The sequence below is a fragment of the Lepisma saccharinum genome, chromosome 6 (assembly GCF_977018435.1).
Source record: "Lepisma saccharinum chromosome 6, izLepSacc3.1, whole genome shotgun sequence".
Classification (NCBI taxonomy): domain Eukaryota; kingdom Metazoa; phylum Arthropoda; class Insecta; order Zygentoma; family Lepismatidae; genus Lepisma; species Lepisma saccharinum.
In genome coordinates this window covers 79,164,253-79,436,706 of record NC_139234.1, presented here as the reverse complement: position 1 = coordinate 79,436,706, position 272,454 = coordinate 79,164,253, and the positions used below count along the sequence as shown (strand labels likewise).

The window sequence follows — 272,454 nt, the reverse complement described above, 5'->3', positions numbered from 1 at the left end:
TGGAATCACTGATGATGATTATCACCATGCCCAATTGATGTGGAACAATTTAAAATGCCAGACATTTGGTGATTATCACATGGCATATTTGAAACTTGATGTGACCCTCTTAGCTGATATAATGCAGGCATTCAGAAAATCTTCCATGCAAAATTATAAACTGGACCCAATATATTTTTACAGTGCCCCGGGCCTAGCATGGGCTGCAATGTTTTTAAACACTAAAATGCCATTGGATCTGATCCCAGATCAAAATATGTATCTGTTTATGGAGCAAGATATAAGAGGAGGCATGGTGCAATGTTCTCAGAGATATGCCAGAGCAAATAACAAATATATGCCTGATTATGATCCAGCACGACCATCAAATTATATACTGTATGTGGATGCAAACAGCCTCTATGGTCACGCCATGATGCAAAAATTGCCATATGCAGGGCTTGAATGGGTTGAAGATTTCAATATTGAGGATCTTCAGGACTTTGATGACAGTGACTATGGCCTCTTCTTAGAGGTTGATCTGACAATTCCTGATGATTTGCACAATAAATTTTCTGATCTGCCCCCAATTCCTGAGGTTCAGTGCTCACCTGGCTCTAAACAAAAGAAATTGATGATGACTCTGGAGCCAAAACAAGGCTATGTCATATATTACAAAAACCTCCAGTTCCTGATGAAACATGGTGTTCAAGTGACCAAAATTGGCAAAGTTTTGAGGTTTAGGCACTCAAGATGGTTGAAATCATATATTGATACAAACACGGAGCTTCGAACATCTGCAAAGAGCCAATTTGATAAGGCCTTGTTTAAATTGATGGTTAATTCTGTATATGGCAAAACAATTGAAAATGTCAGAAAACATACCGATGTTAAAATAATTACTGACCCCAGCCTGAGCAAAAAATTGGTTGCAAAGCCTAATTTCAATTATAGAAGAATTTATGATGAAAAAATGGCACTTTTCAACATGAAAAAAACAAAAATTAAGTTTGATAAACCTATTTATGTAGGGGCTGCAATATTGGAATTGGCCAAATTACATATGCTAATATTGTATTATGATGTGTTGAAACCTTTTTATAAGGATCGTGTAAAATTGATGTACATGGACACGGATAGTTTTGTTCTTGATATTCAAACAGAAGATGTTTATCAAGATATTTCCCAGCCTGAATTGTTTAAATATTTTGATACCAGTGAATTGCCAGGCCATTTGAATATTCAACCCCACAACAAAAAGGTGCCCGGCAAGTTAAAAGATGAGACACTTGGTGATGTTATTGTGGCATTTGCTGGGTTAAGTGCCAAGATGTACAGTTTTAAAACATGTAGTGGTGTTGCTGCCAAAAAGGCCAAGGGCATTGGCAAAGTAACTGTGGAAAAAGAGCTTGAATTTGAAGATTATAAAAATTGTCTCAAATCCCAGAGTTTAATCAAAACATCAGAATCCAGAATTCAGAGTGTGGATCACTTATTGACTTCAAATGTTGTAAGAAAAGTGGCTCTGGACCCACATGATGATAAGAGATGCATTTTATCATGTGGCATTCATACTTTACCATGGGGTCATTGTGATTTGAAAAATGGGAATCAATGCCCAATTACAGAGCATGATTTGAAATAAATAAACATGCCTATGAACTTATTTGGGTTCAAAAAACAAGCTATTATGGAGCTGCCAACACCACATCCCTCTTCTGATATACAGTCTATACTGTCTAAGCTGAGTGGCTTGTTAATTATTCATCTGAACAGCATACTTACAGATATTGATGATGAAACAGGCAAAATATTGTACATATTTAACAATAATTTAAATCATTACCAATTACCTGTAGGTGGGCAATTGCAATTTATTACAACCCCTGAGGGTAATGTTAAAATTTCAATAGGGAGAAATATTTACAGAATTAAGCACTCAAACATGATTTCTGGCACTGTTTATACTGTTTCTGCTGGTGACTGCTTATATATTGAGGTCCCTGGATCTTATGACAAGCTTATACCCTTTTTTATAGAATTAAGAATCAAATATTCAATAATAAATAACCACTAAACAAAATGCCTAATGATATTTTTGGCCATACAAGACATGAAGATCACAGTGATGAGATTCTGATGCTTGATGTCAGAGTCAAGAAATTAAGAAGTGATTTACAAGCTTTACAAACTACACTCAATGCCAGCCTTCAATTAGAAATTACAAATTTGCAATCACAATGCATGGACCCTCTTCTTAAAATTGATTCTGAACTCAAATTGCTGCTTCAGAAATATACTGACCTGGCTACATTGGATAATTTTCAAAGTTTAGAAGAGGCTGTAGCAGCTCTTCAAGCCAAATTTAAGACCCAGGCTATTAACTCTGAGCAATTGAAACAACAATTGGAAGAGCAGATAAATAATGTCCAGGCACAGCTCCAAACAATTGTCAAAAGCATAAAATCACAAGAAGATTTTGATCTAGTGATTTCCACTCTAAAAGAACAGATTCAGTCACTCCAAATACCTAATCTGGACCCTCTGAACAATGCCATAGCCGAGGTTAAAGAAAAAATTGAGACACTTGAAAATTTTATGAACAACTTGCCATCTTCTGATGCTTTGAATGCAATAACTCGGAGTGTAGCAAATATTAAGCTGCAACTTGAAACATATGAAGATTTTGGAAAACTTCAAAGTTCCATAACCCATCTTGAAGCTACAATAGCAGCAGTGCAAAGTGATTTGGCAAATGTACTAGAATCCCGATTGCCTGGGATTGTAGATACCCTTGTCAGTGTCCAGCACCAAATCACAAAGCTTGAAAACCTCAACACTGAATCTGAACTATCTCATTTTCATCACTTGATAGATGATATCCAAACAAAACTTGAAATTTTACAACAATCCACACCCTCTCAGGCAGATATAGCCCTGCTCCAAAATGCTATGCAAAATGTGGCTCATGCTTCTGAATTAAATGATGTGAAATTGGCACTTGAATCTTTGCAAAATACAGTGTCAAATCTTCCTACATCACAGGAACTTAAAAATATTAAGAGAGCAGTGAATAGGATATTGAAATCAGAAGATATCAAGAATATCCAGGCAGAGATCAAACATCTCACTCAGACAGTGGCCACTCTACCAACAAATCAACATATTAATGAATTGCATGCACTGTTTGAGGATATCAGAAGACAGGTCCATGATCTTACAGCTCAAAATTCAAAATTGGCAGTTGTTGAAAATTTGCAACAAATTGTAGCTAATATCAAGCAACAGCTAGGGACCATGGAATCCAATCAAGCAAATGCTCTGTCTGTTTTTGCCACCCAGCTACAAGAGATTGTGCAACAATACAAAAAACTTGTTGTGGACATAAAAATTAAGCCAGGCCATGATGATGTTGTTAGGACCATCAATGAGCACCTTGAATCTGTAACAAGCAGATTGCTCACAGCAGAAAAAGAAATAACAGGCATAATTGAAAATCCTAAACATACAGTAATTCTTGAATTGTACAGCATCCCCAACAAAGAATATGATTCTCCATTTACACCAGGTGGCAAAATATATATGCTGTCCCCTGCACAATTTTATTACCAATTTTTTGTTGGGGGCACATTGAGACCAATCAAGATCAAATATTGGCTTCAACCACAGGCACACCACTACCCCACCTTATCAATAACAAATGCTGATAACAAAGTGAAAATCACCAGTGTAGAATTGGAGGATTTTACAGACCCCAATACATTGGAAACAGCCTATACTGAAGATGATGGCTCTTTGGAATTTAAAATACATATTGGAGACAAATTATATTTAGAAAATCCTGCAGTTTCAGCTGCTGAACACCCCATAGTTGCAATATTCTTGTTTACATATTATGTCTAGAAAAATTATTGTTGATGAATTACACAGACAAGCCCGACATAATTTTAAGAGACTCCCAGTAGTCACAAAAAGCATAGATGATTTATGGCAGAGCGACTTGATTGAAATGGCAAGTGGGCAGTTGAAAAACTTAGACAAAATCAACAAGGGCTACAAATATCTACTCACTGTTATAGACACATTTTCAAAATTTGCCTGGGCTGTGCCACTCAAATCCAAGACTGGAAAATGTGTTACAGAAGCCATCAGAACAATCATCAATCAGAGTGGAAGATCCCCGCGCTATTTGCAAACAGATAATGGCAAAGAATTTTATAATTCAGTGTTTCAACAATTTATTAAAAGCCAGGCAATACAACATTATTCGAGTTACAGTGACCTCAAAGCCTCAATTGTAGAGAGATTCAACAGAACCTTAAAAAATCTTATGTATAAACAATTTACCCTCCAAGGTAATTATAAATGGATTAATATTCTTCCAGAACTTCTACATAAATATAACAATTCTATCCATTCCACAATCAACATGAAACCCTCTGAAGTAACTTCATCTGATGAGCAAAAATTGATCAGCACTGTTTATTATCCTAAATATCAGCCAACAACAAGAAAGGCCAAATACAGGGTGGGTGATCAAGTAAGAATCAGTAAATATAAGCACTTATTCAAGAGAGGCTTTACAAGAAACTGGAGCACTGAATTATTTACAGTGGTTCAAGTTAAACCTGGGACCCTTAACACATATATAATAAAAGATCACCGAGGAGAAATTCTCAAAGGCAGGTTCTATGAACAAGAGCTCAGCAAAACTAAACAGCCTGACACATATCTCATAGAAAAAATTATCCGCAGAAAAGGCAACAAGTTACTTGTCAAATGGCTAGGACTTCCAGAACACAGCTGGATCGATGCAAACAAAATAATAATATGAGCACCTGGGATGTTATAAAAAGGCTGCCAGAACCTGAACAACAAAATAAGAGAAATGGAAAATTGCTACCTGATAATATTAGGTGTCTTATTGTTGGGCCATCTGCTTGTGGTAAAACTACACTAATGGTTGATAATTTTTTATTGGCACCCAACTGGTTAGACTGGAAAAACAGGCACTTGTATATCTTCTCTAAGAGCTTGGAACAATTAAAATACCAGCAGCTGATGAAGCTATATGATGGATTGGATATTGCCACTTTTGAACCAGATGTTAAGCCACTTCATGAATGTCTCGATAATTCTGTTGTTGTGTTTGATGACATTATATTGGATAATCAAAACAAGGTTAGAAATTTCTTTACACAGGGCCGGCACAAAAACATTGATTGCTTCTACCTGGCACAGACTTTTTCAAAAATTCCGAAGCAACTGATCCGGGACAACAGCAATTTTATATGTGTGTTTCATCAAGACCATACCAACCTCAAACACATACATGATGAATATATAGGTGGGGACTTGAGCTACAATGATTTTTCTAAGTTTTGCAGCAGGTGCTGGAGCCAGGACAGTTATGGGTTTGTCACAATTGATATGACAAGAACACCTAATAGTGGCAAATATAGAAATAAAATCAACAATTTTCTAGACATTGAAACATAAATAAATAACCATGAAAAGGCCAATTATTGATGATCTTAAATTAAGAGATTATCTTGTAAAAAGATTTAAGGTATGGAAATCAGAGAACCGAGGAATTTATGAAAAACACAAACAAACAGAACAGCCTGTAATTGATGCTATTAATAATTTAGGTAAAAATATCAAAACTGTTACAGAACGGAATCAAAATTTGCTCACAGAGCTTGTACCTGTAGCTGCTAGGAACATATTAGATTATCCATTCACCCCACTTTCCAGTATTCATACACCTAGTCCTATTGCTCCTAGAAGAATTGAGGCTAGTCAGGATCCTATTGAATTGGGTCTTCTTGCTCAAAAATATTTAACCACACCTAAAGACAATAAAGATGAGGTTTTTGGCTTATATGCTGACACAGAGCTTGATGGCAGCATCATACATAGAATTGGCAATTTCAGAGTAACATTTATGGGAGATGATATAATTGTATATTCAGAATCTCGACTTGGAGAAAAATGTGCTTTTGTTAAGTACACCGGCACACCTGGATTATGGGAACTGATGACCAGGAAAAGGCCTGGCAGCTATACAGATCAGGATTATGAGGATTACAAAGAAATATTAATAAAATCAGATGCTCTATACCAGAACAATGATCCCACACAAAAAAGAGTCAAGTCGAGCAGTGGGGCAAAATACAACAATTTAATCAAGCCCATATGGTCTCAGATCAAGACTGGCAGTGGAATCAAACAATACAACACCCTGCCCAAAGAATTTGTGTGGGTTGATGATGTCAGGAAACTTGTAGATAGGTTATTGGTGATAGCTGGGGAGGAAAATGCTGGGAACAACAATTTTTACAATGAAAAGGTTGGAATTATGGACATGATAAGCACAAAATTGTCTAATTTTATAGTGAATGACACTAAGGGGATTGGATATCTCATAAAAATTATTAACACTCTACCCCCCAAATTTTGGAATATTTCTGAGGGTCGGGGCCTTGTTAATGACATTGTAAACAAGCTGCCATTTGAACTACACATTCCAGGCTATCAGTATTGTGGTCCAGGCACAAAATTGGACCATAGATTAAACAGAGGTGATCCTGGTGTTAATCCCCTAGATGCTGCTTGTAGAGACCATGACATAGCATACAACACACATTCTGATCTTGACAAGAGACATGTTGCAGACAAGAAATTAGAAGAGGCTGCATTTGGTAGATTTGTAAGCAAAGATGCTTCTTTAAGTGAAAAAATAGCAGCATTGGGAACCACCATAGCTATGAGCACCAAACAAAAACTGGGGTGGGGGCTGTGAATATGTATATAATAAACCTACAATGAAGGCCAAGGGTGTTATGTATCAAATACCTTATGCAGGTCTTAAATCTCTTAAAACTATTGATAGCCTTTTGACCAAGAAGCAGCGCAAGAAAAAAAATTCTTGTATTGCAAAGGGGCATAGTATGAAATTGTTGCTTAGTACCCCCCATTAAAAAAATTACAGCAATCCAGGAAAAAATCACATGTGGGGGGATTTATATTTACCATCCCTGCCATCTTAGCTGCTCTCGGGGCTGTTGGGAGCTTGGCCGGGGGATCAGCTGCAATAGCAAAAACAGTAATAGATGCCAAGAAAAATAGGGCAGAATTAGATGAGCAGAAGCGCCATAACCTGGCAATAGAGAAACAGGGCAAAGGTGTTAAAAGAGCCATGAATAAGTTTAAAAAAAACAAGAGCCGCTTACAAACCAAGATATTGAAGCTTTAATCAAGCCACTGGGCATCAAACATTTTAGAGGTGTGTACATGTCTGATTCTTTACCGGAACAACCACTCAACAAAGAGTGTGGCATTGTTAATTTGGATGAGTACAAAAATCAGGGCACTCACTGGATCTGTTATCTTAAATATTTAAAAAGTGAGGCATTTGTATTTGATTCATTTGGAGGTGTTCCACCTGAAAATTTAATAAAATATCTAAAATCATCTAATCTTTATTACAATAATGCCCGTGTTCAAAACTTCAAAGATGTTAATTGTGGACATTTGTGTTTATCAGTTCTTAGATATATGTCTCAAATAAATAAACCATCAATTGAAGATTTTCAAAAAGCCTTGTGGTATCTGAAACATCATGGGGGTATTTCATCTCACCAGCCAAAATTCAATATTGAAACTCAAATTGCATGATGACATAGTGTATCCCAAAACAATAGCTCTCAGAGCATTTTATGGCATGTACCTAATCCCCAATATTACACACCACAACAATACAATTGCAGTTGGGGATGAAAAAATTGTCATCACTCCAGGGCAGTATAATCTATCCACTCTAAATGCTCAATTACCCAGAGGTGTAGTGTTAAGTCAAAATTCTGTCACTCACAGAGTAGAGATTGTATCTGCCACAGAAACAGTGGATCTGGGTACTATAGGAGAGCTGTTAGGCTTTGAGAACAACACAAAACTTGAACCAGGCATCAAACACACTGCTATGAATATACCCAAATTCTTAGCCATAGAGACTCTGAATATTCACTGTAATGTGGCTGAGGGTATGATCACCAAATCAAATGGCATAGGCACTCACAAACAAACAGGCATCATTGCAACATTCAAACCTAATTCTGAATTCATGGAGCCCATCATCTACAATCCATCCCCAACATTATATTTTCCTGTGTGTCATAACAGAATAGATAATATTGAATTGATGGTCACTAATGAAAAAGAAGAATTAGTTGATTTTGCTGGAGCCACAACAACTGCAATCATAGAGATTAACATTTAAATAAAAATACATACAAGAAGAAAATGGAAAATATTGAGAGTTATGAGCTACAATCATTCCCCCCAAACAGAAGGACATTTGCAAATTTAAATCAACCCAACACAGAAATTGAGGTTGATCTTGATGTAGGGGATGGATTTATACACCCTCACAGAGCAGATTTATACATCAAATTTGATGTTGTAAAGCTCGATGGTACCGATTATCCGGCAAATTCAAATATAAGATTGGTAGATAATTTTGTGCCGCATCTATTCTCTGAAATTGAGATCAGAAAGCATGGCGTTGTTATAAACAGAGTGGATTATCCCGGCATTACCTCCACAGCTTTGGCCACATTAAAATTATCCAAAACCGAGGCTTCTTACTACAAAATAGGTGGATTTGAGGCTGGTGATAAGATATTATCTAAAAACCACACAGTGCTGTTCCCGATGCGCCTATTGCCAGGATTCTTCTCAGATTACAAAGAAATTATGTGGAAGGGTGGGTTAAGAATTACATTTAGAAGAGCTGCCAATGATAATAATGCTTTGATGAGGTACAGTGCAATAAACTCTACAGGGGAAGCTCTGCCCAATACCCTACCAGATGCAGGCAAATGCATTATTCAGACTATGGAGTTAAGAATCCCTGTTGTTGAATATGAAGCCAGTTATGCTCTTAAATACAAAGCTGATATAATAAAAAATCCACAGGTTCCTCTACAATTTTATACATATCAATGTGTACAGAAGCCCGCATCTGGTACATATTATGAGTTTGATGCTACAAATTCATTCTCCAGTATTCAATACGACATGCCTGATTTTGTAGTGGTATTGTTTCAGACTGGGAGACACAATAATCAGGAAAAAAATTCAAGCAAATTTGATAACTGCAACATCAAGAACATATATCTTAAAAATGGCAGAAATGAGGTCTTTCCTAGAGAAAATTACAATTTAGACATGTCCAAGAATGATTTCCTCAAATTATATGAGGCATTTACATCCTTCAAAAGGGTCACTACAGGCAATACTGACATGTATTACACACCAGATGAATTCAAAGCACAGAGACCCATGTTTGTAATCAATGCTTCAAAAAGAAAACATGTTGTGGTGAATGACAGAACAAATATTAAAATTATCTGTGAATTCCATGAGGCATTACCTGATGACACTATATGTAGTGTTATTCTCATAGGGGAAAAATCATATGTTTATGATGTAAGAAATGAGAGAGTCACGGAGCAATTCTAGAGGGTCTCTGCATATTTCATTGTTTTAATATTGGATATGCAAGTTGAGGCTGGGGTCCAATTAAACTTAAACTGGAAGTAAATATGTGTGTATATGGGTGGGTGTGTGTGTGTATGTGTGTGTGTATGTAGCTTTTTGGCTTAATTTCAGGTGTAGCCAAAAAAATATCAATTTTTGACAAGTTTATGGACAAAAATCTGGCTGATGCAACTTTTGTAAGTATGGGCAAATCAATCTGAGGGGGGCTCATCATTTGTACACTGTAGTTTCAGAGCATTTTTACAAAAATCTTGGATTAGACAGGGTTCCACACTTGGCCGATTAGGGCATATGCCCGATTTGCCATTGTTTTAAGTGTGGGCAAATTCAATCTGAGGAGCTCATCATTTGTTGTGCTGGTTATAGCATCAATACAACTACTGGTTCGGATCCCACTTTAAACTGTAGGTCCACTCCCGATTAGCCTTACTGTGCATAAAGTGGACTTAAAACACCAAATCAATCCAATCCTCCTCGACCAAGCATACCAGCTATAGGAGTATCCACTTCGAGCACTGTAGATCATAAAATAAAAACACACTGGAAAGAAGGAAATGTCCACAGAATTTCAATATGGAAGAAAAATGAACTTCACAAAATGCCCCCAAATAATGGTAACATTTAACCCATACGCTGTGAACCCTTAGGGCAAAGGGATAATTCGACTCCACATCAAACTGAGTTTTGGGACCACTTTGAAGTAACATGGAACAGGTGTAAACTATTTTAGAGTTTTTTTCAGCTCTTATTTGAATATAAAAAGGCTTAGAGCCATCTTGAAAATATTTGATGTGAAGTTACATTCAAATACCACACGTAAAATTAAAATTAGTGATAAAACTTCATGATTTATCAAATTTAATTCTTTATATTGTGCAGCAACAAAGCAACGACTGGTTGAGTAACTGGATCTTTCTATACTGGATTCATGCAAGAAATAATAAGTTATGTCAGCGTTTCGTTAAAAAACGCAACAAAAGTTTTTTAGTGCCTAAAAACCTATTTTGCTTGTTAGAACCTATTTTAGGTTACACTGTGACCTGTGCAATACAAAGTGGTCTGATCTGTGTGGTCTTGCTCACTTTGGCGTCACTTCCATGCTTTGTGGCATTCACGCCTTGCAAACTAACATTTCAGCATTGAAGTTTGTACCACTCACTATATTTTTGTTGTAAGATTTTCAGAATATAAGATGATCTTCACAGACAAAATTGCGGAGTTTTACTGTGGATAACATGAAAACAGATTGGTGCCTAACTATACGGCGATGAGTGGATTTTAATAGCAAATTTCCAATGTTGAGTTCTGCCATCGCCGTAGGGTTAGGCAACACACATAACGTTATGCAAGATAGTGCATATTTCAGGATATATGTGTCCCATTTTCATTGCCGGTGACTATACCTAATCAGCAGTATTCAGAAATTTTGAACTATTTTAAGTTGTTTTTTTTAACCTACTTCAGGATTTTTCGAGTCTAACTTAAGATTTTTAGGACCTATTTCAGGATTTTTAGCAGTGACGTGCACTGAGGAGTAGCTAGTCTAGCAGAGATAGATCAATCAATCTCAAATCTCTAATTATTTTCAAATCACAATATTTATTGTTTTGTTGAAGCCACAGTTTATATGCAACACTTTTTTCACGCGCTTCTCGTCCCTCGGTGCGTTCAGCGGCCTAGCTCGCTCTTTTTCCGCCTCACAGTTCCAGGTAGAAACGGGTTTTCGAAAGGGAAGATTTCTGCCTCTACCTCCCTTGCCCCCTCGCCCCCGCTGCAATGGTTGAAAGCCTGTGCTTTCAGGTCCTCCAGTCTATCTCCTATAGGACAGATAGGGGATTGGTTTCCCTTCGATTTCTTTGAAATCCTCTAAAGAACTAAGGGGAATTTTTCCTGCAGTACTTCTGTCTTCTGTATTTACACTAGTTTTTACACGTTGTACAATATGTATGTATACTATGGGATGTGCTTTTATCATTTATGCAATTGGAACGTCTTCTGTACAGACAAAATTTTATGCTTTTTTTCTAAAATATGGAATATATAATGGTTAAATAACAAATATGTGCTCACACTCTCTCTTGATCTCGTTTTAGTAGTGTTTTATTAAAATATACAAATCTCTTGGCCTCCAATAAAAAAATGGATAAGCTAAACAATCATAAATACGGATTTATTTATTTGGGAAAGTGAACGCTCGTTCTAATTCTTGTTGTTGGTTTATTTTACTTCGCTTTTCTGTCACATTTGGTTATAGCGAAAATGAGGATGAGTGATGATATAATGAAATTGATGAAGGGACCTCGCAAAGAACAATTCAGGCCGGGATTCGTGACGAGCGTGCATTCTTGTTCTTATGTGTTGTACTCTGCCTGCAGTGGATAATGAGAAAATTAGAAATGAAAGATGTATCCCAGAACTCAAAAAGCCAAATGAATATCATTGAAGAAAGTAGAAAAATGGTTTGTTTAAAGTTGTGTTTTGTTACCCATCGCTTTTTCTAGCTGTATAGATTTAATCGGAATAAGTAGCTAAGAGCTTGGAAAGTCGTGAGGGACAATCATAAACAGAGAATTCTAGGCTCCTGATTTCACAGTACCCTGCAGATGCACTGGGAGGAAATTATTTGTATTTTCTTCTCTCTTCCATTGCTTTTCCTAATTTCTGCCATGACGATGAACGTTGATTAAATTAAACGAGTGAAGAGTGGTTGCAAATAAACACTCATGCACAGGCCAGGGCTCGAGCCCGGATCCTTCAGTAACGAGATCGTGAGAAATTATGGAAATCAAGCAATGCAAAATTTTTTAAAAAACGAAAGATGGTATTTCAAAAATTCAACTGAAAATTACTACTCAGGAAAAATGCAGTTTGCTTTACCGATACCCACGTATCCGAATGGTTAGCGCCTTCCTCACATGTTTGTTGTCGGCCGACCGGATCTGTACCCGATGGAGGCCTATAGTGGTTCGTATCCCACATTAAACTATAGGTCTAGTCCCGATTAGCCTTTCTGTGTGTAAAGTGGACTTAAAACGTCAAATCAACCATCAAATCAACCAACCGTGGGGGAGTGGTTACCACAGCGCGCTACAACACCAGGAGTTCCTGGTTCGAACCCCTACCTGGACATGGGTGTCATTAATTTTGTCGCATCATCTTCGCGATTAAACAAATGTATAAAAAAGCGAATCAAATCAAATCATTGATTGATTGATTGTTTGATTTAGTTTATTTTACTTCGCTTTCCGCCATATTTGGCTAATCGCGAAGACGATATGATAAAATTGATGAAGGGCAAGGGACACACAAAGATCACCCATTGCCAAGCCAAGATTCAAACCCGGCATCTCTGGCTCAGTAGTCAAATCAAATCGTTTTTGATTTTCGAAAGTGGGTGGAAGTTATGTGTACAATTTTTTGTAGTCATTCCTAACTTTGCAATTTTTCCTGTATTTGACGTTCTTCTTTTAGGAATACCGGGCCCTAAAAAGGGGGGGGGGGGATTATGACCCGTTGGGCACGCCACTCATTGCTACCCCAAGTGTCGACGTCACTGCACGTCACTGATTTTTAGAACCTATTTTAGGGTTTTTCGAACCTATTTTAGGATTTTTCGAGCCTAACTTAAGATTTTTAGGACCTATTTCAGGATTTCTAGAATCTAAAAATCCGAGGTCTAGTTATGAGATATGGGATTTTTCCTATAGATGTCCACCTGCGAGCAAGGAAGTTAATTCTGCATTTCGGAGGGGGACATATGTTAAGTTAGCCGGGCCCCTTTGGCCGAACCAGAACGCCCCTGCTTATTATCGAAGATGTCGTATCATATGTTACTGGAAACCAGATTTCTGTCTTGTAAATTAAATTATTTCATAAGCGACACTTCCTGTTGAATTTCTAAGCTATATAAAATTTCAGAAGCAGAGAGAGAGAAAGAATATTGCGGGGCTGGTTCTACACCTCGCCACACCCTGCATTGCCGGGCGGCCACTACGCCACTGTCTCTAATTATCATGATCAATTGAGCTTTCGTGGCTGCCTTCAGTAGCTGTTATGTCAATCTTCGCAGGTTTCAGATTCAAATCTTCTGTGGAAAAATAGCGACGCATTGGCTTCGAGGAGGAGAGGGGGGGGGGTAACCTTGAGTTAGGACTCACTCACTGTCGTAATGTTCCCAAGTTTACGACCGCGACCATTACCCCCCCCCCCCCCCCGATGCCCAAACTGCTCGCGGATCTGATTCAGGTTTGGCCCGCCTTTGAAGGTCCTACAGGCATTTTCTTCCCCCAACTCTCGTGTTTACAATAACGCCAGAGCCAGTTTCTCTGTGACGCAGGCCCGTAGCCAGGAATTTTTAGTAGGGGGGCGAAGTCAATCCTAGAGGGAGCAAATTTTTAATATATTGTGTTGCATTGGAAGATGCCCCCCCTCCCCCTCCTCCAAAAGTGATAAGTAACAGGAAAGGGATGATATCTTGAAACTCCAACGAACAAAAAAAGTTCGAGCAACATCAAATAACAATATTTCGATAATGACATTTTCGGACTACCAAAGAATACAAAGATAAAGTTTAACATAAATAGGCTAATCGGGACTGTATCTACGTTACATTTACAGGTCAATAATGTTAATACACGATTAATATGTACCAACAGCTTTGGGCTTCTCTGCAGAACTGATTAAGGAAGACGTTTATAAATCGTGCTTCATAATGTTTTCCTCTAGTTTCCAGTATGCAAGATTTTTACGCTCATAGGAATCTAACGAGAATCCAAGAACACCATTGTGTTGTGTTCGGCAAGAAAAATAGAATTAATTAAATAATAATGGTTACATATTATCTACACTTTGATGAATTGTTTAAACATTTACATTTTTTTTAGGCCTACTTGCTAAAACATTAAAATGGGTCCCTTAGTCCACCATGGATTCTATTTGCTTCAAATGAAAGACTCTTGCATCACTTCAGACAATCTTTGCCTACGTTAACCATTTTGCAAAATATTGTGTTGACACCTGACAAACAAATAGGAATCCCTTGATTGATCAGCGACTTCTTGGATTACACTGTCATCATTAATATTTCATATTTTTATCAAGTTTTATCGAGGGAAATGCTGTATCATCTTTACATTTTGAAAAATACCTTCCTTAATGACTATGGTACGAAACCGAAAGATATAAGGGGCCTCCTTCGCTTTACCCCATTTCCGCGGCACGAAGTCTCTGAGCAGCTTATCGTCACCACTTTTTGAGCAGAAGAATACAAACCCCAAATATCAGGGATTTTTATTCTGATACTAATTTTTACCAGTCACACAATGGCTTAAGATATATGAATAAAATTAGGAGAATCCACTACATAGCAGAAGAGTTGACATAATTATTTGTCAAAAAATTAGGTTGTGCCTGAGGTAGGTTTAACAGACAACTTCTGCTACAGACACAATTTATTATTATAAATATAAGAAAATAAATAGAATGTAATTTGAGAGATTTTCAATCGTATTTATTTCACTGCAGCTTTTTTCTACTTGTCATTTTCTTGAACCTATATTCATAAGGTGCCGCCTGATAACATCGACAACTTTCACAGTGTGTGCAGGACATCAATGCAAGCAACTTTTCTCAGTCACTATTTGCGCCTCTAATTCAACTTTCGATGTTACAAGGAATCAAAATAGGCATCTTCTGTCCTTAATGAATGCAATCCCATTGTAAGCTTCGTAGTTGCAAATGTCATTTATTTTTACTGCCGTTTAAAATTCTGAGAGCAATATATAACATGCTATTGAAACGATATCATGCAAACAGTCAGGGTTAAAACTTAACTTTTCCTTTATAAAATGGATATCATAACACACACCTATGTTGCTTACCATATTTGATGCGTTTGCATAGAGAAATGATTCATAAGATTTGAAATTGATATTTACACTCCATAAGATGCTTAGTGTAACCCTATCGAACTACAAATTTTATCGCTTTCTAACCGAAATAATAATTGTGAAACACTATCACATTTTCATCGTGTTTGATAATAATTTGAGCCAGTAAGCTGTCCTACATCTTTCACTAGCCGACCTACATGGTAGGATGGTTACATAACGCGCTGCGAAGCCAGGGGTTCCAGGTTCGAGCCTGGGCATGAGTCTTCTTTGTGAGCAGAGGCGAAACCACAATTTTTTATCTGGAGAGGGGGGGTCAAGTACCAGGACAAACGTGCTAATAATAATAATAGTAATATAGTGGTGGTAATGGTAGTAATAATAGTAGCATTACAAGACGTTATTATCGTCGTAAATCATGCAAAAGGGGATAGAAGTCGGTGTTAAAGCATTTGTGTTTGAACAAATTATTTGAAATATTTTTCCAACACGTTCAATTTCATATTAGCTAATAATGGAAAACAAGCACACAAACCGTATTTTTCAAGGACAGAATAATTACGAACATTATTATTTTGTACATATGACAAGTATAACTTTCATGTATACAACATATATTTTAAACATATGTAACATAGAGCGACATAAAATAAGAAAACACATATGCAACATGTTAACGCTAAATTGTGTACGTATTCAAAGTTTCCTTAATATATATATATATATATATATATATATATATATATAAAATTTAAATACATTACATGGTCAATTCATCCGCCAAATTGTCTCTCAAATGTGAACGCTCCATTTCCTCAAAAGAATTGTTCATGCATTTAAGCAGCAACAGTCTGAAGTATATATCTGGCCTTACCTCTCTCTCGGGTAATTTAGAATGCATTACAGAAAATAATCATATTGGGATCGAAGCGAGAAGGAAAATCTTTAGTATCAAATATTTGCAAACTGAAAACAATATTTATTTAATAGGGCGCAACAAATTTCACGGCGAACATGGCATTCTCTTTAACATTTTTTTATTTAGATCGTTTTGGCTCCCAGGGCTGACTCCCGCCGTCCCCTAGCTATAGCTCTGAACGTGGGACTATAAGAATAGTAGATATCGAAAATTTTACGAAATGTACTTTTATTTGTAAACAAAAATTGAAATCGAGGGAGCAATTGCCCCTCTTTGTCCCCTGCAAGTGCCCTTGGCCGTCTGGAGGAAAATAGCAAGAAACACTTGAAAACTAATTCCAACTTGAGTATCCATTTTGTTCTACTATACTTAGATTCTGCTAGTCATGTTTCTTTACTTCAATGTTTGCCCCCTCCCAGATTGGACTTCCGTTCAAGATTGGGGGGGGGGGACAATGCCCCTACCCCCTGTGGTTGCAGCACTGTTTGTGAGTGTCTCTTCATCAATTTCACGTCACTCCCTCTCTCTATCACATGAATCGCTATTACCAAAAGGTAGACTTGGGAAACAAAAAATGATGCTGTTCAAACTTCTTAGCAACACATCCAAGAAAAACGTCCAAATACATTAGGCACTTTTAATACAAGACTACTCAAAATATCACAACTGTTCTACATACAGAAAATTGATAAATCATTTCCCGAAGTTTGAATCTGGAAGAGATTTTATTCCCCAAATCCTGATCAGACATTATACGGAATCCCACACACCTTCATAAATCACAAAATCAATAAATGTCTTTGTTATGTTGCTAGAGTAATACAGGATCAAATTGTAAAGATTAGTGAGAATTCCAGGTAGATATGTATTCTGTATTTTTTACAGGGGGGGGGCAGTTGCCCCTCTGCTCCGTATAGCTACAGGCCTGCTGTGACGTCACCTACGTAGGTGAAACTTCTTCCGAGGGTCGCCATTTCAGCAACGAAAACATGTTGATTTGAAGAAGAATTATGTCAGGCTCACACAAAGCATTTGTGTGTGGGGGGGGGCAGATTCGAAAGTGTTGAATGCTCAATTGATTGAATTAGGTTATTTACGTCGTTTTCTGCCACTTTGGCTAATCACGGCGATGAGGATGAGTGATGATATGATGAAATTCATATGAGAAAGCTTATGAAAAGTCTGTATTGCGAAAGCGGGAACGGCTATGATCAAGGGCATTATTGCTAAAGCACGGCGTGCTATGTGTTTATTTATTATTGCAAAATTAAATTTAAAAAGTAAAATATTGTAGCAAGAACAAAAAAGTAAAACTATTTGCCTCCGATTTGTGTTAGCATTTATGTAAATAATTAAATAAAACTGTTAAATATTGTAAATATTCGCTATTTTTATGGGTACGTCAACACTAAGGTTCTTTGCACCCGTCACATGTCCTTTCTTTACAAGTCTGTTGCGGACATTAAAACACACCCATGCCCTCGCCGGGACTCGAATCCGACACCTCCGGATCAAAGCGAGTTGAGCCGACCACCCAACACGCTCGGCTACCGAGGCCGGCATAAAACTGTTATGTTGGCCTCTTAATTTAAATACATAGCCTACTTTTAAATAAAAATGTTAACTGTTATCTAAAAAACAAATGAGCAGACACACGTTTTTCATGTTACATTTCATTTGCATGAGGAATATAATAGCTGCTTAAATCTGCTATACGAAGACGTAATTTTTATTTTTAAAAAAGGGAGGGAGTGAGTCATTCATTCATTTATTTCAGTGATCAGAGCCACCCCAATAATTTTGACAAGTCGGCGCCCCTGGGCACCCAGGGCACGGTGTTATATGCACGGGAAAATTTACATTACCTCTACCTATGGAACTCACCAGAATACATGTTGCTAAATTCCACTGAGTCTATTTTTGCGTTCAAAAGTAAATTTTAAAAAATTGCAACGCATTAATCACTTCTAGGCTATTCAGAAAGCACTTCATCAACATTATTTACTGATGTAGATGTAGATTCAGTACCACTTGAGAGTTCACAAGGGGATACGTAATCAATACCGGGAAGAACGTTCGCAATAACGACGACCCAATGCGACGAGGCAAGGAATTTTCACAATTCTGGCAAGAGTCACCGCGTGACTTTTTTGGGGGGGCGGGGAGCGGGAATGCAAAATTGAATTTTGCGGTGGCGGTAGCTTACATGGTTTAGACATATCAAAAGTTCTCAAACGACACTGTAAAGATTTGTGATAAACCTCCAATACCGCTCTCCAAATTTTCCATTATATAATCAAAGCTCAAGAATGGGTTTAAACTAGGGATGGCCAAACGGATCCGGATCCGAAAAATCCGGATCCATTCGGATCCGGATCCAAAAGTTACGGATCTGAATCCGGATCCGAAAATTCCGGATCCGGGTCTGAAAGTTTCGGATCTGGATCCGGATCCGAAAGTTCCGGATCTGGATCCGGATCCGAGGGTTTCGTATCTCAATCCCATTATAATATTACCACACCTTAAAAGGTATTATGATCTTCGATTACAAAGAAATTTTTCATTAGTCCTACAAGAATTTTTTTCAAGTGTTGTTCCTAAAATACTTTGCTACGCATCGGCTAACACACTCGTGCAGAAAAATAATCTTACTTGTTTAACATAAAATGTCAGAGGTGATTTTGTAAATGCCATTGAAACGAATATGTATTCATTCGAATGTATTGGAAATGAAAACACACATAAATGTGAGACATTCCATTCCAGGATGAAACCTTTAACACATATAACAAGATAGAAATGTTATACAAAAATTATACAATTGTTCTACAGTTACAGTTTTACAAATTAAAATAAAACATTATAATATCTGCAGTGTTATATAATTACGAAGTGTAAGACTAACAAGGGAGGTTATCTAAGTGTCCCCCTCCGATTTCCATGAAACTAGGCAGGCGTATAGAGGGGCCCAAATGAAGAAATGCGTGTTTTTTTGTATCGGCTAAAAATCTGTTCTAGGGGGCAACCTCACCTCAAATGTCAAGATGAGGACAAATTGAAGTGGGGATATGACCCCTGTGTTCCCCTCCGATTTCCATGAAACGTGGTACGTGTATAGAGGTTCCCAAAGGAAGAAATACGTGTTTTTTTGTTTCAGCTAAAAACTGTTTTAGGGGGCAAAATCCCCTCAAATGTCAATTGATTGATTTATTTTTTTATTTTACTTCAAGTTTTGTGCCTCTTGGCTTTTTTGCGAAGATGGGGATGAGTGATGATATGATGAAAGTGATGAATGGACATTCACAAACAACCGTGCCCGAGCGGGATTCGAACCCGGAGCGCCTGAGGTTGCAGCGCGATTTGCTAACCACTCAGCCACAGGGTCCGGCCCTCAAATGTCAAGATGAGGACAAATTGACGTGGGGATCATCTGACCCGTGTGTTCCCCTCCGATTTCCATGAAATTTGGCAGGTGTATAGAGAGGCCCTATGCACCCTGTTTCTTCCTATGTCATATTTACGTGGTTTCAGGGTCAGATCCCCACTTCAATTTCTCCTCATCTTGACATTTGAGGGGGGGTGCCTCTATACACCTGCCAAGTTTCATGGAAATCGGAGGGAGATACTTAGACCTCCCTTGTAAGTGTATTAATTAATTACAAATCGCGCACGCGCGCACACACACACTATATATGTGTATGTATGTATATTATATATATATGTATATTAGCAGGTAACAATATGTTATAAGCACATTCTTACTTTCCAAAGAAGCGCATGTGGGATGGCAAAACGGATCCGGATCCGGATCCAAAAGTACCGGATCCGGATCCGAAAAATTTTAAGATCCGGATCCTAAGGATCCGGAACCAACCGGATCCGGAACCAACCGGATCCGGAACCAACCGGATCCGGATTTCGGATCCGCCAGGATCCGGATCTGGCCATCCCTAGTTTAAACTCGGTACACTCAGTACACTCCACTGATGTTTTTATTTCTATACGCTTCCACGTGAACACATCACAGGAAGGCAAGTTCTTCAAGCCGATGTGACGATGACGTCACAGAATTTTCAGACCGCGAGGGTTGACAAAATCCCATTCATTCTCTTTGCAAAAGGGGATGAGGCCTTGCTCGAAAAAGGTTTTATATCCCTGCAAAAGGAGACCTTCAGGCAGTGGGCAGAGAACACAACGTAACTTGACTGCGGGACAGAAGGGATGCCTTCTTGCGAGGCATAGAGGACCAGTCGTCCTTGAGCGAGGGAAGGTTGGGGGAGAGACGAATCCATTGACCATAGTTTGATGTCGTGCGTCAACGATTTCTTTAAAAACAACCCGCAAACTCCGTGCTGTGACTTCCTGCGTGATGTAGGCTTTGTCTTGGTTGGGACCAGAGGCGCAAACACGAATTTTTGTCTGGGGGGGAGGCAAGTACCAGGATAATCGTACCAATAATAATAATAATAATGTTAATAAAATAATGTTAATAATAATGTTGCTAATAATGTTATTGTAACATTATTATTATTATTATTATTATTGATTTACTTTATTTTACTTCTCTTCTTGTGCCGATCACCACTACTAGTTAGCAGTCTTAAAAATATTCCCGAATCAAACGATAGTATTATATATATTGTAATATTGGGCAATGTTTGTTAGAAGTTTTAATTTAAATTTTAGATTAACTGAATACTTAAGAAGAAATGATGCCTCTCGCTCAGGGTTGGCAAAATTTGTTTTTTTTTAAAAAGAACAAAACAAACTGTTTTTTGTTTTGTTTAAAACATGTTTTTTTTGTTTTAAACATAGTTTTAAACATGAGTTTTAAAAAACAAGTTTTAAACATGTGTTTTAAACAAAAGAAAGTCAACTTTTCCCAGTAAATTATAGTTAAAGTCGTTAAAGAAAAAAATAGGGGTGTGCGGAATCCCGAAGAGTCGGGACCGGGATCTGGAAAAAAATTTCCCGACTTTTCGGGTTCCCGAGCAGTTAGTTTTTGTACCAGAAGTGCAAAACAAGTACTTAAGATGAAAATTACGTGTAGAATTCGAGATTTTTAGAGCTTCGGGAAATTTCGATCATTTCCCGTCCCGAAAATTTCCTGACTTTGTCGGGAAATGGCAAATATTTCCCGTCCCGAATGTCGGGATTTAAAAAAAATTTCCTGTCCCGATCCCGTCCCGACCAAAAACATTCTGTCTCGCACACCTATAGAAAAAATACTCATTTTTATGAATCTATATTACTGAAGTACAGTGGCTGCAAGGACAGTTTATATCCCTTTGCAGATAAGGTTTACCATACTGTAGGATAGGGGTGTGCGGGACAGAATTTTTAGGTCGGGACGGGAAATTCTTTAAATCCCGACATTCGGGACGGGATATGTTCGAAATTTCCCGAAGCTCTTGTAATCGCGAATTCTACACGTAATTTTCATCTTAAGTGTTTGTTTTTGCACTTCTGGAACAAAAACTAACAATTTCCGATACGTTCCAGACATACATTTACATTGAAGAAAATGTTCAGAATTGGCGACTTTTTAAAATGACCATTCTGTATTTCCCTACTGCTTGGGACCTCAAAAAGTGGGGATTCGGACGGGAATTTCTTTTCCCGATCCCGGTGCCGACTCTTCGGGATCCCGCACACCTCTACTGAGGGACAAAAGTAGGGAGTAATACCCCCATTTTCCGCCACTGATGAAGTAGATTAGGATTCATATTCATCTAAATCTCAAGAAACTAAATATTATAGAATTACTATCTTCGTCGTGGAAAAATCAGTGTGAAATAGTTCCTGCTGCCTGAACAGTTTATATAGGAGAAAACAACCTGCAGTGTCATAATAGATTCTCCAGATCAATTTATCTATCCAAAGTACAAAATTGTGTTACCAAAAGTAAGCGTCTGCGCTTTATTCAGTTATACAAACGAATGAATCCTATCGCAAGAGAAAAAAGTCACATCATCATCAAAATCACGCATTGTGTATTCAGATACTTCCACCAGTCTCAAACTTACAGGACGGTACGAAACAAAGAACTGAGAAGTTTCCATTTCTACAGTAAAGTACGGGCCCTTCTTGTCGCAAAACAGTTTTTCTACCTTGTGCATACATAGCTAGCCTGCCTAACCAACGTAGCCCGTGATGTCAGAACATAAGGTTGGTCAAGTGTTGTGCGATAAGTGAGACCCGTAAAGCACGGATTAATTGACACTGATTCAATGAAAAGACAGGGTTGCCAAACAAAAAAATTATCACAGACTATAAAATATCAAGTACCAAAATGTGTTTTAAACACTTCTAAAAAAACATGTTTAAAACACATTGTTTTAAACGTTTAAAACATTTGTAAAAAACAAAGCCGTGTGTTTTAAACGTTTAAAACAAAGTGTTTTAAACACTTTTGTTTTAAACATGCCAACCCTGCTCTCGCTCGAGCGCGTTCGTCTCCCGAGTTTTCCCCGTTTACTTCTGAAAGAAGTAATCAATTCCACTTCTCCGTAACTATTGGACTTATGACCTTCAAATTTTTATGGGACACTTTTCAAAGGTTTATTTCATAATCCATTCATTCAAATTTTCATTCTCACAAATGGTTTGATATTTGGTTTTATTTACATTAAATTTGGCAATGTTCATTCCAAATGCCATAAACAGGCGAAGTCAAAATCGACCCTTTACACGGAACGGGGTCTTTCCCGGCGGTTGGAGTTTTTTCCCCCTCATTTCGGCAGGACCGCGAAGGAAGGGAGGGGTGCTGCTAATGGCCCGCCTGCTTTTGACCACGGAATGCTTGAACCTCCTTTCAGTGTGTTTACGAAGCAACAGGAGTTTGTGTTATTTGTAACAAGTGCCAAACCTTCGTTGGAAGAGTAAACCTTCAAGAAATAGAAGATCGAAGAGAGAAAAGGCGCAGAATACCACATTCAAAGGTTCCAAAGAAGAAATCTCGGCAGGGTGCTCTTCTTCGGAATTAATGGAAAAATCACAATTAATCTCTTTTCATTTAGATCGTTCGGCGCCCAAGGCCGACTCTCGCCACCCCCAGCTACGGTTCGGAACTTGATAATACTAAGAAAATCAGGTACTGCTAGCGAAGCGAGGAAGAAAATTTTACGAAAAGTATTTTTATTTACATAAAATTTCACAATATTTTTTATTAGCTTTATTTTTACTTCAACTTTTGTTCACTTTTTGGCTAATTTGCGAAGATGAGTGATTATATGACGAAATTGATGAATGGACACTCACAAACATCCATGCCCAGGCCGGGAACCCGAGACCCCTGGCGTTGGAACGCAATGTGCTAACCACTCCGCCACGGGAGCCGGCTGAGTTCACAATGAAAATTGTTTGCATGTCCGGGTAAAAACAAATATTTAATTTCGATTTTGTGGTTTGATTGAATTGGTTTATTTTATTTGCTTTTCTGCCACTTTTAGCTAATCGTGAAGATGAGGATGATTGATGTTCTGATGAACCGACACTCACAAAGAACAACCATGCAAAGCCCTGGCTTCGAACCTTGAATCCCTGGCATTGTTGCGCACAGTGCTAACCACAGCGTCATGTAGGTCGGCGATTTGGTGTATTAAAAATAAACAGAATCCTTGTGTATTAAATCATTCTTAAGCGAAGTGATAGCAAGGGACACCAGATCACCAAAAAAAAAAAAAAATAAAGACAAAATGAAATAAAAATAAAGAATACGGCTTCGGTAGTCTACTCGGTAGGGCGTCTGACTGCCACGTGGGAGACACAGTTTCGATTCTGGAGGTGGGCCTTGTCCCCTCATAAAGCGGCTCTGAGGCTCACCTAGCCTCTAATCAATGTGTATCTGGGGGCAACCCTTGGGATAAAGGCGGCCGGATCGTGGTGCTGATCACATGACCGAGACCGAGAATGTGTGGGGCCCTACCTCACATCCCCTAAATGTGTGTTATGGCACGGTGCTATATGCACGGGGAACTTTGCTTTACCTTACCTGTGAAAGTAATGACGTCCTATACAGAAATTTATCCACGCACCCCTAACGACTACAAAATTTCCCAACTCTCACCTAAAATTTTTCACTGAAGTCAAATTTATGATTATTTCGGCTCTAAATTTACCCTTACACTTCTGTCAAATTATAAGTTGACCCCTGGTCATATAAAATCAGTATCGTTCGGCTTGCAATTGCAAAACAGTGATAGACTTTTTGCTAGCTTCCTAGTAGAACCATATCAAATTCTTACTTATTATACTTGGAAAATATTTCTACTTAGTAACAACTTTTCTCCCGAAAATTTTGGCCAGGGTATGAGGCCGGAGGCCACTCACCATCGTGAGCAAATTGGGGAGCTACGAACGATTAGCGTAATCAGGTCGTGGAAACCTATAACAACAACTGAGGGTTTGTCGTGCTAATCACACGTCATCCCGTAACTGGTAGCATGACAGAGGCGGAACCACTATTTTTTTAAAATTTTTGTCTGGAGTACCATAATAAACGTACCAATAATAATAATGTTATTATTATTGATTTTCTTTATTTTACTTTGCTTCTTGTGCCACTTTTGACTTATTTGCGAAGATGGGGATGAATGATATGATGAAATTGATGAAATGACACTCAAGCCGGGATTCGAACCCGGGACCAACATTATTATTATTATTATTGGTAGTAGCAGTAGTAGCGGTAGTAGTAGTAGTATCCAAGACGTTATTACCCTCGTAAATTATGCAAAAAGGGGTAGAAGTTGGTGCTAAAGTATTTGTTTTCGAACAAACGATCTAAATTATTTTTTCAACACGTTCTATTTCACATTAATAATGGAAAACAAGTACTCAAACTATTTTTGAAAGATAGTAATGCTTGATAAATGCATTCCAAATATAATTCCCTTTTACATTAACATGTATAACACATGCACGATATATGTTTCGCACATATGCAACATGGAGCGACGTGGACACTAAATTGTGTACGTATAAAAAGTTTCTTTAATGCATATTATATACAATATAATATATTATTTAAATACATTACACATTAAATTCATCCACCTCACAATAAACCAACAGCAAAAATTACATAAATTGTGCACGCTCCTTTTCCTCAACAATTGCTCATACATTTAAAACAAAATCAATTAATAAAAGTGTTACTCTCTCTCTGGTAATTTACAATGCATTACAGAAAACAACCTGCGAGCAAGAATATTTTTAGATCCATTTTTTTTTAATTTAATAGGGCGCAAATAATTTCACGGGACGCCAACGCATTCTCTCTTTTACAACTTTTTAGCCTCCCCGATGGCGTAGTGGTAACGTCGTCACCTTTTGATGGAGTCCCGGGCTCGATACCCGGCGGAGGCACATGACAGTGCTTCGGATCCCACTTTAAACTGTATGTCCAGTCCCTATTAGCCTTTCTGTGCGTAAAGTGGACTTAAAACCACAATTCATCTCTTTTCATTTAGATCGTTCGGCGCCCAAGGCCGAATTTCGCCATCCCCAGCTATGTTTCGGGACTTGATAATACTAAGAAAAGCAGGTACTGCAAGCGAAGCGAGGAAGAAAATTTTACGAAAAGCATTTTTATTTACATAAAATTTGAAGTTGTGGGCGGTAATTGCCCCTTGCAGATGCACTTGGCCGTCAATGTCAACCCCCCCCCAGAACTCATTTCAGTCCAAGGCTGGGGTGGGGGGCAATGCCCCCCCGTAGTTGCGCCACTGTTGCATGATCTCCCTCTGCTGAGGCATGTGGGAGTGATGCCGGCAGTATCTTGACCTGCTGGGACCTTTGCGCCATGGGTTATAATTATAATTATTGTTTACACGGAGAGAGAAATTGTATTGTATATGCTTCATCATCCTCATCGTCGCGATTAAACTAAGAGTTATAAAAGCAACGAAAATAATAAATACAGTCAGTTTATGTGAATTATAGGACTGTGTTTTCCATAAAGACCTCGTATGCTTTCTTTCAATTTACTTTATCTTGAAACTTTTTCCCATCAAATTTGATCTAACGGTGAGGTGAATATAAGTGTAATAAACTTAAATATATTGCTCTTTATATCATTAGATTAAGAAAGACGAGATGGGGGAATAAAAATATGAAACTGGGAGGAAGAGCCTCCATTATGGTACCATCTTTGAATTTATCCGGAGTGATTAAGTACAAACTGATACACGTACCTATATTTTCTACATTTAATGGACAGCCTGAGTGGCCAAATGATTTGAGTTATCGACTCAAAATCTCACGGCCGAAGATTCCAGGTTCGAACATCGCCCTGGGTAATGTACACGTTTTCTTGAAAATTCTATTAATGTTTGAATTAGTAAGATTTTCGGACAGATTTCATTAGTGTATATCCCACGACATATATTGATCGCTGATCATATAAATTAGAAACTATCTGTTGAAAATATAAATTACAAATTTGCGCTGTCTGGGTGTCGTTCAATTTGTCTTTCAAACATGGATTCGTTAAATTGTACGCAATTGAGGCTATTCAAATTTCATTTCACAGTGGATGTTTTTTTTATGTGGAAGCAATTCTGTGAAGACGGGACTAAATATAATCTAAAAACTAATTTCTGACATAAGCACAGAAATAAGCGTAATATTTCTAATGACGCCTTCTTTGACGAGATCGCAAGAGAAGAAATGGAGGACCTCTTCAACCTGGACATTAACGATAGGTTAATTATCATCTCTTAAACATGTAATTCAATTTCTGTAACAGTGCATTAATTATTATAACAGGCCCGAACCCGAAGTGACATTGGAACATGCTCTTCACAGGAATATTAGAAAATGGAATCCAAGAAGTTAAATGAAGATAGAAGTGTTTTAGTGTTCCAAGGTAAAAACCTGCAATTTTGTGACTGTCTTCGTTTGGATATCACTTTAATTCATTCCTGAATTAACAAACTTACGGACAGAAAACGGCAGCAAAAGTTTCACTAGAATAACTTACAAAAAAAGAAGCTCATTAGTAATAAAATAACCCAATAATTTTTTCAGCGAGTTTGCAGATTCAAAATAAAATACCAGGCTGTCCCAGAAGACCTGCACCATACAAGAACGAAAATGAAACACAGAATATCAGAAACAAAGACAGACTTTATTCAGCAAAGTACAGGCCTCCATGTTCAATTACCTTCACCCACCTCTGCGACAACAGTTCAATCTGATGGCGATACCAGGTGGCAGGTTTAGAATTGAAAACCTCACGACAGGCAGAATTTTCCTCATCATATGAACTGAAGTGCCGACCGCACAGGAAATGAGAGAGAGCGAAACAAACCGTAATCCGATGGTGCAACTTCCAGACTATAGGCGGGATGAGGTAACAACTCAAATCCGTCAAGCTCAGCTAGTGTGTTGGTCACTCTTCGAGACCGGTGACTGGGAGCATTGTCATTTTGCAGCAGTAACATCTTCCTCCTCGTTAATGCCGGGTATTTCCCGTCCAGAATGGCATACACTCGGCGTAATCGTTCAGAATACATTTCACCTGTTACAGCATGACCTTCTGGAACAAACTCATAATGGACAATCCCGTCAATATTCCACCACACACTCAGCATGAGCTTTTTCCCAAATCTGTCCTGTTTCACATGGGCGATGGCCTCCTGTCTTCTTTTCACCCACTGTTTACGTGTATCGGGGTTTTCAGAAACACCCACTTCTCGTCTCCTGTCACAATTCTCCTCCAAAAACGAAGATCATGCGGGTTTTGTAGCAATGTCTGGCAAATTGTAACTCTACGCTGGGCCTGCACCTCTGTCAGCTCGTGTGGACTTCGTCGATACTGTTTATTGGTGTAATCCATGTCATGCAAGCGAAGTTTTACTGTCGATTTGGATGCCCCAACCACTCTGGCTAACACGTGTGCATGCACAGCATCCTGCAGAGACTCGTTAATGTCCATCGGAGGTCACCTAGTGCGGGCCTTGTCCGCGAGGCGTAGATCACCCGAAGCGAATTTTTTAAACCAACGGGAAGCTGTCCATCGATTCACCACTTCTTCGTTCTCCACAAGACAAATTTCCTTCGCTGCCGCTTTTGCTGTTGGACATTTTTTCCATAAAAAAGCTAGCACTGCACGAAGTGCAATTTGGTCCTCACTCATCGTGCCCACTTTAATTTCAAAGGAACACTCGCTACACATGCTGCGCGTGCCTTCACTTGATCCCACGAACCTGTCCTCTATGCCTGCCAACAGCCTTTCACCGATGGCGCCACCTACCCTCGCAAACTTCATCTCTTGGGGCTCAGTGTGCTGATGGTGCAGGACTTCTGGGACAGCCTGGTATTAGTGTTGAACTAGTGTTTATTGACTAAATTATATATTTTACGCATGTACATATTTGTTGTGTGTATATGATAGGACAGGGTTTCGCCGATAAGCTGTCATTCTTCTGCTGGCTTCCTGCTTAATTGACTTCTATAGTGAGTACAGTTTTAATTAAAATTATTGATTTGATTTGCTATCTTTTACTTCGCTTTTTGTGCCATTTTTGTCTAATTTGCGAGGATGGTGATGAGGAATAATATGATGAAATTGATAAATGGACACTCACAAACATCCATGCCCAGTCCGGAATTCGAGCCCAGGACCCCTGTCGTCGTAGCGCGATGTGCTAAGCACTCCGCCACGGGGGCCTGCAGTTTTAATTACACAATTAAAATCAATCAATTTAATAATACAATAATCAATTTTATACGGAATAATATTATATATTTTTTTTCAGAAAGGGGTTTGTCAATAATAATGAACAGAAATTAATTTAATGATGATGGCTTGAGGAACTTATATGCTATAATATTGCATTGGTCCAGTGATTGGTAACTAATTTAAATTTATATTTGTCAGTCTTTATGATTATACCACACTTTCCAATTGTTAGTATAAACTATAAAAAAAATTGAAAAGTATTTACGAATAAATTTGTTGGGATTGGGCATCGTACTATAAAATAAAAAAATGGCCGAGTCTGCTGCCACTCACGTGTCAGCAGTAAGAATAAGCATCAAATTTGCTGCTGCCACGTAATTCGTCTGCTAAGAGGATGTTACAAATCTTAAGAACAGATTAAGACGAGAGAAATGCAAGTTTATGGTTAGTGGGAATGAATGTACATGTAATTTAGAACCTTTTTCTTTAGAAAGCATTTAACGATATTATTTTAATGCTAATAGAACTTAACCTAACTAGGAGAGCATTTAGGTTTATTATTAGAAGAATGCTGAGGGACGTAATCTTAAAACATTTTTGTGAAAGTAATCGCTACAACTTTACAGTATGTGTTACAGACGTAATTGCATACATAGCATGATGAAATCACGATAAAACAAAGACCGAGTCTACTGCCACGCGCATCTTTTTTGAGGTTCCAGCAGAAAAAGAACGTGGCAGCAGACACTGCCTAAAAAAATACTAGGCCGAGGTCTCGAAAAGGTTGAGAACTACTGGGATAGAGTAACCAACCTACCATCTCCTCTGTGTTCCTATGGACACAAGCAAGTGGAGAATAGAAGCTGCTGCAAATTTTGTCACGCTGCCCCTGCCCATGGCTATGGTAAAAGGCCGAGGCTATTTATTCTGGATGAGGCAGTTCACTCCCCCCTCCCCTCTCTCCCAATCCCTCCCATCGGGCGAAACACTAGAAACCTGCCCTCTAGGTCCCGTCGATTCTCGAAACCTGTTTTGTTTACCCTCGCTGAAAATGAGGAAGAAAACGGAATCGGAAAGTGAGAAGCCGACCATTTAGTGAGGCAATTGTACGCTGTTACCAAACTCAATATAATTAAAATCAAGTATGAAATCGTTATTGCTACAGAGAATTTGAGTGAATAGATTATGAAATAAACCTTTAAAAAGTGCCCCATAAAAATATGAAGGTCGTAAGTCCAATAGTTACGGAGGACTGGAATTGATTACTTCTTTTACAAATAAACGGGGAAAACTCGTCTTTCTAGGAAAGGGAGGGGGAGACGGTCGCGCTCGGGCGAGGGGCATGATTTCCTCTTAAAATACTATTTTTATATTTATAAAGTTGCTGGACAAATGACAGTTATACAAAATTTTATTTCTTGAGACCTCAATTCGAGATGTTGGAATGAGCTCTAATTTATATGACTGAAAATGTAAGAACATAACCATCAACACAATTTTCAATATGCAGTTATTCTCACAAAATACTTTAAAAATGAGTATTTCACAAAATAATCGTTTATTTTTTAAAAATAGATTTATTGATTTAGTGTGAAAGTTTATACTATTTGGAGCACTTCTGAGAAAACCAGACATTCATAGGCGTCACCGTTCCCGAGAAATATCAAACCAAAATAAATCTAATACGGTGGACTATTTTGAACATGGGAGGCATCGGCACGCACATAGCGATTGGCTCCTCGACTGAAAATTCCTTAAATGGCATAACAATTATACTACCAAGTCTCTTGCTTTTATCAAAAAGTGTAACAATTCGTCAATCATTAGGGACTTAGCCGCTGGACAGTGATCAAGATGGTGGGTACGAGTCCTCTATTTGGAGACACATCTTATGGCGATTCTTTGATTAAATACATTAAAACTTATATCAGTTTAACGCTTATAAATTAGGCTATAATTTTTATTCCAAATAATTTTCTGTCGCATAATTTATTTGATAGTTACAATCGAGAAAATTCTAAAAGTGCAGGAAGACTTGTGTCCATTTTACAGGGGAAGACAAGACTTGTCTTTATTTTAAAAGATGATTTCTTACATAGCGCGAAAACCACTTACATTCGTATCATTGCCTATCCTTCCAATTTTCATTTATTTCGAATTGAAATAAATGAATATCCCGCATCTATCACCACGTGGGATCGTACTACGGGTAATGTAGCTCATTCATCATTCATCACCCCAACTATTGGCATACTCGCTGTTCATGGCAAACCTGATGGTAAGGTGCAAGTGGTACTGACTAAACACATACGTGTGGCTAGGGTTAGCAGATCGCTGTAAGGGAAATGTAGGACATGCTGTCCCAAAATGTAGGTAGGACACAAAACATTCTCAATAAATAATAGATATTTCTATAGAACACTTTAGAAAGTAGTTGAAAAGTGACACTTTTCAGTTTTAAAAAAATGAATTCTTAATGAATTTTTAAATGCAAAATTTCAAAACTTGCAATCATACTAATCAATGCACCTCTCACTACATGATTTAAGCGGTACTTCTCAGAGGAGACAATCTTTATCAAAATTTCAGGTTTAGTCAAACTATATTTATGTTAGAGTGGACAGTCAAACTCTTTGAAATTATAGGGACCAGTACCAAACAAACATTTTACAGACTTCATGAAAAAATAATTTCTCTCGTGAGTCTGTTGTGCTGATGGTAATGAAAGTACTCTCTCAACATTTGAATTATGACCTGTAATGGCAAACAAATATTCAGCAGTTACCGTAATTGAAAATGGTTCGAGAAGTTTCATCTTGAGTAGTGTCCAGGGTGTCTACCAAGATAACACATCCAAAATTCTTGACTTTTTCTGGACTTTTCTATACCTTTTTCCGTTTTTCTTAATGTCTATTTATTCGACCCCTACTTAGGTAAAGTTGAAAATTAGTAATTAAGAAAATAAATATTTATTTAATGAAAAACCCTACTAAAGAGCCTGAACTGTGTTTGGCAGATAAGCGAGGCTTTGGCGTCTACTCACAGCCAGTATAAACTTATGTCGGGCTTGTGTCGGTTGTCCCTATATGTTTGTGACTGTTCCTTCATCCATCTTATCTTACCACCATTCATCCTCATCTTCGCGATTAGCCAAAGGGACAGAAAAAAGTGAAGTAAAATAAACTAAATCAACCAATCAGTCATTATGATAGCAAAAATTCTTGACCACAAGAATAATTTATTGCCTTTTTATTGACTTCTTGACCTACTTGTTAATTTCTTTACTTTTTCTTGAGTACCATGACTTTCTTGACTGGCAGACACCATGAATAATTTTGTTATCTATACCCCTGCTTTACAATCAAATTGTATTGAATATTGAATCAGAATAGGCAAGACCTTGTTCCATCAGTATAAACCCTAAGGCAAGAAATTCTGCTCAGGCATTGAACAGTGACGTTATCAGAAAGTGGTCCCAAAACTTTGTTCATTAAGTGCTTCCGTTTTCCTGTTTGTTTAATAGCAGGACAAACTTTGGGGGGGGGGGGGGGGGCAATGACTCATGGCCGCGTTCACCAACGCCGATTATTTCGAAGTTCAGATGAACGAGATCAATTTTAATCCACAATAAATGAACTTGGTTTAAGGATTTGCATTGCACCAACGAAAAACGACGTTCAGGAGATTCCGTTCAACTGATCCGAGATTAATTTGTAAGGCTATACCTGATTGGTTGGCTAACACAAATTACAACCAAGAACCCCATAGAGTCATGTGATGTGGTAAAGTATCAACATGTAGGAGAAGAAGATAATTCGGGCTGCAAACTTCTCTGAATTTGAGAGATGTACTAATCAACCTTGTCAATATGTACAAGGATGTAGTGGAGTGTAAAGAAATAATGATATTAAAAAAGAACTGACGGTACAACACAAAAGGAGGAGAAAGCATGGAACCTTCTTCTACGGGACTTAAATGCCTTACGAAATACATTCGATTTTGAGAGAACAGTGTACGCTGAACCTCGCCCGCAATAAATATATATTATTATTATTATTTCTATTATTACTCTACTGTGGTAACTATTTGAATTTTTCATTTCTTAATTCTTATATATTTATATTGTCGTGTCGTGTAAATAGCCAGTAACATGTATTTTCGTAAATTTATACAATCATATTTCCAACACCATGTAGCAATATCGTAAACATTGCTGTGTTCTAATTTACCTTGCACGTAATATATGACATTTATAAATGTTTTGTGTTCTGGGATAGAAAGTACAGTATTTATAAACATTACAACTTTGCACCACAGAACCACAAATTATTATTATTATTTTGGCAGTTTTTAGTTTACATAGTTCTCGAATTATCAGCATTGTACATCCAACATCTCTAGCGTTTGCACGCCCTCGATATCACTTTCCGCTCTTTTTATATTAAAAAACAACTGCCTGCAGTCGAAGCGTCAGTATCGTGAACCAGGATCACACACCAAAACGGTCGCGAATGGCCGATCAGAAGATAAACAAGTGTTGAACCGTCTTCGTGCAATGGAATTTTCCAGTGATCCTTTCCCGATCAGAGTTTAAAATTTGATCTTCGTTGGTGCACACGGACATCAATGACTGAAGCAAAATAAATTTCACTATTGAGCAGGGACGTAGCTAGGTTGATCAGTTCGGGGGGGCCAAATCTGAAATTTGTTCCTATGTAAATATTTCCAGACAGTAAAGGTAAATAACTCTGTGTGTGTAATGTACACACACACATACACACACACACACACACACACACATATATATATATATATATATATATATATATATATATATATATATATATATATATATATATATATATATATATATAATATTATATTACATTATAATATTGCTACATATATAGTGCATTGGTATATTAAACTACTAAGAAGTGTATATAATATACGTATATGTGAATACTGGAGGTCAAATAAAAATTAGAGTTAAACAATTTTCAGGAAGCAAATTAATTTATGTAATTACTATTAAACTATTACTTTACAGTTTTCCTTAATGTATTTTACTTTCCGCTTGTCTCAATGACAACCTCTTCTTTCTTTATCGAAACTATATCCCCTGTGGAAGTGCTAAACTGATAAATTATTCTGTGTAGGATCTTTCCTATTCATTCTGGAGGATACCGGGATTTTTTTCACCTGTTCGAGCGGCTCCGGTGCCCACCCAGCGTCGTACGTATAAAGTGGGTACATGGAGGAAAGTCTGGCAGGTAAACGAGGCCAGGGACGTGGTGCTGATTGATCACATCACCTCCACCTTCGGCCGTGATCAAGAAAGTGTGGAGCCCTAACTACACACCCCTATACGCTTTCATGGCATAGCGAAAAGCACAGGGGAGCACATTACTTTACTTTTTTCATTATTTGGTATCCAGTACGTCATCATTAACAAATCATATTACATACACGCACACGCACACATATACACAGTTTTTTGGGGTAACAATTATAACTTGTTACTTATGAGAAACGCTTATATTGAAAGCGAAGCGAACAAGAAAAATATTACTAATTTCATACCTTTCATTCTTTCAAACAGGCAATAACAAATACTTTCACGAGTCATCATGTAAGTAAACTGCTACATTTTCTTCGTCCTCTTGCATCTGCCCCTCCTCCCTCCCCAAGCCCTCCTACCTCCTCACTAAAGTTATTGCTTGCTCGAAGGCAGCAAGGTCATTGGACTGTTCTGGTACTTGGCACCCTGGATAGAAGCAAAATCTAGCAGAATGAACAAAATGAATCGAAAACAAATGTTTATTGGGGAAGGGAAAATTTAACCGTATTTGCGTATTGCCTTACAGAAACGGTGCACTGAAACAGCAGGGGTACAATAACTCAACCCAGGGATAAGTCTTCCCTGCCATTTGAATGCCATTTCCTTCCCTTAATCCCTTAAAGCAAGAAAGACCGCTCCCTGCAATTTGTCAGGTTCGACACAAAGGAGTCTAGTCATACAGTGACGACCACAGATTAGAAATAGGTCTCGCAGGAACATTTTATGACGGGCAGTTCAGAGAGTATTTGGGACGCAGTGCCGCCTTTGGTTGTCCGCAACCATCTCGCCAACATATGTTGAACAAGCTTGTTGTATTGTCTCCATTCAAGCTTTGTGCTGGTCTTAGGGCCGCCTGTCAAGATGTCGCTTTCCTGAAGAAAGAAGATCGCGTTTTATTCTAATTTCTGGGCCTTCCCGATGGCGCAGTGGTACCGTCGTTCCCTTGTAATTAAGGGGTCCCGGGTTCGATACCCGGTGGAGGCACATAGTGGTTCGGATCCCACTTGAAACTGTAGGTCCAGTCCCGATTAACCTTACTGTGCACAAAGTGGTCTTAAAACAACTCAATCAATCAATCTTATTTCTGGCTGTGAATTTAGGCAGGGACGTAATTATAACAATAATAGGACGTTATAAAAACATTAATAATAATAATAATAATAATAATGACGCTTTTAACATTGAAATTATTGTCAAATTTAAATTCTAGCACATTTAGTAGTATTCCAGCGCAAACAGCACTTTAAATTATGCGATTGATTTGTAACTCTCCTCAGACACTAACGTGTGCAGGGTTTTTTTCAGAGGGGAGGGGGACAGACAAAATTTCATAATTAACCACTTTTAAGCTTCCTTTTGAAAGTTGTTCAAAGACATAAATTTCGGGAGAGTTATAGCCGCATCAGCTCCCCCATGTGTACACCAGTGCCTCGAGATGTAGTAGGAAAAATAGATGCGTGCCACTTTTTTTGCGGCAATTTCGAAAATTGTGCACCTCTTAACTTGCACCCTGCATTCTCGCAAAACAACGTTGATGGTTTGTACAAGTATCATGCACAAAGACACTGAAGTAGGTGTTTTCACACTTTGTTTATTTCTGTCTTGAGTTCGTGTTATCAGTAGGGAGCGGGTTTATAATAGCCACAAAGCATGCTAAATAGACAGGTAAATTGGCGCCAAAAATGACAAAAAATTTGACTTCAAAAAGCACAAAAAATAGGTAGTAAATATCAACTTGTTATTACCTTTCTTTTTCAGTTTCACACCTATTTTTTTTATTCTACGTATATTATATTTTTTTAAATGTTGTGCCGATTTTCTGTTACTTTTAGTTAATCGCAATGTTGACGATCATGAATGGCAATTAATGAAGGAAAACTCACAAATCGCCATCACAATTATGATATGTAATATGCAGAATATTATTGGCGACTCAAATGTTCGGTTTCTTGTTGTTGTTGTTTTTTAACATTCTCAAGAATAAATTCATGTTTTTGCTTTATATTGCATATTTATTATAACGTCACGTTTACCACGGCGGACCTCCTCGGTGTGGTTTACCACGTTGCCTTGTAACCAAAGAGTGCCAGGTTCAAGTCCCGATGGAGACACATTGCACAATGGGTCGGAGTCAAATTTAAATTATAAATCCAGTTCCAATTAAGCTATTTGAGCATAAAATGGACTTTAAACTATTTTTGATTACGACGACAATGGGATCAGTTATTGTAATAGTGAAAGAAAATAATATCTCCTTCAGGATTCAAACCTCGGACTCAGTTTTACAGAAATTGTAATCTCTAGACCAGTGGTTCCCAAAGTGTGCGTCGCGGCGCCCTGGGGCGCCCTGGTAGGCGTACGGGGCCGCCGCGAGATGTTCCAATATTTTCACTAAAATTCAGTCATTGATATGATTGTTCCAAATACATGTTCTTATTTAGAACATTTTACATAAAAAATGTTTCTGAATTTGAAATATATGTTTATTTTTTAACTTAAGGGAAGCAACCTATACACACTAACAGAGCGTTACAAGTGTTAGATAGGGCCTCCCCGGTGGCGTAGTGTTAGAGTTGCCACCTTGTAATAAAGGGGTCACGGGTTCGTTACCCGGTGCAGGCACATAGTGGTTCGGATCCCACTTTAAACTGTAGGTCCAGTTCCGATTAGCCTTATTGTGCATGAAATGGAACATCAATTCAATCAATCAAAGCAAGTATTAGATATGCCTACATTCTGATTTGGACGCCGTGGAAAAATCTTGAAACACTAATGGCGCGGCGAAACGAAAAAGTTTGGAAATTCCTGCTGTAGACCATAGAGATTAGCTTTGTTCCTTCGTTCGTCAGTGCTATATATATTTTTTAAAACAATGCAAATATAGGTAAAGATTATTTCTCCGTTGTGTGAGGTATCGGTAGACCGTTAACATCTGCTGGCAATGCCAACAATGCATTAGTGTACATTGTTATTAGATAGGCTTCCACTCTCCCCGACATCCATTCTAAACCATGGCATTACTTATTTAATTTATTCCAGTGTTCGTGGCGGAGTGGTAAGCGTAAAGGGCTACGGAATCAGAGATCCCATGTTCAAACCTCCACCAGCCATTGGTGATTCATTCTGTTTGTCTATGCTCCCATCACCTTTCCATCCGTCCATCATTCATCCATCCACATCGACTTGTAAAAATTAACCTACGAGGTAGGAAAAAAGGTAAAATAGCCAAAATGAAAACCTATTGAATTCTAGCCGCCTCAGTGGCTGAGCACGTTAGCTACCGAATTACGATTTTGTCCCAAATTGATCTAAGTTCGACTCCGTGAGTTTTTGTATTAAGTCCTCTTCATGCACAGATAGGCTAATCGGGACTGGACGTACAGTTTAAAGTTGGATTCAAACCACTATGTGCGTCCACTAGATATCGAACCCAGGCCAGGACCTCTTAATTATATGGTGACGACATTACCGCTACGCGATGTCCTCGCCTGGAGAGGCAGGCGCTTTTTTTGTTACTGTCCATGCATTAATTTCTTGTATCACCGTTGCATATCTTTGACATTAGCCAGAAGTGTCAGTAAAGTAATGTAAAATCAGGAAACGAAAATCAAAGTACATCCAGTGTTCAAATTGAAATTTTTAATTTAACTCCTGACCAGGTAAAGAATTTTCCTCTTAAATATTCTCGATCATATTTTGCTATTGCTAAGAATTTGACGTAATCATTTCTTTCAACTTCAAGTAAATATTACATTAATATCAGCATATAAATTGTCAGTTTCTGTACTGAATTTTACATTAAAATTAATGCTGTTGTTGGTTTGCAAATTACAATATGTATTTGATGAGAAAATATTTCCTGATTAATTTGCCTTCCTCTAAGAAAAATAATCCTGATATGAATTAAAAGTCCACTGAGACGAGATCAGTGATTACTGAACTCTTGTACATTAATTGGAAAATTTGTGTTATTTACTTTGAACCATCAGTCCGTATGTTTTAGGTACAAATCTCAAAATTTGAAAATGAAAGCTGATATGACTTTTCTCCTCAGCATTTTTTCAATTTGAACACTCGATATACAGACATATACATATTTCATTATTTAAGTTAAACTACGAACACACACACACACACACACACATATAAATTGTTTTACAAAACTGATTGGTACTCACTTTGTAATTCGCCCACAGTTCCATGCATTTTAGATGATAGGACGTTCCTTAATTTTTTCACATGGTTTCTTCCAGTTGCGAATCCCTATTTTCCTGAAACTTGATTCTGCATATCCTGAATCTGTGCCAAATTTACGGCATGGAAAACAAAAGCATGCGTCAAGTTTCACACTATATTCTAGCCACGGCGCAGATGCAAACCAGTATTTTTGAAATAATCGCTTTCGCTTTCCGAACGTAGTATTTGGATAGTTTTGCAAAAGTGGTTGCCTAGGATTATCTACCCCAAGATCAGTAATTATTTTCACATTAGCACATTCACTTGTTTTGCATAACTTTGGAACGTCAGAACTTGGATCAACATCATCTTCATTGTCGTCATGTCCCACATGTTTTGAGATAGTTTTAAAATATCCAGTTTTGATAAATTTATCCATTCAAAATGGAAATGCACAACAACGCTAGAACTCTTCCCACACACGAAGAAAAACACAGTGACCGTAGCAACCCGATAGCAGACCTTGCTCGCAAGCAAGAACACAAAGCTAATCTGTGGCTCTGAAGCTGAAGCAAGGAGCAATTTTAAATCTCAGAACAATGTCAGTACTGGAGAACTCTCTCCATATGTCGCTCGACCCCCTACTGTTGACCGCTCGGCCTCGGCGGAGTCTTTGATTCCATCTGTAACGGAAGGGTCATTTGCAACAAAAGGCAAAAGGTTTTCACAAACTTAGGGTAGGGCAAGGGTAATAACCTCAAAGCATTTTATGCCTTTGGTTATAAACTGGTAAGCAACGAAAGGGTGGAATTTTGCTGTCCTACATTTGCTTCCGAAGATTTTCTTCGGAACAGTGTTTCCAACTCTGCTTCAAATTTACCAGAAAATATGTAGTATTAATTTAGGATAATTTTTAATCGATCAAAATTTTGTTTGCGGGGGGCCAGAGTTACAACTGCCGGGGCCAAAGCCCCCCCAGGCCCCCCCCTAACGACGTCCCTGCTATTGAGTTTGGAAGCGTAGTCCATAGACTTGTAACTTGCATGATTTCTTTCTGTTACCTATTTTCCTAATTAATATTTTGTGACGCTCAAAATGTAGGACTTTTATGATATTTTTCAAATTCCTCCCGGACGCCGGACATAAGGCTAAAATGTAGGACATGTCCGGGAAAAACCGGACGTCTGGTAACCCTACGTGTGGCAAGACACACCACTTGAGTTTTAAACCCCCAAAGACTGGATGAACATGGCTTATTGGAAAGGGTATACTTGTCTCTGCACTACAGCTGAAGATATGCGATGAGAGGTTACGCTCGAGACTATACAAAGAGTCTGACTTGCGACTCGTCTCGACACGGTCCCCCCAAGGCGTCCTCTTATCTCTCTTTGTAATCCTCGTACTCGCTCCTCGATTGACTGACTTAGAACTGACCACTGACCTCTCTCCTTCCAGACATTTATTCCAATCGAATTTACTCAGTAATGCCGACACAGTTATCTGTAGACTCTTCCTTGATTGCGATCGTTTACACCTGTTTGCAAGGATGACGATCAAGGAAGTTCGGCAATGTCTGACAAGACATTCATTCCTTAGATGGTTCTAGCAATTTCCTGATTTGAAACGTGATGGCTAAATGTCTGGGATTTTAGAGTTCGTTGTACACTGCAAAAAAAAAAAGGTGTGTTTGGGGTGAGTTTCGCTCTTTGGAAGCTTTGAAGGTCAGAATACTCGGAATCCTCACCCTTTTGAGTGAGTTTCTCCTCCCTACCCTAGGGTGAGTGCAGATATGTCGTGAAAACCTTCCCTATACACCTCTTTGGGTGAGTTTCGGCTGCACCGTGATGCCACATGTACAAACTTTCCCACTGAAAATCCACTCACAGGCCTTGTCATAGCGAAAGAATTTTGATGGCATGACAACGTTTGTGGTCCTGGACCCCCTGCCAGGCTATCCGAGCAATTTGTCTACCTGCTGAACCCTTTTCCCAACAAATTACCACCCTGTAGCAGTTCTCTAAATATTCAACAGAGGCGCTGTACTGCAAGTGGCGCTGGTTCGAGTGACCAACTCATGAAATACTTTCAAAATAGGTGGAAAACCCAAGGTCCGTCGACGTTGTTCCTGCGGGAGATACTAGCGGTCGACGGCCTTGGAATAAACCTATCAGTTTTGAGATCCCTGTGATGTTTTTATAATTAAAAAGTGTACGAAATAAATACCTGTATGTTACATGTAAATTTCAGGAATAATCTATTTGAATAGTCATTTCATATTTTCAAGTACCATTTCACTGCTTTACGTCAGTAATTAACAAAATTTGAGCCGAAAGAAAAATATGATTTTTCCTGTCACATTTCATATTGAGGTTTAGATTTGCTGCTACATTTCTTACTGCACTTAAACAAAGGAAATACATGTTTATAGCCTGAAAGAACGTGTGACATATGCAACTGTGCAAGTGCATACAAATTAAGGCATAAAAAGCTGTGTGTTTTTGTTTACAATATTTCTTCTTTTTTGTTGTTCGAACCTTCAGTAAGGTATGACTGTATCTTTGTAGTTATTTTATCATGAAAATATAATGTGCCTTCATTATCAGTGTTATCTTGGAGAAGTACATTTTGTTATTTGGAGTCGGTATTTCTAGTGTTCATTCATAACGCTTATCTGCCGGGCTGCATTACACTTTTCCTTTTCTTATTTCATTATTTTTTTCGGCTATTAGGAAGCTCTTATGCAAAACACAGATTACAGATATAACACCAGGAGTACACATCCTGAGTACTCAATGTAATTGGAATTATTTTTTAACGTTTAAATAATTTGTTTAACCTTACTACTTTACAGTAAGTTTAACGAGAGGCGTCAAGACAATTCTCTGTGCCGAGATGTAAAATAAACTTAATGTTTCAAATGTGATAATATTTCCGAAGTCACTGGGATTATCGTAAAGGATTATGACAATAAGAGAAGGGTTATGCCTTCTTGTTATGAGGCACGTAGCCAGGGGGAGGGCTAAGGAGGCTGAAGCCACCCGAAATCCTACAAATATCTAATTTAAATAGTGCATAGAGGTAATTAATTTTTCTTACTTAGCAGGATTAAACATTAGATCGAAAAAAGTTTAGTGTATAATAGAGGAACCAGTTTATATATTTATATTCTATCATTTTATCCAAAGAATAAATTGATCCACCAGCTCTCAAAAATTGTAGTTTTCTTTGTTACAAGCCATACAATATAAACTTTATGAGTAAAATTTGGGAAAAACTTTTAAAGCCTTTTTCTAACGGAATGTGTAACGGTTAATAACAAAATACAATAACTATGAATGTCAGTAAACTAACTGTACAAAATGTAAGAAAAAATGGACAATGTGTTGGATATACACAGTGGATCGAGTAGCAGTCTCTCTCCATTTACACAATAATAATAATAATAACAAATAATTTGGATTAAAATTAATTTATTTTCAATAACTTATAATACTTGTTATTGTAAAATGATAATTATAACCGTAGTAAACTGGTAATAATTATTGTTGTCATTATTCTTTCTACCAATGAAGTTTTATCAATGGCCTGTCCCCTTTCTGCAAATATTTCTGGCGACGCCTGTGCTGATAAGAGATAAGCCCCCCCCGAAATAAAATCCTGGCTACGGGCCTGTGTTATAGTCATGTTCCTAGAATTCCCATCCTTCCTTCATTTAAAATTCTTTTTTTAAAGTTCTCTGCCAAACAACTTATGTACGCCACCAATATGACATGTGACGAATACTTCAATTTGCAATTTGACGAATGGTTTAATTGTAACGATGAGGATAACACTGATGAGACAAAGAAAAGGACATATTCAACCTTTACCCAAAATTTGAACCTAGAACCCTCTGCTTCGTAGTTTACTACAACAACGACTATCTTTTGCATTTATTCAACAGGTAAACCTAAGTGCGGTAACGTCAACAAAAAATAGTCTAGTAGGAAATCTTTCATCCCACTTTGCGTTTTATCCTTGCAAGGGACCGCAACTCCAGAAGACATTCAACTTTCATTATTTTTCCCCCACCCCCTACATCACAGTCAATGTGTACAACCTAAAATGCTTATCCATATCTTTGAAATCTTTAGAGCAGCACAAACAAAAATCATAAAAGCTTCTAAATTAGTCCGCTTTTCTAAATATTCAAAAGAAATTTTGGTTAGGCTAATTAATTTCAATGAGCACATAATACCATAAACGCAGTTCCAATTTGTTATTCTTGTTTCATTTCCAAATATACGCTACATTGAATGAGGCAAGTTGGTTCCCTTTCTGAGCCAGTCTTCAAATAGATGTGGCAACAAATAAATTTTGCAACGACGTGTTGAATACCACACGTGAATATCCTCCAAAGTTCCGTTTCTGGACTTTCTCTCCTTTGTAACGAGCAACCCCTTGCTGTGCGCGTCACGCGTCAATGCACCAAACCTGAAGTCTTCCCTGGAAATGACATTACAAGTCGAAGCAGTGTTTTATTTCGGGTACACGATTATATTCCGCTGATAAACGCTGTGATTAAAATTTCTAAATAGCTTTGAAAGCTTTTTCTTGAACAAATTGTACAAAAGTTAATTGTCCTCGTCCGTGGCAATGCGGTCTAAGGCGCTGTGCTTTGGGCTCCGACGGCATGGGTTCGAGTCCGCCTGGGTCCAGTCTCTGGGTTCTCGGCCTGTGCATAGGACCGGTAGCAACCCACCATCGTGAGGAAATTCGGGAGCTACGAGTGAGTAGTGTAACCCGGTCACGGATATCTCCTATAACGGCTGGGGGTTCGACGTGCTGACCCCACGTCACCCCATTACTGGTTGAAGATCTCCACACCTCTAGGTAGAATTGTGAGATGGAGACTGGCAGCCGGGAGATAGGTCAAGGCCCTTCGAGGGCTGTAGAGTCACGAGTTATTATTATTATAGAAGTTAATAACAACATTTAATTACTATATGCATTTCAGTCAAGTTACTGTTGCGCTGGAAATTCATTTATCAAGTGGATCGAGAAGAAAATTCTCCCCAAGGAGGATATAATAATAATAATAGTAATGATAATACTTTTGGAATAAAGTTGGTTTATTTCAATTAGTTTATAACAATAATAATCATAAGCATGATAATTATTATTGTTATTAATATTACTGTTTAAATTTTATTGTTGGCCTGACCACCCCTATAAAGAACTCCTCTTCCTTGTAATCCACGCGCACGTCGCCTACTAAATCAAGAGATTATTATTATTATTGGTTTGTATATATGTGTGGACCTGTTCATAAGCCAACTAATTGATCGTCAAGCATTCTGTAGAATAATCCTTGAGTCTACTATTCAACGTGCTCTGTCACAGCTTACTTATTACAGACAGTTTGCATTACACTGGCACGTAAGATTTCTCCAAATATGGTGAACTGAAGTGAATCAATGCAATTGAACATAGGATTACTTTTACAAAAATTAATAAAAGTGGAACATTAATTTAGGTTACAAGCTGAGACGAGAGTCGTGAATGAAGGAACCTGTCTGGCCTCTTTCGTTCTTCGCAAGACGTCGCGGTAAGCAGACTCGTTCTCGTTGCTCTTTCTTTCCCGAAGGAAAAGCCTCGGTCTCGTTTAGATTATCTCAATGATAAATATATAAAAAAAATGTTTAAAGACATTTAGTAATAGGACTTAAAAACGAAAGTTTTAGAAAATTAAACATCTTTAAATAAAAAGTAAATCAATTTGCATATTAAAGAAATTTTGATTATAACGAATTCTAAAAATAATTTACACTACGATTTACCAAACCCTTGTAAAATACAAGGCTTTCGGACAGTATAAGTCTCGATTATACAGACGGCTGTCCCTCTCGGTCTTGTCTTCATTTTAAATTGTGCTCGGTTTCAGCCAAAGTGGCACAAAAGTGAAGTAGAATAAATCAAATCAATCAATCAAAATAATCATAATAATAATAAATTTTATACCAACGGCTGATCTTCCTTTAAAAATTTCTGGCGACGCCCATGCTTTAATTATATTATTCTAATCAACAGTCGAAGACAATCGATATATGTAATACCTCGAATGACGTGTCTGCCTACCAGTGAGAAAGAAAAAAAACAGCATTATACCTGCTTACCACTATCTAAGATACAGTTTTATTAGTAGTGCAAGTCCCTACATTCAACGACTAGTTAAAAAAAAATTGAAGTTACTTATTCTATTTTGGATGATACGTCCTTCATATCTTATGGATATAATTTATCTTATGCAAATGGCTATTTTAACAGTCACTCACCCAAGCTCGAACCTGGACCCCAAGTGGCGAGAGCGTTGCACCACAGCTCTGCACCCTGTCCATGGGGGTCCCCTTATTGAGAAGAACTTATTGCTTACAAATCCCGCAGGAAGAGTACATTTTCTTTGGTAACGACCACTATATAAGTTATATTTTCTGGAGTTCTTTGTTCCAATCAGTATATTAGGACACTTCAGTAAATGCAAAGACAATATTTTCAACAATAAGACATTAAATACTCATTTATTATTATACAAATTTTCATTACAGATTATTGTAACGAACTGATAATAACCAGCATTACACAATAAACTAAGTTTGAACCTTTCTTTATATAAAAGCGACAAAAATAACGTTCTCATGTTCACATTAGTTTTTTAGGTGGTAAAAATCTAGATTTTTGGTCAACTAATCATGTGTATTCGAAAGTATCAATGTCAACTATTAACTAATAAGTTCTGGGGAAGTTTGAAGTTGTTTGTTGCGGAACCTGAATCAACTGTCCTTATCCTCCCCCCTCCTTCTATAGGGCTGTTTCTGGATGAGAATTACAATATTATATTCTACTTTAATATTATTATGAAGTACTTAACCTTATGAAGGAAAGCCAATTTCCATGGCGGTGTGGGTAGCGCAGCGAATCCAGGCCTGGGGATGTGTTTTCTTTGTGAGTGTCCCTTCATGAATTTAATCATATCATCAATTGAACCTCATCTTCGCGATTAGCCAAAAGTGACACAAAAGCGAAATAAAATAAACCAGCTCAATCAATTTGTGGAGGAAAGAAATTCTGTCCTTTATTGTCTTAGAACTTTGGTATCCACAGAGCGCTTTCAAATTGCCACAAACCAGTGGCGGATCCAGAAGTTACAGTTGGGAGGGGCGAATTTCATTCGAATGCCTCACCTCACCGAACCTCAATTCTAACACACACTTGCACTGCTATATATAAACAACATATTATACTGTAAACAGGAACGACGCTGTTTTTTGTGTTCTAGAAGATAGAGAATTCCTTTGCAAAAATAGAGGTCGAGGAGTGGAATAGGTGGTTATTATTGTATCATAATTCCTCTTGACCTCCTATTGCCACAATGTAAACTGAATGAGCACATATCAGAAATATAGTGAATACGCAGAGAACACAAAAGTCTATTCCCTCAAGGGGTCTCAGTTCGATTTCATTTTGAAGCATATTGCACAGTGATTCAATACAAATTTAAACTGTAGTGTCTTTTCCGATTAGCTTATCTTGATCATAAAGTTTACTTTTATAAATATTCTCGAGCCCTTTAAATTTGGGGATAAAAGGCGGAACATCTGAGTCTCAAAAATATCAGGTACAATATCATATCCAAGAACTGGCAGTTGGGAAGGGAGATTGCTCCCATCGCCCTCCCGGTGGATGCGCCTGCCACAAACAACAGAGTGTAAAAGCTATCTGAACCACCCCCACCCCCAAAGATCGTTGCTTTGTTTGAAGGACATTCACTTTGAGCGTCTTTTGTTACGAGTCAAGCGTCATATACCGCGCGGTTTTCGTGGGGACCAATCGAATGACGTCTGGGACCAGCAGGAAGTCATCCCAAAATAGGGTTGCCTTTGCCATTGTGTGAGGTCGTCTGTGCGGTGGCCACTGGCCACAATAGTTTGTCTGCTGAGTGGGTATTTGAAAGTGGAGATAAGAAAGCAACATTCAAAGGTAAGTAAGTTCAATAACGTTTTCAATATTTTTACACTGTAAGTTTTCTTTATACATATATGCTCAGATTGTCGTATCCGCAATGATTAGACCAAAATTTGTTTCACATTTCGAAATAATGACAGTACACGGTGAGAGGACATTGTTTAGCATACAGTGTGAGCCCTTTCAATATTCCTCGTCCGAGGATTGACATTCGTCATGGTTTGATTTGATTTGATTGATTTGTTTTATTTTACTTCGCGGTTTGTGCCTCTTGGCTAATTTTGAGAAGATGGGGATGAGTGATGAAATGATGAAATTGATAAATGGACATTTACAAACAACCATGCCCAAGCGGGATTCGAACCCGGGACCCCTGGCGTTGCAGCTCGACGTGCTAAGATTCGTCATGGTGTCCCTATCTTTGAGCCCTGTAACCTGGAGCCTACTTTTGAGGGGGAAGAATGAAACCTGAGGCTTAACTTTGGGAGATTAGGGAAAGAGTCACGAAAAATTTTCCATCTCATAAAAATAGAGTCCAGTGATTATTTCATAAATAACTAGCGAAATCACAAATATTACTCTTTATTACTTTGCTCCTCAGGTCGCCTAACTTGAAGATTTTAACAAATGTGAAAATTTTGGGGATCCTTGTCCCCGCCAATTTACGCCTATGGTTACGGAGACAGAGAAAACATGGTTTAAGTTCGTTTCCGTTCTTCCCACTCCCATTTTTGGAGAGAAATAACTGGAAAACTATAAGGATAAAAAATAAAATTTCAAGTGCACAAACGAAATTCTATCCAAGAAGTTGCTTGATTTTTCTTCCTCCATGATGGGGAGCTTTTAGTTGTTTAGTTTGGTTATTTCAATGGTAGAACGTAATGATTTTGTCCTTCATTTTAAAATTGGGGGCGAGGGAACTTCAAATTTTGATTTAATTTACTCTCAAACCGTTACGTTACAATCGAAAGAATGCGCTGGGATAAAACTGTACGGGCTTCCCGAAGCCCCCCACCCCACCCCAAGTTCAATTTGTGAATACTCGAACGCTGTAATGTTGCAAACGAAAGTAAATGCGATACAATCCGGTACAAACAAAGGATAATCTTATGACATACTTTAAACAGAATATGTGTATGTTTGGGGGGACAACGTCACAAATGTTGACCGTACTACAATTATCACTGTTACTAGGATTCTCTATCATCTTTATTTCTTTCTCCATTTTTCATATGTTTCAATTTTTCTTTGCTCTCTTGGTTCCTCTGTTTCCATTTCCGTTATTCTTCTTTACCTTTTCCCTTTATTTTTCTACGCTTCCTTCTCTCTCTCCCATTTCCTTCTTCTATTTCTGTTCTCTGTCATTCGCTGTCAATGTATCTTTCGGTCTCTTTCACCCTCTCTCTTTGTGTTCTTCTGACCTTGTGTGATTCTCGCTGTGCTGTAAGCAATCCTAATTTTTAACTGTTGGCTATTTGTGTTAGGAGGAGATGGGCCAAAAATATTTCGTGGTGGGCTAGAGCCCCCTTTGGTGTCGACTATTCTGACTGCGACTGGCACCTTCGTTTGGTGTGTGATGTTCCTAAAGTTGTAAAGTAACTTGTTGCGCATAATTCATAATCTTTCGTTATTGGCTGTCGGAACGTACCCCAGAGGGATTTGTAATTGATTTTTAAGTAAAGAGGCCAAAATAATGCAGTGGGATACTGTGGGACGTAAAGTTAATTTCCATGGGAAATATTATTTACAAAACAGGCTTCTGTAAGAGTTTATAAGATTTGTAAGGTGCTGCTTAAACTCACTTCATTCATTCGTTGTAGTCGATTGCGTCTAATATCACAATTTTTTAAAGGAAAAAAGACACATTGTAAGCAAGGGCGTGAAAGTTAAATATACAATGACCATGGCCGTATTTAGAGGGGGGTTCTAGGGTTCAACCCCCCCCCCCCCCGAAACTTCTGACATGTTGCATTAATGGATGTTCAGAAACCAAAATCTGTAACAAATTTTCAATTTTTCTTTCGAAGCATCACAAAAATACAAGGAGACAATGTTGAAACGATAGAGCGAGAATTTTCATACATTTGGAATTCTGAAAGTTGAGTGAAACAGGATTTATTCTCGGAATCGCAGCCCACCCGTGGCCCCTCCATTATCACTTCTGCTGTCATCTTTCCAGTGTTGCTCCTGCGTCACAAGGAATATAGACTGAAGATTCCCTTATGATTGTCCCAAAATTCCTTTCCAGATTTTAAATTCCCCGTCCGATAAAGTCGAAAATAAATCCCCCTTGATAGGAGTTCAAACCTAGTACCTCCAGTTTCGTAGCGCATTACGTTCGCGATTGAGGATACAATCCATGCACCAGGCTAAGCTTTTAAAGAGAATAACTGGTTCTACACTTTTCAAAATTCCAAAAATTTAATTTTAAAGTATTTTCTTGAAGGTATCTAAAGTTTAATGACGAAGTAAAATAATTGTGCATTACAGTACACACTGTATGAAACGTAAAAAAAAAAGAAAGAAAGAAACTTATGCTGGATATTCACTCATCTGCTGGATTGAGTAAGCCCCCTCAAGGATATAACAATAATATAATAATAATAATAATAATTATTATTATTATGGAATAAAATTGTTTTATTATTATGAAATTGTAATTATTATTGTACAATTATTATTATTATTTCTATTATTCAAATTTCTGGCGACGCCCTGGGAATAATTATGAATTAACCCCCCCTCCCCCGAAATTTTTTCCTGCCTACGGCCATGACAATGACATTAATTTTCGGGAGCAATGATCGCCTTCCCACACTCAGACGCTGATATTCGTGAGGTTTTCTGTAGTGTGCGTCCATAGTATCTTCAAATTTTCGGTCCTTGGGGGATTCTAAACATTAACAATTTAAGTTAAGGAAACTTACAATTTCAAGCAGCAGCTAGAATTTCTTTTAGAGTGTTGTCTTAGATTTCTTTTACACATAAATATGGTTGTGTAACATAAAATTTTAAGCATTATTTTAATTTTCAACTCCTTTTCAGGAATGTGCCATGCATAGAGCAGTGGATACGGATAATGCCCACAAACACACTTGCCTTAGTTAAAAAACAAATTCAAACAACAAATCTGGAAATAGGAAAGGGTGGGTGGGTGTCTCAGCTTCGGTCTTTTCTGTTTCAAAGGGAGTGTTCGCCACTGGGAAGGACAGTACTAATAGTTATACACATTGTAGGCTGGAGTGTAAAACTTTGTTGTGGCTGTCTTAAGAAGTATTTTGAAATTGATATGGCATACTAATTACACAATGTGTACAGCGAGATGTTAAAATATTACCAGGCAAGTTGTTCATAATTTTCAATATTTTTTGGCGTCCCATGTGTATTTAAGGAATTGAACTGCATTGAACTTTTCCTGGAAATATTTATGCATCTCCCTCTTTACATACCTTTCCTAATATCTTTGTTACACAATTAATTTCATGGAGGATTAGTGAAAAAAAAAATATGGTTGACTAGACCACGCAGCAAATATACTTCTGTGTCAGCATCTTTAAGTTCTGAGAATCGATTGCTGCTTGTGTACAATTTAGTGTTCTTATAGATGTGGGATGAAGTAAGTGATTCATACATTTTATTTGTTTTCTCTTTTCAACTTGCAAAGTGAGGGTCTGTGATGCTACATTTATTGGCTATCAGTTACCCTGTAAAAGCCTACATACACATTTTGTCTTTGGAAATTAAATTCATTTTGAGAAGTTATGTAGAAGAAAACAAATAGATAAAGAAATTAATTCTTATTTGAAAAGTATCTAAACTTTCATCATTCTGGGTTTCTTTCATTCAATCTTCCACTGTATGTATAGACATTCCTTAGGAGAATTTAAATTGCTGGGGGGATCCAAATGATACTAACTTTGCATGATAATTAACTTTTATATGTTAAATCTACTTGAACGCTTCAAGTAGTCTTCCATCTATTAACAAATATAGTTGTACAATAAACTGTGGTATTGAAGAAGTTAAAGTTTTGCTACTTTCAAGATTAATCTAATTTAAATTTATTCCTTATTTCAGGCATTGAATGCTGTTTAACTAAAATAACCACCTCTTATGTTTGAAGATGATCCTGATTTTGTAAATGGAAATGTAAGTAAATAAATTAATTAATCTGTATGTAATCTGAAAATGTCAGAATCACATAAATAGAACTAGGAACGTAAAATATAATGCTGCGTGTGCGAACCATACATACACACCTTTCATTTTGTAATTAATAATCTTTGGATATGCATTTCTAAAATGCACCTTAGCATAAATATACAAATTATAATCTTTATGTATTTCTTTCGTAGCCTACTAAACTTTTAATAGAACTTTATTTCTGCTACTTGAAAACAGAATCATATCCATGATTTTATTTTTGGAGAGTTGAACTTTCATATAGCTATGTCTTGTTTCTATAGAAAATATTTAAAATTGTCAAGGGTATGTGTCTCTTGTCTGCTGGGTGAAGGGATGGAATGAGGCATCCACTCACTTCTCCTTCTGGCACTGTGCCTGTTACATGCTAGTATAATGTACAGAATAAATAAAATCTTTTTGCCTTTTCGCTACATGATGTTTACACATTGACAGGACAGAACTACAGGGTGCGAAATCATTGAAAACTGGTGGGGGAACAAAGTTCTTAATCTACATTCCCCCCTCCGCCACATATGTGTATTATTAAAAGTAAATTAATTTGTTACTTTTATACATATCAGATATTGTAAAGCAGCCAACTAATTCCTTTAGTAACTTGGTTAAAGATGTTATAAATTATGAAATAGTTGAAGTGCTTTTATTATGTGTAAGTTTTTGTTTTGTTTGTGCTTTATGTTAATATAAATCAATTAGATTTCATAGTTATAATTTTCTTGCATTCTTGTCTTACTTTAATTGTGCGTATTGTAGATTTGTTAATGATCTCTTGAGAGAGAAAGCATTCAATAATCACAACTACACTAATTTGTGTGTGTTCGATATTATTCTTAGTACAGTATATTTGAAATTAAAAATAATTGCTTATCTTTCGTTTGTTATAACAAAAAATCTTCCCCCCGGAAATTTTTGGTGGGGGGATTTTTGAGGCCAAGATTGTTGGTGGTGGGAAATCCCCCTGTCCCCCCAGGATTTCGCACCCTGCAGAACTAACAGAAACACAAGAAAGCTAAAGCTAAACACTCAAAAATTAGTAAAAAATTATTTTTCACACCAACATTGAATGGTAGTGTTTGAGCTCTTAGGCGACACCAGAAAGGTATTTGTGTGTGTGTATTGGGGGGCAACCCATTGACTTAACTTAATAGTAGAACAAATATTAACAATAAGAATCATGGTTATGATAATAATTTTACAGTAATAACTATTATAACAAAAAAATAAAATTATATTATTATTATTACTATTATTAAATCCTTTGGGAGGACTACTAGATGAATGAATATCAAGTACAACTTTTCCTTATTATTATAATTTTTTTTTTACATTTTATACAGTTAGTGTACTGAAATGCACAGTTATTCTGTTTTATCTTTAACTTTTAACTTTTCAATAAAAGCTTTCTAAACATTATTTATGTTATAACAACTTCTGCTTTTTGTGACTTGAAATGGCCGATGGCAATTCCAGGGGGTGGGGGGTGGAGGTCAACGGATATGTTCCACCTCCATCCCGACACCGATGTTTCAGCACAAAATATTATCCTAAAGTGTGCCATTTCCAGTTATATGCTGTGGCGTGCCCAGTAGTCAGCCCTCATTTCGATATTTTTTCCTGCCAGTTTATAGCCTCATCATCACCCTCCTTGTATAGGCCCTTGCTTATGAAATAAAAGCATGCATGTTTATATTACCTTTGCATAATAGGGTGACATAATCTTAGTCTCTCCACCTGTTCATTCAATCAGTGGCGTATACAAGAGGGGTTACTGGGTTTAACCCCCCCCCCCCCGAGCTTTAAATATTATGGGAAATGCTGTGTAAAATAAATTGCCAATTTAGCGCTACTGCATTCAATGTAGAAACTGATCAGCTTGAGGGCCTCCCCGATGGTGCAGTGGTAGGTCGTTGCCTTGTAATCAAGGGGTCCCGGGTTCGATACCCTGTGGAGGCACATAGTGGTTCGGATCCCACTTTGAACCGCAGGTCTAGTCTCGATTAGCCATACTGTGCATAAAGTGGACTTAAAACACCAACTCAATCTATCAATTGAGCAGCTTGACTGATTGATTTTGTTTATTTTTCTTCGCATTTCTGCTGCTTTTGGGCTAATTGCGAAGATGAGGATGAGTGATGATATGATGGAATGGATGAATGGACACTCACAAAGAACACCTGTGCTCAGGCTGGAATTCGAACTCGACACCCCAGGCGTTTTAGCATGCTTTCCTAACCACTCATCCACGAAGGCTGGCTACTTAAGCTTGAATCATTTTGTATGCACACATCACTAGTATACTTTTCAGGGAAGTATTAAGATTCATAAATGTTATAAGTACATTCTAAACTATCACACTCTGACCTAAATGCATTCTTGGTTATATTCTTATTTACTCTTACATTTTTTTCTCCTTTCAGATCATGGACGCCTTTCCATACAGACATTTTAAAGGAATACAGCATGCATATTTTTAGCAATGAAGTAAAATTGGTAATGAAAAATCAATCCTCTTCTTTTGGATAAAATTGTGAGAACTATGTTGAATTATTGCAAGATGAAATGTACGAATATTGTAAATAAAGTTGAATTTTTTGCTAACTGGTAACTTTATTTCTTCAACCTAATCTTTGGGGCGAAAAAAAATAAGCTCTGTATTTGAAATAGAGTGGTTAAAAATTATGTAAATGAACATTTATAACTTCTACTAAATTTGCTCTGCCTTCTTAGGAATGTACATTTTCGTTTCTAATTAATTTATTAAAGTACTGAAATAGGTTCTAAAAGCACCAAAAATCACTCACATTGTAATGATTGTGGCATTGAACTGAGTGTGCAGAACCAACAGCAAAGGAAAGGTAAGGTTGAATTATTGCTTAATGTGCATGCATTTAGTGGCAAGGTAGTATTTTTCAGAGATTATCCCCTTACCATGTATGTATATACTTCCATCCAACTTATACATAAAATTTATCTACGGATATACAAATATACAGTATTTTGTTGTGTTAAGTATGTCATTTATTTATCCTAGCAATGTATGTGAGCATGAGTGTTGCTTTCCAAACAGTACAGAAAAAAAGTTGTTATTTTTTAATTAACGGGTGTGACTTCTGAAGATCAATCCCCTTCATGTTATATTGTACACGCAAGGACACTTCTGGGTTGTAACAGCACCATTGACTTTCAATTAAATCATTACAACCCAACAGTGTATGTGACTGTACATATATCCAGTCCCAATTGGCTTCTAATCATCAAGTGGAAGTCTCAAAAAAGACTTATTGGAAAATATGTATGTACATTAAAAGTTGCGGCTTTTTTGTTTGATTTAGAAATCGATACATAATATTCCTTGCAAGCTTCATGTAATTTATGGATGGCTTGCTCTTCTACATGAATACCTTGGTGAGCGTGCCGCATCTAGTTTCCTCTAAGTTTTTTAAGCTTTGTCTAAATTTAATGCTGAATTGAATGGTATTCTTTTTATAAAGAAGACAATTAATCACATTAAAATCTGAACGCATTAAATGAAGAAACACTGTTTTCCCTGTGATGTCGTATATTATACAATGCAAGAGTTAACATTGCATTTCTCTACTTTGATACATTTGCCATCTGGGAAGAAATTACAATGAAGTTATGATTGCTCTATCTTATTCTGAATTCATATTGGATAAGATAGAAAAGATCTGACTGATTCTTCAAGGTTAAAGGTAAGCATTATTATACTAAACGAAGATCATTTACCTCTTCCTCACGAACCCCTCAAACTCACCGTATGGGAGGAAAAACACACTCTATACTATGGTGAGAAAACTCACCCTATGGGAGGAAAAACACACTCTATACTAGGGTGAAAAAACTCACCCTTATGGGAGGAAAAACACACTATACTAGGGTGAGAAAACTCACCCTTATGGGAGGATAAACACACTCTATACTAGGGTGAGAAAACTCGCCCTTATGGGAGGAAAAACACACTCTATACTAGGGTGAGAAAACTCACCCTTATGGGAGGAAAAACACACTCTATACTAGGGTGAGAAAACTCACCCTTATGGGAGGATAAAGACACACTATACTAGGGTGAGAAAACTCACCCTTATGGGAGGATAAAGACACTCTATACTAGGGTGAGAAAACTCACCCTTATGGGAGGAAAAACACACTCTATACTAGGGTGAGAAAACTCACCCTTATGGGAGGAAAAACACACTCTATACTAGGGTGAGAAAACTCACCCTTATGGGAGGAAAAACACACTCTATACTAGGGTGAGAAAACTCACCCTTATGGGAGGAAAAACACACTCTATACTAGGGTGAGAAAACTCACTCTTATGGGAGGATAAACACACTCTATACTAGGGTGAGAAAACTCACCCTTATGGGAGGAAAAACACACTCTATACTAGGGTGAGAAAACTCACCCTTATGGGAGGAAAAACACACTCTATACTAGGGTGAGAAAACTCACCCTATGGGAGGAAAAACACACTCTATACTAGGGTGAGAAAAACTCACCCCAATATGGGGTGTGGAAACTCACCTTTTGGGGACGGCTATTTGTGACAAGCCAAACTCACCCCAAAAGGTGAGTTTCCACACCTTTATTTTTTTCAGTGTACGTTACATTTAAAAGATTCTACAGATCGTTACGATGCCCCTCTCCGGAAAATAATTCCTTTGAATTCGTCTTTATATGTGATCCAATCTTATAGGGGTATCGTTCATTACCAAAACATAAAATCCTACAGATCGTTACGCATTATTGAACAACGAAACATTAGCTTTTCTTCAGTCTATCTAATGAGGATCAAAAGTTTAATAGAAAAATAACTGCTTAGATATAATCCAGTAACTAAGAGTCTGTGAATCCGATGCCTGAGGGGAAGCACAGGGGAGAAGGACGTGAACTTTTGAGATTTTTTTCTTCTAGTAGAGGTCTAACAACTGACCAAAATCCATATTTTACGAAATCATTCCCAACATTCGTCGTTTTCAACTTATAAGATGATAATAGTTTCATGTATAAAATTCACATATAAATGCTATTACGTGTTTTATTAATATATCTATGTACTTCGTGGTTGCTAACGAAAGACGATGAGAAATGGAGAAGAAGTAACAAGTCGGTCTAATTTCTGTGTTCTGGGGATTGCTGGGTTTAGTGTCCTTAGAGGTGAGGCTCTTTGTTGTCCGTTCTTTTTGTATGTTCTCGATATTATTCCAGTCATGTATATTCGAATCTCAAACTAATTGTTTTATTTGTTATTAAAACAAAAACTCTTCCCCCGTTGGAAGAATTTTGTGGGGGGAGGGGGAAATTTCAAGACAAGATCGTTGGTGGGAGGAATTCCCCCGTCCCCCCGGGATTCCGCACCCTGGTTTGGAACATTTATGTTACATATTATGCTGTTCATTAAATCACATTTTTGTAATCTGTAATTTTAAGGCAGTATATTCTTTGAAATAAAATATTCCAAACCATTTCAAAGGTAGAATTACAAGTATTGTCAACTGACCCCGAACATATCGTCAACTCACTCCACATACAAGTTGAATTGATAATTGTCACTCTTCAAAAAAAATAAAAAAAATAACATAAAATAAAAAAGCAATAATTTTACAATTTTTTTGGAGCATGGTGAATTAAAAATTTGTAGTGGTTGAGGAAAATACAAATATTGCTCGTAGGATTTCATCAATAGTATATCTTAATTTTTAAAAGCTGCAAAAATGTAAACATAAAAACATGGTCAAGTACGATTTGATGTTGCTCTTAAAGTAGGGTGATCATAATATTTTGACCCAAAGGTCACTTTACTCCCTCCTGAAAAATTGGTTAGGCCTAATTAGCTATAAAATTATTGTCATTAACGTATTATTATTATTATTTATAGTAACCGCTGTAGCTCAGTCGGTGGTCGGCCTCCGTGGAGGAGTGGTTAGCATAGTGGTCCCGGGTTCGAATCCCGGCTAGGACTTGGATGTTTGTGTTGTCCGTAAATTTAGAAAACCGAGAATATAGAGAAAAACTGATATGTACGAATGATGAGAAAATGTGTGTGAATGACGGGGGATACCACCGAATAGGGGTATTTCTTTATTTTATATATAAAAAAGTCGGTATGGCGTCTGACTACCATGCGAGAGGCCCGGGTTCGATCCCGGCTGAGAGAACCGGGACTTTTTCCACCTGTTTATGCGGCTCCGGCGCTCGCCCAGTGTTGTATAAAGTGGATACCTGGAGGAAACTCTGGGAGGTAAATGCGGCCAGGGGCGTGGTGCTGATCACATCACTTCAAGCTTCGGCCGAGATACGCCTTCATGGCGTGGTGGAAAGCACAGGGGAGCACTTTACCTTTTTTATTATTTATTATAGTATGGATCACATAAATGATACATCATGAACAATATCTATGTAAAATATGATCTCTCGTTGTCAAGAGCTATTAATTTTTATAATCTCGGTATGACTACTATGCCAGAAGTATTTTGCAGAAGGACCAATCTTCTTGAGAACAACTTTATTCTTTACTAACCGTTAATAAAGCTCCCCGAAAAAGTTGCATCACATATTAATATCTAACACAAAACGAGGGATTTGACATTTGAATTTCCGCCAAGACACAGAAAGTCATTCTTTTTAAGAATCTCTCAAATTTAGACTTGGTTTTCAAGCTAATTCCTAGACTTTTAAAAAACGGGACAAATAGTGTTTCTTGTATAATATCGACGGGACAACTGGGACACGCCTATGAAACGAAACTCTCCCGGTCAAAACGAGACGAATGGTCACCCTATCTTAAAGAAACGATTTTATTTCGAGCAAAGTGAAACAAAAATTATTTGAATTTCACGTTATTCAGTTCATTGTCATTTCTTGTGCAGCGAGGTCGAGTAAAGATTGTTGCAGTCAAGAAATGATTGTTGCGCCGGTGCATGGAATTCGCCGCCCCCAGTTTGTACTTCAGTTATGAGTTATTATTTTTTTCTTTTTGCTCAGGCCAATCGGGACTAGACCTACAGTTTAAAGTGGGATCCGAACCACTTGTAGCTCCACCGGGTATCGAACCCGGAACCCCTTGATTACAAGGCGACGACGCTACCACTGCGCCATCGGGGAGGCCCACACACTGTACTCTTTATTTCAAAAGTGGTGATGGAAATTTCCACAAGCAAAGTTGAAATATTTTTTTAAAAAAAGTTTTTTGAGAACTGAATTTGAAAATTCAGGCGCCAGTTGAAAATGCCTACATTTTACATTCCCAATTTCGCCTTCAAATAAACACTCAAAGAATCTGTTAATTGCATAGGAAAGGCAACCTTACTTTCGAGTAAAAGATTCCGAAGAACTTTGCGGTGGCGGAAACGCATCACCCATCCCATCTCTTCACTCCACCCCTAACAGCGGTGCTTGGAAGGGAACCAGCGAAAAAGAAAGCCCTTGCCATTGGTAACAGCCTTGCTGGGATACAAGAGATCTGACCAATAAGGACGTTTGAAACCCACGTGACTGTGACCGAAAGAGCTCTCCCCCCAATTTGTGCTGGAAACAGCAAAAGAAGACGGCCGCGCCATCTACTGGCCACCGATGGAAATGCAATTTCAAAGCGCAGCGAGGTTTAAATGTAGCTTCCACTTCTATCTATAGGACAGATAGGAATTGGTTTCCATTCGATTTCGTTGTAAATCCTCTAAGAACTCAAGGGAAAATTTTCTGCAGTACTTATGTTCTTTGTATTTACACAACCTTTTACACGTTGTACAATATGTAGTATGTATAATATGGGATGTAATATTATTATTTATGAAATGGGAACGCGTTATGTGCAAACAATAATGTTATGCTTTCTTTATTTTTTTGTTTGTTTTGTTTTCAAATATGGAATATAATAATGATTAAATTACAAATATTTGCTCAGGCTCTCTCTCGCTCTCGTTTCAGTAGTGTTTTTTTTTTTAAATATACTAATCTCTTGGCCTCCAACGGGTGTATTTATTTGGGCAAGAGATCGCACATTCATATTGTTATTGGTTTGGTTTATTTTACTTCGCTTTTCTGCCACATTTGGTTATCGCGAAAATGAGGATGATGTGATGAAATTAATGAAGGAACCTCGAACAATTCAGGCCGGAATTCGAACCCGTGATGAGCGTGGATTCTTGTTCCTGTGTTGTACTCTGCAGTGAATAATGAAATAATTTGAAATGAAAAATATATCTCAGGACTCAAGAAGCCAAATGAATATTATTGAAGAAACTACAAAAAAGTGTGTTTTGTTACCTGTTTTGTTTCTGTGCATAAAGTGGACTTAAAACACCAAATCAGCCAACCGTGGGGCTGACACCAGGAGTTCCGGGTTTGAACCCCGACCTGGGCATGGGTGTTCTTTCTGTTTGTCACTTCATTAATTTATCGTATCATCTTCGCAATTAACCAAATGTGAGAAACACAAATTATTGATTGGTTGCTTGATTTGGTTTATTTTACTTCGCTTTTCCGCCACTTTTGGCTAATCGCGAAGATGATAAAATACAATTGATGAAGGGACACACTCAAAGAATACCCATGGCCAAGCCGAGATTCGAACCCAGGATCTCTGACTTAGTAGTCAAATCAAATCTTTTTTATTTTCAAATGGGGGTGGGGGTTACGTGTACTTTTTTAGTACTCATTCAACATTTTGCAATCTTTTCCTGTTATTGACGTTCTATTTTTAGAAATACTGGGCTCTAAAGGGGCGAGGGGTATACCACACCAACCCACCCCCTTTTTGAGCACGTCACTGATTGCTACCCCAAGTGTCGACGTCACCGCACGCCACTGATTTATATCGTATCTTCGAATAGACGCGACCGTTTCTTAAGAAAAGTATACCCTTCTTACGCAAAAGAGCATTCGCCTGAGAGTGATTTTCTGAGAGTAGGCTAAACTTTACCTGATTCCACTGTTCCACACACATTTTAAACAATTTTCATCTCCTTAAAGAAGTTTCCAAGAACACAGTTCAATGAACTAAATCATATCAAGCACAATGTAGTGGAATAAGTTTCAATGGTTAGAATTTCTGTGGTAAGGAAAATAATGCTTATAAGTTATAAACAATTTAAACTTATTTTATTGAGCTAATTGAAAATTGGTTATTTTAACAGTAGCACCTTGCTTCTGTCAAATTATCTAAGGGGGGTACAGGGGGTACAATTAGATTTACGGATTTAAGGGGTACAGTACCCCCTTTCAAATATTTAGGGGGGTACAGTGGGATTCATGAGAATTTCCTTGCAAATTGTCCATCACCATGTTCGTGCACTTTATTTGACCCAATAACAACTTCAAGAATTAAAAGAAAACTCAAAACAAGCTGCTGACAACTTCTTCACCAGCATAAATAAAAATCCATCGCTTAAAAACGCATAGGATGTAAGAGAAAAATTAATGAATATAGTCATGGACAATTTGCACGGTAATACTCATGGATACCACTGTACAATGTACCCCTGTACCCCCCGTTCCTGCGCCACTGCATACCATAGACATATCGCATACTAACCCACATGCTGAAGCACGGCTGCTTCTGGTACAGCGCCTAGAATAACGTAGTGTGGAAAACGGCATGCTTCTGCGCTCTCTGGTTGGTTCCACTCGAAAACGATCCGCTAGAGGCGCTGGTGTTGATCCCGGTGCTTGGTGTTCGACTGCTTATAATGGAAGTAAATGGAGTTTTCGCTGCAACGTCTGATTCTTTTACATGAAGCATTTCTCTGAATGTGATAATTGCTATGATATTTGGTACAGTGGTCGCGAAGATATTAACGAACATTCTAGACAGTCGACCACGTCCTGTTATCGTCATACTTTCGTTAATAATACGGGAGAAAAAATACGCGTGGAATGTTCTTGGCAACTAAATTTTTGTGTATGAATTAGGTTCATTATTATCATCATCATCATTTCTTTTAAAGATATACACACTGAAGCATTTGTATTTTTGATATTTACTGTCTCTTTTCTTCAGCTTTAAACTAATCGCGGCGATGATGATAATGATGATTGCATGAAACGACAAGGGGAACCCCACAAAACTTTCTTAGTGCCATCGACATGAGTGTAAGGCAACTTTCAAACCAATGGGACAAGCGACACGGGATGTTCACACTGTCACACTAGTGACACACACTTCCAGACTGTAAAATAGCATTCATTGCACATGAGGGTCCAAACAGCAAACGACACGTTCATATGGCGTATTCGCGTGCTAATTGTTGTTCGGTCGGAAAGCTCCTTAAAGTAAGGGTGCTGAGACCGAAGGACGCGCTACAGGGGGAGTTCCCAACTAAGTGACAAGCGACATGGTGCCTTCAGTCTATTAGCAAGCGTTGCTTGCGAAAAACAGATAGGCGACACGATAAACCGCACATTACAACAACAGATCTAGGCGACACGATAAGTCACACGTGTCGCTTTGTCGCTTCTGCGTCGCTCAAACTGGGCCATTTCCTCAATAGCTTGCAACATGTTGCCGTGGTTTGTTGTTCGCGCATACGCGATGCAATGAGTGTCTTGCTTTAGTGAGATTGCGCACCAAAGCGACAAGCGGCACGTGACACTTATCGCTTGAGGATTTCACCAACCGAACGCTGGCCTGTGCTTCCCGTCATGCCGCTACGATGTGAAATGTTGCTCTTGATTGGCTCCTTTCCAAGCAACATGTGTCATTTCGGTATGAAAGTTGTCTTGGACCGAATGACCCGTGTCGCTTTGGTGTGAAATCCTCGCATCATTTGTCGCGTGTCGCTTTGGTGTAAAATCTCCTTGAGGAAACGGTGCAGTCAGAGCTTTTGTCCCTACGGTTCGAAAGGCTGCATTGATTTCCGACTGCTCGCTTTCAAGCGACATTTGTGGTTTGTCGCCTCGGTATGAAATATCTCTCAGGATACTATTTATATTCTAATAACATAGAAAAGTAAACTCTAATACACAGTCCAAGACCTGACGTCCGGAATCACATTGCGATGTTTCTTCTTGTGTTACGCATGCTATTTATTTATTAATTTTATTTTACTTTTCTTTCCAAATTAATGCCATTTCGTGACTGCAAATCACTCCACAAATATAACTGTTTCCATCAATTCACTTACCGCCTTTCTAGAGAAACAAATCTACACAATATATTCCAAAAACTAACTAAGCCGCATTACTTTCATAACAAAATTAGCACCTGGGTCGATCGCACTGCCATCTACTTGTCATCGTCTCGGGGAACCAGTTTCTTGGGTCGTTTTCCACACTACGTTATTCAAGGCGCTGTACTTCTGGTGTGTGAAGAAAACATTCCAGACAGTGTTGCCACAGAGCCTGATTATTTTATCTCTCTTAGTACAGGAACACGGGTCGGATGTAATTTACTTGGCCGAGTCTGCTGCCACGCACGTGTCAGCAGTAAGAATAAGCGTCAAATTTGCTCCTGCCACGTAATTCGTCTGCTAAGATGATGTTACAAATCTTAAGAACAGATTGAGACGAGAGAAATGCAAGTTTATGATTAGTGGTAATGAATGTACAGGTAATTTAGGCCCCTTTTGTGTAGAAAGCATTTAGCGATATTATTTTAATGCTAACAGAACCTAGCCTAACTACGAGAGCATTTAGGTTTAAGGAACATAATCTTAAAGAAAATTCGTGAAAGTAATCTCTACAACTTCACAGTATGTGTTACAGACGTAATTGCATCTTTTTTGAGGTTCCAGCAGAAAAAGAACGTGGCAGCAGACACTGCCAATTTATTTTTGATTCACCCTAGTATACTAACTCTCATAATACACTTTGTTGGTGAGCCCCCCCCCCCCCGGCACGGCGGGGGCAAAAGGAATGAACGGTAAACAGGGTATGGGTGTTCTTTCTGAGACTCCTTTCATCAATTTCATGATATCATCCCTCATGCTAATCTTCGCGATAAGCCAAAAGTGGAATAAAAGCGAAGCAAAATAAACAAATCAAATCAAATTGGTGAGTGGAAAATCCAAAATTGCACGAATGCCTGAAAATTTTCGCCTTTGAAAGTGATATTATGTTTTCTGGTTGTGGCAACACTGAAAACTGCACTGTTCTGTCACTGTGATGATTTTCGGAAGAAGATGAGCCGAGCCGTCAATTTACACGTGCTGTGATGTGGTATAATGTTTACATGTTGATTTGGTAAGTGAAGTGCTGAAATAACTTTCTTACCTCACGAGGAATAAATATATGACATAATTAATGTATTACAGTTTTACAGAAATATAACAACCGTGGTTGTTCACAATTACAGTGCGGTATTTTCAAAAATGTATTTAACGTGTGCGTCTAGTCTTTCCTTGCAAATTAAGCCAGCTACACACCAGATCCGACACAACGCGAACCGTCTCAAGGAATGTTTTACCAAAGGCCCTTGTGAGCACTTACTGCCAGTCTATCTTCCACGATAAACTAAGTACAAGGGACATCTTTGGAGTTGCACAAATAGGAGCCTTTCTCGAATGGACGTCTTTTGGCCGGAAAAAAATCGGACTTAAAATGGGTAAATTTGGCTTTTTGCCGATTGCAGCGAACCTATTTCACTTGCAGTTTCTGTTGTGAATTTAGAGGGTTGTCTTTGTAATGCCAGATTTTGCAACTAAATAATTTTACATGGTGTAGCAGCCACGAGACTGATATTGCTTCTCGCTACTAATCTGGTTTTGGTAACACTTTACTATACCAGAGACGGATTTCTTCAAATTTACAGGAGAAAGTACTTACGCAAATCATTTTCTGTAGCGTTGTTGATGTTCGGGAATGTAGTTTTGATCCATTTTAATGCGAATGCATGTGGTTTTCTACGAAAAATCTCTTTCCGACGCGCTATTGCTGCTGCCGCCATTTGCTTTCTGTACGAGAGCACAATACGCTCTCGTATTGTCCGTATATGCTAAATTGAACGAAAGGAGTGCTAATGGAACCTAACCTAACCTAGTAGGCATACCTCGTCCCCGTGATGGTTTGTGGGGCTATAGTGAATTTTTGGGCTAACGTCAATGGTTTTTGGGGCTACCTGTGGATGGTTTGTGGGAAATAAGGAACAACAGTAAGTACTCGTTAGTGTAAGAAATAGACATTATTTTCGTTAGAAATTCATTATTTCACCTAAAGAAATGTTCCGCAATGCAGAATAGTACGTTAGCAATGTAAAAAATTGCGAAATAAATCATTGATAGGTGTCTCCGGTATAGTAAAGTAGTACCATATTTCGGTACTAGTTTACTATCCTTCGGACAGATTTCTTCATTTCTACAGAAGAAACTATTTACCGTAATAAGTTCCTGTAGTATTGTCTAACATCGGGAAGGTGTTTTTTTGTGAAATTCAGGTAAGTTTTCCATATCCTGGAAACGGATTTCTTCAAATTTAAAAGTTTGGGGCTCATTTGGGGGCAGGTGACTGCAGCCAAGTTCTAACATGCCTTTAACAGGGACTCTATACAGAAAGTCGGAGTGGAGCGGAGGCGGGGCCACGTTAGAGGTTGGGGGCGGTAGGTCAATTACACCAGGGGCGGAGCCCGAATTCGGACTCAAAAATTTCAAACAAAAATAATTTTTTAGTTTAAATTTCCCACCGATTCCAGGATGGATAGCCTCAAAAACCATTCACAGAATGTTCCGCGAAGCAGATAGGTAAGTACGAATGTCAAAAATTGACGAAACTAAGAAGTTATAGGTGTCCGAAGAATAGTAAACTTTCACCCAGAATTGAGTTCCTGTGGATTTTTGGAAGCTAAGAATAGTGTTTTTTCCATTCGTGCAACTTATTCGGCCGGTAAATAATGTCATTTTCGACATTAATGTATCTCCGTTGCACGATAGCTCGTGCCACCATTACCGTCGACTACGTGAATCAAATCATGAATCAAATGTTCCCTGCGTTCGGTAGTTTTACCAGATGACGTGTGAGCATTTTTTTTTTTTTTTTTTTTCAATTTAATTGTCTGTTTGCCTAACCTAACCTTCCATGAATGGTTTGTGGATCAATGTTAGCCTAAGAACCATAATTTTTCGGTTAACCCGGGAGATGTCGTGCCCATTTCACAACTTAATGTGGTCACTGTGACCCGCAATTATAAACTTTTCTATTTTTAACATATAAATATTTTTCTTTGTTTTGTTCTTCGGATATTATTTTTTAACCTATTTGACAAATTTATATATATATATATACAGGGTAAGTCAATATGATGGGCCCGATTACAGAAATTTATTCTCTGAAATCTAATAAACATGTGTTATTGTGAGACATGCGCTTCGAAAGATTAACTTTCAAAGTTTAGTTTCCATGTAGTGTTTCCACTTTCTACCGCTAGGAGTCAGCAGCGAGCAGGAAAATGGCGTGGACTGGGGAACAGAGATCTTTCTGTGTGCTTGATTATCATGTGAACAAGTCTGTGATTAGTATGCAATTGCATTTCCGTACCAAATATCGGAGAGAACTACCTATGGGGAAGGCCATTCGTAAGTGGTATGAACATTTCAGACATTCGGGCTGCATCTGTAAACGAAAATCATCTGGCTGTCTGTTGACTGGGGAAGAGACAGTGGTATGAGTGCGCACATGTTTCGTGTGGAGTCCACAGAAGTTCACCTACCGGGCAGTGAGAGAACTTCAACTTCCACAGAAAACAATCTGGCTGGCTCTGCAGAAACGTTTACAAATGAAACCCTACCACTTGCAACTAGTTCAAGCCTTAAAAGACACTGATTATGCTTTGCGCACATCCTTCTGTGCTGATTTCCTCGAATTAATGGAAACAGATGGGTTCTCTGAGAGGTTAATTTACTGTGATGAAGCAACTTTTCACCTTTCAGGGAAAGTGAATAGACACAACGTAAGGATTTGGGGAACTGCTAACCCCCATGAATTTGTGGAACACGAACGCAATTTTCCCGAAGTGAATGCCTTTTGTGCCATTTTCCATGAAAAGATTTATGGGCCCTTTTTCTTCCATGAACGTACTGTGACAGGACTTGTTTTCCTTGATATGCTGCAACTATGGCTCCTTCCACAGCTTGTAGAGGATAGCGCAGATTTCATTCTCCAATTGGATGGTGCCCCTGCGCATTACCATGGCAGCGTTCGGGACCATCTCAATGGGACATTGGAACAACATTGGATAGGCCGTGCATCTCCGGAGGATCGACCTCTCCTTCATTGGCCACCTCGTTCCGCCGACTTGACCCCATGTGATTTCTTCATGTGGGGTTTTGTCAAGGATCATGTTTATGTACCACCACTTCCAACAACATTGGATGACCTGCGTGCCCGCATCACAGCAGCCATTGCTGATATTGACCGCAACATTGTACACAAGGTTTGGCAGGAGATACACTATCAGCTTGATGTGTGCCGTGTTACGCGAGGTGCTCACATAGAACACTTGTGATTTGTTTGAAAAAAACTTTGACAGTTTACCTTTCTTAGCACATGTCTCACAATAACATTTGTTTATTATATTTCACAGAATAAATGTCTGAAATCGGGTCCATCATTTTGACTTACCCTGTATATGTTTCCTAAATTTTTTATTTCTAATGTTATTTGGAATTACATATCGAATAAATGGAACATTTCTGTGATTGTCTCAAGTGATCACTAGAGCTTTAGAGAAAAACAAAGAATTACAATTTTTTTGAATAGTAATACAATAAATAAAGATATACAGTACATTATCATGTGAAATACCTTATAATTTGTTTCTTTCCACAGTCATCACAGGTGATTTTTCCATGTTTCCCGCAGATTGGCACCTGACAAAGCGGGCAGCATTGGGAAGTCTTATTGCCAGTTCTCGGACATTTTCCACATCTTTTTCTTTTACTTGAAGTTCCTTTTTCCTGGTCATCACTAGGAGATGGTTGAACATGGTCTTTCAAAAGTTCGAGGATGTCAGTTCTCAGTTTTCTGCTGAGATTTGGAATTTCCAAACGAGACCTTATGTATGGTCTCACAAGGCACATGGCTAATTCTTTCAAATGCTTTCTCCTTACTTTACTGTTACATGCAGATATAACCAAAGCATTTATTGCTGCTATATTTAGCATGTTATAAAATACTGTTAGTGGCCATCTGTTGCTCTTTCTAACGACAGAGTAGCTGCCTGACATTTCATCCACGCTGCTTTTCTATGCCTGTCTACGCCGCCTTTCGTTATATTGTAAAATGTTATAACTTCAGGTTTTCTACTGTCGCCAGTCTCTGGATCAATGGCCTTGCTTGCATGCATAGTTGACAGTAAGGTAACAAGTTTTCCTTTGTTTTCGGAACATACAAAACCAGTGTTGCATGATCTTTTCCAAATCCAAAAAGAGAAGACTGCTCTTCCCTATTCTTGCTGGTAACAAAACATGTAGGTAGCTCACGTTTATTTTTCCGAATTGTTCCAACTGTTATGAGATTGTGTTGAAGCAAAAGTTCTCCAGCCAATGGCGCACTAGTGAATCAATTATCATAAGTGATATTTCTGCCAGAACCTGATTTTGGTTCAATTAGTCGTTTTACAATGGCAGCAGGAGTTTGGTTCACAAAAAATGGACCATCAAGCTGTTTTCCTAAATATATCTCCATTTTGGCTACATAGTATGTCCGAGCATCTACAAGGTGAAAATGCCTTTATTCCGTATTCCGAAGGTTGGAAACACTGCATACCCACTACGGTAGTCAAGTTTTGACTGCCATATTGTGTGTTAAGGAAGCAAAAAAAGGAATAACAAAAATTACTGTCTATGTGAAAAATTGTGTTTGTTTTTGTGTAAAAAGCATGATGCCACCTTGAACTATGTTCCACAATACACAATTGGTAAGTACGAACCATGCGAAACACAAAATATCCGATTTTAATGTGTCTCCAATCAATGAAACTGGTACCATTTTTTTTTTGTTTTTGTTTGGGTGGGGGATAAAGTATGTTATTCAGTTAACTGCCATCTATCTGGTATTTTTCATTTTGTGAAGGTTTGGAAAAAGTCTGAAAGTAGTATATTCCACATTCAATGAAACATTTCAGCACATGTTTGGGATACTAGAGTACAACACACATATCTTTGCCGTTGCGTAGATACCAATTTTCGTTTCGTCTCCCTCTCTCTTAGCATCACGTGTTCTACCCTGTTCGCTAACCTTCGCTATTGTTGCCATATTGTCATTCCATTCCTGGACACACTCGCGCAAACATCATCGAAATGGAGTGGCATCTGCCGCCACCGCCCAGGGAGGCAAAATGACTAGCGCCGGCCCTGGTTCATAGCAAAAGAAAAAGCTGCGCAGATTACCGTCTAGTGGCAGTATATGTACTTATTGTTGTGGAAGCCGGCATCGTTTGTAAATGTACAACAAAGGCAACTGACTGTCGCTGATCACAGAGAGGAAATAATAATACTGCTTAGGGAGGAGTGTTGTGGTCTAATTGTCGCAGTTTAACACGTTGGCACGTTATTATCTGCCGTTGCAGTTCCATACCAGTATATACGGGTTTTGGGAGTGAACAGTTAGAATGCCACCAGTGCATTAATGCAATGAAAAATAATATTTTTTTTATTTTGTTTGAAATCACTCAAATAAGGAATCGTATGAAGTCTTCTTTGCAGCATTTTTGGTAATTTTATGTATGTGTTAGTTCATATTTTGCAAATTTTTAGTCCATATGTATGTAGCTACATACAAAGCCACTTGTTAGTACATATTAATCCTAGTCCTGGTATAATGCATGACGTTTAAAACTCAACGTTAGATAGACCTGAATTCTCTAATTTTCTTGTTGTACGTAACAGCTGTGCATCGGCGCACTGCAGCGATTTTTCTATGTGCTCCATTAGCAACACTGCTTCTTGAGTTGTGTCGTGCATCGCATGGCAGAAATATCTGTGTTGGACTCTATACTGTATCATAGAATGAAATATAATGCTGTATACAAATTTAAGGAAAACTTATAAATCAGTGCATTCTCAGTAGTGCTGCTTCTGGCTTTGGGTGTCTTTAACAGTTAGCATGTAGGTTGGCCCAGTTGCAGTACACGAGTTAAGGTTGAAAACTTGGGTGCTGTTAACCCACTGTACGTAGGGTTAACATTTTGCCCATTTTTTTTAAAAAAAAAAAAGCCGAGCCCAGGTGGGCTTTTTAATTTTTTTTTATAAACAAATCTGTGCAGAACTAAGTTTTATTTGTTTTTGGGTTGTATTTTAAAATATATTTTTTTAATCAATTGGTCCTGGGTTTGATACCAGGTGGAGGCACATAGTGGTTTGGATCCCACTTGAAACTGTAGTCGATTAGCCTTACTGTGTTATCCACCAACCAATAATATATATTTTTTTAAAAAATGGAATAACTTACAATGAAATAAATTTTTGCTGGTATAGTAATGTAGCAGAACATTCAATTTGTATTGTTTTAGTTGTCTGAATGAAAAACTATTTAATATTTCGGGCCAAGTTCTTTTTGTTTTATTGCGATTTCATCATGCCACATATGCAAATTCATTTTCCCTGCTAGTAATGTATTGGAACATTCAATTTCTATTGTTTTAGTTGTCTGAGTGAAAAACTCTTTAATATTTCAGTCCAAGTTCTTTTTGTTTTATTGCGATTTCATCATGGTACGTATACAATTTTTACATGGTTCGATTTCAATTTATGTCTTTTAACACATACTGTGGAGTTTTAGTGATTACTCACTGCATGTTTCGTACTTGCCAACAGCCATTTGTTTACTGTCATCTTGGTTGCGAAAGGACTGTCCCTCCTACCTGGGTCACATGTGTGAGGTACAACGGGGTTTCCGGTATCGTTTCACGGAATCTGTTTACCATGCAGTGCTTACTTTCTTCATGCTGCCAAAATGTTCGAATATTTTGTTCAATACATGCTTTCGTAGTTAGGTAGGCGGTTCAGGTTTAGTTCCCTTATCATTTTAATATTAACCTCAAAAGCTTTAGTGGTTAGGTTAAGTGGGTCAGATTTAGTTCTCTTAGCATTAAAATAATATATGGCTCTACCATAAAATGCACTGTATATAGGAGTCACGAAACCTTTTTTATTTGCTGCACTTCATAATTAGGCACATCTAGTTACAACTATGTAAGCATGAAATGGTTGACTTCCAGGTACTTGTCTGGCTTCTCCATGTCATCCATGTAACAACTTTTCATTCACCATTATTTCTTCTTGACACACATACATTCGAACAAGGTTCGTATTCTTGATATTTTCTTTAACACAGTTAAACAACTGCCTTCGAGTCCATCGCATGAATTCTTAGCATGAGATGTGTCAAGGAAGTGTCACTCAGCTGGAATACAGAGTTGGCATTTTGCCTGTTTTTTTTTTTAAATACCCAACCCAGGTAGGTTTTTCAGGTTTTTTTTTTCCCAGATAAAACCAAGGCAAAGCTGGGTTTTATGGGGGTTTTTCAAGTTATGTGTAAAAAATATATATATTAAAAATGAAATATTTTTTCTCCTAGTAGTAATGCATTGTAACATTCAATTTGTATTGCTTTATACCCTGGAGCAAGTGAACAAAAACAACACCGGAGAGAGAAAGGGATTGCCTGGAGGGGGCAAGTGACTGCAGTTACCAGGCTTCACAGTAGCATGTACTGCTTTGCTCTGCCCACTATATTTCCTCCTTTTGTCTGATGCTGTGCGCACCCTTGCTCCAGAAATAACTGTGACAGGGAATAGTTGACTGAATCAAAAACTATTTAACAATTCTCTTAACATAATCTGTTCTCAAATATTCGTCCAACAGTTTGATTCTATTCTTCCAGGAGGGTGTAATAGTTAATGCTGTTGCTTTGTGATCAGTTTTCAGGTTTGCATTCCCTGAGGAGGGACATACTTTGGTGGGTATGGCTGAAGATAACCAGACCCCTCTCCGATTTTCGTCATATTTGACATACTTACTAATTGAATGTTACAATGCATTACTACTAGGAGAAAAGAAAATTTCATTTTTAATATATATATTTTTTAAACATAACCAATTTGCAATTTCTAGACATTTCCGACAAATTTTAACTTCAGATTCGTCATTAGCAGGCCTCAATTAGTAAGTATGCCAAATATGAAGAAAATCGAAGAGGGGCCCGGTCATCTTAAGTCCTTCCCTTTGGTGTATCCAAGAATCAGACTACCGTGGGGTGGGGGTACAAAATATGTTATGCCTAGACCTCGGATCTTAGGTTTTTAACCTATTTTTTCCTTTGTAGGTAAATAAGAAATGACAAGTTATATCGGCATTTCATAAAAAAACGAAACAACTGACTAAGTTTTATACTGCCTAAAATAACTTATTTTGCTTGTTAGAACCTATTTTATGTTTATGTGCCTAAATGAAACCTTTTTTTAGGTTTTTATATTTTTTGGGGGTTTTTACAGGATTTTTATATCTCACAGAGGTATTTACTAGGTTTGGTGGAAAAATAATTCAATGACTGGTATGTTTGAAACATGTTTTCAGTCGATTTCCCTCCCTCCAAGTATATGATGTTTATCAAAGCTTTAAACAAAACAAAAATGTCTGACGTCACTGTTACCTGCAGACAGTGGTGGCGAAAAGGGACAGTTCCCCCTACTTTTTACCCCTGCACTATAGACTCATAATGCTAAGCCTTACCTACTAAGATAAAGTAAACTGTTCATGCCCCCCTCCCCATTCTCAGTTTTGCCACCCAATCATTTCTCTACTGCCTGCACAGTCCCAAGTGCAAACTTTTGATCTGTGTGGCCTTGCTCACCTTCGCGTCAGTTTGGTCCTTTTTGGCATTCACACCTTGCAAAGTAATACTTCAGCATTCAAATTAGCACTACTGACTATGTTTCTGTTGAAAGATAATTTTCAGCACATGAAATGATCCTCACAGGCAAAAGGTGGAGTTTGAGTGTGGATAACACAAAAAGATTCATGGTGGTCACTAGGACCATGATAAAATTCAAGTATAATTCCTGGTTTTCAAATTGAACTTTCCAAAAATTCAAGTATACAAGCAGATGTTTTCTCTATTCGAACCTTACATGTTACAGACTCTCACCCTCCCTTCCATACACAAAAATATTGACAATATAAAGGGTTTGTATGATTCCATTGTAACAAAAAAATTACCTAATCAACTTCAAGATATCTTATTTTGTAATAATCTTCCGTTTGTCAGATAGATTCTTCTGTAAAAGACATTAACAAAGTAAACAAATTGAGAAAATTTTATTTTATTTTCTGTGTAGCTTTCTTTTTCATCCTCAAGAAAATGAATAAAATAAAAGCTAAACTGAGAGAAACTTGCCTCAGGGCATTATAAATTTAATGGGATATGGATTAATAAAACTTGCAATTTTTCATGTCTTGCCAAAATTCATGAATAATTTCCAAAGTCAATAATTCACACATAATTTCCGGTGCCAATAATTCACATATAATTCTCGTAGCCACCCTGATATTGTGCTGCAAATTATACATACGTAATTCATTTTTCATATCAACAAGTAACTTTTTCGAACAGCACAAGTGCAGTATTATAATAATTTGTAGATATTTTTGAAAATGATATAATGAAATGAAAGTTTGTTTGGAAAATTAATATTTGGTTATTACGGTGCTTGTGAAATTTTGTTTTTAATGATTGTATCTAATCAGTATATTTCAGGAATTTTGTACCAAATTAAGTCTTTTTGCAACCTATTTCAGGATTTTCCGAGCCTAATTCAAGGTTTTTAGAACCTATTTTAGGATTTTCAGAACCTATTTTAGGAATTTTAGAGCATATTTTAGGAACCTTAAAACACACTTTAGAACATAAAAATCCGAGGTCTAGTTATGACCAGTGTTTTTTTTTTTTTTTTTTTTTTTTTTTTTTTTTTTTTTTTTTTTTTTTTTTTTTTTGCAACAACGGTACTCCATACAGGCATCTTATTATAGGTGAGGACTAATAATTTTTATTCTAACAAGAGAAACGTCTACGATCCCAGAAGTCCTGGGTTTGAAACCCGGCCTGGGCATGGATATTCTTTGTGTCCCTTCATCAATTTCATCATATCATCACTTGTTCTCATCTTTGCACCAAATGTGGCAGAAATGAGGAGTAAAATAAAGCAAATCAATCAATCAGTGAAACAACCAAGAGAAATGCATACATGTGTGTGCATGCTTGGATGCATCATCTTTTATGAACATAACACAATTTTGAGTAGTTGTTATGATAAAGACATTAACAAACAACACGGTAACATATCAACTTGAATAGTGCCGGAACCTTTTTTTCCAGAAGCAATGCAATAACTGTAACTTTTTACGCCTTGATTTTATCACTCAGGTTTGCTACCTTTATCCTCCATAATGATACTCAAATTTAGTCATGTTAAAGTATATTTTTTTCAAGATTAAGCACATTTTTAGTTAATACGATTAGTGAAAATTCCATTCTGAACTTTGCCAGCCCCTGTGGTGGAGTGTTTAGCACATCATGCTACGATGCCAGGGGTCCTGGGTTCAAATCCCAGCCAGGGCATGGATGTTTGTGAGTGTCCATTCATCAATTTCATCATATCATCACTCAACCCCATCTTCGCAAATTACTCAAAAGTGGCAGAAAAAGCAAATCAATCAAAACCGTTCTGAACTTCAGTTTATGAAACAAATTATTTTGTGAATGCAGTGTTGTGCCTATGTTGGAATGAATTGTGCTACAGCTACAAACACATTTTTTATCTCATTTATTTCATATGCCATAAACCATTCAATAAATCAAAAATATTATGCAACACAATGTTTTAAATCTGCTTCAATACAGTTTGTTCACAGTTTATCACAGTTGTTTTTTTTCCATTATTTTCTGGATGTTTCAAGTAAAAATACCTCCTCCTGTATTAATCATGCCAAATTATAAGTTTGCCATATTTAATTGTCTGGCTGATTCATCCAAATGAAATACCTTATACATCTTCCAAAATATCTGGCTGCTATGAGAATGGCAATGCCCATGGTCAAAACATTGGTGACCTTAAATTTTGTCCACAACGAGCCCCAAACGTGCACTATATTTCAAAACATTTATTGTGAAATTATAGCTTAAGTGAAGCCCTAAAATTCTAAAGAGTGTCTTTTCTTAATCTCCAAAAATGTACGGTGAGTCACATAATTATTCGGACAGATAAGATTTCTGAATATTTACTGACGTAGTCGTGATATAATACGATGATAAATATTTAATATTTATTTAACATACAAAACACAATATGAGCACACTGTTAATTATCTACAATTATGTTTAATATAATATATTAGTAAAATATTTCCATTAAACAAAACAAACATTTTTTGTGGTTTAAACAAAATTATTCGGACACATGGAAGGAGAAACAGGAAAACACGCTTGAAAAGCAACCAACAGAAATGTCAGTATCTGGTGGGCATCCCTTTCATTTTTAACACCTCGGATAAACGATTTGGCAAACTTTCTACAAATTTTCTGGTCTACACTGGCGATATGTTGACCCATTCATGTTGAAGTCTCTCCTTGAGGTCTGCCTTCGAGGTTATAGGTGTTTTCCTCACTTCTTTTACCAACTTACACCAGAGGTGCTCAATGATGTTCAAGTCTGGAGACTGCGGTGGAGGATGGAGCACTTTTGGGCAGTTGTACAATAACCATTCTTGTACTACGCGGGAAGTGTGCTTCGGGTCATTATCTTCATAAAACATAAAGTTACAAAGAATGCCCATCATTTCAGCACTAGTCTTTAGAGTTGACTTCAGAATGTCAAGGTAACGGTACCTGTCCATTGTCTGTTCGATGAAAGCCAATTTACCAACGCCTTGGGCCGACATGCAGCCCCAAACCATTACGTTACCACCCCAGTGCTTCACTGTTGCTTGCAAATTTTTTCCTCGGAGCTCCTCATTTGGTTTACTCCACACTGTTACCCTCCCATCTGACTCACAAATATTGAATTTACTCTCGTCAGTGAAAATTACCCGATTCCACCATGTCTGATCCTTTCCTAAGTATTCCTATGCGAACACCAGTCTTTTTGTCCTGTTTGGCTTACTTACAAATGACTTTCTCCTGGCTACACGGTCATGATAGTTTGCCCTTCTGAGCACTCTTCGTATAGTTTCAGGATGACTATTCTTTCCACACTCCTCGGCTACCTCAGCACACACCATTGGAGCACTCATCTTTGTTTTCTTTTTAATTTTCGTCACGATTACTGTCTCTTCTCTGCGTGAAAAAATTCTTGGTCTCCCTGTATGACCGTGGAACTCGATCCTGTCTTCATCTTTAAATCGCTTAATAATATCTGCAACTGTACTTTTTATCCATTTTCAACATTGAGGCAATTACACGGTAAGTTTTACCCTTAGCGTGGTGCCATATCACTAACTGACGTTGTTCAAATGAACTTTCCTTTCCTCTTCGCCCCATTTTTACATAGAAAATGTTCTTATATCACAACTTTGTTAAACAAAACGCGATCGTAATTGCTATAGAAACCTACAGGAAACCAGAGTTAATATATATGAACAGAGTATACATACATCAATCAATCCGTAAATCGAAATTGTCACTGTATCGCAAACTTACGTTAACATTTACTAAGTGTCCGAATAATTTTGTGGCACTATTTTTGCAACGGTAGGGATTCATCCTTCGTTATATTGTTGCTGATGTTCGTTTTTTAACTTTTTATCGTCCAATTTTGTGCTAAACATGACATTTTTAAACGAAAATCAATTTCAACGCTGTACACAGATTTCACTCCCTTCCCGCTCTTAAACGTTAGAAATTTACTGTGTGTCCGAATAATTATGTGACTCACTGTAGTTTAGGCAGAGATTTGAAAGTGTCATCAGAATTTGGAATCTACCTCAGTGTAAGAAAAATCATTTTTTTATCTACAATCTTGAACAAATGCAAATGAAAAACAAAATCATTCCTGAGGTGTATCTAGATGTGTTTTATTTCAGCTAAAAACTCTAAATTTGCTGCAGTTATTGGGGTCTCAAAATTGGTGACTTACCCCTAACCTTCCTAAAACACACTGCATTACAGAGTTTTACTAAAAACTTAAAACTCAAGTGATGCCGTAACATTGCTGAGACTTGTGTTTCTTAATCTACGAAAATATAACCTAGTCAAATATAAGCATAATTTAAAGTTTTCGCAAGACATGTTAAACTCATGTTCCTCCTAAATCATGCACTATATTTTGATAATTTTATTGTCAAATTATAATGCTGCTGTAAGTTTTGTGCACAAAGCTGATATTGAGGTAATTATGAAGATGCACGACTTGCATGGCTACAGAGCTCCTAACCAGACATAAATAACATTTTACTGCATAGGCAAGTAACCTATTAGGATGAGAAATGACAAAAATCATTTAAAGAGTGTTCCAATTTAATTATGTCACAACATTTCAATAAAATGTACTCAATTCTCCCTTGTAATGTTTAAACATGCAAAAATTTCTTGTATAAATTGATCATTACCTATCTAAAGGGGAGAACCTCCGAAACTAGCCCACCTCCACCCACGTACTTTCGAGGGTATTCTCTTAATGTCGTGGTACCTTTAAATAAACCAGGATGGTTCCCCCGCCTTTTTATCCTCCTTCTTTTTGTCTTTATTTTCATACATAAAATACAAGTACAAAATAGATAAGAAAATACATGGAGATTCTATACATAGCTACATTTAATAATTTTTAGTTTGTATTTAATAGACTGGTACAAGTCTTAAAATTTCTTGTAAATTTACTGTGTATTTGTATGATTGGTAATTATTTAAACTTATTAATAGTAGTTATGGATTAATTTGTGTTAGTTTATTGGTTAGTTTTAGTTATCGTTTAGTTGATCATCACAGTTGAAACTATGATGTGCCACTATGGATTCCCCCACATAAGGAAGTGACTGATAACCAAAGTTCTCCCACATTTCAAAATTATAAGCTATGTTCAAGTATGCTGCATCAATAAATGCTTGAACGTTTTATCTAAAAAATTCTGAAACTTTATCTTTATTGTTTCTTGGATATATGATATTTTTATTTGTGTTAAATGTTCATTTCTAGCATGATTTGAGGAAAACAACCTGAAAAAACCCACTATGACTTGAGCTACATTCACTATTTTTAGTATTATAAGCTCTGATAATCCTTTTCTTTACAAGTTTTCCACAAAATTTTGACAATCATACTACCTCACAAGTATTTAAAGCAATAATTTATCGTATTTTCTGGAAAAAAACAACACATTTTGACTGGGTTTCTCTGAAAAACCCACGTGGGAAAAACTGGGTTGGGTCCACCTGGGCCAACGCTGGCTGGAACCCGACAATCTTTTTTTTTTGTGGCATAACAAGTTTTGGAGTTTTTTTTTCCGTATTGGGCTGCACACCGATCTGAGAAATAATTCATATGTCTTACATACATTTTGTATGCATTGTTTTAGAAAGTGAATGAGATGCTTTTGAAGTATGTGTACAGTTATTGAATTGTGTTGCAAACAGTTTGAAATAAGTACCAAGTTTGCACACGACAATTTCCTGCTTTTGTTTCTCTATTACTTATTATGTTTACATAATAAATGCCAAATGCGTGAATTGTGGCTTGGGCATTATTCCAGGTAAAACCTTGCATCTCATCTTGTAGTATGAAGGAAATATTTTCAGCAAAGTCACATTGCACAAGGATTTCTCCAATTTCTTTATCTTCTTTCAGGCTTTCAAATATAATGATGCTGAACAGCAATGAAAGATTATCTGCAGTTCAATTAACTTAGAAATGAATTACTCAATGAAATCTTCACGTGGCTTGACAGGTGTCTCAAGTGTTCATGTTTGCGATGTAATCCACTGTTTGAAAGTAACATGTTCAGTTGCATTCCCTTCTAATATATTTTCCAAATAGCTCCTTATCTTGCTAGATCTTGTGCATTCACCACATTGTTGGTAGAAACACTACTTTGGGTGGATAGGTGAATAGGCCCAAGTTCTGATTGTTTAATTCCGGTAACTGGGACACAAAGAATCTAGCAATACCATAAAAGTAGCTCCGATCATCTGTTTGGAGAAGTAGGGGAAATACTGTTCACTTGCTTAATGGGATCATTTCCGCTCGCTCAAACTCGTTCGAGTCTCTTACGCTTGAACGTGATACCCTCAAGTGTACCATACTCATAGTGGAATGATTAGCAACATCCCGTAGCCTAATAAACATCACTGTCAACCTAAACCCATACATGGAATTAAACCAATCTATGCAATTGCAATTCTAAATCATAATTCCGTATATATGTGTCCGATTTTGACATCTCGCCTACTTTAGGAAAACCCACGGTGCCACCAGCGGTTTCCCTCGATGTGAGCACCATGGGTCCTGGCAATAGCCCTGCACCGTAACTTCCATTGTAGGAGGCTCCGTTGAAGTACAGGAATGGGAATCTTGAGCCACTCCTCCTGGCAGGCTTTCCAGAGGCCACGAACAGTGGTGACATGACGAGATGCAAGTTCTCTTTTCAATAGGCCAAACCCGCAAAAATCCATGGGACTGGCATCAGGTGACTTCACTGGTATGTCCTGGAAGGGAATAGCCTGGATGCCGTTGTCTGCCGCCATTTGTTGCAGAAATCTCTGTGTAGAATGAGATGTATGTGATGAGGCCTTATCCATATGCACACGGACCTGATTTATTGCATTTCCATACAAACTGCGCAGATCGTCTGTATAAATTGGTGTGAGGATATGTTGCTGATAAAATGCGGAGTTGATTTTGCATTTTTTAGGCACCTGCCGAATCGTTAACTTGCCTTCATAGCAGTTTCCCGCGACAACCAGAAATCCCTTCGCGAAACTTGCTTTGCACTGACAGATGAAGTCAGGACAGGTTTTTGCATCTTGGATAGATAAATCCAATTCGTCGAGTGTGGCAACAAACTTCCACTGTTCCCCGGATAGATGGCATTTGTAGAGGCGCATGCAGTGAGTCTTTCTCTCCCTCCGATGGACCGCAGTGAGGAAGTGTCCACGACTTTTAAACACCATCCCAAGCTTTAATTTGTTGCAGTTCACAGTTGACTGTGCCACGTGCACTCATCTTGCCATCACACGTTCCGTAGGAGGGTTTTCCTGTAGGGCCATTCGGCGCAACTTCCGAGCTACAGGTGGAGCCACCGCAGTACACGGTCGCTTTCTACTCCCCTTTGTGGGTGAACAAAGTGCTGGAACGTCGTGGTGTTTATGTCGATTAATTATGTTCTTGATGGTCGTTAACCCCAATGCACATCCATTTTCCCCACACTGTTTTTGAATCTGTGTCACAGAAAACTTGGCGTCGAAAAGTGCTACGATGTAGCCTTCCCAAACCCGGTTTACCTTGGGAGCCATGATGCACACACCACACACACGTGGACTTGGCGCGATACTAGGCCTTTAGCTTTCTCCTGCTGTTTGAATCATTCAGATCGGTCGATTCTGTGAGCAGGGGTGAAGGTTTAAAATTGGACACATATAGACGGATCAACCTTCTGAATTTTGTAAGACTCGAATACAATATACAGTGTGCTTTCTTTAATTCGAACAAAAGTACTTTCCCCTTGAAACCCCTATCTATAACAATGTTAAAAATGACTACTTAATTCGAATTTTGAAGGTTAAACAGGGTGGCTACTCACCGGGAATTCTGCGTGAATTATTGGCTCCGGGAATTCTGCTTGAATTTTTCTCCGTGGACATGAAAAGTTGCAACTTTTATTATTCCAAATCCCATTGAATTTATACATATTTTTAAATGCTCTGAGGTAAGATTTCCACAGTATAAGTTCTATTTTTATTGAAGAAGGGAAGGAATCAATCCATTTACTTTTTTAGTGTTCTTTGCAGAACAATCTATGTGACAGATGGAAGATTATTGCAGGATAAGGTCTCCTGAAGTTGAATAAGCAAATTTGAGTTTGAAATTAACAATTTTTTGTAGATTAGTATATCCCGTAACATCTGTGATGTTTTTCGAGTCTGAATATGTGGAATTGCAAATGTAAACTCCATACCTTAAATTAAATATTTTAAATATAGATATTTAAATATATACATTGGAATCACACAAACCCTTTATATTGTTAATATATTAGTGTGTGCGTTTGTGGGTGGTGAAAGTTGTAATACTTTGAAATAGAGAAAACGTCTGCTTGTACCATTGCATTTTTGGAAAGTTTGCCTTGAAAACCGGGAATTATACTTGAATTTTATCATGGTCCTAGAGTGGCCACCCTGTTAAATTTGGATAATTCGAAGTCAGGTTTCCAATAATTTAACATAAATCTTTCCAAGAAAGACCAAAGTGGTTGCTACATAAGAGATTCCCACAGATGACTCGTCCCCCTTTTCTTTTTGAAAAGTTTGTTTTTATGGTTAACAGATGTGCCGACGGCAGATAAGAGAGGGCAGCGGGAATCCCCAGAGCTTTTGTTTGTAGGAATGTGACCTTCACCCTCTCAGAAACAAGTTGAAAGGGGAGTGGATAGCCGGACAGAAGGGGTAATTTGTCTGTGTGTTTTAGTGGAGTCACAATGTCGAAACGTGGTGCGTACAGAAGCTTAACATTAGATAAGAAAGTTGAAGTGCTTGCGAAAGAGAAAGCGTGTTAGAGGCAGCGACTTCCCCGATATTGACGTGTGTGTTTTAAAGTGGTTCAAACAATCACATGATGCGAATATTCCAATAAGTGTACTGTTCCTGGATGGAGATATGGATAAAACATAGCAGTTGTAAGGTAAGGTGTACTGTTTGCATATTAATGCAGTTTTATGCTTAAACCTATCATGAGCCAATTTTTTCTAAGAGTAGGACGAAATTGGTTTCTGTGGATTATTTGGTGTATGTTCAAAGTATTTAAGACTCTGTTGTTAAGACTCTTTTCCATGGTTTCCCACAATTTTATGGTGTGGGAAGTATTCTTCCCACTGGACCAATTCACGTCACAGGTACTCAGGAAAGTTTTCTTTTCCATTTGCAACATTCTGATATTTTGTGTCCAATATGAAAAGTAAGATTAAATTTCGGAGGAAATCCAGATTTCGAAGGGAATCCGGATTTCGGAACGAGAAGAATTACGGAGGCAAAGTAGGTTCTGGAAGAAAGCGAATTTTGGAGGGAAAACTGATTTTGATCCATATTTTCAATAATTGTCTCGTGAATTTAACAATATACTCTAATCTACCAACCCAATGTCAGACTGGACTGCATTTAGCAGACTAATGAGACTATGGCGTTTGGCCAGTACAATCCTACGTGGAGCTTTTTTGTGGTTTTGTGACCTGCCCATGTGTGTTTGTGATTGTCCCTTCTTCTGCTTCATCTTATCACAATTCATCCATCTTCGTGATTAGCTAAAAGTGGAAGAAAAGCGAAGTTAAATACAACAAATAATCAAATCAATTAATGTAATATGTCGTTCAACTAATAAAGTATGGGCTATGATAAATTTCTTCTTCATTTAAAGGGATAAGATAAAATATCCCCTGTACAGTCACAGACACTTCTGGGTTATAACAATTTCATTAACTTTCAATGGAAACGTTACAACCCAGAAGTGTCCATGACTGTACAGAGCGAAGTACGTACTGAGCAGTTGAAGGGCATCAGGGAAGAGACACATAAATGAGAGAAGTAAGGTGGCCGTATCAAGATTCACATAGGAAAGATAGATTGATTGAGTTGATGTTAAGTCCACTTTATGCACAGTAAGGCTAATCAGGACTGAACCTACAGTTTAAAGTGTGATCCGACTGGAAAGATAGGAATGATAGCCAAGGGCTTTACAACAGGTGACAACATCGGTTACTTTCGCTACTTTTTCCTAGACTGGAGGGGATGGAGAGAATTTTAATCAGAAGGTTTGGTGAACAGATTACACGTGCACGCAGATGTCTTTTAGAACACACGAAGGGGGAGGGGTAATACAAGCAGAGAAAAATAGTGGAAGGGAAAAATAAATTGACAACTGCAATGAGAAAAGATGAAAGACATACAAAGGAATTCGGGAGAGGACGAGGGAATATTTGTGTGTGAAACTCAAACTTTATATCTGTCACTCTTAATATTTCAGTATTTGGCTCCTGCTCAGTCGGTCAAAATTTTCTGGCACCGCGCATGCAAGAAGCCGACTGCGCTTAGTAATATAGCAGATTACCCTTCTTTTATGAAATGATTGCACTACATTATGTTTCCATTTTTGACCATAAAATAATTGGTACAGGTTAACAAAAAGTTGGTACATGAGATCAGTTCCACAACAATCAGATGTACGTAATCTGAATATTTTTTTGTACGTATGATACAAGAGCAGCGGCGGTGCCAATATTAATCATGTAGGTGTTCTGAGGGGCCATGGAATGAAATTTCGGGGGTGTGATGTAGAAAATAAGGAAAACATACATTCTTTAACCATTACATCAAATACCAATGAACATTTAATAGGCATTTATGAAAATATGCCAATGAAACTGAAGACTACTAGTGACTTAATTGAGGGGTCTAGTGAGAGAGGGAGCTATGCCACAAATCTTGAAAATTTTAATTTTTGCCATTTTCAGTCTTCTCCTCCCATCTGTCATCTGTCATGTGAGCTACAACCATATGGCATAGCTCCTGCTTGTTCTGCAGCAGATTTTCTGAGTTCTTGAATACGTCCTCATCAGCATTTTGAGTGAGAGAAGGAGCTATGCCACTTACTGATGGTGTCTGCAATAGGAGTGGCAGAGGTACCAAAATAGGAATGTTACATATTGGTTTATCAGTTATCAGGTAAAGGAATATTGATACGAAATGTAATTTTTCCATTATATCTCTCTTCTTTTATGCGTATTATACGTGATTTTTTTATTTTGTCCCCATATTGCAATAAACATTTTACGTCATTCTTTTGTTTATGTGAATGTTAGTTCTGGCAACCCTGCTTTAAAATATTCCACAGAAACATGGATCCATGTGTATCAGATGTTGTTGAAAGTGGTTGTAAAAAATGCATTCGCAACCCAGACAAATGGAAGAGAGTAGTTGTAAAGAGAAAAAGAAACAGTGGAAATGAATACGTGAGTGATAAAACCGGTTAGAAAATAGCAGCTGAGCAACAAGGACCTGGATGTGACTGTAAAAACAAATCAGATGTATCTAACCTACACTGGTGCAGCTATTCAGTGTTAGACAAAGATTGCAAAAGCACATTAATTTGCGAGTTTTACAAGCTGCCGGAGTACAACACTCAAAAATGCATATCTCAATGGTCTTATTGAGCGTAAGGTGTGCAGTCGGGGCTATGCCAAAAAACGCAATGATGTTGGAGTGAGCAGAAGAAAGAACTCATTTGCTTACCATGTGACAACAGTTACTAGTACAAAGGTTAGAGTATGTTTAAAAGCGTTTTGTGACATATTTGCAGTTTCAAGAAAAAGGTTGGCAACAGCTAGAGGAGACAGGCAAGTACGTAATGTTGGTGAAGATGTATATAGTGATGAAAGTACTGATGAACTTCATACAACACATCTTGGCATGCCACATAGAGATAGACGCAGAAAACATGGCAATGTTAAGCACAAAATGAGTGAAGTCTCATTGGATACTGTTCGTAACCATATTAAAAGGTTTCCAAAATACAGAAGTCATTATTCACGGAAAGACAATGCAGATAAAGTGTATATTATAAGTGTGAAATCTGTACCTGAAATGCACCGTCTCTATGAAAAACAGTGCCAAGATTCAGGAATGTTACCTGTGAAATATGAAATGTATGCTAAAGTCTCCAATACAGAGTTTTATATAAGCTTTAAGTTACCACATACAGACACATGTAAAACTTGTGATTAGTTTGCTGCTTCTCCTTTAGATAATATTCCTCTGAATGTCAGGCTACATCAACTTAAAGCTGAAAAAGCATACTCCTTGTTGAGAGATTTCACGAAGGCTTGTTCTAGAGATGATTGTGACTATTGTGTAATCACCTACAATTTACAACAGGCACTGCCAACACCGAAGATTCCAACAGAGACATTGTTCTACCTAAGGCAGTTGTGGGTGTACAACCTTGGAACCTTGGTTTCCACATATGCAACTCCAATACACTTATTATGTGTATGTGGCCAGAAGATATTGCCTCAAGGGGTTCATCTGAAATTGCATCCTACATCATGAAAGTGCTGAGTGATACCTCAAATGTTCAATTTAAGAGAAAGTTGATTTTTATTTTCAGACTCTGGCGCTGGACAAAACAAAAACAATACAGTGTTGAATGTGTATTACACTCTCATTGTTAAAGGACTCTATGACTCCATTCAACATTATTTCCTTGTTCCTGGACATACCTATTTACCCAGTGATCGAGATTTTGGCACAATAGAAAAGAAACTACGAAAAACAGATCATATTTACACACCTGGCCAGTGGTATGAAGTTGTCAAAAAATCCAGAGTCAAAGACCCGTTTAACGTTATTCAAATGAAAACAGAAGATTTCAGGGATTTTCAACAGTTAAATAGTAAAGAGTGGTGTTGCAGTAACCGGTGCTATAACTTGACAAGTTTGAAAACAAGACGCTGCAATCCATTGTTTGCGCACCTCACATCACATTTCCCCACTCCATTGTCTGCGGCGACGTTCGTTCGCAGTGTTGCAACCTGGAGGGAGTGGAATTGTCTGAGAATTTTCAACGAAATTTGAATGTGAAAGGCATGAGTTATCCCGTCACCTATGCTACCTATTGATTACGCTAAATTCTAAATACATTTTGATATTTACCCTTTAAACCTTAAATGAATTAAGTTATATTAAGGATATTTCATACAAGCATAAGAAATGTATGAAATAAAACGATAGAAAAATGAAAAATATATAAACGATAGAACTGAGCTCACCTTCTAAATGTTTTCCAGTTCTCCTTCTTCAGTTTCACTCTCCCACTCATCCGAGTCTGTGTCTAACGATGAATCTGTGTCCGTGTCTGAATCGGCTTCACCAAGTCTAATTCAGTTCATCTACACGCTCGTCCATAAGTCCATCTCTTTGAAAGTAAGAATCTTGCCGCCAATAGTAAAGACCATGAACATTTCAATGCTTTAGAAAAGAACACAGGCAAGCATGTTATCAGATTGCGTTCTCGTAGTGATTGTTGTAGGATAAACAAACGAACCACCATCCCACTAGTTAAAAAAAAAAAAAAAAAACCTGGCCGCCGCTCGATGTTGCATTCAGAAAATGAAGTCATTCGCCCTTTAGTTTCTCTTCGTTATAAACCTTAATGCTCGTGCATAATACTACAGTTTACGATCAGCGCACCGCACGCATTTTCAAAGGCTGGATTAAATGAAATGAACCACTGATATAATAGGAGCCTGCATGCACCGTCATGCTAAACAGTGAAAATTGTTTGTCATATTTGTTTTAGCTTAATTTTGCTGAGTTGGCACCACTGGTACTCTCAATGCCAGACCAGTGAGTAGAAGAGTGGTGGGGAGGATGACGTAATAGGAAGTGCTCCGCAGCGATCTGCGCATATCGAGACTTAACTTGTCAGGCTATAGATTTAATATCAAGAAAGTAACTGCTGTGAAATTCGATGCAACACAACCAGGCATGCTCTTCTTCAAAGACACCTATTCTGACATGGAACGGATTAGAACTCTTCAAGAAGATGCCAGGTTGTTCCTCCAAAAATAGAAGAGATCCTGTGGTTGATCATCCTTATGTGACTACACTTCTTGAAGAAATACCACTACTCTATCCACATGGACGACCCATATCAGCTCTGAAGTTAAAAATCTCATGGCAATAATGCCTTATATTCCTCCAGTTTTTCATGGTGTTTACCAAAAACTAAAATCCTCAGAAACAATGGATAGTGAAGATACTCCAGAAGACATATGAAGTTGTATTTATGTAGTTCATATGTAACCCTGTGAACATGATTTACACTCAGGCAAAAGTATTTAAGCCTTGTTCAAAGTCTTTGATGTGCTAGATTGATTTTTCCACATGGGTATTCTACAACAATATACCATACATGTTCATAATAAATGGTATTTATATTGAAATTCATATTTTTCCTTTTGAATAATTTACCTAACAATATGTTCAGAAAAAAAAATTACGCTTTGTTATACAAATTATGACTCAACGTAATGCTTTAGAAAACTCAATTTATTTCCATTTCTTGTCAAAGTGGCATAGCTCCCTCTCTCACTAGACCGCTCAATTCAGTTCTGTTTGTTTTGGTCACTACAAGCGCATGTTTTGTACGAGGTTGATTTGAAAAGTTCTCAGAATCACCACCAGATGTCAGTGCTAGGACAACGAGGTTCCCGCATAGTAATAGGCCATCCTTTATTAATAAACACGTGGCGCGTCAGTGTTCTGGGTAGAGATCTGTGGTGCAGACGTCACTTTGTAGTTGTTCCCGTGCAGTGCTTTGTGAAGATGGAAAAAATCGAGATTCGAGCGGTGATTAAGTACTTCGTAAAGAAAGGTATGAAAGCAAAGAAATTCATGCCGATTTTCTGAACACACTGGGGGACTCTGCTCCTTCATATTCAACTGTTGCAAAGTGGACAAATGAGTTTAAATTTGGTCGGGACAGCTTAGAAGATGATCCACGTAGTGGTTGCCCAATATGTGCTACTACCCCAGAAATTATTGAAAAAGTGCATAAATTGGTCATGGAGGATCGCCGACTGAAAGTGCGTGAAATTGCTGAAGCTATAGGAATGTCATCCGAACGGGCGTATCACATTTTAACAGTTGAATTGGATATGAGAAAATTATCTGCAGGACCATAAATGCATCAGAGTGGACATTTCCGAACAATGTTTGACTCGTTTTAAGATAAACCAAACAGATTTTTTGCGCCGGTTTGTGACGACAGATGAAACGTGGGTCCACTACTATACCCCAGAGACAAAACAACAGTCAAAGCAGTGGAAACATGTTGATTCACCACCACCAAAGAAAGCAAAGGCAATACGGTCGGCCGGAAAGGTAATGGCATCAGTGTTTTGGGATGCGAAAGGGATTCTGTTGATCGATTATCTTCCCACTGGTCAAACTATTACGGGACAATATTACGCTAATCTCCTCGACCAACTAAAGCATAAGATACGGGAAAAGAGGCCAGGTTTGGCAAGAAAGAAAATCATTTTGCATCAGGACAATGCGCGCCCTCACACAAGTGTCGTTGCCATGGCAAAAATTCATGAACTTGGTTACGAATTGTTGCCACATCCACCTTATTCACCTGATTTGGCTCCCTCAGACTTCCATCTTTTCCCCAAACTCAAAAATTTCCTCGGTGGACGGAGATTCTCTTCAAAGGAAGAACTAATAGCCGAAGTTGACACGTATTTCACAGGCCTGGAGGAATCTAATTTTCGAGATGGGATCAAGGCATTGGAACATCGCTGGACCAAGTGCATTAGTGTACAGGGAGACTACATTGAAAAATAAAAAAAAATCACTGTTGTAAGTCATTTCTTTCTACTCCATTCCGAGAACTTTTCAAACCACCCTCGTAATTAGAAATGAACAATGCAGGCCAATGACCATATACTGTGAAAAGAAATTTTGAACAAAAAAAATAATAATAATGGTGGAAGAAAGACAACAGCCACTAATAATTGTGGAGACTCCCCCCCCCCCTAATAGAGGAAAGCAAATGTGGGTTCTCTTTTAGATTACGATCAATGTCTAAATGTCTGTTGTGTACAATGACAGCGGTGTTACTCCAATGTGACAATTAAGTTTTAGTAAGTCATACATGATGGCAGATGCGGAGGAAAATTAAGGGTTGCTGAAAAACCCTTTCACACCTTCACCCATGCATGAAAGCAAGAAAAGTTTGGTCGAAAGCAGAAATAAATATATATGACATTTTGTGTTGTATCCGATTTCATTGTTTGAGCTTTGAAGGATGTAATCTCAGGAAGCAGATGCAAATGATTATATTCTTTCGGCGTCAGAAAGTGGTTGCGCATTAAACTTAAGCACAAACTTGTCCAATCTATCAAAATATCACTCTTGTGCAACTACTACGACATATAAGGAACCATCGAGCAATGTGTACATGTTTCGCCGAAACAAAGAACTTTGTACAATACTACTGCAACAACCCTGGTCACAAATACCCTCTGAAATTTGGATTACCTCGGAAATCTGGATTCTCCATTTTTACTATGCGGATTCCGGATTTGGTCATCCCTAGTTCATATGACAAATTCAAATGTTGAAAATCATATCATACTATTAGATTCTATTAAAAACATATAGAAGACTACTCTAGTTATGTGAATATGTTTATACTACATAGATATATTTAATAAGCCTACCGAAATATGAAGATATCACTCAGAAAGAACCACTAATTCAAAAAAGCCAGCTTTTTTGAAAACATTGTTTATGTCTAGCTGCGAATTTCATACTGTAAATTGTATTTTATATTTAGAAATGAGTATTTATTTTACAATAGGGAGATAACGAAAACCGTGGAACAGGAAAATTACTGCCAACTCCTGTATTTTCATTAATTTGAGACATTTTTGTCAAAAGTACCATGGAAGAAAACTCTGTTTTTCCACAAAAAAGCCATTTTTTTCCCCGACCACTTCCAACTCTAGTCACAGTGCAACAAGTACGTGTATATCAAAATTTACTTACCGAAAAGAATAATCATATTCTGCGAAATAATAAAATGCAGTTATAACATTCAATCAAACATCATTTTAATTTCATAATAATCGTAGAAACGTAAAATGTCAGCCTAGGTAGTTTCATCCCATAATCATCTATTTCATTTTCACATATCGCCATGTGTTGGTAAGTTATGTAAAACTGCATTTTAACATGGAGATGATTCCTATGTTCGCTTAATTTTCAATTTTACCACATCTTTTACTTCACGATCAGTATTTGAGTGCCTCCTACCACACACACATGGTGGAAATATGTGTACTAATAGGCTTCGAGAGTTGGAGCGTATTCCGCTCTTTCGAGCATTTTTCGCTCAAGCAGAAGACCTATGAATTCATCCATGGTGTACATAAGAAACAAGTACCGAAATAGACTAAATTTGGAAGTGAATCTTCACTTGAAAGTTTCAAGTGCACAACCACAAGTCAAGAAACTGTGTCAGGCTCCTTCTCACTAAAAACTCTGAGGATTTATAATAAAAACTCCAAATTGTGCTTGACAGTTTTTTTACAAACTTATGTTTGTTGTTTACGTTTTTCAATAGCTCTTGAAAAAATATATGAAAATTCAAGTTTTTTATATACTTCTTAGCATACACGTGTTTCACATTTAAATTTTCTAACTAATCATAAAGATTGTAAAGGTAGGAACACCCAGTAAAATGATAAATGTAGGATTCTAATGCTTATTTGTTTACTATCTTTCCACATACAGCCCGAATGCCATTTTGCTCCATTGCAGATAAATGTCTTCAACATATCTAAAACACCCCACAAATCAGGCAGCCAAGAAAATCCCCAAAACCCACTATTCGGATAAAACCTATGGTGGTGTTACATTAGACATTTAGTTTCTACTAAAGGGTACAATGAGAAATAGAGTTTGAGAACCGCTGCTCTAATGTTTGCTCGCGTGAACTACCTAGCGCTCGAACTCAATTGTTGACAGTTTCTGATATTTTCCAGTAAAAAAACACTTTTTTTTAACTATGTCCTCTTTTGTACCTTGCGAATGTAATTATGAAACTCAAGATATTTCTAAAGCTAACCAAGTATTATTTTTAAAATTTCCATTATTTTGCCATGCCTAGTAAGGCAGGAAAAGGTTTGCTTGATAGAGTACCTGGGTGAATTTTATTGCTTTATAATTTGACTGTATTTAAGATGAATGTTGATATAGGCTCTTGTTTATAATTGCAGATAATGGATTTTCATTCTTGGAACAATGACTGAACTGATGAAAGTAACTGAATATCTGAGAAGTTATCCTGACCTGGCATCTTACCCAGTGAAACCAGATGATGATACTTTAAATGGCTGTCGAAAGTGGAGGATTAAAAGACTGAAAGTGTGAGTATCAGTGGATATAAAAGTGAACTTTTTATTAACTTGTTTCCAAAGTTTACCAAGTTTGGTAAATATTAATCTTTTTTTGCATGGAAGTTTATCTTGGAGCCAGTCTCTTTTCGGTCATTCCATTTTTGTCAATTTTAGCGTCAATTGTCTATTGTAAACTGAAGTATCTATATAGGCAGATCCAAGAATATTTTGGGCCTCCCTGATGGCGAAGTGGTAACATCATTGCCTTGTAATCAAGGTTTCCCAGCTTCGATACCCGGTGGAGGCACATAGTGGTTCGGATCCCACTTTAAACTGTAGGTCCAGTCCCGATTAGCCTTACTGTGTACAAAGTAGACTTAAAACACCAACTCGGTCAATCAATCAAAAACTAGGAATCTTTCCTGGATGGGAGGGGAGGGGGGACTGCCATCATCTGCAAGAGGAGACAAGAGGGATGGTATATATTTCATGCACGTAATTTCGTCACAGCACTTTGCATTATCATAATTGATTATATTATTAGAGGCATGCATATTTCGTTTTTGATGGAAATATGAAATGTGAAGTAACATGCTGTAATGTGTATTTTTCATGTTTCTGAAAGGTGTGAGGTGCATTTTCCTACCATGTTTTGTTGCGAAATTAACTGCAAAATACAAAATAATCTGTTTAACATGAAATTTAGAGTTTATTTACCAACACAACACTTTCTGAAGTCTGAATTATCCTGCAAGTTATACAAATCATGGAAAATTGATTAATTCTGCTGTAAATATTTGAGAAGCAAAAATGGACTCCTTTACACAGGAATACACTAGATGCTCTGATAACTGTGATAAATGTGCTATTAGAAGGGAAATGCTTATTTTGTGTAATAAGTGTAGTTCAAAAATCAAATATAAGGTTTTATTCTTTTATTCACCATTTTTACACCGAAATGCCATTTTATATACCGCTTTTGATCCCGAAATATGCCCAGTTGTACTGAAATCTTAATATTTTATTCACCAAAAATATGTGGCCCTATTAATTATATAATTACGTCTCTCTGAACCATCCATAACTAAAAATGAATTATGGCAAAATCCTGATTAGATTATTATTAGCATATGCATTACAACAAAACTCTTGTCTCTTAACAAATTCCTGCCCATAAACAACCATGGTCTTTGTAAAGTATGATCTTCTACTTACCTGTAAATGACTAAGGTGTTTAGCTACGGTTTCAGGTTTTTTGGGCATTTTCTCCCCCCCATGTTCATTGGCAAATAAAAAGGGGTGCACCATGTGATGGGGAGGTCTGATGTGGTACCCGAAAGAATGTCTGGGATGCCAAATTACTGAGGGCTCCAAGGGGCCCAACATGTTCGGATCCTCGGAGAACCAATGAGGTGCGGTGGGGGTCATCGGTGGGTGACGCCAGCGCAGGAACCCTCAAAGAGGTCAGGTTCCTCTGGAAGATGTGTTTTTTTTTAGCAGAATTGCATTGAAGAAAATTAACTGCAATAAAACACCAATATTTGTCTGCTGCCTTCCTTATGCAGCATTTATAGAATTGCTTTCATATTCCACGACAAATGTAAATAATACAATTATGCAATTATTCAAAAATACAATAATGCATAGCATTTTGGCATGCATGTACTTCAGGTTCATGCAAAATAAATCTTTCTGGTCTGGATGTCTTTGAAACAAGTGCAACTCAATGTCTGCATCACACAAACTTTGTTTTTGAACCATGTTTCAGTATTTGTTATGCACAAACTACATCACACGAGATCAGACAACTTTTCTTGTCTGACTTCTTCATTTTCGTCTTCCTCTTCTGCTACTGTTTTTATTTTTACTACAGCTGGCATAATCTAACCTAGGGCCTCTCCGATGGCGCAGTGGTAGCATCCATCGCCTTGTAATGAAGGTGTCCCGGGTTCAATCCCTGGTGGAGGCACATAGTGGTTCGGATCCCACTTTAAACTGTAAGTCCAGTCCCGATTATCCTTACTGTGCATAAAGTGGACTTAAAACACCAACTCAAACCAATAATCTAACCTAATGTGAATGTTTTGTCCTCAAATGCCACCCACAGTCGAAGCAAACACAAAGCGTATATATAAAGTATAAATGTGTTGCGTGCATTGGAAACAGTGAGCTTGAAATTTTTTACTGAATCTATTTCTTTGCATGCCAATAACAGTATTAATACGAGGGTTGGGGCATAAGTCATGGCAACTATTTTTTTTTCCTGAGAATGTGGGACCGGCATGAAAATCAGAAATATACAAATGAAAGGGGGCAGTGTATGGTACTGTGGAATGTATGAACAATGCAGATCATGTGTACCAGGTGTAGGAGAGACAAGCGAGCAAAACATCCTTAAGAATAGCATCGTACCACATTTATTTACAAGTCCAAAAGCATACAAGCTTTACAGGATCAGAAGAGGTATATTCTGTGGTAGGATACTAATCCCCACAGTTTTAACGAGCTTCGTGTGGCATTCTCTGGTATTTCTTCCTAGAAGAATGGCTAATTTGATACATAAACGCTGTTCACAATGTGCAACAGCCCTATCTATGATAACTAGAGCCACATATTTATGGTGAATAAGAGATCAAGATTTTGGCACAAAAATTTGCCATATTTCAGGATCAAGAGTGGTATATAAAATAGCATTTTGGTGTTAAAATAGTGAATAAAAACCTAAATTTGATTTAAAAACTATACTTATTACACAAAATTCAGACCTCAGAAAGTGTCATGTCGGTCAATAAACCCTACATTAATCAAGAGTTTATTTTTCAGTTCATTTTGCATCATTTTGTGACAAAACATGGCAGCAAAATGCACCTTATACCTTTAAAAAGATATGAAAAATTAACACTACAATGTGTTATTTCACAGTTTGTTATCTTAAAAAATGAAACATGCATGCCCCTAATGATATCAATTTCTCATACTTCCATCTAGTGACATGTTCACATACTACAGGTGCCACGTTCTCTGGGATACAATCATATTGTGGTACCACCATTTAAGTTTGAGAAAAAAAATTGTACTTGCCATTACTTTTGGGTTGCCACGGTAGCTCAGTCGTTGAAGAATCAGGAATTTTCGTTTTCTTTGTTGTTTTTTTCTTTCTATTTGTAGAAGGAGTTTTCCTATTAGCATTGCATTCTTTATGCAAAAATCAAGTGTTCCCTAGTGTTCTGAATCCACTCAAAGTGGTCATTTCCTACTCTTCCGTTTAAGTCACCCATAATTATAACTTTTCTTCCTAGTCTTTCTGCTTTTTCACTTTTGATTGTAATTCTGTGTAGAATTCTTCCTTATACTTGAATCAGGGTAATCTTTTCTTATAAGTCTATGTCTAAAGTTATTATTCTTGAATGTACTGGATCCCAGCTGATTACTCTTGTGTCTATTTCTTGTTACTATAATTCCAACTCGCTCTTTTCTTTGTCTGTTTCCAACTGGTTCTCCTGAATATCTCGATACATTTCTTCCTTCAAGCATTCCCCCCCCCCCCCCCATTTCCTTTCTTCTTTATTTTGCTTATTCCAAGTATTTTTATTTTATATCTTTCAATTTCCTTGATTATTTCTACTTCTTTACCATGTATTGTTTTTATATTCCAGGTGCCTATTCTTGTTTCCTTATTGTTCTGTTGTCGTCTTTGTGAGATCTGTCCATGGTTTCCGAGGCATTCATTTCTTGTCTGAATCATATATCTGTATGCAGGTGATTAGCCCAACGATAAGGGACCTTTTGGTTGTTTATTCCTTTCAGCTTCCAGCCCATGGCTGGTTTTCTGTCGGGGTTTTCTCCCTTAGTTTTCTGAGGATCCCTCCTCCAGTGGTTTTCCCAATTTAAACTACTTGGGAATTTAGTGCCCCTTCCACCATGTGCACCTTACCGAAGGACCCATTCTCTGCCACATCTGCCATTGGGGTCTTCGCCGTTACCCTGGCTAGAGGCCCCTACAATGTGCTACCATCTGGAGCAAGATGGACCAAGGTTTTTTAGAGAGGTGTTACTCCTCTGGGTTTCCCACCTCTGCTGCCGTTGAGATGACCATCCATCGTCTGCCTTTGGAGCCGCTAACCAGCTCAGGGTCTCGTGGGTGCAACTCCATGTACATACTAATAGTAAGCCCCCTGGTGGGGAATCTGAATATCGTAACGATCTGTAGTATCTTTTAATTATTATGGACAACGAAGTCCAATTTCCAGTCATTCAACCATCGTTTTGCAATCAGGAACTATCAGAAACATCACAGGAATGCAGTGTCAGACAGCACTGAAGCTATTCCTGGTCATCAGCAGTACGGAATCCAGGAAGAGGCTGCAGGCTTGACTGTGCATTTGTTTAATAAATTGAATTGCAATAAATGTCCGGGAGGCAGAGAGTTCGGGGGCAGTTCTCATTGAGTTATTGAGGAGCAAGTCACGATTGAATAGAGAGAGAGAGGAGGAGGTCCTAAGGAGTGTGTGTTAACGCAAGTTGCAAGTCAGACTCTATGTACAGTCACAAGCATAACCTCTCCCAGCAGATCTTCAGTTGGAGTACAGAGACAGGTATATCCTTACATTAGCCATACTGATCCAGTCTTTAGGGGTGTGAAACTCAAGTGTCATGTGTTGCCATTCAGGTGTGTAAATTTTGTACCTCTAGCGACTTACCACCAAGCTCACCACGAGCAGAGAGTGTTTTACCATCAAGAATGAATGATGATTAGTGAGCTACATTCCCAAAATATCCCCACATACCTAAGGGTAGGAGACGATATATCAGTTGAAATTTAACCACTTGTACCTATTGATAATTATCCAGAGTCAGAGTACCTCTTGGAGTCTGCAAAAGTGTGAAACAACATTTTCGTAGAACATAAATATTTTGGAAATTTATACAAAGTGCTCTACTTGCATTACATTTGCAGCAACAGGGCAGGACGAAATGGATTTTGTAGTTGAATAATTGTTATGTGAAATTATGAATATTTTAAAGCAAATCTCTGGTAAATTACTATAGCTCTAATCAGGGTTAGAAAAAATACAGGGTGCCTGGTCACCATGGTGCCTGAAAAATTTCACTGGGCAACTGAATTTTTGAATTCAATTTAAAAGATAATAATAATATTTAGAGTTTGATTACTAAAATTTTCATTGTTTTTTTTTAATAATGAGTACAGTATGTGTTTTTTTTATGTTTGTGTGTTTTCTGTATCATGTGTATCATTAAATTAGAATAATAAACATGTGATAATACATTTTTGCAGCTATATGGTAGAGATGGCCTTGTATTAGAATGTACTGCATAGTTATTCATGCTGTTACAAGTTGAGTCTTCTTTAGAAGGCCATTCCAGTGCAAGAATTAATTACTTTTAGTCCAATATTGTATTAATTTTAAATTAAATGTTTTAGGATCGCATTTTTTTTAGCTTATCTTAGATTCATGGGTTTCTTAGACCAAATTTGCAAAGAAAAAAAGGGGGCTAGATCCTGAGAAAAAGGTGCTAGTGCCTTAATTATTTTTACTTTGTCTACCCCTGCCTCTAGTATAGGAACATCTAAAAACTCGCAAAACTGAATTAAGGTACATGTCTTTCTGTCCGGGTTAACCCATTAAAGCCGAAACAGCATTTCAAGTATTATTTTTTCAAATTCTTTATTTTTAATGTCATTGTTGAAATCCAAATAAGGTGAGAAAACATTTTTTTGTAAAAACATTGTTTATTTGCCTTCATTACAGTCTGGCAGATTTTCCTGCCAGCCGGCAAACTTTTGTAGTTTCTTTGTGATTATTTTGTTTGTTTATTTAGCTACTTAACAACAATTTTTAATACATTGGTGTCTATAGCAAAACCTATTTATAGAAAATATATACAAACACAGAAGCATACAATAGTTCCAGAAATGTGCTCTAAATGAATTTCTAAGAAGTTACATATTATAGCACATAGTTCAACAGGAAGCAGAATTATCAATCAATCTCTTGAACATCAGTTAAAATCTGCTCCACAGTTCATGCCAAGCCTTGAAATACTCAGGATGGAGAGCAGATACACATTATCACAATTGTATGTAGTATGTCCTGAACATTTCTTGCATCTTGAATTATGTTTATTGCTCTTCACAATCCAATGTCCAGTGTTATCATATTGGAGTGCATGCTGTATCTCTTTTCTCAAAAATGGTGACCTGTAACCCTTCTTGGTACTCCAAACTGCTTGATGAGTAGGTGTTACTTTGTAATAATGATCATAGGTCATTTTCATATTATGAGCAAAATGTAGGTAGGTGGCACATTATGTGATCAAATGTATTCCATCTCATGGCACCAGATATTATTTCATCTAATGCATAATTCCAATACATATGCCGCTTTGTAACCTACAATTCCCAGAAACAAGAAGTATTCTAATGAAGGTTAAATTTTATTTATTTTGTTATTGGCTCAGTATGTAGATTTTTCTGAATTGCATAAAGTTTAGTTTGTTCCACAATCATATCAACAAAATGTGCTGATAACATCAATTGGAAGAAATCCAGAGATGGTCCAAGTGTACTTGCATAATCCACAGCAGTTGGAGAGAACGATGAATGAAAATCGGGTACTTTGCTTCCAACATGCCTCTCGGACAATGTCCATTTTCTTTCTTCTTTGCATTTGCGCTTTTGAGGTTGTCAATCTCCATTACCAGGATTCTTCAAACTTCCTGCGTATCTCTGGGACAGTACATCTCCTTTTGTTCGGGGAATTCTCCTTGGCAAGTGTTCCAGTATTTCTTCTGTTTCATCATCTGTTTTATCCGAGTCAACATCTGTATCTGCTTCAGGGTCTTCAAGTGGCGGCAGAATAGCAATACTGTACTACAGTCATTCCAGTGGCATGCCCAGGATTTTTAAAAGGGTAGGGATTAAGTATACATTTTTTAGCAGTCAGCCCTCATTTTGCCATAATTTCCTGCTTTTGACATCCTTTTTTAGGAGTACTCTTCCAAAGGGGGAAGAGTACCCCTCCCTTAGGCACGCCACTGAGTCTTTCCTCTCCTCATATGGGTCTTCAGTCAGCAGGTCATAAATGTCATTGAGAGAGAACCTGTAAGAACAAGCAGGAAGTGTAACTTGTCTTTGTACATATTATTGTCTACATTCTTTCATGTAATACAATGGAATAATAGTAATATTATATTAATAAAAGTTTAACATTACTGTTGAATCATTGTGCTTTTGAGGTCTTAGATGCAAACTGTAAATCAGCAATTAAAATTCAGAATTTGGGGGACTGCGGGAACTGATATACAGGGTGGGGCAGAGCAACTTGCTTATTTGAATTTGGCGCACTGAAGCGATGGTTGCTACGAGGAGTGTGGGGGTAGGCACATTTGAGAGGGTGGGGCGTAAAGTTGTAGCTCTGCTTGGTTTAGTTAGCAGCATGGAGTGGACGAAGATGGAGCGTGCGTTCGCTGTCGAGGCATACTTTTCTAACGGTCGCTCAATCATCGCCACACAACATGCATTCCCTACCCATTTCAATATTGTGCCCCGTGGTCGTGTTCCTGGCCGGCAGTCGATTGTTTCATGGGTAAACAACTTCAGGGAAACTAGTGATGTGAAGAAAAACAAACCTGGGCTTCCACGAACAGCAAGGTCACCCCAAAACATTGACATGGTAAGGGGTTCTGTTTTGCGATCCCCTCAGCGCTCTGCCCGCAAACATGCAGCTGCTGTTGGGTTGTCTGCTCGTTCTGTGAGGCGAATCCTTCATGAAGAACTAAAATTTCATCCCTACAAATTGGTTGTGGTGCAGGGATTAAGCCACGCGATTTTGTTTTTCGAGAAAATGCATGTGAGGCGCTTCTTGGCATGCCTCACGACACACTTGTTTTCTTCAGTAATGAGGCTCATTTCCATCTTTCGGGATCTGTAAATGAGCAGAACATGCGCTATTGGAGCCCTGATAACGCCAGACAACTTCATTAGCATCCCCTACATTCACAACGTGTAACTGTTTGGTGTGCACTATCACGAGTTGGAATAATTGGTCCATGGTTTTTTGAAGAAAACGAACGGGCAGTTTCGGTGACTTGTGATCGTTATGTCCACATGATTCAGGAGTTTTTCCTGCCAACACTTAACGAGATGGATGTGGGAGATGTATGCTTCCAGCAGGACGGTGCCACAGCACACACAGCGCGTGTGTCAATGACTGTTTTGCGGCAACACTTCCCAGTATGCCTCATCTCCTTGAGGGGCGATCTGCGCTGGCAGCACGGTCATCTGATTTAGCCCCCTGCGACTATTTTTTATGGAGCTATCTAAAATTACTTGTTTACAACGATCGTCCTAGGACCCTGGTTCACCTGAAGGACAACATTCGTCAAGCTGTCGCCCACATACCCGTCGATATGCTGGAAAGAGTTGAACGAAACTTCCGAGTTTGATTAATGCAGTGTATTGAGAATAATGGATGCCATCTGCCTGATGTCATCTTTAAAACTGTGTAACTATAAAATTTAATTGTTGTACTTGATGCTGTTCAAAGAATTAAATATATATCTGCATTACTTTTTTTGTAATTGAATTTCTAAATAAGCAAGTTGCTCTGCCCCACCCTGTATTTGTACTGTACATTTGCTTTTGTGCTAAATGAATATCTTCTGCAATGCACAGGAAAGGGAAATGTGGGAGAAGCGAGATGTCAAGATAGGGAATAACCGAAGCCAAACATCCCTTTACATGACAGTATGTTAAATGTTATTGTGTAAAGCACAAGTTTGTAGAAATGTGCAGTACAAAAAACATAAGAGAAAAACAAGAATGATGTTCACTGAATTGTTTGTGACTTCAGATGTACAACATCTAAATGCCTGGTGGCAGGATTTCCTGCCAAAGTAACTTGGTCATATTATATGCTACAAGTAGAAATGGCTTATTTCAATGAAAAAGAGACATTTCAAGATCAGAATTCATATACTAGATGGTAATATATATTTGTACTGACCTTTTATTTGAGGAGCTCCAAGCCATTTTCCTTCTTATTCTTGCAATAATAAACAAAATAATTTACTACTTGAGAATGCACTAAGTCACGAAACTGCTTCGGCATGGTCAATGAAGAAGGTTGGAGGTCTAAACAATCGAGCAGTTGCATTTTCAGTTCAATTAGTCCATTTCTCTGGGAACTGGACCACCAGAAATGTTTGGCAGGATTTCCTGCCATCGGCATTAATGGGTTAATTCTACAAACTAACTAACTATAAGTTAGACAGTCCTGGTGTTAGGAATGCTTTTTTGATGACACTAGTGTGTAATTTTGGTGTTCTAATTGTCAATTCAGTAATGTGACTTGGAGGGAAGCTTGTGACTTGGCGGAGAAAGATGCCATCTCCACGGTTGAGGTTAAAAAGCACCTGGAAACCTTAAGGGCCCTGGTTCAAGAGCTCAGCGGTGAGTTAATTGTTTATTTTTGATAGTTTTTTTTAAATAATGATAAAGTTTCCATGTTGGTGAAGTAAATTAAACTAATCTCTCTGGCAGAGGTAGAAAATTACAGGGTGCCTGAAAATTTTCACCTGGCACCTGAATTTTCAAATTTAGTTCTAAGAAATATATACTGTACTTTTTTAATATTTCAAGTCTGATTATGGAAATTTCAATTACTTTTTTTTAAAATGATGAGTGTAGTATGCATTTTTTAATGTTGGTGTGTTTTCTGTGTCACATGTATAATTAAATGAGAATAATAAATATGATATTATCAATTTTTGCAACGTTGCTAGCCAAATTTTAAATTCTGCAGCGATATGGTAGACAAGGCCACTCTGGGTCAAGAATGAATTACTTTTAACCCTTGCCCGACCATGGTCAAAAAGTTTCCCAAACGGTGAAGTGAGGTACCTAAGTAACAAACCTAAATTATAAATTATTTTAAACGCAAGTGGACCACACCATAAAACACTGTACTCCCAACCTGCAGATCAGAAAAAATGAATGCTTCACTACCAAGTGGTAATAAGATAACCTACATTAAATATGAAAAATTGTGAGTGCTAACTTGTAACGCCAAGCAAACCAAACAATATTGGCTTGACCAAAAAACTAAACATCCTTACATTATTATTATCCAAAAAGAAATCAGTAAAAATAATAAGTAATTAAATAGAATGTCATAGATCCTTGCATTTATGTATTATAGAATGAAAAATGTTGGTGGCGTAAACATGAAGATCAGGGTTTCTAAAGAATTCCGGAAATTCTGCATGAATTTTTCTCCGTAGATGTGAAAAGTTGCAACTTTTCTTAATACAAATCCCATTTATAATTGCCCCGAGGCAAGTTTTTCACAATTTAGCTTTTATTATTATCGAGGAAGGAAACAAATGCTGCATTGAAAATAAAACAGAATTTTCTCAATCTTTTTACTTTGTTAGTGTCCTTTGCAGAAGAATCTATCTAGCAGATGGAAGATTACTGCAAGATATCTTGAAGTTGATTAGGTGCATTTGAGTTTGAAATTCTTGTACAATTTTTCATAGGTTAGCAACATTTAATGGTATATGCCGCAAAATTTATGTATTTCGCATCTGAGTATGTAAAATATCAGATGTAAAATATGGACCTGAAATTAAATATTTTAAATATGTATATACAGGGTGTCACTTTAATGGCGCCCACGGACCATGGAAACGTATAGGGGATATCAAAACAAACAACTTTTCTCAGTAACATTTTTCTCGTTGCTGCATCATTTTGGCGCTATAGCCGTTCAAAAAAGTCCCTTTTGCCACCTGAATGCTGGCAACCACACACAACATTTGATTGTATTTGTGACGCCATATCCCGTCGTGAAGCGATGCTTTCCAGGAACACACATATTCTGTGAAAAATGACATAGCCTAAATCAGCCACATTATGTACCGTAAAACAAAACGAGAAAACACGTTCTGTACCCTAACAGAAAGTAAACAAACAATACGAAAAATGGTAGAAAGAGAATAGAATTCAAGTGGAAGTGGTCATATCGAATTTTGTCTCAGCTTACATGTGAAATATTTGCAAATCTAATTAGTTACCAAGTTAGCATCTACAATTTAGTCTATCCACTTCGTCCTTCTGATACTAGTTGTCTGTGACACACTGAACCGATGACAAAATAGAAATGAAAGAATTGAAAATTCCAAAGGTAAGTAACACATAATATAATGTATATTCAGGGTATTATGAGGCAAGTGACAAAAATGGTTAAAAATATTGGGATATAAGTAGTAGTAATGCGGTTGTACGTGTTTTAGCCGTAATGTAACAACGTGAACCTCGGATACTTTCGTTATATGCACAAAAGTACCACAAGGCATCTGGACACAAACCTGTAGATATCAACCTTGCAACGAGATATGCAAATATTTGACATGTGTCTGGGCGTAAACAACCACATGTACGGTGTAAGTCCAATAAAATTCATTGTTGTTGATATTTGACATGTAGGCTGAGACAAAATCCGATATTGACAATTCATTTTGAATACGTTGTTTACCATTTCTCATATCGTTGGTTCACTTCCCCCTTCCCCTGAGATTACTGCTGATCTTCTGGCTGGTAGCCTCTAATGTTCGGTCTACTGGACGCGTTTCTCGCTTCGTTTTACAGCTAATAATGTGGTTGGTAGTTTGTCATTTTTCACAAAATTTGTGTATTCCTTGCAACCCTGCCGTGCGCTGTTTCGCTGCAGGAAATGACATCACAGATCAAATGTTGTGTTAGGTTGCCAGCATCCAGGCGGCAAAACTGTCTTTTTTGAACGGCTGTAGCGTCGAATCGACGCACCAACTAGTAAAATGTTACTGAGAAAAGTGGTTTGTTTTTTGATGTCCTCTATACCAATCTGTGGTTCGTGGGCGCCATTAAAAGATATATATATATATATATATATATATATATATATATATATACACGGGGTGTTGTATCTAACATTGCGTTACGTGTAAATTGAAGGAAGACTGACAGAATTGGGAATCCATAACGAGCACATAAAGAAAATCACCTTTGTCACGGATCAAGGGCTAAATATTCAGAAATATCTCGAAATGTATTTGCATTATCCGTGTGTAGCACATTGCATAAATACAGTGCTTAAGCATGTATTTGATGAACATTTCCTTAACAATCAATTGCTGACTTGTTATAACACTATCGATGCTGCAAAACGTATCATGCGATACATGAAGAAAACAGGAGCAGTCGAGCATTTGAAAACCACACTCAAGCAGGAGGTTGAAACACAATCGAACAGCCTTTATATGAAGTTAAATTCTATATTTGTGGAGTATAATAAGGTAGTCAAAGTATTAACAAGAAAGAACGTCGTGGAAAAATTACTAGGCTACGACAATAATTTGGTGGGGCATTTGATCTAGTTTCTGAAAGCCTTCAAAGAGGTCACCGACGCAATGGAAGGAGATGCATACCCGACCATTCAACTTGTACTACTGTGGGTTCAGAAGTTGAAGTTCCACTGCAGCACAACAGAATATGAAATTCGAGAAATTAAAAAACGTGCACTATGTTTCTTGGACGAAAAAGTTGTAATCCAAGATGTGCATAAAATTGGCACTTTCTTACGGCCATCTTTTAGAAAACTCAAACATCTCGCTTCAGAAGAGAGAGAACAAATTCTACACACTCTACGACAGATGTGCTCCGAAATAGACATTGGTCGGTCGCCTGAAGTACAACACCAATAAAAAATGAAGACATAGTTTTCAGAATGGCAAGAGGACAGTAATGAATCCATGGAAATTAATGAAGTGGACTTATACATCAAAAGAGAACATGTCGATGATGATGAACCACTTTGCTGGTAAAAAAGGAATGCAAACATGTATCCAAGGCTATCAGAGGTAGATCAAAGAAAATTTTGTATTCCTGCCACAAATGCATGTAGCGAGAGGAGTTTCAGTGTAGCTAGGAATCTAATTTCAGAAAAGAGATGCCTGCTTGATCCAGAAAGAATTAACGATATTCTTCTCGTTCATAGCATCGAGAGAACAAACATTTAGGCTCACATTAAGGAGAACAGTAATTGTATATTTTTGTTATTCTAGAAACGTTTTTGGAAGGTTCTGCAAAAATTGTGGACAAATCATGTAGGTTAGGTTTTTTTAAATATATTTTCTCATTCGCCGATAAATTTGTAATTGGGTAACACAGTGCATTAACTAACTAACTAACTCTCTAGCCTTCTTAAACCTGAAGGTTCATGGCTGCAGCAACACAGGCCTTCCATCTTTCCCTATCTTGAGCAAGATCTATATACTCTTTTCCATCCTTACCTATTTCCCTTAGGTCCATCTCAACGTTGTCCCTCCATCTTCGTCTTGGCCTTCCTACAGGTCTCTTACCATCAGGTTTCCCAACAAGAATCCTGTAAACTCCTCTTTCCTCTCCCATTCGTGCCACATGGCCTGCCCACATAAGTCTTCTTGATTTAATTATTCTAATAATATCTGTACATGAATACAAATTATGTACTTCTAAATTATGTAACCTTCTCCACTCAACCTGTCTCCTCATCCCTTTTAGGTCCAAATATTTTCCTAAGGATTTTATTCTCAAATACTCTCAATTTATGTTCCTCTTTCAATGTAAGGGACCAAGTTTCACATCCATATAATACTACAGGCAAAATTACTGTTTTGTATATTTTAACTTTTAGTTTCTTCGATATTAAACGAGAAGACAAAAGTTTATGAAGAGAGAAGTAACATGCATTTCCTGAATTAAGCCTACTTTTTATTTCCTCTTTAATATAATTTTCATTTGTTAATATTACTCCTAAGTATTTGAATTTGGAAACTGGTTCAAACGAGTTGTTATCAATAATTAGATTTTGATTGTTACCTAACACTTGGTTTCGGCCTGTAACCATATATTTAGTTTTCTCTTTGTTAACTTCCAAACCTATCTCTTTAGCAGTTTTGAAAAATATTTTAGCATTATTCTTAATTGTATTCACATCATCCCCCAGTAAGTCTACATCAACTGCATATGCTAACAAATGAGTCACGCCATTTAATTTTAGTCCTTCTTTAGTTTCTTTTACCTTCCTAACAGCATATTCTAAGGCAAAATTAAAGAGCAATGGAGATAATGCTTCTCCTTGTTTTAACCCACCATGAATTGTAAATTTGTCAGTCATATTAATACCCACACGAATTTTACTTTCTGTTTCACCGGTGCATATTTTTATCATACTAACAAGCTTCTTAGGTATTCCAAACTCTACTAATATATTATACAGGGAGTCCATAAAGTCCTGCAAAAAACTAAAACTCTATAACTTGAAAACTATAAAGTTTATTAACAAAATATTTTGTGTGTACTTACAGCAAGGTTCAAAGTTTATTTCCTGCTTGTTAGGTTCATCGCCAAACCTCCAATTGTGCACCATTCACGTCCAAACACTGTTGCAGTCTTTTTGTGAAACCGAGAATTGCATGCTGACGGTGCTCGCCTGGGATATTCAGAATCACATCTCTTATTTTTTCTTTTAGGTCATCCAGATTAGCTGGTTTCTGTGAATACACCTCGGTCTTTACATGTTCCCACAACCAATAATCGCAAGGTGTCAAGTCTGATGATCTTGCAGGCCAAGGTGTGGGCCCTCTTCGGCCAATCCATCTACCTTGAAATTGTTTGTTGAGAAACTGCCGAACTTCAAGGGCAAAATGCGGCGGCGCCCCATCTTGTTGCATGTGGACGTCATTGATGATGACTAACCTATTAAGTTCTGGCACAATGAATGTCTGTAGCATGTTCAGATAGTTGTTGCCATTTACCGTGTCTTCCTCGAAGAAAAATGGACCAATGATGTGGTCCATTGAAATCGCACACCACACATTCACTTTGGGACTACCCCGAGTTTGCACTTCAAACTCGTGTGGATTTTCAACCCCCCATATGGGGTGGTTTCCCATATGTTGTCTGGAACTTTCTCTGCAATGAAACACAAGATTTCAACTCTGCAAACCACAGAACACATTGTGCCTTTTCCTGGATGGAAGCCATCTTAAGTCACATGATCACGTGATTACCAGTGCAAGCGTCACTGAACAGTGTGTCCAGAACAAAACTTTAAACTTCCACCCTTCTCACCCAAAAAATGTGTATTGTTAAACGTAACAGCTAAAAAGTTATAATGTTTTAGTTTTTTGCAGGACTTTATGGACTCCCTGTATAATTTATCTCTTTTGACCGAATCATATGCTTTTTGAAATCAATGAATAGCTGATGGACATTTTGATTATATCCCCACTTTTTTTCAAATGTCTGTCTAATGTGAAAAATTTGATCTGTAGTTGATCTGTTACGTTTAAATCCACATTGATAATCACCTATAATTTCATTAGCATATGGGGTTAGTCTTGTTAAAAGAATGTTAGACAATATTTTGTATGTTGTTGAGAGTAGAGAAATTCCACGGTAATTATTGCAGTTCATTTTATCACCTTTTTTAAACACAGGAACAATTATGGATTCTTTCCACTGTTGAGGGATTTCTTCTTTATTCCATATTAAAGAAATTAATTTATGAATTTGACATATTAATGAATTTCCACCATATTTAATTAACTCAGCTGGTATTAAATCAATGCCAGGTGCTTTGTTATTCTTTAACCTTTTAATAGCATCTTTAACTTCAGTCAAGTTAGGTTCTGGAACTAAAGGTTCTGCTGTGTGGACTTCATTTACTTCTGATTTATCTCCTACATGGACATTTAAAAGGTCATTAAAGTAGTAAACACAGTGCATTAGATGGAAAAACTACATTATAACATGGAAGTAATGACTATATTCATTTATGTTTCCACGATTGCTGTGGCATTATGTTTGATTATATGTTATTACTGTATCTTATTTCACAGTCCTAATGAACAATGATGTATAGGATTTGTTACATATGATTTATTATTTGGAATAGCTTAGGCAGGTCTGTCAGCATGTGTATCGAAAGGTTCTATTTTTACGTGCTCACGCTCTCACATACATCGTATTTGAGCTTTACATAGTGGATGGAAGTGAAATAATTGCTATTTCATAGCAGGAACACGAAAAGCAATATATTTTCATACTTTGTTTGACATTTTATGCTGAAACTGTTGCTTTAAACTACGAACACACAATATTAATAACACAGGCCTGCGATGAAAAAAATACAAGGGAAGTGATAGGTGAACTTTCTGTATTTTGTCGTGCTGAGTTCGAAAAAAATACAGAAAAATGTCTATCACGTCACGTTTTCTTGAAAAATTTAATTGTAAGTGGATTTGTATGCACATTTACCATAAATATGTTGTTTCGGCGTGGAATAGCTTTCCTCCCTGCCTGACCATTACAAACTATGTAAGAAAACTTTATCTTGCGTATTTTGGCATGAAACTCTGAGACCAGGACAATTCGTGGGCTCCTCATAAAGTGTGTGTGCAGTGTCTCAATGATCTACGCTTATGGCTCAACGGAAAGAAGACTGCTTTACGCTGTGGAATGCCTATGACATGGAGGGAGCCGAGAAACCACTGTGATGATTGTTACTTTTGTGCCTGCCATGTCCGTGGGTATAACCGAAAAAATCACAAGCTAATCTCTTATTCATGGTGGTTGCGGTAAACGCGGTTTAAAATTATCTATGTGGTGCGCAAAAACAGAAACCCAGTTCAGACATCCAAGAAACAGAGATAACCCGAACCAAAATCCTAAACCCAAATGGATCGCCTTTCCATACCACCCCACCACATCTGGAAAATTTGCCAAGGCCCTCAAACCCTTCAACATCCGAGTAGCACACAAACCCATATCCCAAATCGGAAGAGCACTACCCAACTTCAAGAGATACTACCTACCCAAACTTGCATCCCCCGGTGTCTACAAGACCACATGCCAATGCCACAACACCTACATTGGCAGAACCATCCGCACCGTCCAAGAACGAATTAACGAACATGTAAAAGTTTCCAAAAACGACACACCTAAATCAGGCCTCTCCCAACACCTCCACTCCACTAACCACACCATCTCCTCCATATCCATACTTCACCCAACCGGCTCTGTCATAGAAAACACCATCAAAGAAACCCATGCTATCATCCAGCAGAAACCAGCACTAAACCTGGACAATGGACAAGCACACCCAACTTGGCACCCTGTCCTCAGAAAGATCCCCGACCTGACAAAGAAAAGAGGCTATGCACAGACTCGACCCCCCTCCAGCCACGCGGGGAACAGGAACGGCACATTACCGAGCGACACGGCCCAGCCCCCCAACCCCCAACTGACAACGCCACCGGACAACAGGAAGCAGACGACGCAAACCAAGATGCGCGCCCCAGTGCTGCCGAACGGGAAAAATCGCAACCACCGCCGCCCGGGAACAAACAATGTACTGACGCGGTACCATCTCCGCTTCAAACGCCGTACCCTTTTGTGAATGAAGACAGTGGATCTTCGAAATTGATAGGATTGAACCATTAAATTGTGCAACGCGGAATTACGAAATCTTTTAAATTTCACGTAAGTAATCTCTTATCCTGAGAACATTCTATCGGCCATATGCCCCGTTCCTCATGGACCTTATGTGCTAGTGCCTTTGCCTCCAACTGAATTACCAGTCATCTCTTCAGAGTCTTCAGACTCGGAACATCCAGACGGCCAAGGCTCCGATACCGAATATAAGACCTCTGTAGGCGATTCACCTCAGCCCTTCTCTCAGGTTGAACTTAATGATCTGATTAGAGATCTGGGCCTTTCGAAAGAGGCAGCTGAATTGTTGGGCTCCAGATTGAAAGAAAAACATTTATTGGCCAAAGGAACCACTTTTTATTGGTACAGGAATCGAGAAAAGGACTTTGTTCAGTACTTTGAGAAAGCAGAGAACCTGGTCTATTGTTCTGATGTTCCCGGATTGATGAGCAAATTTAATATCACCTATGATAAAGACGAATGGAGGCTGTTTATAGATTCATCGACAAAGAGCCTGAAAGCTGTCCTTCTTCATCACGGAAGCCAGTATGCATCTGTACCAGTTGCACACTCGGTACATTTACAAGAACGCGATGAAAACCTGGCTCTCGTCGTCAACAAAATAAAATATGCTGACCACGGTTGGACCATTTGCAGTGATTTGAAAGTTATCTCCATGTTTCTTGGTCAACAAGACGGATATTCAAAGTTCCCATGTTTCATTTGTGAGTGAGACAGCCGTGCAAAGACTCAACATTGGGTCAAGAAAGAATGGGCTAAAAGACAAAATCTTGAACCAGGCACCAAGAATGTGATTCGGAACAGCTTAGTTGACCCAAAAAAGTATTGTTACCCCCGTTGCATATCAAATTAGGTGTAATGAAACAATTTGTCAAGGCTATTCCAAAAGATGGTGATTGTTTCAAATACCTGTGCAAAAAGTTTCCAGGTTTATCTGCAACCAAGTTGACAGAGGGAATCTTTGTTGGTCCAGATATCCGCAAGCTCATGAAGGATAAAGACTTTGAGACTAGCATGACAACAACGGAGAAAGAAGCTTGGGTTGCCTTCAAAGATGTGGTCAGTAAATTTCTGGGGAATTACAAGGATCCTGACTATAAAGCACTTGTTATGAATATGCTGGACAAATTTCAAGCGTGGGTTGCTCCATGAGTGTCAAACTACATTTCCTTCACTCACATGTGGACTATTTACCCGAAAATTTAGGAGCAGTCAGCAAAGAACAGGGTGAAAGGTTCCAAAAGATATTAAAGATATGGAGCGCAAATATCAAGGACAATGGGACAAGAACATGCTCGCCGACTACTGTTGGATGTTAACACGAGAGAGGCCTGAGATTGCACATAAAAGAAGAATGTCAAAAAGAAGTTTCAAAGGCAAAAGGGTACGTACTTAAATATAAACTTTGTTTGTGTTTGACACAAATTGTAAACTGAACAACAACAAAACCAAACGTTCATGTACACATACATTGCTCCTTATGGTCAATCGTCTATTTTATGTACGTTACCTTAATAAACAAAAATGAACATAATACGTTGGTGCTTTTTTTCTAGAAACTTCACCATAATGGGATGTTAAAAGTGTAAACGCAAAGGAACTTTGTGTTTTTCTCTCGACCAAAGGTGGCTCCTCCGATCTGGCAACAGTGGTTTTCTTCCATTTAAACCTATACAAAATAAAATCAATTGCTAATAAACCAATTTGCATCACCAAGCATCGAATTTAAATAGATTTAAATGGATCAAAACCACTGTTGCCAGATAGTGCATGCAAAATTGTTCGTGAAAATTCCTTTTTACATAGGATTTTAACAAAAATATCGATATCGATTGTACAAAAAATCCTGACGTGATGGAAAAAAATGGAGGTCATTTTCGAAATCAGCACACCCAATAACATAAAACTCAGCGTACATGTCTCTTGTATTTTTCAATAACTTGAATTTCGCAGGCCTGTGATAATTGAAGATCCATTTAGTACATAAATAAGAGTACATTTTTAATTGTAATTCGAAAATTTGTTAATTTATTGCGTTGCTCGTTTTTCGAGTGCCAAACGTATTTATTCATTTTTCAGACTGTTGTTTAAATGTATAATTCGAAAGTACGTTCTTGTAGTGTAATAGCCCTGTCTCTCAGTTATCCAAGTTTTTTTTTATTATTATTATTGTGCCGGCCCCCGTGATGGAGTGGATAGCACATCGCACTATGATGCCAGGCCCCGGGTTCGAATCCTGGCCTGGGCATGGATGTTTGTGAGTGTCCATTCATCAATTTCATAAAAAATCACTCATCCCCATCTTCACAAATTAGCCAAAAAGTGGCACAAGAAGCCAAGTAATATAAAGCAAATCAATGAATCGAATATTCCATGTGCTTGGCCACATAAACGTTAATGTACAGTACATTATGTTGTGCATCAGTTCAAAGTGCAAATATGTTTCTCTCGGATAGAACGTAGTGTGAAACACTTTTTCCTTCAATTTTATGATATACGACACTTCAAAGTTTTTTTCAAAAGACGTATTATACGTAATACGTGTAGTCGAACCAATCAGCTTGGTTCACTCAAAAGATCGAGGTTGTTTTCGAAACAAGTGGCATGGTGTGTGAATTTTTGTAAGCTAACTAGGCCCATACCCAGTATTTTTTTATTCTTTTAGTGGGGCAGATTTGAAATGCTGGTGGAGTATTTAGATGCGACAGTGATGCTATGATAGTATTGTAGTGGACATACAATTGCAGAGTTGGAAAAATTCAACTCATTCCCTTTCCCAACCAGACAAACAATCAGCAACACAGAGTACAGTTTGTTGCTTATATACACTCAATTCTGGAAAGTATTCAAATAGTGCTGTATTCTGCAAATTACCATGTTTTCAAATTTCCTTTAATTTTCTTATACCAGTATTACTGAACAGCCATGATAATTCTATGTTTAGAAAATGATATATTTGTAAATTAAATTATATGCATTAGCAGTGATTCTTGTAATGAATTTAAATAGAGTATCAGGACAACTGGTAGCCTACTATCAATGGTCATAAAATTAAAACGACCAAATATTGTAGATTGCAGACTTCTGGAGCTTGCCTATCTCCACAAACAACCCATTCATTTACGCAAGAGATAAATCGAAATTCTTTCATTATCTGAAAAATTGTCAATGTTATTTTCATATGTATTTTTAGGATCGCATTTAAATATTTCATTGTTAGATAGGCATGGCCCCCTTGGGTACAGAGTTCTAAATGCAATGGATATATAGTACAAATGATATGTGTGATGTGTGCCTGTTTAATTGAATGCATTTTCAAAGTCTTTCATCTGTCTGTTTACCATAACTTCCTACACCTAAAAAAGCCACGAGTCGCCACTGAACATACCCCCCCCCTCCCCCGCCAATCTCTTGAGATATAAAGAAGAACTGATGAAGAAAAGTTTATTTTTGGAAGTGTAAAGACCACCCTTGACGTGTAAAATCTGTAGTGATTGTTGGATACGAAGACATTTTCTTAATGTAAGAGTAAAATATAGTAATAGTTCTTATTTGTACCTTATTTCTTGCTTTGTCAAGTTTATTGGTTAGTGACTGTTTATTAACTAACTTCAGACTTACGAGCGACAGGTCTGTCTGGTACTGTAAACCCAGAGTTTGTAAGCCGAATCAGGTCAGTAAGTTCAAATCAACCATAAACAGAATAGTCTAAATTCAAAAACTTAAGTACGTAAAAACCAAAAAACGATTGTATTCTTTGTACACGAAAAGATTTAGGGAACTTTTACAAAAATGGCAACAGTACCTGGGTGCACACGGGAAATACTTTGATAAGCCGACATAGTGTGGTGCATGTCAGAGACTCTATTTTTCTGTATAAATGAAAGTACCCATTTATTGGAGGCTGGGTTAACCTCAGAGGCACTCCAGGCAGGGACATGGGTTGGAAAATATCCATGTGATATCACCCACCCTGCTAATCGAAATCAAGTTTTCTACATGCCGGTCAGATGTCCTGTTGACTCGACCATTGTTCGAATTGAATAAAATGCAGAGGGGAGGGGGTTACTTCAAGAACCTTCTGTTTTACATTTTCAGGTTCAGTATATGAGTGAGACATTGGTCTGTGCCGTTGCGATTGAGTTACCATTCGAGTTGGCTCATGCATTGCTATGTATAAATGATCAGGGTAAAAGTCAGGCAATTTTGGGATGTGAAAAAAAAATATCAGAGAATTTTGTCTTGATTGTGCTTTTAAAAAAGTCATTATGAAGCCCTGAACAGGAACGGGAAATCTTGTAGTGAGGCCTCTGTGTCAACTTGTAGATCCCTTTTCGGGTGTAAGGGGTGATCCTTCCACTTAGGACACCCAATTTTGAACCTCCCTTCCACATAGTACACCCTGGACTGCATTTTGCAGACTCACGAGGCTCTGGCATCTGTGTTTTGTCCTTATGTGTGCTGAGTGTCCCTTTACAGCCTCAGCTTTTAACTGAAGTCAGAATGTTTTAATATTTTAGTAAACGACATTACAGTTAATGTAGGTAAGGTAAGGGGCTGGACCCCGTATAACATGATGGTTGCAAAATAGCCTTTAAGTGGTGATGCACCCAAAAATTCAAATTGAAATTGTAGGTCCCTTTTATGCATCCAGCACAACTATTCCTCGAATCAAGTGATTGGAGATGGAGGAGAGAAATTTCCAGAGGAGCAGACGAATCTCATAAACATCTAAATATCATGTGTAAAATGCATTGAATTATAATTTTTATTGTCTGTATGGGAGCTCTAAGGGGGCAGAGCAGTCAACTGGGTGGGGGGGGGGGGTCACCACAATGGCACCACCCGACTGCAGTCAGGCGTAAGCAGGCCTTTTATCGGAAAATGTTACTCGATCATCTTGGCTTGCTTATTATTTTGTATGCCTATGAGGCCTCAACGATGGTGCAGTGGTAGCGTCGTCACCTTCTAATCAAGGGGTTCCGGTTTTGATACCTGGAGGAGGCACAAAGTGGTTCAGACCCCACTTTAAACTGTAGGTCCAATCCCAATTAACCTTACTGTGCATAAAGTGGACTTAAAACACCAAATTAATCAATCAATCAATGTATGCCTATGTTTATGAAATTGTATATTTCATCCATTTGCAGTTGTGCATATAAAAAATAATTTTGGTATGTCTTGCAGGTTCACAAGAGGGGAAGCATGTCGTGGATGGGAATTCAGTGTTTCTGTTGCAACAATTTCTGGACCAGAAGAACGCATCCATCAGAGACAGAGCTTTATTAACAGAGGTGTTTGGCTCTGCTCTCACCCGAACAATAATCCACAGAGCACAAAAGGTTCGTATTTCAAGTTTTTCTCTGCAACTTTATTTGTTATCGCAATCATCTGATAAAGTGAAACTTTACATCATTCCATTTTCCAGAGGGCTTGGAAAATTATGTGTAGATTTTTGACACCAGTAATTCTGGATGAGTTTTCTTCACAGATGTGAAAATGACCATATTTAATTGAAAATATTTTTTTTCTTTTAATTTTTTTTTTTTTCAAAATACAGCAGGCACTCTTTAGCTTCATTACTTTGGACCCTTGTCTAAATTGGGGTTGGGGGTAGCAGTGCCACTTGGACAGATTAGTCAGTACTCTATTGGTATAGGCCAATATAGGCATATTGGTATATCGGTAATATTACCGATCCGATATATTTATAAATATTGTATTATTTAGTGCAAAATTCTGCCATTTTGTTATAATTTTAATGGCTAATCTCCATACCCTACTTTAAAAAGAAAGTAAATGCCTAAATATGCAACTTCTTTTACACTACAGTCACCTGGAAACAAACATTTAAGAAGGGCAGTGAGCCATTCAGGTTCTTCAAAGACCATTTGGAATTTCATGTCAGTACTTTATTGGTATCGCCCATAATTCAGGGTGGTGACAAACCTGGAAAACCGGGAAAAGTCAGGGAATTTGAGGTGTCCAAAAAAGTCAGGGAAATGTCAGGGAATTTCATCTTCATATTTATTATTATTAGTGTTATTTCTTTCGTTATGGATCTCTGCACGGGAACAGGAAATCTCGTTCGTAAGTTTCAGCCTCAACTTTTAGGCCCCTTTTATGCGCAACACAACCACAGCACCAGAAACCAGTGATGGCAGGAGGAGAGACAGAGAGAGAAATTTCTCTCGCCCTGGCTTTTCTGCGGGAATTTTAAATTCGAACGCTTTTTGGAGGAAAATTGTCATAACTCGGGCCCTATGGGAGCAATCTACTTTGGATAACTTTTGTTTTCCAGCTAAAACATCAGCGCATCTAACCGTGTACAATTCAGAAAACCGGACCGAGGAAGGGGGGATTGGGGGGCACGTCCCCAGAATTTCAATGGAAAAGACATAAATATTAGGAGTTTGCCCCCTCTTCTCCCGCTATTTTGGGGAGAAGGCTCGAACTTTAGTATTCTTTTCAAAGAATTGACATTTCTCAAGAGAACGAAACATGTTTCATGTTCTTGGATGCCATACAAGTTGAATACTAAGCCAAAATGTGATTATTATTATTATTATTTTTTTACGAAAAATAAGTAATTTTCATTTTTGGAGGAAAATTGTTATAACTCGGGCACTATGGGAGCAATCTACTTTGGATAAGTTTTGTTTTGCAGCTAAAACATCAGAGCATGCAACAGTGTACAATTCAGAACCCTGAACCGAGGAAGGGGGGTTTGGGGGGTGCAACCCCCGAATTTCAATGAAAAAACCATAAAAATCCTGAGTTTGCCCCCTCTTCTCCCGCTATTTGGGAAGAAGGCGCAAACTTTAGTGTTCTTTTCAAAGAATAGACATTTATCAAGGGAATGAAACATGTTTATGTTCTTGGGTGCTATACAAGTTGAATACTAAGCCAAATGTGATTTTTTTTCTTGCGAAAAATAGGTAATTTACATTTTTGGAGGAAAATTGTTACAACTCGGGCACTATGGGAGCAATCTACTTTGGATAAGTTTTGTTTTGCAGCTAAAACACCAGAGCATGCAACCGTGTACAATTCAGAACGCCGAACCGAGGAAGGTGGTGGGTTTGGGGGCGCGGCCACCGAATTTCAATGAAAAAAACCAACAAAAATCCTGAGTTTGCCCCCTCTTCTCCCGCTATTTTGGGGAGAAGGCGTAAACCTTAGTATTCTCTTCAAAGAATGGACGTTTCCAAAGAGATTGAAACTCTGCTCGGAAATGTGGCATGGATATGTTGCGGGGGGGGGGGGGGGGTGAGGTTGGTCATCAATATGAATTTCCCAGGCTTGCTCCAGACCTGCGTCAGAGTTTCCACCCAAACATAAGAGTATGAAGGTACAAAAAGCACATTCATTTCGTAATCAGCACCATAATACCATATGGTATCATCGGGCCAGTATGGCCTTACTCTGATGATACCATATGGTATCATTAAGGGAGTAAAGGTTAAGCCTCTAAATATTACGTGGAAAATGCATTGAATTATCATTTTTTCTTGTTCGTATGGGAGTAGTAAGGGGACTTGTCAACAGATGGAGGGGATAAGAGCAGGTGGCACCATCCGATAGTTGTCGGACGTCGTAGTAAGGCATTTTGTTGGTCAAACTGAAGGAACATGGATACAAATAGGTTCCATTGATACATACGATTTTTGTCGAATATCGCCACCCGACAAAGTATCTCACTATATCATGCGACAGAAATTGCATGGACTGCAACATCCAACAAAAATTGCATGCATAAACAAGAAGAGCTTTAGACTGCAAATATGCTGCTGGAATTTTATTACTCTTTTGGCTCACTTAACCTTATTTAATGTAGCAGTGCTTACGAAGGTTTTCTTTCATCATACTGACGTATTACTGGTTTCGCACAAGTTAACATACGTTTACAATGACATTGCACTATTCTTAGATATCAAGAAGAATCCAACAAAACGGGATATATATTGGATACCATCACGAAAAAGTGAAACATAAATCTGTATTGGTGAAGGTTATAAAAAATAGCAAGTGCGTGCTCCCAACCTCAAATTTACTGCAACACTAGTATTGCAATGAAATTAACGCCACTCTCTGTCCTGTCTGTTTAAACTCGTGAGAGATGGTCATTAATCGCTCACTGAGTAAGGTTAATGTCCAATATTATGAAATAAAATACTAATAATAAATACGTAAATATTTTAATATCATATTTACTCGAATCATTCAATCATAAAAACAAATCACTTTCTTCAAGAATTGTCTTTTCTCTGCCAGCTCTACTAAATTTTCACTTTCCAGGGGTGGCCAGAAAGTAATTTCCGATTAATAGGGACATTGATTTTTCGCAAACGCCAAAACCGTGGAAAATGGTTATTGCTGCGAGGTTATGTTTACGAATGTGCAGTGATGCCGGGACAGATTTTTCGCCCGTTTGAAATATCAAAATAATGCGAATTTGGCATAAAATGTGAATTGATAGTGTTTTGAGCAATTTTTTTAAAGAAATTTCCTAAGAATACGAAAAATTCCATGAAATCCAACATTCATGTCGTTTCTAGGCCATGTTTGTGTACATAGAACATCAAGTTCTCCAACATTTTACCCAAGAGTAAACTATAGAGTTATACGTACATGGAATAATTCCGACAGCCACATTAAATCATGTATTTCCCACGATTTTTTCAACTTCTATTAAAACCATTTGCATCGCAGAGCAAAGTGGCAGGGTTCTAACATGAGATCGAGTGCGTAACTACCGTCACACAGGAGCCACATCTTCGTATTTTTCGCACGAGATATGTTTTGAATTACCAAGCTAAGTGCGCACCATCGGCATTTGTCGAGCGAGTAATAATGGAAGCTCCGTCATTAGGGCGTCTGATTACTATGCAAGAGACCCTGGGTCGAACACCTGCGGGGGAGAACCGGGATGTTTTCCACCTATTCAAACCTCCGGCACCCACCTAGCATCATATGAAGCTGGTACCTTGAGGAAACGTTGAGGGGAAAAAAGTAGCCAGAAGCATGGTGCTGATCACATCACCCCTACCTTCAGCTCTAACTCCACACCCCTACTATACACCTTCATGGAAAAGTGCAGGGGAGCACTTTACTTTTACTTCCTCAAAAATCTGTTCCAACATATCAAACTGTCACGAAAATAAGTAGACCATGTGACCTACAATTTAAAATATAGTTTAAAAAGCACAATGGAGTATTAAGTTTCGGTATATTTGACAGATAAATGTTCTAAAACAAAAAGGCTAATTTTCGGAAACGTAACACTAACAAGTCAAAAAAAGATAATGCCAATTTTTGGTGCCATAATATATCGGTAACTGTTACGTGAGATTGATTGACTTTAATTTTTTGGGTGCGTCGCCACTTATGGTCATTATACACCCTTCAGTATATACGGGGAAAATTCCATTATGTAAAATCCTTACCTTAATATTAAAAAAAGGTGTATGGAAAATAACTTTCCCAAAATAACTTTCAAGATATCAAATTCTCACGAAGAGGCATAAGCCATGTGACTTACAATTTGAAATAGTAGTTTAAAAACACCATGAAGGTATAATTTCAGATATTTGTCAGAAAATGCTCTAAAATGAAAATGTGAATTTTGGGAAAAATAACACCTTATAGTAAAAAATAAAAAAATAACAAAACACATCAATTTGAAAAAAAATATCAAAGTCCCTACCAATTAGGCATAAATAAAACATGAATATCAGTTGTAATTTATTGCATTAGTAACAGTGAGTTCTAACCTAATTTTTGACAATCACCCCCATTGTTTTGGCATTTGTCATAACATGGCACTAAATTTTGTATGCCCATGGTATATGTATCTGACAGCAAAGACTGGAACTATCTCTACCGCAGTGTAGCTGTCAAATCCTTGCCCTGCCAGAAACCTCTTCAGATAAACATAGATGAAAGTCGGTACATTCAAGGCCAGGGCTGTACAGGGAGTGGTCCAAGATCTCTCACCTGAAGTGATGCAAAGGGCCCACGTGTACTCAGCTGTATGGGGTTGTGCACATTCGATTGGCCTTTCATGAATTGTCTGCACCATCGTCTGACCATACTATCACTCACGACGTCCGATCTGCGCACCTCTCACGATTGCTGGTGGCTCTGTGCCAAATTCTGAGCGTGCAATGTAGGCTACATCCCAGTCTGTGGGAGACTTTATGAGAGCTGCAATCTTTAACCTAGAACTGTCCTAAAATGGCTGCATTGCAACTGTACCAGATTACAGTTACATGCCACTTCTTCCTGCCTGCATGTGTGTGTGGCTCTCTGACCACTAGTGCTGCGTATAGGCACCATTGGAGCTTTTTTCAGCATTCCCCTCGTATATGAACTTTCAGAAGCTTTTATTATTAGAGTGTTCCTGTTTTAATGTGTGGTTAGCTAAATCAGGTACCTATACAATGGAATTCTATAAATTCCTTGCGTTAAATTTCTAATACCTACGTACCCTTTTCGTCAGCATTAATGGTATAACTGCATGTTGTCAGTTTCACAGTACTTCACTTGGATATACTGTACTGAAGCAGAAATCCCATTGATAATGTAAGGAAATATGACACTTTATTTTGTTCGATTGAATTGTTTCACTTATATGCAAGAGTAAGTTGTTTGCTTTACAGAGAAGAGAGATGTAGCTTTATGCATTGAAAAATGAGTCCGCACTCATGGTTACAAGCAGAGGGTTCCAAACCTCAGTGGAAATATCAACATATAATACCGAGAATGTATAAGGAGACTGATAAATTACAAATTGTATTTCTTAATCAATCACTCTTCACTCTTATCTCATTTAGTCTTACCTTTAAAAATAATCAAGTATTTTATTTTAAACTTACTGCGTATGACAAAATTCCGTAATCCATCCCTAGCTTGTGAATCGTAATAATTTTCCAAATTCACTATTTTGCAGTTTTAATTCATATCATAGAGAATACAGAAATTAAATCAATTTCATAGGAGATAATATTGGTACTTAACAAAACCATACGTGGATCTGTATGAGTTTATTATTTCCATTTGCAAAAATATCGATTTAGTTTAGTTTGTAATTGTCAGGGAAAAATATAAATTTTGTCCTGGAAAACCTGGAAAAGTCAGGGAATTTCATTTCTGCTTGTTTGTAGCCACCCTGATAATTTCATATTGATCCATCCCTACTTTATTTTACTTTATTCGTAATAAATTATTTATTATTATCCTGTATTTGGATGTCTCCAAGGTAATTGGTTAATTTTAGATTTCAAGGAGGAGGGTGGTTGTCTTTCAGAACTGGTGACCGGCATTAATGCTTCCATTAAGTGACAATTTTTTGTTTGTTTTTGATGATTTTAGTTTTGGATAACAAGGATGTAAGGGAGTCATAATATTTTAGATGTCCAAGGCGGAAGAGATCTGCCAATAGTCATTTATAGAGAAACTCTGGTTTTTACCAGTTGTAGTAACCATAAGGTCCCAACATTGTTCACACAATCAACTTTAGTGTGCACAGTTGTGCATTCGATTTCTTCTATGAGTCTCAAAATTTTCCTTGCTGCCTGAACATCATGAGGACAGTTATGGAGATGAAAGAAATAGTAGTGGATGCCAATTAAGAAAGGCAGGTTTCTGTGGCGGAGTGGTTAGCACAGCGTGCTTATCCGGGTTCATCAGTTTCATCATATCATCAATCATCATGATCTTCGCGATTAACCAAGGGTGGCAGAAAAGCAAAGTGAAATAAACAAACCAATCAATCAATCAGTCCAATTGAGAAGGCCAGATAGCATCAGTGACGGAATTGAACATGCTGACAGCACGTTACTCAATGAAAGCTGCTTGGTTGTCCAAGGACTGTTGCACTTAATTTGGACTTGCCATGTTCAAGACGAGCATGATCATGATCATGCAGATGACTGAAATGTTGAAGATAGAAAGATGATGGCACATAAGTATCTTAATTTTTGTTTCTATTTTTGTTAAATAACAGTCAGTTTTGGCTAATTGTGGTGAAGATGATTAGATAAATTTGATGAAGGCGTAGTCACAAACGACAGCCAAGCCCAGAATGGGAACTTGGGGGCTGAGATCAACAGTAGACCATGTAACATACTCTGCCACTGAGGTGGTTGGTATAAATACTTTACATTTTACTGCTTTATTATGTTACATACTAGCTGATTACCCAGCATTGGCCAGGTATTTATTTATCCCAATCTTCTATTAGACAGGAAAATAATGAGTTCTAACTATAGTTTAAAATGTCATCGTGAATGTCTCCGAAAACTATGGATTCAACACTAATATAGGTAATTTTTTAAATCTTATTTTTCACCCCTCTCACCCCTCCCACCATGCTGATAGGTGATAAACTTGGAGTTGAACGGCACTTGGAGTGTCACTATTCATCTTAGTGACCCAGAAAACTATGGATTCCACACTAATATCGATCGTTTTAGATTATTTTTACATACCACCCCCTTCCCACCCCCACCCTAGGGGTGCCAGGGGTTTCTTACCCCAACAGTATTTCTTTCCAGATTGTAAGTGATACGTGTACCAAGTTTGGTTAAAATTGCTCCAGGCATTCGAGAGTTATGCCGGAACAAACATAACATACATATATACACACACACACATCCATTTTTATATATATAGATTGCTCGTAATGCATCATTTATGAAGAATGTCAGCATAGAATATATATATATATATATATATGCAAGACAGCATCTTGTCACATATGTGAAGTTTTGTGGTACTTATTCCTGTCTATAAAAAATATATTTATCACCTACACTTCCATGTTACATAAGCAAGGAAATGTTTACAGCATAAAAAAATTAACCTTGATATTTAGCAAAGTTTGTTTTAAGTCCACTTTATGTGCAAATTTGCTTATGGGTCATTCCATATGAAATCATTTTTCAGCCTCACATATTTTGATTCATTAGAAATTTAACATACTGGAAGGGCCACCTGAGATACGAACCTATTCAAAGTTACAGATCTGTATCTTCTGTATTTCCAAAATGACAGGTGCGCAAAATGTGCAATTTCAAGTCGATCTTTTTCGCCATCTTGTTAAATTGCAATATTTCGACATTCAGGACACCTATAAAAGTGATTCAGATGCCATTGGAAGTGTCTTGAAGAGCTCTTTCACATGAGATATTACTAGAGCTTGGATTTGTATGTAATTACATATTATATATTCCTTTCTATATACATACCTTGAACAGGAAAATGCCAATGAATTATATAACTAACATGATTTTTTCATAAGTTTTGTTACATATTTTACATATTTGCTAATTTACTTTACATTAAAACAACATATTTTTGTATTTTTTTTTTAGAGCTGAGCTGATACCACCATTTGCCGATACCGATACTTGTATAATTCCAGTACAAAATAACAGGCTAGTTACCGAGTCATACTAACTCGTCACATCACTAGGCACGTATTTAGAAATATGTAATTTGGGAAGCCAATCCAAGCCAAGTGTGTCAGAAATATAATAAGAACATTGTTTCTATTTAATACATTAATATAATTATTTGTAATATAATATGAAAATTAATTAATTAGTACTTAATTTCTCTGATACGTATGAAGTATTGTTGTATGTAACCACAGACTAAGAAATGGATGATAGACAACGTTAATATTATTTTGTTCTTTCTATCTTGACTAAAAAAAATTGTTATTACATAAATAGTAAAAAGACACTATAAAATCAGAGATAAAACAGCAAATATTCATCAAATTTGTGTAAAAACAACAGTCATGGCAAGCAAATTTATGTCAAAGAAGTAAAAAATTGAATATTTATTGAATAACAAAAAGAATGATGGTATGTCTATTTGCTGAAAAGTAAAGTTCCTGATAAATATTTTATGTACATTATTGTAAGTAGTGGTGTACATAAATCTTTAGAGGGGCCTCTTCGATGGTATCGCCGTCGCCTTGTAATCTATAGATCGCTGGTTCGATACTCGGTGGAGGCACATAGTAACTCGGGTCCCACTTTAAAATGTAGGTCAAGTCCCGTTTACCTTATCTTTCTTAGTACTGTTATTCAAAGCCATATATTCCCAATCTAATCTCGGTGGAATGGACGCTCACAAACATCCATGTCCAGGCTGGGATTTGAACCCTGGCGTCGTAGCGCGATATGCTAACTAACCACTGTACCACAGGGGCCAGCTTTCACCGGAAATAAATAGTCATCATTGGCCTATACCGGCAGTCATACGAAAGACGGAAGTGAAGAGGATAAGTATAAGTTGCTGATTCCCCTTCCTGCTTGAACGTAGATAAAACAAAGGTAATTTCGCAGTGACCTTCATCCCTCTTTTCCAAGAACTCTGCAACTAGCTGACCCGACATTAGTGCGGTTGGGGGTTAAAAACATCCACCTATCTTACCACCACGAGCTTCAAGCAAGAATTGGCAACGAATGGTTTATTTCCCACAACCTGAACTAAGCAGTTACATGCCTTCGTAGTCACGTTTGGGTTCGGCTTTCACTTACCCATGCCTTTGATCTTGCCATCTACTTCCCAGGAGGGTGGGGTTTTATCAGTGTTTCTTGGAAAATCTTTGGAACTTCCTGTGCTGGTCTCCCAATCTGTCACAAGGAAGGGTGAATGAACTTTTAAAAGGACAAATGTTGAGACGAGCTGTTGCCTTTGCCTGCTCTTCTAGCCACTGAAAATCTTTGGTATCGGTAAAAGAAAATCAACCAATACTCACCGATGCCGATACCACCAGTATCGGCCTATACCGATACATCGGTATCGGCTCAGCCCTAATTTTTTTTCCTATGTTTTCGATATCTGAAACATGATGAAGAAAATTTATAGCTCGTGTGATGTCATATTTTCTAATCAATGAGATGCATACTGCTTATGGTCACCTAAAATTGACTGCCAAGTCGAAAGACAGCTGAAGAAGAAGAAGAAAGAAAAATATATGGGAACTGTTATTTATCAAATGATGATGGAGTTTTACCCCCCTTTCTGGTCAAATATTTTTGTTTCGCTTGACAGGAAAGCTACTTTTCTGTACATAACGAGTTACACAATATGTTCCCTTGTACAAGAAGTACAAAAGTAGCTATGTATTTTCATTTGATTGTTCTTTCTGTGGATGCTTCTTTTTACAATTTGTTTCGAAAGTTACAAAGAACTCTGTTACATACTTACGTATTTTACAATAATTTGCGAAGTGAAAAGTAATTAATAGTTGACAAAATTGGTTTCTTAAATATGTACACGTTGCTGTGCTTTCTTGAGTTTATAAATTTGATACAAATTTTAATTTGAACAACTTATGCCCTTAAAATTATGTTGAATGTGTTCAAATAAAATAAATATCTAGCAGAATTCTTGAAATTGCTTGGATACTCGATTATTATTAATATTACTTATTCTTTGATACTACATATTTAGCTACATATCCTTTTGATAATACATATTTATGTACATATTTTGTGTTTGATATTACATAATAATCTGGGGTCTTCATATTATATACCCATGTCAGGGCTAAAAAAAATTAAAGCTGGTGTAAATAAATTTTGGTACAGGACTTTTCATTTTTCAATAACATTTATGGCGATCATAGGTTCTAACAAGCGAAATAGGTTATTTTAGGCACTATAGAACCTCGTGAGTTGTTGCATTTTTAATGACGTAACTTGTATTTCTTATTTGCCTGCAAAGAGAAAATAGGTTAGGTGTATTTATGACACAATAGTTCTCAATAACTACAAAATTTCAAAATGTGATGCCAATGGAATATGGAGTTACGTTAGATTTAGGTTAGGTTAGGGTAGGTTAGATAATGCATGATAATATATTTTGATAGATAAATTCATATTCATATATATATATATGAATATATGATTAATATATATAATATATATATATATATAAACAATATTGTTTGAATGAAAGGGTGATTCAAAGTCAGGTTCTATAGGCAACTCCATTAATAGTACAGACTGGAAAGAGGGGAAAAGTTGTTGGAAATATGTGAGTTTTAATCTAAAGTGCTTGAATTTTCAATGTACATGGTGCATCTACTAAGTTTTTAGACTGGCTATGCTGTATCAAGGTAAATGCTGCCATATGGCATTTGCTACATGTATTACGTTGTGTCACAAGTGGTGAGCATGCAGTGAATCAGTGCTTGTGAGATACAGCTTTAAAATTAGTGCAGTGTTTTGTACCTTTGTCATGGATTTGGAATCAGAAGAAAGATTGGCGATTAAGTTTTGTGTAAAACTCTGTAAAACCCCTTCAGAAACCATTGAAATACTGAAAACTCCTTGCGGCAATGAAGCCTTTTGTCATGCCAATGTTTTTGTTTGGCATCCTCAATTCCGTGATGGCCGGGAAGATGTGACAGATGATCCCAAGGAGTTTTGTCCCTCTACTGGTCAAACTAACGATAATGTTGAAAAGGTTCAACAAAAACTGAGTGAAAACCATGGGTAATCACTGAGAATGATTGCTGCTGATGATTGATGATTGCAGCTCTGTATAGAGCCATTTTGGAGATCTTGTTAAAGAGACTGAGGTGAGTAAAATGATAGCTGGTTGAATCCGGTGCTTGGTTCTTGTAGCTCAACAATGTGCCAAGCCACAAGGAAATTGTTGTCCAACAGTTTTTTTCATGGAAACAAGTGACTGTGTTCAACCACCCATCTTATTCACCAGATTTGGCACTAGCCAACTACTTTTTATTCCCCAAATTGACATCCCACCTGAAGGTTCAATGTTTTGGAAATTGAAGAAGCTGTGACAAGGCACCTAAACACAATTCCAAAGGAAGATTTCCACAGGGGTATCCCAACAATTTTACAGCCATGCCACTAAATGTATGGACTTAGGAGGGATGTACATCGAAGAGTAACTAAGGCTTACGCTAAGTCTTACATATTTACACTTTTTGTTAAGCTAGTCTAAAAACTTCGTGGACACACTGTGTAGCATATACTGTTTAGGCTGTATACTGCTACGAGCCTCAATGGTAGCCAAAAATGCTATGTTGCCACATGCTTGGTCTGGAATACTGTATGTCATCGCAATACCATACGGCATGGGTAAAGTAAGAATTGATAATTACAGGCAAAGTAAAACGTGAATGTGTGACATGCGCTCTGGCACATTGTGAAGCACATGCTGTAACCTGATTGTCATTTCTACTTGTTTAGCCTTTTCTAGTGGCCTGTGAAGGGGTGCTGGTTAGTGTCACATGTTAAGGTTTTTTTTTTTGTAATTATCATAATCAATTCTTAATTTACCCAGTACTGTATGGTATTCCAGAGGAAGCTTGATAGAGTTAACTCTTTTAATTCAAACTACGAGGGACACAAAAAAAAGTTCGTATCATCCAAAATTTGAATTAAAGATGGTTTCAAGGGGAATAAACATGTATTCAAATTACCTATTAATTCAGATTATACCAGTTCGAATTAAATAAAGTCCACTATATTTGGAAATGTTATTCTGCCACCCCAAGAATTTAATTTAATCCTGTTTATAGAGTAGTCACCCTGCATTGAACATATTTTGCATGAAATACTCAGCAAATAAATTGTTTATCATTGTTATTGTATTTTTTGGGTTAATTGTTGCTTGTTGTGTGTGTTAGATTGTTGGGGAGATCACCTCTCTTCTGCCATCCTACAGCCAGGAGTGTCTCACAACCGGAAAGAGGAATGTGAGATTGCTACCAGAAAGATTTGGGAGTAAGTTTGATGTTCTGGATTGCTCGCAGAATAGCACCAGAGAGTTGGAGTCTCTTCGGAAGTTAAAAACTGCAGAGAATGATGAGGACGATGCTGACGAAGGTTCCAATGTGTCGAGCTCATCTGTGATATCAAGCAGTGTCAAGGTAGGTATTATTCGCTATACTGTGCCTCCTAGATGGCACAGTGGTAGCGTCCTCGCCTTGTAATCAAGGGGTCCCGGGTTCACTACCCAGTGGAGGTACATAGTGGTTCGGATCCCACTTTAAACTAGGTCCAGTCCCGATTAGCCTTTCTGTGCATAAAGTTGACTTAAAACAACAAATTATTCGCTATACTACCTAAAAGTCTTCAAAATTTCAGTGCACTTATCTAAAATTTGCACAAATATTCTCTTACAACAATATTAATTTCTAATTGTTATAAAGTGAATAAGTTTTTCCAGTGTTTGGAAGTAAATAGTTACTTAAAGTACAGTTACAAGTAACAGTTACTTACATCGAGGAATTCTATCTGTAAATAGCTACTTTTTAAAAGCAAGTAACTGTAACTGAGTTCTTCCTTGCAATAGATGTAAATTTATCAACAGTTACTTTATGACACTTAAATTGCTAACTTGAAAATTTAATATAGGGAAGAGCTAAATTTGGCAACTCTGTTTCCAACTATGTGTCTCTTCTGGATGCTAGGATGAAAGGATTTTATTACTATTGCCTAAGGCAAGGAAGCTAGCCTTTATTGCATGCTAAATTTAGAACGTCAATGCTTTATTGAATTTCAGTGTTTTGGGTGGATTAGTGCATTCATTTGGAACATGGTAGTGATGCTGGAAAAATATAATTTTTCAATAAGAGAAAGTCTTTAAGGTTCATGCATATATAGAGACAGTAAAATAAAATGAATGACCATTCAAGCAAAAATGGACTCCTATTTTTCTGTAATCTTTCTTTTTATATGTTGTCATCAGTGACGGTGCCAGGGAAAGTAACTGGGTGGGGGGAGGGGGAAGGGCAGAAGGGGGGCGACAAATATTGTTGGGGGCAGTCACATTAAAATGCCCATAAACACTACAAATATATATTATATATAAATACATAATTATTATTATTGTTATTATATTCATGTACGGTGCTTTGTGTTTGTCCTTTATTTAGAGTGGACGTTTACTGTCTAAATTTACTTCTTCATTATGAGTATATCTCCATATGACTCACTGTAATAAAGGCATTAATTATGTTTTTCTTATTCGTGGGAACTGCCACAAGTTACGTTGTTTCTAGTGGCCTATTTCAGTATTGGAAGACATTTATAATTTTATAATTCGTCGTCTTTCTCGATATGAAACTACTGATATAAATATTTAAGTTTAAGATAATAATATAAATGATGAAAAAAAATGTTTCAAAGAATTTAATTTTCTTGCAAAATAAACATAACATTGGAAGAAATTAATATTCTTAAGTATTAGGAAACAACGAAAGTCACTTAGTGAAGTGTAATTGTCCTGTAGGAGAATTCTGCTACATGTGCTTTGGGGAACACATTGCCCACCTTTGGTACGTCCAGGTCTTGACATTTCTTCTGAATAACAAGGACAGCCAAATGAGGCAACTGGCATCCAGCATCCTGTTTCGAGCAAAGCTTTTCTAAGGTTTCAAAGATGAAAAGTTTTTTCACGCTGCATTGGAAACTGGGATTGTTACAGAGAATACAACCAGAGTGTGAACCTTGTGAAATGCCAATTTATACTTTCCTAGGATTTCGAAGAAATCCATTAAGGGGAGTACTTTTGTTCCATCTTCGTAACGCTGAAGAGTTTTGGGCAAAATCTGCGTTTCACCTTTCAGGGAAATCTTATCACAGGAATAAAAATCTTAAAAAGGTTACAGTTATCTCATAATTCAAGAAATGTTCTGACCCTGGTGCACCTTTCACTCTACCACTTCAAAGTATGTTTGTGCTACACAATTACAGGCATCTGTGGATATCTTTGAAATAAGTTCTTTGATTTTGATATCTGCAATGAGCGAACCTGGATCTAATGATTGAACAGTGGCAAATCCTAAAAAGCGTTATTTTACCTGCCTGCGATACAAATATCTGCCCTGTTCCTTTCTCGCTATGTCTTTTGTTTTATCTGACATCAGTGCAAATACTGTCGCCTCTTCCACTTCCTGGCTTATTTTGCTGAGAATAAGTGTGGACATTATGCAGATCTATTTGTTTTGAATCTAATTTTGAATGTAATTGGAATTTTAAGATTCAAGTTCAATACATTTCTGAACAATATCACCTCATTTTGAAATTAACTTCAAGACTATCGAAGAAATTCCCTTTGTTAAGGTTTGCATCAGACTCATCATCTCAAAAATCAAGTCCCTTAATAGTAAGAAACCGCGATGCATCCACAACTGACATGTAGTGTCTGTTTTCTTGGATAACCTTAGGTCCCAGGTTAGTTACCTGGTGGAGGCACTTTAAACTGAAGGTGCAGTCCCGATTACCCTTACACCAAATCAACCAACCAACCAAATCTTGAATCTTGTCACTAACGACCCACGATTAGAATAATTTGCTCGTACTACAGATGATGTTTTGTGGTACTTAGAATGTTCATGATGTTTTAAAACCATCTACATCTACATTCTTAAAACTGGTTAAAACTTAGGTTAATCACAACGATTACAGGACATAAATGAATGAGAAATCACCTATGCCCTGGTCGGCGCTCGAATCTTTGAACGAAAGTCACACACACATACAGATGGGGGACAAAATAATACGAACACCTGTGAAATTAGAGAAAACCTTTATTAATATGGGGCTGTGACTGAAGTACACTTTGTATGCGACGTGGGATGGATGCATAAAGGTTATGCACAATGTTTAAGGGAATATGGAGCCATTCTTCCTCCATAGCAGTCTCCAGTTCCGAAAGTGTGGCTGGAGGAGGACTTCGAGCACGCAGTTTGGACTCCAAATATCCCCACAAATTGTTCAATAATGTTCAAGTCGGGAGACTGTGGGGGCCATTCAGGATGTCCTACTTAATCGTCATGTTCTTCGAACCATGTTTGGACAGACCCAGAAGTGTGGATGGGAGCGTTGTCGTCTTGAAAAAGTGGCCGCTCCCCAGAAAATAAAGTCTGGACAAAAGGATGGAGATGATCCCCGAAAATGCTCCCATAGTGATTGGCGTTGATCTTCCCATGCAGAAAAACAAGTAGTTCTACACCGTGTCAAGATATCGCACCCCATATCATAATGGACCCACCTCCATGCTTCACAGTCGGCAAGAGGCAGTAAGGATGAAACGCATCTTGGGGCGTTCTCCGCACATAAACGTGCCCGGTGAGTTGAAATAACGTGAATGTTGATTCATCAGACCAGATTACTTGTTGCCACTGCTGTGGAGACCAACTTGTGTGAGCTCTGTACCATTGGCGTCGCTTGACAGCATTACGTGATGCAACAACGGCTTACGAATTGCCACTCTGCCATGAATGTTTGCAGCATGGAGTTCCCTTTTGACAGTTTTTGGTTGAAATTGGGTCCTGGAGATGCCTGTTTATTTCAGATGTTATCTCGGATAATGATTGCTTGTGCTTTCGGGCAACTATGCGCTTCAACACTCTCCTATCCCGAGCAGCAAGCTTTGTCTTTCGTCCACTGTTGTGCCTTGAAGACGCCATCTTACCTTGTGTTGTGTACGCTGTCATAACGGCTGATACTGTGCTCCTTGCACACCCTACAAGGTTTGTGGTTTCCGTCACCGTGGCTCCAACTGAACGTGCTCCAACAATCATGCCTCTTTGGAACTCTTGTCATGTCTGACATTGCAGCGTCTCTTGAGAGCGAACGATAGACGAATGCACCACCAATGACTGCCGTTGACAGACTAATACCTTCCCCTTCATGGCCACTAGGTGGCAGACTTCAGTACCAGGTGGTACTGCTGTACTGCCGGTGTCAAATGTGGCATACTTTTTCACAGGTGTTCGTATTATTTTGTCCCCCATCTGTATGTATATACTAAAACAAATTAATATTTGTTAGTCAAGTTGGTGTGGCCGCGGTGGCTCAGTTGGTAACACGTCTGTCTACCATGCTCAAGGTCCCGGGTTCGATCCCCGGCCGGTTCTAATCCGGGAACTTTTCTAACGTTGGAAGCGGCCCCGGTGCCCACCCAGCGTCGAATGACATGGGTACCTGGGGAAAACCCTGGGGGGGGGGGGGGTGTGATCACATCTCCCCCACTCACGACCGGATCAAGAAAGTGTGGGGCTTTAACCCCACACCCCCTATACGCCTTCATGGTGTGGTGCTAAGCACAGGGGAGCACTTCACCTTTTTTTTTTAGTCAAGTTTGTATTATAAGCAGGAAAAGTGATATCATGGAGAATACACCACTTAGAAACGGTGAAAATCGTCATATTCTTATAAATGAACTCTCTTATTATTCGTTATTCAATTAACTTCAGTTGTTCATAAAACAGATGCACCATAGGCCATTGTAAAATATATTTACAATAGTATGTACTGGGTATTGAGTACTTTGAACAAAATGTGCTGATTCTGGAAAACTCGGGAAAATCTCAGGGAAAATGCAGTTAATGTTTACGTGTGAACCCTGTACTTAGCATGTCCCGCACCGTGGTCATGTGGTCTAAGGTGTCATGCTTTGGGCTCCGGTTACGGGACGTGCAGGTTCAAGTCTCCTGGGGGAAGCGTAACAACTTTTCTCTGAATATTTTGACCTGTGCATGGGACTGGAAATTGGAGAGCTACGAATGAGTAGCGTAACCCAGTCACGGAAACCTACAACAAGGACTGGGGGTTCGTCATGCTGACCACACGTCTCACCGTAAATTATTGGATGATTTCTCCATTCGGTGGGTGGGAGTAAGGCCAGCAGTCGGTAGGCCCTGGCCCTTACGGGCTGTTGCACCACGGGTTTAAGAACATCCTTAGCATTCCAAACACCTGTTGATTTTTGGAGAAGAGACGCAAATGTCTTCAAATATGGAGCAGGAAACAACAAGAATTTGTCAAGGTCAGAACCTTTCATTGTTAAAGTATTGACATTGTTCATAATCATTGCTGATTTATTCACTACTTGATTGGAAAATTGAAATAACATTTGTGTTTGCTCGTTCTTTACTTGTTTATTTTGTTATTTATTGTTTCATAGCCTGAGCATGAACACAAGGCCAGCACTAATAACAGTTCTCCCATCAAGTCAAAGTGCAAGAGTGCAATGGAAGAGGAGGAGATTGAAGTCCCTAGGAGCAATGGTATGTCTTTACTTTTCATGTTTGTTAGATATTTATTATTGTATAGTATATTATTGTATTGAGGGATCCTAATTTTTTCAAGATTTTACATTTTCCTTGCATTATACATTAGAGTTGGAAGTGCTTGGAAAAAACCAGCTTTTTGGGGAAAAAAAACAGATTTTTTTCCCGCACCTTTTTTTGGTTGGGCTTTTTTCAGCTTTTTTCACAAAAGTGTCTCAAATCAATGAAAATATAGGAGTTCGCAGTATTTTTCCTGTTCCATGCTTTTCGTTTATCTCTTTACTGTAAAATAGACATTCATTCCTAAATATAAAATACAATTTACAATATGAAATTCATAACTAGACATAAACAATGTTTTCAAGAAAACTGGCTTTTTTTTAAATGGGCAGTTCTTTCCGAGTGTTATCTTCATATTTCGGTAGGCTTATTAAATATATCTATGTAGTAGAAACATATTTACATAACTAGAGTAGTTTTGTATGTGTTTCTAATGGAACCTAATAGCATGATATGATTTTCAATGTTTGAATTCGTTATACGAACACATACAGGAAGCAAAGAAGAAAATACTGCTCTACCTTTTGAAAATCTAGTATCAAATCTCTTTACATTAAATTTTGTGTTCAGTAAAATATATTTGTATTCTGGCTTTCCAGTACATCATGTATAATTTGGTTAAATGGCTGCTAAACCTTGGCACGGAGCAACTAGTGATGTATTTTGGCTGTTTGTTGCAGTGGTTCTCAACCTTTGTGAGACCACAGGCCAGTAAATTTATTTCTTACAAGTCAATGCCCTGATCCCAACAGTTTCGCTCATAAATACATTTCTGATCTTTAAAGTTTATATGGAAATTAATATGCAACCTTAATTAATATTAATATATCAACTATGATATAATCATAGTTCACTTATGTATAGACTTGCTGTCAAATATAAAAATAGATTTAAATTAGTCGTCAACCCCTGGGTGCAATGGACCTTTTGCAGATCGGCGTGAAAAGCACTGGCACTAAAACTGAAGCAGAAGCAAATAAGACTGGCTGGAAATGGGGGAAAAAGTATATATTTAAGAAATCTGGACTGGAGCTACAGTTTGAAATGAGATCTGAAGCATTCTGCCTCCACTGAGGGAACCTCAGACACCTTCTTATTACAAGGCAAAAGTATTACTTTATGCCACTCCAGAGGCCCATTCATGATTATGAAAGGAACCTTCTATCAAAATGCCAGCATTTTTCCCGACAATACTTGCAATTTGTTTTCTGTAATTTACAGGCTAAATTAAATCTTAATCTCTGATGAAGTAACGAACAATCTTGTTAAGTATAGAGAACATTCAGACTGAAGCAACATATTGCAGGGGGGGTGTAACATTGAAGTGGCAAGGGACATGGACCCCTTCAGTCTATAATCAAGCATTCACCACTCATGCACAAACAGAACCGAGGCGACACAATGTGTGCCACTGAAGGAGCTTTCAGACTGAAGTCACAGATGAGAAGTGACACAGTCTCTTTCAGTATAGAGCAAAGTATTCACCGTGCATGCAAGGGCAACAGACCGAAGCGGCACGATGCACGCCATTGAGAAAACAGTATAGTCCGAGCAGCATGCAAGTGACATGCTTAGCTTCTTGTCGCACTTCAGTTCAAAGGGTTGAATGGATTTCTGAGGGTCTGCTTCATGTCACTTGTTGATTCAGTCTGAATGTTCCGTGGGAAAACTGTACAGACCAAGTGACAAGCGACACTTGCAGCTTATGTTGCTTCATTTCAAAAGATTGCATTTACTTCTAAGGGTTGTTTTCCAAGAGCCACGTGTCACTTCCGTCTGAAAGCTCCATTAAACAGGATATATACACACATTCACATAATATGTATACTTCTGCATATGTGTTGTAAACAGTAAAAAATTTTAATTGTCCCGAAACATCGAATACCTATTTTGATATTAACATTTGTTTCACATTTTATGACAACATTTTAATTGAGACACAAACATGAAAGAACTTGTTTTAAGTTAGACCATTTCATGGATCAGATGTGCTCATCATGACTACATGTTTAGTTTTAACCCTACCTTGCCCGTGCCGTACAAGAAACTTGCATACAAGGGTGCAGATAACAGCCCCACACTTTTTTCTTTATCATTAAAATTCAAGAAACCATTTTATTAGTGAATCACTGCTTCCTTTTCTGATTATATATGTGCAGTTATTTATTAATTATAATAATTACAAAAATTACTATCATGAACAAAAAATAATAACCAATCATTGCATGAGTGTCTCGCATATATTTTATCATTCACTAAAACTCACAAAAATCATAATATTTTATTATTAATGCTTTTTGTTTGTGGAGGTGCAGTTGTTATTAAATATAATAATTACAATAATTACTAATCAATTGTACATTGTCACCGGCATGAGTGTCTCAAGTGAGACGCATTCAAAGATGGTGCCTGATATACCCACCAAATGCAATTGCCTCCTAATTACATTAGATGTATGTTTTTATGAACAAAAGTAATACAGAAATATTGGGAACACCCTAAGGAATAATGTAATTTGTTTTCAAACAGTTGAAAAATCTAAGAAATAGAGGTGGTGATCCTGCAAGCCCCCTCCCCCTCCCCCCTTGGTAAGATAGGGTTAAAATTGTATCTGAACCACTATGCAACATGTGTCCACTGAGATTGGCCAATATCTGTCTCTACATCATGCTGCTACATCATGTAATTTTTTTTCAGCTAATTGTAATATATATCATTACAAACCTGTAAACTCATAACAGTAACTTCAAGTGAAATAGGTTAGCTGTAATTGGTAAAAAGCCAAAAACTCGGTTTTTCTTTTTAAAAAAGCTACTTTTTATCGGGGAAAAGAACCTTCCATTCAAAAATGCCAGCTTTTTAGCAACTATACTAAAATATTAGAATTATTTCCTCGATTTTACATTTTCCTACATTGCAAGCTCTCTAGCCAATAATTATGATGAATGTATTAATCAAGGGGTTACACTGTACTTACCAAGAATTCCTTCAGTTCTAGAATTGTTTTGGAATTATTCACAAGAATTATATGCAAATTTTCTATGAACCTGAAAAGTTAGCAATACTGAGGAAGTATTTGAAAGAGCACACATTAAACATTTTCAGAATATATTTATGATACAGGACTAGTCAAAAAAAAATTGAATGATTTTACGCAAGACTACAACTTGTATACACATTTGAAGGGTACACACGTCTACTGTTGGTGAAAATCTAGATTTTAATACTATGCTATTATAGGGATGGAGTACTATATTCCAACATGCCTAATTCTTGAGAAAACATTCACAGTCCCAAAGCAATCAGCATAAAAAATACATACAGTGGAATAACAATCAAAGTCCACAGTGTGATGGAAACAAAATCCAAATGTACTTTAAGAAATTAATCAAATCAGTTGAATAGGAAAGTGTTTACAAGCCCTCTAGTTTTTTCATTGTTAGAGCATAAGGTTTTTATTTGTAGTGACACCATTGTTTCTGAAAGTTAGTACTGTTGAGACAAGGGAACAGGGAAGAGGATTGTAAGTTTTAATGTGATAATGAATTATTGTAATGATTTTAGTTACACTTCATCAAAGTAGATAAGAAAGTCAAAACATGATAGAATTACAGATGCCAGGAAACTCATTAAGGCAACGAGTCATGTGCCAGGTGATGACTGCAAGTGTAGGAAACAGCATTTCAAGAAACTTGTGAAACAGGAGCATGATGTCGTAATCTGCGATTTTAATTAACTTGGTGACAAAGATAAACAAAGTGCTTACATGTTGAGATCATGGACTTCATTCTCAGTAAGAAATACAGGAAGACATGCCCCCTAAAGATACATAATGATACATAAATAATAACCCGTGGAACAAAAGCCCCGTTAGGGCCAGGGCCTACTTGGCTGCTGGCCTCACTCCCTCCTGCCGAGGTGGGAGATCATTCAACCAGTTACAGGGTGACATGTGGTCAGCGTGACGAACCCCCAGTCATTGTTCTAAGTTTCCCATGACCGGATTACACTACTCATTCGTAACTCCCCAATTTCCTCACGATGGTGGGTGGCCACGAGCCCCATACACAGCCTGAAATCTCAGGAGAAAAAGTTGTTACGCTTCCCCCCAGGAGAGACTAACCTGCACATGTCCCGTAGCCGGAGCCCAAAGCATGACACCTTAAACCACATGGCCATGGTGTAGGACCTTTAATGATATTTGTTTTGAAGGAAAACTGTGTATCTTTAAAATTGACAAAAAATCATTTTAGATAAACACAATTTGAATAATGAGTTTTTAGTGTAACATATTTTTCCGTAAATCTGTAAATGAAATGTAATCTAAGAAAATGATGCAACAATAAGAAAATTAAAAGGTATTTATTTATTCTCTTTACAGGATTGGAGCCAACAAATGTTAAATATTTTGAGAACCTCCAGTATGAAGAAAGAAATATTTACTACACAGAACCTCTGTTAATGAAGAAGCAACAGGTTCCAAAATCAAGGCTATTTTCTGTAAGTTAACAGTTTATTTTAATGAATTAGGTGATGCTTTAATTTATTTAAGAAGCTTTTAATATGATAAAAGTATGCACCAATGAAACAGTAAAATTCGTGTGGGTATTAATGTGTCTGACAAATTTACATTTCATGATGGATTAAAACAACTAGATGCATTATCTCCATTGCTCTTTAATTTTGCCTTAGAATATGCTGTTAGGAAGGTAAACGAAACTCACGAAGGACTAAAATTAAACGATGTGACTCAGTTGTTAGCATATGCAGATGATGTAGACTTATTAGGGGATGATGTGAATACAATTAAGAATAATGCTAAAATATTTTTCAAAACAGCTAAAGAGAGAGGTTTGGAAGTTAGCAAAGAGAAAACTAAATATATGCTTACAGGCTGAAACCAAGTGTTAGGTAATAATCAAAATCTAATTATTGATAACAACTCGTTTGAACCAGTTTCCAAATTCAAATATTTAGGAGTAATACTAACAAATGAAAATGATATTAAAGAGGAAACAAAAAGCAGGCTTAATTCAGAAAATGCATGTTACTTTTCTCTTCATAAACTTTTGTCTTCTCGTTTAATATCTAAGAAACTAAAAGTTAAAATATACAAAACAGTAAATTTGCCTGTAGTATTATATGGATGGGAAACTTGGTCCGTTACATTGAAAGAGGAACATATATTGAGAGTATTTGAAAATAAGATCCTTAGGAAAATATTAGGACCTAAAAGGGATGAGGAGACAGGTGAGTGGAGAAGGTTACATGATTTAGAACTACATAATTTGTATTCATGTCCAGATATTATTAGAATAATTAAATCAAGAAGACTTAGGTGGGCAGGCCATGTGGCACGAATGGGAGAGGAAAGAAGAGTTTACAGGATTCTTGTTGGGAAACCTGATGGTAAGAGACTGTAGGAAGGCTAAGACGAAGATGGAGGGACAACGTTGAGATGGACCTAAAGGAAATCTGTAGGGAAGGAAAAGAGTATATAGATCTTGCTCAGGATAGGGACAGATGGAAGGCCTGTGTTGCTGCAGCCATGAACCTTCGGGTTTAAGAAGGCTAGAGAGAGAGTTAGTTTGTTAGTTCGAATTAGGTGACGAATATCATTATTATTATTATGTATACAGTGGAACCCTGAATGTACATTCCTGCATTTTACATTTTTCTACTTCATATGTTCAGTCATCCAGGTCCCAGAAAAATAATATGTAAAATAGTATGGCATTTATGTTGATTTTACATTTGCTGTAACTCCCATATTTCCCAAGCTATACTAGTATTGTAAAATTTGGCAGAAGACTGTTGTTTGACCTTGGAACTTTTCTCAATTTACCTTCTACCAGTTTTTGAATCATTTTCGTTCACAAACCAATCTTGGGTTTTTCATGGGACAAGAAAACACTGGGATGTTGTGTACCACCATATCAGGAAGAGAAAGACAATGGCAATCTTATGAACCCAAGTGGACAGTAGTCATTTGTTCCCTCTTGTTGCTTCCCCTTTGCTCATGCCTATGGCCTCATATTTTTGTTGAATAGAAGATCAAGCTTTCAGTACAAAAATCGGGTACATTTAGGGATCAAAAGCAGTGTATAAAATGGCATTTCAGTGTTAAAATGGTGAACAAGACCCTACAATTGATTTTAAAATTACCCTTAGTACACAAAATAAGCATTTTCCTTCTAACAGCACAGTTATCAGAGAATTAAATGCATTCCTGTGTCCAGGAGCCCATTTTTGCTTCTCAAATATTACAGATGAATTAAATCAGTTTCCGTGAATTGCATACCTTGCAGGATAATTCAGACTTCAGAAAGTGTCTGGTCTGTAAATAAACTTTAATGTCAAGAGTTTTGCAGTTTTTATTTTGCAGTTCATTTTGCATCATGGTAGGAAAATCCACCTCGCACCTTTCAGAAATGCAAAAAATAAACATTACAGCATGTTACTTCACATTTCGTGTGTTTGTCAAGAACAAAATATGCATGATTTCACTCATGCCCATGTGACCCTGTGTTGCCACATGGCATCTTTAGTAATAATAATTAAAAAGAAAAACATTATAAAAGTGAAATGGTTGTTTTTCATGATCTTTCACTTTGAATAAGAGAGTTTTGAGAAATCAAGATAAGCAGCACCATTCATGTAGAATTCGAGCATGCACCCCTCCTGACTCATGGGAGGCATATCAGCAGTATTTATCGGGCAAGAAATAATAGAACATAACTTCCTGACCACTGTAAATCCATAACATAATTTTGATCTCACTTTCTTATACTATAGAATAAATAAGGTGGTTGCAAGCTTTGGGATGCTAAACACAGTGGAAGTGGGGGGGGGGGGGCATGAGTTGTTGACTCATTGTATACACAAGACCATATTCTCCTCTTCGTCCACATAGCAACATGGACTCATTGAATAGGTATGATGTATTGCATAGGTATGATGCCATTCATTCTTGATCTACTACTAAAAGGGCCATTTTTTGAACCTGAATTGTACTGCGCATTACATACGAGATATAATTGTTTCTACCTTTTCCCCACCAGAAACCAGGGTGCACATTATACATGTGTAAATACAGTATTTTAAAGCAAACCTGTGGCATATGGATTATAATTGGAGTGGAAAGCTCACCCATTAATATTAATAAATATTTTCATCCAAATGTGATTATAACAATTTTGAAGCATTGGTGAGAGTGTCAGCATCGGTTCCAAGTGTTATCAGCATAGCCCCAATACATTTTACTATGTAATTTTTCCATTGGAACTGTACCATATCAATGTAACAGTTTTACTTTAAGATATTCATAATTGCAAATGGGATAATAATTTAATCACAAAATACATTTCTCCTCATAATTTTTTGCAATCTTATAAACATTATGTATTTTGCACAATTGCCAGAATATCTAGACTTCACGAGTGCTGATAATAAGTAATTAAATTCCAACTACTTTTACTGGAGTTTTGATATTGCGCAAGGTCTGGGAAAGTGCTGCATGATGTTTTCACAAAGTCCAATTATCCTATAAATTATACAAAATTATTTTTTTAAATTTATTTTGCACCAGCATTGTGTGAAAAATGGATTGTGTGATTAAATTACACCTAGTTTAATATTCATATGTAATTCTTGAATATTTTAAAGCAAAAGTATCTGATACCAAAGAGTGGCTAGAAGAGCGACCAAGAGCTACAACTTGTCTCAACATTTGTCCTTTTCAAAGGTAAGTTTGACAGGTTTGGAACCCAGCACAGAAGTTCCACAAATATTCCTAGAAACGCTAGGTAAAACCCCCACCCTCCTGGGAAGCATATCATAAGATCAAAGGCAGGGTAAAAGTGAAAACCGAACCCAAACATGGAACTGCCCGGTTATTGCTGCAGAAATAAAATAAATCGTTCGTTGCCAATTCTTGCTTGAAAGCTCCCGGTGGTAACATAGGTGGACGTTTTCAAACAACAGGCCTCACTAATTCCGAGTCAGGTGCTTGCGGAGTTCTTGGAAAAGAGGTCACTATGAAGTTAGCTTTGTTTTATCGAAGTTAAAGCGGGAAGTGGATTCAGCAATTTCTTGTATTCTTCCCTTCTATGTAAGTCTTTTGTGTTACTGCTGGTATCGGTCAATCGAGGGTTATTTATTTCCACCGAGATTAGATTGGGACTGTACTGCTTTGAATGACAGTACTAAAGAAGAATTATATTACTACTATATTTTTTTAATAATATACATAAAATATTAATCAGGAACTTTACTTTTCAAGTGGACCTAACATTTTTTTATTAAATAAATATTCAATTTTTACTTTTTTGACATTAATTTCCTTGCCACGATGGTTATTTTTATACAAATTTGAGCGGTCTTAACTTCACGTAAGCTAGATGATGAATATTTGATGATGTATCTTGGGCTTTTTAGCATCATTTTACTATTAATGTAATAATAAAAATAACAATATTTATTAATTAATTTACATATGATGAATATACGAGGGTGGATCATTAAGTATCGCACAACATTTTTTTAAAAAGGAAGTTTAATAGGTAAGACAATGTAAATTATACCCATTGAAACCACATCTTTTAGCTACTTTCCGACATAGGAGCCAAGCCTTTCAACATATTTTTCCCATTGTGGCACTAGTTTCATTATACCCTGTTCATAAAACTCCATTAAATGGGAATACAGCCATCTGCGCACAACCGATTGCACTTCATCGGAATTGAAGCGTTGGCCACCTAGGAATTTCTTCATTGGGCCAAACAGATGAAAATCTGAAATGTTGAACTGCCCTGACAAGGTTCTCAGATGGATCCGCCGGTCATTTAGAATTGCTGCTCAATGGCTGTAACATTCAGTTTCGTTGCAGCTTTTACTGTTCGCCCGGAACGTGATGAGTCAACAAGCTTCAGACGGCCTCCTTGAAAGAATGTGCACCACCTGGAGATGTTGCTACGGTCCAAACAGTCTTCCCCATACACGCCCAACATTTCCCTGAGAATTTCACTTGGGTTTTGTCCTTTCGTCCACAAAAAACGAACTACAGCTCTTTGCTTTTCACACGTTAACGACAACAACATGCATGCCAACCTTTTTAAATAGTTCACGCTTCTGCCACAAGAGTTATACCTGATCAAACAAATTCCGTCTCTAGCACGAACTTCAAACCATACATCTGTGAAATTTCAACGTCCCAGCCACAATAACATCGCGGGGAAAAATTGTTGTGCGATACTTAATGATCCACCCTCGTACATATGCATTATATTAACGTATTATTTATAAACACCTATAATATTATTAGTATTATAATCAGAGCTCGAAAAATTCCGATCGCTAGGTCGCCATGGTGACTAAAAATTTCCACCTGGCGACTGTGATCTTTTGCTGTAATATGTACGAAATTTTGTTGATTCTAAGTTCAAATTGCAGTACAGCGTAAGTTAGCAAATGATTTTTTTTTTGTCAACGTTGTAAACATTCCATAGAGTCAGTAACAATTTCTTACCCTTTTGTCCCCCATTTCCTGCTTTCTGAAATAATTTAGCGATGTTTTGAATACCGTGATGCTCAGCATCTTATACAGTGTGTTTCAAATGTCGCACAACCCAAACTTTGTCCAGCTTAGACCTTTAACAGTACAAAAGAGCAAAATTTTGCAGAGAAACACAATTTTATTACCAAAATTTACATTTTGGTAAAAAAAAAACTCGTGCATTTTTTTGTCCCAGCACCAGCACTACACACAACTCACACAATCTCGATGTGAGCTCCCCTGTGGCACGGCAGATGTCGAACCGATATTCCAATTCCATCCAGGTATTCACTATCATTTGAGGGGTCACATTGTTAATCGCCTGACGAATTCTGTTACGCATATCTTCCAAGTTCTTGACAGGCATACTGTAGACTTGGTCCTTGATGAACCACCAAAAGAAAAAGTGTAGGGGGGAAAGATCGACTACCGCGGAGGCCAATCAGATGGTTTAGATCCTCTTCCTATCCATCTTCTAGGAAAATGCTCATCGAGAAATTCTCATACAATGATAGCAAAATGTGCCGGGGCTCCATCTTGTTGGAAAGTGGTTTCTGGAGGCATTTGAGGCACAGCATAATGCTGAAGCATGTCTAAATAATTCGTTCCTCTCACTGTTTCTTCAGCAAAGAAGAACGGGCCTATTATCTTCTATTTCATTAATCCACACCACACATTAACTTTTGACGAGTCTCTCATAATTTCACAAAACTCATGAGGATTGTCACTTCCCCAAATACGGCTATTATGCTTGTTAACTTTGCCACACGTGAGGAATGCAACTTCATCAGAAAAGCACACCTTGTCCAGAAAAGTTGTTGTCAATTTCGGTTAACATTTTGCCCGAAAAGTCTGTCTTTTAGGTTTATGATCAGGATAAATTCGTTGATGTACACCCATAGATGTAACCTTTTGTGCACAACGTCATGGATAGTAGACCGAGTAATGTTGAGCACTAAACTTGCACGTCTTATTGATATTCTTGGACTTCTTGTGAATGCAGTGCAAATCACTTCAATGTTTTCCTCTGATACCTTCTGCTTCGCATACTTCCATTCCAACACAACACTTCCAGTTTCTCTTAGTTGTTTATCCCACTTAACATTACTCAGATAGGAAGGAACATTGTCATGACGTTAAAGATTGAATTCACGCTGAAAAGCACATTGAAAAAGCTTCACAGATTTGTTTTCTGCCAGTGAAAGAACGCAGAACACTTTCTGCTGAACCGTCCACTCTGCCATCTTGGAATTTATGCGAAGTACTGGTGATTCTCGCAAATGGCCACAGTTGCCAGTCCCATACAAACAATAAGTTTCATTTGAAATTGAATCTAACTAAAGTTATACTGTTTTGTAATGTTAAAGGTCTAAGCCGGACACCCTGTATGTGAAGTGTGTTCTCCGTTACATCGGAAAATGTGTTTAAATGCTTGTAACAACCCAAAACTAGATGATGATCCACTTCTTATTTTGTCAACTAGAATTCATGAAATAAATTCAATTAGGCTTTACTTTACTTTGCAATTACTTCTCAAAGCGTAGTTTAAACCCTAAAGATCCTCTGATTTCCATTTTCTCATTTCGCAAAGGTACTTCAAGATACTGCCCATCTGTCAATACCCTTCATATTTGGTGACACATCATCATCATCATCATACATTGTCATTTCCTGCCTCTGACTGAGTTGGCATAGAAGTCAAGCCTCTCCAATTTTCTTCCACCACTCCTCTCTTTCCATGGTATTCCAATCTTGTCCTCTTCTCCTAACACTCTCCGCTGTCTGCTCTTTCCACCAAAATATTGGTGAAAGATAATTACCATATTTAAGTAATTAGTGCATAATGCTCTCTTGCATTTTGTAATGAACAAATCAATACAAATAATGATTTTTTTTAACTTCTCATGTAATTTTTTCATGTCCACAAATTATTCACCTACTTTGTAAGATGTCCAAGACTGTGTATTTGTAAATATTAGTGGAAAATATTGATACCAATTTTACTTTTGTAAGAATCATTATTTATTAGTTGTGATTTTTAAAAACATTATCCTTCAAAACCTGAAATTGCTCTTGAATTGTAGGTCTTAGAGTAGCCACTCTGATCAATACATAAGCAGTACTGTATGTGGAACTTGAAGTAAATAAATAAATAAGCTACAACAGATTTCACTGGCAGGCCCAGATCCTCAAAATGCCCTCAAATGATAGAACTTGGTTTTAGAAAGTGAATACTATTCACTAAATATATCATCTTAATGTTAGTTAACCAGATGTGCATAATGCAATCCCGAGTCTTTTTTTTAAATTATTCATTGTAATTTTTTGTCATTGCAGGTAGACCAAAAGGTGTTTGAGGATGTGCCTACATTTAATTCCATTGAGTCGACTGTTTTCGATGCTGCCTATACAACCAGTGACAACCTGTTGATTTTTGTTCCTCCTGACGTACGGAAGGTATGCATGTCCCTCCTACCAATTCTTCGTGTGGTTCGTCAGCACACGGATTCTAAGGGAGACATTTTTAAGCATAGATTTAAGGTTAGTATCCTCATGTAGGCAAATTTTGCTTGCAAATACAGGGTGTCAAACTTAAAACTCTTAAAACTCGTTAAGTAAATTGTTGTACATTTGATGAATTGTTGTACATTTGACGAATTTGTAATTTTTATTTATTTGTAAACTAATTTGATACAGAAAGTGTTTTGTATCTGAAAAGAAATAGTTTAAGAAATAGCATAGCTCGCATTTGGAACCATATTTTCACTCTAAAAATATACTAGAAACAGTAGGACTGAGTATTAGCCGAACACCAGTGGTATCAGTATCCTAAAGTATTGACTGGAATTTAATAACTGATAATGGCCAGTATTTTTTGAGGGGTCTGCAGAAATGCTACGTGGCACTTTCCCAGAGTCTAAAAATTGTGGAAATTATGCAAAAGACATACATTGGTAAGGGTAAGGGTTGGACTTACATGAAATTCTAACCAATATTGATCAAGTTTCAAGTGCCAGTACTGATAACCTATATATCCCTAATAGGATATAAAATTAGAAATGTTCCATTTTGAGTCCTCTCCAGTGGCTTATTCTAAAATAAAGACCTGTAACCTTTGAAATGGCGTAATTTTGTTGCCATTAGAGTTGCCACCCTGATTATGTAAAAATCATCATCATCCTTCTCTGTTTCCTGCCTCTGGCTGGGTCAGCATAGAAGTCAAGCCTCTCCATTTTCTTCTGTTCTTCCACCACTCCTCTCTTTCCACGGTGTTCTAATCTTGTCCTCTTCTACTAACATTCTCCACTATCTGCTCTTTCCATCAGCATCTTCATCTCCCCTTTGGCTTTATTCCCACTTTTTGTGCATTGTAAGCTCTTACTGGCAGTCTTTCTGCATCCATCCTCTTCATGTGTCCAAACCATCTCATCTGTGCGTAGGCATAGTTTTGCCCGACCACGTGGAGGGGCTAGCTGGGGCTAACTTTATTCATGCTTTTATCCATTACAAAAATTCATGTCGAGTATTCTCCTTGGGAGACAGGTGATCCTCACGTTATCTTATCCAAAAGAATTGAAATTGTTGAAAGGAATAAATATGCTAATATTGATGGTTGCAAAATTATTAAACATTGGTACTTATCAAATTATAATTCTGCAAGGCATTAAAAAATCACAATCTACATAGGTAATGGAATAGTAAAAATTTAAATTTCCTTAATTTCACATTTTCCTCATTTTACTACAACTTAGAACCACTTGCGACTAGATTCGTGAAGAAAACTTTACAATATTACAACAATTACCTATTTGTCTTATCCAAAACTTATGCAGATGTGCTCTGTTTTTGCTCATCTGCATAAATTCCGGAAAATATCCGTCTCTGTCATCTATAATTTCCCTTTCTATGTTCAACAGTGATACGGAAGAAACTTTATCTTGCCCATAGTTGACCTTTATCCATGTTTTAATATGTCTCATTGCAGAAAAAGACAGTTCAGCTGTAGCTGAATACACTGGCAGTCTTCCATAGGTATTTAAACAAATCTACGTCAATTGAAAATGATCACCTATCCAGGGTGTGATTTATGATTCTATCAGAGGGGAGAGAGGGAATGAACATAGTTGGTTTGTATCTTAATAATCTTATAAATGTTTGCAAATGATCCCCAGAATACTATTTAGTGGGCTGTAATTAGTTTCCATTCATTTAAACCTCACATGCAGATCTTTTTTACCATTATACTATGCATGCTTATAATTGGACGTTAATTAATAAAAGGCCACCCACAGGATTTTTCTCGGGTGGCAGCAGTAATCAGGGTGGCGACAGACCTGGAAAACCTGGAAAACCGGGAAAAGTCAGGGAATTTGAGGTGTCAAAAAAAGTCAGGGAAATGTCAGGGAATTTCATCTTCATTGACTTCGAACACTCTTTTGACGAAAATTGTTATAACTCTGGCACTATGGGAGCAATCTACTTCGGATAACTTTTGTTTTTCAGCTAAAACATCAGCGCATGCAACGGTGTACAATTTAGAACACCTGACCGAGGAAGGGGGGTTTGGGGGGCACGTCCCCCGAATTTCAATGGAAAAAACAAAAATCTGGAGTTTGCCCCCTCCTCCCACTATTTTGGGGAGAAGGCGCGAACTTTAGTATTCTTTTCAAAGAATGGACATTTCTCAAGAGAATGAAACATGTTTTATATTCTTGGGTGCCATACAAGTTGAATAATAAGCCAAAATGTGATTTTTTTTTTACGGAAAATAGGTAATTTGCATTTTTGGAGGAAAATTGTTATAACTCGGGCACTAAGGGAGCAATCTACTTCGGTTTTTTTTTTTGCAGATAAAACATCATAGCATGCAACCTTGTACAATTCAGAACGCCGAACGGAAGAAGGGGGGTTTGGGGGGTGCGACCCCGAATTTCAATGGGAAAAACAAAAATCTGGAGTTTGCTACATTCTTTTCAAAGAATGGACATTTCTCAAGAGAATGAAACATGTTTCATGTTCTTGGGTGCCATACAAGTTGAATAATAAGCCAAAATGTGATTTTTTTTATTTTTATTTTTTTTTAATTTTTTTTTACAAAAAATAGGTAATTTGTATGTTTGGAGGAAAATTGTTATAACTCGGGCACTATGGGAGCAATCTACTTCGGATAAGTTTTGGTTTTCAGATAAAACATCATAGCATGCAACCGTGTACAATTTGAACCGAGAAAGGGGGGTTTGGGGGCGCAACCACCGAATTTCAATGAAAAAAAAATCTGGAGTTTACCTCCTCTTCTCCTGCTGTTTTGGGGAGAAGGCACAAACCTTAGTATTCTCTTCAAAGAATGGACGTTTCCAAAGAGATTGAAACATGTATCATGTTCCTGGGTGCCATATAAGTTGAAAAATGAGCCAAAATTTGAAACTCTGTTTGGAAATGTGGCATGGATATGTTGCGGAGAGGGGGGAGGTTGGTCATCAATATGAATTTCCCAGGCTTACTGCAGACCTGTGTCAGAGTTTCCACCCAAACAAAAAGAGTATGAAGGTCCAAAAAGCACATTCATTTCGTAATCAGCACCATGATACCATATGGTATCATCGGGCGAGTACGACCTTACTCTGATGATACCATATGGTTGGTATCATCGGAGGAGTAAAGGTTAAGCCTCTAAATATTACGTTGAAAATGCATTGAATTATCATTTTTTCTTGTCCGTATGGGAGTAGTAAGGGGACTTGTCAACCGATGGAGGGTATAAGAGCGGGTGGCGCCATCCGATAGTTGTCGGACGTCGTAGTAAGGCATTTTGTTGGGCAAACTGAAGGAACATGGAAACAAATATGTTCATTGATACATACGATTTTTGTCGAATATCGCCACCCGACAAAGTATCTCACTACAACATGCGACAGAATTTGCATGAACTGCAAGATCCGACAAAAATCGCATGCATAAACAAGAAGAGCTTTAGACTGCAAATATGCTGCTGGAATTTATTTACTCTTCTGGCTCACTTCACCTTATTTAATGTAGCAGTGCTTACGGAGGCTTTCTTTTATCATCCTGACGTATTACTGGTTTCGCACAAGTTAATATACGTTTACAATGACATTGCAATATTCTTAGATATCAAGAAGAATCCAACCAAACTGGATATATATTGAATACTATCACGAAAAAGTGAAACATAAAACTGCATTGGTGAACGTTATAAAAATTGGCAAGTGCATGCTCCCAACCTCAAATTTACTGCAACACTAGTATTACAATGAAAATAAATGCATGCAACCTTGTATGTCCTGTCTGTTAAATCTCATGAGAGATGGTCTTAAATCTCTCACTGAGTGAAGTTAATGTCCAAATTATGAAATAAAATACTAATAATAAATACGTAAATATTTTAATATCATATTTACTCGAATCATTCAATCATAACAGCAAATCACTTCCTTCAAGAATTGACTTTTCTCTGCCAGCCCTGCTAAATTTTCACTTTCCATCTACTGATTTATACGAGGGGTGGCCAGAAAGTAATTTCCAATTAGTAGGTACATTGATTTTTCGCAAACGCCAAAACTGTGAAAAATGGTAATTGCTGCGAAATTATGTATAGGAATGTGCAGTGATGTTTGGACACATTTTTCGCCCGTTCGAAATATCGAAATAATGCGAATTTGGCAAAAAAAAGAATTGTTGGCATTTTTAGCGATTTTTTTTAAAGAAATGTCCTAAAACAATGAAAAGTTCCATGAAATCCAACATCCTTGTCTTTTCTAGGCCATGTTTGTGTACATAGAACATGCAAGTTTTCCAACATTTTACTCAAGAGTAAACTATAGAGTTATACGTACATGGAATAATTCCGACAGCCACATTAAATCATTTATTTCCCACGATTTTTTCAACTTCTATCAAAACCATTTGCATCACAAAGCAAAGTGGCAGGGTTCTAACAGGAGATCGAGTGCGTATCTACCGTCACACGGGAGCCACAGCTTCGTATTTGTCGCACGAGATATGTTTTGAATTACCAAGCTAAGTGCGCACTATCGGCATTTGTCGAGCGAGTAATAATGGAGCTCAAGTCGTTAGGGCATCTGACTACTATGCGAGAGACCCGGGGTCGATCCCCTGCGGGGGAGAAGCAGGATGTTTTCCACCTATTGAAATTGCTCTGGCACCCACCCAGCATCATATGAAGCTAGTACCTTGAGGAAACTTTGAGGGATAAAGGTAGCTAGGAGTGTGGTGCTGATCACATCACCCCCACCTTCAGCCGTGATCAAGAAAGTGTGGGGCACTAACTCCACACCAAAATTCCATTATCTAAAATCCTTACCTTAAAATTAATAAAGGGGTATGGAAAATAATTTTCCCAAAATAACTTTCAAGATATCAAACTCTTGCGAAGAGGCGTATGCCATATGACTTTCAATTTGAAACAGTAGTTTAAAAACATCATGAAGGTATAATTTCAGATATTTGCCAGAATATGCACTAAAATGAAAATGTGAATTTTGGGAAAAATAACACCGTATAGTAAAAAATAAAAAATTTGAAAATACACCAATTTGAAAAAAAATAACAAAATATCAAGGTCCCTACCAATTAGGCATAAATAATACAAGAATATCAGTTGTAATTTATTGTATTAGTAACAGTGAGTCCTAACCTAATTTTCGGCATAATCACCACCGTTGTTCTGGCATGTGTCGTAGCATGGCACTAAATTTTGTATGCCCATGGTATATGTGTATGACAGCAAAGACTGGAACTATCTCTACCACAATGTAACTGTCAGATCCTTGCCCTGCCAGAAACCTCTTCAGTTAAACAAAGAGATGAAAGTCGGTACATTCAATTCAATTCAATTCAATTTTCCTTTATTAAAGGGCGAGGTTCAGCCTGTGGCTGTTCTACCACCTAACCCCGATGGGTACATATACATACTAAATACATTCTACCTACTAAATGTTTGTACAATAACAAACAAGGAAGAAAGAGAGAAACATAAAGAAGACACAAAAAGAACAAATACAAAATTGAGAACAAAGGCTCGTCTACACACTAAAAATAATAATAAAAAGATTGAAAACAAATACACAAGGATACACAAATTAATTGACACAATTGTGCTTGGTGTGATATGGTTAAGAATAATACAAATTAATATTAATGTTATGTGTAAAAAAAAAAACATATAAATGTTCTTAATATGCGAGAAAGGACAAAATATTGTTAAGGGTTGGCAACATGTAAGGGGAAAAGTAAACAAGCAAAATGAAGATGAAAATACTTGTTATTAGGAAGTTGGTTCTGATATGCGAGCTATTATTCGTGAGTGCTGGAACACAGATATTGTTCATTTAACAATAGAGTTTTTAGTTTGTCTTTGAAGTTGTTGCGATTAGTGAGGGACGTCATGGAAGGAGGAAGTTCATTCCACGCTCTTGCAGCTGAATACGTAAATGATGATTCGAAAAGCACTAGTGTGTGCTTTGGAAGTTCAAGTTTCGATTTTCCCCTTGTTTTGTAATCATGTATTTCCCTTCTGAATTTTAATTTCTGGAATAGGTTTCTAGGTGTTTTGGTTTGTAAAAGATTATGAATAAAACAACACAGATGTAATTTTCGGCGTCTGGTCATGTTCAACATTTTGTTTGCGTTTAGGGTTGGGAGGATATGATCGTATTTTCTTATATGGTACACGAAACGAAAACATGAATTTTGGACTTTCTGGATTTTGGTTTTGTTTCGAACGGATAGATTTGGTCCGAAAATTAAGTCGCAGTAGTCCAGTAAAGGAAAGATAAGTGATTGGATTAGTCTCATTTTAATCTCTGTTTTTAGGCATTCTTTAAAGCTGTACAGCGATCTTAGCACGGCGTAAGCTTTTTTTAATTTGTTCTTGTACATGAATATCCCAGTTAAGGTGTTCATCGAAAATGACGCCTAGATTTTTCACATTTGTTGAATAAGGGATTATAGATGTGTCTAGTTTGATGCATATCTCCTTAGGATTTATCAGAGAGAGACTATTTCGGGAACCAATAAGAGAGAAAGTTGATTTTTGTGGGTTTATTTTTAGACCGTTACTTTTACACCAGGTATTTATGTTGGATAAATCAACATTGAGTAACGCTAAGGCTGCATCCGGCGATTTCGGTGGAAAAGGAATTTGTAGCTGAGTGTCATCTGCGTAAAAATGAACTTTACTGTGATTGATTACGGTAGGTAAGTCGGCTGTAAAAATGGTATAGAGGAGAGGAGCTAGAATGGATCCCTGTGGGACACCAGTTTCCAATGGCAGGGTGCGAGAGAGGGGGGGCGTGGCAGCGTTTATGAATACTCTCTGTTGTCTGTTGTTCAGATACGACCTAAACCATCGAAGAGCGGGAGGTGAAAAATTGTAGTATTTTAATTTGCTCAAGAGCAGGTCATGATGGACACTGTCAAAGGCTTTAGTGAGATCCAGTAATACTAACGCTACTGCCATTCTCTTGTCGATTGATCGTAATAAATCGTCAGTTACTTTAAGTAAAGCCGTTGCCGTGCTGTGTGAGGGACGGAAACCGGATTGACATTTCGGAAGCAGATCTAGGTCATTAACGTGTTTGCGAGTTTGCTTGTTAACAATTTTTTCAGTGATTTTGGAAAATATAGGTAGGAGACTTATTGGTCGAAGGTCATTCAGGGACGTTATTACTTTTTTCTTTGGTATCGGAACAACACGTGCTGTCTTCCAGCTGGTCGGGTATTGTCCAGTCCGGAATGAGAAATTTACGATGTGCGTCAGGGGACGTAAGATGTGCGGTAATAACAGTTTAATCATTTTTATAGATATTCCATCATTACCAGATGCATTGGATGATATTTCGTTTATAGCTTTCATTGTTTCGGCTTCGTTTATTTCTTGCAGGTGGAAAGTTTGAGTGCTTTCGTTAAAAGTGTTGCCATCGAAGAACTCTCGAGTTTTGTTAACGGCATCTTCGGAGACATTCGCTTTGCTGCATACGCTAGAAAAATGCCGGTTAATTGAATCTACGTTTATCAGGTCGGAAGGTATCTCGTTGTTTATATTTTTACTATATACACCCCACGTTTTTATTTTTTTCCACAACTCTTTGCTGTTATTGTTGCATCCGAGGTGATGATTAAAATATGCTTTCTTTTCTTGCCGTTGGACCGAGGTGGTGAAGTTTCTCAGCTCTTTGTAATAGTCCCAGTTTGCCTGGGATTTTGTGCGCTTATATTTTATTAAGGCATTGTCACGGAGTTTCATGAGCAGTTTTGTATTTTCAGATATCCACGGAGAGTTTTTTGATTTTATTAATTTAGTTTCAAGGGGCGCATGCTTGTCGAAGAGATTTATTACGTTTTGAGTAACGAAGTGAACTTTATCATCGATGTTGTCGAAGCTATCAATTTGCATCCATTCAATTGTTGCAGCATCCCTATCGAATATCTCTTTGTCGAGGGTAGAGAAGTTTCTAGATTTGATAAACTGTTTAATTAATTTTGGTTTTTCGATGGCAAGTGTCGCATTTACTAGACAGTGGTCGGAAGTTCCGACGGGAGCTGTTACGTTAAATGAGCGTACAAGATCCGGGTCATCCGTTATTACCACATCGAGGAGTGATTGGGTGGTTGCCGTTATTCTGGTTGGTCGGTTAATGATCTGGACCATGCCGAAAGAGTCGATTATTGATTGTAAATATACTGTTTCTGGTTTATGGGGAGAAAGGAAATCTGCGTTTACGTCGCCTAAAATAAGTAATTTGTGAACGAGTGGAAAAACTTCCGAGATCGTCGTTTCTAGGCGCGATAATTTTGTATACGATATATTAGGGGCTTTGTACACACCAATTATTCCCAGAGTTAGATGCTGGAGCTTCACAGTTACGCTAATCATTTCGACTTCGTCGTCATTTTCGTTGCAAGAGGGAATGATCTTGACATTTAGGTCTTTACGGTAATACAAGATTAGGCCACCCCCACCCTTTGTTGTTCTATCCTTTTTTATTGCTGCGTAACCCGGTATGGTGAAGGTCGAGGCGAGGGCTTCGCGGAAAGACCAGCTCTCGGTGACCAGGAAGATATCGAAAGCCGACTCGAGCACCGTGGTCGCCAACTCCTCTAATTTTGGTGACGACAAGGACCTGACGTTCGCTTGAGCGAGGGTCAGGAAGGGTGGCCTTGGGGGGCGATGACCGGGAGGGAGGAAACCGTTAGTTGCAAGAATTTCAGGCGGTGGAGTCGACATCAGGAAGAAAACAAAGACAGGGGTACCATTTGTTGCGAGCTTGAGGGAAATCGAACCTTCCCTTCCATAACGTCATAGCGTATTTTAGCATTATTTCAAATATGAATGTAGGTGCAAATTGGGAGAAGAAAGACATAAGGAAATTCGGGTACTTACATGTTGCCTTCTTGTGAAGTCTTGGATGTTCGTGAATCACAGGTATATTTGACGCTAAAACATCACTCAAAGAAAACTGTATGAAATAATCACTTGCACACGTAATCATAATCACACGCAGAGAAACATAAACATTCGCATAAAGGGATATGGTTGACACACAAGACACACACAATGGGCATAATAGGGAAACGATTTCAAACACACGTTCATAATACATATAACTAAGAAATAAAATGAGGATGGTCATCACGGATATACACTTTGATTATACACTTAAGTTTGTGGGAGGAAAAAAAACTAGTAATAATAATAATAATAAAAAGATATAGAATGATAAAAATAAAAGAAATATTAAAAGAATTTCAATGTAAACCGGTTACTAATCTTAAAGTGGCTAAGGAGTCCGAGCAGTCTTGTTTACGGGTCTAGTCTTTTGAGGGGTAAGGCTCAGGGGCCAATCGGGATAGTTCCTTCATTCTTGTAATAGTGAGTTTCCGCCCGGTAGCGGTGCGCACCACGATCCTGCCGTCTTCCGTGTAGCACGCGCGGTGACCGAACTTCTCTTTCGCCGCCCGCAGCATCTCCTGTCGCACTGGAGTCAGCGACTCGGTGATGTAGATTCGCGACCCGGCTTCTTTTAGCTGTTTCTTCGCCGACCACACGGAGTGCCTGGTTTTGTAGGTTGCGAATTTAACAATAATGCAGCGTTTTCCTTCCTGCACGGCCTCGGCCATGCTACGGTTTGGTTTTCCCAAACGATGGCACCTCGCGATCTGGTCACTCTTGATATCGACGTGCATCTTATTTCGGAATAAGTCCAGGACCTTCTCCTCCACGTTCTCCTGGACGTTCTCCTGCACTCCGTGAATAAGAAGACACTCACGCCTTGAATACTGTTCCAAATCGTCCAGCCTATCTTCTTGGGATTCTATCCTATCCAATAAATAATGGAAGTCTTCCTTTTGCACTTTGAAACTTTCCTCCAACCGTGCCTCCAATTTACTCAGCTCGTCTTTGAGTTTCTTCATTCCTTCGGAATCGTACGTAGCACTTAGGTCCCCGCTTCTTGACTGTGTTTCATTATCAATTTTTAGTTTGAAACTGTCCAGCTCGCCACGCACCTGCTTTTCGAAGCTTTCCAGCCGGTCGCCGAGTTCCTTGGCCACAGCACGAGACATCTTGGGTTGGTACGCGTGAAGCACAGTGGTTATGGCTTGCGACGAGCGTCAGATAATTATTCCAGTATTTTCTGTTAATTAACGTTGAAGTTGCACTTGCACACGTCAGTCCTGAACCTTGACACTACCTCTTCCTTGTGTGAAGATAAGAATCAGCCAGCAGCCCGATGTCCAGCAGAATTTTACAATCTTCTCCGGAGCCGATCAGCACGTCCTTAGCACACTTCCGCCATTAACAAGACTGACTGAAGGCCAGGGCTGTATGTACAGGGAGTGGTCTAAGATCTCTCACCTGAAGTGATGCAAAGTGCCCATGTGTACTCAGCTGTATGGGGTTGTGCACATTCGATTGGCCTTCCGTGAATTGTCTGCACCATCGTCTGACCATACTATCACTCACGACGTCCGGTCTGCACAACTCACACGATTGCTGGTGGCTCTGGGCCAAATTCTGAGCGTGCAATGTAGGCTACATCGCAGTCGGTGGGAGACTGTATTAGAGCTGCATTCTTTAACCTAGAACTGTCCTAAACCGGCTATATTGCAACTGTACCAGATTACAGCTACATGCCACTTCAGCCTGCCTGCCTGCATGTGTGTTTGTCGCTCTCCGACCACTAGTGCTGCGTATAGGCACCATTGGAGCTTTTTTCAGGATGCTCCTCGTATATGAACTTTCAGCAGCTTTTATTATTTTTTTATTATTATTATTATTCCTGTTTTAATGTGTTGGTTAGCTAAATCAAGTACCTATACAGTGCAATTCTATAAATTCCTTGCGTTAAATTTCTAATACTTAATACCCTTTTCGTCAGCATTAATGGTATAACTCCATGTTGTCAGTTTCACAGCACTTCACTTGGATATACTGTACTGAAGCAGAAATCCCATCGATAATGGAAGGAAATATGACACTTTCTTTTGTTTGATTCAGTTGTTTCACTTATATTCAAGAGTTAAGTTGTTTGCTTTACAGAGAAGAGAGAAGTAGCTTTATGCATTGAAAAATGAGTCTGCAATCATAGTTTTTGCAAGCAGAGGGTTCCAAACCTCAGTGGAAATATCAACATATAATACCGAGAATGTATAAGGAAACTGATAAATTACAAATTGTATTTCTTAATCAATCACTCTTCACTCTAATCTCATTTAGTCGTAACTTTAAAAATAATCAAGTATTTTATTTTAAACTTACTGCGTATGACAAAATTCCATAATCCTTCCTTAGCTTGTGAATTGTAATAATTTTCCAAATTCACTATTTTGCAGTTTGAATTCAAATCATAGAGAATAGAGAAATTAAGTCAATTTAATAGAAGATAATATTGGTACTTAGCAAAACCATACGTGGATCTGTATGAGTTTATTATTTCCATTTGCAAAAACATCGATTTAGTTTAGTTTGTAATTGTCAGGGAAAAATGTAAATTTTGTCCTGGAAAACCTGGAAAAGTCAGGGAATTTCATTTCTGCGTGTTTGTAGCCACCCTGAGTAATTAAAGTGGAGGATAGGTGGAGTGATGCTTTTCTCCAGTTAAGAGAGTTCTCGTATAGTATCCCCACCACTAGGATAATTTACATAGGCACATAATATGCTGTCTTTAACGGCACCCCTCGTCCATGTTTTCACGCTACAATTTCAAAATTTGAATTGTATGAAGTCTTTCCAGAAATCTCGACCCCCTATGCAGGTGCCCTTGTGCTTAATATCCAATCGAACAGAAACCAATGTCATTCTAAGTTTCGTTGATTCAGATTATAATCCAGTACCGCCTATTGACAAATCAAAAACCAAATAAGAATTAAAAGCAACGTATAAGTTTTGCCATTTAATGACCAGTGACGTATAAAAATAGAAATAAATAATTTGTTTTTATTATGTAGATACATATGGGACTCTGATTAAGTGCACTAAACTGAAACACTATAGGTATTATGATGCTTTCGGATCTTAAGAAATATCTATTGAAGAAGTGGATTAAGGAAATTAAGAATTACCAACTATTACAAAATTCAGAACCTCGCAACTTACTGAATTATCATGAAAGGTGTGCTATTCTTGGTTTCTATGTAGGATTAAGAATAAATTCATTTTTTATTAAAAGAATTACCATTTGTGCCTGAAAACAAGGTCTGAATGAAACAACAAAAAAAGAATGCACTAATAAATGATAGCATGAAGGATGTAGAAAGTTGCTATCTATAGCCGAAATATTATTTAATTATCCTGAAAACTAGACTCTTAAATGAGGATCGTCGACCAAATAACTTTTATATAAGTGATTAAAAAGAAAACCAATTTTGACATTTGAAGCAGGTTTTATGTAATCACTTTGCCTATGCATTCTTTAAATTTCTTTTTGAAACTCAGTAGTCTAATCTTGTTTGCTCAATAGCCTTGATGCCTGACTTTTACTATTAACAAAGTCTCTATTAAAAGGCATGATCTCCAGAAGATGATAAAGATTTCTGCTGTTATACAACCAGCATAAGCACGTATTCTTCCACGATAATCTTCCTGTGGGTTACTTGAAACAACAAATAAGCTTCTTCTTACCTCCAGAAGAATAAATCTCTCTAGAGACTCTAAGAGATACCTGTGATTCCTAGAGCAGCATCCCTAGAAGTGATTCCACAAGATTCAACCGTCACCAGGAGAGTTGAACATAACTTTCAACTGCACTGCCTTCGTGCAATGAAAAATCCAAATAAACCCGGCACATCTGCGTACATATTGGTGACGCGGTGAAACACGCACAAAAGACTTGGAAAAAGAGTGATTTCGCCAATAAATTGTAGTGATTATCATTTAATAAAACAATTATGGTTGAATCGGTTCTACAGGATCGTGACACACTTGCACAACATTTAGGCATACATCTTTAAATGTCCCCCACGCAATACAAATTCCCCAGAAACTAAATTCAATTCTTTGAACTGACGCCTTTTTCCTATCAAAACTGCTATTCTGTTTGTCTCTACAATGACGGCTTATCTTTTTCATGCTCAGAAAAAGAACACAATTGTAGGAACTCATTGCTGAAAGGCTACATGTAAACACTGGATGCAATGCCACTATTGTTTGAATGTAACAATGTTTACCTAGTGCTCCAAGATGGAAGATCAAAAGGAATAACGGTGATATATTTTCTTTGAAATCTTGTTCGGAACATTGGTCCCTGTAAAGGTGCATGCACTTTAACTTTCATCGTATTCTACATTAGCACATAATTTGAAATTCTTTCCTTATTAGTGGCTGCTGCACCACAAGAAAGTTTCATTAGAATTATCTATTTTGTGTGTGCAGCAGTTTCTCTTTTCTTAATTATTTTATGCATATCTCACATGCTTTTGGGGGGCTAATGGCTGGTTCTGGTGGGGGGGGGGGGGGGGGGCTATGATAGAGTCCACCACCCATTTGTCCTCTTCTGGTTACCTTCTCATCTATTCTTCTACTTCTCTCAATTATACTTCCTAGATATTTGAAACCCTCCACTATCTTCAACTCTTCCTGTCCACCTTTATTCTTGGTACATTTCTGGCTCTGTTTCTTGTTATTAGCACCTCACTCTTTTCTGAGCTGAATTTCATTCCTACTCTTCTAATTTTCTCATTCCAACTATCAAGCTGTCTCTGTACTACTTCTCCACTGTTTCCCCCATATTACTAGGTCTTCAGCGAACAACAGGGCCTTCATTATGGAAAAAATCAGAATTGTTATTAATTCTGAATCTAAATTATATGGCAAAGAAAATTGTTATCCCTTAATATTTCTAATCTACTTTATTAAAAGTTCAAATCGAGTTCTGATTAGGCTATCTAAGCATAAAGTGGACTTAACACAAGCAATAAATTTCACTTTCTATTGATAGCATTTTAATATTATTAGAGCTAAGCCAATGCCACTTTGAACCAATACTGATCGAAAAATGCTGGTATTTTATACCACATATCATCAATATACAAGGAATGTTTCACTTGAACACAGTGTTACGATTGATACAGACAATTAAGATCCTCTATCAAGGACGACGAATGAGTAGATCCCATGTTAAATTGATGTTAATCATTTTCTTTGACTGTTAGAGAATCAGAGTTTGTGTTGCACCCCCCCCCCCCCTTTTTACACCTCCATCACGACATGGTGTCATAATTCCCAGCATGCCCATCGCAAGTTCATGAGGTGTTGCCAGGTTGTGGATTATGGACCACACTACATCATGAACTCGTTACTTAATTGTCGGACTGTGTATTGTAACAACCTCTAGCTGGTAGAAACCGTTACTTGGGAGTGTAACTCCGAAGGGGTTTAAAGATGTGGATAGACACTCGCTTTTCTCATATTCACAAACGTTTATTTGAATGTCTTAAGAATTACAATTAGTGCACTTTTAATGTTAACTGATTATGTATATCAAGTTACTGACTTAGGAGAGTAATCTAAGGTGCCATCAACAGACAAATAAGGTCCATCATACCTTTTGGTCTAGCCACAGCCAATAATCTCTCGATAGGTCAGCAGTTCCCCGTGCCAGGGATGCTCAGGAACAACAGGATATTTATTTTATGTTTTAAGGAGTTTTTAATAGAATTCTCTGTCTACTTGTCAAGTTGCCCTACCGCGTGGCCTTTCTAGAGTTTCCTTATCACTGTGACTATTTTCGCCTAAGTTCATTTATTGGCACGTGGACTCACTAGGTCAGTTGGCAACCTTACAGCTTTGTTGGCAGCTGAAGGGCAAGGCTGACCTTTGGAATGTTTCCAATGTCACACGTGTTGTTGGAGACCTTGGCACCTCCACACTGCAGAGCAGCTGACAAGAGACACGTGTAGATTACGTCATATGCTGTTGATTATTGGGAGGGTTAGGTTCCTGTTGGCATTGAGCCAACCGCTGGCTGTTGCTCATGTGCTCGTTACAGTATGTTTTGTGATTTTATCTCACTTTTAGCTTCAGTGATTTGGTTTATTTTACTTTGCTTTTCTGCCACTTTTAGGCTAATCGCAAAGATTAGGATGAGTGATGGTATGATGAAATTGATGGTCGGACACTCAGAAACAACATCCATGCCAAGGCCAAGATTCGACACCAGGACCTCTGGCCTTGTAGCTTAATGTGCTAACCACTCTGCCATGGAGGTCGGCTAACTTTTAACTGATACTGATATCCTCACCAATGCTGATGCTTAAACATTACAATTAGAAATCAGTACTGGCTCACCTTTTTTTTTATTATGCAATGAAAAATATATTTTGTTATTTCTAATAAGTATTACATTTCACACATGGTGTTTCTGTACAACTGTTTCACAGTAAACTTGTGCCAATAGAAATACTTCAGTTTTTGTTATGTAATGTGCTTTGTGACTTATTGCAGGTTGTGTACATAGTTTCAAGGAAGTGTTTGTTTCATTCAGTATCAGAGGAACTAAAGAAAAGACTGAAGAGGATGGGACTGAGTGTGAGAGTGTGTACTGGAGACTCTCGGGTAAGCAGAGAAACCATTCACAAGGCCCAGGTGCTGGTCACTTCTCCAGAAAAGTGGGACATTATCACGAGAAACTGCAAAGGTGAGCAAATAGCAGTTAGTGTTGCATTCGTAACAGAGTTGAGCTTAGCATTAGAAACAGAGAGTATGTTTTCAAGTCAAAATGTAGGATGCTGTCATTCATAGTGAATACAAGGGCTGTTACAAAAGTAATGATAATGAGACTGGCAAAACTGTAGTGAATCATGTGTTAGCAGATAATGCATCTGACCTTGGATGTTTGCCAGTGCAAGTGTGGATGGCAAAGCATGAGTAGTGTTATGCCTGCCTACGGTCTGTAAATTAATTGTGTTATAGTTAAGTGTTGTAGAATGGAGCGTACACTTGAACAGCGGAAGAATTGAAGTGTGTCAGGATCTGATTAATCGGATTGAGATTGATTATGATGGGTGACAAGTCATAGGTGCTTGAATACGACCCCGAAACGAAACAAGGAATCCGGAGTGGCACACCCCCTCCTCCCCCATCCAAAAAAGAAAGAATTAGAAAGTCAAATATCAAATCCATGTTAATGTGTATTTTTTTTTTATAGAGGAGGGATTGTTCACAGAGAGTTTGTTTCTTCCAGGGCAGACAGTTAGTGATTATTTTTACCGTGAGTTGTTTGATACTCTGCAAAAGAGTGTAAAGTGTCTGCTCAGACATTGCCAACTCATAGATGCTGCAACAGGATAATGCTCCATGTGACAAGACTCTCTGTCACTGAGCTTTTGACACAAAAAAAGCATTCCTGTGGCTCCACAACCCCCCCCCCCCCTTTCTACTCACCTGATCTTAGTCTTGCTGACTTCTTTATTTTCCCTAAATCGCCATTATGGCAGTATCTACAACATCCAACGAGCTGTGACACTCACATGGGAAAACTTCCAACAGTGTTACCAAAACTGGCAGACATGTCTACGATGATGTGGATTTATGAACATCTTCTGGTGTACAGCTGTTCCATGCACAGTCTCATTACTTTTCTAACAAACCTTGTATGCATGGAATAGAAATTGAATAGTTGCAACTATTTATTTACAAGTGATACAAAATAAATACATGTTTCAAAGCTTTGCTGTCCCTTGATATACAGGGTGGCTCAATAAGTCACTTAACACCCTCAGTACAAGGCCACTGCGCCATGGAATTTGAAATTGGCAATGACCAATCGTTATCTGGCCAAGGGGGAACCACATTGACGCCACCCACATGGTCGGCGGCCATCTTGATGTCCGCCATCTTGAATTCAACTTCAGAATTTTAAATGGGAGAGGGGTCGTGCGACATATTAAAATGGGCTAGTATCCGATTAAAATAATGTGCAATGGCATGCGAACGTCTCTCCATAGTCGTCACTTTGATCTTGATGCATTACCGAAGCGCTAAACAAATTTTAAGGCATTTTTCTAACACCTCGAAAAGGAGCAAATTGGTACAAGAATTCAGTCATAACTTTTTACTGGTTAAAGATACGTCGAAAAAACCTTCACCTTTGCATTTCTCTTGAAATTCTAGCCCATATTGATATGTCGCATGACCCCCTCCCCATTTAAAATTCTGAAGTTGAATTCAAGATGGCGGACATCAAAATGGCCGCCGACCGTGTGGGTGGCGTCAATGTGGTTCCCCCTTGGCCAGATAACGATTGGTCATCGCCAATTTCAAATTCCATACCGCAGTGGCCTTGTACTGAGGGTGTTAAGTGACTTATTGAGCCACCCTGTAGTCACCAGTGTTGTGTGCAACCCATTGCCATTGATGTCGAAGGCATAGGATACCTGTAGCAGCATCTGTAGAATTGATAGAGCGAATGAAGCAGTCTGCTGCCTGCAGAATCTCGGGAACTGTTCTGCAAGGTTGTGCTGATCCCTTGCAAGCCTCTTGGAGCCATTGACACTATCATGCTGTACGACCTATGTCGCACTCAATCTTTATACAACTCCACTGTTCTTTGTTTTGAAAACATGGTGACAACACTGCAATAGACCATGAAAAGCTTCAAGACTTACTACAATAGACAGACCGTCAGCTAACACAAGGTTCTGTTCTGTTCTCGTCACTGCACATGCACATGACGTGGAAAGGGAGAGTCGTTTGCTCGCTCTAAGATATGCACTTAACATATGGTATGAGCGATTTTTCTTTGTTCCGTCACGTGGCATCTCTACGGCAGTGTTACCACTTTTAAAGTTCTGTCCCATTTATATGCACAGAAAAACCCAGATTCTACATTCTTGTATTTTACATGTGACCATGTCATGAAGTCGACAAAAACGTCTCTCAACACTTTTGCAGAGTCTAAAAATCCTGGAAATTATGCAAATTTTTCTTTTATATTCCACCAGTATTTTATTTTTTGTTTTATGTGAAGTATTTGTGACTTCATTTATTTTATGTAATCCACCTATTACATTTATTCTCCCGTGATTCTGTATTCTTGCCTTTAAATGGATGATTTAAGCTGTGCTCGTCTGAATCAAGGTAAGTTGCAAATGCAATAAATTGGAAAAAGATGGTGTTTGTGTTGGTCATAGGGAGGAGGATTAGAATGAAGAGGCAGAAAAGCAACATAAAGTTCAATGCAGAGTACATTTTTTAGCTGCAAACATCTCTCATTTCTCCCCATTGTAATGGTACAGTCACGGACTCTTCTGGGTTTGTGTATCCCATTGAAAGTGAGTACTCATTACAATCCAGAACTGTATATGACTAGAAATAACTTATATTACCCCCATTATTTATCTAAATTTTGGATGAAGAAGAAAGTAATGTATTCAGTGTTTCACCAATAAAAAAATATTTTTGCAGGTGATGAGCTGTTGTTGGATTCACTTAAATTGATCATCTTTGATGAGCTCCTCCTGTTGGATGGAAATCGTGGACCAGTCGTCGAAGCTCTGGTGGCGAGAACACTCCAGCTGGTAAGCAAAATTATTTTTAAAAAATCACATTGCTTATTTGCAATTTGTGTTAAGCTATGCATATGTAGATAGCTGTTAAACTACTGAAATTTCCTAGTTTAGTATTTGTAGAGATGTATCGATGTGAAGAATTTTCCAATACCAATTCAGTATGAAATATACCTGTACCGATATTCTACCAATCTTAAATAATTTTGAAAAGTCTCCATTAAGACTGAATAATTCACTCATTCCCTTAATTGATGTGTGTAAGCATGTGTCCACAATAAGTTTTCTTGGAGAAAAATATACTGCCCATTTATATGTTTCATAGGAAGGAATTATACTCTTATATTCATAGAAGTGTAAAAAAATTGCATAATTTTATACTACATTACAATAAGAGAGTAAAATATAAAATATACTTACAAATGGTGTCTGTTCTGAATTTCTTCCGACGTTTTGGTCCAATTTCCAGTGCCTTCCTCAGGTATTCCTAGAAGTTTAAAACATCATAATTTTGATCTACAGTCGCCGCAATGGAAATCTTTACATTTGAACACAATTGATATCTTTACATGGTTATCGCACGTGCCAACTGTGCCATTGTTATACTACGTAATAAACAAAGTGGGAGGTGTCTATAATCTTGTGATTGTTCAGTGAACAACAGCCGACAGTGTTGTGGTTATGCTTTGGCTAACAGTCTTAACAAGGGAACCAGAGAAAAAGGAGTCCCGGTTGTGGTATCCAGAGCAAACAATTTCTCTGTTTTACAGAAGTGTGCAGTTTCATCATTTCGTTGTGTCTGCCTAAGAAGACAATGAGGAGGAAGAAGTTGACAATGGAAGAGAAGACTCGTGCCTTGACTTTGCTTCAACAAGGTAAGTTTGTCATTCATGTTGCAGCTGATTTGCAAGACAGGCTATTTACGACCTTAAAAAAGTAAGCTCCATGTCTACCACTTGGCGTTGTAACACTTAAATGGAAAGTAGGAAAAACGTTGCCACGAACCGACAATATTTTTTTACTTGTGTAAATATTTCCATTGCAGCGACTGTATTATTTACCACGAATATGGCTCTGTATCAATGAAAAACCAATTTGCCAACTGGCAAGTACCCTTGAAACATATTGAATTTATAGAGTAAACAGTTTATTCCTTAAGTAGTGATATCACAGATTTGATCATATTCTCATGGTTTGCTGACTATCCATTTGAATGTACTTATACTTTGATGTTTTTGGTTTGAGCAATATCAGGATGAAATTCCATTTTTAACCTTTATCGAAAGGCTAGGACAGCAGTAATCTCGGTAGTTGTAAACACCTTGGGGATAACTAGCCATGTGCTGCTGGCATTTCTCAAAAACCAGAGAACATATTTATTTAAGATAATCAAATTACATTGCATTATGAGTACTGAAAGTTTGTCAAAAATGGGTTTTATTTTTTGATTGGTTAAGAATTTTAAAGCATGGTGTTTTCATACACATGGGAAGGTTGTTTTTTTTTTTTAAAAAAAAAAATCATAAATTGAGTACTCTTTGTTGTAGAAAGTTTAAGTTTATCTTATTTTGGATGGAATGGCTAGGGCTTTCACAGGAGTTACAGTGTTGACATCATTTCAATACAGATGCAACTGGAAGAAGAAAAAAAAGGTACTTTTCTCAAGAAATATCATTTTGGAGAACTTTCGTGGCTCTCACATGTTTAATTAGGAAAAGTTCCAAAATGTAGCACTATTTTTATGCATCAAGGACTTTAGTGACACATCTCTGCTTTGTATGCATGTCCATGTTGGAAGTGATTAGGCATAACTGCTTCTCTGCTCCTGACTGTCACCTACAAAACATTTACTGGATATACACCTATTACATCATGGGTAAACATTATAAAATAGGAGGCATTACTTTCAGAGCACCCCTTCCTTGTATAATAGAAATGCCAAATACATCATTAAGTTCAGTAGACAAAGCCAAGTTGATTGGTAATGCTAACAATAAAATGGAATCAAAATTAAGGGACAATGAACTTTGAAGTGCGTACCAACAGTGAAGAAAAAATTACATTATTGACAGTCTAACGACTGTCACATGTTCTTTCTTCTGTCACCTCAACTGTCTTGTGATGATGTGACTTACTACTGGCTGTAGCTACTAACCACCTGTTTATTATTCCTCAGTTATGTGAACAAGTTATTCAAAATTTGTTATGTTGGTTATGAACCGTGATTATTGTGCTAGTACAGTGGAACCTCGATTTTACGTTTTTTAGGGGAACAAGCTGAAAAAACTTAAAATGCAGGAAAATGTATAACCGAGGAAAGTGTCTTAACAATTTGCTATGTTGGCACCATCAAGATTGAGTATATAATGCGGGAAAGTGTAAAATCAAGGAATGTAAAAAAGGGGTTCGTTCCACTGTATTTGTTGATTGTATATTGTATTTTTTAAAGTAAATAAATATATGCGCAATTGCTTTGCTATTTTTTACAAACCACTGTGTGTTTTCTAGTTGTTAAAGGCTGCATTCAGTTGTATAGAGTATGAGCGTAAAAGTAGACCATGGATAATGAGCCATAAGTAACAAGCCACATGTATTTGGAAATGTATGTAAGAACCATGGCCACTACAATGAACAATGCGGCCCATATCTCCTCGTGCCATCAAGCTCATCCAGGCAGACTCATCTTCTAGTTACTTGAGGGTGTGATGTTTTATCATGCTGACAAGTTCATAATGATAAGCTACTGAACAACACAACATGTAGGGTATAAATGTATGGTGCCTGCTGGCACTGCTGCATTGAGCCATCGAGGTAGCATCCTGCATACTCTCGCCTCAGTGGTGTCGGTTACGGAAGGCTTTTCGTGAAGCTGTCCAAACCAGAAGTAGGAAGAAAGCCCAGTTTATCTCTCACAGTTTGAACATTGACAATCATTACTACACTTAGACACATTTTTTGCATGTGATTCCTTGATGTGGGCCACACCTAGGTGCGAACACAAACAAGTGCATTTTGTATGATAGCCATGCTGTGATGATAATGTGAAGAGTTTAATGTATTGCACAGAATATGGGCCACATGTCTTTCAAAGGAGTTCACTGTAGCAAGCATGGAGGAGAATAGGAACCATTGTCCAAGTAGAAGACTGGAAGAGGAAAGTTCATTAGAAAGTTACTGCATTTAATCAACAGAAAAAGGCCAATAAGAAAGGTAGATGTCTGTTGATAACACATTTGTGTGTGTACGACACAAATGGTTACACGTAATCTAATTTTTTTTTTTTTTTTATCCTTCTAGATGAATCCTGCCACATTGATAAAATTCCCAGCATGGTCCTTTTATGGCATGCCAGACTGAATGTGACGTAAGCCAGAGTATTTTTTAGCAGATAATGAATGATTGGATTCAGCGTATGTGGTTCTCGGAGATGCTGGAGGTTCGTATCTAGAAACCTGATATCTCTTTTAAGCCTGGATGACATGTACAGGCTATTTAATGGAAAAGTGAGAGCTTTTGAGTCTACAAGAATGTGGTTCTGGTACACAAGATGATCCAATCTGCTGGGATCTGCATATGTTGTTCCGGGAAGGAAAATAGCCCCAGAAAGACCGAGGCGGAACTTTTACGGAAACCCCAAAGTGAGGTGGATAAAAGGATGGCCCCTCCTCTTCCAACTTTGGGAATTACTACCAAGACATGGCAAGGAAGACACAAAGGATTGTGGGAAACCTTCCACTGTGCCATCACTTGGCAATGACTCATAATAAAATTTGGTGTATTAAAGAAACTAAGGAAATAAAGATGCATTATGAACTTGTTTGCATGTATTATTTCTGGTATCTGCCTTTTTTAGATGAAGTGTACCTTTATGGGAGTTACTATATTATCAGCCTTCTTTGGATCACAGCTGGGCTAATTCTTTTTGGGATTGTGCCTGTGTCTTCCTTTTGTGCACTGAAAGCCCCTGTACAACCTCAAGTTTTGTCTTAGGATACTTTAGCACTCAATTTTGTTTCAGTATTAGACACCTGAGTATAATGTATATTCAGATTCCTTGTGAAGGAGAAGGTTAACCCAGCTGAAATTTTGAAAAGTTGCAAACACAGTATCGGGAACAAACAATGTCACAGGCAAGAGTGTGCAATGATGTCAGCAGTTTGGCAAAGAACAATAGTTGGTGATGAATGAAGTACATGGACCCATTCATCTGACTTTCATGTGGATTTTATGGAGAAAGGATCAGAATTAATGCCTAGTATTAATGCACATTGATGAATGATGCCGTACGTAATGCCATGTGCAAGAAAAGACTGGGAATGTTGTTTGAAAATTTAATTTTTTACCATGATAATGCCCTACCCCACACATTCAATTTGACAGCACTGGGGGGTTTTGCTCCATGTCCTTACACTCTGTGATTATCAGATAGGTTTCAACTCCTTATAGAGCATATGTGAGGGAAGAAATTGAATAAAGTTGAAAGACTGACAAAAAAGATGTTGCACAGTGGCTACGACAGCAGTCAGCTTCATTCTATGTGAAATGATTCAGGGAACTGACACAATGACGTTAGCGGTGTCTGCATGCTCGGGGGGAATACTTTGAAAAACTGGTGTAGTTTGGTGCTTCTAAGACTTCCCAATTTTTTCCTAGAAATAAACGTCCCAATCAACCTTGAATGGCTCTCTTAGAAAACTTAAATTTATTTAAATATTTTGGAGTAATAGAAAACTAAAATAATATCAGAAGAAATTAAGAAGAGAGTTACTGCAGGGAGTAAAGGATGTTATGCCCATTAATTCCTGTTATCAAAACATTCCAATTTGAGACTATATAATTCCATTATAAAATCAGGGTTGCCAACAGTGAACAAAAATTCCTGATTTTTTAAAGAAATATAATGCTGAAAATTTTTGGCCTGATTGAAACTAACAATGGAGTATGGAGATGAAAAGCAAATGAGAAGATCAAGTTGTACTTTCAACACATTGAGCTGGAAGAATTGCATGGATTGGGAACAGAAAGAATACAACAAGACAGTAGCAAAGAAAATAACCTTTGGAAACCAGTCTTGCCAAGACCAAAAGGAATCGCTGAGAACTTTGAAGATAAGGAATGGGAAAAGGTGTGCACAAGACAGAGCAATGGATGAAAATCATTAGCAGGTCATGGCTCGGGAGTTGTAGTGCCAAAGGAAGAAGAGGAGTAGAGAAGCATACTAGACAAAGGGTTGCCAAAGCAGAAAGATAAACATATTTGATGCAGACCAATGACTGTTACACTTCCAAATAAATAGTGACCGTATTCACATAGCTGTGTAAAATACTTTGATGATTCCAACGTTGATGTTATACACGAAGGTCAGGGTTATCCCAAACATGTCCTACACAGGTAACTCGAATTAAGAACAATACATGTTTTAGTCGAACAAAGAGAAATCGCAGGGAATCATCATAAATTTACAACTTGTACTGCGCTTCCAAAGTCAACAGTGATATTTATTTTGATTCAGACATTGCCAAAGAAAGAAAAAGAAATGTGTCATGCTAGAACAAAGACTGAAGCTATTAATCAACAAAGTATCAGGGCCACATTTTATTGCTTTTACTGTTCAATGCCCAAGCGGAATTTGTTGCTTTGGGGTCTACAAGGTGTATTCCATTTCCAATATTTTGAATGTAAACCAGGGGATATACGGAACAAAGTTACAAAGTTATTGAACTAAAACACCTCAAATGAAACTATTTCAAGTTGTGGGCATTATGTTTCATATTATTTCAAGTTATGTTCATTGCTGAGTGTCTGCCATCCTAGGTCATAATTCAAATATTGTGAGAGTGTTTTCATTTATGCGAGCACAATGAACTGATGAGAGAAGTACATTTCTCATAGCATCCGCAAAAGGTTTGGTACTGGTTCAGTATAATTTCAGAGAGTTTGGCTGTTCAGAGTTTCATAAGTATATTTTGACTAATTTTTGAGAAAAAGTTGCTCCTCTGAGAAATATGACTGAAACCACCTGTAGTGAGAAGTGTATTGTTTAGTAGTAATTACAAATTCGTCAATTCTGTATTTAAGAAATTACTAAAATATCATTATTTTTTTTAAAAAAACTGAAAATGTGTTAATTTTATATTTTTGCTAACATGTTCTTCTAATGTGTATTATTTACTGTGAATGATGATGTGCCCTACATGTTGATTTAGAAAAAATCCTATGTTTCGGGACAGTATGTCCTACTTTTCCCTTGTAGTGATTTGGTAACCCTAATAGAGGTGGGTGACCAAGAGTGGGCCCAAAATCAGGCTCGCCCACCCGGTCAAAATATAAGACAAAAATTTTGTGACGAAATTAAAATGAAAGTGCAAAGATAATGATACATATAATGAAACCACCTTATTTGGATTGTGTAATAACAATGTGAATACCAGAATACGTTTTCATTTGAAGATGAGACCCATCCAAAATCTTTCACAACTATCCACTGGCCCCTGTGCCACTACTGGTTATACATTGTATTTATGGATTGAAGGTTGCAATAATAGGTGATGCAACTGAGTGTAGCTCATTTGGTAGTAATTTGTTACAGTTCATGGTAGGTGTTACAGGTGTGAGTCTTACAAAATGAAATACCCTCCCTTGATTCCCAATTTACATTTTTCCCTTGCTCAAATGATACTCAAGATTCTACTAAGTATGGTGTCTTTCATTCAATGTACTCGTACATAACAAAAAACATGGAACTCTTCCCAGGATTGTAACACAGTATGTTGTGACAGAGGTGCTCATCCCCCAAAACGCGTCCAAAAAAAGTAGTACATATTTCCATTTATATAATATTCTTGATGAAAATTATTATGGCGATTAGAGTAGACTATGAATCTATTAACAAAAGAAACATAAACATATATAAAACTGCTGTCTCTTGGAGTACACTGAATCTTAGTTATTTGTCTATTTTACTAACTCCGTGTCCTTTTTATGTTCTTACACTATTAAGGGTGTGTAATGAGTAAGGTGACCAGACACTTACGTTCAAAAAAAGAGGACAGCATGGCGAAAAACGACAGTCATAAAAAAGTGGGCACCGCAAAAAATGGCAACCCATTTGCCATTACTCATAATTAGGGCTAAGATTTTTATGACCTAAAAATCACCAAAATATGCAAAATAAAATATGCTCTTATGACCTAAAATTGTACAAAATATGCACTATAAATTGAAAAATATGCCCTTATAACTGGACTGTTTCAAGCATCAATATCTAAATGCTGAGATATTTTCACATATGTACTATTTTTAATTCACTTTATGGGCCCTGAGTTTCAATGCACAATGAATACTTTCTGTAAATTTTCAAATAAAAATGAAAAAGATTTTGCTGCAGTCCAAAAAGAAAACCTTGACTGAACATGGGAGTAAGAATGAATCCACTTCGAAAATGACTGTATATTTCTTGAAAAAGCGAAAATATGCTGAATATGGCCGAAAATCCATCAAAATATGTTCTATCACGCAGAAATGGCCAAATATGCTAAAATATGCCCTTAAAAAGCACCTTAATATAATTAGTTCCTTCACAATATGAATTTCTATATGTTTAGGGAACACATCACCTTACCCAAAAAAATATGTTAAGTCATAGCATATTTCATGTCATGAAAATCCTAGCCCTACTCATAATTTAATGAATATAAAAAAAAATCTTCCCAATACTTTGCTCACAGATACTTTTCAGATGATCTCTTTCTATAACTTCCTTTTTACCTTTAAGCAAAGAAATCAATCTTCCAATCTGTTATTTAACAAATGACAGAGAATATCTACAGTTTGAAGCACAGAATTTTATTCCTTTTCTAATTCTTCGATATTAGAATGAAATATCCCCACAAGTGAATGCAAATGTAACAAGCAAGATTTGCTTTAACTTATTTCCAAAAAACCAAATTAAAATTTTAGGTAGTTTAGATTGGGTAGAGGAATATGATTTTAATACCACAAACATTTCTAGCACTCTTTCAACAGCAGGCGAAAGTGACAGCCACCTTACTCTCCTCCGTGGTGCAACAGCCCTTGAAGGGTCAGGGCCTACCAGAGTGGCTTTTCATTGGGTGACACGTGGTCAGTGCATCGTATCCCATCACCACTGTTTTCTGGTTTTCGGACAGCCATCTTACACTTTACCTTATATTTGTTTCTTCCATCCTTTAAAAGCTGGATATTGCCGGTCCCCGTGACGGAGTGGTTAGCACACCATGCCACAACGCCAACGGTTCCGGATTCGAATCCCGGCCTGGGCATGGGTATTCTTTGTGAATGTCCCTTCATCAAAATCATCCTATAATCGCTCATACCCATCTTTGCAATTAGCCAAAAGTGGCAGAAAAGCGAAGTAAAATAAACCAAATGAATCAATTGAAAAGGAACTGCGTTCCAGCAAAGGGCGAAGCAACGAGTTAGAATAATACTAATGAGAGCAATGACTCAGTCGGGAAAGTGATCGTGTTCAGTTCCCAGATGCTAGGTGAGCATTGCTCGAATACTTAACGCACCCCAATTGATATGGCTTAAATGATGATCGTTATATGTGGAAGCATTCTCTATGCAGCACATTTGCTATGGTCGATGCTATACTCTTTCCAAAAAAGGAGGACATTTACCGATTTCTAAGAAATCTGCCAGGATGCCGGACAGACACCTAAAAAGGAGGACATGTCTGGTCACCCTAGTAATGAGTGGTCCTTTCTGAAGACACCCAGTTGCCAAAGTCTCACATAGTACACCCTGGACTGCATTTTGCAGACTAAGGAGTCTAGCATTGGAACTCGGCCAGTATAGTCCTCTGTGGGGGTCATATTTTGTCATCCATATAGATGGTGAGGCACGAAATGTCATCCATTGAAATATGGTTTGTACATTGTTTTTTTTATACAAAGTACGTAGTGCAAATAAATTTGATTGCACATACTACAATGTGGAGAGCTAGTCAGTATGCAGCACATGTTCAATGTGTCCACTTTCTTGTCGTAGAACCTCTTCCAGATAGACTCTCAGGTTATTGACAACTCTGCGACACAAATCCTCTCGCAATCCCTGGAAAAAGGTAATGATGTTGGCTTGCACATTCTCTGTAGTTGCAGCTGTCTGTAGGTACACCGTCCCCTTTAGTTAGCCCCACAAGAAGAAGTCACATCGGTTAATATCGAGGTGGTGGGAGCATCACATAGCCCCACCTTGAAAACATTCTGGAAAATGATTGGGCATTACACGAAGGCCAAACTGGTTGTGCAGAAAGTCCAAAACAGTGTTTGCTGTATGCAGGTGATAAACCATAAACCACTGCGTTTTAATGGGAAGTCAGCTTGCTAAGAACTGTGGAAGGAAACTGTTGGTAAACATCTACAAGTAGCATCCATTGTTAACAGTATTGTTGAAAAAGAATGTTGCAACAAACTACAGCGGGGGCAGGCAGGGTGCCTATACATTACATTGTTACAGGCTGCCATCTGTTGAACCATACATGAAACAAGCTGCCTTGTATGAAAATATAGTACTCCAACCCCAACAGTATGAAAAGTATACACCATTTTCAGTGGATGACATTTCATATCCCACCCTGTATGTTTGTAATTGTTCCGTTATTCATTTCATCTTATCACCATTCATCCTCATCTTCGCAATTAACCAAAGGTGGCAGAAGAGCGAAGTAAAGTAAATCATTCATACATATACACTAATGGGTGCTGGATCTACAGTTTTACATGGAATCCAAACTATGGTACTAACACTCTGCCTATAAGTTACTATTCGTCTGGTTTGTAACAAGTATTAGAATGGACAAATAAAGTTTAGCATGACATTCTTTGTTGTTCTCCAAATTTAATACCATAACTGACAATGTAAGGTAAAGCTACTCCAAGCATTATAAATGAACACAAGCTGATGTGGAGGTAGGACCCTACATATTCATGATTATGACAATTTATGAAGATGGTGTGGTCAGCACCATGCTCCAGTTGCCTGTACCCACCTCCCAGTACCCATTTATTAAGAGTGGGTGAACCCCAGAGCTTTGTGCATAATAAGGTTGGAAAAATTTCCCAATCTTTAGATCACCTTCCCCTGGAATTAACCTTGATCTCCCACATGTCATACATCCAACCAACTAGACCACCGCAGCTTGTATAATAATGTGGCTGTTATATTTTATTAACCGAGTATCTTAACATCTCTAATCTTTACAATGTTCTAAAGAGCAATTGTAATGCTTGAGTTTTAGGTAAACCGTCTGAAGTCAGATGTAGGTTTGAGTCTATCATGGACATGATATGAATGTTCCTTCATTTTGTGGAGGGCCGTGGAAACAACTGCCAGTTCATCAGTTTGTGCCTGGTTACAACATTGCCAAATGACCCCTTTCCAAAATTGGGGGCCAAACCACTGTCTGACTAATGAAATGATGGTTAACCTTGGGATTCGAACAAGGATCCCCATAATGTCATGGGTCCTGCATATTTATGTGAGGCCCATCATTTTGTTAATCATACACTCATCCCCACAACTAGAAAATGGTCTTAAATTTCCAAAAAAACAATAAATCATTTATTATATATTGAAGGTTAAATCACTTTCACCCCCTTACAAAGCACATCATGATACCACCCTCTGAGATCTCCTCATGTGACCCTACATGTTACCCACCTTTGTTTAACACACTAGTTAACAGTCCTCCTCTGTGGCCGTGCGGTCTAAGGTGCTTTGCTTTCGATTCCGACTGCAAGATGGCTTGAGTTCGAGTCCGGCTGGTTCAGTCTCTGGGTTTTCAGCCTGTGTATAGGACCGGTGGCCACACACCATCGTGATGAAATCAGGGAGCTACGAGTGAGTGGCGTAACCTGGTCTCAGAAATCTATAACTGCTGAGGGTTTGATGTGCTGACCCCACATCACCCCATTACTAGTTGAAGATCTCCACACCTGTGGGTAGGATTGTGGGAGGGGAGACTGGCAGTCAGGAGATAGGCCAAGTCCCTTCTAGGGCTGTAGAGCCATGGGTTATTATTAATTAATTAATTAACAAACCTTATGCTATGAAATATTTTAGTTTATCTGTATGACAATAAGACTGGGTTACAAGAGAACCACTGTATTTCTAGTAAGTAATAATTATTTCAAAATAACTGTAAGTATTTATTCCCCTGAAATGCTTTTACGTGTGGTGCCAAGATGTCCATAATATGTCTCTGTGTGTGTGTTTTCCACACATTAGTTTTCATTGGATTTTCTCTGAATTTTTTAGTTATTTCTAAAATTCTCTGTAGAAAATGAACTAAGACAAAGATATGTTTTGTGGTGTTTGCTGTTTAACATTGCTTTAAAAAAGATTATACCAGAAGCTGAAGTGCAAATTAGAGGAACTATATACTGTACGTCAATCCAGATAGTAGCATATGCAGATTATGTGAATATAGTTGACGATCTTTGCATGTGGTGAAAGAAGCATTTCTGGCCATTGAAAAGGAATGAAATAGGATGGTATGGTAGTGAATGAAAAGGAACCAAGTGCATAGCAACTGGTAAAGTGCACAGATCCGTCCATAACAATGGCTAATTTCACCTTTGATAAAGTGATTCCTTCACCTATCTAGGTCCTGTTGTGAAATTGAGAAGTAAAAAGGCAAGTCTTATAACAGTGGACTACAGACATATTTTAAAAGAGTATAGTGCTGTCAAGAAGAACTAAATAGACCTATGCTGCAGAAACATGAGCCATATCAAGGAGAGATGATCCCTTGAAAGATCCCTTGAAAGAAGGATATGGTTGATATTGAGACCAGTGTGTGAGAATGGCAAATGGAGAAAACATTTTTATTAAAGAACTACACAACTTATATCATATCATGAACCGACAGCTATTGGTGTAATAAAGGTGGCAAGGTTAAGATGGGCAGGAAATTAGATTCTCCTCGCTAAGAGATTGATGTTGGATAAACCATGTGGTTAGAGGAGACAATGCGCACCAAAATTAAGATGGGTGGATGGAGACTCCTGTGCAGAATTTGGAAAGTTATCGTACAGAGTAGAGATGGACATAAATCACAGAGGTGGTCAAGTGGACAGTAGTACCAGAAGAAGAAGAATTTCCAAAATAATAAAACAAAATGGATACATTCTTGGTATGCTGCATATAAGGGTTTTAATAACTGCAAATATCATTGTACACATTCCATACCTTTGCCATTCACTCATATTACAGCCGTATTACAAATTAACATGACAAACACTCTGGCAACATGGAGGTTGTCTTATTATCATTGTAATACAGAGGTTGTTTCCGATCTATGGTGACGAAATTGCACACCTCTTGCAGCACCACGAAGCGGGAAGAGAACAAAGCTGCCAGTCGTGTTGGACCGTTGACTGTGCGTGACAGGTGTGATCAGTGCGTATCAGGAAGAATGCCGCTGAAAATCAGTGCATATTGGGAGGGTTACATATCTGGACTTTCCGAGCAAAATAAAAGCAACTTCAAATTTCTCCGCAAAAATGTTGCATGGCATTTTTGCAAACTCCATGAAAGATCAAAATGTCAGAAATGTATCGGCTGGTATCGGTAAGTAAATTCAAACTGATACTTTCCGATACATCGGTATCGGCTAGCCCTACTTTTAATATGGTGAATAAAGAAAAACCTAAAATTCAAAGTTTCCTTATAATGTACATTAACAATTATAATTTTGTCATACAGGCAGAAGGTTGTATAATTGTTCCAGTTATATTAAGTAACATGTTTTTTTAGTGTACTTATAAAAGTAATACTTGCATAATCACCCATGTGAACTTCTGGCTTCTGTCCAAAACCAGCTCTTTTGCATTCAGTGCAAGATGACTCTCCTGCTTGTCCTTAATCTCAAAGTGAGGTTTTTAGATTTCTTTTTTAAAATTTGTACAATTAAAACAATGTATGAAGAGCAATAGACTTTCGTATCAAGTCTTACGTATTTAATAGTTCTCCAAAGAATGAAGTTGCCAAAATGACTGGCACACCCAGTTTCAGATATACAGTAACCTTTCTGGCTTACATAGATGAGTAAGTGCCACGATATATATAAGTTTCTGAGATAGTTTCTTCTAAATCATTATAAACATGCAACATTGTATTAGAATCTAAGGGAGCTGTCAGATGAAGTGTTAGCCACAAGCAACCCTCGTCACTTTCAAAACAAACCTACAGAAATAAATGCAACCTTTTGTACCAAAGTGGCACATACCACATGTTGTTTGCATGTAATTTTGGCTGAGCCAGTTTCTCAATAGCATGTATTATATCACTTTGATCTGGTGGTCGCGCACACACAAGAAATGCTTTTTGACTGACTGGAGTGGCCTGGGTCACTTGTTGCTTCTGTCTGTAAGCTCTGTAAATTTTAACCCTATCTGTGTTGATTTCTTGAATGTCCCATTGGTAAAATTGTGGGAACTTTACCTACATGGTACTTGAGTGCACAACTCCACTCCACTAACCTGGAAAGCCTGAAACAATCTGGGAAATTGACTTGTAATGGAAATATTGGGAAATTTTAAAAGTAATCTGGCAATATTATATGAGGAGGTACCCAAAAAAAACAACTGAATTTTGTCACCTTGTTTTAATTTGACCGTACATGTACATGTTGTAGGTACATTCAGGTAAGCATGTCTACTCTAGTCACCTTCAAAGTTTTGCCCATGTGCTTTAATGCAATTGTCCCTACGTTTTTCCCACTGTTGAATACAGTTTCGAAACTCCTCTGGCGCAATACTCTTCAAGGTTCTGTCCGTAATGTCTTTGACCTCATTGACGTCATGGAATCGCTTCCCTTTCACATTCTTCTTCATCCGCGGGAACAAAAATGTCACATGGTGCTAAATCAGGTGAGTTCGGGGGATGGGGCACAAGCACCATGTTGTTCTTTGCCAAGAACTGTCACACTGACATGGCCATGTGGGCTGGGACATTGTCATGGTGCAGTAACAACATTCCACCTCTCCACAGTTCTGGACGCTTCCGTCGAACACTTTCACGCAATCTTCACAAGACATTCAGGTAAAATTGCTGGTTCACTGTTTGTCCTTGGGGAACAAATACCCTGTGGACAATCCCATTCACATCAAAGAAACAAATGAACATTGTTTTCACATTGGATCGAAATTGACGTGCTTTTGGGACGTGGTGAATTTGGAGTCTTCCACTGGCTGGATGCTTGTTTTGATTCAGGATCGTACCCATAGCACCAGGACTCATCCCCAGTCACAATTCGTTTGAGAAAATTTGGGTCCTTGTGCAGTTCAGCCTTCAAGTCGTGACAAACATTCACTCGATTCTTTCTCTCCTCCTCTGACAGCAAGCAAGGCACAAATTTAGCAGACACCCGTCTCATATTCAAATCGTCAGTTAAAATGCGCTGGCAGGTACTCCAGGACAACTCCACTTCTTCAGAAATTTGCTCGATGGTCTTTCGACGATCTTCATTAATGGCATCTCAAACTTTTCCAATGTTTTATTCATTTCTGCCTGTCGAAGGACTGCCAGGCCTTGGCAAGTCTTCAGTTGACATGTCACCATCTTTGAACCGGGAAAACCACTCGTAGACTTGTGTCTTTCCCAAAGCAGCTTCATTAAAAACTTGGCGAAGCATAAGAACTGTCTCAGCAGCCGTTTTTCCCAACAAGAAACAAAATTTAACACAGGTCCTTTGCTCCTTGTGGCCCCCCATCTCAACAATCACTCAAAAATCGCCAGACTCTTGTCGCAACACCACAAACAATGCAACACTATGAAAGAACCGCTTAGCACAGAATAATGCCAACTTGCAGATTGATGCAAGATATCCCATACTAATGACACCTAGCGGCACAAGCCGTAACTACATCGGTAATCCGTGCAACATTATGATTCCATTTTTTTTTTGGTACCTCCTCGTATATGGTAGTGGCATCATACACTTAACATACATGGACGTACTGAACGTAATACAAAAGTTGACATAATTTTTTATGGTCTTTGTCAGTTAATAAAAAAGTTATGTGCAGTTATGCATTACTTTTGGTACAGCCCATGTATATTTATAAACAATAATTTGCTACAACAGATGTTCACATGCAAAAAAAATTAAACTTAACAATATAGATTCTACTAAAAAATACTGTGAACTGAGTTCAGGTTATTTACAAAACTACAGAATGGACTGGATATTCATTTTAAAATACTTGAAAAAGTCGCAGATTGTGTAAACCCTGATTTTGTTAATTCTTTTGAATGAATATTAAATTTTAATTTATATGCACTGGTTTTATTAAAGAAATCAACCTACAAATTATCCCCAAAATATCCACGGACCTGCCTTAAACCCTGTAAAAATGTGTATTGTGTTCACATTTCTTTATTTCTTTTTAAATATGATTTTTAATTATGTATGTTTTGTGTGTGTGAGAAAAAGAGAGAGAGAGAGAGAGAGATCTGGTTTGTGTACTTATATTTTGCATATACATTCAAGGGTGGCAACTCACCGGGAATTCCTTGAATTCTGGGAATTATGCGTGATTTTTTTTTTCCGTTGACGTGAATAATTGCAACTTCTATTAATCCAAATTCCATTGAATTTATACATATTTAAAAATTCACTTAGGCAAGTTTTCCACAGTTTAGCTTGTATTTTTATCGAGGAAGGGAAATAAAACTGCGTGGAAAATAAAACAGAATTCTCTCAATCCGTTTACTTTGTTAGTGTCCATTACAAAACAATATGTCTGACAGTCGGAAGGTTATTGCAAGATAATATATCTTGAACTTGATTACTTAAATTTGAGTTTGGAAATCTTGTACAACCAACAATTTTTTGGTAGATTCGAGTATAGAGAGATGGTTCAGAAGGAGTTGTAATGAGTGCGTATAATATTGTGTGTAGCAAAAAAGGGCAAAATGCTGCACACATTACAAATTAAATATTTGTGTGTGTATGTGTTTGGGTGGTAAGAAGTGGTAATACGTAAGGTTGAAATAAAGAAAACATCTGCTTTTGTCCTTGAATTTTTGGAAAGTTTGTCTTGAAAGCTGGGAATTATACTTGAATTTTAACATTGCCCTAGGGTAGCCACTCTGTATTCTACCCTAGGGTAGCCACTCTGTATTCTAAACCATTTTGTAATGCTTTTTCACATTTTTGCCATTCTTCTTTGTACAACTGTGTCCTGAGTTAGGTGCTAGAGTAGCCCTATTCTATGCAGCTTTTTTCTTTCTGTGCAGAATTCATCAGAGCAATGAAGCCTAAAAAAATCATTCTTCTTCTTTGATGAATTTCATATCAACCAGTCCCTACTTTATATCGTAACCATCTAAAGAGAATATATATTTTTAATGTTGCAGATGAAACCCTCAAGAAATGTTGTTCGGATTATTGGATTTTCCACACCTGTAAAGAATTACCTGGACCTTGCATCATTCCTTCATGTGAACCCTGAGACTGGGCTGTTTTTGTTCGATTTGAGCCTGCTTCAACTTCCATTCACTCAGAGTATTCTGGGTGTGAAAAAATTGCAATCAGACTCCATCTGGAATTCCATTGTAAATACTTCGTATGATATTGTGATTCGTGAACTCAAGAGAAAGAAGCAGGTAAGTAAAGAAGAGTTACTCACCATGAATCTGAAGTTGATGGCAAGTAAATTTTTTTTTGTAGAGTTTGAAGTTGATGTTGAACTAGAAAAAAATTTCCTTTTATATTTCTTGGTTCTTTTCGTATTTGATACTTCAGAATTTTTGCAGGTTTTTTTGACATTTTAAACATTTTGGAAGTTTCAAAATTGCATTTTACCCATTCACTGTCTTTTCTTTTCACATTGGCTCGAAAGTTAACAACTTAACTTTTGTGAATGGTTTCTTGAAGCTTGTATACACACAGTAATATTTTAAAGAAGAAAGAAATATATAAAATGTAATTTTAGAAGAAATTGTAAACTTTTATGCTCCTAATATTAAAGTGCCAGGAGTGACAGGAGTTAAAGGAGCTGCTGCGGCTTCTACACGTTGAGATAAACGAGGTGGCCTGCCTTCCAATGACTGACCCTTATACATGAAATATTAGCTATTTCATGTGAAGCGGTGCGAGTGAGAGTCATGTGAAGGGGCTTGCCCTCCAACATATCATGGAAACCCCTGTGATATGTACAACGTGCTCCACGATACACTGTTGATCCTGTTGAATGATGTCATTCACACGTTGGATGAGGTCATCATTTGCGACAGTGGCTGATGGTCTAGGCCATGGATTGTCCTGCAATGACGCTCTTCCTTCGTGAAACCTCCATCTCCACTCCTTTACCTGCAACAGAGATAAACAATGTTCCCCATACACTGCCGTAATTTAATGCTCAATGTCTTGCATACTGCCACCAGAAAATGCACGACTGCTTGCTGCTCTTCCTTCCTGGCCTGCATGATATGCTGGATGGCAAGTCTCTGGATGTGTGCACTTTACATGACTCACACTTGCCATGCTTCACACAAGCCTGCGAAGCAACTGCCATCAACCGGAGGACAATGGAACCCCCTTCCAGTGGCAGGAGTTTCGTGGAGCCGCGACATCTACATGTTGAGATAAACGACTGACTCTTATATATGTATACATTTCATTAATAAATCACATCTTGAACAAATTGAGTTTTTTATATCACCCTAAGCTTTTTTCCCTAAAATAGTGGGAGATTTTTATGTTCCCCATTGGTGTCCATTATGGAGAAGTTTCACTGTACAATGACTGTGGTTACCTGACAAATCAGTAAGAACTGACAAATTTTGATTTACTAATTAAGGTACTCATGTTTTCTGCGAAGCTGTTTTACATTATTTTCTATTAATTTCGGTAGCCACTACACACGTCATCATGCACTACAAACATGAACTGAACATAGATAGTGGTCAGGCACACCACACCTGGCTTCCGTTACTGCAGCAATTAACACCGGTAAACAGCAGACAAAATATACGCAGACATACAGGCGACAACAGCACACCTAGCGGTGATTTAGGAAAAAACAACAGAAATGCACCAAGCAACAATACAACGAATTCCAATGAGGATGGTAGCAGTGACTACTGAAATTAATAGAAAATAATGTAAAAGAGCTTCGTGGAAAACATGAGTACCTTAATTATCTATTACCGCATCTCTCATTCCCATAGTATGAATTGATTTATTACATGTTGCAAACCATATCATACCATTTTAAAATTATGCCTACCTAAATGGATTACCCTGTATATATTTATTTATGTTTCTTAATTTTGAGAGACTTATAGTAAATAAATGGAAAATCTGTCAAATGAAAAGAAAAGGGAAAAAACATGACATTAGGTAGGTATAATTTCCAATTTTTTTTAATTTGAATTAATATTTAATTCAAGTAATCAGCAATATTAAAATGCATTTTTTTAATTGAAATGTTCATTAATTATATATGCTGGTATGTTCCTTTTCATCCATAGGTAATGTTGTTCGTTCCTGAACAATTGGAAGTGGTTGAAACAGCAAGAATGTTCAGAAGTCTTGCTAGGGATTACAATGAACTTTATTTGTTCAAGCCAAGGCATTGTTTCGGTGTGAGAGTTGAAGCAGATAGGATCGATGATAATGAAGTTGCTGATTTCATCCTGCATGGCCTCGTTATTCGTCATCCATCAACTGACTGTATTTGGTAATTTATTGAATGGTTAATATTTTTTAGATTATCTATTACCACCCCATATAACTTTGAAGTATATGGCACTTTGCCACTCTATAACTGTGAACTGGAAATTTATTTAAACATTACCTGGGAAAAATTGGAAAAGTCACGGAATTTGTTTTGCAAAAATGAGTTGATTCAGATGTTATATAAAATATCTATCTCTCTCTCTCTCTCTCTCTCTCCCTCCCTCCCTCCCTCTACCCCTCCCTCTCCCTCTCTCTCTTTACACATCCTAATTAATCTAACAGTATGAGTGAGTGACCAAAAGTAAGTAAAGAAAACCCCACATTTAAGTATTGTGGGAAGATATGTGTTTGAAACTCTGAGAATCTGCTGTTGTACTTGCACATGAGAGAGTGCATGGGACAGAGAGATAAAGGAATGTGTGGAGTACATAAAAGAGAAGGAAATGGTACTGATTTCTCACAATATATCATCAGGAAAACTACAAAGTGTTCAGCTGAAAGTAGACCATGATGGATATTAATATTGAGTCTTTGTGTAGATTCAGCATACTTTGTAAGTTGCAGCAAGTGCTAAAAGTGACCTCTATTCGCTTCTACACATACTTGGCCATAGGAAGCCTGGCTTGCTAGATCCTGAGATCTGTCTTTTAGAAATTATTAAATTTGGGGGGGGGGGGGGGGGTCAAGTTGTACTGTCATGCTGGAGCCAGAATTCACCCTCTCATATTTCAACTAGGAATACAAACTGAATGACTAGTTTTTATTCATTTGCATCCAGAGCACCTTAGAAAACTGACCAATTACCCTGAATCTAGAGATAATGCATTACTCCCATCCCTACATTTCGTAGATGTGCAGTAGTTTTGATAAATTATTGTGAGTTATCAGCATGTTAAAGTGGTAATCAGTGGGGTTGTTATGACCTAGAAATGCCTGTGACTTTACATCTGTTGACTCTAAACTACAGACCTTCATCAATCGCTGCCTCAGATAAATTTTGAATATCTGTTGGCTAGAAGTGATTCAAAACCAAGAACTTTGGAGAAAGACTGGTGAAACAGAGGTGTCCATACAGATGAAGCTATGGAAATGGAATTGGAGGAAGGAAAATGAGGCTGTCGAGAGAGAGGCACTAGACTGGAACCCGCAGGGAAGACGGAAAAGAGGGAGGCCTAGACAGACGTGGCGAAGACCTGTTCACGCTGAGGTACTGGAAGAAGGAAAGAGCTGGAATGCAGTGAAGAGAATTGCTGTCAGGAACAGGTGGAGATGCTTTGTTGACGCGCTATGTTCCGCAGGGAACTACAGGAATTAACACATCTGTTGACATTTCACAAAACACATCATCCTGAAATAATGTTCCACAAATCCGTATGTTCTTGAGTACTCAAACACACAGTAAACATGGTCCAAAGGGTGTTAACATAAGCACTAACAGACACTTGATTATGTAATCTGTAGCAGACGAAACTAACTGATTGAAACCAGTTCACAGTCTGTTAAGAACCACTGCTGCCACCTGGTGACTACCCGTACACAACGCAGCCCATATTATGTGCACTGGGAACTAATAATTATAAAATATTTACAATTGAGTTCATGGTATACTTTTAGGCTGAACACCCAGTAACAATAGAAATCCATAATACACCTTCCACGTTCTCTGAATGTTCATGTGTAACGTGAATTGGACATTATCCATTTCTAGTGATGCTAGTTTAGCCTATTCTAACATGGTGTTTTGAGAGAGCACATCGTCTCTTGTCTCAGTGGTTTTGAAAAGCCTCACCCATCCCTCTTCGAAATTACCATCATCCCGATTAAGTTTTACATTTCTCCCCATGCAAATATTTTGCAGCCTCTATTACATTTCTATTCAATTTATTCCTTTCTTTTCTGATAACGTCCCTCTTGATAACTTTATGCCCGCTCCTGATTATATGCTCCGATAGCCCTGTTTTGGGGACCCCTCTACCTAATCCTCATATTACACTTTACAATGCAGCATTATGTTCTAGTGCTTAGAAAGCATTATGGACCTCATGAAGAGGGCAGTTGTGCCCTGAAACGTCGTTCTTCAACAATTGCATACTCACTTACGTAAGTAGTTCTTTAAACTAATTTATACTATTTTTAGTATTTTTTATATTATATAGTGAGTAATACGCACCCAGCCACAATATTCTTCTTCTTTCTTTTCGTCCTTTTCCTCTCTTGCTACTATTTTTTTGTTTCTACTACAGCTAGAACTCACCAAATGTCTGTGTGACTATATATGCCACAGTAAATCGAATATAGTTGAAACAAACATAAAGCGCATATATACGCCTTCCGCACTACAGTAGCACAATGCGGAGGGCGTATATATACGCCATCCACACTTAAGGGGTTAAAAAGTAAATGTCTAAATATGCACTTCTTTTGCACTGCAGTCACCTGGAAACAACAAACATTTCTTAAGGAGGTCAGGTCAGGTTCTTCAGGGACCATTTGGAATTTTATATTGGAGCGGTAGAATATCAGTTATGTTATCGGTATCAGTAAATTTTATATCTATACTTCATCGGTATTGGCCAAAATTTCATATTGGCCCATCCCTACAATTCGGTCATACAAAATCTTGTCTCAGTGAAGAAATTTCTTTTTGCCAGTGGTGCGGGATCAATCCTGTAATGGACCTGTAATTTGCTGCAAGTCCAGAGGGTTAACCAACTATTCCACAGTACCCCTGGAATTCTATACTACTCTGGGGGTGCTGTAGAGTACTTGGTTAGTGCACTGTTTGTAGGTTAGATCCTCACAACCAACAAAAAGAAATTTGTTCACCTGAAGACAAGAGAATAGTTGTTCTCTTGAAATGTAGTTAGAATAGGTAAACAGAGGAGCACTAGATGATGGATAATGTTCAGTTAACATTGAATGCACACCCAACAGCCTTTAGTTACAACTTACTGATTACCAGGGATTAAACCTGATTTCTTGGCATTCTGTGCAAGTGGTAGCACTGAGTTTCCAAACAGACATCTTGCCTTACAACCACCTAGTTCTCTGTGTAAAGTGCTGCAATGAGCGTTTTTTGCTCACCTGCAAATAGTTCACTTAGGAAACACTAGTGGTAGCACTGAGTTTCCAAACAGACCTTTTGCCTTACAACCACCTAGTTCTCTGTGTAGATTGCTGCAATGAGCGTTTTTTGCTCACCTGCAAATAGTTTACATAGGCAACACTAGATGGCATACAAAATTGATAGGTCTTCCGCTTGAGCGAAAAACACTCGAACGAGTGGAATACACTCGAACTCTCGAACCCTGTTATTACACGTATTTCCATCATTTGTGTATGGTAGTGGGCCTGTAAACATGAATCGTGAAGTTAAAAAGGAAGAGAAATTGAAAAATATGTGAACATAGTCATCTCCATGTTAAAATGCAGTTTTGTATATCTTACCGATATATGTGAAAATGAAATAGATTATGGGCTGAAACTACCTAGGCTGACATTTTATTTATCTTTGATTGTGGTCACATTAAAATGATGCTCATGCTCAATTCAATGTTGTAACTGCATTTTATTATTTCGCAGAATATAATTATTATTTTCGATAAGTGAACAATGATGTACACTTACTAGTTGCGCACTGTGATACGATATTTGTAATTGCTTATACAGGTTTGTCAGCATGTGTATCTATTTTATGTTTTGGTCTGTCGATATTGCATACTTTCATATGTGTTGTATTTGAGTCTTACATAATAATATACAGAATTATTATTTATAATTGTAATTGCATAGATTGGTTTCCTTCCATGTATGGACTTTAGGTTGACAGTTCTCCTTATTAGGCTGTGAGATATAATAGACGTTGTCAATCATTCCACTACGAGCGTGGGAGACTCAAAGGAGTTTGAGCGTGCAAAAGTGTCACCAGTGCACACTCTATCTCTTTGTATGTGTATGATATCCATGTTTTTCATTCTCTGGAACACGAAAAAGAGAATCCAATGATTAAATTTACTACTGATGTCTACAAAGAGGATAAGATGGAAAACAAAGATTTATAAGCTTATGTATAAATACCACCCAGCACTTGAGAATTGAATTGCAGATTACAAGAACAAAAAACATCAAATGATAATGGAATTAAAATAAGTGGTAATATACTAGCAATAAATACACTCAATATATTAATATCGTGCATTTCTTTCTTTTAGGGAAACACTGATGAGATATTATGAGAAGGATATTTTTAAATTGCTGATTTGCTCTGTTCCATATGCTTGGGAAATGCAGATGTGCGCTGATGTAGTGATAGTTCAGGTTAGTTATATTGGCTATTAAATATTGTATACAGTGCTTTTAATATTTTAGTAGTTTTTTTTTATATACCAGTGAAGTGCAAATAAAAAAATTACTTCTTCATTCTAATAAATTTAGTTCATTTTTCCCTACAGTTTTTGTTTGTGATAGATTTCTCCACATGTCTGGTTACTTTGTCAGGCATGTACTATCAGACATTAAAATAATAACACAATGACAGTCTAAATAACATGCTATTTGAAGAAGAATTGGATCAAGTAAAATGATCAGTATTTCCAACACACCAGTATACTATTTATTGCTTGATACCAATAGATTTACTAATTAATTTCTCCCTTTTTTATGAACTTTAATTTTTATATGTACACACACAATGTTCCTTCTGTGGTGAAACTTTAGTATATTCAGGGTTGCTACACATCTGGAAAACCTGGAAAACAGGGAAATGTCAGGGAATTTGCCTTGTCTGGGAATTCTGCAGGTTGTCTGGAATTTACGTGCATTTTAGATTCTTAACGGGAAAAAGTTGCAAAATGAAGAAGCGTTTCATTTCCACTTCTGGATTTGGTTCTTGTGATTTCATTCCCCAAAAGATTCAGTTCAGAAACTTGATCCTTTCGTTCTTATGATTGTGCAAAATTATGGTTCCTTTGAATGTCGGTAATAAATTTTTAACTTTCATAATGCTAGATTTTAGAAAGAATATCTAGTGCAGATATCTGATTGGTAACTAAAGTACGTTAATATGATCTTAGTCTTGTTTGTTACTGGTATCAGAAAGTGTACTGATATCATTTTTTCCCCAATATCAATAAACTACTGATATAAAATTCACTGTTAACAATAATCGATATTCTGCTGAATCAATATAAAATTATAAATGTTCCTTGAAGAACATGAATCTCCTTTATTAATCTATGTAAGCAGATGACTGCAATGGATCTTGCCTTTGAAAAACAAACTGCTCATGTAAACATTTACTTTACAAAACCATGACATATGAATTATATGGTTTTATTCATAAAAATTAGGGATGGGACCGATTAATCGGTACTCTATCGGTATCGGCCGATATAGGCATGGTTCTTCAAGGACCATTTCTAATTTTATATCGGATTAGTAGAATATCGGTTATCGGTAAATTTTATATCGGTACTTTATCGGTATCAGCCAAATTTCATATCGGCCCATCCCTAATAAAAATAATAATAAAATGGTATAATATTGCACTAAATTGCTATTTATGAATATATCAGATTGGTAAAATTACCAATACACTGATATGCTTACATTGACCAAAATCAACACCAATAATAATAATAATAAAGGTGAGGATGGTATGGCTATGAGGGGAAATGGAGGGAGCCATTGAATAATTAATTTAAAATAGTAATGTACTGTGTATTAAGTACTCTGGGGAAAAAAATGAAAATTCTGGAATACTCAGGGAAAATACATTAGAGTTCATGTGTTAACTCTAAAAGGGGGGGGGGGGGTAAATACAGCCTGGCATGATGCTGATCACATCATCCCAACTATGGCAGAGATCAAGAATATGTGCAGCTCTATATCCTCTGTGTGTGTGTGCGTGCATGCACATGGGGTACTTTTACCTTTACGTTACCTTACATGTCACTGCACCTATGTAAACAATTTTTTTAAACAATTAATATTTTTCGTTTAACGTGCTTGTCAAAAATCAATATACCAAGTATAAGAATCATATACTGTACATCTACAATGTGTCACTGTACAAACCTACCATGCTTACCAAGTAGACCTTTTTAAAGATGAGGCCAGACCAAGAACAAGACATATCTGTAATATTTAAATGAAACAAGACTTAAGTTTTTCACAGTTTAGCTTTTATTTTTATCGAGGTAGTAATAGAAAGCTGCATGGAAAGTAAAACAGAATTCTCTAAATCCATTTACTTTGTTAGTGTCCTTTGCATAACAATCTACCTAACAGAGCTGTTGATTAGGTAAATTTTAGTTTTTAAATCTTATTCAATTAACAATGTTTTTTAAAGATTAGTACTTACCGTAACATTTGTGACTTGTGTGTGTAGATGCATTTCGAGTCTGAATATGTGAATATCAAATTTAAGCTCCACACTTTAAAGTAAATATTTTAAATATATATGTACCATGTAATTTAATTGACGTTCATATTTACTATGTGCGAATTACTCACAAGATTAACAATATAAATTTAGTTTTACTTAGTTTTTTGCGAGTATAATTCGTTCTTCAATTACGACGTTTCGAGAGATAACTTCTCTGTTCTTCAGGTTATAAGCAATTCATAGGGTCTTAGCTTCGCCAAAATATTTCTTCCATAGTCAACAGGATCAAGGATTAGTTGAAATGTGAGCGGGGATAAAATATAGGAAGATCGATTACACACTGACAATTTACTTGCTTAAAAAACATCGTTACCTAAGTTAAAACCTATTATAAAAACTTATTGGTCCTCCTGTATAAATTTTTAAAACTGTAAAAACCTTTAAAATTCTAGAAACCGTTCACTATTTCACAGTCAAGTTGTCTGCAAAGAGCTTCCCTTGCGAATGTGGAAGCAGTCGAATGAGCTGTGTTTTGTTCATCATTTCCCCTCCCTCCCCTCTTCATTACGTCATATCTAGTTCAAAATCTTCCTCTTTCGAAGCCTCGCGCAAAACTTCTGGGGTCACGTGGAATCCAAGGCTTTTATATTCTTTCTTATCCCATTTTTTATCACGTTTCACCAGTTTGTCTTTGTGGTCTGCTGTATCCCCACTCTAATCCTTTATGGCCTTTCTTCCCTTGAAATCTTGAAATAATTTACACACTTCTGTAAGTATTGCTATGTGAATTATTACAGTTACTAAATACATGTACCAAGAAAGAATAATATATTTGTAGGAATCTCAGAATAGAACCAAACTGTTAATGGTTATATCCATTGGTGCAAAAGTGGAGGAACCATTTAGGGAAATCTTGCTGCATCTAAGGACCACAATAAAAGAGCTTGTATGCCCTTTAAAATATATATTCTGGAACATTGTTTAAAATGTTGCCTGCCTAATGGTTAATGTACACTCCTCACAAAAAGTTTGGAATATTGTTGTATTAGGCACAACAAGTTTGGAATAATAATGTATTAGGCAATAGGTGATATGCATGGTGGCATATGTTGGCGAAAAGACAAGAATGTCTACAAGAGAGATGCCATGTGTTGTTGCATTCCAAGGCTATGTCTATCACCTATTGTCTAACGTAACAATATTCCAAACTTTTTGTGAGGAGTGTATTATCCTAAGAATACCAATATTCAAATTCTGGGTATGGATGGGATATGTGTTCATTCATATCTTTTTGGTTTATCATTCAACCTAAACGAGATAATACCTTTAATTTTGTGAAGACCAATAAATATCAGCTTGATTTTTCAGTTTCTTCTTTCCTAGGATGACAAATTAGTCAAATTCATTATCCATTGATATGACATTACCCTATTTAACATGGTAGACTAGATCAAAAAGCAAACTAGTTTGCAGATGTACATCGGAAAGTCGTGTGACCTGACTATGTGGGTTAGGATCATTCAACTAAACCTCGGCCATTAGTATGATGTTGGGGGGGGGGGGGGGTTCAAATGTTGTTAATGTATTCCTTGGAATTTGTGCAAGGAAGTGGTGTAAAATATAAGAAAAGCACACAGTGGGGATTATACAGAAAACTGGTGGAGCTTTATTCCTGGTAGCAACCTGTGCAATGCAACTGCCTTAAACATGCTATTTACATTAAAAAACTATGTGCACATGTGTAAAACTTTGTTTATGCACCCTTTATAAACGCACATGCATCATTCTGCAGTGGTTGTTTAAGTGTTGATCTGTATTCTTAACCAGAATTTTATCAATTGTACTATAATTTTATCCTTACTCAGTACAAGTATTAAATACAAATAATGTCCAATAGAAATGCAGACCTAATGTTGTTTTATTTTGTTTCAATTTAAAATTAAATAATGTTATTTTATTATAAAGTAGCCAGCTGCATTGTGTAAGGGTGATAATATAACTTCTATAAATTTTTAGGATATAATAATTGTTTTCAGTTGTGAAAAACAACCATTTAAAGCTTTTCTACTTTGTAAAAAGAGTGGAGAGAATTTTCCTTGGTGGAAAAATGTTGATACTTTGTATTATGTGATTTATAAACACTTACTCACATTGTGTATCCTATCACTATTCATGGTATTAATAATTATGAACATTTTCCTTACTAATCATGAAGTTAATGCTTTATGACGAGATTGCATTAATTTTTTTCTTCTTTACTTCCAAAGCAAGATTTCATGAACACCTTTGGCAAAAGCATTGCTTGCTTCATTCTTGAGTGGCCGCGGTGGCTCAGTCGGTAACACGTCTGACTACCATGCTAAAGGTCCCGGGTTCGATCCCCGGCCGGTTCAAATCCGGGAACTTTTCTAACGATGGAAGCGGCCCCGGCGCCCACCCAGCGTCGAATAACATGGGTACCTGGGGGAAACCCTGGGGGGTAAAGGCGGTCAGGGGCATGATGCTGATCACATCACCCCCACTCACGACCGGATCAAGAAAGTGTGGGGCGTTACCCCCACACCCCCTATACGCCTTCATGGCATGGTGCTATGCACAGGGGAGCACTTTGCTTTTTTTCACTTTACCTTTGCTTCATTCTTTATTTGGATCAGCTCTCACATTTTGTGGCATGTTTTCTTTATACTTTAATTGGTTATGCACAGCCACATGCACTTCTGCATGTTGTAATGATTCTCTTAACTTTTAATAGTATTGTTACAATGTGGAAGTGCTTGTGACGTACAAAGTAAAAAATTATATAAAGTAAGGAAAGATTGTTATAAACAAACACATCTATCAAACTTGGAATTTCTGCAAACAAACAACTCTGCTCCTGAACCATGCCACCTTCACCTGAAATTGAGAGAAAAGTTTGTAAGTACAGATAAGTGTAGTACATTATTCTTGCAGATTTTAATCATCCTAAACTTATACTCCTATGCTCAGTGGCGGTGATTAGAGGGGCAGTTGCCCCCCACCATACTTTTCGGCACTGTGCTAAACCTTATATACAAAGGGAAATGTGCTGTCTTTGCCCCCTTCAGTTTTGGCACCTTGCCCCTTCCTGGTACACCCTTGGCAATGTGGATCAAAAAATGTTGAATGCCTGAACAACTTCTGAAATGGAATGTTCCATGCTCCAGCTATCATTCTGCATTCATACTCTGATAATTCTTGCCGTGTAGCTACAATCACATTACAAAAAGTAGCACAAGAGACTCAAGAGTACAACTACAAGCACTGATAACGCTCTGTCTATTTATACAGATGTTATGTGATGCTAGTGCCACATGAATATTTGCACTGCTATCACATAACTTTTGGCACTTGATTGATTGATTGATTGATTTAGTGTTTTAAGTACACTTTATGCACAGTAAAGCTAATCGGGACTGGACCTACGGTTTAAAGTGGGATCCTAACCACTATGTGCCTCCTCCACCGGGAATCGAACCTGGGACCCCTTGATTACAAGGTGGCGACACTAACACTGCGCCATCGGGGAGGCCTGTTTGGTAGTTGAGTGTAAGTTTTCAAGTGGGATTGTATCATTGCAATATACCAGAGTTTTGCTTTAAAATATTCATAATTTCAAACGAGATAATCAATTAATTACGAAATCCATTTATTTCCACAATATTGTTGCATGTTGCATAAGGCGCCCACCCAGCATCACACAAAGTAGGTACCTGGAGGAAACTCTGGGGAGTAAAGGCATCCAGGGGCATGGTGCTGATCACATCATCCCCACCTTCGGCTGTGATCAAGAAAGTGTGGGGCCCTAACTACACACCCCCTATACGCCTTCATGGCGTGGTGCAAAGCACTGGGGGGCACTTTACTTTTTACCTTCTAATACTAGTGCTATTGGCTATGTCTTAGTTAATATCAGTAATTTTATGTGGATACTAGTACAGTTTATTCCTTATTACCTTGTTTACAGTGTAATTAAGTTATGGATCAAAGATACGAATTCACCCAGTTAAGAATCCTAGCAACACAGTGTGCATTGTTGAGAGGAAATCATCAAATTTCTAATTGTAAGGTTAATAATGAAATGAGTAGAGGAGACAGTGCAGGGTTGTTACACATTTAGAAAAGAGGGAAATGTCAGGGAATTTTGCAGATCATCTGAAATTTACATGCAGTTTGGAGTCTGCAAGAGAAAAAGTTGCAAAATGAACATGTCTGGATTTGGTTCATATGATTCCACTCCCCAAAAAGATTCAGTTCATAAACTTGTTCCTCTCGTCTTATGATTCTCAGTTTGGTACAAAATTGTGGTTCCTTCGAATTTTGGATCTACATAGACTTGTAGGTAATATATTTAATTTTCACTTTTTTGTACTAAGTTTTAGAAAGATGTAAAAGTTGTAGTCCAACTATACTGATCATAATTATCGGAAAGTTTGGTGTAGGAAGAAAATCAATTTTGATAGAAAGATTATAACACTAGTAGAATTTTATGTGGTAATATTAGCCTGTTATCTGTTGATTCTGCATGATAGTAGTGTGTACATGAATTGTGCACAAAGCTTCTCTTTCTTTACGTTTATAAGTTCACACCATCTGGAGACATTTTTGTTGAATATTGGAATTGTATAGCAAATCCACCAGAGAGTGAAAAATGTAGTTTGATTTATGAATGCAATTTAACGTTTTTCTTTGAATATGCATGTTTTTTGTGTGTAGAATGAAATTTGCTTTAAATAGTGGCGAAAGTGAATATTCATAATAATTAATGGACCTGTATATTTAATTGGAAAACACAAGGTTTAAAAGCAAAAATCATGGTGATAAACATGTTGACAAAATTTCCTTTCACTAGTGTTGCCACCTACGGAGATATGTCCCTAAAATGACACTTTTTCACTTAATGCATTAATCGCCTGTCATAAATCCATCAAATGCTGCATATGATAAATATTGATTGCAAATGACAGGTTGACATGGCATCAGACATCTGATTATGAGCCTTCGATAATTTCTTATATGTTTTTTTTCTCACTGAAAATTGCATTTCTGGAAGAAAAAAAAATTAACGCTGCCTTCCACCAGTTATTAATTTATATAATTTTCTGTATGCAGTAAAATTATAATGTTAAGCATTGAAAATTATGTCAATGGAAGAGGCTTTATAATGCAGAAACCCTGGTGTAAATATCTCTTGCGGTTTTCATTATATAAATTTTCAAAATTTGGGTTGCGTGACTTTTGAAACACACTGTATACATAGTCTTCATTTCAATCTCAGTTTTTTAAATTTTGGGGGGAGAGAGTCACCTTTTAAAATGACTTGTATTGTGGTTATGCATATTGTAGAAAATCAGCAGAATTTCTTCGGCATACTGTATTTTTAATGCAGAGATAGTATGTTTTCTGTGTGGGTGTAGAACATAATCTAATTTCTTTAGTTTTTGCCTAAACAGAAAGAAAAACTACATTTTTAAATTTAAGAGACCGGAGTATATCAATTATACTTTTATGTCCATAAAATAATATAACAAAATTGCAGAATTCTGCACTAAGTTACAGGTTAGTTACAGAATTATCATATCAGCAATTTTACTGATAAACGGATACACTAATGTGCATATCAGTGGCTTATTCTCCCATGTTGGTAAACCAACTTATTTTATATATATAGAAATTGCTGGAAAATTTGAAGTTTGTCAGACTTATGTTTTGGTTTTACTTGCATGTCTGCACTGGTGTTTTATTTCTATTATATCTAATTAATATACTTAGGCATATCATAAATTCTGTTACAAAGTTAATAATGAACTACAGGCACAGTGAGCAAGCTAATGTATTAATATTTGGATGTTACAAAGGTACAGGCCTTGCCAACACAGAGCACCAATGAAGGCCCGAAGTCTCTGAGGCCAGTCATCGATCGGAGCACGCACGGTCTCGGGGGGAAAGTCCGCCACTGCCTTCACAAGAAAATGCTTGAGACTCGCAAGGTTTGGATGCCCCTTCCTACAGACCATGCCCTCCAAAAGTGACCACAACCTGTAGTCCAATGGGCTGAGGTCGGGGCTGCTGGAGAGCCAATCAGCCTAAGCAATGAAATCAAGCACATTCCTCTGAACCCACTCATGTGTAGTCTTTGCCTTCTGAACCGGTTCTGAGTCCTGCTGGAAGCTCCACAGCTCGTTGTTGAACATGGTGCGGGTCAATGATTTCACCAGTGGCTCCAACACTGTCGCTTGGTACACTTTTGCAGATGTTTTCGCACCATGTTCACAGAAGTGGAGGTCAGTTGTGCCATCGTATGAAACCCCCCACCAAACCATCACTGAGGCGGGATGATGGCCTCTGAAGATCCGTGAGATGTTGAGGCATAAACACGGTCGTTTTGACGATTGTAAGACACTTCGATCGTGAAGATTTTTTCGTCAGTGAAGAGGATCCTTTTGTGGCCACCATTTGCGTAACGCTGAAGGAGTTTTTTTGTTTTCTGCTCCCTCTGGACCTTAAGCTGTGGAGTGAGGACATGACCAGTACTTTGCCAATAAGCGCGGAGTCCTAGGTCACTTTGGAGCACACGCAACATCGACATTTTTTAAATGTTCAGCTCTTGAGCCATCACTGCTTGTTTCCTGACAGGATTTAGTCGAATCTGCGCCGCCACTGCTTTCACGAGCTTCTGGCTCCATACGTTGCGAGGTCTACCTTTCCTGGGGCTGTCCTCAATTGTCCCTGTGTCACAGTATCTGTTGATGGTCCAATGCACGAACATCCTGCTGATATTCAGCTTTTTCAGGGTGTTGAAAATGTCCGATGGTGATGTGCCAACTTTGTGCAGTGCGATTACTGCCACACAGTTCTCGTATACACCCCACGCCATTCGACTCGCAGTGAAATTCACCTTTCCGCTACCACAGACAAACACACAATGATACTGGTTGTTGTTTGATCCAACATTGCGGGGTTACCTTGCCAACCAGTGTTGCCATCCCTGTCTAAACTTTGTAATAGAATTTATGATATGACTAGGTATATGTATACAATAAATAAGAATTGTTGTGGTAAACCCGGTCAAATTTTCAGAATATGCCACTGGTGCCTGTATCAGATAGTACCATATCGTGCCCAAGGTATTGGGTAAGAAGGAACAAGTCTTCTGTCAGTCTTAGCATAGCAGGAAATAGAGAAAGGAATGAGGAATAAGTAATCAGGCAAACGTTAGGTTATTGACTTGAGAGACGGGTATGGAATGAGCGTTGGAATACGGTTGGCAGTTGGTGAGAATACGAGAGAGAGTAAGGACTGGAATTGTGTGAGAGAGAGAGAGAAGGGAAGTGGGAAGCGATTATTGGGCAATGGTGCGTGAACAGATTGAATTCTGACAGTAAGGTCGGACAAGTGACAATTGAGAGGACAAGTGTTGAAATAACCTTCATCTATTTGTGAGGCAAGTATTATCCTCTTCTTACCAATATCCATATCGGTTCAGTCAAGGAGAGTACAGAAACCTAATTACTGTACGTGTGAATTCTTTTGCCATAACTTTGGATGTAACCTTTCACACACATCATACTTTAGGCTAAGCAAGTGATAACCACCTGAAAGATGAATGATGAATAACTACACCACCCAAAACAATCTAAAGGTTCTTGGTTCGATCCCAACACAGTTTTAACATTGCGATATGGAACTGAAAGATTAATGTTTAATCTGTCCCATCTCTTGTTCTTAATATTCTAGTTATCTCATACATGAAATTATTTTTACTTAGTATTATTAGTTTAGATAAAACTGGTAGAATGATGTGGCATAGTTCCAATGGAATACTTATATATTACGCGTAACATTTAAATGTTGTGAAGTACTTTAAATTGTTGCAGTGTTCAGGTTCAGGATGATAATTAGTAAGAGTATCAGTACTTGTTCAAATTATTATTGGTTCAGTTCTAGTGAAAATGAAAGCTTTCTGTTCATGCTTTGAGAAAGAAGAAAGATGTGATGGCAAGCTAATGTACATGAAACTCTTTTTTATAATGTTCTTTTAATTCTAGTTGCCACCAATGTACCGTGTTTCAAAATGATGTGAACGATTTCAACTCGTTATATTTTATTCATAAATTGTCAAAATAAGATACAATTTCACACGTATGTAATGCAAATGTCCAAGTTTAAGTGCCAATGGTTATCGCGAAGTTAACTCATAAATCATTACTCTGCATTCTGCACACATCAATACGGTAATCTAACTCCATGCAGGCACGTTTCAGCATGTTCTCGTCAATGGTTTGTGCCTCAGCACTATTGCATTATAGTTCTTTACTGGTGGATCTTCGTGAAATCGTGTACGAAACTGACATTGCACATTCACAACTGACCTACTTTCGAAAAATGCTTTCTCCTCACCACTGGCGCCCATTTTGCAACTGGTCAGCCTGGCACCTGGTGGAAGAATTTAGAACTACTAGGGCTGTTCCAAAAAAAAACAACTTAAGGATGTGTTGGAATGTACTTCACTGAATATTCGATCAGTGATTATGTTGCATTCATTGTTCATGGAACATGTTTTTATCATTCAAATCATTTTGAAACACCCTATATTAATAGAACTTCATAAAAAACAGTTTTGTGGATAAATTAGTATTTTATTTCAGTATATTGAAAGATTTCTTGCTTTGAAATTTGGAAACTTTGTTCTGGACAGCAGGGATTATTATTTCATTTTGCCAAAAGGTTTGTTTGTCAAAGTTTAAGTCCACTTAAGTGCTCAGATAGGTCAATCACTATTTAATTTTATCATATCAGTAGAGATCCGTAAAAGTAATTTTTGTAATTCGCAAAGTACATGTGAAGTTATGCAAAAATTTGTTAAAATCTTTCATACGTAAAAAAAAAAAAAAAAAAAAAAAAAGGTAAAGTGTTCCCCTGTGCATAGCACCACGCCATGAAGGCGTATAGGGGGTGTGGGGGTAACGCCCCACACTTTCTTGATCCGGTCGTGAGTGGGGGTGATGTGATCAGCATCACGCCCCTGACCGCCTTTACCCCCCAGGGTTTCCCCCAGGTACCCATGTTATTCGACACTGGGTGGGCGCCGGGGCCGCTTCCACCGTTAGAAAAGTTCCCGGATTTGAACCGGCCGGGGATCGAACCCGGGACCTTTAGCATGGTAGTCAGACGCGTTACCGACTTTCATACGTGCATACCACATTAACAGCTTTCTCATGTTAGCATTTTCAGTAGTTTTAGTCATGGACATGAAATGATTTGCCACTGGCTTTTGTGAAAAACAAACTTGAAGACCGCTAGCCCAGATTATCATGGATGTGTAAATTTACCTCTCCAGATACTGAAATTGCTCCTTTTCAAACTAACTTTTTTTGTTTTCTTTTCTCTTAGGGTACAGATATATATGATGGAAAAGTAGAGTCATTTGTGAACTTGAATGTAGTGGATGTACTTAAGATTTTTGGGAAGAGCGTGAGATCTAAGTCTGGCAGATTTGGTAAAGGTGTTATTGTGACACCCCATGAGAAACTGGAACACTATTATGCAGCTATAATGAACAAAGTTTCAGTAAAGAGCACATTTTTAAAGCATTTGGCAGACACACTTCTTGCTGAGGTATGTATTTTACATTTTGTTGTTGCTGTTAAATCCTGCTGCTGCTTCTCCTCCTCCTCCACTCTCCTTCATTCATTAATCCGTCTGGTATGCAACAATTTTTCCTTAACTCTTTCGCTGTGGCAAGCAACTTAAGTCGATTTGCTTCAATATGCCTAACTTACAGAAAGCAACTGGAATCGATTTAGAATACTCTCGTTACTGCAGAACATGCTGCCATCTAGTCTCTGTGACTTGAACTATTTTCGAAGGAGATAACTCGCTTTGGTTCTGAACAAATGAGAAACATGTATGGCGGTGTGCATGTAAACAACAATGACAACAAGGATCATTTATCTGCTCGGTGGTCCAAGAGTTTTGAAAGGGCTTGAGGGTACATACACTTTTATTAGTAGTCTGCCCTCATTTCGCTATCTGTCCTACTTTTAACATTGTCTTTTTTTTAGGAATGTTGGATCAAATGGAAGGGTTATGAGCCCTACCAACACCCTCCCCCTGCTCCCTTGCCCCTTGTGCATGCCACTGTATCCACTTCAAAAACAATCAAAACCTAACACCAAGGGTAACTCCCAACTATGGCCCTTTTTCAATTATTGTTGTTATTATTGATTTGGTGTTTTAAGTCCACTTTATGCACAGTATGGCTAATCGGGACTGGACCTACAGTTTAAAGTGGGATCCGAACCACTTGTGCCTCCACCGGGTATCGAACCCGGGACCCCTTGATTACAAGGCTATGACGCTACCACTGCGCCATGGGGGAGGCCCTGGCCCTTTTTCAAAGAATAGGGGAAGATTTCATATCAGTACTTCAGAATACTTTTTTTTTACAAATGTATGCAATTCTGAAAATTTCCCCCCAAAACTATGCAGCAAAACCTATATCAGCCAAAATCCCACAGTGAAAGAGTTAACTTCCACAGAATGGCTGGCTGGCTACCTATATTTACCATCACCACATGACATCAATTAATGTGCCATTTCTTCAAAACTACAGACGATATTTCAGTTCTGTCTTTTTTGTTCATTTATATGCATATTATGGTATGACATACTCGAATAACAAAACAAGATATTCGTTGTTACTATTATTAACAAAGAGTTTGAAAGGCCTTTAGATTCTGCGTGAGTATTATGGGATTGATCTTATAAAATTGGCTTTGTCTCCTCAACCACCACTTTTTGTTGATATATTTCACTCTTACATATTTTAGTCAGAACGAAAGAACATTTTAACAACATGCGACAATTAGGGGTCCGGAAGAAATGCCCAATTTTCAAAATTTTCCAAAAATTACTTTCAACAATGTTGTGTGATTTCCTTTTGTTATTCAAAATTGGAGGCAGACATTTTTTTTAAAAAAAATATTTTGGGGGGATTCCCCCTTCCCCCTCCATATATATGCCGAATGTGCATACATTTTATATCGTCTGAATCTGTGATTCATTCCGCGTACAACGGTATATCATTCATCTCTCTAGGGCAATTAGCCTCTGAGCTATAGTCATTTCAATGTAACCCTGCATTTTTCTGAAAACCAAAGCTTGAGACAGTGGCGCGCAGGCCTTTTGTTTCACAGGTACAACTCGCGTTACATTGCTCATATGATAATGATGCAAATGTTTTACATGCCAGCGATAATTTCTATGTGCATGTTGATCTTTTTATGTCCTTTTTTTCGGGGGCAGAGGGGGGGAAACCCCATTTTTAAAAAAATAAAATAATAATTTTGGGGGATTCCCCCTTTCTCCTCCATATATACGCAGAATGTGCATAAATTTTGTATCGTCTGAATCTGTGATTCATTCCACGTACAATGGTATATCATTAATCTCTCTAGGGTAATTAGCCTCTGAGCTACAGTCATTTCAAGGTACTGCTGCATTATATCAGTGGCATGCTGATCATTTTTGGGGGGGTACAACTCGCGTTACATTGGTCATACGATAATAATGCAAATATTTTTGTGTTCCTTACATGTCATCGATAATTTCCATGTTCATGTCGACAGTGTCATGTACTTTTTTCTTGGGGGGAGGGGGAAATCCCAATTTTGAGGGTTCCCCCACCACATATATACCAAATTTGCATAAATTGTATATAGTCTGAATCTCTGGTTCATTCCGCGTACAACAGTATATCACTCATCTCTCTAGGGCAATTACCCTCCGATCTACATTCATTTAATTGAAACTCTGCATTTTGCTCAAAATCAGCTCGGGCATCAAGGGGGTTGGTTACATGTGAAAATGGCCTTGGACTCCAAAAGGTTAAGTGAATCTCATTACTAGGTTGTATTGATAGATTTTTTAAGTAGTATGTTACCCAAAAAGTTAACGTTATAAATAAACTTGATATCTTAAGTAAAGGATAACATTTAATGCATTCAGATTTCAAATTAAAGTGTAATAGTTACTATTATAACACCATTAAGCCTTGTTTCCATGATATGAAAAACTCAATATACTGACGAAGGCAGAAATTTATTTTATTATAAAACGTAACGTTTCAACCTTCTAGCAAGGTCTTCTTCAGACTCTGCACCAAGTACAAATGCAACATGGTACAAAACAGGACAATACACAAAAAAGAGGCTGAAAGACAGGTTGAAACAACATAGGGATGATGTACGACTTGAGAGAGAGAAGTGCGATATTTAAACACACGAGAGAAACAGGACATGACATAGAGTGGGATGAGGCTAAGCAGATAGGAAGGGAGAAGAGAATACTAGTGAGAAAATGGAAGGAGGCCAAGGAAATAGAGAAGAAAGGTGAAGAAGACACAATGAACTGGAATGGTGGTCTGAAGATAAACAAAGAATGGAAGAAGGTGTTAGAAAGAGTGGAAAGGACAAGAGAGAAAGAGAAGAGAAGAAGGAAGAAGAATGATGGAAAGAGAGCTCTTGAGATAAAGAGTCAAACCACATTCACTTTCAGGTGAAAGTACAGTTGACAAGGGAAAGCCACCTGCTAGAATGTTCCAGAACAACTTTCTAATAGTCTGGAGGGGAGTATTTTTGTGTATATATATCATCCTGTTTTGTACCTTGTTACATTTGTACTTGGTGCAGAGTGAAGAAGGCCTTGCTAGAAGGTTGAAACGTTACGTTTAGTTTATGTTTTATAATAAAATAAATGTCTGCCTTGGTCAGCATATTGAGTTTTTCGTAATAGTTACTGTATAATTTTTGTGTGTGCTATTTTTGATATTTATCCATCAAATTTTGGTTGCCAAACGACACCTAAATGTTAGGTCTAGTTTCAAATCATACTCTGAACTCCAGAACGATTTCAAGCATTTATCACAACTATGATGTGTGCATTTTTACTATTTCTTTTATTCCTTTAGATATCACTTGGAACAGTTACCAACATTGAAGAAGCTGTGGATTGGTATGGTTGCACCTATTGTGCTGTGGAAATGAGAAACACTGGTCAGCAGAACAACACTAATGAGGTACTTGTGGCTTTTAGATTTGTGTTCTTGTTGTGACCCCTTTTTTTTGGTCAAGAATTGAAGAATCGGGGCACACAGTCACAAAAAAAGCATTGTATTTTCTTTTTACAATAAATTAAAATATCACTTGTGATAGTATATTTTTCCTGTCGGCACATTTTCAACATGGAAATCATAAAGTGTGCATATCTAATTATATATGAAAGACATTTTATCTTTACAAATCATGTTGCAAAATATTTTTAAAATTATTTTTATTATTTTCTAGTGATGAGACAGTTAAATGGATAGTTACTATTGGCCAATACTAAAATTTCTGATAGTTTTAACAGTCTGGTATTTCTACAAACAGTCTGTAACTTTTAGAATTCTATTGAATAAATTTAGGTCTGTATTAGAGTACAGCATTTGACCACTTTCGTTCACTCGTACTCGTTCGAGTCGCCCACCCACGAGCATGCTATCATTTTGTGACAATAATCGTAGACACATATATGTAAAATATCCACCTTGGTAGTTTCAACCCACAATCATATATTTCATTTTCATGTGTCACTGTAAGATAGTCTAGTCTAAACTTCAATTTAATATGGAGACAATGGCTATGTTTACTTACGTTTCAATTTTACTGCATCTTTCACTTCACGATCCATATTTGATGGCCCACTAACAGAAAAGCTATGGTTATACATGCAATGTTCCTTCCATTCACTACACATTGCACGCTACACACTACACCAGGGATAGATGCAAAAGTACCCACATATGCTAGCATGTAGCTTAGGTGGCCAAGCACTGTTGTAGCAAATCAGCGCTTGAAGCTGAATGGCAGCATGAAAGTTGTTTCAAAGTAAGCAAATTTCAGAGTATTAGGGTCACGGTAGTAGACTCCTATCAGACATTGCAAGAGCTCTTAACAGTGTTCAATGTATGTGATCCGAAAATAGAAAAATCAACCTTTGTCAAGTTCCTTTAATATCTGTAACACCTCATATGTGTTGTTACTATTAATAACAGCCTCCCTGATGGTGCAGTGGTAGCATTGTCATCTTGTAATCAAGGGGTCCTGGGTTCGATACCCGGTGGAGGCACATAGTGGTTCGGATCCCATTTTAAACTGTAGGTCCAGTCCCAATTAGCCTTCCTGTGCATAAAGTGGTCATAAAACACTAATAAAATCAAACTTAATAACAAGTGGTATTTAAAAAATTGCCCTTTGTATTATGGGATAGATTTTATAAAGAGCGCTTTAACTACTCAACCAATGCCTTTTCCTGATATACTTTCACATGTAATAATGAGAACACTTTAACAACATGTGACAATTAGGGGTCCAGTGGGAACCGGTAAACGACGGTAAAAGCGAAATTCCGGAAATTGTTTCCATAAGCAGGCAACACTGCTGCTCCCATACATAATTATTTTCCCAAGAAGTATGTCTGCTTTCAAATGAAACTTTGCATGGTTGTAGGAATGTAACACTGCTACATACTACATTTTTTCATTCATTTTTGTCTATTGTGGTGCCCAGAGGGGTATGTCAAATGCCATTTTTTCTTAAATTTCAATTTACTTCTTCTTCCTTTAACACTAATTACTGGAGGCACAATGCATAAATTTACCTCCATTAAAAGCCCTGTCATTCTGAAGAAAAACAAAACCAATTTTATGTATTTACAACAATTAGTTCTCAAGCTACGATTTTTTTTCTGTACATCATAGCAAGCTTGAAAAGCATACGCTTGAAAATTTCCCTTCGGAAGAGGCTTTACACATGTGTGAGGCTCCATACGCCAAAGGTTAGTTAATTCCATCACTATTATCAGAGTGTAAGGAGTGATCTTCTGGAAAGGCACTCAAATATCAACCTTTCTTTATCACAGTACAACCTGGAAACTGCATGCAACTAAACGAGGCTCGGGTGCCTGTGTACTAAAGGTATTTTCTATTGTTACGACGGGCACCCTACATGCTGCCTAGGGAAGTGGGGAGTGGGGAATATGCAGCAGATCAACCAGACGACAGTGCAGAGAGTTACGACGTCGAGTAGAGGAAGTTCTGCCCACAACTCGTTCTACAGGCTGCTGCATTTCTTAATGCCCTAGATTGGTCGCTATAGTATTGGAAGTGCTAGAGTTGGAGGGGGGGGGGGATGCAGGGAGGTGCTATCCTTCAGTTTAGAAAATGTTCTTAAAGCATCCCCCCAATCTAGGATAATTTACACAGCATCCTCCTACTCACTGCATTGTCTATGTTGATCAATACAAGCATCCCCAAACTTGACCAAACAACATCAAACTAGGAATTTCTGCTTTGAGCATTGGGTATCATGACATCAGTGGTATTGGATCAGAAAGTGTTGGTTGAATTGTATTTAATGATTTTTATATTCCAATGTAATTCTGGAATATTTGGAAGGGAAATGGATGTATAAAATTGGGGTGCAATACTCACCCACGAATATTAATAAACATTTTGAACAAATTTGAATTGTTACAATTTTCAAGCATCTGTATCGGTATCAGAGAGAATTGGTAAGAGTATCGACATCGGTTCAAAGTGGTATTGGACCAGCCCTAATCAGTATCATAGTGATTTTATGTGTGTTATATGCATTTAATTTGTTTTGGTAAATAGTTCTAGTCCATAATATTTGCAAGTCTTGCATTAGAAGACGAACATAAATTTATTGCTTTTGAAAATAAAATTATAGGAAAGATATTTGGAAAAGGTTACATAGTACTGAATTGCATAATCTATATTCACCCCTGATATTATTAGAATAATTCAATAACCAAGACTTCAGTAAGTGTACCAGGTAGCATGCATGGGAGAGAATAGAAACTGGATCCTTATTGGAGAACCTAGTGGTAAGATATCTGAAGAAAATTGGCATAGATGGTCAAGAGTGAATGGATCTTTCCCAGAATATTGACAGATGGAAGACTCGTATTGCTGTAGCAATGAACCTTCAGGTTTAGGAATGCCAGAGAAATAGTTTATTAAACCTCTTTGCACAACAGCACCTTTTCTGTGAGTGCCGTGGATTATTATTTTTCAACAATCTCTGCTACCTACATTAAAAGATATGTTTTGGACAGTACTTATGTCAACTGTCCACCATTACTCCACTTTTGTAAGTTATTGTATAAATTTAGTTAATGGTGACTTCTTTTGCAGTGTTTAACAAGCAACACAGACCAGGCGAGGGAAGTGGTCAGATCTGCAGCCATTCTTCTTCAGCGAGAGAGGCTAATTACGGTTCATCAGCAAACCACAAGCTTTAGCATAACAGGTGAGTCTGATTGTACAATATGTTTTTTTTTTCCCCCAAGGGTATCTAGGTATTTCATAAGTAGCGAATGTACACATAACTGTTGATTGGAATTTGTTTATTAAGTTATTTATTTAAGTTAAGTTGTTTATTATTAGAGCTGTTTCAAACACAGTTTGTTAACATTATAAATCCTTACTTTTAAAACTAAAAACTTGAACAGCATTTATGTGATTAATGTCTATTCGCAAGGGGACACAAAAATGATAAAATGTTAACATTTTCAAACATTAGTAACTCTTAGTATACTAACCTGTATGTAAATAAAGTAGCAACTAATGGGCGTTTAGTCAATATAGTCTATTTTTATTGTAGAATGTGTGTTTTACATATTCTTACAGGCTTAATAGAAACATGAAACAATTTCCTCTCCTTGCACATTGTCACCCACTTGCCATTCCTAAACGGCTTGTATCTGAGGAAAACTGAGGAGAGTATCAAGAATAATAGTACATTGTTTTGGAATTATGTAAATAATAAAGAAGGTAGAAATATGATTTCAAACCAAGGTATGATGTATGGTAACACAATATTACAAACAAATCAAGAAATAAGTAAATAGCTTTGCTTTTTACTTTAAATATGTTTATACTGATTATCAAAGTGCATATGAAATAACTGAGGAAGTTGAACTACAAGTATCTATTCCTCTCTCAAATAATAGATTTACTGAAAAGGAATATTGGGATGCGATAAAAAAATTAAAACCAAAAAAGACCAGGGGGCTCAGACAGAATTCCTCCCTATGTAATTAAAGCATGCATTGAGCTATTCAAAACACCTTTATGTTTGATATATAATTTAATAATAAAAATGCAGAATTTTCCTAAGATATGGAAATGAACAAGAGTCTGTCCTATTTTGAAAACAAATTAAAATACAAAAATAGAAAATTAGAGGCCAATTGCCATAATATGTGCACCAGCAAAAGTTTTGGTGATACATCAATGATACATACAATTTATATCTACTTTACAAAAGCCTTTGACAAAATTAACCACGACATTCTTTTGCGTAAATTATCAAGTTTTGGTTTAACAACTAATTTCTTAAATCTAATGAAATCATATCTGCAAGGGAGGAAACAATATATATATCCTACAAACAATCTGCACCTGCTGAGTATGTAGTGAATTCAGGTGTTCCCCAAGGATCAAATCTTGGACCCCTGCTATTCAGCTTGTTTGTGAATGATTTACCGTCTCATGTTAAGCACTCTAAATGTCTTATGTACGCAGATGATATAAAACTATACAACAAATTGATAACAGAGAGGATTTGTTAAAACTTGAAACTGACCTAGATGCATTGTATGAATGAAGTTGTGTGAACGACCTTAGTTTTAATATAAACAAATGTTGATTCATACAGTTCACTAATAAGAGTTATATGGGTGACCTTCCACGTAGTACACCCAATTGTCAACCTCACTTCCACATAGTACACCCTGGACTGCATTTTGCAAACTAACGAGGCTCTGGCATCTGAACCTATGGCCAGTATAATCTTTGTACGACTGCGAGTGTGTGTGTGTATTGTCCTATGTCTTGTCCTTATGTATGCTGAGTAGCCTTTTACAGCCTCACCTTTTAACCAAAGTCAGAATGTTTTAATTTTTTGGTTAACGACATTACAGTTATTTTTGTTACGGCGAGGGGCTGGACCCCGTATAATGTGACAGGTGCAAAATAGCCTTTATGTGCTGGTGCACTCAAAATTTTAAATTCAAATTCAAATTCAAATGAGAGTTATACTTCTCAATATACTTATTATATTAATGGTCAAGTACTTCCACAGGTAGATATAGTTAAAAACCTTGGTGTCCATTTAGATTCTGTCCTGGCAACATGTCTCACATGTGATATAAAATGCTAGGTTTTGTTATAAGAAGTACAAAGAACTTTAGAGAAATGACTGTATTAAAACCATATATAAAAGTATAGTGAGAAGTAAACTTGAATATGTGTCTTTATAAATCTTATGAAATTAGTCTGGAAAGAATTCATAAAGGCTTTCTAAGATATTTATATTTTTAAAAATATAATAGACCACTAAAAATTACAATGCCCTACAAAGACCCACTTCAGGAATTCAATTTTGAAACTCTTAGTAATAGGCGAAAATTGTTAGATCAATTGTTCCTGTACAAAACAGTAAACGGCATGTTAGATAATTGATTATTTCTTGGACAACTTCAGTTTAATATAAGTAAGAATAATTTACGTTTTTAGAAATATTTTCGTCCCCAAAAATCCAAAAATTTAAGAGAATGTGTGATGTGTATAATGAAATTATGATTAATAACCATTCCATAGATTTTTCAATGCCATTCTTAACTTATAAAAAAATATTAGAATCAATTCTGAAACTACGAATATGTGATATCTAATAGATAATAACTGTATTTATACTCACTAGAGGTGTGGAGATCTTCAAACGGTAATTGGGTGACGTAGGGTCAGAACGTCGATCCCCCAGTCTTTATAGGAGATTTCCGAGACCGTGTTACACTACTCACTCATAGCTCCCCGATTTTCCTCACGATGGTGGGTTGCCACCGGTCCTATACACAGGCCGAGAACCCAGGCATCCACCAATCGGGGAGTCCAAAGCACAGCACCTTAGACCGCACGGCCACAGAGGAAGACCAATAAAATTGTACTTAATGTTAATAATTTGGTCCATTATTCCATTATTTGGTATTAAACTTTACGCGAGCTGATTGTGTCAAATCCTATGACATCACAATGACAAAACAAGTTGTAATAGCTCATACTTGTTTTTATAGCACATTTATTTAAAATTCCACAATCTTGAGTTGGTTCCTACTGATTAGTGCATATTAGAAGTTGCACTGAAAGCGGTAATTCCAATTTTCAATAGATTGGTAAATCCTTGTAACTGTAGCTATGGTGTAGAGTATGCACTAAATTGGAAAACAGCGCATTTGATTAAAATCCCTGCCACGAAAACTGTCCAGTCAAGATCACGCCACCCACCTACAGTGTTGCCAATAAGCAACAATTTCAACTTTCAATAATTCCGGAAAAATGTTAGAAAATAGTACTTAACGTAAATAACATTACGATGTATTTTTTACACTGAAATATTTTCTTGGTCATTCAGAAAAAATGGAAACATGTTTCCGTGAAATTCACGAGAAAATTATTATTTTTTTTACTTCAAACTGTACAAAATAATGAAAGCAGTGACACAGAAGGTTGGAAAAAATAGTGAAACATTCTTCAGGTTCATAGATGCCTACAGTATATATTTTATACACAAAATATATAAGCATGTGAAGTAAAAAAGTAAAATGTTCCAAGATTCGCAATAATTTTTGGGTTATGTATGTATTGCAAAATATCGTCGCTGGCTAACTCGTGTTCTATTTGATCACGTAAAATCTTTCAGCGAGAAAGTTTGTAATAAAAAATTGAAATTAATTTTAAGAACATATACAGCATCTTTAGAGTGACATGTCCAGCTATATTTTATGTTTTATTTGAAATAATTTTGCTGTGCATCGATCTTGGGCTCATCTGAATGCTGCCTGTGACATGTGCCCGGCTACGTTTACTTACTGGGGGAACAAAATATTTCCCGTAAGTCCATGTATTTGTACTTGGTCTACAGTAAGAATCATCACTATCTCTCTCTATAACAGTGGTGGCATGAAGATTAATCATCTAGGGGTGCTGAGGGGAATGCAGAATCAAATTACGGGGCATACTATATTATGTATACACTTCAAGAAAGTGGTTATAAAATGTAAACCGAAAATGACAAACAGGCCGGCTGAATAAACAAAAGGGGAAACAATTCTTAACAACAATGCTGGCGAAAGAGATACAGCAGCCGCTGATCTTTGTAGAGACTGCAGCTACTACATCAAACCACATGTTAAAATTTTCCAGTTTAGTGTTTTTGTATTCCCATCTGTAACTCTTTGTTGGTGACTCGGTGACAACATTCACACCTCGAGCCTCTGTCAAAGTTAAAGTACTGCTGATATGTTATACAGACTTTTCAGATATCCCACAAGCTTCGGCCGTCAGTTTTTGTACTTGTACAAAGTTGATGTTCTTCCTTGCTTCTTCATTATATGCGAGATTTCTGAAAAACTGGTAAAGGTTTCCAATGATTACCTTACTTTGTTTTTCAATGTCCGTTCCCCAGACACGTACACTACCATCACTTCCACCTGTTATTGTACTGCATGTAGGAGCTGCTCCTCAGTGTCATTCATAATGACTGCAAAACTAAATAATCCATACATAATACACCAGCGAAGAGACAATGAACTGCATACGTGCAAAGTGTCGACTGAGCAGCTTAGAAGAAGTGCCAGGGGTGTGGAGGAGGCAAGGGAAACTCGATCCTTGACTGGACAGTTTTCGTGGTGCGGACTCTAGTATTGTATATGCATGTATCCAGGGTGCAGCAATGAATTGGACAATTTTAAAATACTCCATACTTGAGTTGAAATAATGCACGATATGTAACAAAACACACATAATTAAGACAAAATGCACAACATTTTTTTTAATTAAGGAAGAAATTCCAAAGGAAAATACAAATATTATCCGTACATTTTGATTTCTTTGAAAATAATATTACTACAATGACCTCCATTTCGCTCCACACACACCATCAGTCTTTGGGTAGGAACTTCAGCCAGTTCTTCTGGATCTGATCTTTAAGTTCATTGAGGGTGCATGGGGGTGATGGTCGAAATACTTTTGCTTTAAGAAATCTCCAAAGAAAGTAATCACACATGGGCAGATCCGGTGATCTTGCTGGCCAAGAAATATTCCCTTTTGTAATAAGCTTTTACAGCCCCATTCTATGACTCGAATGGAAAAACAGGGGCTGCAGCATGGCAGACGCTACGTCTTACCTTTGGCGCAACAACTAGCTAGAACCAGTGTTGCAAAATTGCCTGATTCATTGCCGCACCCTGTATTTCCAGAATGTGATTTCTGTAAAAATTCGGTGATTTTTATCTGATTGTGACAGACTTGCCACAGAAATTTCGCTTAATCTTCTAAGTCGTGAAAACCACTCCACAGAAATCAAAACTCCATGTGAAGTTGGTTCTTCATTGCTGCCATAGTTTTCATGTAACCCCTGCTGATTGTGGGAATAGTGAGTGCAGATAGTGGCCTTAAAGGAATTTCCAAGAAATCTGCTTGAATTTAAATAAATAACACAAGAATGAAGAAAATGGTTGAAGGTTATGAAAAATATTATTACATACAGTGGAACCCCAATTTTATGTTCCCGGATTTTAAATTTTCCCACATTATACATTTAATTCTGATGGTTCCAACATAGCAAAATGCTATAAAATTTTCCTCGATTTTACACTTTCTTGTGTTTTAAGTTCTTTCAGCTCGGTCCCCTGAAAAACGTAAAATGGAGGTTTCACTGTACATTCTTACATATATGCTCTTACCAAAATATTAGATATGTAATATGATCTATAATATTTCCAATGTACAAATATTACATGAAAGTTTCTAGTATCCAGGCATCTTTTACCTTGGTGGCTGAATACATTCAATGGTCCAGTTTCGATCTTGCCACCAAATGTCCTGTGAGAGTCCATAAATTATTCACAAACTTTGTAAGATATATAAGGAATTGTTCGTAAACCCTGTTTCCATGTTAATAAAACATTACAATGCTGACCAAGGCAAAATTTATTGTATAAAAAATATACACTAAAAACGCAACGTTTTCACAATAAATTTATTGTGAATCTTCCTCTGAAGAAGACCCTGTTAGTGGGTGGAAACAATACATTTTTAGTGTATATATTTTATACAATAAATTTTGCTTTGGTCAGCATTGTAATGTTTTATTAACATGGAAACAGGGTTTAACAGTGTCTTCATTTTAGGTAAAATTGGCCTAGAAAACCTAGAATTGAACTTAACCTGGGTTTTAGAGTAGTCATGAATAGCAGGATACTTTGACATTTACCATTTGTGGGTTGTTCTGCCTATATTTGCCTCATATTTTATGTCTTGTCTTTTGCTTGCATACAAAAATACCAAAATTAATAAATCCCAGTGGGTATAGTGCATTTTGTTGTATGTATGTAAATGGTATTATTATGTATCCACTCCTTGCACGCATGGCTTGTTATTAGCAATTGTTTTCTTCTTCCAGACCTTGGTCAGATTGCATGTTACTTTTTCATTCGGTATGGAACAATGGGCATATTGCAAGAATATCTCAAATCAGACATGTCATTTGCTGATGTGTTTACTGTTCTTTCAAACTGTAAAGAATTCATTCATGTTAAGGTAAGTAATGTAACTTTTGAGTTTTTCAGGTTACCACCTCCTTCACAATCGTTTGTGTTACCACTCTCTTCATAATCATCATCCTTCGCAGTTTCCTGCTTCTGGCTGGGTCGGCATAGAAGTCAAGCCTTTCCATTTTCTTCTTGTCTTCCACCACTCCTCTCTTTCCACGGTGTTCCAATCTTGTCCTCTTCTCCTAACACTATCCGCTATCTGCTCTTTCCACCGACATCTTGGTCTCCCGTGTGGCCTTACTCCCACTCCTTGTGCATTGTAAGCTCTTACTAGTAGTCTTTCTGCACCCATCCTCTTCATGTGTTCAAACCATCTCATCCATGCCTGATGTATTCTGTCTTGAAGTTTCACTACCTCCACTGTCTGTCAGATTTCTTCATTCCTTATTGTAATCTTCCCCAATATACTCCTTAAAAATTTCATCTCCACTGTCTGCATCTTTCTTTTGTCTCTCTCTATCATTGTCCAAGTCTCTGCTCCATACATAATTATTGGTACATATGCATTTCATAGGGACATCCCTGTTCCATATTAATCTGAACTCTTCGATAAAGTCCACCACCCATTTGTCCTCTTCTGTTTACCTTCTCATCTATTCTTCCACTTCTCTCAATTATGCTTCCTAGATATTTGAAGCTCTCCACTACCCTCAAATCTTCCGTGTCCACATTTATTCTTGGTACATTTCTTGCTCCGTTTCTTGTTGTTATTAGCACTTAACTCTTTTCTGCACTGAATTCCATTCCTGCTCTTCTGATTTCCTCATTCCAGCTATCAAGCTGTCTCTGTACTTCTTCTTCCCTGTTCCCCCATATTACTAAGTCATCAGCGAACAACAGGGCCTTCATCTCTTCCTCTCAACCTTCTTCCCCACCTCTTCATTAATTACATCCATTGTAATTATGAAGAGCAGTGGGGAAAGAGCACTTCCCTGTTTTAGTCCATTACAATGCACAAGGAGTGGGAATAAAGCCACCAAAGGGGAGACCAAGATGTCTGTGGAAAGAGATAAATGGTGGAAGACCAGAAAAAATGGAGAGGCTTGACTTCTTTGCCGACCCAGCCAGAGGCAAGAAACGGCGAAGGATGAAGATGACTTATACTGATCCACTCCATTCTTCCCACTGGTATCTTCACACAGCTCTGGTTGGCCTTGACAAAACTAAAAGTAATTTAGGTGCCAGCCCCCCCCCCCTTTTTTTTTAAATATGCGCTAAGAAAGCCAAAGCTACATATTTTGAAATATGACCTAAAATTATTAATTAATGGATTGGATTAAAATTAATTAATCCTTGCACAGGAGTGGCCTTCCTATAGAAGGCTCAACAGGTAACAGCATAATATATTCTACTATATGGCCGACTCTACCATATTGCTAGAGATTTTAATATTTGGCCAGCAAGAGTGCAAAAATTCATTATATTATGTTTGTTATTCTGATTTAATTATATACATGATGCAGAAAACACATACTGTACTAATTATTTTAAAACAAAAGGTAATACAAATTTCCATAAGTGAACTTGAAATATTAAAAAAAAAAAAAAAAAAATATTGAGAACCGAATTTGAAAATTCAGGCACCAGCTTAAAATTTTCAGGTGCCATGGCAACCGGGCACTCTGTACTTTTTTTCCCCTGCTTGCATCTGCCATTGAATACATAATGTATTATGTTTATCCCATATGTGAAGAAGGATTGAGGCCAGTCTGAAAATTTTTAAGACAAAATAATGTCTGTGTTGTGCATTTATCATGTTTTTAACACTACAGGAGCATCATACATTTTAATAATATTGTTATAAATATGCTGAGCTGATACCACTTTGACCCCATACTGATACCAGTGCCAATACTTTTATGAATTCGCACCAATATTTATACTGATATTTGAAAATTGAAAATATATAAAGTACTTCATAATATTTATAAATTTTAAAATACAGTTGAGACTGCTTTATACATAACTCAGTTATACGTAAATCTGTTTTATACATAAATTACTGTAGGTCCCGGCAAAATATTAATTAAAAACTTGTTAATTAAACCTTATTTGTACATAATTCGGGGTTCTACATACTTATTTTCATAAAATGCAGTGATTTGTATGTAATCTTGCTACAAAAATATACATTTCTTGTGGTTACAAAAACACAAGGTGATTTTCAAATTTGAAACAAGATTGAAGGGCATGGCGGTGGTTGGCATGCGGCATGAAATCAGAGGAAAAAGATGTGCTGCATATGTTGAGACCATGAGATGCATTTTCATTTTTACTTAAACCAGATAAGAAACTACACACGTTAAAAAGATGCTGATAGCTGACGTTTGCAGTGTTGCATAATAAAAACAGAACATCAGTTCCTGCAGTGAATGTTTTCAGTTGCTACTGGTCGGCCATGGAAAACAGAAAAATGAAATGTTACACGCTTGACCAGAAAGTAAAATTTGTACGGAAGTGGACGATAATCCACATAAAACTTAAGAATCTAACTTTTAGATTCATTAATTTACCACTTTATGACAGAAATAGCCTGTATTACGTACATTTTGTCCCTCAAAATTGATACAATTACACTATTTTAATAATGAGATGGCATGCTATCTAAATCTGATTTGTAAGTAATTCTCAGTTATACGTATTATTTTCTCTTCAGCTTGACCTACATATAACTCAGGTTGAACTGTATAATTTTTTTACTTGAATAGTACCAAATTAATCTACCAGAGTTTGCTTTAAAAATTCATAATTTCACATGAGGTAATCACAAAATTCTTTTGTCCTTGCAATGCTGTGGAATAAAATTATAAAAATTGTACATTTTCATTAATTTACAGCATAGTAAGACTCTATGAAAGCATCATGTGCCATTTTTTGCAGACTCCTTGAAATTCTCGATTTGGGGAAAAGTATTGACCGGTATCAGCTTGGCGCTAATTACAAATATGTAAAAATAGCATACTTATATATACAGCGTGTCCACAAAAACACTCCTCGATTTTATTTGGTTATAAAATGAAAACTTTGAGGAATATTGTGTTCATTTTTTGGGTAAACGTGTAAAAATTCATAAAGTTTCATGTGATTGAATTTCATTACAGACACTCAACGTGTGCCCCACCTGTCACACGGCAAACATCTAGGCGATAATCGAGCTCATTCCAGACTCTGGAAAGCATATCGGGCGTGATTGTGTTTACAGCTTCTGTGATTCTGTCCTGCAGAATTTCAATGGATGCAGTTAGGGGAGGTACAAACACTATGTCTTTGATATACCCCCACAAGAAAAAATCGCAAACACTAAGGTCCGGTGACCTAGGAGGCCAGGGAAGAAACACCTGATCATGGCATCCAGCACGACCTATCCATCTGTTTGGCAGGACCTCATTGAGAAAGTTACGGACGTTACGATGCCAGTGCGGTGGTGCCCCATCTTGTTGGAAAAGGTAGTCACCTACCTCAGTAAGTTGAGGCATCAACCAGTTTTGTAACACATCCAAGTAACTGTCGCCGGACACAGTTTCGCCTTCAAAGAAAAAAGGACCATAAACTCTCTGTTCAGATATGGCACAAAACACATTACACTTAGGAGAATCACCTTGTATCTCCAGCGTGGTATGGGGATTCTCCAATCCCCATATCCGCACATTGTGTCTGTTTACCTTACCATGCAGGTGGAAGGTTGCTTCATCACTGAAAATGATCTTCGACAGAAGATTGTAATCATTTTCCATTAACTGCTGGAGATCTGAACAGAACTGCTGTCACTTTGGACGGTCTTCAGGTTTTAACTTCTGCACCAGGTGCAGTTTATATGGCTGAAAGTGCAAGCGTTTTCGTAACACCTTGCTAATCGTACTTTTTGGGATTTGTAGTTCAATACTCACTCTGCGCACTGACTTTTTTGGGCTCCGAACAAAGGTTTCCCTCACACTCTCAACAATTTGCTGTGGGACTGTCGGTCGGCCAGAGTGCCCTTTCCGCTTGTCACAGATGCACCCATCTTCGACGAAATCCTTGTACCACTTCAAAATGGACTTATTCGAAGGTGGTTCCACACCAAATTTACGCCTGAACGAACGTTGAACAGACACGACACTCTTTGTTGTGTGAAATTGTAACACACACCAAGTTCGTTGCTGTTTTGAAAGCGCCATCTTGAATTTACTGCCCTCTAGCGGAAAAATGTGTCAATTTCACAACCTGTAGGGAATAAACAAAAATATTCTGAGTTACTACACCTTCTGACACCATACTTACAAACATATTGCAAAAAGTTTTCATTTTATAACCAAATAAAATCAAGGAGTGTTTTTGTGGACACACTGTAGTTTCCCATCTTTGTTTTGAGGATACATTGAGATCTGTTGCTTAACAGTTTTGCTAATCATATATTTCTGAAACTTGGTTGCAACAGAGTGCAGAATTCTGACATTTTCTTACTGTATCTAGGTACTATTGCATATTTACTTTTTCAGCCATGATCACGTACTTTAAGAAAGGAGGTATATGAATAATTCAGTATGTTGTTATCAGCCAGTATTCACTACCTATAAATAAATCTATTTCCTACTGTTATTTTCGATCAGTCAACTGCTTGTCATATTGATACAATTAAGAATAATTCATCAGCTAATTGTTTCTTACAGATCCATCAGTTCCAGTGTGATGAGCTTGAGGAATTGTCCAACAGATGTCACTATGCTATGGACGAGAGGAATAAGTACTGGAAAATTGCAGTTCTTATCCAGAGTCACATTTCTCGCATTTGCCTGAAGTCACCTTCTCTTCTGCAGGATCAGATATACATCATAGAGGTTAGTATCCACATCAGAATTTTGAGAGTTCTGCATGTGTATATTGTTTTAATACCTGCAGTAAAAATGTATTTTGCTTAGAAATGATATTGATGTATCTGTCTCAGCTGATATCAGTGGTGTGGATATCTGGAAGTATTGGTTTGAATTAAATAACTGATACTAAAGCTCTCACCACCAAAACAGTCCAGTCAAGGTCACGCCACTCACCTAAAGTGTTGCCAATAAGCAACAATTTCAACTTTCAATAAAAATTCTGAAAAAAAAAATAGAAAATAGTACTTAACGTAAAGAACATTACGAGGTATTTTACACTGAAATACTTTCTTGGCCATTCAGAAAAAAATAAAAATATGTTTCCATGAAATTCAGAAGGAAATTATTTTCTTTACTTCAAACTGTAAAAAATAATGGAAGCAGTGACACAAGAGGGTTGGAAAAAATAGTGAAACATTCTTAAGGTTCATAGATGCCTACAGTATATATTTTATACACAAAATATATAAGCATGTGAAGTAAAAAAATAAAATGTTCCAAGATTCGCAAAAATTTTCGGGTTATGTAATGTAAAACATCGTCGCTGGCTAAATCATGTTCTATTTGATTACGTAAACTCTTTCAGTGAGAAAGTTTGTAATAAAACATTGAAATTAATTTTAAAAACACATACAGCATCTTTAGAGTGATATGTCAGCTATATTTTACATTTTATTTGAACAAATTTTGCTGCGCATCGATCTTACGCTGCCCGGCTACATTTATTTACTTACTGGGGAAACAAAATATTTCCCGTAGTCCATGTACAATCAGTTTTTTTGGGCATTTTCTCCCCCCATGTTCATTGGTGAACAAAAAGTGGTGCATCATGTGACACTGGGCGGAGGTCTGATGCCGTACTCAAGAGAATGTCCGGGCCTCCAAATTACCGAGGGCTTCAGGGGCCCAACACATTTGGATCTTTGGAGGACCAATGGGTGGTCATCGGTGGGGGACACCAGCACAGGAACCATCGAAGAAGTCGGGTTTCTATCTGCCAGATTGAAAAAGTCGACGAAAATGCTCCATTTGCAGCTTCCAGGGTGCCATTTTGAAAAATTCAAGATGGCGGCCACAATTTCTTTAGGTAAGTTTGGATTCAGAAAATGCTTGGGCTGGCCATTTAAATGCCTCCCCAAGAGCTGGGCGTGAATATGTTAACATGATTTTTAATGTGCTCCTTTGTTTCAGAATGCTGTTAGGATCTGCAGAGCCACCTTTGAATCCTCTCTGCTGAAAAATAACGCAGCCGTCGCTGTCAGCTTCCTGAGGTTTGCCCAGATGCTGGAGCAGCAAGTGTGGGACAACCAGACTCCCCTCCGCCAGTTCCCTACTCTGGACACTGCCACGCTGGAGAGCATCGAAGTGGAAGAAATCTCCGTTGACAGGCTGAGGAAAATGGAGGTCCCTTCCATAGGTATTTCAGTTGCATTTCAATTTGTTGTGTCATGTAGCAGAGCTCCAGCGTAGTAGAATGGTTAGTGCCGAGTCCTGAGTTTGATCTTCAATGTGAGCTCCAAAATTTCGGTGCCAACTCGGCTGCTTGAAAGCAATACTAGCAGACAGCAGTCTCAAAACCTATGAAACAGCATCAATGGGACATTATTGGCTGTCTATTCATCTGCCAACGAAAGATTAGTTGCTTGTCAGGCCCTGCCCCTCAAAAGTATCTTGTGCATCAAGTTTTTATTTTTATTATTTAATAATGCCATGGATGTGAATTTTAATGTTTATTGGTAGCTCCTTTGGGCATCTGACAACCATGCGAGAGATCCAGGTTCGATCCCAGTGGGGGAGAAGTGGGATTTTTTTTTTCACCTGTTCAAGCAGCATCATATAAAGTGGGTACCTGCAGGAAACTCTGACGAGTAAAGGCAGCCAGGGGCGTGGTGCTGATCACTTCACCCCCACCTTCGGTTATGATCAAGAAAGAGTGGGGTGCTCACTCCACACACCTATATGCCTTCATGGCATGGTGCAAAGCACAGGGGAACACTTTACTTTTTTATATTTTTGGCGAAATCAGTGTAATTTTTCTCACTTTCGTGTTACTTTACCCAAAATTCACATTTTTGAAAAAGAAGCTGTGCTCATCATCATGGGCTTCACCAGAAATTTTTGTAGGGAATATCAGACCATTGATAAAACTTGAATAGTAGAAAAAATAACAATAATTATTATATATATATCCTTAAGGAGAGTATTTCATTTGATCCAAAACTGTGTTTCATTATTCTTTTTTTACACTTCATACAGTTTGCATACTGAAATCCATAGCTTTTCTATTTTATTTCTAACTTTTGCACAGCAAGTTTCAATGAGGATGGTAGCAGTGGCCACTGAAATTAATCAAAAAAGATAAAACAGCTTCGCGGATAAAAGTGAGTACTAGTTTCTCCGTATTTATATACTACTGCGTCTCTCTTTTCCCAATTATGAACAAAGGTTAGGGTGTTTTTTTTACTGTTGAAGCAATTATCCTTTGAATTAAATGGTAGAATATGAAAGCGTAACCTGGCTCCTGTACACATTGTTTTCAATCTAATGCAGTTTTTACTTTGGTTATTCTGTTCCAATAACTAACTGAACTTGTTTCTGGTATTAACAATAAAAATAACAGGATTCTTGTTTTTTTGTAACTTGAAATGAACATTACCACCTTTAATCATTGTTACAGAATGTCAGTAACAAAATTTTCAAATTAATCAACATATAACTCCAAGGGACTTTAAGGAAGCCTTGATAATAAAACAAATATTGTCGAAAGCACGGATGTTTTATTTAAAACCTGATTAGCATTACTCACATAATACTCTGCGAGAAGCATGATATATTTTGTCCCTTCACTGTAAAGTTTATTAATCTTCAGCTGTCTTATTTTTCATATAAAGATAGCTGACTGAACTCTGTGGTACATTATATTGATGAGTGAATATTTGTTTTTTGTTATAATAACCTTGTTTGCGTATTCAGACCGTAGAGGACCAAAATGAACGTGATTGCTGCCCGGTAGGACCCCGATTATCTCTCTGGATAGTTCACCGTGATCTTCTTGAGGTGTAAAGAAAATACAGGCACTTACTATTAACTAAAATGTTCTATTATAATTAGAGTTGGAAGTGGTCGGAAAAAAAACAGCATTTTGGGGGAAAACCGGAGTTTTTTTCCACGTATTTTTTGGTTGGGCTTGTTTTGGCTTTTTTCACAAAAGTGTCTCAAATCAATGAAAATACAGGAGTTGGCAGAGTTTTTCCTGTTCCATGGTTTTCGTTTATCTCTCTACTGTAAAGTGGACACTCATTTCTAAATATAAAATACAATTTACAATATGAAATTCTTAGCTAGACATAAACAGTGTTTTCAAGAAAGCTGGCTTTTTTTGAATGGGTGGTTCTTTCTGAGTGTTATCTTCATATTTCGGTAGGCTTTTTAAATATATCGATGTAGTGTAAACATATTCACATAACTAGAGTAGTTTTGTATGTGTTTTTAATGGAACCTAATAGCATGATATGATTTTCAATGTTTGAATTTGTTATACAAACACGTTCATGAAGCAAAAAAGAAAATACTGCCATACCTTTTGAAAATCTAGTATCAAATCTCTTTACATTAAATTTTGTGTTCACTAAAATATATTTGTATTCTGGCTTTCCAGTACATCATGTATAATTTGGTTAAATGGCCGTTAAACCTGGTCACGGAGCAACTAGTGATGTATTTTGGCTGTTCGTTGCAGTGGTTCTCAACCTTTGTGAGACCACAGCCCAGTAAATTTATTTCTTACAAGTCAATGCCCTGATCCCAACAGTTTCGCTCATAAATACATTTCTGATCTTTAAAGTTTATATGGAAATTAATATGCAACCTTAATTAATATTAATATATCAACTATGGTATAATCATAGTTCAGTTATGTATAGACTTGCTGTCAAATATAAAATTAGATTTAAATTAGTTGTCAACCCCTAGGTGCAGCGGACCTTTTGCAGACCGGCGGTTGAAAAGCACTGGCACTAAAACTAGAGCAGAAGCAAATAAGACTGGCTGCAAATGGGAAAAAAATCTATTTGAGAAATCTAGACTGGACCTACAGTTTGAAATGAGATCTGAATCATTCTGCCTCCACTGAGGATTGAACCTCAGACCCCTTCTTATTACAAGGCAACATCATTACTTTATGCCACTCCAGAGGCCCAATCATGATTATGAAAGGAACCTTCTATCAAAACGCCAGCATTTTTTCCGACAGTACTTGCAATTTGTTTTCTGTAATTTACAGGCTAAATTAAATCTCAATCTCTGATGAAGTAACTAACAATCTTGTTAAGTACAGAGAACATTCAGACCGAAGCAACCCATTACAGTGGGGGTGTAACATTGAAGTGGCAAGCGTCATGGGCCCCTTCAGTCTATAAGCAAGCATTCACCACACATGCACAAACAAGACCAAGGCGACATGATGTGTGCCACTGAAGGAGATTTCAGACTGAAGTCACAGATGACAAGCGACACAGTCTCCTTCAGTATAAAGCAAAGCATTCACCGTGCATATAAGAACAACAGACTGGAGCGGCATGATGCACACCATTGAGAAAACAGTATAGTCCGAGCAACATGCAAGTGACATGTTTAGCTCGTTGTCACACTTCGGTTCAAAGGGTTGAATGGATTACTGAGGGTTTGCTTCCAAGTGACACGGTCTGAAAGTTCCCAGAGAAAATTGTACAGACAAAGTGACAAGCGACACTTGCAGCTTATGTTGCTTCGGTTCGAAAGATTGTATTTACTTCTAAGGATTGGTTTCAATTTCATACTTTTAGGGGAATTAGTGTTTGAAATTAGCAAAATTATATGATCTCAAGGGTGTCCAAAACACTATGCAATCTGATGAACTTGAGAATAAAGTGGCTCTTCCCTACATTACGAGTAACTGTCAAGCCTTCATTTACATGTTATAACTCTAACTTTGTTGGGGTGGGGGGGGGGGGAGGAAGCAGGGTGTGACTTTCAAAAGATTTCCTTTTGTGTGAGTGCAAAATTGTTAACGAAGGTCAATTTGCAAGTTGTTTTGGCAGTGGAGCAGACATCATGAAGGCTCGTCGTACTTTCAAATAAATGACGGAATACAGAATTTCTTTTTTCTAAGGCAAAACATATTGCAGTCACCAGGTTATGCACATTAAAGAAAGTACATACAGGTTCTTCATGAAATAATTCTAATTTTATGTTGGTTCAGTAGAATATTGGTAAATTTCATATCAGTACTTCATTGGTACTCTCAAAAAGTTAATATCAGTCCATTCCTCTGCTTTGTATGAATAAGAGTACTGCTTGAGACCACTTTCACTTGCTCGTACTCATTCGAGTCTCTGGAGGCACATAGTGGTTCGGATCCCACTTTAAACTGTAGGTCCTGTCCTGATTAGCCTTACCGTGCATAAAGTGGACTTAAAATATTACATCAATCTAATCCAATAGTCCGAGTCTCCCACGGTCAAGCGTTTACAGTTGAACATTTTATTGTGACATTAATCGTAGATACATATATGTAAAATATCCCTCCCATCAGTTTCAACCCACAGTCTTCTATTTCATTTTCATATATCACTGTATTGGTAAGATAGACTAAACTACATTTTAATATGGAGATGGTGACTATGCTCACTTAAGTTTCAATTTCACAGCATCTTTCACCTCACGATCCATATTTGAGGGCCCACTACCACAGACAATTTATCTATCTAGCATCATCGTTGTAAACTACGAGGGTTATTTTTTAAATAAGGTCCGTTTTGCAATAAAAACCAAGTAAGTAAATGTTTCTCAAAGAACCATTTATTTTCTGAATTTACATACACTTCTCTATTTTTCTACATAATTTCCTTGCCGGTTTAAACATTTATCGTAACGAACTATGAGTTTTTGGATTCCCTCCTCATAGAACTCTGCCACCTGCGATGATAGCCAGTTGCTCATGGTCATTTGCACTTCTTCATCAGTGTCTAAATGCTTGCCGCCCAGGATGGTCTTCAGATGGCAGAAGAGGTGGTAGTCTCTAGGCGCAAGATCTGTATGTGAATACCGTTTGCTCATGCGCAGGCTCCCGGCATTCTTTGAGCAGCATCATGGCAACTTTGTTTTGGGACAGGCAGGCTGTTTTGTTAGTGGACTTTTTGCTGCAGAGAACAACAGTTAACTCAGCTTCCGTGAGTAACTGGCTATCATCACAGGCGGCAGAGTTCTATGAGGAGGGTATCCATAATCTGTTAGTTCGTCGATATATGTTTACACCGGCAAGGAAGTTATGTAGAAAAATAGAGAAGTGTATGTAAATTCAGAAAATAAATGTTTTTTTGAAAAACATTTACTTACTTCGCTTTTATTGCAAAACGAGGACCTCACCTAAAAAATAACCCTCGTGTTTGATGCTCAAGCAAAATGTTCTCCCTGTAGCACTCTAGTATGAATGGTTTGTAGAAAGTAGTGACAAAAAATAGATCCGAACATTAACATTAATAAGTATGCTCACATTGACACACAATCTGGTGAAATTTTGACCTGTACATGACTTTAAGTGGTAGTTAAATATATATAAAAATAAACTTAATTTTATTGGATCCCGTGGAAACAAGGCAGATAGAAATAGATTCCTAATAGTTAAATTACTTTCAGCTACATAAGCATTTTTGTTTCTTGTAGCCAGGATTCTTCAGGACGAGAGCATGGCTGATACAGTGAAGAAGTGTGTTGAAGAGTTCCCATTCATTACTGTGAAGGGATCTGTATCACCAGTGGTAGAAAATTTATTCAAAATTAACATCTCTTACACAATTGATTTCACGTAAGTTATTAGTCTTTCTAAACATTTTACATCTGTTGTCATGAATAAGAACTTTTATTGGATTGTATACATCACAGAATTTTTATCTGTTATGATAGTATGAAAATTTATCTGTATTTTTCCTTAGTATGGATGAAACATACTAATGTATGTTACTTATTTACTTTAATTACGAGGTTTATTTTTTAATTAGGGTCCATTTTGAAATAAAACGAAAACATGCAAAGGATGAAATTTAATTACCTCTGTGGCTGTTCATATGTACATTCACCTACTTCTCAACGTAGTTCCCATAGTTGTTGAGACACTTGTCGTAGCGGTAGATGAGCTTTTGTAGACTCTCATCAAAGAAATCTGCCGCCAGGTCAGACACCCAATCCGTCACGGTCTGTTTGGCTTCTTTGGCGCTGTTGAATCGCTTCCCATCGAGGAAAGTCTTCAAGTGGAGGAATAGGTGATAATCGCTAGGGGCGAGATCCAGACTGTACAGAAGGTGGTCCATCCGCTCCCAGCCAAATGAGTCAATGAGCGACTGTGACAATGCACTTGCCATTCACTTACTCTTGTGTTCCTCTGTGATCATTTTGGCAACCACCGAGCACACAGCTTCCTGAACTTCAAACACTAAAATCATGTACAGTACAGAATGTGAAGCTTGTGGAAACAAATTGCACAGCGTTGACACTGTCAAACGGCAGTTTCCTCGTATCGTGCTCTCAACATCATGCACCAATGAGTCCGTTATGATTGAGGGGCATCCTGATCGTGGTCCGTCATGAACATTCGTGGGACCAGCCTTAAACAGACATACCCACTTACGCACCTTGCCTTCAACAATGACATTCTCACCATACACCTCACGTAACTAGCGATAAATGTCTGCCGCTTTCACATTTTTCACTTTCAAAAACCTGATCACTGATCATATCTCACACTCGGCAGGATTTCCAATCACCTGCACCACTTCCATTGTCCACCACAACCACACCAAACGTTCACAACGTGCAAATGGCATCTTGTTTACATGCAAGGCTTATTGGTAACTAATGCACATGCGCAAAACGCCAAGCACACAGTGTTGCCAACGTGAATACATAATGGCCCCCAATTAAAAAATAAACCTCTTATATTTATATGTTGTTTCTAGTTTTGCAGAATTAAATCTACTATTTTTACAGTGCTAATTATCCATACACCTATCATACATAAGGTGTTGTCACACAACAACAAACTTTCACAGTATTTAGAGGACGTTAGGGTGAAAAACTGTGCTTAATGAAGCATTGTTTGGATGCTAAGAACTCTTTTTAAAAAAACCTTTGTCCTGCATTTACACAGTGTCCCAGTGAAAGGTCTCCTTGAACTTTGCAACTCTACACACAAGTAGCTCTATTGTCTGTGTTTAGAGAAATTAAAGAAGATTACCAAATGCACATAAGATTTGTTTTGGAAGTTATATCTTAATACATTTATAGCAGACTTCACAGATTTTTTTGTGTTTGAAAAACAAGGATGTGCAATGCTGTCAAAATCCCATGATCTTTATCTTTATGCTGTGTAAATCTATGCACAAATAAATAAAGCATATGGTCATTACACTTGCATGCAAAACATGGAACAATACCTTGTTCCAAGACACATTCAAGTGAAATTAATGTGGCAATATAAAGGACGCAGGCACAAGCGAAGGTGACAAGTTTGCTTTGGTTTTTCTCAACTTGTAGAGCTGTAGCTTGATGAAGGGACAAAATGCAAAAGAACACCTAATCACTTACTTAAGCCTAGAGGTGGCAGATTTGTGAATCTAATACTCAACATGTAAGGTAAGATAAATTTTCCCGTGCACGTAGCACCTTGCCATGAAGGTGCATTTAGGTGACGTTGAGGTAGTGCCCCAAATATTCTTGATCTCTGCCATTTTTGAAATGATGTGATCAGCACCACACTTTACCCTCCAGGGTTGTCCCAGTTACCAATTGACTTAAGGCTGGGTGAGCCCCGGAGCTGTTTTTATGCAGGAGACAAGGCCAGAAAAATTCCGACTTTAGATCACTCACTCCAGGAATCGAACCTGGGTCTCCTGCATGCATTCAAACACCCTACCAACTAGACCACTGCAGCTTCCAATACTCAACATTTTCACCTGACAATCTAAAAATAATGCTAATCATAGTTTAAGAGAACGTTGTTTTATTATTAAAATAAGAACTGCTTCTTTAGTTTGCTTCTTGACTTCTTGTCTTGTTGCAGATGGAACAATGCAGTCCATGGCAAGCACTCCCAGTACTTTTGGATATGGGTGGAAGACAAAGAGACGAATTACCTTTATGAATATGACAAAGTGCAAGTATCCAAAGAACAGGTAGGTGTTGAAACGGCAGTTACTGGTCTGAATCTGAAATTTGGTGGAAGACAAGTTTTGTAAATCCATGCTCTGCTAACATTGTAGCCTGGTGCAACTTGCTGGTTTTGATTGAAGTGTGTAGCCACTACTTAAGCACATATTATCTGCACTCAGTGTGCAAATTAATGGGGATGATGCCAGGGATTCCCCCCCCCCCTCAAAAAAATCCCTAATCCCTGGCAAAAGAAAAGTATTTTTATCCCTACCATGGATGTGTTTACCCTCTCAGAGAAAATGGAATTGAAACCATTTGGTATACCATTTCTTAACTATGTCACAAACACAATTCAAAAATAATTCATGTCCATTAACAGGGTGTCTACCAGTCAAGAAAATGTCAAGAAATCAACAGGTAGATCAAGAAAGTCAAGAAATTATGCCTGTGGTCAAGAATTTTTGCATTTTTTTTTTATACAGTATAGTGAATTTACATTGTTATATACCTGTACTGGTATTTGTTAAATTTAATATTTGGAAATCTAAAATTGCATTGAGTTGTGGTTATGATTTTGTACCAGGTATCCAAAAAAGTTCATGCCGTATATTGCAGTGAGAAATAAAGACTGTAATTTCTGGCAAATGTGTTTTATTCAGCAAAATAAGCTCGTTCAGCTTCAATTATATGTTCCCAAAGAGATACAAGCTTATAAATCTCACGTTTGTAAAAGTTCTGGTCCCTAGAAGCAAAAAATTATCCTATGACCTGCGTGACATCATCTCGATTTCGGAATTGTTGCTCACGCAAATGATTATCGATGGCCAAAAACAAGTGAAAGTCGGATGGGGCAATGTCCTGGGAGTAAGGAGGATGAGGTAAAATTTCCCAACCAAGTGTGTTGATTACCTCTTTGGTCGCTTTCACCGTATGAGGTATAGCGTTGTCTTGAAGAAGAATCGCTCCTTTCCTGTTGACTAGTGCTGGCTGCTTCGGACACAGTGCAGCTGCAACCCTTGCAACTGGGACGAGTACACCTCGGATGTGATGGTTTTGCCATGCTCTAGCAATTCAAAGTGCACAACACCAGCACTGGTCCACCAAACACAGAGCAGAACCTTCTGTTGATGAATGTTTTCTTTGGGGGTCAATGCAACAGAACCAGGGGACAACCAATGATGTTTCCTTTTGAGGTTACTGTATAACACCCATTTCTCGTCACATGTCAATATCTGGTCCAGGAATGGGGCTTTCTTGTGGCGTAACAGCAATGATGCGCAAATGGTGAGCCGCTGGCGTTTGTTTTCCTCGGAAAAAACGTGAGGAACCCACTTACTGAGCTTCCAAGTCTTCCCGAGGTTGTGCAGATGAAATCGAATGGTTTCCTCCTAAACTCCAAACCCTTGTGCAAGTTCTTTGCACGTTTGCTGTGGATCGCGCTCGATGGTCTCCTTCAGCAGGGCTTCATCGATAGTGGCAGGGCATCCAGCTCGAGGCTTGTCCTGGAGGCTCTCATCACCCGATGCAAAGCGACTGAACCACTTTCGTGCTGTGCGCTCACTCACTGATGCCTCTCCAAACGCGGAGCATATATTTCGAGCAGCGGCTGCAGCATTGCTGCCCAATTTGAAAACATACAGTAAACACGGCCGTAAAACGTCCTTTGACACTGACATGTTCCCTTCAGGATTGTAGTTCCTACAGACCTGCTGTCTATGCGACCGAAACGCCTCCCAACTCTGCACTGACTGACGGTTGCCGGGAATGCAAATTTTTGACATCATCCAGACAGGGTTGCCGACACATGCCGTTTGACTTTCACTTTTCGTTCCAGCAGCACGAACTTTTTTGGATACCTGGTACTTTGTTTCTTAAGAATTTAATTATTGCATGTGTGAAGTTGTGTAAAAATATTAAATAAAGTAATGGCCATTCTCCACCCAGAATGAAGCCTGAAGCATTAATTCTTACATGCATTAATAATTAAAGCAAGTCTAAATCTCTTGTTAAAATACAGCTTCAGTTTTCATCTTAACCGACCCTGTAGTAGGGGTTTTTCATTAAATAAAAAAATATATTTTCTTAATTTCAAACTATAACTAAGTAGGGGGGCGGGGGTAATAAAATGTTAAGAAAAAGGAAAGAAAGGTCAAGAAAAAGTCAAGAATTTTCTGTTTGTTATTTTGATTAATGATCCAGTCATCAAAGATTTTCCTGCCGAAAATATGCACCCTTGTGGATTGTGCAACTGAACAACTCGCCGCAGCAGGCTGTTTTCCACTCAAGTTTTCGTGGCATGGTGCTGATATTTTACATGCATTTGCATTAAAGTGTTTACAAGGTATTTGTAGGTGAACCTAAAATTTGAGCTTGGCGATAGAAATGTCAAGTTCTCGGTGTTACTAGTTCCAAAGCTCTTTTTGTGTAATAGTCGGGGTTTTCTTTGAATGTAAATAAGTGTGTGTTTCTAAATTACGTTCAAATGCAGTGGCGACGATTAGGGGAGCGGGACTTTTTGCCATCTTTCGCTCCTGCACTATGGCCTCTTAATGCTGAGCGTTGTCTGCCAAGAGAAACTAAACTCTCCTTGATCCTCAGTTTTGAAACCTAATCACTGCCGCTTTTTAAATGTTACCATTAATTTAATGACCGAGGTTAGAAATGTTCTTAGGTACTTAAATCCGCCATGCAATAGTTTAGTTTGCTACAATTTTGCACATCCCCAAAAAACGTACATCTCGAAATAAAATCACAAATACGCTATTGAGTGGGCATTCCCCCCTCCCCCAGCTTAATTTGCACAGTTTCTGCACCTGTTGAGAAAATTCTGGACTGCTATTGTTGGCAGCCAAGATTATATGCCCCTAAAGTAACAATTTTTCTCTCGTCCCATGTAACTGCTATTCCCAAACCCAAGACGTATTGCACAGTACTACAAACAGTATTGATCACAAACCACAGATTAGTATCGCACTCGCAAAACTAAAATTAGAACCCTTTCTTCCCTAAAACAAGTATTCTGAAAAAAAATTCTCTCTCAATTGCCTTTAATTTAATTTATTTCTGTAGCTTCCTGTAGAGAATAATCTTTCAATGCAAAGTATTTTTAAAAAAATTACCAAAGGATGTGCTTGAAGATACCAAAAACCCTCTGGGTCAATCCATATGAAGTCATACAACATGTTTGCTTGACCGTTTTTAAAAAAGTTTATTTTTTGTGTGGTGTGAACCTATTCATGCTCGTATAGAAAACCCAAGCTGAAGAATTCTCAGTGTATGTTAGAAAATGGAGTGGAAGGCCGCGAACTGCAATTATGGAAGTAATCGGAATCGCATTCAGCTTGGGTTTTCTTTATGAGCATGAACAGCCCAAGATCGCACAGTACTGATGTCTACACATTCATCCCCATAAAATGCCTTCAGTCTCAGATGAATGTCAATTTGTAGAACATTTTCTGTGGTTAGAAACTCGATAACTGCACGCTACTTCAGGCGCTTCACCAACATTGCATGGTTACATGCTGCCATTTTCCTCGAAATAGTTCAGCACCTTCTGGCGATAGAAGTTTGAAACCTTCAATGGAGAAGTGGGAAAGTCTTATAAGTGCATTGTATGGTTGCTCAAAATCCAAAATGCGTTTACAAGGTAACAAACAAAATAAAAACATAGGAAGCTTTACTTTTCAACACACCCTCGTATATATACTTTATTGTAGATCCATTTCAGGATTGTATTGTTGTTCATTGACATTCCAAATTACAGTTTGCAAAATTTTAACACAAAATGTTAATAAGAAATGAAATTAGGCATACCATATTTAATGCAAAATATTGAATTTTTCTCGAGTTTTGTATCTCTTAAACCAATTGAATCTCAAACTCAAAATTCTTACTGAAGTTACTTATCATGGAGTACTGTATTGTGTACAAATTTCAGATTTTGAAACAACTGCGCACCAGAGATATTTAACCCTGAATTTGGAATTTTTTAACAAAAAGTACATGTTTATGACCCTGTAGAAGAAAAATATTAAAGTCTCAAGCTTCAAATAATTTTGACATACTCTATTGGTATACAGGTACTTGTGCAAAAAAATTCAAGTGTCAAACAAACTACCTTACCTCCAAAAAAAAAGTCCGAAAATGTCATTTTGAGCAATTAAAATACACAATTTTGACCTTAAAATTTATTATAAAGGAATAATATTTAGAAAATTACACAAAAATATAATTGTAGCCTATAATGTGCTTAACATCACAGATTTTGTCTCATTGTCGTAGGACTTACCAGAGCTGAGATAAAAAAGTTGCCGCTGATGCTTACGAATGGAGAAAATGACGCGCGCCATGATAAAAAAAATGCCCGCCATCTTCAAATCGGTGATAGTAAAAATAAAATAACAGTTGTTCTGAACTGTCAACATATGAGGCTCACAACACACAAAAAAAAACTTTTTAAGAAATGGTCAAGCAACCATGTTGTATGACTTCATATGGATTGACCCCTATACCTCTTATGGTATTTCAAGTTATTATCGATGAGAGTTAGAGTTGCACAACTTTTCAAATACTCTGTAGTGAGACCACTGTATGAAAGGCAAGGACATTCGGCCTGGCCAGTCTTTGTAGATAGATGGGGCTGTAGTTAATTCTCACTTTATTATTGCACAGAAGAAGATTTCCAGTTGTTGTCCTTATCTTGGTGCCCTGGTTTGATAAAATTTATAAATATGTGAGGGGACCCAAAGGAAACAGGAATTTTGTAATAAAAAAAATGTGCATTTACTTTTAGGTGTTACAGGTTTAATATCCTTCAAAGTACTATCCATTTGATGCAATGCACTGGTCTAAACGTGTTTTCAACTTTTTGAAGCAGTCCTGAAACTCTTGCAAAGAGATGCCTTTTAATGCCTCCGTCGTTTTTTCCTTCACCTCTTCCACATCTGCAAAACGTTTTCCTTTGAGGTCTTTTTCCATTCCAGGGAATAAAAAGAAGTTGCATGGAGCGAGGTCGGGTGAATATGATGGGTGAACCAGCTGGGTCATGCTGTTTTTAGTTGAAAATTGTTTTACAATCAAGGCTTTGTGCGCTGGCACTTTGTCGTGGTGAAGTCACTACTCCCCACTTAGCCACAACTCGTGGCGTTTTTATCTCATTGCATCATGCAAAAGTTTCAGAACTTGTAGGTAAAATGCGTGGTTAACAGTTTGACCGTTAGGAAGGAATTCTGCATGAACAATGTCGTTTGCATCAGAAATAGGAATCAACATTGACTTGACATGTCACCCTAAGCGATATTGGTTTGCAAGTGACAATGCACCATTCCTGAAGTGGAAAAAACACTCATAAACATGTACGTTCTTCAGAGCAGCTTCCTTACAAGCTGCTTCAAGCATTACAACTGTTTCCTCTGCCTTTTTCCGTAACAGAATACAGAATTTCACAGCCGCACATTGATCAAACTTTTCAGCCTTCACAAAAATCGACCAACAAGCAAGAGATGCTTAACAGAAAAAAATACTACGTGGCACCATGAATTTACTCGACGACGCCAGTCGGCACACTGATGCAAAAGGGTCCATGCAAAAGGCATCTACCAGCGGAAGCATGTACTACAATGGGCCTCCCCACCAGAGAATGATTCTGGTTTATTTTGGGTCCCCTCCATGTATATTGGATCAGTAAAATTATTGGTAATTTTAATGATAAACTGGTACACTAATATGCCTAATTTAACTTATACTGATTGTGTGTCATTAATTTGTCTCATCGTTATAAAATAAACAAAAATGGAAAACAGTTGTAACATGTTGAGAAAGTGTTTATTAGGAAGCTCTCATATGAATCCATGCATGCCTAACTTTTCAGTCAGCTCTTGTACTCATTGTTGTAGACGTCGTTAAATCCAGAGGTTAGTTCGACAGTGTCAAGAAGGTTTCAACAATCAAATGCAGGCTTGTGAAGCCTGTCATGCTGGTATTGTGTGCAACATTGCTGTTTGGGTCATTGACACCTGTCTCATGTCCCTTGTCACTTTGGTGTGAAATCTCTCTAATTGATGGAATGCCTTTATTTGATGTTTCATCCCAACTAAAGAGTTATAAATTATCTGTGCATCACAACTTAATTCATTCCACGTATCGTTATTATTGTGATCAAAATCGTTCCCATTTTTATTAAATTCAGGTGGCAAGGAAGGAGGAACTTACGCACATGCTGGTTGTCAGCAACCGTCTTGTAAACTGCCAAGTAGTTGTGGCCAGTGATCAGTGGATGGGATGTTCGAAGACTTGCAAGCTGCCTTTCCATGATGTAGTTTTGCCACTGGTGGAACCTCACTTTACAGGTTTGTCTATGTTTACATTACAATTGCCAATTGAGGGTGGCTACTCACTGGGAATTCCTTGAAAGCTGGGAATTATGTGTCAATTATTGGCTCCTGGAATTATGCGTGGATTCTGCGTGATTTTTTTCTCCTAGAAATATAACCAAGAACTTGGAACAGTCATGGAAAACCATTTTTCTTTCTTTCTTTTTTCCACTTGCCAGGATTTGGCTTTGATTTTCCTTGAACCAGCTTCTTGAGAAAGATTTCATTTTTATTAATTTATTGTGAGCTATATTGAATAAACTTTATTCTCTTGAATAGCGAATGCTGCTTAACTCTTAAAAACATTACTACGAGAATGTTAAAGCACCCAAAATGATCTGAAAATTTATTTTAAATGAAAAATTACCTAAAAGAACAATCATGTAATTTGTTTACCCAGAATGAATGGGAAGATACCACAAAAAATCCACAACATACAAAGTCTAAACTAGATTCCATGGTGCAACAGACTAATTGGTTTCTATTAACAGCCTATCATTTGGTGCAAAATTCTTCAATTTTTGTTATTTTGTATAAAAAAGGCATAATTCTTGACCTTGCTTTTGTAAATAAATGTCTAGACACAATTAACATTTTTTTTAGATTTTTCAAAATGTTAAAAAAAAAAAAGATTATCAAGTTCTTTTTTAGTTTTTTTTTATTTGACAAAATCTAATGTGTAACATATATGAAAGCTTCACATTAAAATGTTTCCAGCTTAATTACTTGAGCCTTGTATTCCATTGTAATAAATGATATTTGCTCACTTTGGGATATACTTTGGCAACTTCAAGACACTTACAATATCAACCTAAGTTTTGTTGTTTTCCTTATATTCATAATATCACTCAGTGTACTAAATGTTATTGCAGTCTGAAGAGATCATCTGAAACATTGTGTTAAGTTAATGTGGAACGATCCTGTCACATTGTAATGAAGGAGTTCTTGGTGCTATCCTCATTGCAGGCACATTTCACAGTGGTTTGGGTCCCACTTTAAAATGGAGGTGCTTTTCCAATTAGCCTGCATATTTCACTGCATAACCATCGCACCATGTTCTTTTCAGTCCACACATTGGTTTATAACCTTTCATCACGTAATCATCTCATCAGTGAATCATAATGAAACCAATGATAGCGAAGTAGAATCTTCAAACACAGAAAATTTAATTTTGTAAGCCCGTACTTTGCAACATTGTACTAAATTTTCTCAGGTGTAATATTTCGACTATATGCACAAATCAATAAGAACTAATATGATAACTTTTTTTTCAGACTGGAAAAATGTTCACTAAACTGTCACGAAGAAATTATGTGCGTCGTTTTGGACTATTTAATTTTAATGTATATTCACGACCATTCCATACATCCTAATCTTGCACCAAAGTGAATTTAGTAAGAAATGATTTTTAAGTACTGGTAAAACTCTCACATAAAAAAAACCCACAATGGTCACACATCCCTTTTTGGCAAAAAATATAATGGCATAAAATGTGTGTTGATTATACGGTGAAATGCAATATCTGAACACAAAGTGGCTTTAAACTCAAACTTCGACAGAACTTTGCCTTAACTTTCTACCATTCCACAAATCTTGAAAATCTCGCCATTTTCATTTATACAGGAAAGAAGTTCTTGTAATTTCCATAGTGTTGAAGGCTGCTTTAGGTTTTATTGACGACTTTGAATTTAAGTGTGATATATCCATGCAAGTTTTATTGTGACTTTCATCACAGCTTGCTAATTTTCCTTTTCTCTTCCTGTAGAATTATTAGATCTGGCACCACTGCCTGTTTCTTCCTTGAGGAACAGAGAATTTGAAGGGATGTACGAATTTTCACACTTCAATCCAATCCAGACGCAAGTGTTCCATTGCTTGTATTACTCTGATGACAATGTGCTGCTTGCTGCTCCCAGTGGATCAGGGAAGATTGTCGCAGCTGAATTGGCCATCCTTAGAGTGTTCCGTGAACACCCTTGTGGAAAGGTAATCAATCAGCTAAGTAGTTTTTGATTGGATAAGTTGAAGGGGGAAGGAATGTTTCTGATTTGGGAGGAGGGGTACAGATTTGCCTTCCATATATGTATATGTGTGTGTTTTGTGACGAGGTTGTATTTATCTCACCATTAGGGACACAAATTTATGGTAAATAAAAACTTAGGAGAGGGGTAAAGAAATATTATATCGGCGGTATATACCAGCGGTGGAAAAAAAAATTTTTACACACACTTTTGCATGGTGAGAGGAAATAACATAAAAAAAGCTATAAATGAAGTTTTTGAATCAGCATCTGTTTGTGCTTTATCAATAGGGCCATATATTTATGGTGAATAAAAGATCAAGATGGTGGTCTAGTCGGTATGGTGTCTGACTGCCATGCAGGGGACCCGGGTTCGATTCCCAGGGTGGGTGATCTAAGGTTGTAATTTTTCCAGCTTTGTCCCCGCATAATGCAGGTCTGGGGCTCACTCAGCTTCAAATCGGTTGGTACCTGGGGGCAACCTCGGGAGGTAAAGGTGGCCAGAGTGTGGTGCTGTTCTCATCATCTCCAAAATGGCCGAAATTGAAAATGTGTGGAGCCCTACCCCCGCATCCCCTTCCCCTAAATGTGCTTTAATGGCATGGTGCTATATGCATGGGGAACTTTACCGTTGTACCTAAAATATCAAGATTCCAGTACAAAAATTGATCATATTTCAGGATCAAAAGCAGTATATAAAATGACATTCAGTGTTAAAATTGTGGATTTGATTTTAAAAACTATGCTTATTATACAAAATAAACATTTCCCTTCTAATAGCACATTAATGTAGTTATAAGAGTACTGAGTCATTCCATTTCAAATCAACCAATGGTCTGAACCTTACATCTCAGACATTGATAAATTTTGGTATAGTGGTAGTACAAGTAAAGTTGACTTAAACTGACGAATTTCAGATTTTTTATTTTTTTTTGGAAAACTCATAAAACACCCCTTTATTTTTTTTTAAATATATGTTTTGAAACATCAATTTACTATTTGTGCGCAAAATTTCATAATGGGATGATAATGGGTTTCTATGGATTTTTTTTGTAATGGTTGTGAAATTTGCTAAATTTGTTGACTTCCATGTAAAAAACCATAAGTATAAGCTGAGTGGTTGATATTGAAGTGTCTGTGGGATGAAAATAAACTTAATTATAAATTTTTGTTATCGGCGCATTTAATTTGAATGACCCTACATGACAAGTTCGAAAAGCACAAACCTGAAAAGTTCCTGTCCCAAGAGGCTAACACGTGGGAGAGGCTATTTCTATAGGTTTAAGTTCATGAAGACATGTAAGACATGTTTGGAATTTTATTGCGGAGCCTCAGGGCAGAATGTTTTAGTGATGAACTCTCTGTCTCAATACAGAGGTCCATGTTTGAGTCATCTTCTGTTGATGGGAGTTATTTTCTGAATGTACCGTCGTCAGTTTAACCTAATCAACATTTATCCTCAGTACTGCAGTTAGCCACATTTGACAGAAAAGCAACTTAAAAATACAGTAGAACCTCAATGTACTTTCATAGATTTTTACATTTTCCTCATTATACATTCAATTTTTGTGGTTCCAATAGAGCAAAATATCATAAAAATTTCCTGGATTTTACATTTTCCCACATTTCAAGTCTTTTCACTATGGTCCCCTGAGAAACATAAATTTGAGATTCCACTTATTCTGAGTGGTAGGAATGTGTTAGCAGGGTTGATAAAAATCATTTTTGATGATTTCTATTTAAATCAGATTTTTTTTTATTTACTGTAATTACAATATGTGATTTTTAAAAGATTGATTGATTGAGTTGGTGTTTTAAGTCTACTTTATGCATAGTAATGCTAATTGGGACTGGACCTACAGTTTAATGTGGGATCCGAACCACTACCCAGATAGCACGTAAGTTAGCTGCAAGTTAAATCGAGATTCGATTTAACTTGCAGTTAACTTACGTGCTATCTGGGTATGTGCCTCCATCGGGTATCGCACCCAGGACCTCTTGATTACAAGGCGACGACGCTACCACTGCTCCATCGGGGAGGCCCTGTGATTTTTAGAAGAAAACATGCATAAAGTTGTTCTATGTTTTCCCTCACAATTTATATTAATATACACTATTATTTTTCAATGTTTAAGGTATTTTCTGACCATACCTTTCCTTTCTCTAGTCTATACATGGAGCATTATACTGCTCATCAGAAGAACATTTCATATAAAATTTTCACATCAAAACACATTTGGAGAACAGCATGTATTATGTTGTCGTACTTCTCATTAAACTAAGGCAATACTTTAAAAGCTGGTTTTGCTTGTCTCCACAACCGTAACTTAAAATAAAACAGGAATTAGTCTTGTTATGTAAACCACACATATTTTTTAGTCTTTCTACCTGAATTTCATTTATTTTTTAAAATGATGATTTGCTAAATTTTATCGCCTGCTGTGTTTAGCTAAGATTAATGATAATGACACTATTTACAGTTTAACGTAATCGATATTTTGAATATATTTCTACGGAAAATATTTGCTATTTGTGTCCATGAAAATGTGAAGCAACAGATATTTAGTATGTTTGTAGTTTGGTTTACATATTATGTTTTCTTTTTATATGAGTTGTGAGCTTCACCTTTTAGTACATATATTCTGTTCTCATGCTTTTCCTTTGAAAATGTTAGAGCATATAATGGCCTAATAAACATCATTGAATGATTACAAGAGCAAAAGTCATTCTGATATCCACAAATTATTTTTGATGTGAATCTATAAATCATTTCTTTAGTCTGAATGTAATTTAAATCATTGACTTTCTAGACACACACACAATTTAAATCAAACAACCTTCTTTATTATTAAATTTTTCATTGGTGATGGGTTGTTGGTTCATCTCTACTGTGTACACATTGTTGTGACTTAAATGTGATGAACAAATAAATTTTCTCCTCTTTTAGGTGCTGTATATTAGTCCAGTGACAGAAGCTGTTCAAAAGAGACTCAAGGATTGGAAGAACAGCTTTGAAGCAAATCTAGGGAGGAAAGTGTGTGAGCTGCCAGTCGAGACTGAACTAGCTGTAAAAACAATGAGGAGTGCCAGTGTGTTGGTGTCGTCGCCTGAAACATGGAGTGCTTTGTGTAAGAGGAAACAAGTGACAGACATGTTAAATTCGGTGAAGCTGATTATAATAGGCGAACTACATTTGCTGTACAAGACTAGAGGTGCTTTCGTAGAAGAAACTTTAATTTGTGCCACGAAGGCTGCAGGCAGCTTTAACCAAAGATTGCGTGTGGTTGGACTTTCAACAACGCTAGCATTTTTCCGAGACATGGCAGAGTGGCTCTGTGCAGACTCGACATTCAATTTCTGTCACGACAGTCGACCCGTTCCTCTAAACATGGAACTCAACATGGTCCACGATCCGTTCTACTGCTCGAGGATGTCTTCCATGAACAGGCTTATTTTCGAGAAGATTCGTAAGCATGCCTTATCGAAACCAGTGCTAGTCTTTGTTCCCAACATTCCGCAAGTTTTTTTGACCGCTGTGGCTTTACTTGGATTGATTAACTTATTGCCAGAGAACGATTACAAGCAGTGGCTACATTTGGATTTGAATCATAGTGACCATGCCCTGCAAGAGGTGAAAAATCAGAACTTGAAGAGAAGTCTACAGTTTGGTATTGCGTTTTGGCATCCAGATGTATGTGAGGAGGACTTGAGTGCTTTGACTAACCTGTATTTTCTCGACAAGATTCAGGCAAGTATCAGTAATATTCACAACAAAAGTAATTATCTCTGAAGGGTTACAATTAGCTGCAAGCAGTTTTTGGTTTGCATATAACCTAATCTCCAACAACTAGGGATAAGGTTTGTCCATCATTTGCAAATCCTCAAATTTGTCATTCATCCATTTTGGTCTTTCCTTCTTTGAAGTAGGGTTTCTCTTAATATTAGGAATGGGCCAATATGAAATTTTGACTGATACTGATAACTGATATTCTAATGATCCGATATAAAATTCCAAATGGTCCTTGAAGAACCTGAATGAATCATTAACCTCCTTAATAAATGTGTGTTTCAAGCTGACTGCAATGCAAAAGAAGTTACATATTTAGACATTTATATTTTAAAAAAAATAGGGTATAAAGATTATCCATAAAAATTATGCAGAATTTTGCACTAAATTCTAAGATATTTATTGATATATCAGTAATTTTACTGATACACTGATATGCCCATATCAGCCGATATAATAGAGTACTGATTAATCTGTCCCATCCCTACTTAATATTGATTTAGGCATCCCATTAGTTTTTAATCTTCTGTACATGTCATATACCTAAATGGTGTTTTATATAGCATATATTATATGCATTTGTTTTATAAAACCGAATATAAGTTAAATCTACATAAGACTACTGGTGGGGTTAGGGGGAGCATAACATGCTACGAAGCCAGGAAATTTAAGGGTTAGAAAGAGAATTTTGGGGAAATCATAAGGGAATTTTCAGTTCAAATCAAGAACAACACTTCCAGCCAGAAGTGAAAGTGGAGGGTTCACAGATTGTAATTCCAAGAATAAAACCTCTTTTGCACAACTTTCAAGAATTCCAAATATTTGAAAATTCTGTCTCAGTTGTCGCAACAAATAGTACACCCAGCATTGCATTTTGGTAGAGGTTTGAATTAATTTAGTCCCCCAAGCCATTTCTTGTGATTTTTGAATAGATAGAAGTCACATGGAAGTAAATCTGATGCTTCAACAATTCAAACTTCAGTTAATGATATTTAGCCGTGCAAACTTTTGAGGTGTTTGGTCTAACATGAGCAAATGCAGTATCTTCAAGTATAAAGTTTCTTAATGCTCAAATGTTCATGTAAGATGTAAACATACTCGCTTGAGATCCCCACCATATCTGCTATTTCTTTAACTTTAAATGTTGAAAACAATTTTGTGTGGTTCTTTTACCTATCATGTCTGAATTAAATTAAATTAAACAATAATTAGAAACAATTTCAGGAAAATGTCCCCCCTTATTTGGGCATCCATAGCAGTGTTGGTCTACAATACTCGTCCAACCACATTAAACTCAGCAACTCACGAGTGAATGGTTTTAAATAGGGCTGAGCCAATGTATCAGTATCGGAAATTATTGGTTGGAATTCATGTACCGATACCAGCCGATACTTTTCTGGCATTTTGGTCCACGTGACACTTTTGCAGTGTCTAATTATCCAGAAATTATTCAAAATTCGAAGTTTATTTTTATGTTACACCAATTTTGCACAAAAAATTACATAACATATATTTTTATGTACGGATGTAATTCATGAATATTCTAAAGCAAATTTCTTGGTAAATTGAGTCATATACTAATTTGGAGAAGAATATTTTCACCAATATGGATTAATATACTACGTAGAAATTTTCAGCAAAAAATGCAGGCTCGACCAGGCTGCTTTACCTGCGTGGAATCGTCTCTGCCAGTGCTACTGCAACGGGATCTGTTGTCTTTGAAACACAGTAGACTTCGACGTTGCCTGGTTTCTCCCAGCGTAGAGATGTTAATTATTGTAGATTCCATGGAGGTAAAACAGCAATAGCGAAGAATCAGGTAAGGCCAGACTGGCTTGGTAGCTCAGTGGTTAGAGCAATGGCACGGTATGCCAGTGACCTGGGTTCGAGTCCTGGTTGAGCCTGCATTTTCTGCTGAAAATTTCTACATAGTACATCCTGTGTGTGCCTAATCTGCATTGATTAATATTTTGAACAAATTTTCATTATTGCAATTTTCAAGAATCGGTATCTGTATCGGTGGGAATCAGTAAGAGTATCCGTTGAAAGTGGTATCGGCTCAACCCTAGTTTTAAAGGAATGAAAAAATTCACCAGAAATAGAATCTAGTTTAGCTTTGATCTGGGTAGCCTTTCCTTTTTTTAAAAAAAAATAATTTGATGTTAGCTCAAACCTCCTTTCACACTAACCTAACCATGGCACCACAGCATTCAGCTTTTCCATTGGGTGATGCACGGTCAGTGCATCAAGTCTGTTTTGTGGCTTATGATACCAGAGTCCACTACATCTTCTTTCAAGTAGCACTCCAATTTTCCTCACAATACTAAGTCAACACCAAAAACTTTGGTGTTCCCACCAGGAATCGAACCTGGAACCATTGCACATACGATGTGTGTTCTTTGTATTTTTATACATTATTTTGTTCAATAATTAGCAGTAATGTAACCATGTTTCTTCAAATTCAAGATGCCATCGAATGAAAGGCACACCTTGAATATTGCCTCAGTTTTTAAGAAGAAAAAAAATACTTTCAATTTAAGGTGCAGGATTCCATTGAAATTTAATGGGAGTGTTACAACCCAAAAGTGTCCGTGACCATACATACCAGTACTTTATTAGAACAATGTTGTTTAGTATTACACTTGTATTGTTGTTACATTGTTACACTTGCCGTTAACAATACTATAAAAAAAATTGTTAAGTGCTTTTTTATCAATACCTCCATTTCAACAAAATATCAAGGAAAATACTTGATTATTGAAATTGGCAAGTACTCCATTCTATGTTACACTAATACCATGGTATATTATATACACACACTCACATACACACTTGTATTCAAGATGCCATCAAATCCAAGGTGCACATACATTTTCAACATCCAGAGCCCGTAAAAATATGGTAGTAGTAGAACCTAAAGTTTGGCTCCTGCATTTTACATGTTTGTGCTTATTATTCTTTCCACATCCAGACATTTAGTCCTGCATTTTAAGTTCCCGTGCTCCTGAGAATCTTATAATTGAGGTTTCACTGTATTTGTGTAGTTTGAAAATGTTTCACATGCATCTTTTCAACCTGTAGGTGTTCATCACAACTACAGATCAGGTGTGGAAAGTTGATCTCCAAGCATATCTAGTCATTGTTAAAGGAATTGAATGCTATGACAAGAAGACAAGATGTTCCTCTGATTCCGTACAAGTGAGTGATCTTATCGAGACAATAAGCAAAGCAGGACGCTATTCCGTAGACGACTCTGCTATGCATTTAGTGTTCCTTCATCACAAGCGGAGAAAGCTGTACAAACTGCTTCTTCACTGTCCGCTTCCCGTTGAATCCAGTCTGTTGCAAATGCTTCCGGAACTCTTGTGTGGCAGGATCGCTTCCGGTGAGGCTCAGACTATGGAGAATGTGCTGGAGCACTTGAATCACACGTACATGTTCAGAAGACTGACTCGCAATCCATGCTACTATGACCTTATACCTGTAGGGACTGTGAAAGTCTTGCATACGGAGATGACCAGAATGATACATCAAGTGATAAAGAAGCTTGTTAAGTTCCATTGTGTTGGAGTTGAGAAGGTATGTATCCGTAGAATAAGGTCTACCAGACAGAAACATTCCCGTTAACATAAATGATTCCAAACATCTTGAAGCAATTTTTATAGCAGACAAGACAGGGATTGCACAAGGATATATTTCAGAATACTATTTGTGGTTGCAAAGAGTGCAGAAAGCATTGTGTATATAATATGTACAGCACGAGAGTTGCTATTTAATTAAAGAAATATTTAAACAAATTAAACTGAACGTAATTTTCCTGTAGCATTGCAAAATGGCCACCAATCTCACCTGTATATTTAGATTTTTTTTATATGTATTGTTTGCTATCATAGTCACATATATTGCAACAACTGGGGATCTATATTGAATACAAAGATACTCGCAGGCCCCACAAACTGTTAGAGAGATAAGCAACATTATTAAAAATGAATTAACATAAAACTAAGTTATAAATCTTAAAAAAAAAAAAACACTGTACGATTCTGTCCTTGAGTCAGTAATTGTCCATTTGTAATGTTATTGGTTGGTTGATTTGGTGTTATAAGTCCACTTTATCTCTACATACTCTATTTACTCATGTATAATGTGCACTTTTTCCAAAATTTTTGCCCCCAAAAACTGTGTTGCATATTATGAATGGAATAATTCGGACAGCCAACATGAAATCTTAGAGGGTCATTCCATGATTTTGTGACACTTGCATTGATTTTTCTGTTTATGGAACCCTATCATCTTATATGTCCTTGTAAAGCTTAAATTCTTCAGTTTCTGAATATGGCAACAGTATTCCATTCAAGTTGGTGACACTAATGTGCAATGCGGTTGAAATTAGCTCATCACAAAATGAAGGAACATTCTGATTTTTATGGTACTTCGATTAAAAAAAAAAAAAAAAAAAAAAAAAAGCAAGGAAAAATAAAATAATAAGTAACATGTATTACTGGCCAAATAATATTATATATATATGGAGTGTGTAAATGCCTTAGTGGAAGAAATCTTGTGCTGGTAACTGCTACTTTGAGGGACCTGAATGTACCTCGTAATGTAATGTTAATCACGGAAAGAGTATATATTTGGTTGTTTTTTTATAAAAAGTAAAGAAGGAATGAGCAAAACCACATATAAAAGTTTAAAGGCCATTTCCCATGATTTTTCAGTTTGTAATGTAATGTTGCGACACACCAAGAAAAGCAGTGCCATTCTGGCTGAATTCGAGCATGCACCTCCCGTCACATGCGATGCGTATCAGCAATATTTGTTGGGCGAGAAATAATAGAAAAACTTCCTGAGCACTGAAAATTCATAAGGTAATATTGATCTCACTTTCTACTACTACAGAATAAATAAGGTGGCTCAAGAGTGAAAGCTTTGGGATGCTAAACACAGTGGAGGGAAAGGGGGGAGGTGGCATGACTTATTGTTTAAGCATTAGGATATTCTCCTCTCGGTTCACAAAGCAACAGGTGACTCATTGAATATGAATGATGTCATTCACTCTTGATCGGCATAGCAACAGCTTTACAACCTACAACTAAGAAAGCTATTTCTTGAACCTGGATTGTACTGTGCATTATATACGAGACATGATTGTTTGTCACTTTTCCCCATCAAAAACCAGGGTGCACATTATACATGCATAAATACGATATGCACTATCCATTCCAGCCTTTGTGCAACATTAAGTTGCCTGTGACTACCTTTATGCATGAGGATAACTAGTGCCATCTCTCGACAACTGAGGGTACTGCTTAACCGATTAACTATTTAAAATGTTTACAATTTTTTAGGAAGTAGGTTTAAAACTGATAGGGACCAGAATTATTTTGCCTTATTTTTTCCAACAACCATTTTTGTGTGTAAAAGTAAGTCATATGCAGAAATTAACCTTTTGAGTCCCAAGGCCATTTTCACTGGTAAGCCTCTCGGTCCCGAGCCGATTTTGAGCAAAATGCAGAGTTTCAATTAAATGAGTGTAGATCAGAGACTAATTGCCCTAGAGAAATGAGTGATATACCGTTGTACGCGGAATGAACCAATGTAACTTGAGTTGTACCCCCAAAAGGAATGGTCGGCACGCCACTGATTCAAGCTTCAAAATGCAGCAGTACCTTGAAATGACTCTAGCTCAGAGACGATATATAATTTATGCACATTCGGCGTATATATGGAGGGGGAAATCCCCTGAAAATACTTTTTTTAAAAAAATGGGGTTTCCCCCCGCCTCCCCCGAAAAAATGGATATGAAAAGTTCAAAATGCACATAGAAATTATCGCTGGCATGTAAGAAACAGAAAAATATTTTCATTTTTGTCATATGACCAATATTCCGCGAGTTGTACCCCTGAAACGAAAGGCTTGTACGCCACTGTCTCAAGCTTCGGAATTGAGCGAACTGCAGAGTTACATTGAAATGACTATAGCTCAGAAACTAAATGCCCTAGAGATATGAAAGATATACCGTTGTACGCAGAATGAATCACAGATTCAGACGATATATAATTTATGCACATTCAGCGTACATATGGAGGGGGAAAGGGGGAAATCCCCTCAAAAATACTATTCTTAAAAAAAGTGGTGTTTCCCCATGACTCCCTGCCCCAAAAAAATGTCAAAATGCACAAAATGCGAAATTTATGCAAATTTGGCGTATATATGGAGGGGGAAGGGAGAAAAACCCCAAAAATTATTTTAAAAAATTGTCACTTCACTCAAAAAATGTCCTTGCACCTGGGCACAAAACGACACCTACGCACAACATACACGGACGAAAAGCTAGAACGCAGTAAAAAATGAGCGCCGATTCTTGCAGCTGCTTGAAATTCTATTTTTAGACAATGCAGGGAAACCCCTGTTGCAACTTGTGGATACTTGTGCTAAAAAAAAGCAAAGGTTTTCTTCAGCGCGCTTCGAAATGCCATTCTCAGAATGCAGATTCAACAACCAGTCTTCCCCCTCCGCCTGCTTGCACCCTCACGGAAAACTTTCATTTTGACATCGGATACTGATAAACAAGTTTCCTTCGAATGCAGGTAACAGGCGGGAGTGAAAAAGCATTGCTTTAAAACAACAAAGCCCATCTTCCTTTGTCGGCAAAAATTTGACCTTGAAAAGAGACGCATAAGAGAAGTCCCTTTTCCAGCCTTTTCCCCTCCATTTTCATGAAGAAAAAAAATGATGCAAGAAACATTTCTGTTAAATACATGTGTTAGGAACAATATTAAAAAAAAAATCGAAATTCTAGCCAGAAATAGAAAAGTTATAACGTAAAAACTACGACACAGCGTCTCGATCGAGATGCTTGGGACCGTGAGGGTTACATTTGGGTATCTCGATCGAGATGCTTGGGAAACTAAAGGTTAAAAGATATAACTTTACAGTCCAAACTTATTCTTAGTTTTTGTACTTGCTACAGAATTTGACAAATTTCCAAATTAATCAACATATATGTAACTACTCAGAACTTGAAAAATTAAAAACAAAAAGAAAAAAGTCAAATGAACCTTTGTTCTACTCAAAACCTGATTTATATTATTTACATAACATTCAGGAGAAGCATTTAACATTTTGTACTTTTCTTAGAAAATTAAAGACCTAATTATCAATTATATACAGAAGGACCTTCTTATTTTAAACCATCCAATGAAAAGACATTTTAGGAAATGGAAATAAACATGCATGTGAAAATTTTACATTGAATCAACCACGAAAATATTTTAAAATATTTCAAGAAACTTCTTGTATTCTAAAGAATACATCAAAGTAACATGGTAAGAAAATGTAATGGACTGTACAAAAATATGACAAAGATATACACTAAATATGAGACAATACTTTCAAGAATGTGTAGCTGAAAATTTAGTGAGAAACACAAAAAATCACATAGAAGATTGAATTTACCTAACCTTGTGACTTAACTACAAACTTCAACAAGTCTAATTAATTTATTATAACTATGTTGCTAGAATCAAACTTTTATTATGTACTCACAATTTTGAAAATTAGGGTACCTACTGATAGCTGATTTAAGATTTATTTTCAAAATTAAATATGCATTAATTTCTAAAAATACTGCACAAAGTTAACAGGAAGAATATGTTGAAAGGCATTCTGTAGTCGGTCTGTATATCTTTTAAGGTTTCGCAAAGAATTGAGCCAAATATGACTGGGAAGGTTGCATCTTTAAATAGTGTGAACCACAGCTCAATAAAGACATTCTGTGACACCCTGAAGCCTGATATGCCCATGGAAGAAATGCTCAAATGTGTGTGCTGTAGTGGAGAATTCAGACAACTTGTACGGAAGATACCAGAATCAATATTGTACGTTTTTGGCAGTTTAGTGTAGTTGTAGTCTAGTACATGAAAATGTTTTACATTTGTGTGGTATAATTGGTTAATAGCAGTGACATGCCCAAGATTTTTGTAAAGGGGAGGCAGATTATTCCTTCTTTTTTGGGACAAAAGGGCCTCCATTCATTTTCCCTTGAACACACCACTGGTTTATAGTAGGACTGATCCGACACTGATGCCAATGTATGGGAAAGTATTGGTTACAATTTTGCTAACAGATACCAATCGATAATTTTCTGGAGTTTGGGTATTTTGCAGGGTCCACAAAAATGCCACATGACACGTTTGCAAAGTCTGATTTACCTGCAAATTATGCAAAATTCAAAATTTTCATTTATTTTTCACTATTTTTGTGTGGAAAAATTAATGTGATTGAGCAGCAGCTATTTTAATATTGCAATGAACTTATTTTAAAGCAAAACTCTGTCATATGTATGCAAATTATTGCACTGTAGTAGTTACATATTAATAAATATTTTGAGTTATTACAGTTTTTGAGTTATTACACTGGTATTGATATGGTCAAGGGAAGAGTATCGGGGTCAGTATTGGTACCGATTCAGTGTGATATCGGCTCAGCCCTACGTAATATCGATTATTTGTAAATACTATATATCACATCACCACAGCAACGGGCACACAAGCTGCAAATAATTTTTTTTTTTAATGCAGTTTTACTGAAAGCACACAAACTTTCTATTTCCTAATATTTAATTAAATAAAACTTACTTTCCTTTTCACCCCGATTGGGAGCATAGAGCCTTGATGAACACATGCCATCTGATTCTATTCTTTGCCATCTGTTTAATTTCTATCAAGCTTTGCCTTGTCTATCTGCCTTTCTTTTCACCAGTTATTTCTGGATTCTTCTCTTCACTTTGTATCTTGTGGGTTCCAATCCAAAACAATTTGTTATATATTTTGGCTACCTTTTCAGTGTATACCATATCAATTTTGTGTAGCAGATCTACAGTGCACTTGCAGTTTATTTCTTACAACTTATAGTACACCAGCCACGAAGCAAAGAGGCTTAAAAAAAAATTGGCCTGCAATAGAATGTTAATGATTGGCATCCATGCTAAATCAATCAGTCATAGACCAGACTGAAATACTAGGGTGGATGCCACTAAAAATTTTGACCTTGAAGGTCATTTTAAGGAAATATTGTAACCTAAAAGGGTCAAAGTCATCCAAATATAGTCATGTAATATATCAAAAGAAAGGTATGGATGAGACACATTTTGATACGGTTTTTGGGACCAGAATTTCGATCTCAGAAGTAGGTCATGAAGGTCAAAGTCCACTCCAATATTTCTATCAGACCTGCGGTCTATTGGCTTAGCATTGGCGATTGCTATTAACATTACACATATTAAAAGTACTTTTAAGCCTACTGAAAGAAAACTAGCTCATGTACCATGTTGTCTATACAGTATACTATGTACGGTCCTGGAGATAATTTTAGATATATCCAAAATATTAAGTCACGACATACTAAAACTGAACTATGATATTCATTTTATTAAATAAAGTGAACAGCAACATTTCCGAAACTAGAAAAGTTGCATTAGAAAATCTTTATTTTTTACAACACACACATACTGCAAGCAGTTTTGAAAATGATAGAAACATATTTATGAATAAGCAAAAACTGTTGGTCTGCACACAAACACAAACTACAAAATTCAGCAAAGAAACCAAAGCGTTCACAATTTGAAACATGTTTTTTGACATTGAAAGTTTGAGTTTTTGTTTTTAAGTCAATTTTTTACACAGATAGGCTAATCAGGGAATATACCTTCTGTTTAAAGTGAACCACTAGGTGCCTCAACTGATATTCAAAATTGGGACCCCTTGATTCCAAGAGTGCATCGAAAATATACTATTGTTTATATAGCTGTTTTCATCCAATTCTATTTTGTTTATTTTACATCGTTTATCTACTTCATAGTCCAATAGAGACGATGAGAGGATGAACGATAAACAGGGCAAACACATTGACAATGCTGGAGGTGATGGCAATCAGCCTGCAACTACCCGCTGCCCATACACTGGGTTAGGGGGAAAGGCACATAAGCTTGTAAATGATAGAGAAGCCTCCAACGTATTCTTGAAGTGGCAGGAGACTAGTATACCACTGCAGTGCACAGCACGGAAAGGTTTTCATCTTGTGCATGGGCACACAACAACAGAAATTGCTCACCAAGTAATTTCATTTGTGATTATATTATACAACTACTATTAACTACACACCTGCACTTACGATGTAAATTAAGAAATATGTGGTGTTTCCTTGCCACCTAGGAAGCAGTCGCCACTGTTTCTCGTCCAGTTCTATCACGAGTCATTTCACATTCTTGGGTATGAGAACATCAGAGAGCTGGATAATTTCATTGTGGAGTACATTTCTATCATTTGCTCTCTTGTTTCTTGAAATTTTGGCCACATTAAATGAAAATATCAAAATTTATGAACCGATTCCTTCTCACTACCCGGTGGTATGGTTATTCCATTCAATATGGGTTCAGTTGTGTTGGTTGCGTACATCCCAAATTCTGTCCATTATTCATTCAGCCCAGCACTTGCTTTCATGAAGTTCATATGTGAAGGCCACTTATCAGAAATACAGGGTTATTCAAAATGATTGTTGTAATTTCAATATTACTTTCTGGAGCAAGTAATGAAACATTGGCTTCTATAACCGCAGCAATAGATGGAGACACTCTCAAAGTTTTCTTTATTTTTTTCCCTCGAATTCCATCCGTCAATTACCATTTATCAACACAGTACTCTGAAAGCATTCTTTGGATAGTGATCATCAGAATAGGCAAGATGGCTTCATTCTAAGTCACTTTGGTTGCAGAGTTCCCTCTGATTTTCTAAGTCTCTGTTGGAAAGCCTCTCTAATGTGGTACACTTGTGCTTTTATTTTTTCCACTGTGCAGTCACCCTGTCTCCTGAAACTGTGCACATCACCGGCGAATGGAATGTATCGTTGGACAACGACAACTAACTGACTATGATGAAACTCAAGCACAAAAAAATGTTGTGTCAGAGCCGTGACCCTCTGTCTTGTAAAATCCGCCTCCTAGCAGCCAAATGCATAACTACAGGACACTGCCTATTATGAAAGAAAAATTTGAATGTCTCCGTCAATTAATGCAGTTATAAATGTCAAATATTTCATGACCAGCTCAGAAAAAGAAAATGAAATCTCGACAATAATTTTGAATAACCCTGTATACCATTCTCAAATTGGGACTATGACCTACTTCTGAGATCGATATTCTGATCTAAAGATAGTAGCAAACTGTTTGTCTCGTCCATACCTTTCTTTTGATATATTATATGACTATATTTGGAAAACTTTATTTGATCTTTTTGGTTATAATATGACCTTCAAGGTCATAATTTCTAGTGGCAACCACCCTAGTATTTCTGTCTGATATATGACTAATTGATTAAGCATGGATGCCAGTCATTAACATTTCATGCGGGTAAAAGTCACAATTTTGATCTTTGGCTGGTCTACTATTAAGATTCTGTCCAAGTTTCACATCCATAGAGTAATACACATCTTATCAGTGGCGGCGATTGGGTTCCAAAACCGAGGTGGGGGGAATATACAGTGCATTTCCCTTTGTAGATAAAGTTTAGCATAGCACGGGAGCAAAAGTGGCAAAAAGTGGGAGGCAGCTGCCCCACCCCCCACCCTTATCGCCGCCACTGCATCTTACATTTCTGTTAAATGATCTGATTTTCGTTTTGATGGTTATTTGTTTAGTGTAAAGGTAAATTTGGAGCCACAATGACCGCAAAATGAGCTTTTTTAAAAAAAGAAAATTAAAGAGTTAGGTGATGAATAACTCTAAACTCCATGGTGAACAGCCCTTTGAGGGCTACCACCTGTGTTTTTATTGGATTATGCATAGTTGGTGCATAGAGTCTTATTGCTGCTATTATCTTCCACAAGGAACCTGGAACCATCCTAAAGGCAAGATACATGTAATAAATCATTGACTGCTAATAAAATATTTTTTCCCAGTAGGAATTATAAAGTGTTATTATGCTTATTTTCAGATCATTTGTGGATCAACTACCATTGAAATTTGACAATTCTCAAATGGACTCTGCAGAAACCATAGTGAACGTGTTGCTTCAGGCACATCTGTCCCGCATTAAATTGCCTGCATGCTACAGAGCATATGCAAAGGTGGTTGTTGAGAAAACCTTTAAGATTTTGCAGGTTTGTACTTTTTGCGTATATTAATATACTATATTTTTTTTTTACCTAAACCTTTCTTACATTTGTTAAATGGACTAATAAGCAGTGTTTGCCAAGTTGCTAAGTGCATCTTCAGTTGTTCTTTTAGCCATTGAGGTTGATCATAAAGGATTTTTGGGCAACGCTGCCTTATGACTACAAAATTGATTTAAACTAGTTGTCGCTTTTGGGGATATTGTGCAATTCACTTGCAACGGTGACCTTCATCAATTTCATTACGCCATTCATGGATGATAGGAAAGCAGGCACCCTGAACATGTTGGTCTAGACGTTTAAGGTTGGTCTCATAATCTAAAAGGTTGTGACTTCAAATTTTAGATAAGGTTTTCCTCTCAATGTTTTAAACAATAATCTTCTCTTTCTGTATATATAAGTAACCACATTGTATCTGCATGTACACTTCACTACTTCTTTGTTGATTGTAACGAAAATAAATTAAATTTTCTCATTCGTAAAATTCAAATCTCATTCTCTTCGGTTCGTTTTCTTTTATTTGAGCCATTCATTGATATTTACTAAGTAAGGCATTTACATTTTGGGGGTATGAATATCATTTTAAGTGCACTGTAATGGGAACAATATTATAGCCGCAGTACCTCAGTCATTAGGGCATCTGACTGCCATGCAAGAGACCCGGGTTTGATCGGGGGGGGGGGGGGGGCAGGATTCTATCCAACTGTTCAAATGGCTCCAGTGCCCACCCCTTGTCGTATAAAGTAGGTACCTGGAGGAAACGGGGAGTAAAGGTGGCTAGGGGCATGGTGCTGATCACATCACGAAGGTGGGGCCCCACCTTCGGCTGTGATCAAGGAAATATGGGGTCCTAACTCCATGCCCCTATATGCCTCCATAGCATGGTGCTAAGCACAGGGGATCACTTTACACACACACTTTTTTTTATTGGTAACAATTTACGCCAGCCCTTGTGTGCCATGTTCTCATGGATGAATGTTCACTAATAGGATTGGTTTCGATCTTTAAAAATGTTGAAGTCATTTGTACTTTATTGTGAAGAATTGTGTTTACTCCTTCATTTCCTAATTCATTACCAGCATTGGAGCAGCCCCTCTGACACAAGACATGGCCAAATTCTCTGCCATGTAGTCAATGCTGCTCCAACTTCTTTTATTTTGTAGATTTTTGTGCATTTTAGGTCATAAATATCCTAACCCCCAGTTATTAACATGATAAATTACTCCAGAATGTTCTGGGGCAATTTAGTATATTTTGAAATTACTTGAAAATCCTTGAAAAGTCAGGAAAATTGTTTTGCCAGTATAAGTGAGCACTCTGGTTAGGCAGGTCATAGGCAGTTTTCTGATTGAAGTTGAATTGTTGTTTTAAGTCCACTTTATGCACAGAAAAGCTAATCGGGAATGGACCTACAGTTTAAAGTGGGATCTCAACCACTATGTGCCTTCACTGGGTATCGAACCCAGGACCCCTTGATTACAAGGCAACGACGCTACCACTGCACCACCCTCTGATTGAAGTGACATGCAAGAAGCGACCTGTATAATTTGAAAATTAACCTTCAGAAATAAATGTAATCTTTTGCACTGAAGCGACATGAGAGGCTGCACATGACAGCCATTTTCTGAAGAGCATGCAAACATGTCGCCTTGGTCTCTTGATGCTATTTTGCAGATGGGAGGGGCATGAGTTACTTGTCAATTTGGTGTGAAATCACTGTGTCGCATGCTTTTTGTCATCTGCATGAATCATCGCTTGTTGTTTTGGTCTGAAGGCTGCCCATGCTTTCAGATATCTAAATGTGGGAAAATAAATGTCTGAAGTTCCACTTCATTGTGTCCGATTACAACTCAGACTATTATATTTCTGTTGTTTCATTTAAGGTTTTGATAAGCATTGCAGCTGGGAAGGGCTGGCTGGCTGCAACCCTGAGGCTCCAACAGCTGCAGCAGATGGTCATTCAGGGTCAGTGGCTTCAAGAGTCTCCGATTCTGGTTTTGCCAAACTTGCAGGTGCATCATTTGAATTTGCTCAGTGTAAATAAATCCCAGAATGCATCCCTTGTGCAGCTGATGTCCTCGTTCCACAAGAAGCACCTGGACATTCATTCACTCCTCAAAGACAAGATGGCCGCCAGTGCTATCAGAGAGGTCAGTAATTCTATATGTTAATGCTCACTGTTAAGGACTTCTTTCTAATCATTTTATCTATCTTCTCGAACATTGGATCTTTTTAGATCCTCACTGCAGAATATTGTGCAGATTGGTTTTGATTCTTCACAGTGGTGAACGTTTCTTGCTACATTTATACATCAACATATTCCAATCATATATGTTACATAAACAAGCATATGTTTTTTTGATTTGGCGACGTTTCAATATGTAATCCAGAGATTATTTTAGCAAGTCGTGTAACTGATGTTTGCTAGAATTAATCCTTTTTATATAAGGGTTGCCCAAATGAAAGTGAGACTGTTTTTTTTTTTTTTTTTTTTGTAATTTATTGGTTGGAATATATGAACATACAGGAAGTAAAAGTAATCCATGGGTGACATATCCTGTACACATAGTTGTCACCTTGTCTGTTCCTTGTCTGTTCAACCAAGTGTCCCAGCGCCTCACAAGGGTATGGATACCCTGAGTGAAGAACATCCGTGGTTGACTGAGGAACCAATCTTCAGTGGTGTCACGGACCTCAGCATCGTTGGCGAACCGGCAGCCCTTCAGATGTACTTTTTAGTGGACCAAAGATGTGGTAGTCGCAGGGTGAGAGATCGGGGTTGTAGGGAAGATGATCGAGGACTTCCCAGCGGAAATGCCACAGCAGATCACGGCACACCTTCTGCCTTCAAAAATTGAATAACTGCTCGCTGGGCCTGTTTGGACAAATCCATGTTGTTAACATGCTTCTGCATATGTAAACAAAACACTGTGTCATCAGACCATACCAGGTATGGCTACGATGTATGCTTTTTTACATACAACACCACCTACCAGAGCAAACACAAAGCTCTGTGTAGTTAAGCTACGATGCTACGACAAAAGTCTTAGTTTCATTTGGACAACCCTTATATCTTGGTAATGAAAGTTGAAGCAGGGCTTGAAATGGACGAGAGCGGGCCAGAACGGTATTCTGGTTCGTGAAAATCTGAATTCTCTATTCCATCTTGTCAAAAATAGCAACGGACCATTCCAGTTCTGTGATATTCCTTGTTTAGATATTTCGCTACATTTTTCTTTTCAGTTTGAACTAAATTGTAAATTCTCCCTAATAGTACATTGCAGCATTATATAAAAGCTTCCCTTCTACGTGGAGATGCATTGTTGCCACGGGGGGTATTACCAAGGTATGACTGCATCTAGTCATGTATACTGTATTTTATATTATTTGATGTTTATGTAGCGTGTCCGTAAAGTCATGGTGCACTTTTGACCAGTCACAGGAAAGCAACAAAACAAGATAGAAATGTGAAATCTTCACCAAATAAAAGGAAAACTCTCCAAGTTTCCGTACTATGATGCGCAAGCGTGTGCGCACACAGGTGATGATGCAACACTACGAACTGCGCAGCAGCGGATCAGCCCTCGTCCACGCCAGTCGAGATGTGGACGGTACAGAGGAAAGTCCAGTGTGTTCTGTGGCTTGCGAAGTTCGAATCCGTGAGCAAAGTGCAACGTGAATATCGTCGCGTGTACAACTAAGCGCCACCACATAGGAATAACATTTATTGGTGAGATAAGCAGTTGAAGGATACCGGCAGTTTGTTGGACAAACCCCGTTCTGGTAGGCCATCGGTAAGTGACGAGTCTGTAGAGGCTATACGGGAGAGCTACCTAAGGAGCCCTAAAAAATCTGTGCGTCCATGTGCTCGACAATTACACCTAAGCAAGACTACAGTTCATAAGGTGTTAAAGAAACGTCTGCATTTTTCGGGTTACAAATTGTAGCTGTTGCACGCTATCAAACTGGCGGATAGACCCACACGATTTGCGTTTGCTACAGATATGCTTCATAAGATCGACAATGATGAACGATTTCTGCAGAAGATTGTGTTTAGCGATGAGGCGACATTACATGTCCGTGGACATGTTCATCGCCATAACGTCCGAATATGGGCTGCTGAAAACTCCTATTGCCTACGTTGAGTACGAACATAACCCCTAAAGTGAACGTGTGGTATGGCCTCATGCTTGATAAAGTGATAGGCCCATTTTTCTTTGCGGAGCAGACTGTGACTGCAAACAACTACCTTGACATGTTGGAAATGTATGCAGTGCCACAATTTCAAAGGTGTCATCTTTCAACATGACGGCGCGCCTCCACACTATTCCAACATTGTTCGTGAGTTTCTGGATACAACGTTCCCCCAGCTGTGGATAGGCAGGGGTTCTGTCCAGCCATGGTTACCACAATCCCCAGATCTGACGCCCTTAGACTTTTACTCGTGGGGTTATGTGAAGCAACATGTGTACAGTGAACATATCAACGACATCAATCATTTAAAACAGAGAATCACAGACGTTTTTCACTCAGTTACACCAGACGTCCTTAACCGTGTGTGGGAAGAACTTGAGTATCATTTAGATGTGTGTCAGGCAACAAATGGAGGCCACATTGAACTTGGAGAGTTTTCCTTTTATTTGGTGAAGATTTCACATTTCTATCTTGTTTTGTTGCTTTCCTGTGACCGGTCAAAAGTGCACCATGACTTTACGGACACACTGTATATATATTAACTATTATTAATTGTAATGAAGTGCATCATTTCACTAGATGTTAAACTCATCACTGTAGTAATCAGAACCAACATAAGGCAAGACCATGTTAATGAAAGTAAAGGTTTCCATTTCATTAAATTTTTCATTTCGAGCACTGAATTGAAGTGTAAAATGAAAGTTCGTAACAATTAAAAATTGGTTGGATTTTATAATTTTAAATTTGGGGAGAAAATAAATTGAACAATAATGCAAAAAGTAAATGTATTTCATATAATTAGGCCTTATTGTCATATTTTCTTTTCTTTCCTTTTGCCATTCTTGTTTTGTGCTGTATGAAAGCTCATTTTACATTAATTTACATTAGCCAGCCCCCATGGCAGAGTGGTTAGCACATCGCCCTATGCCGTAAGGGATCCTGGTTTGAAAAAACAATCTTAAAACTGGAGGTATATAATAAGGGCAGTAATTTCTCAAGATAGGTAATGTTTGTTCCTTAGTAAATAACCTAATTGCAATCCTGGCCTGCACATGGATGTTTGTGAGTGTCCATTCATCAGTTTCATCATATCATCATCCCCATCTAGGCAATTAGCCAAAAGTGGCACAAAAGTGAAGTAAAATAAAGCAAATCAATCAATCAATTATTTTATATTAATATTTTTCACATTAACTTCAGTGTATTTCTCTTCCAAATTGGAAATTATAAAATGCAAATAGTTTTTAATTCTTACCAATGACCATTTTACATGTAGACTATCATTATCGAGATTTATTGTTAACATGTGTAAACGATAAGCTTTCTTAGTTATGACAAATATCAGTTACATGGGTTGGTAAAAATACCATGAGTGTAAATTAAATGTCGCCAATTTAAGAAATAAATGATTATTACATAAACATATATTATTTTTCTGTATTGAAGTATTGCTTTTGATCTTTAAATATCTGGAATATGTTTGGAGCAGAACAATCACTACTCCCATCGGTATCAGCCACTAATGTTTTATATATATTGCGTAGTGTATGAAATGTTAGTTACTTTCAACCTTAACAGCTACACTCGCACACAATTAGATTCAAGTTTTTATTGTGTATACATACCAATGTATCAGTTTGTTCTTAAAATAGGCAATGAAATTGTGAGAACAATATACCTTTGTATCCAAAATCACAGAAGCCGACCTCTGTGGTGGAGTGGTTAGCACACTGCACTGTGATACCAGGGGTTGTGGGTTTGAATTTCAGACTGGGCGTGGGTGTTCCATGTCAATTTCATATAATCACCACTCATCCTATCCTCATCATCGCAATTAGCCAAAAGTGGCAGAAAAGTGAAGCAAAGTGAACAAAATCAGTCAACCAATGTGTGTATCCCAAGTTTGATTATTTTACAACATGTAGTGTGTAATCCCTGACAATCATCCTGGCCATGACACAGTTACTTGGTTCGACAATAAATAGTAACATTATGATATCTTTAAAAAAATTAAATGCATGGATCCCTTTTTAATGTTATAAATTGCGTATATCTATGTATTCCTGTACGTTTGAGTTCTTGGCCGTTGGGGTAGGTAGATGTGTCGCTGGACAGCCGACCAGCAGTAAGTTTCCAGTAACGGGTTAAGTCATTAGTGGGGCCTATAAATAGGAAGGGCAGGGGTGCAGTGGGTCTCAGATGTTTGGCAGAGTACAGCGATGTAATAGGTATCTTCTTCTCTAAGGGGAGCGGCTGGGCGAGCTTTCTTTCCTTACTATGTGAACCGATGGCGGGGATGTTAACTTTCTTTCTTTTAATACACACACTTGCTCTTTTCACATTACTTCAATAGTACATCTCATGTGAGAAACCGGGTACATATGTACACATACCTTCAGCCACCATTTTTGGTACTGAAGGTTATTTTTTTTTTCTACACGGGTCTACACACACTCTCTTTGGGAAGGGGGACAGGGTACACCGAAATGTAGATTTTGCTAATAACGGCCAAGAATTAACTTATGTACATATAATATGAATAAACATATATATATATATATATAATAGGAAATGGGCGTTAAGTTATAATTTGAAGAAGTATCTGTCTATTGCCTAAACAGTGGCGTATGCTGGTTCTAACGAGTGGGTAATCTCCGACCCTTGATCATCAAACTCCAAAAGTTTCCGTGCATTTTATATCAGGATCCATATGGGATTTAGGAATATTTTGTGGGAATGTTTGTCTTATTGTGGCGACCACAATCAATTAATTCTCATTATTGCAGTTTAATATACGTGCAGAATTTCAAATAATAAAACAAGACAGTATTATAAAGCAAAATAAAAAAAAACTGTGAAATATAAAATGAAAGACATGCACTAGTGAAATAGAAACCCTCATTATTAATTTAAGTGCAAAATTCAACTTACTCCAGGACTCAGAATGAAATTCCCTATGAATGATAAAAAAAAATTCCCTTTCCGAGCTCCAAATTCCCTGCGATGACAGGTTTTAAAAGTTCGAATCAGTGCAGGCCGGAGCCAGAAATTTATTTCGGGGTGGGGGTGGAGAGGAGGGTACTCATCCCTTATTAGCAGCCGCCACATAAAGTTGAAAAAGTGGGGGTAGAAGTTCTGAAGATAAATCTCAGATAATTACAACGTATTATGCAATGTGTTTAATCTGCAAATGAAGTAAAATTAATTACCACTATACACTTTTTAAATTAGATATATGAATGATTTCGGGGAGGGGATTTCAGCTCCCCGAGTCCTCCACCTGGCTACGTGCCTGATGTGTTTGTTCCTTATATGTTTTAGTCGTTCATCTTCATCACTATTAATCTAAAAAGGTGGAATAGTAACTTAAATAAACTAAAATATATGTAATTTATTTATATATTTTCCTTTAAAAAATATTCAGTTCCGTGAAGGAAGTACTCTCGCTGCTTTTGAAGATTAGAGAGTAGAAACAATCACTATTTTTGCAAATACAAGAATGGGGGGGAGTCAGCTTATAGGTGCATTAATTGCTTAAGTTTTGAATTTTAATTTAGTTTGCTTCATCTTCAATATTTAAGCTTTTTCCTTTTGATAAATTTCTATGTAACAGACATCAGCAAGACAGAAGTAAATGTATAGTGAAAATTAGCGTAGAATTGGTTTGCCTATGTTATTCATATTTTCCTGTTCTTCGCACTTTACCGGGTATGTTTTCCCTATTTCCCTTACAGAAGGCAATTTGTGAACCCAAAATTCCCGTTCCTGAGAAATGTCCCTGCCATAAAAAACACAGTTTCTATGTTTAGCGGCGACATAGCGTTCGGGAGAGAATTGTGGAGGAGGGTTGTAGGAGGTCAATGGTCGCCAGCGGAGGGAAAGGCAAACTCTACGGGTTGAGACCGGTGGACTCTCACCAGAAGGAGCTTACCCTGGCCACGGAATCGCTGCGCCTGAGAAGCAGAGTTTCCTCCCCCCTCTTTTCTTTCTCTTCCCTTCTCGCCAAGGGTTGTAAAGGAAGCGGGTGGAATGACGTCAGGGTGAGATTCCCTAACGTCATTCCACCGGCTGGAGAAAGGTTCCCGGACATTCAGCGGCAAACGGTTGGAAGCATTCGCGGCGCGTTGGAAGCAAAGAAATGTATGCATCGAAATTGGTTTGGAAGAATATTGCGAAGAAATGTATATTTTTTTTTAAAAAAAAAAAAAAAGAAATACAGCCGGGTCATCTGCGATTACCTAGATGACCCAGAGTATACGCCGCTGTGCCTAAACTAGCATCCCCAGAACAACTTCAGGTGCTGCAAGTTTTGAACCTAGGGACAAGGATTCAAAAATGTATGGTTGTGTATATTGTGCATGTTGCAGAGAATCGCCTTAAAAGCACAAAATATACCTATACAAGTATAAGGATATATTTTCAATTGTTTATTATTTAGTATCATATAATTTTGTTTAAAAATATGAGGATAATTGCAATTTACGAAAATGCAATGGGCATCATTGAAAAAGAAAGAATAGGCCACTTTCATGCATGAAACATTTTCTCTTGACTACAACTAATTTAGTTACTTTTTGAAGAAACAGTAACTGTAATCTAGTTAGTTTTTTAAAAAAAACAAAAAAAAAACACTAATCGATAAATATAACTATTACATTTAAAGCTGAGCTGATGCCATTTTAAACTGATAGTCTTACCGATTCCAACCTGATGATTTTGGCAAATTTAAAATAATTAAGAATACTGATGAAAGTTATTTGGGATTATATCATGTCAACTACCTAAGTTTTGTTTCAGAATGTCCAGGGTTTACATATAACATAGGCTGATCCAATACCAATCTGTAAGTGTCTGAAATTATTGGCAGGAATTTAATAACCAATACGGACCGGTAATTTTCCATGGGCTCAGTGCCTCACAGAGTCTGCAAAAATGCCACATGACATTTTCAACTATTTTTAATATCCTGAAAATCATGAAAAATTAGTCATATTTATTATTTTTGCATTACATTTTAATAAGGTTGGCCAAATATGGATACAATTTTTTCTGGATATCAGATAATTTTCTATCCAGATTTCAAATATCTGGATATTGGATATTCAGATTATCCTAGTTCTCTGGATTATCCTGATATCCAGATTATCCTAAATGTCCAGATATCCGAATGTGTGCATTATCAGGAGAATTCTATTGTGTGTTTTACTGGTTCTCCACATATCCTTCTATTCATTAAAAAATAAAGTGCTCCCCTGTGCTTTGCACCACACCATGAAGGCATATAGGGGATGTGGAGTTAGGGCCACACACTTTCTTGATCACGGTTGAAGGTGAGAGTGATGTGATCAGCACCATGCCCCTGGTTGCCTTTAACCCCCTCCCCTCCCAGTTTTCTCCAGGTACCCACTTTGGGCAGTGGAACAGGTAGAAAAAATCCCGGTTCTCTCCTCCTGGGGATCGAACCCGGGTCTTGCATGGCAGTCAGACGCCCTAATGACTGAGCTACCAAGGCTCTAATTCTTTTAGTCATAATTTTCATATTTCACTGTACAGACTATTTTACAAATGCTTTATTAAATGTGTTCTATCCAGATACCCGAATTCTCTGGATATTCATATTATCCAGATACTTGAAATCTCCAGATATTTGGATTATCCAGATATTAAAATAATCCGTTTATTCAGATTATCCATTGCATCCAAAATGGATATCAGATAATTTGAAATGCAGATATCTGTTATCTGGGCATTGTGGCCATTCCTACTTTTCATATGTTTTTTTTTAAAATATCCTTCATGATGCATTTTGTTTTCAAGTCTTTCATTTAATCGCCATTTACCCTCATCATCATGCCAAAATATTAATCTTCCTTCATCTTTTCCAAACAGTTGGTGAAGGTTCTTCAAAGTCTTCCAGTTTTGAGAGTACAATTAGCTTTATACGAGAGCAAAGGGTACAACAGATACTTTGAACACAGCATCAGCTTCCTCCACATAGACCGTCACCTGAGAGTCAGGGCCAACATGGAGTACACGCTCGTAATACAATTGGCCAGGTTGAATCCTCCCTTGGAAAGCCTGGTGGCGTTCGCTCCATGCTTTCCTCAGCCCAAGGAAGAGGCATGGTACCTTGTGTTGGGATGTGCGGACAAGGATCTCCTGCTGGCTATGAAGAGGGTGTCCTTCATACAAAATGAATCGTTTCACATGCTGTCATTCATTGCTCCTAAAGAAGAAGGTAGGTCTTTGGTTAAGTTTAATAATAGGCTCTTGCACCATTTAATAATAGGCTCTTGCACCAATCTTATGAGTTGGGGTGGTCTAGTCAGTAACCGACATGAGATTGAAGGTGACACAAGTAGATGCCTTGCTGGAGAAGGATACCTTTCTGTACAGAGTGCTGATATACGATGAGACATGGGTACTTTATGATACTCGTTCATTAGCATCACATGAACCCACTCCGAAACAACTGAAACCACCATTGCATCAAAAGAAAGTTATGCTCTGTGTTTGGTGGACTGTTCAGAGTATTGTGCATCACAATGTGCTGCCATCTGGCCAGACAATCAATGCAACTGTGTACTCTCAGCACCTGGAATGTGTTCTTGAGAAACTGAAAAATGTGGAACTAGCACTGACAAATCACAAAGGTGTCCTCTACTTAGCAGATAATACACACCACACATTGGCTGTCACCTGTGACACCATTTTCCATCTTGGTTGTGAAGCACAGATGCATCCACCTTATTTACCAGACATTGCCCCATCTGTTCCACAACCATCTTAAAGGACGAGAGTTCTGCAAACTGCACTTCATGACATCCTTGGTTTGTGTTCCACCACTTCTGTGGTGGGGTGTTGAGCACAGCACACTATGATGCCACAAGTCCTGCGTTCGAATCTAAGCCTGGACATTGGTGTTCTTTGTCTCTTCATCAATTTCACATCATCACTCATCCTCATGATTAGCCAAACGTGGTGGAAAGCAAAATAAAATAAACCAAATGAATCAATTAGTTCACATTCCACAGTTCTACCACAGTGGGATCCATGTTCTTCTAGAACGTTGGATATGAATCATTGCTGCTGACTGGGGATGATCTTTGATCTGCCAGTTCTGTTTCACATCGCTTTTTGGTATTTGAAGTTGTCAAGTGAAAATCTGTTAGTACTAACTTCGTTACCCTTATAAATATATCACGTAGAAGACCAATTTTTGAGTGCACCTGCCTCCTGAACACAGTCCCTTTTCACTGTAAACTGTTGGAGAGAACGTAATGTGCCAGAAAGGTTGGGTTGGTTTCAGCAAAGTGTCAACATTAAGTATTCACTAAAGTTTTCCATGAGTAGCATGTGTTGTGTTTTTAGAGCCTGTTTATTGTAAAGTGTGTCTCAAAAATATGGGACATTTTGAAATGGAAAATAAAAGAAGAAGATAAATTTCGAAGCAAGTGTATTCATGGAGATGAATAGTAAAAGGTATGCAATTAATTGTAAACATGTTATTCATTCACAAGATGGCCTTCATGTTTTGAAGATGGCTACCGTTTGTGCATACACATTTCTGAAGTCGTCGGGGAACATTGTGCATTGCTCAATGTAACATGTCCACAGGAATCTGGTTGATTTCTAACGGATTTGTGTCTTCAGTTCTGCAATTGTTGCCGATCGATGTTCATACACCTTTGTCTTTAGGTAGCCCCACAAAAAAATCACAGACCGTGAGATCTGGGGATCTTGGGGGGCCATGGGATGTCACGAAATCGCGAAATCACTCGATGGCCAAACAACTGTAGTTCATTTTCAATTTCTGGACAGTCTGAAGTTTGTACAGATGGAACTTTAGCTCACACTTCATTATTCTATGCACGCTTGATCTATGCAGTCACAGAGACGCTGCCTGGCTTCAAACCGAGCATTGTGGACTTCTCTCGATGTTAGTCCGGACAGCCTATATGTTCTCCTGTGTTCGGGCACTGCAAGGTCGTGCTGTTTGTTTCTGCTTGAAGGTTGACTGTGTTTCCTCGAATTTGCATACCCAACTTGATATTGCATGCACGGATGGAACATGTGCAAGCCGTTGCAGTTGATAATGTCGCTGAAATTCTTGATGTGCAGCACTGACACTTCGTTATTCACTTTCACAGCGTATGCACACTGTGCACAACTCCACTGCTCCATGATAACTCATGTTTTGTATGTTACACTTGACCTGGTTGCAATTTGAACTTTCAACCTAAATATTTGAAAGGAAGCAATACTGGTTAGGTGTAAAGTTCTTGCCAAAATAATCCTGGCACAAGTAGTCACAATTACGTGTATTTTGCATTGTACCTGCAACGCGAGGGCACTGTAGATCTCAGTGACTGCCAAACGTGCAGGAACGAGGCAAGAGCCCTAGTTGCAAAAATACAAATTGGGTTCGGTGCGAACAGGAATTACCATAATTCACGCACAAATTAATTAATGTTAATTATTTAGTGATAATCCACAATGTATGCTTATTTTATGAATTGGAGTTCAAGTGCGTTTTGTATTAGCACAGTAGCAATAATGCAAGAAATTTTTGTTTTCACACCAGAAATCATATTTTCTTAACCTAGTTATAATTAAAGCAGATTTGTAATAACTAATGCTAGTACTACTTAAATAACAACGATGTTACAGTCGTTCTACTTCATCTACTACCATCAAGGAACATTACAAGAAAGAAAGTGCATTTCAATAACAAGGTGCCCATTTATTCACAATTGTGGCATTAAATAAATATTCCATAACAAATATGTCTGCAACTGACATTCATTCGTACTTTTAACCGGTCTACGGTTTCTTTAGCATTGTTAATATTCACCAGTTAAAATACTTATATACATATATGGTCACCCTCATAGGCGATACAACTGACATTCGTGAACCTTGCTGACAAGACTCCCAACCAAGACATAAATGAGCAATTATAATTTTTAGGGCAGTCAACAATTAGACAATCCTCACACGATTAATGATTTACGTCATCAAACCTTCCACATACTTCATACATTAATCAATAATAATGATTCTAATATATGTAAATAATTGCCTTTGTTTCAGATCATATATTTACAGACGCTACGTTCACGAGGGTCAAGGGAAAGAAACTAAATTCATTAGGGTTTCATATTTTTGACAAATGGTTCGCGATTCTTAATAACGCAGCAATAAAGTCTTGACTATTATTCAATGTTGACATACTTTCGTTGGCAAATTATTATAGTTTACTTGCAATGTTAAGCTAGCACCCACACATTCTAATGCAATTGCATGCTTCTTTCAAGAAGTTGTTTGTATTAATAATTTGTAGCATATTTTCGTAAAGTTCATGCAAATCAAAACTGTGCTCAAAGTTCACTAAAGTTGCAAACGTTAATTGCAGCATTAAATGTTATAAAGTTTTGACGTGCAATAATTACATAGCCACATCGATTACTTGGGTCAAAACTAGAATTTATTCGACGTCGCATTCAAAGTTCAAATGCTATAATTTGTCACTTTCATTCAAGTAAAGTTCACAGTAGAGTGTATGTACCTTATAATGCACAATATAGTTAGCAAAACATGTGGGCCAACATGAATGCGTAATGGCGTCTCTCTTCTTCCTCAAAAGTGCAGGTTCATGGTACAGATACGTATTGCTCGACTGGATATACGTAAGGTGTAATGAGAAAGTGATGTTAACAGCTGGTTGAGCAAGCGCCGAGTGCAAGCTCAAAAACAGAAACTATATGACTGCTCGCAGGCAACGTAATTTTTAAGGAGCCGTCAGATGGCAGCTAAAGCTTGGGCTAACATATATTGGCCAAAATGACAACTTCTAGTAACATTCTGAGAGAAGATTCATTTTATAACGTAACGTTGCGTAAAAATAGTATGCTACGTTACAGTTACGTGGTGCCACATTCCTTGCAGTGTTGCCAAGTTAAGATTTCAAAAAATCCCATATTTTTGAGACATTAGTTTCAAAGATAAATATGTTTTAAAAACATGCATTGTTTTGATATATGCATGAAGTATGTTCTGTTAATTTTTTCCCCCTGAAAAACTAAAAATAATAAGTGTGTAATTCTTTCCAACCCTGAGGTTGTGTCCGGAGGGGAGTGGGCAAAATTGGGATATAGTGATTTTTTCTTATCTTTTACTTCTGCTAATTAATAAAATGTACATGCTTTTCACGAGCATACCCTTATATCCTGATTCATACTGAACAAAGATAGGTATTGTTTGTAACTATATCATCATTCGTGTACAAGATAAATAATTTTAGAAAACTTGAATTGTCTTGCATTCATTGTTTTCAGAAGTTTAAATCATGAGTACAGAATATAGAAGAATGTACGCCAATATTTAGGAACAATTTCCAGTCCCGAAGTCCCAGGAGCAGTGTTCAAATTTCATGAAAAAGTTGCTTTGACCAATAATTGTAATAATAATATCACCCCCTTCTAATTGCTAAAGTATACAGCAAAACCTTGATTTTACGTTCCCGAATTTGACATTTTCCCACATTATACATTCAATCTTGAGGGTCCCAATGTAGCAAAATACTATAAAATTTTCCTCAATTTTACGTTTTCCCGCATTTTAAGTTTTTTCAGCTTGGTCCCCTGAAAAACGTAAAAGCGAGGCTCCACTGTATGTGCTTTTTATTAGGAAAACTTTTACATTACATCTTGATTTATACTGATCAAAACTAGATATGATTCTTATCTTTGCGACCTTTGCAAGATATTCAATTCTATGTAGAGCAATATATATTTCCAAATTCCATGCTGGAAAAAGACTGGGATTTGAGGCGAATACCACAAAAGACCAGAGATATCCAGCCTCCGGAGGCTTGCGAGGCTGAGGCCAAGTTGGAGTTTGGAGGCTGAGGCCCTGTGAGGCCAAACTGGAGATCGGAGGCTCAGGCCCTGCGAGGCCAAGATGGAGTTCAGAGGCTGAGGCCATGTGAGGCCAAACTGGAGATCGGAGGCTCAGGCCCTGCGAGGCCAAGATGGAGTTCAGAGGCTGAGGCCATGTGAGGCCAAGTTGGAGGTCAGAGGCTGAGACCATGTGAGGCCGAGCTGGAGGTCGAAGGCTGACTTTCAACTCGTGAGGCCGAAGTCAAATGACCATCTCTGCAGAAGACAGCCTGGGCATATAAGAGTTACAATTACTTTCAGATTTTTGAAAAATATATTTTGTTCTGCCAAACCAAATTGCGATCTGTGTTATACATTTCCACTGGCCTGGAAAGTCAGGAAAATCAGCTTTGGGGTGAAAATATATGTGTATGTAATTGTCAGGATCAAAAACTTAAGAGCCCGTATCACCGCTGGTGATGATACCTAAAAAATAGGTTCTTGCGTCGACGTTCTGTGCTCGAACAGTCAAGTGTGTCACATTTAAATTTTACTGAGTTAAAGATCAAATATGAAATTTGTTATGTCGCGAAGCCTTTTTTTAAATACATTATTTATTACGTAGTTTTCCTTATCTCAATTTTGTAAAATTCACTTGCTCGCCAATTGTATGTAATAACTTAAATCAACATTTTAAAGCACAAGAAAGCTTCAACTGTTCTTCTACAGCAAAGAAATGAAACTGATCTTACAGAATTTTCTTTAGAATGTCAGTAGCTTTTTGACGTACAGAGCAATATATGTAAATTTTAACTTCGACTTTTCTAAGCTGGTCGCGCTAGCCGTTTCCCCCTCTGTACCGCTGGCGCCCCTCATGAACCCCCCTCCTCACTCCTCGGCCGTCCCTTTTTTCTTTCACAATCAGCTTTCCCTTCCTCAAGTGGCAAGAAAACCGCATGCTGAGAGCTAGGAAAAGAAAAAAGAAGGCAGGGAAAGGTTTTGGGGGAGAATCAATGGTTTGGGCGATGCTTGTAAACAGTTCTTCACTACGCGATATCCTAATATTAAATCACGATGGGTTTGTAGTGCAATGACAACAGTGAAGGACGGTGGATTTCCCCAGTATATTGTTCACAAATGGGAAGGGCTGATTGCACAGACTGAAGTACACCTTTACAAAAGGTTTGCCCGCGAAAGAAAAATTGTGCCAAATTATAACTTTTTTTTCTGAGAACACGATAGTCCATTACCAAGGGATTTTTTTTAGGGGGGAAGGTGACTGTACCCAAAGTTTTTAGGTAAATATTGTGTAAATTCTATCTGGTGGTGGATTATCAACCAGTCACGCAAATGAATGACTTTTTAGCTGTCGATCATAAATAAGTTCAATGAACGTTCATTGTCAGTTTGAGATATTTCTGAGGGTCAATGGTAAAAAAAACTACTTGATGATCTGTTATGGAAATAGTGCTATTTTTAAACATTTTGAACGTCCGTTCAATTTAATTTCGATTTGACTCCTTTCATGATTTGTAAGTAGGGGGATAAAATATATTTACTTAATACTTTACTGCGTTATTTTTTCACCAATTACATATATATATTACAGTCAGACCCAAGGATAAATCGCAACATAAGATAGTTCTGTGTCATCATATACAAAAGTACTTTTAGGCATAGGTCTTATGTAAAATAAAATACATTAATTATGTTGTTTTTTCTTTTCCAAAGACATTATTTAGTGGAATAAATTGACAGACTTACTATTGATAATGACCATACAAAACACCATAAAAATTGCATTAACTTTCAACTTTCTGGGTCCGGCCACCGTGGGGGAGTGGTTAGAACATCGCGCTACGACGCCAGGGCTCCTGGGTTCGAATTCTGGCTTGGGCACGGACAACTGTGAGTGTCCATTCATCAATTTCATCAATTCATCACTCGTCCCCATCTTCGCAAATTGGCCAAAAGTGGCACAAAAAGCGAAGTAAAATGAAGCAAATCAATCAATCAATCAACTTTCTGGATATACGACAAATAACACTATGTAATGTAACACTATTTCTCAGATCCTCTGATTATGGGGAGCAAGGGCCTTGATAAAAGTTAGCTTACGAAATAAAACCCTCATTCCATCTAACTGTTTTTATTACATTGATGGGCACAAAACACGGTCGTGTGTGTCCCGACGCACCTAAATCACTTCATTAGATGAATTTCAACTTCAGTGGCACCATTGTTCTCTGCTGGCGCTTTATTTTCCATCTCATCTCTGTCGTTCAAAGACTAATTTACGTATAAACGTGGTTTAGTACCGCAAATTCAAAACAACTACACATAATTTATTCATGTGCAATATATGGACAATTTATTCTGCAGACACATACAGATAATACAACTAAAGAATAAAATATGTGGAGGTGTTAATAAGAAATTTGCTAGTGGGAGAGTCCAATTACATAGGAAGTAATACACTACCCTTCCCCTACGTGGTTACTTGGAACTTTCGTCGGTTTGAAAATAGTATTTACTTTTATTTCTATAAAAGCATAATGTTGTTTAAGAAGGGTTATAAGATTCCTCTGCACTAAATTTCTAAGTGAGACTATTAAGCAACTTCTCCCTCACCCTTTCATTTATGCAGCGTATGCAAAGAGTGTGAATACTTTTTTGCTGAAAATGGAAAATGAACCACAGCAAGAAACTAATGAAATACGTCTGTTTTTATGAACAGCTGCAGAATTATCTACAAACTTGTTGAAAATCACAATTTTGCTAGCTTGTACTCATTGGACAAAATATATAGAGCCAGGGACGGCGCTACAAAGAGGTTAGGGGGGGATGAAACCCCCACAACAGATCTAAGCTCCCTATAGCCGCCAGATTTTTATAGTACGTTAGACTCCTTTCGATCGAAAATAAGAACTAGAAGCTATCTTACGTAATATTTTCCATTATAAAACTTCCCTTAGGGCAAGGCCATTGCAATGTTCAAGTACATTTCCTGCTTTTATAAGATCGCAAGATTATTACAACGTGTTGTACGTAAAATCGTGGTTGGAGGTAGCAGCTGCAGATCTGCATGGATCAACAACGGACATTGATTATTTAATACTTACTAAGTGATTGTTAAATCACAAGTCTCCAAACTTGCCAAAGAATTTGCAGATACTCTGCTGCCTATCTGGTAGGTGGATGTGTTCAGTGGCTGTGGGATTGCTGTTTGGTTGTTGGAGGGTCAAACGATGATGATAATATGATGCCTACGAAGCTAAATGTTAACAATTATTATCCTATGTAAATCATGTCACTATTTTTGGAACGAGTGTGAAAAAATATTTTTTATAAGTTGGAGGATGTTACCAATTCTATTGCGAAGGTAACACTGAGAGAACAAACAATATTTTCAGTGCAAGTTCACCTACACTATGAGACAAAAGCATTGACTATCAATATCATTGACATAAATCAATGGATACAGTTGCAGCTCTCGCACTGGGCAGAAGTGATTAGTAGTGAAAATAACAACCAATAGTTTTATATGTGTTTCACATCTGATTCTTCTCCATGCAATAGTAATTGGCCACTCGGCATAAATTATTTTCCAACGTCATAAATAATAATTTATTAACATGTAGACCTAGGCTTTCAAGGAATAAAACTGCCCAAGCTTGCTGATTTTTGCACTGAATTGCAATGTTTAGTTGCACAAAGGCTAATCGGGACAAAACCTACAGCCTAAAGTGGAATTCGAGCCACTTAATTAAATGTGCCTAACCGTGGATCGAACTCGTGACCCCTCGATTACAAAGCATCATTATTACCGCTAACCGAGGCGGGGAGGTTCACTTATAATCTTTCTAATTCTTAACATTTAAGAGTTAGGTAGTTTCTGTAGTCTTTTAATTAACTTAATGTCGTATTTTTGCCTCTCGGATGTTTTCAATAACGATGTAACGATGAAAGGATTGAGAAAACATCGCTGACAATTATGTTCATTGCAAATACTCGAATGAGAAACTACAATCAGAAAAGCTGCCCCCGTGGCGGAGTGGTTAGCACATCGTGCTACGATGCCAGACATCCTGGGTTCAAATCCCAGCTTGGGTTGGGTGTCCCTTCATCAATTTCATCATATCATCACTCATCCCCCATCTTCGCAATTAGCCAAAAGTGACAGTAAATCAAACTAAACTAAATCAATCAGTCACTACAAACCGGAAAATAAACTTGACGGTTCTTGAGATGTTGAACGTCCTCCAACTTTCAAAAATTCATTTTTCACACCTATTCCGGAAATTGGAAACACCATTTGTAGAGGATAAGGATTGTACACATTTAACTCTATATATAACCTATAGAACCAAATAACAATCTCACAGCCACTGAATAAATCCACCTACCAGGTAGGCAGCAAAATATCATGTCACTATCGTGACAAGTTTGGCGACTCATGATTTAACAATTTCTTAGTATCAAATGATCAGTGGTCATTGTTGATCTAGGCAGATAAGCAGTTGCCCTGGCCTTTCACGATTTTAGAACACATCGTAATAAGGTAACATCTTCCTGAAGTAGAAAATATACTTGAGCATTGTAGTGACCTTTTATGAAACTTTTATCGAAATGCGTCTACTGTACAATAAAACAATATTATACTCTAAAAGGAAATGGCGCAACCACAAGGAGACAGGGGGGCATTGCCCTTTTTGCCTTTTTCCAACCTTGGACGGAAATCAATTATAGGGGGGGGGGGCATACATTGAAGTAAAAGAAAGCAAGACTAGCAGAATCTACTAGTAGCAAAACAAAAGGATACTCAAGACGGAATTAGTTTTCATGTCCATCTTGCATTATTTCTTACAGACGGCCAGGATCACATGCAGGGGGCACAGAGGGGCAATTGTCCTCTCGACTTTAAATTTTATACAAATAAAAATATATTTCGTAAAATTTTCTTTCTCGCTTCGCTCACGGTACCTGCTTTTCTTGCAGTCTTGTCAACTTCCGAACCGTAGCTAGGAAGTAGCGGGAGTTGGTCCTTGGAGCCGAACAATCTGATTGAGAAAAATTGTAAAAGAGAATACCATGGCGTCCCATGAAATGTTTTGTGTCCTATTAAATCAATACTGTTTTCAACTTTCAAAAATTTGGATCGAAAAATTTTCTTGCTCGCTTCGCTCGCCAGTTGCTGCTATAACAGTTTGGTTTGGACGAAAACAAGCGCTCACATTTCAGACAATTTATATAATTTTTGCTGTTGGTTTGTTAAGGGGCGGATGAATAGATTACGTAATGTATTTAAATAATATGTTCATACCTAGGTGTATATATATATATATATACTGTGTATATATAATATACACACGGGCGCACGAATACACACACACACACACACACACACACACATATATATATATATATATATATATATATATATATATATATATATATATCACATCAATGCAAAAAACTAAAACAGTGAGTTAAAATGAGTTTTCTTTCCTGATCTGACTTAATTTTCAAGGTTTTTGCCCCCCCCCCCCTTATCAGAGGGTCTGCGCACGCCTATGATGTTGGTACCTTCTTCTAATAATAAAAACAAGTTAAAATAACAGTAATATTAAATTAATAATATTAAAATATTAATTAATATTGTTATCACATGAATGGGAAAAGACGGCATAAGAATAGGAATATAACAGCACGTATTCATTATCTAGCTCATGAATAGTTAAGATCGCTTCAATTTGTATAAAAACAACTGACCTGGCAAGGTGATTGTGAAACAGATAAGGAATTGAATATTTATTGAATAACGAAAAAGGATGTTAGATCCATTTGACGAAAAGTAAAGCTCTTAATTTAATATTTAAGCATATTACTTAGGTAGTGGTGTGCATAAATCTTCTTTGATACAGTCATCCAAAGTTGTATGACCGCAATGTAATCCTTCCCTTACAATAAGTTTGACGGAAATACACCTCTCTCGATTATATGACAGATGCTAAACAAAACAAGCATATTTACATAATTTAATTTTAGTACTTCGTAAGTCTCTCGTGAAAGATTCGGACTCCCTGGACACCCCGCCTCCCCTAAATAGTCCTTGGCTCTATTACATGTAAGTTGTATTGCGATGTTCGTCAATGTGTGTTTTTCTTCTTTCAGATACTCGGAAAAAGTGTTGTCTTGTCACAGAAACCCTCTCGGAGTTATAAACGTGCGGGCTCAAAAGAAAGGTCTGTTATGGTCAGAGTCTGACCTTCCAGGCAGGGTGGGGGTGGGGGTGAGTAGCGGACAGGGAACCTTGTCTTCTGTTTGTTTCGACAGAGCAACCTTCCCACCAGTAAAGTCTCAATAGGTCTCCCATGCAATGGATTTGTGTTCGAAGGGGGAAATGGAATCAATATTGGCAAGACTAGGAAGAAAAATTGACATCTGTCCGGTGCTTTTTTCGAGTGACGCTGATACGGGCTCTTAAATCACATTTCACTTTTTTCCATTAACCAAATTGTAATCAAGGAGTCCCTGATGAAGGCACATTGTTTTGGCTTGATGACAACGAAAAGGGAGGAACCTTCCGGAAGATGCCTGCCTCCAGCCCCATACATATGTCTTTTCCACGGAATATTGGTTCCCCCGTTTTCATTTCCTCGCGACTTTATTTGATTCAAAGAATACATATATATACATTCCTGCAAGTTACAATGTAATCAGCATGATCTGGTACGGGAGTTCAGTAATCCAGAATAAACCCGATTTACAAAGTTTGTTAATATGATATTTATTTTGTGGTTGTGTTCTTAGGTATGTAGTGTGTGTTTCAGTATGTCATTTGACTGAGATAGTGTTAGGAGTTGAGTGGTTAGATGTGACGTGTGGACGTGTTCTCATGTTGTATTGTTGTTTAGTGGTTTATGTGTGTGTAGTTTTTTTGTGCAAGTGTGTGAAGGGAAAGTGAAGATTATTTGATTGAAGGTAATGAAGGCAGGGAGAAGTTAATCAAGTGAGAAGGTTAAGAGTTTGGGCATTGGCTAAAGTATGTACAGGGTCCGGCGGAATGATTTGAGTCACGTAGTACGGCATCGCTGTTGCGCCTGCGCAACGACGTTTGTGCGCACTGCATTGAGGAAGGACTGCCATTTGTAAGTATGGCCTTGTGGAGTTCGGAACATCGAGCATTCGCCGTTGAGGTGTATTTAAAAAATAACGAGTCTCCAATCACCGTGCAGCGACTCTTTCGTCGCCATTTCCAGGTGGGCCGACATCAGATCGTCCCGGATCATAGGACGATTGTACGGCGGGCGCAACAATTCAGGACTACTGCATGGTGTGCATAAAAGAAAAGCCCGGGGCGACCAAAGACACAACGGACCCAGGAGCGAGTGGAGGAGGCCCTTCAAGCACTGATCCGAAGTCCTCGGCGTTCTGCTGCCAGACATGTCTTGGCACTAGGAATGTCAGATCGTTCCCTGCGGCGCATCATCCATGAAGACCTCCACTTCCACCCCTACAAAATGCAGGTCGCACAGAAACTAATCGAACAAAATAAACATGCCCGACGTTGCGTTGCTTGGAACTTTTAGCAGCCGAACCGCAGATGCGAAACAACATACTGATGTCGGATGAGGCTCATTTTGATCTGCATGGTGGTGTCAATAATCAGACTTACAGATACTGGTCGCCATTTAATCCTTGTTGGCTGCATGAGCAACCCCTGCACAGTGAACGTGTGACGGTGTGGTGCGGTGTGGCATAGTTTGGCATCATCGGTCCATATTTTTTTGAGGATCTTCATGGACGTGCGGTAACGGTTAATAGCGATCGCTATGTCCAAATGTTACATGACTTCCTCCTTCCAAGGGTGAACAACGACATATGGTTCCAACAGGACGGGGCAACAGCCCACATGGCGTGCAGGTCCATGACTGTCTTGCGGCGTCATTTTCCTCGTCGATTGATTTCCTGATTTGGGGAAATTCATTGGCCATAACGGTCGACCGATTTGACTGCCCCTGACTTCTTCTTGTGGGGCTACCTGAAAAGTCAAGTGTACGCTACACGTCCTCATACCGTGGCTGAACTGAAGGCAAGGATACGTAGCTGTGGAGGCGATCCCATTGGACATGCTGGAGCAGGTGATGCGAGCTTTCGTTCGCCACCTGGAAGAATGCGCTGAACGTGATGGCAACCATCTGTCGGGCGTTATCTTCAAAACCAAGTAAAATGGCATATATGGTATGTAATGGCATCTATTATTCTTTGTTTTCAATGTGTGTTTCAATAAATTATTCGATTTGTTTCGACGTTCTGTCCTTTTTATATCCTACTATTCATTCTGTCGGACCCTGTAGTGTGATAGTAGTGTCAGATATAAGGGGTATATATGTTGTTCGAGTGTCTTGAGGAAGGGTGTTGAGAGAGCGTCATTGTTGACTATTCTGGAAGCTCCAGGAGAGGTTTGGATTGATAGGTAAGGTTATCTCATGCTTATTACACCGCGCCATGAAGACAAATCTCAGGTTTTTTTTAAGTGATGTGATCAGCACCATCTCCAGCCACCTTTACCACAACTTTCCCTCCTTCCCCTTCTCACTTGGTACAAATTTATCGGAGTCTGGGTTAAGAAGATAGGAAAATTTGCAACCTTACATCACACTCTAATTTTTCTTTTTTTCATGGCATTATGAATTATCATACTTAGTTTATGCAAAAAATATGTTTCACTTCATAAATAAAAAGTAACATTTAGGAAAGAATTGCCCTTGAACTTTAATATGCCATGCCAGGGACATCCATGCTATAGTGGAACCACAAGCAAAAAAGCCTGCGCAGACATGCAACTCCTGTGCACCGTACTCCCACATGGAGGGGAGGGGCAGAGTGGAGCATGCTTCATTCTGGCCCTGAGTTGAGCGGAGACTTTTTGCTGAAGGTTCTTTTCCTTGTGGTCGCTCTATAATGACAAATTGCATGTACATAATTTTTAAATCTTTTATTTTTGATCATTTTTTCATTATAATGGATGTGCCATAAAGAGTTGTATCCCTAGAATATGGGATTTTTTAGAACTATTGTTACAGACCTGTGGACTTTCTAATCGTAGAATCACCCATAGATCAGTTCATGTCCAATAACCAAGGATATTGGTGTATCTTATTTTCAGGTCACACTGTCCTAACATTGTATGTGATGTCAGACTGCTACCTTGGGTTAGACCAACAGTATGACATTCATCTGGAAGTCATGAGGCCCTATTTCCAAGGAAGGGTGTTCCAGTCTTCTCTGAGAGGGAGGAACCGATACAACCGGTTTACTTCTTTCCAGAAGGTCAAGGAAAAGGAGGAGGAAAGCTGGGAAGAGGAAGAAAGCTGGGATTAAGTAAAGTTTTCCCCCCTTTTTTTTTACTTTTTTTTATGTTTGTTTTGTGAACAAGAGAATGTTCCTTTTTTTACTTTGAATAAAGCTATTTCTGATAAAATGTAATTTTTCTTTTCCAAATACTGAATTGATTCTTGATCTATATGCATGCAAACAGAAAAGGAATATGATCTCGTGTAGATAAGCAAGTTTTCGTGGATTTTCCCTTTATATTTTGGTTACATCACTCTTCTATCTGTCTAGATTAATTACGATAAGAGGATGGATGGTGAATTGATAAAATAGATGAAGGGACAAATACATCGGCCTGTGTATGGGAGTCATGGCAACCTACAACGATGACTGAGGGTTCATCGTGCTGGCCACATGTCACCCTGCAACATGGGCTGTTGCACCACAGGTTATTGTTATATAAGATTGCAATTTGTTTTTGTTTTTTATAACTGCATCTTTCTCAGTGAAAACCAAACGTATGATGTAGGCTGTCAAGGAAAATAACACTATTTTGTTCAAACGAAATATACAATACAAAAACAGCAGTAAAACTGGTCTCAAGTTTACAGTGTCCTTCCCGAAGTTATTATATG

The 272,454-nt window shown here is 37.6% G+C and overlaps 1 protein-coding gene across 1 annotated transcript; it reads left to right on the top strand.

Moving 5' to 3' along the window:
* The first annotated feature begins 62,883 nt into the window (after positions 1-62,883).
* Positions 62,884-271,886, top strand: LOC145988904 (activating signal cointegrator 1 complex subunit 3-like). Its single transcript, XM_083124197.1, has 30 exons — positions 62,884-62,960; positions 89,743-89,892; positions 99,225-99,334; positions 112,607-112,761; positions 125,103-125,345; positions 130,391-130,493; positions 134,938-135,056; positions 142,447-142,650; positions 158,090-158,282; positions 161,051-161,163; positions 177,556-177,804; positions 179,674-179,882; positions 184,093-184,198; positions 195,678-195,902; positions 199,255-199,362; positions 202,543-202,657; positions 208,874-209,010; positions 213,674-213,841; positions 215,069-215,294; positions 220,580-220,721; positions 222,972-223,083; positions 229,248-229,407; positions 231,197-231,417; positions 234,399-235,199; positions 238,320-238,817; positions 242,934-243,118; positions 247,229-247,394; positions 249,290-249,556; positions 257,490-257,838; positions 271,653-271,886. Exons 2-30 carry the CDS (start codon positions 89,768-89,770, stop codon positions 271,865-271,867), a joined length of 6,024 nt encoding a protein of 2,007 aa, XP_082980323.1. The 5' UTR covers positions 62,884-62,960; positions 89,743-89,767; the 3' UTR covers positions 271,868-271,886.
* The last annotated feature ends 568 nt before the right edge of the window (positions 271,887-272,454 follow it).

Excerpts from the sequence above, each read along its gene's own strand:
- LOC145988904 (XM_083124197.1), top strand. The coding sequence starts at position 89,768 with ATGACTGAACTGATGAAAGTAACTGAATATCTGAGAAGTTATCCTGAC. Across the intron at positions 125,346-130,390 it reads TGATATCAAGCAGTGTCAAG|CCTGAGCATGAACACAAGGC; the intron begins GTAGGTATTATT and ends ATTGTTTCATAG. Across the intron at positions 158,283-161,050 it reads TATCACGAGAAACTGCAAAG|GTGATGAGCTGTTGTTGGAT; the intron begins GTGAGCAAATAG and ends ATATTTTTGCAG.